The sequence below is a fragment of the Brassica rapa genome, chromosome A04 (genome assembly GCF_000309985.2).
Source record: "Brassica rapa cultivar Chiifu-401-42 chromosome A04, CAAS_Brap_v3.01, whole genome shotgun sequence".
NCBI classification, from domain to species: Eukaryota; Viridiplantae; Streptophyta; class Magnoliopsida; order Brassicales; family Brassicaceae; genus Brassica; species Brassica rapa.
Genome location: NC_024798.2, coordinates 18,846,557 through 19,113,482, shown reverse-complemented (window position 1 = coordinate 19,113,482; position 266,926 = coordinate 18,846,557). Strand labels below are relative to the sequence as shown.

The 266,926-nt window shown below is 33.8% G+C and overlaps 46 protein-coding genes, 6 long non-coding RNA genes, 4 other non-coding genes and 1 pseudogene across 85 annotated transcripts; 35 read left to right on the top strand and 22 right to left on the bottom strand.

Moving 5' to 3' along the window:
* Positions 1-1,769: 1,769 nt before the first annotated feature.
* On the bottom strand, positions 1,770-6,689 carry LOC108871703. Its single transcript, XR_001958331.2, has 2 exons — positions 5,076-6,689; positions 1,770-4,939 (listed from the first exon to the last, which is right to left on the bottom strand). It is a non-coding gene; the product is annotated as an uncharacterized LOC108871703 (long non-coding RNA).
* Positions 6,690-8,565: 1,876 nt separating this feature from the next.
* Positions 8,566-16,136, top strand: LOC103865652 (glycerol-3-phosphate 2-O-acyltransferase 6). The gene is made up of 2 exons (XM_009143473.3): positions 8,566-14,104; positions 15,013-16,136. The coding sequence occupies exons 1-2, from the start codon at positions 13,469-13,471 to the stop codon at positions 15,880-15,882; spliced, it is 1,506 nt and encodes a 501-aa protein (XP_009141721.1). The 5' UTR covers positions 8,566-13,468; the 3' UTR covers positions 15,883-16,136.
* A 12,014-nt stretch (positions 16,137-28,150) lies between these two features.
* Positions 28,151-31,436, bottom strand: LOC103865651 (transcription factor DIVARICATA). Its single transcript, XM_009143472.3, has 3 exons — positions 30,527-31,436; positions 29,740-30,238; positions 28,151-28,919 (listed from the first exon to the last, which is right to left on the bottom strand). The coding sequence occupies exons 2-3, from the start codon at positions 30,168-30,170 to the stop codon at positions 28,466-28,468; spliced, it is 885 nt and encodes a 294-aa protein (XP_009141720.1). The 5' UTR covers positions 30,171-30,238; positions 30,527-31,436; the 3' UTR covers positions 28,151-28,465.
* Positions 31,437-37,215: 5,779 nt separating this feature from the next.
* Positions 37,216-43,242, bottom strand: LOC103865649 (laccase-4). The gene is made up of 6 exons (XM_009143470.3): positions 40,379-43,242; positions 39,647-39,798; positions 39,319-39,563; positions 38,867-38,998; positions 37,854-38,777; positions 37,216-37,615 (listed from the first exon to the last, which is right to left on the bottom strand). The coding sequence occupies exons 1-6, from the start codon at positions 40,679-40,681 to the stop codon at positions 37,485-37,487; spliced, it is 1,887 nt and encodes a 628-aa protein (XP_009141718.2). The 5' UTR covers positions 40,682-43,242; the 3' UTR covers positions 37,216-37,484.
* A 272-nt stretch (positions 43,243-43,514) lies between these two features.
* On the bottom strand, positions 43,515-45,701 carry LOC103865648 (protein OCTOPUS). The gene has a single exon (XM_009143469.3). It carries the CDS (start codon positions 45,477-45,479, stop codon positions 43,680-43,682), a length of 1,800 nt encoding a protein of 599 aa, XP_009141717.2. The 5' UTR covers positions 45,480-45,701; the 3' UTR covers positions 43,515-43,679.
* Positions 45,702-49,476: 3,775 nt separating this feature from the next.
* Positions 49,477-53,056, top strand: LOC103865647 (probable anion transporter 3, chloroplastic). Its single transcript, XM_009143468.3, has 8 exons — positions 49,477-50,145; positions 51,182-51,408; positions 51,498-51,852; positions 51,946-51,990; positions 52,068-52,214; positions 52,285-52,422; positions 52,509-52,542; positions 52,635-53,056. The coding sequence occupies exons 1-8, from the start codon at positions 49,714-49,716 to the stop codon at positions 52,802-52,804; spliced, it is 1,548 nt and encodes a 515-aa protein (XP_009141716.1). The 5' UTR covers positions 49,477-49,713; the 3' UTR covers positions 52,805-53,056.
* A 455-nt stretch (positions 53,057-53,511) lies between these two features.
* LOC103865646 (steroid 5-alpha-reductase DET2) lies at positions 53,512-54,771 on the top strand. The gene is made up of 2 exons (XM_009143467.3): positions 53,512-54,149; positions 54,238-54,771. Exons 1-2 carry the CDS (start codon positions 53,754-53,756, stop codon positions 54,628-54,630), a joined length of 789 nt encoding a protein of 262 aa, XP_009141715.1. The 5' UTR covers positions 53,512-53,753; the 3' UTR covers positions 54,631-54,771.
* A 250-nt stretch (positions 54,772-55,021) lies between these two features.
* On the bottom strand, positions 55,022-58,199 carry LOC103865645 (neutral ceramidase 2). The gene is made up of 7 exons (XM_009143466.2): positions 57,898-58,199; positions 57,617-57,825; positions 57,112-57,432; positions 56,517-57,031; positions 56,311-56,436; positions 55,817-55,880; positions 55,022-55,737 (listed from the first exon to the last, which is right to left on the bottom strand). Exons 1-7 carry the CDS (start codon positions 58,197-58,199, stop codon positions 55,022-55,024), a joined length of 2,253 nt encoding a protein of 750 aa, XP_009141714.1.
* A 690-nt stretch (positions 58,200-58,889) lies between these two features.
* LOC103865644 (ribosome biogenesis regulatory protein homolog) lies at positions 58,890-60,951 on the bottom strand. The gene is made up of 8 exons (XM_009143465.3): positions 60,716-60,951; positions 60,358-60,508; positions 60,191-60,242; positions 59,959-60,087; positions 59,705-59,822; positions 59,439-59,622; positions 59,244-59,357; positions 58,890-59,157 (listed from the first exon to the last, which is right to left on the bottom strand). Exons 1-8 carry the CDS (start codon positions 60,808-60,810, stop codon positions 59,044-59,046), a joined length of 957 nt encoding a protein of 318 aa, XP_009141713.1. The 5' UTR covers positions 60,811-60,951; the 3' UTR covers positions 58,890-59,043.
* Positions 60,952-61,185: 234 nt separating this feature from the next.
* Positions 61,186-63,783, top strand: LOC103865643. Its single transcript, XR_004457251.1, has 2 exons — positions 61,186-62,585; positions 62,679-63,783. It is a non-coding gene; the product is annotated as an uncharacterized LOC103865643 (long non-coding RNA).
* Positions 63,784-64,256: 473 nt separating this feature from the next.
* On the top strand, positions 64,257-69,367 carry LOC117133698. Its single transcript, XR_004457639.1, has 2 exons — positions 64,257-66,647; positions 67,509-69,367. It is a non-coding gene; the product is annotated as an uncharacterized LOC117133698 (long non-coding RNA).
* A 3,529-nt stretch (positions 69,368-72,896) lies between these two features.
* On the top strand, positions 72,897-77,237 carry LOC103865642 (O-fucosyltransferase 19-like). Its single transcript, XM_009143464.3, has 5 exons — positions 72,897-74,691; positions 75,492-75,564; positions 75,648-75,718; positions 75,797-76,728; positions 76,806-77,237. Exons 1-5 carry the CDS (start codon positions 74,158-74,160, stop codon positions 77,065-77,067), a joined length of 1,872 nt encoding a protein of 623 aa, XP_009141712.1. The 5' UTR covers positions 72,897-74,157; the 3' UTR covers positions 77,068-77,237.
* Positions 77,238-77,498: 261 nt separating this feature from the next.
* LOC103865639 (protein transport protein yos1) lies at positions 77,499-78,545 on the top strand. 10 transcript variants are annotated; one of them, XM_033290122.1, is made up of 3 exons: positions 77,499-77,807; positions 77,992-78,032; positions 78,205-78,545. In XM_033290122.1, exon 3 carries the CDS (start codon positions 78,217-78,219, stop codon positions 78,451-78,453), a length of 237 nt encoding a protein of 78 aa, XP_033146013.1. In that variant the 5' UTR covers positions 77,499-77,807; positions 77,992-78,032; positions 78,205-78,216; the 3' UTR covers positions 78,454-78,545. The 10 variants fall into 10 exon arrangements, with proteins under 10 accessions (XP_033146013.1, XP_033146012.1, XP_018513673.2 ...); XM_033290121.1 differs by having other exon boundaries at positions 77,500-77,807; positions 77,988-78,032; XM_018658157.2 differs by having other exon boundaries at positions 77,500-77,811.
* Positions 77,552-77,623, bottom strand: TRNAM-CAU. Its single transcript has one exon. It is a non-coding gene; the product is annotated as a tRNA-Met (tRNA).
* Positions 78,488-79,702, bottom strand: LOC103865641. Its single transcript, XM_009143460.3, has one exon. The coding sequence runs from the start codon at positions 79,474-79,476 to the stop codon at positions 78,625-78,627; it is 852 nt and encodes a 283-aa protein (XP_009141708.2). The 5' UTR covers positions 79,477-79,702; the 3' UTR covers positions 78,488-78,624.
* Positions 79,703-79,731: 29 nt separating this feature from the next.
* LOC103865638 lies at positions 79,732-83,718 on the top strand. 2 transcript variants are annotated; one of them, XM_009143454.3, is made up of 7 exons: positions 79,732-81,374; positions 81,445-81,724; positions 82,073-82,240; positions 82,326-82,968; positions 83,043-83,149; positions 83,241-83,300; positions 83,417-83,718. In XM_009143454.3, the coding sequence occupies exons 1-7, from the start codon at positions 81,201-81,203 to the stop codon at positions 83,446-83,448; spliced, it is 1,464 nt and encodes a 487-aa protein (XP_009141702.1). In that variant the 5' UTR covers positions 79,732-81,200; the 3' UTR covers positions 83,449-83,718. The 2 variants fall into 2 exon arrangements, with proteins under 2 accessions (XP_009141702.1, XP_018513719.1); XM_018658203.2 differs by having other exon boundaries at positions 82,073-82,241; positions 82,330-82,968.
* Positions 80,014-80,109, top strand: LOC117133813. Its single transcript, XR_004457857.1, has one exon. It is a non-coding gene; the product is annotated as a small nucleolar RNA snoR26 (small nucleolar RNA).
* Positions 80,168-80,265, top strand: LOC117133814. The gene has a single exon (XR_004457858.1). It is a non-coding gene; the product is annotated as a small nucleolar RNA snoR27 (small nucleolar RNA).
* On the top strand, positions 80,296-80,390 carry LOC117133816. The gene has a single exon (XR_004457860.1). It is a non-coding gene; the product is annotated as a small nucleolar RNA snoR27 (small nucleolar RNA).
* A 184-nt stretch (positions 83,719-83,902) lies between the features above and the next one.
* On the top strand, positions 83,903-85,343 carry LOC103865637 (type III polyketide synthase A). Its single transcript, XM_009143453.3, has 2 exons — positions 83,903-84,168; positions 84,252-85,343. The coding sequence occupies exons 1-2, from the start codon at positions 83,973-83,975 to the stop codon at positions 85,235-85,237; spliced, it is 1,182 nt and encodes a 393-aa protein (XP_009141701.1). The 5' UTR covers positions 83,903-83,972; the 3' UTR covers positions 85,238-85,343.
* Positions 85,344-85,360: 17 nt separating this feature from the next.
* Positions 85,361-86,958, top strand: LOC103865996 (DBF4-type zinc finger-containing protein 2 homolog). Its single transcript, XM_018658504.2, is given in 4 exon segments — positions 85,361-85,370; positions 85,804-85,876; positions 85,878-85,935; positions 85,937-86,958. Coding segments are annotated over 4 exon segments (906 nt in total). The 3' UTR covers positions 86,702-86,958.
* Positions 86,959-87,228: 270 nt separating this feature from the next.
* LOC103865636 (pentatricopeptide repeat-containing protein At1g02060, chloroplastic) lies at positions 87,229-90,249 on the top strand. Of its 3 annotated transcripts, XR_004457464.1 has the most exons (4): positions 87,231-87,510; positions 87,588-89,687; positions 89,776-89,868; positions 89,932-90,249. XR_004457464.1 is itself a non-coding variant. In XM_033290119.1 (2 exons), exons 1-2 carry the CDS (start codon positions 87,461-87,463, stop codon positions 89,578-89,580), a joined length of 2,043 nt encoding a protein of 680 aa, XP_033146010.1. In that variant the 5' UTR covers positions 87,229-87,460; the 3' UTR covers positions 89,581-90,249. The 3 variants fall into 3 exon arrangements, 1 of the variants encoding a protein (XP_033146010.1); XR_004457465.1 differs by having other exon boundaries at positions 87,229-87,510; positions 87,588-89,868; XM_033290119.1 differs by having other exon boundaries at positions 87,229-87,510; positions 87,588-90,249.
* A 4,530-nt stretch (positions 90,250-94,779) lies between these two features.
* Positions 94,780-97,365, bottom strand: LOC103865635 (phosphatidylinositol:ceramide inositolphosphotransferase 2). Its single transcript, XM_009143451.3, has 11 exons — positions 96,990-97,365; positions 96,823-96,912; positions 96,453-96,539; positions 96,301-96,369; positions 96,147-96,227; positions 96,003-96,074; positions 95,855-95,915; positions 95,683-95,782; positions 95,466-95,608; positions 95,264-95,370; positions 94,780-95,179 (listed from the first exon to the last, which is right to left on the bottom strand). Exons 1-11 carry the CDS (start codon positions 97,020-97,022, stop codon positions 95,105-95,107), a joined length of 918 nt encoding a protein of 305 aa, XP_009141699.1. The 5' UTR covers positions 97,023-97,365; the 3' UTR covers positions 94,780-95,104.
* Positions 97,366-98,290: 925 nt separating this feature from the next.
* LOC103865634 lies at positions 98,291-101,578 on the bottom strand. 3 transcript variants are annotated; one of them, XM_009143447.3, is made up of 3 exons: positions 101,160-101,578; positions 99,568-100,784; positions 98,291-99,505 (listed from the first exon to the last, which is right to left on the bottom strand). In XM_009143447.3, the coding sequence occupies exons 2-3, from the start codon at positions 100,696-100,698 to the stop codon at positions 99,284-99,286; spliced, it is 1,353 nt and encodes a 450-aa protein (XP_009141695.1). In that variant the 5' UTR covers positions 100,699-100,784; positions 101,160-101,578; the 3' UTR covers positions 98,291-99,283. The 3 variants fall into 3 exon arrangements, with proteins under 3 accessions (XP_009141695.1, XP_009141698.1, XP_033146011.1); XM_009143450.3 differs by lacking the exon at positions 101,160-101,578 and adding an exon at positions 100,879-101,142; XM_033290120.1 differs by lacking the exon at positions 101,160-101,578 and adding an exon at positions 100,965-101,132.
* A 2,997-nt stretch (positions 101,579-104,575) lies between these two features.
* Positions 104,576-106,440, top strand: LOC103865633 (mitochondrial substrate carrier family protein B). Of its 2 annotated transcripts, none has more exons than XM_009143446.3 (6): positions 104,576-104,905; positions 105,046-105,222; positions 105,298-105,447; positions 105,518-105,619; positions 105,716-105,854; positions 105,928-106,440. In XM_009143446.3, the coding sequence occupies exons 1-6, from the start codon at positions 104,675-104,677 to the stop codon at positions 106,164-106,166; spliced, it is 1,038 nt and encodes a 345-aa protein (XP_009141694.2). In that variant the 5' UTR covers positions 104,576-104,674; the 3' UTR covers positions 106,167-106,440. The 2 variants fall into 2 exon arrangements, with proteins under 2 accessions (XP_009141694.2, XP_018513677.2); XM_018658161.2 differs by having other exon boundaries at positions 104,584-104,896; positions 105,037-105,222.
* A 62-nt stretch (positions 106,441-106,502) lies between these two features.
* On the bottom strand, positions 106,503-108,291 carry LOC103865632 (protein MIZU-KUSSEI 1). The gene has a single exon (XM_009143445.3). The coding sequence runs from the start codon at positions 107,446-107,448 to the stop codon at positions 106,696-106,698; it is 753 nt and encodes a 250-aa protein (XP_009141693.1). The 5' UTR covers positions 107,449-108,291; the 3' UTR covers positions 106,503-106,695.
* A 55-nt stretch (positions 108,292-108,346) lies between these two features.
* Positions 108,347-117,582, top strand: LOC117133586. Its single transcript, XM_033290116.1, has 2 exons — positions 108,347-108,358; positions 116,831-117,582. The coding sequence occupies exon 2, from the start codon at positions 116,843-116,845 to the stop codon at positions 117,440-117,442; it is 600 nt and encodes a 199-aa protein (XP_033146007.1). The 5' UTR covers positions 108,347-108,358; positions 116,831-116,842; the 3' UTR covers positions 117,443-117,582.
* Positions 113,010-113,476, top strand: LOC103865993 (glycine-rich cell wall structural protein-like). The gene is made up of 2 exons (XM_033289414.1): positions 113,010-113,346; positions 113,415-113,476. The coding sequence occupies exons 1-2, from the start codon at positions 113,010-113,012 to the stop codon at positions 113,474-113,476; spliced, it is 399 nt and encodes a 132-aa protein (XP_033145305.1).
* Positions 117,583-120,545: 2,963 nt separating the features above from the next.
* On the bottom strand, positions 120,546-121,143 carry LOC103865628. Its single transcript, XM_009143444.3, has one exon. It carries the CDS (start codon positions 121,096-121,098, stop codon positions 120,850-120,852), a length of 249 nt encoding a protein of 82 aa, XP_009141692.1. The 5' UTR covers positions 121,099-121,143; the 3' UTR covers positions 120,546-120,849.
* Positions 121,144-124,105: 2,962 nt separating this feature from the next.
* Positions 124,106-136,716, top strand: LOC103865627 (zinc finger protein 10). Its single transcript, XM_033290114.1, has one exon. It carries the CDS (start codon positions 124,162-124,164, stop codon positions 125,062-125,064), a length of 903 nt encoding a protein of 300 aa, XP_033146005.1. The 5' UTR covers positions 124,106-124,161; the 3' UTR covers positions 125,065-136,716.
* A 668-nt stretch (positions 136,717-137,384) lies between these two features.
* Positions 137,385-143,677, top strand: LOC103865625 (protein CER1-like 2). Of its 3 annotated transcripts, none has more exons than XM_009143440.3 (9): positions 137,501-138,832; positions 138,990-139,434; positions 139,944-140,163; positions 140,378-140,756; positions 140,846-140,953; positions 141,062-141,262; positions 142,206-142,310; positions 142,416-142,589; positions 142,668-143,677. In XM_009143440.3, exons 1-9 carry the CDS (start codon positions 138,773-138,775, stop codon positions 142,857-142,859), a joined length of 1,884 nt encoding a protein of 627 aa, XP_009141688.2. In that variant the 5' UTR covers positions 137,501-138,772; the 3' UTR covers positions 142,860-143,677. The 3 variants fall into 3 exon arrangements, with proteins under 3 accessions (XP_009141690.2, XP_009141688.2, XP_009141689.2); XM_009143441.3 differs by having other exon boundaries at positions 137,508-138,832; positions 142,206-142,304; XM_009143442.3 differs by lacking the exon at positions 142,206-142,310 and having other exon boundaries at positions 137,385-138,832.
* Positions 143,678-152,401: 8,724 nt separating this feature from the next.
* LOC103865622 (protein CER1-like 2) lies at positions 152,402-158,773 on the top strand. Of its 2 annotated transcripts, XM_009143435.3 has the most exons (9): positions 152,408-153,366; positions 153,450-153,894; positions 154,408-154,627; positions 156,756-157,134; positions 157,212-157,319; positions 157,425-157,625; positions 157,974-158,072; positions 158,177-158,350; positions 158,470-158,773. In XM_009143435.3, exons 1-9 carry the CDS (start codon positions 153,307-153,309, stop codon positions 158,641-158,643), a joined length of 1,860 nt encoding a protein of 619 aa, XP_009141683.2. In that variant the 5' UTR covers positions 152,408-153,306; the 3' UTR covers positions 158,644-158,773. The 2 variants fall into 2 exon arrangements, with proteins under 2 accessions (XP_033146003.1, XP_009141683.2); XM_033290112.1 differs by lacking the exon at positions 157,974-158,072 and having other exon boundaries at positions 152,402-153,366.
* On the bottom strand, positions 158,748-163,332 carry LOC103865624 (phosphoribosylaminoimidazole carboxylase, chloroplastic). 4 transcript variants are annotated; one of them, XM_009143437.3, is made up of 18 exons: positions 163,186-163,332; positions 163,063-163,122; positions 162,682-162,905; positions 161,630-161,851; positions 161,433-161,544; positions 161,287-161,349; positions 161,071-161,209; positions 160,930-160,985; positions 160,771-160,844; positions 160,553-160,700; positions 160,298-160,471; positions 160,130-160,217; positions 159,936-160,046; positions 159,722-159,819; positions 159,511-159,628; positions 159,340-159,434; positions 159,147-159,253; positions 158,748-159,060 (listed from the first exon to the last, which is right to left on the bottom strand). In XM_009143437.3, the coding sequence occupies exons 3-18, from the start codon at positions 162,903-162,905 to the stop codon at positions 158,967-158,969; spliced, it is 1,923 nt and encodes a 640-aa protein (XP_009141685.1). In that variant the 5' UTR covers positions 163,063-163,122; positions 163,186-163,332; the 3' UTR covers positions 158,748-158,966. The 4 variants fall into 4 exon arrangements, with proteins under 4 accessions (XP_009141685.1, XP_009141686.1, XP_033146001.1 ...); XM_009143438.3 differs by having other exon boundaries at positions 163,063-163,085; positions 163,186-163,321; XM_033290110.1 differs by having other exon boundaries at positions 163,063-163,328.
* Positions 162,203-162,629, bottom strand: LOC117133587. The gene is made up of 2 exons (XR_004457463.1): positions 162,599-162,629; positions 162,203-162,543 (listed from the first exon to the last, which is right to left on the bottom strand). It is a non-coding gene; the product is annotated as an uncharacterized LOC117133587 (long non-coding RNA).
* Positions 163,333-163,648: 316 nt separating the features above from the next.
* Positions 163,649-165,884, top strand: LOC103865621 (glucose-induced degradation protein 4 homolog). The gene is made up of 8 exons (XM_009143434.3): positions 163,649-163,808; positions 163,898-163,956; positions 164,704-164,847; positions 164,947-165,020; positions 165,103-165,157; positions 165,230-165,292; positions 165,362-165,489; positions 165,597-165,884. The coding sequence occupies exons 1-8, from the start codon at positions 163,763-163,765 to the stop codon at positions 165,673-165,675; spliced, it is 648 nt and encodes a 215-aa protein (XP_009141682.1). The 5' UTR covers positions 163,649-163,762; the 3' UTR covers positions 165,676-165,884.
* Positions 165,885-166,139: 255 nt separating this feature from the next.
* Positions 166,140-167,724, top strand: LOC103865620 (protein FAR-RED ELONGATED HYPOCOTYL 1). Its single transcript, XM_009143433.3, has 3 exons — positions 166,140-166,464; positions 166,922-167,376; positions 167,453-167,724. The coding sequence occupies exons 1-3, from the start codon at positions 166,415-166,417 to the stop codon at positions 167,527-167,529; spliced, it is 582 nt and encodes a 193-aa protein (XP_009141681.1). The 5' UTR covers positions 166,140-166,414; the 3' UTR covers positions 167,530-167,724.
* A 251-nt stretch (positions 167,725-167,975) lies between these two features.
* Positions 167,976-172,733, top strand: LOC103865619 (WD repeat-containing protein 44). The gene is made up of 6 exons (XM_009143432.3): positions 167,976-170,887; positions 171,080-171,237; positions 171,327-171,378; positions 171,463-171,545; positions 171,626-171,719; positions 171,893-172,733. The coding sequence occupies exons 1-6, from the start codon at positions 169,267-169,269 to the stop codon at positions 172,579-172,581; spliced, it is 2,697 nt and encodes an 898-aa protein (XP_009141680.3). The 5' UTR covers positions 167,976-169,266; the 3' UTR covers positions 172,582-172,733.
* Positions 172,734-173,491: 758 nt separating this feature from the next.
* On the top strand, positions 173,492-175,440 carry LOC103865618 (uncharacterized protein At2g37660, chloroplastic). The gene is made up of 7 exons (XM_009143431.3): positions 173,492-173,852; positions 173,943-174,214; positions 174,305-174,341; positions 174,565-174,662; positions 174,763-174,824; positions 174,897-175,020; positions 175,111-175,440. Exons 1-7 carry the CDS (start codon positions 173,579-173,581, stop codon positions 175,228-175,230), a joined length of 987 nt encoding a protein of 328 aa, XP_009141679.1. The 5' UTR covers positions 173,492-173,578; the 3' UTR covers positions 175,231-175,440.
* Positions 175,441-177,556: 2,116 nt separating this feature from the next.
* LOC103865617 (actin-1) lies at positions 177,557-179,829 on the bottom strand. The gene is made up of 4 exons (XM_009143430.3): positions 179,676-179,829; positions 179,237-179,312; positions 178,161-179,168; positions 177,557-178,072 (listed from the first exon to the last, which is right to left on the bottom strand). Exons 2-4 carry the CDS (start codon positions 179,294-179,296, stop codon positions 178,007-178,009), a joined length of 1,134 nt encoding a protein of 377 aa, XP_009141678.2. The 5' UTR covers positions 179,297-179,312; positions 179,676-179,829; the 3' UTR covers positions 177,557-178,006.
* A 1,141-nt stretch (positions 179,830-180,970) lies between these two features.
* On the top strand, positions 180,971-182,371 carry LOC103865615 (metal tolerance protein C4). The gene is made up of 3 exons (XM_018658372.2): positions 180,971-181,636; positions 181,744-181,804; positions 181,894-182,371. The coding sequence occupies exons 1-3, from the start codon at positions 181,493-181,495 to the stop codon at positions 182,016-182,018; spliced, it is 330 nt and encodes a 109-aa protein (XP_018513888.2). The 5' UTR covers positions 180,971-181,492; the 3' UTR covers positions 182,019-182,371.
* A 259-nt stretch (positions 182,372-182,630) lies between these two features.
* Positions 182,631-184,602, bottom strand: LOC103865616. 7 transcript variants are annotated; one of them, XR_001958195.2, is made up of 7 exons: positions 184,261-184,602; positions 184,074-184,121; positions 183,851-183,983; positions 183,531-183,649; positions 183,335-183,416; positions 183,070-183,234; positions 182,631-182,996 (listed from the first exon to the last, which is right to left on the bottom strand). It is a non-coding gene; the product is annotated as an uncharacterized LOC103865616 (long non-coding RNA). The 7 variants fall into 7 exon arrangements; XR_632447.3 differs by having other exon boundaries at positions 183,851-183,940; positions 184,261-184,584; XR_001958194.2 differs by having other exon boundaries at positions 183,851-183,940; positions 184,074-184,118; positions 184,261-184,584.
* A 690-nt stretch (positions 184,603-185,292) lies between these two features.
* Positions 185,293-186,454, top strand: LOC103865614 (annotated as a pseudogene).
* Positions 186,455-188,752: 2,298 nt separating this feature from the next.
* LOC103865613 (60S ribosomal protein L36-2) lies at positions 188,753-189,801 on the top strand. The gene is made up of 4 exons (XM_009143428.3): positions 188,753-188,898; positions 189,000-189,106; positions 189,289-189,488; positions 189,591-189,801. The coding sequence occupies exons 2-4, from the start codon at positions 189,005-189,007 to the stop codon at positions 189,625-189,627; spliced, it is 339 nt and encodes a 112-aa protein (XP_009141676.1). The 5' UTR covers positions 188,753-188,898; positions 189,000-189,004; the 3' UTR covers positions 189,628-189,801.
* A 4,766-nt stretch (positions 189,802-194,567) lies between these two features.
* LOC103865610 (dof zinc finger protein DOF2.4) lies at positions 194,568-196,366 on the bottom strand. The gene is made up of 2 exons (XM_009143427.3): positions 196,069-196,366; positions 194,568-195,734 (listed from the first exon to the last, which is right to left on the bottom strand). Exons 1-2 carry the CDS (start codon positions 196,117-196,119, stop codon positions 194,856-194,858), a joined length of 930 nt encoding a protein of 309 aa, XP_009141675.2. The 5' UTR covers positions 196,120-196,366; the 3' UTR covers positions 194,568-194,855.
* Positions 196,367-203,011: 6,645 nt separating this feature from the next.
* On the bottom strand, positions 203,012-205,193 carry LOC103865609 (RING-H2 finger protein ATL33). Its single transcript, XM_033290117.1, has one exon. The coding sequence runs from the start codon at positions 203,602-203,604 to the stop codon at positions 203,122-203,124; it is 483 nt and encodes a 160-aa protein (XP_033146008.1). The 5' UTR covers positions 203,605-205,193; the 3' UTR covers positions 203,012-203,121.
* Positions 205,194-205,358: 165 nt separating this feature from the next.
* Positions 205,359-206,063, top strand: LOC103865991 (putative glycerol-3-phosphate transporter 5). Its single transcript, XM_009143863.3, has one exon. The coding sequence runs from the start codon at positions 205,359-205,361 to the stop codon at positions 206,061-206,063; it is 705 nt and encodes a 234-aa protein (XP_009142111.2).
* A 5,486-nt stretch (positions 206,064-211,549) lies between these two features.
* On the bottom strand, positions 211,550-218,310 carry LOC117133585 (F-box/LRR-repeat/kelch-repeat protein At1g09650-like). Its single transcript, XM_033290113.1, has one exon. The coding sequence runs from the start codon at positions 216,640-216,642 to the stop codon at positions 215,452-215,454; it is 1,191 nt and encodes a 396-aa protein (XP_033146004.1). The 5' UTR covers positions 216,643-218,310; the 3' UTR covers positions 211,550-215,451.
* A 1,330-nt stretch (positions 218,311-219,640) lies between these two features.
* Positions 219,641-224,039, bottom strand: LOC103865988 (RING-H2 finger protein ATL33-like). The gene has a single exon (XM_033290115.1). It carries the CDS (start codon positions 222,272-222,274, stop codon positions 221,564-221,566), a length of 711 nt encoding a protein of 236 aa, XP_033146006.1. The 5' UTR covers positions 222,275-224,039; the 3' UTR covers positions 219,641-221,563.
* Positions 224,040-224,282: 243 nt separating this feature from the next.
* On the top strand, positions 224,283-224,804 carry LOC103865608 (histone H4). Its single transcript, XM_009143425.3, has one exon. It carries the CDS (start codon positions 224,344-224,346, stop codon positions 224,653-224,655), a length of 312 nt encoding a protein of 103 aa, XP_009141673.1. The 5' UTR covers positions 224,283-224,343; the 3' UTR covers positions 224,656-224,804.
* A 594-nt stretch (positions 224,805-225,398) lies between these two features.
* On the top strand, positions 225,399-227,535 carry LOC103865607 (ADP-ribosylation factor GTPase-activating protein AGD7). Its single transcript, XM_009143424.3, has 4 exons — positions 225,399-226,227; positions 226,299-226,376; positions 226,610-227,178; positions 227,260-227,535. The coding sequence occupies exons 1-3, from the start codon at positions 225,520-225,522 to the stop codon at positions 227,174-227,176; spliced, it is 1,353 nt and encodes a 450-aa protein (XP_009141672.1). The 5' UTR covers positions 225,399-225,519; the 3' UTR covers positions 227,177-227,178; positions 227,260-227,535.
* Positions 227,536-228,384: 849 nt separating this feature from the next.
* On the top strand, positions 228,385-231,343 carry LOC103865606 (short-chain dehydrogenase TIC 32 B, chloroplastic). The gene is made up of 7 exons (XM_009143423.3): positions 228,385-228,896; positions 229,415-229,646; positions 229,743-229,822; positions 230,313-230,466; positions 230,553-230,631; positions 230,712-230,796; positions 230,893-231,343. Exons 1-7 carry the CDS (start codon positions 228,779-228,781, stop codon positions 231,108-231,110), a joined length of 966 nt encoding a protein of 321 aa, XP_009141671.1. The 5' UTR covers positions 228,385-228,778; the 3' UTR covers positions 231,111-231,343.
* Positions 231,344-235,148: 3,805 nt separating this feature from the next.
* LOC103865605 lies at positions 235,149-240,211 on the top strand. Its single transcript, XM_009143422.3, has 19 exons — positions 235,149-236,044; positions 236,120-236,188; positions 236,262-236,466; positions 236,588-236,651; positions 236,822-236,962; positions 237,086-237,151; positions 237,230-237,311; positions 237,387-237,446; positions 237,547-237,599; positions 237,678-237,844; positions 238,067-238,250; positions 238,412-238,469; positions 238,553-238,609; positions 238,693-238,938; positions 239,097-239,158; positions 239,245-239,301; positions 239,389-239,482; positions 239,566-239,706; positions 239,884-240,211. The coding sequence occupies exons 1-19, from the start codon at positions 235,547-235,549 to the stop codon at positions 239,986-239,988; spliced, it is 2,409 nt and encodes an 802-aa protein (XP_009141670.1). The 5' UTR covers positions 235,149-235,546; the 3' UTR covers positions 239,989-240,211.
* LOC117133502 lies at positions 240,049-240,716 on the bottom strand. The gene is made up of 2 exons (XR_004457353.1): positions 240,612-240,716; positions 240,049-240,555 (listed from the first exon to the last, which is right to left on the bottom strand). It is a non-coding gene; the product is annotated as an uncharacterized LOC117133502 (long non-coding RNA).
* A 227-nt stretch (positions 240,717-240,943) lies between these two features.
* LOC103865603 (arginine biosynthesis bifunctional protein ArgJ, chloroplastic) lies at positions 240,944-243,903 on the top strand. Of its 2 annotated transcripts, XM_033289838.1 has the most exons (15): positions 240,944-240,962; positions 241,168-241,351; positions 241,438-241,557; positions 241,637-241,834; positions 241,918-241,962; positions 242,119-242,169; positions 242,235-242,303; positions 242,379-242,437; positions 242,534-242,684; positions 242,760-242,846; positions 242,913-243,035; positions 243,108-243,170; positions 243,245-243,322; positions 243,404-243,549; positions 243,617-243,841. In XM_033289838.1, the coding sequence occupies exons 2-15, from the start codon at positions 241,286-241,288 to the stop codon at positions 243,768-243,770; spliced, it is 1,410 nt and encodes a 469-aa protein (XP_033145729.1). In that variant the 5' UTR covers positions 240,944-240,962; positions 241,168-241,285; the 3' UTR covers positions 243,771-243,841. The 2 variants fall into 2 exon arrangements, with proteins under 2 accessions (XP_033145729.1, XP_009141667.1); XM_009143419.3 differs by lacking the exon at positions 240,944-240,962 and having other exon boundaries at positions 241,149-241,351; positions 243,617-243,903.
* Positions 243,818-245,387, bottom strand: LOC103865604. Its single transcript, XM_009143421.3, has 3 exons — positions 244,940-245,387; positions 244,589-244,846; positions 243,818-244,382 (listed from the first exon to the last, which is right to left on the bottom strand). The coding sequence occupies exons 2-3, from the start codon at positions 244,829-244,831 to the stop codon at positions 244,056-244,058; spliced, it is 570 nt and encodes a 189-aa protein (XP_009141669.1). The 5' UTR covers positions 244,832-244,846; positions 244,940-245,387; the 3' UTR covers positions 243,818-244,055.
* Positions 245,388-247,630: 2,243 nt separating this feature from the next.
* On the top strand, positions 247,631-249,630 carry LOC103865602 (uncharacterized isomerase BH0283). Its single transcript, XM_009143418.2, has 6 exons — positions 247,631-247,771; positions 247,857-248,051; positions 248,430-248,738; positions 248,857-249,018; positions 249,119-249,202; positions 249,303-249,630. Exons 1-6 carry the CDS (start codon positions 247,733-247,735, stop codon positions 249,408-249,410), a joined length of 897 nt encoding a protein of 298 aa, XP_009141666.1. The 5' UTR covers positions 247,631-247,732; the 3' UTR covers positions 249,411-249,630.
* A 3,207-nt stretch (positions 249,631-252,837) lies between these two features.
* On the top strand, positions 252,838-258,821 carry LOC103865601 (WAT1-related protein At2g37460). Of its 2 annotated transcripts, none has more exons than XM_009143416.3 (6): positions 252,838-256,014; positions 257,110-257,172; positions 257,287-257,638; positions 257,716-257,877; positions 257,958-258,109; positions 258,199-258,821. In XM_009143416.3, the coding sequence occupies exons 1-6, from the start codon at positions 255,815-255,817 to the stop codon at positions 258,392-258,394; spliced, it is 1,125 nt and encodes a 374-aa protein (XP_009141664.1). In that variant the 5' UTR covers positions 252,838-255,814; the 3' UTR covers positions 258,395-258,821. The 2 variants fall into 2 exon arrangements, with proteins under 2 accessions (XP_009141664.1, XP_009141665.1); XM_009143417.3 differs by having other exon boundaries at positions 252,858-256,690.
* Positions 258,822-266,926: the final 8,105 nt, after the last annotated feature.

Sequence of the window (266,926 nt, the reverse complement as noted above, 5' to 3'; positions counted from 1 at the left end):
TCTCTAACTTTTAACGTGAGAGGTCGATTCCAAAAATTTACTTCGCAAATAATTGTATAGATAGATTTAACCGTTTAATTATTTTAATATATTATTTTAATTTACTTTCAAGAGCTATTTCCCAACTCTGAAATATTACATATATCATATTCAAAATAAAAAGTAATAATTGTCATGCTAATTTCTATTTGTAGAATTTAATATTGAATAATGTTCGTAACACCATTATTGATTTGTTAAGACAATCTACAAATAAGCAAAAGACAAAACTTTGTAAACTGATGTAAAACAAGTGGAACGAGAAAGTGAGTGATTCGCTAAATTCCTAGAAGATTTTTCAACGTGTACTTATAGTCAAAATCTATCAGGTGCGAAAATGACACCAGCATGACATCATCAGGCCAACCATATTATGGCTTCGAAAGTTTACGACCGCCTCGTTCCGCACTGCAGTTAACAGTAACAAAATTTTTTATATATACTATATATATCTATACATTTTTATAACTGTTAAAACCGTACCGCAATTAAACCGCTTGTCCCGCACCGCTCAAACCGCAGTTACCATTCGGAGTCTATATTTGTTTATTCATTGTGCAAACTATTCAATAGTCAAGAGTCAAGACTAGTAAAAGACTAAATACTGTGACAAAAAAAAAAGAGAGTAAAGACTAAATACAAGAATTCCCCGTTATTCGGCCATATATATCAAGCAAACAGCCAATTATAGTTTTTATTTGTTTAAGGGTTAACAAATAGTAATATCAGGCGTTTTCGATTATTTATTTCGCTTATAGTATTATTCTTATTCCTCTACGGTCTACACTCCATCGAATTTGGACTATAATATATGTTCTACAGACATCTGTCCAATGAATTCGAAACGATTGAAAACCTATAGTATAATGTATGATTTTCCCTTGTACTGGCTTTACAGTTTTTGATTTTGATTAGTACCATTTTGGCGAGACAAAATTTATAGCTAACCATCCTATAAAATATAGTTATAACCAAACAATCATTACAGAAATATGTTATTTTTATTCATGTTATTTCATTTAAAAAATGTTTTGTAGTCAAGCTGAGTGGTTATTGGTTAATATATGGAATTGGTTCTTTTGTGCCTTAAGTTTAGTCTTTTTGTAAATAATAATATTTTCGAGAATATTCAATTTGAGTGGTTAGTGTAAAGAATTCTTTCTATCGTGGTTAACAATTAATATATAATCTTTATGCATTTTCGGTCAAACAATGTATTTCACTAGTTTGTCCCAAATAACATGTGCTTAACTGTTAGACGCATAGTAGAAAACTCCATATAATTGTCAACGGATTCTGAGATGTAAATAAGTGTTGTAATATGTTGGCAAACCTTTTTGGTTAAGGAACAAGAGACGCGGCTGCGATCGCGTTGCCGGCATAACGTTCTCGATATGCTCCCATCTTGTTTCTCACAAACGAGAGAGTTTCTACACCAGTAAATTGCGTTCAAATTAAGAATAATCTGTAGTTAATTAGACAAACGATTTGGATATGAACTTTTATCTATCCATATATGTTACTATGTTAGTCCCTTAAAAACATGTTTCAAAACGAGGTGAAGATTCAGATTATATTGTCTGATATGTTGGAAAATGGATGAGGATTCAGAAACATGTTTAGTTCAAAAGGGCTCCATGGTCCACTGCATTAACATAAAACTAAAGTGGCAAAATAAAATCATGAGTCTCCATGATAATATCTTTAGACCAAGCATGAAGCATTTGTGATTATTGTACATTACATCTTTACGAATCTCACCTTTACCTTAGCCCTCCCCCCCTCTATGTGGGTGAAGAAATTAGCATAAGTGCATGATTAATCCCGGTCTCTTAGCCGAAGTTCTTAACTCATGATTTAACATTTTTTTTAAATAATTTTTGGTTAAGAAACGGTTCTTAAATCAAGAGATATAAGACCATCTTTATCGCGGGGTCCTAGTGGGTTTTTAGAGTGTGGACCCCGCAAAAAGGTTAAGAATCGATCACAAAACATATGAAATAAGAATCGATTTTGGAGTTTCTTGCACTGTTTGCGGATCCTACTAACACATGACGGTCCGCGATTGGTTAATTTTTGATTTTTTTTTATTTATTTCAAACAAAAAAAAACAAAAAAAAGTTTTTTAAGAAACCGGCAGCGATAATCATGCTCTAAGAGCCGTTTCTTAGATTTTCTTAATTAAAATATAAGAAAAGCTAAGAACCGTCTATTAAGTGAAGCTAATAACCCTAGTTTCTTCATGGTCTAATATAATGTAACTTAGTACCCATTTTTACTATTTATAGCATCAGTCAACATTTATATATAACGATAATAATCATTTTGTCAAAAATAAATAATTATTCCTAGATGCAAATTATTGTTGACTAAAAGTACAGGGGAACATTAGTAAGCTTATGTGCTGGAGAAATAAGAACAAGTGATCATTGAAGTATATACAGTAGAAACTCTATAAATTAATACCCGATAAATTAATAAACACGATAAATTAATAATTTTCTTCAGTCTCAAAACGGACTGATTCAAAATAGGACACAAATCGATAAAATAATAAGATAATAAATTTTTAGAAAATCCTATGCAAATATTTGGTCCCATTAAAAATATGAATTAGCAATTTATATGTATACACATTTTATATAAATATGAATCAACTATTATAATGCTTGTTTTATATTCACAACGAAATTATTTTTATATTTTCTTAGCACTAAATATATTTTAATGATATCTAGTAATACTAGTAAAATTATATCTAAAACCGTATTTAAATTATGTGAAACATATTTTACATACACCAAATAGTATAATAAAACCAATATAAATGTCGAATTTCAAAAAAAAATGTATATACAATAATATCAACTATTTCTCTAATTTTAGATAAAAATATATCTTAAAAGAAAAAAAATATTTTTTTTTTAAATTAATAACTCTATAAATTGATAAAATACTACAGTTCCAACATTATTAAGTTATAGAGCTTTTACTGTGTTACGTAAATGAAAGGGTTCTTAATCTTTCTTTCTTGGTATAAATTTTTAGGTATTCGTAAGGCAGTATAAATCTTTTTTGACTTTTTCACTTCTGACCCTGCGATATCCCTACCAAAACTTATATAACATTTTCTGAATTAATAAAATTAGTTTTCTTTATCGCACCCAAGATAATACGCTCCTTGCAAATAAACAAAACCACTACCAATAAAATGAACAAGGATTAACCATAAGAAAAATAAATTAAAGAAGAAAATAACTGCATAAACTAATGCCCACAGATGAGACTAAAACTCTAAACACAATAGTGCTGGATATGAATACATAGTTTGTGTTATTGATGTCAGATGCCTAACTTTCCGGATACAACACCACGTGAGATATGTCTGGATTCACTTCACCGTTCGTCTACTCTTCATTACATGCAGGTGTAGCCAACCAAAATAAATGAATCGAAATCTTTTTTACTCCTCTAGTATGTAGATGTTTTCTTTGTCAAATCAATATTTTTTGGTAAAACGGACAGATAGTATAATAGCAGTAAATGCTATATTTGTAGAAAGGGTGGCGAGTAAAATCGTAAATAAGACCGAGTGAGTGGTATTTAGTGGTAGCGTTTGGTACCAGCAAATGTCAGTTGTGCCTTGCGGCTTGGTTTCGACTCGGGACACAAAACATCAGCCATTTACTTCTGTAGTGCCCTTCAGAGATATTATCCCCAAAACAAAGCTCTTTTTCTCAAAATCACCATTTTGTTAAGATATGGATCAAAACACTCCTCTTGACCCCAGACAAGGATTTTCAAACTTACATGGAGAAAACGAAAAACTCGCACTCTTGCTCTTTTCGCAAGGCAATTAGCACAGATATTACAATTTCGAGGAACATATCTAACAAAGAAAAAGGTAAAAATTCCTTAAGATATTTGAAGTCCTCTAGTTCTGGAGCAAACAACCGGCCATTCTGATGGGTCGTCAACCATATCAATAAAATTTGTGCAATATTAGATGCAAAACTAATCTCAGTCATAGCTAGCGCTTTTAAATATTTCATTGTTCATCGGAGATAAGATGTCATGATATATATATATCCTTGAACCCTCAAACAAAACCCTTTTAACGTTGTAAATGTAACTAGACCAGCCATCTTATAACAACAACCTCTACACCTGCTTTCTTGTGTAAAATTTTCAGTGGATTTTTTAAGAAAAATGAATTTCAATGGCTCGGAAAGACCCTTTGAACTATTAGTTGGATTCATGTGAGGATCAGGCCACCATCTTTCTTTTTCTGATAAATTCCTATCTAACTCACAAAAATCATGTATTTACGCTAAATTTTGAAACAAAAAGTTTTTCTTAATGTTTCTGCTACTGTTATATTATGTAAGTTCTATCTTTATTCAGGTGTATGCCCAGATTAAGAAAAAAACTAACCACAGGTCCACAGGCTGGGTTTTTTTTCCAAAGCTTTTTTATATAAAAATTCATTCTCCAAATATTCGTAAACAAATTGTTTACAAATTGTTTACCAAAAAAAAAAAATTGTTTACAAGCCTATTTTAGGTTTGTTAAAGATCCAGTAACAAAGGGGCCATAAAAGAAGGACCATTAACACAAAGTGATGTTGTGAGTAATGTGCGCTTTATCTTTTAGTAGTAGGTGGGGACTACGTACTTAGTACTTAGAGCACGTTTATTGCTAAAGCCCTTAAGTGGTGCTTAATGAATTTTTAACTAATAAAAGTAAAGTAAGATAATTTGTTAAGAGACACTTAATGAAAGTGGTTTATTGGTAGTTGCTTAATTTTAAGGTCCTTAACAAATAAAAAATATTAAATTTATTTGGGGTTTTGTCTGACAGAGAGAAAGGTTTAGCCTTGATCCTGCCTCTTGATCAAACCCTCGGAAGACACATAGATAGAAAAAATAAAAACAAATCAGTGGATTGAATTTCTCTTGATTCACGATGAAATAGAAGAATCTAAGACATGCATCAATGAAATATTCAAACATGTAAACATATTGACTCATCTTTACCTTCCGATTCGCCATCGAGAGACACGCCGATCTTTGTGTAGAGCCACCAAAAAGAATAGAAATCGCCTTTCTTGTGGCTGGAAGAGGAGAGAAGGAAAAAAGAAAGAAGAGAAAGAAGAAACGGGAAGAAACACGCACACCTCTTCTCTCTCCAATGAACTCCTGCCGCGTGGCCAATAAGCGTCGTGCCTTTGTTCCCTTAATTAAGGGACGCGCTTTGGTTTAATTGGGGTTTTTTATTTATTTTTAATCTTTCTTAAGCTAAGGTCTCTTCTTAAGGTCTTCGAATAAACGTGCTCTTATGTTCAAAGTTTTAGTACAAATAATTTGAGCCCTTTTTCATGATTGTTTGGGAAGCTTTGAGATAAAGCTTAAGTTGCTAAATCTATAGAAAATTCATATCACAAGTTTCAGATCTAAATTAACAATAACACAAATAAAAGCTTATTATACCAAGTAGCTTTTGGTAATTAAATGGTGTACCCTAATAATAAAAGATTCAAAACAAGTTATAAATTATCCTTTTCATAAGTTCGTGTTGCACCGGAATTCTTTCATTTCCCACTTGGTCAATGAAAATAGTGTCACATTTTTGTATCTAACTAGAAATTATGTACTAATCGACAACCACATCCACACCTAAAATTAGTTAAATAGTAAAAATCCAAAATACCTTTTAACTAGAAAAACTACCATGCTTCAAATTTCTACACAAATTTTGATTATGATGCAGTTTTCACAGTGTTATTCAGTTTTATAAATGTTAATATAGATATAATGAATTCAAACACACTCAGTTTTACTCCATAATTTATTAGCGTAACAGCATTTACTCCACTTCTGTTTTCTCTCTCTCTCTCTCTCTCACCATATTACTCCAATTATTTTCATCTCTTTTTCACTAAATATTTTTACTCCATTTTACTCTATTTTTACCAATCACACTCTTTGTATTATTCTCGAGTTGCTAGGTAAGCTCATCAATTAATACTCTACATTGTATCTTATAGGAAATTATTATTATTTTAAGAATTTATACCTTATCTTCTCTTTGGAATCTATATATTTGACGTTATTCCAAATTGGCCCACTAAAAACTACAAGTAACTTTTGAGGACCCATTTGACTATAACACAACAATGATTTGACATCAACAATTACATAATCTTTGTTTTTGAGACTTCGTGGATAGACTTTAACAACTTGAGAAGAACTAAAGCAACCATTCAAAGTCTATACAACAAATAGAGACCATGTGGCTGTCGCTTTGTATTTAATGAGGGTTCCTTAAATATTTTATCATCATGTACATTCACCCCGGTTGAATTTTGGTTAGAAAGTTAGTACAACTTACCAGTTTTAGTGAATGTATATTTTATGTTTAGATGTTTATAGTGACCAGTTTTAGTGAATGAGGGTTCCTTAAAAATTAATATTAAAAGTTAATAAAATATTATGATATAAATTTTAAATTTTCTAATTAAAATAATATAGAGGTGGTTATATTTTTTCCAATTTCAAAATCTAAGCTTCCTTAAAGACAAAGAAAACAAATTTATAAATACATAAAATATATAAACATATTTGGAACTATAATTTCTATTAAAATAAATTTGTTAAAGAAAAATAATCTTGCTGTTGTTATTTATTTCTAGAGCTTGATCCGTGACCGTATAAATATTTGCTTTCACTTTAATTTTTTTTCTTTGTACTAATGGTATAATATATATATATATATGTAAATTAAAATGTATTACATAATTGTTAATATAACATTTTTAAACATAACAATTTTATTTATTACTTTGAATATTATATTTTGTGATTTTAATCGTCTATTATATCACAATGTATCATATAAATAAATCTAATATTTATAACTAATTGGACTTATATTATGAAAGCATTATACTAATATATGAATAAACTATTTTATATTTTATTTATATGTTATATAAATTGATTATGATGTGTGCTTTTTTTTATTTATTACTTATAAATATTAAAAATATTGAATATGTTAATACGAAATATATTAGGAAATTTATTTTGGTTATGATTTGAAAAATGAAATCTATATTTTAAATTTTGGAAAGACATTAAATGCTTAACGAAAATGTATATATATATGTAGACTTCTAAAATATGATCATAACTTTCTTAGATTGCTACAGATTTTTATGAAGTTGTATTACTTTTTTTGGGTAACAAGAATTTTTGTTGAAATATGAGTATTCTTTTCGAGTTTTTGATCAATAGGTTATATTTTTAAAATAATGTTTTTAAAAATAACTTTTTGGAAAGTTATCATTTTAATAGAAAACTATTGTAGATTTAGGATTCTGATTTATAAATTAGGATAACAAGAATTTTTGTTGATATATGAGTATTCTTTTAGAATTTTTGATTAATATATTGTATTTTAAATAAACTTTTCAACAACTGCTATTTTGGAAACTTATCATTTTATAGAGAACTATTGCATATTTGGGTTGATGATGTAAAAATTAGGATAACAATAATTTTTGTTGATATATGAGTATTCTTTCAGAAGTTTTTATCAATATGTTTAATTTTAAATAAAAATTTGAAAACTGCAATTTTTTTAAGTTATCATCTTTATAGAGAACTAATGTAGATTTGAGATTCTAATTTAGAAGTTAGGATAACAAAATATTTTTGTTGATATATGCGCTTTCTTTTGGAAATTTTGATCAATATGTTGTATTTTTTAAATAAAAATTTTCAAAAGCTGCTATTCTAGAAAGTTATCATTTTTATAAAGAACTGTTGTAGATTTGAGATTCTGGTTTAGAAATTAGGATAACAGAATTTTTGTTGATAGGTGAATATTTTTTTTGAATATTTGATCAATATGTTGTATTTTTAAAATATTTTTATAAAACCTGCTACTTTTAGAAAGTTATTATTTTTATAGAGAACTGTTGTAGATTTGTGATTCTAATTTAGAAATTAGAATAACACAATTTGTTTTTGATAGATGAGTATTTTTTCTGAATCTTTGATCAATGTGTTGTATTTTTAAAACCTACTATTATAGGAAAGTTATCATTTTTATAGAGAACTATTGTAGATTTGAGATTATGATTTAGAAATTAGAATAACAAGAAGTTTTGTTGATAGATGAGTACTCTTTTTGAATCTTTGATGAATATGTTGTATTTTTAAATAAACTTTTTAAAACATGCTAAGTTTAGAAAGATATCATTTTTATAGAGAACTATTGTAAATTTTGTATTCTGAGTTAGAAATAAAGATAACAAGAATTTTTGTTGTTAGAAGAGTATTCCTTCAAGAGTTTTGATCAATAGGTTGTATTTTTTTAATAAAATTTTAAAAACTGTTATTTTTGAAAAGTTATCATTTTTATAGAGAGTTATTGTAGATTTGAGATTATGATTTAGAAATTAGGATAACAAATGTATGAGTATTATTTTAAAAATTTTGATCAATAGATTGTAGTTTTTAAAATAAAATTTTTAAAACTACTTTATTGGAAATTTATCATTTTTAAAGAGACCTATTGTAGATTTGAAATTCTGATTTAGAAATTAGGATAACAAAGATATTTTTGATATATGAGTATTATTTATGAATCTTTGATTAATTGGTTGTATTTTCTAAATAAACTTTTTAAAAGCCACTATTTTTGGAAAATTATCATTTTTATAGGGAAATATTGTTGATTTGGGATTCTGATTTAGAAGTTTGGTATTCTGATTTAGAAATTAGTATAACAAGAATTTTGTTGATAGATAAGTATTCTTTCAGAAGTTTTGATCATTATGTTGTATTTTAAAAATTGATATGTTTGGAAAATTATCATTTTTATAGAGAACTATTGTAGTTTTAGGATTATGATTTAGAAATTAGGAAAATAATCATTTTTGTTGATATATGAGTATCTTATAGAATTTTTGATCAATATGTTGTACTTTTTAAAATAAACTTTTAAAATATGCTATTTTTGGAAAATTTATCATTTTGATGGAAGATTGTTGTAGATTTTGGATTTTGATTTAAAAATTAGGATAATAAGAATTTTGGTTCACAGATGATTATTCTTTCTGAATTTTTGATAAATAGGTTATATTTTTTAAATAAAATTTTAAAAACTGCTATTTTTAAAAAGTTTTCATTTTATAAAGAAATATTGTAAATTTGGGGTTCTGAGTTAGAAATTAGGATAAAAATAATTTTGTTGATATATGAGTAGTCTTCTAGAACTTTTGATCAATATATTGTATTTTTAAAAACTGCTATTTTTGAAAGTTATCATTTTTATAGAGAAATATTGTAGATTTGAGATTCTAATTTAGAAATTAAGATAACTATAATTCTTGTTGATATATGAATATTTCTTTAAAATTTTTGATCAATAAGTTGTAGTTTTTTAAATAAACTTTTTAAAATTTGATATTTTTAGAAAGTTATCATTTTTAATAGAGAATTGTTGTAGATTTGGGATTCTGATTTAGAAAGTATGATAACAAGAATTTTCAAATTTATCAAGGCCTAGCTATGGCATCATGACTGTCCAAAAGTTTCATTGCGACATTACCTTCCTCCGAGTTAATTTATTGCGGTGAAAATTATCAACTTGCCGTCTATGTGAAGCAATCAGATAGCTGAAGTCGAGTATGGGGATCACGTTAACAATGGGTCTAACCTATTAGCTATATATCAGCGGGTCTCAATAACGGATAGATAGTAATCAGCGATATTGTCCTAATCTTTGAATGTTCAGAGGGAGATGGGTGCAAAGTCTTAGGTAGTAGTATTCGAGCTGTGTATTATTCCTAATGGACATACCATGTATTGTGCGTATCAAAGCTGGCCCTAAACTATCGGACGCTTAAATGCACTTGAGAAACTTTAAAACTTTTGAGAAAAGGAACTTATGATTTTATCTGCCATCAACATCACATTTTTGATGATTAAAAGCAAAGATAATTTATTGATAACTTAACCTTTTGCTAGAATTGACAATAGAATTTATGTTCTTCCTGAAGGGAAATTTTTTTTAGATAGGTTAAACTTACGCTATGTCATGATACTATTAACGGTGTAATCTAAAATCCACGAAGATCTATAGATTTCTCTTCCAAAATTTTAAATTATATGAAATAGTATCTCTTATATAACATAAGTGATTATGTGAATAACCTTAAAAGAACAATACCAATATATTTCACTATATATGTATATATGTTCGAAAATAATGTTTTATTTTTTGTGGTCAGAATGATACATTTATTTTTTGGCAACCAAATTCTTTATCTTGAAAAAGAGTCAGCTATTTATGTTTTAGTAATCGACTTTAACTATTTCTATTTTGAATTTTTTTTACTTCAACTATTTGATACGGTAGTATTTTATAAAAGACACCTTTGAATACCATTTAGATGGTTTGTTACAATTACAAATACTTTTTTTTTGTTGACAAAAGATAAATGTGATGTTAATTTTCACCTGTTATTAAGAAGAGACTGGAATGCTTAATCTTTTTACAGTTTAAAATATTTAACTAAATGTTTTACTATTAAATGTTAATAGATACAATTGCAGTAAGTGTAATTTTAATTTAGGCTGGATTTCACATTTATTGTAGTCATCAACCTATTGTTACACGGGTACTAATTACATTGCTCCATAATTATTTGGGTTTAATAATTAGATATCTTTCATTATTACGCAGATAAACCCGTTAAAAACAAAGTACGTTCGCATTGAAATTTTTTTTACCTAATTTATCATTATATAAACATGTTTTGGTGAGAATTAATAATTAATTAGATATGTATGATTTCATTTTAGTTCAAAACTATTAAGTTTTGTGTGTTTTATTTTATTTGGAAGTTGTTCCAAATTAATATATATTTTTCCGTATATTGCTTGTGGGGATAATATATTGTATAGTTTTTGTTTATAATATATATGCTTTCATATGACATTGTACACTTTTAAAAATCTAATTATATTATATGTTTGATAGACAACACATAATAGTATATTTAAATCGTTTTTAATTAACGTTTGATGTCAATTTGATGTTTTTAATATTTAATTTTTAGGTAAATTAATTAGATTGACTATCTAATAGTATTTTTGATATTCAGTTAACTAACCTAGATTTTCTTAATTTTATTAAAATTAATTTAAAATACTAACTATATATCATGTATTAGATTCTTATGTGCATATTGTAAGTACATATACTAACTATATATTGATATTTTTATAAAATCGTTTCTTCACTAATATAACAAATTAGATCCTATAAGTATTTTTTAGCAACAGTGTTTAAACTGAATATCCAATAAATATTAAATAATTTATGTACTGTAACAGAATAATCTGATTTGCATATATATTTTAATCTATTAATCAAAAATGAATATGTCCAAAATTCAAGTGACAACATTTATAAGTAGATAAGAAAAGAGGATTCTAAATTAATAAATTAGAATTATAAATACACACCAACATAAAAGAGTAAATGCAACCCACTATAATGCATTTGGGTTGGTATATTATATGGAGGCCACATCAATGTTCCATGTGGTATCACTTAGTTTAGGTATATACTAATGTAACGGGAAATAATAAATACATGAGTCTAGTCTATAAATCTATTTGTTTTTCCATACGTGTTAAGAAAACTTTTCTTAGTTTCACTTTAAAAATGTTAGTTTTCCATCATTTTCAGAAGCATCTTATACAGATCCGGTCCTGAAATTTGGAAACCCTATTTGAAACTAATATATATATATATATATATATATTAAAAATAGTTGAAATTATTTATTTTATTTTAAGAAATATCAAAATTGTTAGTTTTAATAACATAAAAATACATTTATATTTTAATTGTACTATTAAAGTTATGTGTTTAATTGTTTGACAACATTTATTTAAATTATAATAACAAAAATCATTGACATTAAGGTTGCCGAAACAGAGGGAGATTGGTGGGTTTGATTTGCAGGGTAAGCTTTGGGTGAGGGAATAGGGTTGAGGTTGGGAGGGGAAAGAGAAGAGGGTTGACGGGGAATTGGAGGTCAACATTGCACTTAAACACACTTTCTACATTTATTGAAGCACACTTTGTACAATAATCATTGACATTAAGCTCCGACGATCTCTCTATTGGTGTTGAAAATTTACATCACCGACTAAAACACATGTGAATCAAGCATCTGAGCGTGAATTTATGTTATTTTCGTCCAAAATACCATTAATATATAACAACATATCATAACACTTGTGCTGCTATGTCCATAGAATGAATTATAGATTTTTATGTGGTTATTCCAAGCAATTTTCCTAATATTAAGGAACTGACGTGTATAGATCACGTGACAGTGTTTGACAAGAAAAACTATTTAGTTTTAGTGGATTTTTAATGACTTCCATAAAATCAATATGACAGACTGAAATCTCCGTGAAAGACCTACTATATACAAATATATATTAATGCTAATCTATTTCTTTTATTTTGCAATTCAATTTCATCACCTACCATCTTTTCTCTTAGAAACAAATAATGCATGTTTCAAAAAAAACAAAACAAATAATGCATGTTGTATTTTTTGAACCAAATTTCAATTAAAATTCAGGTAGACGATCATAACATAACTAAAATACAAAGTTCAAAACAATTCAAAAGAACTGAAACTAAAATGAGAAAATCTGAGCAAAAATGATACGTTGTGTACTTGCAATATACATAGCTGAACCTGGAACTTCCAGAGGCCACAAGAAACCGCAGGTAACCACAGTCAGACTCATTGATAAAACATGGTAGAGACTGACACTCACAGCATACCAAAAACAAACTTAAACAATAAGAGGCAAAGATGGAGATCAAAGCCTCTAACTATAAACCGGCGGCGCGTGGGCCTTCAAGAACATAAAAAATTCTCCATAGTTGTTTGGATAATCAATAGATTGGTGTCGGTCTTCACCAACTTTAACTCTCATTCTATTTCACACGTCTCAAACCACTCATTCTTCGCAATTAACTATCTTCCCTAATTAATCAAAATTTGATATCCACATTTTGGCTATTATTTTATTCAAATCACTTCCTTGCGTATTCGGAAGATCGACTAATTAATTTATGTAACGGCTATAGTCATACTGATATTGTTATCTATTATACATAGTCTGTTCTTTTTCTTTCTCTAACCGTTGAAAAATCAAAAGCATATATTTCTTTGGTATACTAATATCAACCACCTCAACAACAAAATCATGCCCATTCTCTTTCGCTTCTCACTATATAAACAACACTCCTAAAAAGTATTCACCAATCCATACTCATTCTCACCTTCCAAATCTCCTAGCTCTCTCTCTTCTCTTCTTGTCTGATGGGGGCTCAGGAGAAGCGGCGTCGTTTCCAGCCAATAACAAGCTATGAGATTAAGGACCGGTCGAACCAAACCGTGGCTGCTGATCTCGATGGAACGTTACTAATCTCTCGTAGCGCATTTCCTTACTATTTCCTCGTGGCCCTCGAAGCAGGGAGCTTGCTCCGCGCTTTGATCCTACTTACGTCCGTACCATTCGTCTACCTCACGTACCTCTCCGTCTCCGAGACACTAGCCATCAACATTTTCATCTTTATCACCTTCGCTGGTCTCAAGATCCGAGACGTTGAGCTCGTGGTCCGTTCCGTCCTACCGAGGTTTTACGCGGAGGACGTGAGACCTGACGCGTGGAGTATCTTCAACACGTTCGGGAAGCGGTGCATAGTAACAGCTAGTCCACGGATCATGGTTGAGCCGTTCGTGAAGACATACCTAGGAGTCGATAAAGTTCTTGGAACGGAACTCGAAGTGTCCAAATCGGGTCGTGCAACTGGTTTTGTTAGAAGACCAGGTGTTCTCGTTGGTCAACACAAATGCGACGCCATTTTGAGAGAGTTCGGTGGCGTTGCGTCTGGTTTACCTGATTTGGGGCTTGGCGATAGTAAGACAGACCACGATTTCATGTCAATTTGCAAGGTTATTTCCGTCACTTATCTTCTTATTTTTTTGTATGATATGTTATTTTCGTATTTTTTTATTACTGCTATCTAACTCTATAAATACTTTATTCACGACATTATGAGTATATAACTATATGTCTATGAAACTTGGACGTACGTGCAGCTTTTTTGGTTGAGTAGTTATTGTGTTGTCCTATGGTGTTCACTGTTTAGTGTGTACAGCCCTTCTTATTCATTTTGGCCAATCATATAATATTTTTATAATGTCTAGTGGCACTAAATGAGGATAAAATTAGGTAAATAACTAAAGAAACTTTTGTTCTTTTTATAATGTCTAGTGTGCAAAAAAAAAAAAACTAAAGAAACTACTTGTAAGAAAATAAAATAGGTGGGGTTTTACGTATAAGGCCAAAGTCATTTTACGTGCTTAAACTTTCTTATCTACCCAATATACTATTTTAGAAATTTGTTTTAGACCTTACGAGTGAACTCTTAAACTCTGTGATAGAATCAGTAACTTTAGGTACTTTCATACACGAACCACTGTTTTTTTTTTGTCATGTAAAAGCCATGATCATATTTGTTTTGTTCTTCTTCACTCTCATAACGTAAACTGCTAAGTAATTAAGTCAAAAATATAATTTAGTCAAAAAAAATTTATCCTAGGTAATTATATAAATTACGTACACATGTAATATGTATTACATGTTTTTCTAATCACTAATAATTTTGATAGTACATATGTTTATCTAATCACTAATAATTTTGATAGTACACATGTCTCTCTCATGAGTACTATGGTGTCGCATCATATAATTCGACCCAAAAAAAATCAAAAGTGCATGCTACCAGACAATTACGTACAAATCACAACTAGTTTTCAGCTTCAGTTAATATAATAACAATTTTTTTAATTGACTGCAGGAGGGTTACATGGTGCCACGTACAAAATGCGAACCATTACCAAGAAATAAACTCTTAAACCCTATAATATTCCACGAGGGCAGATTAGTCCAACGACCAACTCCGTTAGTTGCATTGTTAACTCTCCTCTGGCTTCCCGTCGGTTTTCTAGTCTCTCTCATCCGCGTTTACACGAATATTCCGTTACCGGAACGCATCGCCCGTTACAACTACAAGCTCACAGGGATCAAACTAATCGTCAACGGCAACCCGCCTCCGCCACCTAAACCCGGCCAACCAGGCCACCTCTTGGTCTGCAACCACCGGACTGTCCTCGACCCCGTGGTGACAGCTGTCGCGCTCGGTCGGAAAATTAGCTGCGTCACGTACAGTATCAGCAAATTCTCTGAGCTAATCTCTCCGATAAAAGCCGTTGCGTTGACTCGTCAGCGCGAGAAAGACGCAGCGAACATCAAGCGTCTCTTAGAGGAAGGTGATCTCGTGATATGTCCCGAGGGAACCACTTGCCGTGAGCCTTTCCTTCTCCGGTTTAGTGCACTCTTTGCCGAGCTTACTGACAGGATCGTTCCCGTGGCGATTAATACGAAACAAAGCGTGTTTAATGGTACAACTACACGTGGCTACAAGTTTCTTGATCCTTACTTTGCGTTCATGAACCCCGTTCCGACGTTCGAGATCACGTTCCTTAAACAGCTTCCGGCTGAGCTGACGTGTAAAGGAGGCAAGTCGCCGATAGAGGTGGCGAATTACATACAGAGGGTTTTAGCAGGAACCTTAGGGTTTGAGTGCACCAACTTCACAAGAAAGGATAAGTACGCAATGCTAGCTGGTACCGACGGTAGGGTTCCGGTGAAGAAGGAGAAGATATGATTATTTGATTGGAGGAAAGAGAAGATGAAGAAATAATACAAATATTTAAATCTTTTTTTTTCATTTAGCAAGAATTGGTAAGTTTGTTAATTTCTTTGTCTTCTATGCTTCGATAATTGTTTCTTTGCAAGTTTTTTCGTGATATTTTCAAGTTTTACTTTTAGTATAATAACGATTTAAGAAAGAAAACCTTGGTGTGATCATTTGCTTGATTGTATATAATATTTGTCTTTTAAATCGAATGTAAATTAATTCTGACCCAAAAATCTGTTTTACATTAAGCTCATCTTAAGCATGTTATACAAATATTTGTCAATAGTGTAAACAGGTTATAAAACATATAATGGACACAGATTTTCTAATATGACGGTATGTGACATTTCATACATCTAACAATAATCTATATTATTAAAACTGAAGTACATTTGAGAGTTGTTTGGAAACTTGGATAATAGTATAAATGAGAATTGTTTGGAAACATGGATAGTAGTATAAATGAGAATTGTTTGGAAACATAGATAGCAGTAGAAAATAATACTTGCTTATCTTAATTGATTTTTTAAAAAATTTTAATTATATTGTTAATCAATTCTAACCCTTCATTTATTATATTTACTAAATAAGTTAATATCATTTATTACAGAAGTACAAAACAAAATTTATTTGTTTTCAATTTTTATTTTATCTTTTACATTCATTTTTCTCAATTTTAATTATTTCTATACAAAATTCAAATCAAAATAATAATTTAAAATTAATTTATATAAATAATTGATTCAAATATATATATATATTTTAAGAAAATTTACTAAAATATTTTCCAATAACCATTTAAAAAATATTTTCACTATATATAAGAAAAATACAATACATAACTTAATTAAAAACACCAACTTAAATTATGGTTTTTATATTTCATATTAAGTTTATAAATATAATATATGTGATTATTTATATGATGGTATGTATAAAATAATATTAATTATATGATTACTTATATTATGGTACATATAAAATATGATTAATTATATGATGACATATATATGATATATAATAGTGACATGAAAAACAAAACTTATTTGTTTTCAATTTTTTTATTTTATCTTTTACATTCATTTTCTCACTTTTTAACTATCTCATTAATTATATTTACTATAATATTTTACCAGGATTATTTACATATTAACTATAATAATTCGACATATTTAAATGAAACCACTCTATTTGTGATAAGAATTCAAAATGGTTAACAATTTTTTTTATTTACTTATGTATCGGTTAGACATGGACATTCGGATAACTATTTAGCTACGAGTTATTTTTGTGGGTTATCATGCTTTTTGAGTTTTGAAACTAGACTTCATTTCGGTATTATAAATTTTCATGTGTGTTTCGAATCGGGTCCAGATGAATTCAGTCTTGATATATACAAACCTACAAATATCCAAAAACTAATGTATTTGACGCCGGTACGGATATTTGTATGAAAAGTAAGAATATTAACCGATTCAATTCGGGTATGTTGAATTCAAATTAAACTAAAAATAACCAAATAACCAAAAGTAATCATATTACTCTATTTGGTTCAGGTTCGATCATGATGTATAGAAATCTAAAAGTACTTATGCAATTAATTATATTATGACACATATAAAATATATAATACTAATCATAAAAATAAAATATCGATTTATAAGAAAGTAAAAATTAACACCCGCACGGGCGTGCGGGTCAATCTCTAGTATATGATTATAACCACTACAAAGATCCAACGTACTGTCATAACCACTAAGATCAAATGTACGTCTGAATGTCATAAGTCATAACCATTAAAGTTAATATTAAATTTGCATTTATTTATATGTATAGTAGCTGATGTACCTGATCATCATCATGTCAGGAATATACAAGTATACAACCATGAGTGAAATCACAAATTGATCTACAGAGACTACAGTGTAAACCGATCAAACAATTGTGTAAGACATAAAATTCATCTGTCCCACACAAAAAGATTTGTTTTGACAGGTAAGAAAGTTATTGCACCACATGCAGAAATACGGTGAAAAGTCTCGTTTAAACGTCCGAAAAGTGTTTCTCCATTTTTATTTTATTTGGAAGTTAAACAACTTAAGACCACGATACATGTTGAAGAAATGTAAAATGAAAAGATGGAATTTGACAGTTGTGTTGTACGGTGTACCAGTCATGACTTATGACTATAACTTTTTGTGCATGGAGCTCTGTGTGCTGGTGACATAGAGTTGTGCCAACCAGTAGCGATCCTGGGTACAAGCCATGGAAGCATGTGCTTCCGGCCCTGTTTCAAATATATTATATTTTGGCCATTAATTTTGAAAGATATCTAATAGCATAATTGTTTAATTATTAATTTATTAATTTTGAAAGATATCTAGAAAAGTGGAAGGTTCGAACTACTTTAGAAGTAGATTTTTTTGATGTTTAATTATTAATTTATAGGCCCATAATTGTATTTTGCTTCTAGCTTGATTTTTTTTCGGGCCGGGCCTGGTGCCAACTATAGAAAGCCAGTCCAACTAGAAATATAAAAATTCAAGATTATGGTCATAACTAATGTTGTAGAAATCCCTTCTTTAAGTCAAAACTGTGATTCATATTTTAACGCTGACCCAAAACTTTATGCCAAATCACAAAATCAAAAGAAATCTATACTATTATTTGCGAAATAAATTTTTGGAATCGAGCTCTCTCACATTAAAAGTTAGATTGGTTAATAATGTTTATACCCTTAATAAATAAAATGTATAACTAAATTAAAAAATAAAAATGAAATTTTAATTTTCTTATTAGATAATTGATTAAAATTAATAATAGTAATAATTATCCAAAATCTGAAAATATAATTTAAAAAGAGAGATATTTTCTGTATATATTGTATTGTTATATGAAAAAGTCTTTTAGTATAAAGTTAAAAACATGAATTATATAACTAAATATTAAAAACATGAATTATATAACTAAATATTAATCAAATAAAATGTATAACTAAATTTAAAAAATAAAAACAAAATTTTAATTTATTTGATTAGATAATTGATTTAAATTAATAATAGTAAGAATTATCCAAAATCTGAAAATATAATTTAAAAAAAAAGATAATTTCTGTATATATTATATTGTTATCTGAAAAAGTCTTTTAGTAAAAAGTAAAAAACATGAATTATATAACTAAATATTAATCAAATAAAATTCTTAATTATACAACTAAAAATAGAATATTGAACTATCCAAAATTTAAAAATATAATTAAAAAAAAGAGATAATTTATATATATATATATATTGTATTGTTATCTGAAAAGTATTTTAATAAAAATTTAAAAACACAAATTAATAATTAAATATTAATCAAATAATTTTTTTAATTATATAAATAAAAAATATAATATTAAGTTATTTTAAGATTTGTTTTAGTATAATGAATATAGTGTACAAAAAACTTTTCAAAAATTATGAAAACGTTTAAGCCCGCATCGCGGACAAAACACCTAGTTGTTACAATAAAAAAGAATGTTATTATAGTACTCTATTGAAACACTCACTTGGATGATTATTTGATAATTGCCAACTCTTTTTTGACACAGAAGAGTAACAACATACCTCAATTATACAGTTTTGTCCGTTTTCTAACTTTAGCTTCTTTTTCATGTTAGATTTAAATCAAGCCTAAATTGACACACTCATGTCGTGTGTACAATGAATTTCCGTTGTTTTAGTATTTGGTTGACTGATAATCTATGTAGTCTACCAAGAAAACACATATCAATGTAAATGACCAATCTAGTTAGGTGGATCATTAGTACGATATTTAGGTCTTATCAGATGTCCGTCCAAGTACATCTATTTAATCACGGGTTTATATTAGATACTAGCAGCATATTATACGATTGAGTTGCTATATCTATAAGTAGAATAATGAAAAGATAATCAAAGACAATGTCCAGTGTTGGGTCTACTATTGTCGTATGATTATGACTCAGCCATTAATATTCGTCACAAGGGTATCTACTTAGGCAGCGTCTTAAATATTTGATCAAACCATTGGGCTCGGTGACAACCTCTCCCTTCTGCGAAAATTTATTTACCCAATTTATTTTTTTATTTGAAAGTTTCAACTCAATTGGTTCCAATTAGTTTGCGATCTGGACTTTCAATTATTACCTTCCGATCTTATGGAGCAATCGTAGATTGAATTGGGTGTTGGGGGGGGGGGGCGGGGCGATTTTAACAATCTCCTGGTTTACACTATTTTTTTCTGTAAAATAAAATTACTCTATAATAGGGTTTGAGTTTACTCCACTAAGAGCATCTCCAGAAGACACTCTATAATTTCAAATATGAAATTTTTTTGCTCTCCAAAAAAGAACTTCAAATTTGAAGTTTTGAGGAATGAAACTCTATATTTGAAGTTTCACTACTCAAAACTTCAAATTTAAAGTTTCATATTTTTATTTGCATTTTGGTCCCTACAATTATATATCATATTTATAATTCATAAGTATTTTCTCGTTTATTGTTTTAATCCTTAAAAAATTATATCTCATAAATATATTAAATTTAAGTTTTACACATAAATTAAATAAACTTTAAAATAATATTTAAACTATTTTAACAACAAAAAAAATATACAAAAGAAACTTAACAAAAAAGCTTTTAAAAAATTTCATGAAGATATAACTATTACAACAACACTAATAGTTAGGTAAGTTTGATATGAAACCTTCAAAATTTCTAAATATTGTCCAATTTGTTTTGTGTTACTTAGGATGGTTGTTGTTGTTGATGTCTTTTTCATACAATATTTTTTTGTTCATATCGAATATATTCATGAGTATTAATATCATCGATAAAAGTTAGTATTTTAGAAATATTTTAATATAATATAATATAAAAATTTATTAATTAATATTGTTGTAATATGTTTACTAGGATAAGACCCGCGCCTTGCGCGGGATTAAGTTATTATTTTTATTATATTTTGGAGAATGAAACAATAGTTTGGCTTCATTTGGATTACGGGTGTTCAACCCGGATATCGGGTTGGTTTCGGTTCGGTTCGATTTTTTTCGGTATTTGGTTAGTAAAATATAACTACTATTCTAAATCCATATTTACTTTGACTTTAGTCTTTCACATACTTTTGAAAGATTTCAACTGGACGACTAAATTGATCAGCCAATCTTGTTGCTTTAAATCATTAGTGTATATATATATATATTATTTAGTTTGAATATTTATTAAATAAAAATTCATATCCGTTATATTTTATGATCATTTGTAAATTATTATAACAAAAAAATAATCTATTGATCACAAAATTTTCAGAGTGGAAATATTCAAATTTCTAATAATATATAGACGTTTTGAAAAATTCAAATATAACATATAAGAAAAAATGTAAATGTTTTTATTATATATTTAATGTGATTTTTTATTATCTTTCAATAATATAAAATTAAAAAAAAAGAACTAAGATACCAAAATTGTTATCAAATATTTATTATTCATAATAATTAATTTTCATATATACGTTAATCATATAAGGTAATTTCGTAGCTTCTAATTAAGGAAAGTGCAAAAAAAATTTTGGTAGATTATTTATCAATTCGATAGTTAGTTTAATAAAAAATATAATGTAAGTCAAGATGGACCAACCTATTTTTCTAAGAATAGTATATTTTATATAGTCATTTATTAAATGAGAATTTATAATCATACAGTTCTATGATCATTCATATCATTTTATAACTGAATATTTAAATCATCGATAACAAAATTTTCAATGTGAAATCTTTAATAAGTTTATAATTTATAAATGTTTTTGAAAATTCATTGAAAGTTTTAATATTAAAATATTTATGTAATCTTATGGTATATAGTATAATCTATATATATATATATAAATATATGTTTTATTATTAAATGATATTTTTTACTCATATGGTTTTAAAATAATGTGTATCTTCTTATAATATTAAATAAAAGTTCATATTAATACAATTTTATGATCATTTGTAACTTATTATGACAAAAAAATAATCTATTGATCACAAAATTTTCAGAGTGGGGATCTTCAAATTTCTAATAATTTATAGACGTTTTGAAAAATTCAAAATATAACATATAAGAAAAATTATAAATGTTTTTATTATATATTTAATGTGATTTTTAAATATATTTTAATAATATAAAATTAAAAAAAGAACTAAGATACAAAAATTGTTATCAAATATTTATTATTCATTATAATTAATTTTCACATATACGTTAATCATATTAGGTAATTTCGTAGCTTTTATTTAAGGAAAGTGCAAAACATTTTTTGGTACGTTATTTATCAATTCGATAGTTAGTTTAATAAAAAGTGTAATATAAGTTAAGATGGACCAACCTATTTTTCTAGGAATAGTATATTTTGTATAGTTATTTATTAAATAAGAATTTATAATCATACGGTTCTATGATCGTTCATATCGTTTTATAACAAAATATTTAAATCATCGATAACAAAATTTTCAATCTGAAATCTTTAATAAGTTTATAATTTATAAATGTTCTTGAAAATTCATTGAAAGTTTTAATATTAAAATATTTATGTAATCTTATGGTATATAGTGTTTAATATATATATATATATATTTATTTATTTTATTATTAAATGATATTTTTTACTCATATGGTTTTAAAATCATGTGTATCTTCTTATAATAAAAATGTTAAACCATTGATCATTAATTTTTAACATAATAATTTTAATAGTTTTAGTCATTTATTGTCGTTTTTAAAAATTCAAAATATAACATATACGAAAAAATCTAAATTTTATTTTTATAGCTAATTTGATTGTTTAATTTATTTTAATAATATAAAATTAAACAAAAAATGATGGAGGAGATATACATTGTTATCAAATCTTTATTATTAAACTCATTAATTGTCATATATATATTAGTCATTTATGGTAATTCCGTAGGTTTTATTTAAGGAAAGAAAATATCATATCATATCATTATATCATATAGTTTGACCAACTTATGTATCTAACAACATATAAAAATCGAATGTGGACCTACTTATTTTTCAATTGAATGTAATTGACTACCTAATTGAGTGCCACCTATGCATTGGGGCCTCTTTTAATTAATACAAAATTGAGGTTACATCTTTTCAAATGTTCCTCAATTAATATATAAGGGATGAGTCGGAGTATGTGTGCTATATATAGTGGGGGTGTGATCAAGTGTGTTTGGCTTGGATTTTGGTTAAAACGGTCGAATCTTTTACGATTAGTTTTCCTTTTCTTTTCAAGTATTTAAAGTACTAGGATAAGACCCGCGCCTTGCGCGGGATTAAATTATTATTTTTATTATATTTTGGAGAATGAAACAATAGTTTGGCTTCATTTGGATTACGGGTGTTCAATCCGAATATCGAGTTGGTTTTGGTTCGGTTCGGTTTTTTACGGTATTTGGTTAGTAAAATATAACTACTATTCTAAATCCATATTTACTTTGACTTTAGTCTTTCACATACTTTTGAAAGATTTCAACTGGACGACTAAATTGATCAGCCAATCTTATTGCTTTAAATCATTAGTGTTTATATATATATATATATATATTATTTAGTTTGAATATTTATTAAATAAAAATTCATATGCGTTATATTTTATGATCATTTGTAACTTATTATAACAAAAAAATAATCTATTGATCACAAAATTTTCAGAGTGGGAATATTCAAATTTCTAATAATATATAGACGTTTTGAAAAATTCATATATAACATATAAGAAAAAATATAAATGTTTTTATTATATATTTAATGTGATTTTTTAATATCTTTCAATAATATAAAATTTAAAAAAAGAACTAAGATACCAAAATTGTTATCAAATATTTATTATTCATAATAATTAATTTTCATATATACGTTAATCATATTAGGTAATTTCGTAGCTTCTAATTAAGGAAAGTGCAAAAATATTTTGGTAGATTATTTATCAATTCGATAGTTAGTTTAATAAAAAATATAATGTAAGTCAAGATGGACCAACCTATTTTTCTAAGAATAGTATATTTTATATAGTCATTTATTAAATGAGAATTTATAATCATACAGTTCTATGATCATTCATATCATTTTATAACTGAATATTTAAATCATCGATAACAAAATTTTCAATGTGAAATCTTTAATAAGTTTATAATTTATAAATGTTTTTGAAAATTCATTGAAAGTTTTAATATTAAAATATTTATGTAATCTTATGGTATATAGTATAATCTATATATATATATATATATAAATATATGTTTTATTATTTAATGATATTTTTTACTCATATGGTTTTAAAATAATGTGTATCTTCTTATAATATTAAATAAAAGTTCATATTAATACAATTTTATGATCATTTGTAACTTATTATGACAAAAAAAATAATCTTTTGATCACAAAATTTTCAGAGTGGGGATCTTCAAATTTTTAATAATTTATAGACGTTTTGAAAAATTCAAAATATAACATTTAAGAAAAATTATAAATGTTTTTATTATATATTTAATGTGATTTTTAAATATATTTTAATAATATAAAATTAAAAAAAGAACTAAGATACAAAAATTGTTATCAAATATTTATTATTCATTATAATTAATTTTCACATATACGTTAATCATATTAGGTAATTTCGTAGCTTTTATTTAAGAAAAGTGCAAAACATTTTTTGGTACGTTATTTATCAATTCGATAGTTAGTTTAATAAAAAGTGTAATATAAGTTAAGATGGACCAACCTATTTTTCTAGGAATAATATATTTTGTATAGTTATTTATTAAATAATAATTTATAATCATACGGTTCTATGATCGTTCATATCGTTTTATAACAAAATATTTAAATCATCGATAACAAAATTTTCAATCTGAAATCTTTAATAAGTTTATAATTTATAGATGTTCTTGAAAATTCATTGAAAGTTTTAATATTAAAATATTTATGTAATCTTATGGTATATAGTGTTTAATATATATATATATATATTTATTTTATTATTAAATAATATTTTTTACTCATATGGTTTTAAAATCATATGTATCTTCTTATAATAAAAATGTTAAATCATTGATCATTAATTTTTAACATAATAATTTTAATAGTTTTAGTCATTTATTGTCGTTTTTAAAAATTCAAAATATAACATATACGAAAAAATCTAAATTTTATTTTTATAGCTAATTTGATTGTTTAATTTATTTTAATAATATAAAATTAAACAAAAAATGATGGAGGAGATATACATTGTTATCAAATCTTTATTATTAAACTCATTAATTGTCATATATATATTAGTCATTTATGGTAATTCCGTAGGTTTTATTTAAGGAAAGAAAATATCATATCATATCATTATATCATATAGTTTGACCAACTTATATATCTAACAACATATAAAAATCGAATGTGGACCTACTTATTTTTCAATTGAATGTAATTGACTACCTAATTGAGTGTCACCTATGCATTGGGGCCTCTTTTAATTAATACAAAATTGAGGTTACATCTTTTCAAATGTTCCTCAATTAATATATAAGGGATATATGTGCTAATTATTTATAAAAGTTTGATGAATTCAAATTAGTTATCAAAAATATAAGGACCATATTATAAAATACAAATAGTTTTAAAGTCGAGTTTGAAGTTTTGCTTTTGGAGAAGAACACTTTTAAACTTCAAATATGGAGTTTTGGAAACTTCAAAATAGAGTTTATTTTTGGAGATGCTCTAAGTGCATCATTATCCAAGGTTTCTTAAGGCCGAGTTCTTAGGGAAAAATAAGAAACAATTTTTTATATTCCTCTATAAACCCATCTCTAAAAAACCTTGGATAATAATGCTCTAATACTCTATTTTAAAGAAAAAAATAGAGTGATGAATAAAAAAACAAATTACTCTATATTTGGAGTAAACCTATCTTTCACTCTATTATAGAGTGGAAAATAGAATACTATTAGAGTATTTTTATTCTAAATTCTATATTAAAATGGTAAATAAAGTAGGGTTGGAGATGACCTTATTCCTCTTATATGAATTTATCCACTTGGACCACTCGAACCATATTTGCTTAATTGTTAATCATAGATTTTTGGAAATTTTGACAATATGGAGATAAAGAGCTAGGATTCTAAGATTGGGTCTACTCTGGGCTTGAAGGCCCACAGGACAAAAATCATACCCGAGTGAAAAATGACCGATAAATAATTCATTTTTATGTACATGTGTATCCAAGATTTAATTTGTCTATATGATTATCCCCATGAGCTATAGATGAGGTGATTGTGTTGTGTGGCTTTGAGAAAAGCAAACGGCATGGTATATGTTGCTCAATGTTGTCTAAACGACATGATATATGAATAGTTGACAAGTAATTTCTCTATTTTTTTATATCTTCTTGATACAAAGAAATACAATATAGGCAACTAAACTAATCTTCTTGGTTTACATATAAAATTTAAGATTTAACATTAAAGTTAATCCATAAACCTCTGGTGATTTTTAAGAACAAAACAAAGTACGTTATGACTTAACACGTGGAAAAGACAAATCTAATATTGTGGAAGTGAGATTTACGAGAATTACTAGGCCATCTCCGATAAAACACCAAAACACTAAATTTGGTGTAATTTTATCTCTAACAAGATACCAAAATTGATACCATCACACCAAATCTTTAAAATAATATTTTAATAAGTTTTGTTTAATAATATAATGTAATAACTATCAAATTTTAACTATAACTATATTGTATTATTTGTATTTTATATTTATTTTCACATAGTTATAAAATTAATTTTTATTTATTTTTTTCAAAATAAATTATTATATGACTATTATCATTTATCACTTACAAATAATAAAATATAAATGATAATTTTGATGTGATAAAATAGTTATTTATCAATTACAAATAATATAAATTAAAACTGAAATATCAAATAATATATAATATTAGTTTGGTGTAAAATTTGGTGTCATTGTTGGAGATGACAAAAAAAATTGACACCAAAATATCAAATTTAGTGTAATTTTAATATCAAATTTAGTGTAATTTCAACATTAAATTTGGTGTCATTGTCGGAGATGCTATTGGAATCAACCGTCAACCTTCAAAGTCAAATTTGCAATCATGTGGAGATACTTATACAGTTTTTTTTTTTTTGAAAAAGGAGATACTTATACAGTTACTCTCACAAATGCATCAAAATGGAAATACACCAAACATCAATTTACAGAACAAATTCGCCCACTTTTTTAAAAAATGATAATAATAAATAGGATTTATAGGCATCTATACTTTTATTTGTTATGCATTAGGTTTTTAATATCGATATATTCGTCTTGAAATATGCACAATATTGTTACTTTTGTTGCTATAATTTTCACATAGGGACATACAATAATCTATAAAATATAAATCAATTCACTTATTATTAGTTAATTTGAGTTAAAAGTCTAATAGTTTTGACATAGTATCAGATTTCAATTCGAAACATATATGATTGATCTCGTTCGGAAAAAAACATATATGATTGATCTAAATATAAATGATAGCAAAAGTATTATTCTTTATCAATAGAAAAAATATTTTTTTCTATCAAAATACATGTGTTATAAATCTAAAATCAGATTCTGAAGACATGAATTAATCCATTCTACTACCAATTTACTTATAAGTCAGGAAGTTTATGATTATTCACATGAAGCCTGAAGATAAAAGCTACTAAAAGTTTGGCAACTTGGTATAATGGCATGGAACAAAAACATATCAATCATTATGGCTTTTTGTTTATGGTCTTTCTTTAGGCTCGCCATAGATTCTCATTATACTGTCACATTCGAACTTCAGAAAGTCATATTGAATAAAATATTTGGGAAAGTAGAGTAATTATAAACTAATATAGAGCTATGTTTCGATTACAGATTTGTCACCACAACAAGTTGTGATATATCTTAGATTAAAAAATGGAAAACCTCAATTACATAATATTTTTTTAGCTTCGTATTCATAAATATATTAAGACTTTTTTTTGGCATCGGCTGATTTATTTAGTTTTTACATTTAAATTGTACAAATTAGATTATAAAGAGAAAAACGGGAATGTTGCAAAATATCTAACAAAGAGCAACAGTAATAATTAGTAGTATTTGGTAATTGAAAATTCATCAATAAGGAAAAAAATTGTAATAAAAGCCTACATGACACAACTTATACAACATAAACTATAACAAGTAATTTGAGCTCAAAAGGGTTTCAAATCACACAAACATAACAACAAACTTAAATACTCGACAATTAAAATAATTAATTTGCTGAAAACTCATTAAAATCAACCACAAAAACACAGGATAAAAACGAATAAATATCTCTTAAAAAGTAGCAGCTATTTCTCTTTTTGTATATGCACGCGGATAAATAAAAACAAAAGAGTAAAATTTTATTAAATAATTAACAACTCGTAACTCCAGATCTTCATCTTGTGCTACATTTGGAGATAGGCATTATACGATTCGAATTGCGATGCATTTAGGAAACTCTGCTCCTGCAGTTTTGCCATGTACGGCGTTGACGACATTCCAAGTAGCGTTTCTTGAAACGCGTTTGGATTGTAAAACGTACCCGCTGTTTCATCGTTTATAGTTTGACCGTCCCACTGACCCGACCCCTCCCGCTGGCTTCCTCCTAGTGACGGTGGTGAGCATGGAGCGTTTGTGATTGCGGTATCAGCCGCTGCGGCATCAAAAGAATCGGGGATGTTGACGGTGGTGATATCATGGATGCTTGATCGGCGTTTGTCTTTACCGCCGTTGACTTGCCTTATGAAATACTTTTGAGCGTGACTCGCGACTTGCGTAGGCGTCCGTGTGGTCACGAAGTTGCGAGCTATGTTTCTCCAGTCGCCTTTTCCATATTTTTTCAGACCCATCAGAAACTGTCTGCACATTCATCAACCCGTACGGAAATCAAACACATTAGTTACCAATCATCAATAACATACGAGAAATTTTTTTTGTTTTCTATCAAAAGTACATTCAACCATAAATAATTTGAAATAGCAATAAGAATAATACTAACTATTATATTATGTCCTGGTTAAAGAAATAAAAAATTCATTTGCCTTGTTTTATACCAAAGTTTCATGTGCCATTATCTCCATGCCTAATGAGCAGCGTGCATGTCAAATAATTAACCGCACCAAGACCCAATCAAATGCATACAAGAAAGAAGCGAACGACCGATGGGGTCTTATAAACTCACTACATCAGAAGAAAAAACAAAATATATTCTCTTAAAAAAAAGAATAATTTTGATTTTATAAAGAAATACATGCATCTACTACGTTATAGTGGATGTGTGTTTAAGAGCATCTTTGACCGCATTCCATTTCTTAGTTCTATTTGAAATACAATTTTCTCCAGTTTTACTTATTACTTCATTTTCACTTGAGAATAGAGTATTATTAGAATATTAATCTACTGTATTTTGAAAAAAAATATATAGATTAATACATTGGAGATGTTGTAACCCATACGTACCTAATATAGAGAAGCATTGAAAATGCAATTTGTTTTGGTGGGTGACTGTATTGTCTTGATTAACTAAGGAATATATGTATTTATACGACCAGATATACGTATACGTAAACATAAATAAGTTTTCAAGATTAAGACGTACGTATATTTTTTTTTCTAAAGAAAGTGTCCAAATCTAGAGAAGAAAGCATTGACGTATAGAAAAGGAAAGTAGGTTTGTTACCTGTGTTCTTCTTCTGTCCATGGAACACCTTTCTTCCTTTCATGCTCCGCTGCTCTCGCGGCGGATCCTCTCTTTCCTCCCACGGCGGCGAAGTAATATCCGTTCATGTTACCAGCATCGTATCCTCCCCAGTCGAGCGTGAATGAATCAGAGGCGTAGCCAGGGATCGGGATAAGACCAGCTTCGATGTCGCTGACGTCTTCCTCAAGCTCTCTGTACTGTTTGATCACATCTCCGACTGTTTTGCCGGGGAGCATAGCTGCGACTTTGAACCATCTGTCGGGAGTGTCCTTGTCGTAAAAGGCTAAAGCGTTTTCGAACTTCTTGTTTTCTTCAGCTGTCCATTTAGTTTCTCTGTTCTCTTGGAACAACCAGTTTGGTGATGTCTCTAAGTATGTTGCTGGTGACATGACTTCGATTCCTATGTTCATCTTCTAGTTTTTCGATCTTGTGCCTCTCTTTAATATCAATTGTAAAACTCAAAGAGAGAGACTTTGATCTATCAAAATGGCATCAAGAGAGATGATAAGCATCAAAGGTATGAGAATCTTTAGGACAATAAGAAGAAGAAAAAGATTCCATATGTTTGAGCTTTGTTGTCTGAACGATAAACCCTTTTACCAAACCAGTTTTCTTATTGCTAGATCCGAATCCACAGAAAGATTAAAAGGACATTCGGAGGAGCAAAAGTTATAAAACGGAGGAGGCCCATGAAGGAAGGAAAAACAAAGGATCTTGAATTTATAAACTGACAAAAGAAAAGTGATGAGGTTAGAACAAATCTCACATGAGAGCAATGGAGAGAAACTCAGGTGGGTTCAGAAACTTGAAGCTGATAAAGTGAACAAAACCCAACCTTCTTCTTTCTCCCAAACTCTCAAGCTGAAAAGGGAAGAGAGAGAGAGAAAGAGAAAGATGTATATGAAACAGGAATGATCTGAGAGTGAGAGGTGAGTTAAAAAGCTGTTGAGCTGTGATTGTCTGTCTATGAGTATATATTAATGTCAAGATCTACGAGTTTTTGTAACTTTTTATTTTTGTATTTGCTTGATCACGTAAAGCTAGCTACTAATTAGGCTTCCCTTCGAAAATACTACTACTAAACGTTCTTGAGAGGTTGACAAAAAAAAAAAACGTTCTTGAGATAAATAAATAAAATTTACACACATTGAAAAATATTATAATTAGCAATTTTCAGTGATATGACAACTTTGTTACTATATTTCAAAATTAGTTTAACTAAACTCCAATGTAATAGGATAAATTTAATGGTATTTATCTAAACATGCGTGTAACGAATGATAATTTTCATAATTGTATATTTCATATAAGAATTATAAGAGTGCAATAAAACATATATCAAATTCAGCACAAATAGGAAACGGAATCAACTTAGTGTACCCATATTTCTATAAGATAGTAACATTTTCTTTAATTTTATTAGGTAAGTATTCCACATCAACATAGTACAATACGCCATTAGTAGGATTCGATTGAAATTAAAAAGATTTTATTTCAAAGTAAGATTAGTTAACATATCAAACATTCTTTTAATATGTATTTTCAGAGGGCCTTTTTGATTCAATCAACCAATAAACACTCGTAATTGTATAGTTTGTGATAGGCTTTTCCATAAAAATAAGTAAAAGACATGTGTCGTCTTTGAATAGGTTTCACACGTGTTGTAGTCTCATTTGTATTCAATGAACTTTATTTATTTGTATGCTTTCAAGGACCGTTGATTTAATCTATTTCTGTTGTTGTTTTGCGGATGAAAATAATAATAATATGACTTAGGGCCTGACTGGTTCAAACGCAGCGGTTGCGGTTGCGGCTGCGGGCGTTTGCGGATGCGGGTGGTTGCGGTTTCTAGCGGTTTTAAGAGATTTGTACGACTGGTTCTGCGGTTAAAAATTGGTGCGTTTGCGGGATAATTATGACTGGTTAACTACCAAATACAGCAGCGGTTAAATAATAAATTAACAATATTTACATTTTATATAATTATAAAAATATCAAAAATCATAATATTATAATAAATATGTAAATTATATTTTCAAAGTTATAGTTTTAAAATTTTAAAATTATAGAAAATATTTTTATTTTAAAATTTTATAATATTAATTAAAATATAATAGATATATTTTAGTATTTTTATAATTCCATTTTAAAAAATTTATTGAATATTTTTATTTTTGTATTTATATGGTTTTTAAAGAAAAAGAAAAAAAAATTATCCTCCCGCAACCGCCCGCAACCGCAAACGCTAGCTGGAACCAGCTTTTGATTTTAAGAGGTTCGGAGCGGTTTGAAGCGATTTGTAACGGTTTGGATGATTGTTTCGAAACGCTGTCAACCGCTACCAACCGCAAAAGCTGCGTTTGCGGGTGGTAGCGGGGAAACCAATCAAGCTCTTAAGTACTTAACTAATGGGAGAGGGTATTTGCGGCTTCAATGTCGCCTAATTATTGGCCAAAGACGTTTTGGTCGAGCCAATCACAGAAGCAACCCTCATTGGCTAGCAAGGTCGGTTCTTAGGGTACTTCCGTAATTTCGACTATCATGTTAGACATTTAACCTTTTGAGCACATGAGTTGTTTTGTTTGTATTTATATCGAGATGCTTTTTTATTTTATTTTGTGGGTAAATAATTATTTGGTGACTTTAAAAGCTTAACATACTTTTGGACCACAATTTCGATAACAAAGAAAATTGGAGAATGTGTTTAATTAAATGTATATATTTTATTAAAAATTAGCATGCTAGGAGATGGGGAAACAGCATATTCTGCCACAAACTATGCTTATCTACGAAGATATGTACAAATCTGAATCAGTAATCTAATATTGCTTATAAACTAAATAACAACGTAGTGGTCATTACTTTGTTAGTCAAGATCGAAAAATCAATTTCTGGATGCTTTTTGTAGCCATTACAAAATTTATGTGGTGATTATGTATTTGGAAGATTACCATGAATTTCAGTATGAAATATTTTGGTTTAGAAAGTAATTGCATGAGAAATGGCAATAATTCTTTTAAGGCCTACTATTTGCTAAACTAATCCTGGAAAACTATCAGTGAAGATATTTTACAAACAATGATGATACCTTGCTTAGTTTCTTGGTCTAACCACAACCAATTTGGTAACACCAAGGAAGTAATCAAATAGAATAGTAAATGTGTTAATGTCATAACTGCGTGTCTTAAGATAACAAGCTCGTAAAATGAAGTTTAGCTAGAGATCGAACTTCAATTAGTCATGAGAGTATTCTAACATCTAAAAGTCCATATATAATGGTAAATCAATTAAGGTCTATGAAATAATTAAGGATATATCCTAATTTACTAAAGGTTATTCTAAAAAAATCAAATTAGACCTTTTAAGATTTTTTAATTTCCATTTTGAAGTAGAGTTCCCTTACAAAAACTTTGATGCAATGTAAAATGCTAGTTTCATTAGGTTTGATGTTACATATGATTTAATTTTACTTTGGTTTGGGTTCTAATTTGTTTAAGATAGCTTAAAATATGTATAATCGTTAACGAATCCTGTTCAAATCGTGAATCACATTGTCCAGACCATCATCTACGTGAGTAAGTCCCAACCTAAAGAACATAAGAAAATTCGCCAGCATAGAAGATTGTGGAAAGCTACTCTACATTGTTCGGTATACACTGATATTTTAAAAGTTTATAACTCTCTGTTCATGTAACTAACAAAAGGAACTTCTAGAAAAGAAATGTATTCTTATCCTTTGTTTCATCCATTTGGAAATGATCCATATTTACAGTTTTCACGCATGTTAATAAAATATATTAAAAAATGATTATAAATATATTATTTTACAATTATTTTTTTCAAAAATTTAACCAATAAATTTTTAATAAATATAATATTATATTTTGAAATTTACAATTTACTTTTGTTATGAAATAAAAATATATTAAATAAAAATGTATTTTAAAAAAAAAAAATCTAAAAGGAAGATCATTTTAAAGCCGATGAAGAATTTTATTTTATTTATGTCTCAGGAGTTTATATAAATTTAGAATATAATAATCATAATCTAAAGCTTTATATGATAAAAACCTCTTTGGACAATTTTTATTTTTTTGTATTTTACAGATAAATAATTTTATTTTATCTATGCCTTAAGACTTCAATTCTAGCTCATAATTAGACAATTAGCAATAACAAGAATATATATATATATATATATATATTTGTTATTATTAAGACCAAACTGTAATTATTCTGCAGTTGTTTAGCATGTTACCAGTCGAACCATGAGTATTAACCACTGCTTTTTGTGTTGTTGATTGACCGATTGTATGTATGATACTACAGTTTGTAGTAAACCATGTAAACAAAACAACTATCAAATTCATTGTAAATCGAATTTAATTATACTAAGTATAGTATAAAATGATTATAGTCTAATAATATCTCCTTAGTTTCTCTCAGTTAAATATTTTAAATCAAATTTATATCGGTTAACTAAACTACTATCTTATAGGATGAAAACATGAGTGTTATAAGTCAAACTCTATCATTACTAAAAGTTCAATAAATGTTTTTGCAACTCCTTTAGAACACTTAAATTGTCAATCAGATTTGTTTTATGTTAATTGATTATATTCATCTAGAAGTTATTTTATGAGATGATGATTTTTGTTTCAAAATCCACAAGTAAGAACAACAAAAATGATCCTAATAATATTTATTTACATTTTTGGAATTAATTGAACTGTAAATATCGAGATGACCTTACAAGATTTGAGAGTTTTTTGAAATGATAAAGTTTTTTTTTTAGAATTTCTTCTACATATTCTTCTATTTGGATTAGTTCATGTGTTAAACAGACGAGTATCGACTAAAATCCATGTGCATTTAAACTTTGGATGACCATATCTTAGACCTAGTTGTGTATTAAATAATGGACAAACTTAAAAAATCAACATTATTCGATGGTTGGAAGTACATATATTATTCAAGCTGGATCTAATTACTGGTCGCCAACTAGCTTACTTGCTCACGCATGGTTCAGACAATGTTTGATTAAAATATTATTCACGTCCTAGTAATTATTTTAAATAGAAATATTTCCTTTTTAGTTTATTTGTTGTATGTTTTATTTCGTATAAATCATTGATTAATCAATTTTCTTAATAAATAATTCATTTAAATTAACTTTGTAAATAACTATGATATAAATATATGAAGATATATTTTACAATACAACGACATGCTCAACCAAATTAAAATATTTAAGAAAACATGTATTCAACATAAATTTATCAAGAACTTAAAATAGAGAGCGATTTTAAATTTATAGTCATGTATATTTAAATTAAGATATAACTAATTTCACAACAATCTCACATTGGAAACATGAAAACTCATGATAAAAATATGTAAGTGATATCATGCATTATTGCAATTTTAATAAAGTCTAATTGTGATAGCATGCATTATTGCAATTTATTTTGATAACCATGGACTTGCCACCATTTCATACACCGCCAAATTGTCAGAAATCGGATTTTAAATGGATTTCAATACCAAATTATACATTTTTTTCAGAACGTGCGGTAAGTAATGAAGCGAACTCTTTTGAAGACAAGTGGATTCCCTCAAAAAAATCAATATCATCAATTAAAAGGGTGGACAAATGTCTGAACTATGACTATTTTATTAAAAATATATGTCTCACTTATTAAAATTGCTACAAAAATTAAATACATAACATAAGTATTTGATATGGAAAACACCGGAGTCTTGACTACGGTTTTGTATGCCATATACCTAATTAAATAAATATTTCTAGCTTGTAATAAATTGTTATGCAATGAAATAATACAAGCATATTTTCTGAATAAGTTTCATAAATAGTCTACTCCTCAGTAGTACTTATTATTTATGTTAACTTGTAAAAACCTATAACTCACCAAATTTTTAATATAAATAATATTAGTGATATATTTCAGTCACAGTATCATTTTATAATTTTAGGATACATAATATTACTTCCGTTCCATGAAGATTATAGTTTTGGTATTTTTATTTGTTTCACAAAGATTAAAAAAAATATCAAAAGATATTAATAGTGATTTTGATTAAAAAATTATTAATAGAGAATACAAAATAAATTTTTAATAAATAACCTGATATGTAATTTTGTAAAAAATGATGTCCTAAACTAATGTTTTAAAGTTATTTACCAAACATGGCTCCGGAAAATATTTTAAAGCTAAACAGAACCTAAACTCTAAACAAGATACTATTTTTTAAATTAAAATTTTCCAATAATGATTTCGAGTTATGAATTTAAAGTTTCGAACGTCTACGATAAAAAGGGTCCATGCAAATTCAATATCATTTTCCTATATAGAACCATATTTAGGTCAATAAAATATATTTACTGATAGTTTATATGTACATATAAACAGATTAATAGAAAGGGAAAAAAATCCCACAACTCCGTGCACAAACTTAGTCTTCAAACTTTTAAAAATATGGAGATTTTAGATTCAGATTCATGAAATGTTTTTGTCTGTTTTACCATTCGATTTTAGTAGAAAAAAAAGTTTTACCATTCCCTGCAAAACTAATTTATTGGACAACGTTTTGTAGCAAAGAGCCCTTCACTATACTTCGAATTAAATAAGAAGCGCCAGAGGTTTTAAATCAAAATTCATGAAATTGAATAATAATTTGATGCCCTCCACATCTTAAGTTTTTTAAACATCAGAATTGTTTAGGTAAAATGTCAGAGTTGTTTGTCCACCACTCACACCCAAAACACGATTATTATTTTCTAAATATCAATTTGTCAAAAAAAAACATTCAGTAAAATATTGTACGTATTACGTTGTTTATTTTAAAAAACTTGGAGTAGTGCCAGACAATGACTGGTTTTTGTTATGAGTATTAATATCGTAGAGTTTCCCCAAAGGGAAAGAATCTCTTATTTCCGAATGAGGACACTTTTCACCCAAATATTTTTTTTTTTTTGAACTTTGATTCAAATAATTTATTTTGTCTTAGATATACTGAGAATCGCAGGCAAGTAGATGTACATTAGAATTATATTCACTTTCTATCTCTACCACAGATCTCAGACTTTTTTGCTATATTTTGGTGTTTCAATACCTTTCCTTATGGTTTAGGTACAAAGCCTACAATCATCTTCTTGTCATTACCCGTATATATGCAATACTTTCATTGAAATGATATTTAACCCTATTGATTTTCTTTTTGTGACTACCGATTTGGTTTTTACTACTATAGATCATATAAATGAAGAACCCAAAACATCTTACGCAGTAAATTTCATAATTGTTGCTACATTTTTTGTTTTTGTTTTAGGGCCGGTTGATATATGGACGAAATAAAAACTGAAAGTTCAATAATATACGTTGTTAGTTGGTTCATATACCATCCATATAAATTTTGTTTAAAAAAGTTAAGCTGTTGGACCAAAATAATAAATAAAACGCATGGGCTATACAAGAGTACGTTGTGTTGAAGACAATAACAAAATGTAAATGTAATTTGATATAATGATAAAAATATTATTATAATACATTGCTCTTTTTTCCTCTTTTATTCAAACTTTGCTTGAGAAAAAAATCGAACCTTTGCTTTGCTAAAAAAATATTAACTTTTAACAAAATCCACAATGAATTTTTCACCAGTACTCACTGGTCTTCTTGGACGTGGTCTTGTTTAGTTGAATGACCCTAACACTTGGGAAAATCCTTAGGCGGTGGCAAAATCGACTGATTGGGTCCTTTGCCGTTCTCCACCAAGAAAGCCATCTTTAATCCCCACGTCGTGTGTACCTCCAAGTGACAATGCATAAACCAAACCCCTACGTACACGTTACAAAATATCATCAATTTTATAATAATGATAATAGTATTTGACTTATTTGCCTATGATCTAGTTACAAACTACGAACTATAACTTGTGCAACAGCTATGTGAATTTCACAAAGGACATAGAAGATGAGTCTAGAAGATATTGATATATTACCTAAATCTACATAATTTAACCACTAGACTACTATCATGTTATAACTTATTTTTAAAGTAATTTTGTGAGCGTACCGGGATTATCCGCTCTAAATCTGATGACGACCCATCCACCAGATGGTACTCCGATTGTGTTCCTTTCAACCGGATCGACCAAATAGAAGTTGTTTGGATCTTTCTTGGGGTTGAAGTTACCTAATCCCCGACCAACTTCAAAGAAGTTATAGCCGTGAAGATGAATCGGATGGTTCTCCGGCGCTATGACGCCGGTATCTTGGAGAACCAGCTGCACCGTTGCATTGTATGGTAGCTTGTAAAGCCTTGTGCCGGTTTCCGTGGCCATGTTCGTGAGTGATCCTCCGCTGTAGTTGAAAACGTGCGGTGGGATCTTTGGAAAATCCGGTGTAAAAACTCCACTAATGTTAAAGTAATGAGCCGGAAGCAACGCGATTTTAGGCATAACGAATGTTACATTGTTGATACTGGCCACGACACGGCTACCGTTTCCAGCCTTACAAGTAGGACACGGGTTTAGCCCGAGGCCAACAGTGAAGAAGAGGTGGTGGTCGATGGTGGTCGGGACTAGGGCAGGGTACTTCTTGGAGTTGAGACTACGAAGAGAGTTTGTAAAGTTAGTGGCGACGGACGTAGCGTTTTGCGGCGGAGGGAGAGTGAGGATTGTCGGTGAGGAGGATAGTGTTCCGGAGTAATGGACAGTCGCGGTGGCGGTTACATTGTCTACCGCGATTGGGGAGTCCATGAAGGGAGAAGCGGTTACAAGGTATTTGCCGGTTGATTTTGAGGCGGTTAGGAGGACGTTGGTGGTTTGACCGGGGGCTATAACGATGGTGTCGATCTTGAACGGTTTGACGTAGACGGCGTCGACTTCAACCACCGTGAAAAGGTGGCCAGCGACTTTGAAAAATAGTTCTTCATTAAGTGCAGCATTGACTACTCGTAGCAAATAGGTTTTGCCATTTTTGACTGACAATTTGTAGCCTTCCGGTGTACATTATAAAGAGACTTTAATAATCAGTAAATTTGTAGTTATAATGCCAGTGATCATATAAATAAAATAAAGATTTTACCCTGATCAGATGGACAATTTTTAGCAAGGCCAGGGCGTCCGTTGATCATGTGAGCGTCGGAGACATTAGGGGCTAATCCAGACTTAAGTGCCTCGTTAATGACGTTTTCCGTATCCGATTTCCACCATTCACCTGCAATTATGATGGACTTTTAGTCATGCCAAATTTACATATATCCAATGTAATGAACCAATAGCAACTAATGTTAATAATGTTAAGTTACATAGAATTTCAACTCAAAACCACTTGGTAATGAATAGATTAAATCCATATAAAATTTTTAAGTTATCTTATATATTTCGAATGTGTGATTCCTAATAAATAGTTTAATAGGTCGACGACTCAAATTTAGTTTCATCGCCAGGTTCAAAATGTATGGTGGGTTGAAAGTAACGAGAGTTAAAAATAAGATGGACCTGAACATTCTTGTTATACATGGCTCAAAACAATACCTAGAACTATGACTTTCTCGTGGTCGGGTTTGGGGAACGGATAGGGAACACCACGTTTGGGGAGGATAACAATTGCGCCGTAAACAGTGGCTCTGAGCCAGAGGATGTGAGCATGCCACCAGAGGGTTCCGCGTTGGCCGGTCAAGGTGTAGTTGTATGTGTAGACTTGACCTGGCTGGATCGGGCACTGGGTTATGTAAGCAGGCCCATCGGCCCATCCTGTTCTCACTTGTCTCACACCGTGCCTGTTCTCGGTCGTCCACAGTCACCATTCAATTAGATAATGAACTTTGGTGATGATTCAGTTGAAGATTAAGTAGGAGCTTACCAGTGGATCGAAACGTTGTATTTGACGTGATTAACGACTTTGATGAGCAACGTGTCGTCTTCTCGTGCGTAGATTGTAGGACCTGGATATCTACCGTTCACGGTCACGGTTGGCTTGCTTGAGCATAGTCTAGTAATGTTCTTCATCACAACCTGTGTGATTTTCAGACACATATATAATAAAAAATAATATTATTACAAAGTTATTAAGCAAAAGGAAAAAAAAGTAAGACAGAAGGCAGACCAATTAAATCACAATCATTATCTAATTGTAAGTTGTAACCAAAAACTCAAAACATGCTTCACTTCATTCATATTTACGTCAAAACATTATATATCGAATTACATACAATGATTGTCATGTTTAAAGGGGGAAATCACCGCATGTACATAAATCTGAGTAATATGTGTCAGTAAAAGCTCATAATATACATATGAAAAGTACTTAATTATAATAAATAAAACATATTTAGAAAATTTTAGGTAATAATATCCTACATGTAGTACAAACGCTCCAATGTAAAGCCACATATTTCACTACAAACCCTTTAGTTAAATTTTTTTAATCTACACAAGCCTGCGCGAAATTTCAAATGCGTCTAAGAATAAGTGTCGATCATGAATGTTCATATGTGGATCTGTTGCGACTATTTGATATGCAGCATAAGATAAGGCATGGAAGTTGCATGTATAGACGAATACAAAATATACATGTGGATATATATAGACTCACGTTAAACTTGTAATGGCGAACCATGCTCTCCGATGGAGCTGGAAACACAGACAAGAAGGATGCAAGAAACAAAAACCAAACCATATGAGACTTCATCTCTCCTCTCGCTCTTTCTCGTCCTTCTTCTTCTTCTTCTGTGTGTTTAATATTCGTGTCTTTGTATTTGAGATGAGCGACTGGCCAACGCAAGCTTATAAGAGAGAGAGAGAGGAGAAAGAGATTGGAAGCCAGATAAGGAGGCGACGTCGTTTTAGGTGGTAGGTCGACCCAAAATCCACAATTCTTTGTAGTTAAGATTCCCATTCTTAATACAACTAATCTCTCTGACCAAATCCAAGAAAATTAGTTTTCTTTTAATTATTTCCATAACAAATCAACTGGTCAAACTTATTTACCATGTGTTTTATGTGCAATTATTTTACCGGGTATGTTAATCTTGTACTTATTTAAGTACATATTAATTGTATTGTATGCATGATTTTGTAATATATATTACGTAGTTAACCTGACCTGCTCAATTCTTCAATTTAGTTGTTCCATTAGGACATATATTCACATTGATTTCAAAATTATGCATGACAGTTACAGTTTATATGCAGTCTAAGTGCTTCTTCTTCGGATTAAGTACACTTGCTAGTTAGTCTAAATGCTTCTTTTTCAGAGTAAGTACACTTGCTAGTTTATATATTTGCGACAAAATGGTGGACCAATGATCTTAATTAAAGTTGACTATTGTTCATCTGAAAACAATAATATATTGGATCAAAGATTCCACATAGATACATACATACCAAATTATGATATATACATCCTAGGCATTTTTTTGTCTTATATATGCATGAGAAAGCTCTTAATCTTTATTTTATATGATCTATCAATAATGTAGACTCAAATGGTTCTCAATAACGAAAGTTCAATCTGTGAAAAGAGACAGACTCAGATCGAGATTGTGTTACAATATGGTGAGACGTATACGTCTGAACTCAAGTAATATTTAAAACGACCACGATATATGGTCGAATTGTCCATTTTGAGTTCGTACATCTCTATTCCTTCGGGTATACATAAAACATTTTCTGCTTCTCTACTTCACACTTTAATTATGGAGTCTTTTTTATATGTGGCGGTGAGTGTTGTAAATGATAATTCGCATAACACCATATCAAACCAAAGAAACGATAACAAGAAGAAAAAAAACGAACCATATTTGGAGAAGTTCTCAAATAATCTAACTGCCGGTTCAGGCTATATATTTATCTTTGTATATATAAAGGGAAAAATTGTGTTAATATATATATATATATAAGGAAAAATAATAGAAGAAAGAAAAACTATTCCGTATAGTTAGATGGATTTTCAATTTTGTAATTCTTGAATTTGGTTAATAGATTGATTCAATAAAGTCGCATATATATTGTTAAAAAAGTGTCTTAGAAGCTGTGTGAAGTAGGGTGGAGATTAGAATGCTTAGAAACTAAGACAGTAGAATATATAGTTGAGAAATGGCTTTCACGTCGTTGTAAACAAATAACCCAACAAAGACAACCTCTCTTGCTTGGATTTGTTTCAAATCTAAGGCTACACATAAGAAATGGGTGCGCTTAGAGCGACGCCGTTTCGGTCATACATGATATGGATATGTGTCGGAGGAACCTAAGATGCTAACTATTTTTACTCATTTTTAGTCAAACTGGTTATCATTATGTTTTATTGTTTTCGTACCGGAGATGTTGCAGTGAAGCACTTTAACCGACAGATGATGTTGATAAGTTGTCATGGTTAAAATTGGTAAAGTGTCATATCCTCCAACTTATAGTTAATTTGTTATTGTCATTTTCTCAACAATCTTTGAATTTTGAAAGATTACATTTAGCATTAGCGTCCAAACGACAACCAAGCAATTGAACTTTTGGAAAAGATGTCATCTATTTTTTCCTTAAATACATGATCAAAGGAAATTAGCTGAGTATTCTACGCCAAAATCTAAACTAAATCTGAAGAAAATTGAATGCCACTTTAGACGTGTACAATGATCAAAGAAGATTCGCAACGTTTTCGTATATATGGTGAAACTCAATGGCATTCGACTCAAAACAATGGCCACATGACATAGGTTTTGGTCAATAAGTTCAGTCACACTAAACTATGGTTCAATTGAATGTGTTGGTATGTGATGAGCTAACATAAATATCTTACCATGGTATTAGTAAGTTACTATTAAGGGTGAGAAATCTCTTAGGTCGAGGAAAGCATCGCAGTGGATCAAGCAAGCTTATGAGGCCTTGAGCTTGACAAAGATCTCCAAACTTTGGAGCCGGTGCCTACTTTGTTTTCATTTCTTTGTTTTCATCATATTTAAGAGTTTAAGGTTTAAATTGCTTTCGTTAACACAAGCCCCAACTCCCAAGTAAATAAGTTTGTTTTGACTTATGACTTCTTTTTTTTTGAAACGACTAGTTTGACTTTTATGACCTCAAGTCCTCAACTAGTTTTGGACTCATCCTGATCCCATGGGCTCTTCTTGTCTCCTCAACATTTTCCACTTGTCTCTTCAACGTTTTCCAGCCATATGTAGTAACTCGTTTCCTGTATAAAGCTTATACGTCTTTTGCTTTGCTGAGTTTGCTCATCAGACATCCATTTGGTCACTTTCCAGAGACAAATCTTTTGTGTCATAACTTTATGTTATCCATCAAATAATATTGTAATTTATTTGTATACGGTTTAAATTTATTGTTAAGAGCCTTATTTTCTTTTTTCTTATATAGACAAATAATTGTCGCTTTTTGACTTCTAGATTGCAAATTAAAGTGAAATGTTACGCGAAATTTTCGGATAAATCATTTTCTCCAAGGATCACATATATTGTAAAAGCTTAACTGAAATTCAACCCTTCTTTTGTCCATGAGTTGCTCCTGATTTAGCTATCAAATCCCACATGTCGTAGCTTTTTCCTGTTTGTCTATATATAAAACTTTAATCATAAGTCATAACATATACCAGTAAGAAAAATGTAATCAACTAAAGGTTATGTATTGCTCCTGATTTAGCTATCAAACCTCAAATGTCATAGCTTTTTCTTGTTTGTCTATATATAAAAAACTTTAATCATAACATATACTAGTAAGAAAAAATGTAATCAACTAAAGCTTATGTATACCAAAGAAATTCTAAAACTGAACAACCAAATCCTAACACAAGAATCAGACTGAACATTCTCACTCAATACAACTTCATTCACCACCACACTTATTTCAACTACATCTAAAGAAAAAGATTTTTGAGTTTCATAACAATTTGGTCAGTAAAAATTCATGACATTTCTAGCCAGCGGATGAGCAGCCGGAACCGGCCGGCTCGTCGAATCCATGCTTCCTGTTCGCCTTCCTTTACTAGGCGTCAAGTTAAACTTCAACACACCATTCTCAACCTTTCTCCCAATACTACTACTACTGCTACTAACCTTCTTCTTACCACAAACGTATCCATCAACACTGTTCCGGTGAAACCCTCCACCTCCGGGAGTTGAACTTCTCCAACTCACACTACTATTGCTCCTCATCATCTTCGGATCAAACCCATTTCTAGCTTCTACATTCCACGACCCTGAGAACGATCTATCCACACTGCTTCTCCCTTCTTCGAATCTCTTCTCATTTTTCCTGTGAAGCATCCCAAATATGTTCCAACTCCATCTCTTAGACTTCTTAGTAGTCCCTTTCTTGCTGGACTCCACAGTCCCTATCTCCAAGTTCTCAACAGAGCAGTCTCCCCTCAGTGAACTCGAATGTGAACGCGAATGGGAACGTAAAGCCGAGTCCTTTACCTCTCTGTCTCGAGGAGGAGACACTTTAGTGTTGGAACCAGACAGTTTCAGTTCATCGATCTCGGAGATGATTGAAGCTGATATCTTCCTGGTGGAGCTAGAACGATCCAGACTCTTCCTCCGTCGTGAAGACGAGTCGTTGTAGTACTCTCGCGTCTGTTCAGATCCACCAGGGACAACACTCTCTGGTGGCGTTCGCGGTGGTGGTGGTGGCTCTTCCACCGGAACAAGATTACTAACCGGAGAATCCTCCACGACTGATAACATTGACGGCATTCGCGGCGGAGCCGCCGCCGCCGCCGCTCTCCCGATCATATACCCGTCGAAAGAAGCGCGCGGCTCGTCGAACGAGTAGCGAGGGTCGTCCACCGAGACCCTACCGGCGTCAAGAGAGAATCTTCCGGCGTCGATTGAGAATCTCGGATCCGTGTCGCACGATCTCCGCCCGTAGCCGTACTCCGCTACTTCGGACTGAGTGTCTCTGAGCTGCCTCACAGCTGACTTCTCCACCGGTAATGCGGCGGCGCTCTTCTTAAGCTTCTGCTTTTGCCTCCATTTCTGTAGCTTCTTGCTCAAAACCGACGCCGCCGACCAGAAACTCCTGGTGGGTTTCTTCGCCGTCGTCTGAGGATTCAACTCCATGTGCTCTTTCACCTTCTCCTTCTCCTTCTCCTCTGTTTCCTCTTCTTCTTCGATGATCTCGTCGATTACGCTTCTCTGTTCCTTTAACTTCTTCCCACAATCAATGCCCTCCTCGAAAACAGGGGACTTGGGCTTTCTAGTTTCGAGATTAATCTCACGATTGACCGTTAAAGTTCCCTCCTTTACCGTTAAAGCTCCCTCCTTTACCGTTAAAGCTCCCTCCTTTATACGCTCGGCGTCTTCGTTGAACAGAGACCAGAGAGTGTTCCTTACTCTAACATCGCACGACCTCCTCTGCGGCTCAAACGCGCCCAGAGAGAATAAAGCTTCGTTCTTTCTCGCCGAGAACGATTTCGTCCTCCGAAGTTCCGGGAAGGAGGAGGAGGAGGAAGACGACGGCTTGAAGATTGCTTTGAGAGCTGCGGCGGAGGAGGACGACGACGACGGTGGTTTTCTGGAGGAGGAGGACGCGACGGCGTTGATGTCTAGAACGGAGAGACGGTCGAAGAGGCAAGAAGGGCAGAAGCCGGTGAAACGCTCCTCCGGGTGACGATCGCAGGAGGTGGAAGGACGGTGAGGCTGCGGCGGAGCTAGTGCTGAAGCTGCGACTGGGTTGTTGTGGGTAGGATTCATAACCGGAGGAATCGAGTACACCTCATGTTATTGACACTCAGATTCTCGCGTGGGGAGAAAAGTTTTTCCGAGAAAATTGTCGACGGAGAGAGAGAGAGAAAGAGACAGAGAGAGCCGTTGTGAGAGAGAGAGAGAAACAAAATAAAAGGAAAGAGAGGGTTAAATAGTGAAATTAAAGAAGAAAGGGGTATGAATTTGGAATAAATAGAAAATACGAGGGCCCCGTTTCGAAATTATGTTTCGCTGGTTCCGTTGGTGACTTTTAGCAGACGTACTACACTACTACAGCAAAGTCTAGGGGCTCTCGCTTTTTGAGAATGACGGTTTCGCCCCTATGGTCTCTCCCACACCACCATTGCCTAAGAGGCTAGAGTCCACCATGTTTGTGTATTTTCTCTTTCTTTCCGATGTGCCGGAATCTTGAACTGTTTTGTCTACTTAAAAATCTTAATTTACAAAGTTAAAATATCTTAGTCTTTAAAAATATCTTAGTTTTATATATTTTAAAAATTGTTTTATTTCTAATCATTTTTGTTCTTATAAGCTGTAGAAAATTCAAATTTATTTTAGATTCATGATAGCTGTAACCAAATCACATCATAATTATTTGACAGTTCTTTTCCGTACTTTTAACATTTTATTCGAATATTTATGTAAGATAAAACAATCTATTCATGTGAAAGTAAATTTATTTCTTTTAATGTCATCATTGCATTTATTATATAGCATTATTATCTTACTATAAGCAGTGCTATTTCCACAATATATTTCAGTGTTATTTTTCATTTTACGAGGAACCGATTAATGTTTTTGGAAACAACAGATTAATAGCTTTTATACTCTAACCAGGAAAAAAAATGCAAAGTGAGGTAATATTGCTCTAGGATGTTTCTTCCAATGGCCTTTCACTTCTTCACTTTACATTCATACTTCGCTTTCTTTTTTCCTTTTCTGTCTCTTTCTCTTTATTCACTTTTATTTTTCTTATTCTATTTCTCTTTTTGTTTTCTCTACCTTTTTGCCTTTTGAGAATATAGCAAATAACTCATGCTAAATAACATGTATTCGTTATTTATTTATACTTATGGAAGAATCTATTATATTAAAATGTGAACGTTGTCTAAAGTTTCAAGTAGAATCACACATGAGACTTATTTAACCCACAAAGTAATGTTTTTATATTGTGATCACAGCTCAAGCGAATATAGTTTATTTAGTGTGGATGTAAATTCAACACACGTGAATAGTATTATCATTAAAAACACATTCAAATAACTTAAGAATTTAAAACCGAAGAAAATAATTAATTGGGGGATATGAAGAACGGGGCGTGGGATAGCACCGACGGCGAACGGGGCGGAGTGATGAGAATTGAAGAGAAGCCTCGTCGGTGAGTCACGAGTATATAGCCTTAACTAGACTCATGTGAAACCGGCTACTTTTTTTCCTGTCTTACCACACGTGTCCCTCTTTTGGGCCCATCTTTGCCCCACTCTTCATCTCTCTTTCTTTTCCCCAAATTCTTGAAACATTTTCAAGAATGAAAACATATTTGGTAACTGTCTTTTGTATGCTAGAAACTTGAAACAAAAGAACCAACAATGTGAACCCTGAACCATAAATCATAAAATGTGCCAACCCGCATGTTGGCCAGGGTGTAAATTCTCAAATGTCCCCGAGTTGAATTCACTCAAACAAAATTGTTGTGCATTTAGTCACTGAAAGTTTTGGATTTTAATGCCCAAGGTAAGCTTGTTGGAAGTTCATGCCAAAACAACACATTATGTCAATCCACTATAACTATAGCTCACTTTTCCAACTTTATTCCATGGAAATTAATAAAATTGGAGCTACATAGATACATACATACCAATTGTTCCCTCGTAAGTACTTTGTATTTGTGAAAGATAGTTCTCTCTTCTTTTTAGATGTCTTAGAAGTTGTTTTATAACTGTGACATATCATTGTCTTTCTTCTTTTTAGCTGTCGTAGGAGTTTTAATGGAGTTTAGCATCTCTACTTACTAGAGGAATGAATTCAAAATATTCGAGGCATGTTATGCACCACTCATAAGTGCATACCCACTTTGAATGTTTCAGTCTCGCTTATGATAAATTATTACGAATTTTTAATAGAATTGGATAAACACGAGCTTATAGCTTAGCCGTTTAGCCATTTCCTACAAACTATTAGGAAATCATTCATATACCTATATAGTAAAAACATTCGTTTCGTTTTATCTCATATAATTCATTGAAAATCTGACTAGAGGTGTATCCATTCATTCAGTGACATCATGTGTGATTGTATAAATACGATCATGCTTTACAATATTTGGGCTTTTTCTTTCTCATTTCTTGTATCCTGGAGTCTCTCATGCATTAGCAATCCAAGCCCGTTTCCCTGGACCCTTACGACCCATTATTCCCCTCATGCTTTAGTTTCATAAGTACGAAAGCTTTCACTATTTATTCAACGAAATAGTTCTTTCACATTGTCCTTTAATATTTTCTACTTTTTCGATTTAGACACTTGGTGGTGTAGAGCTTGTTTGACTTACGTTGTGACCTTTTTCATTTAGAAAGTGGTTGTATTGAAGTATGCGGTGATATATTTACTTAATATAATATTAACGTTTGACATAATTGTCTTAACTAATACAACAATTAACAAATGTATATAAGATTTTTTTTTTTGACTAAAGGCTTTCAATTAAAAACATAAACGATTACAAGATAAAGTTACAAAACCTTAGAGTTTGGTAAAGTTTGCATGAAACACATTTCATGATAAGTTAAGTCTCAAACCATAATTAAACACATTTCATGTATATAAGATTTGAGTAATAGTTTATGATATATTTTGGATCTTTCTAACATAGACACGAATTGCTTTCGCTTAATTTAAAGTTTACAGTCTCCATGTGAATAAATTCTTGAAAGGTAAACGAAAAAATAGTAAAAGGTGACTTGTTGGTCCATCATTCATAAATTACTAACCTGTCGATATTCATGCATGAGAAAGGTGACTTATTGGTCATGGTATTGACTATTGAGGAGGGTGATCAAGTCCGTTCGCCGGTTTACTTTCGCCCATCGTTTCAATCATCATGCACAAAATGATTTTGGCAACGCAATCTTTTCCAAGTATAAGTATATTTTCTGTTATTGTCTATCCAAATACAAGTCGTCCTCATGTCTAAAATACAAATAAAAGAAAGTCAAAAGACAAAACAGATATATGCCTTGAAGAAAACGTTTAGTTTAGGTACTTAACTTGATGGTTAGGCACAATGTTTACAAAGTGCTAATCACAAATATAAGAAAAAATTGTGCCATCTCACCTTTATTAATTTCTTTAAATGGATTAGTTATATTTTTCACTTGAGCCATGCGATTCCTATCTCCGATAAATTGTGAATATGGATATCGGTGGTATCATAGGAGATTGAGAATTAAGTGGACGATCTTCGTCCTCGGTCATTCTCTTGATTTCTTGGACTTTCTTGGATCTTCATGGTTGCAAATTGAAATTGTAGTCCTTCGATCTTCTCGTTGAGCTCGGCATAAAGTTCATGTAACTTGCTCTCAATCAACTTTTGCATCGCTTTGGCCTTCTCTTTTTCTTCAAGGAGCTCTTAGAATAGTATTCTGATTTACTACGTGGTTGGTAGCTTGTCTAAATATGATGGGCCGTGCTCATTTAAATTGGTGTGTCGTTATGTTTCCACAGCCTCGACCTCAAATGTATAGTCGGATGCTTTCTACTTCAGTCACGTCCATTTATAACTAGCGGTTGTCTTCTGTGATAACCTTCCTTTTCAACAAAATGTTTCGTTAAGTTAATACTTAAAACCTAAAACGCTTGATTGATAGATTTATAAAATGTAACTGCAAATATTAAATTTGATAATACCAAATGTAACGCAAAAAATGATCATATACCGAAAGCCCCGGTAATCAGTTGTCCGGTGTAGGTGGGCCTTTGACGTGGTGGAGTCACTTTGAACACGTCACGTGTCTCCACGTAGGACGCAGCAGAAAATATTTTGTACATTGACTAAAATACCCTTCACACCAAACACCACCCAAGCACAAAGACTTTGAAAAGCTTCTTTCATGTCGAGTTTCTCTTCCTGAAACTCTGCCTCTCTCTCTCTATCGTTATTCTAACGTCTCCTAAACATCAACATCACTATTGGCGTAACAAGTTAGTCGTACTTAATCATTCGTTAATGGCGACAGCATCATCTGTAACATCTCCACAACATTCGTCTTGTTTCTCAAGATTCCGTCGCGATCCGGCAGCAAACCGGGAAACCCTTCTGAGTTTTGGGTTACGTTCCAGACATAACCAGATTCGATGTGAGAGTTTACGTTCCTCGTCGGAAAGCCGTGTGACAAGAAGAGGTGAAGCGGTGGTGACGGCGGCAAAGAAGAGACATCAGTCGCCGGAAAGATGCGCTGCGGAGGGAATACTTATCGGTGGAGGAGAGGTGGAGGTGGCAAGGGAGGTGGGGACGTTGATACCGGAGAGGATGAAAGTAGTGATGTTGACGGCGTGCATGATGTGTCTTTGTAACGCCGACAGAGTTGTGATGTCTGTAGCGGTGGTTCCACTCGCCGAGAAGCTTGGCTGGTCGAGTTCTTTTTTAGGGGTAGTTCAGGTATTTTCTTAATCTCCTATAATTAACTCCCCCTAATTACATTCTTGATCCGCGAATCTGTAAGCAATCAACTTGACAAAAATAAATGAAGATGTCAAGATTTGATTTCCCCATATGTGTAAACATATTTAATATGGGACCAGTTTATAATCGTCCGCAAAATCAATTTTATAAAGATACATGACATTTTCACACATATTAAAAAAATAACTTGCAATAAAATAAAATAAATCTAAAATATATAAACTGTAATGCACCAAGATTAGGTGGTTTAAAGAAATAATTGGTTGCATTTAAGGATTTTTAAAATATTAATATATATATATATATACATATAATAGTAGGAAAAATGGAGTAGTTGTTGAGAACAATGGTAGGTGCGTTACTTTGAGCGGCAAGCGTAAAGAAGGCTTGACGTTATGTGAAAGTGAGACTTTTATCACCAAAACGTTTGTGGTAAGGGTCACGTCGACTTCCCTTTTCTTCTGAGTTTCTGTTTGGCTTCAAACCTAAAAATCCAATTCTTTTCCATTTGATTTCATTCAAATGCAAACTAAAATTTTAATTTCTATTACCTACATTTCCTCATTTATTAGAGCATGAGCATCGCTGAGTTTTTATGAAAGTATCTCACCAATAAAAAACAATGATAGACTTAGACATTTGTGAGAAACTCCCTCAACACATAACAACTTTGTAATGGTTTATTATTTTTTAATACTGAAATATATTGGTGAGAAACCATATAAGTTTCGCACTACTAATGATTCTCTTAGGGTTATTTTCTTTTTGTAAACTTGTCTTTCTTGTTAACCTCAAACCAACGGAGTCCTTGATCAGTTCGCTATGTTGTTTTTTTCTCCATCAAACAATCATAACCCATAGCTTATTATATAGAAGAAACCAATCTAGTGATCAAGGTTTGGCTAACACTAACTTGTTAGGTTTCTGCTAACACGTGACGTATTAAGTTTTGGCTAACATTAACATATAAGTTTTTTTTTCCTAATATGGATTGAAACTTATTATTTTGCAGTCCTCCTTTTTATGGGGTTACATTTTTTCATCGGTTATTGGAGGAGCATTGGTGGATCGTTATGGAGGAAAAAGAGTATTGGCCTGGGGAGTCGCATTGTGGTCTTTTGCCACTCTACTCACTCCTTGGGCAGCCGCACACTCGACCGTAGCCTTATTGTGCGTCCGAGCCTTCTTTGGTCTCGCTGAAGGTGTTGCAATGCCCTCCATGACTACTCTTCTCTCTAGGTAACTGAAAATGTTTTTTTTTTAACTATGTGATTACTTTTGAACATATTCTTGTAAACCGCAAACGCATAAATTGGAATTTGACTCAGGTGGTTCCCCATGGATGAACGAGCGAGTGCGGTTGGTATATCGATGGCAGGGTTTCACATGGGAAACGTCGTGGGACTTTTGTTGACACCGCTCATGTTATCTTCTATAGGAATCTCTGGTCCATTCATTCTTTTTGCGTCCTTAGGTCTATTGTGGGTGTCCACTTGGGCAAGCGGCGTTACAAACAACCCTCAGGACAGTCCTTTCATCACTAGGTCAGAGCTGAGGCAAATCCAGGCTGGGAAACCGGTTCACCATCCGACCAGTTCAAGCAAGCCTAACCCATCTTTGCGCCTTCTTTTGTCGAAGTTGCCTACTTGGGCAATCATTTTCGCTAATGTGACTAACAATTGGGTGAGTTTGAGTTTGATAGTTTCTTTTGTTACATCAATGCCTTGTCTTTTTTTTTTGTAATAAACTCATAAGGTTTTGGTTAGTTGTTCACAGGGATACTTTGTTCTTCTCTCATGGATGCCTGTTTACTTCCAGACGGTAAGTAGTTATTAATGATTCTATGTTTTGATTCGAATATGAACTGAAAATATGATGTTTTATATTGATGTTCACAGGTGTTTAACGTGAACTTGAAGCAAGCGGCATGGTTCAGCGCTCTTCCATGGGCCACAATGGCGGTCTCGGGATACTTTGCTGGCTCAGCATCAGACTTCTTGATCAGAACTGGTCACTCTGTGACCTCTGTCCGAAAGATCATGCAGGTGATTATCAAAAGTGCAATATGTTATAACTTCCAACATTCTAACAGAATGTCTCGGCCTTTATTGTCAGTCTATCGGATTTATGGGTCCGGGGTTGTCTCTGCTATGCCTCAACTACGCAAAATCACCTTCTTGCGCAGCGATTCTCATGACCGTTGCATTGAGCTTGAGTTCCTTTAGCCAAGCCGGGTTCCTCCTCAATATGCAAGTACGTTAATAACAACTCTTAGCATTTCACCATTTTGGGATAATCTTTAATCTCACAACATCGTTGGTTTCTCTTTGTGTCAACAGGACATCGCACCGGAATATGCTGGTTTCTTGCACGGTAAATGTTAATATATGGTGAATCTTGCTTCATGTTTTATTATAGTTTCTTGCTTAAAAAGTTAGGGGTTTTGTTATTGGTGTGTGAGGCAGGTATTTCAAATTGTGCGGGTACGTTGGCTGCGATCGTTAGTACAATAGGGACGGGCTACTTCGTGCAGTGGCTCGGTTCCTTCCAGGCGTTTTTGACGGTAACGGCGTTTCTTTACTTTGCAACGACCGTGTTTTGGATCCTTTTTGCCACCGGAGAACGAGTCTTTTAGATCCAATTGCAACAGGCTATCCTTATAAATTTACAGAGCAATATGATACCAGAAAAAAAATACCGACCAAAGATACAAATGATTGTTTTTTTTTTCTGGAAGATAATATATTTTTGTACGTTGTTTTTCCTGTTATCTGATAAAAACTTCAAAATATAATTGTATTTAGCTTAATTCATACTCTATTTAGAGTAAATAAATAAAATGATGAATATGATTATTTTAGTTTTGAAATAATCATATTTTGTTCTATTTGTGAATTAAAAATGATATATGATGGGAGAAATATTTTATTCTAAAGACTAAAATGAAGTTTGAAGTGGGATTATAAATTATTAAATCATTGCAACTTATGTTAAAAATCTACATGATATTACTAAAACAAACTTGATTTAAGAGTGTTGGATTCTCATTACAGACTCTTTTAGGAAAAAAAACCACAAGAAGAAACTATGCAATGGTAAAAAAAAAACTATGCGATTTACTAGTAATTGAGAGCTGTGGTAATTTTAGAAAGTTAAAAGAAATTACAAAATATTGTATTTACATGTGGATGATTGGTTGAGATGAAGCTTCAAAAAATTTCATGTAGTTTGATCAGTAAAATTTTGAACTATAAATATATTTTTGTATCAATAAAAATTAAATGAAAAACGTAAAATAAAGGTTAAATTGTAATTGTAAATTTTTTCTGTAAAAATTAATCTTCAGTGAATAAAAATATAGCTTAATATTAATTATAATATAAATTTTATTAGATATAGTTTTAAGGAAAGTTAAACCTTGATTGGTTTAAAACCGTAAATAAATTTTTGGACACCATTATCTTTAGACAAAGTAAAAAATTTACAAAAGTCAAATTATTATTTTTTATTATTACATCGAATTAAATTGCCAAGCTGAGCTGTACTTGACTGTGCACGGACAGATCTGTTTCTTCATCACCAAAATGAAAGAGATCGCCGCCGATGAGACCTTCTTCCGCTACTGCGTCCTAACACTAATCTTCTCGGGCCCACCAACCGCCGTCGCTCTCAAATTCCTCCAAGCTCCTTACGGCAAACACAACCGTTCCGGATGGGGCCCCACTTTATCTCCCCCGCTCGCTTGGTTCCTCATGGAGAGCCCCACCTTATGGCTCACGCTCCTCCTCTTCCCCTTTGGCCGCCACTCTCACAATCCCAAATCTCTCCTCCTCTTCTCACCTTACCTCCTCCATTACTTCCACCGCACAGTCATCTACCCTCTCCGCCTCCTCCGCAGCTCCTCCTCTGCTAAAACGGGCTTTCCGATGAGCATCGCCGCCATGGCTTTCACCTTTAATCTCCTCAACGCCTATATCCAGGTAACGATGTATCTGATTCCGGTTTAGTAAAACTATCACTTTGTACCGGTTTAAAATTTTACAATTCTTTTGGTTTATTCATGACCAGGCGAGGTACGTTTCTCATTACAAGAACGACTACGAAGACGGAGTTTGGTTCTGGTTGCGGTTTGTTATCGGTACGGTGGTTTTCGTAACCGGTATGTGGATTAACATCACGTCGGACCGGACTCTGGTACGATTGAAGAAGGAGAACCGGGGAGGTTATGTGATACCGAGAGGAGGCTTGTTCGAGTTTGTAAGCTGTCCGAATTACTTTGGAGAGGTGGTTGAGTGGTTGGGCTGGGCTGTAATGACTTGGTCTTGGGCCGGGATTGGGTTTTTCCTATACACGTGTTCCAACTTGATCCCGCGCGCACGTGCGAGCCACGTATGGTACGGTGACAAGTTTAAGGACGAGTACCCCAAGACTCGGAAAGCTGTTATTCCTTTTGTGTTCTGAAAATATTCAGTTACCGGTTTAGTTCTCTTAATGTTGGTTTATTGTTCCGGTTTAGTTTTATTTATGTTTGGTGTACTACAAGAATGCTAAAATGTGTATCATTTAGACCAATCTATTAATATATCAAAGGTTTTAACATAAGAGTGAAGAGTGTTATATATCAATATATGTCATGTAAAGACTCTAAGAGACATAGCTAGTGTTCTATTGAAATAAGACATATCAAATAACTAAATGAATACAAAGACCAGAGTAAATCAAATGGTGTGTTTTTTTTTTAAATGGTTGTGTGGTGATGACTTATAAGATGTAAACTAGGGCATCTCTTAGTAGCTTTGTTTACCAAATGGAGAATGCGTGTGTGATACGCTATATTACTTTAGGTAAAATTTCATACAACTACAAAGGCGCTAGAAGCACCAGAGAAGCTTGTAATGGCACCAAACAGCGACTTCGAAGCTCCGTAATGTCTTAATCTGTAAACTCCAGCCACCGCAGACTCCGGTATCCTCCACTCCACCGTGGCTTGGCTCTCAGGGCTAAGCTTCACCTGTCTCGACCACTTAAACTTCACACTAAAGTCATCATCGTCATACACTGGGACCCACTTCCCTCCACGCAGCGTCTCCACCACAGCGAAAGATCCCTCCGTCATCAGGTCGTTACGTGGACACCCCGACCAAAACGTCGCGTTGACTTGTTGACCTCTCCTGAACGTTGACTTGGGAGGCACGTCTGCTTTAACGTCACCGAAGTCGACTCCTAAAGGAGTAGAGTCCACGACCACAGGGGCTAATAAGCTGATCTGTTTGTCTAGAAGGTCAGGTGGTTGGGGCCCACTCGGGAGTGTTTGACCGCTGACCAAAGCTGTGGCTAGTTTCTTGAACTCTTGGATGTAAGCAGTGAGTGTGTGAGGACCGTATAGCGTTGAAGCTCCCTCGTATCTTTGAACCTCGTACTCTTCGAAAGTGGTGATGTATTGAGAATACGTGTTGGTGAGACCAGCGATTACGACATGGAGGTTGTTGCCAAACTCCTTGCTGTCCAGAGAGATTAGAAATGACTTCACAGCGTCACGGAGACGCCTTCCAGCCATTGTTGTGAACTCTGTGTCCATAGATTCAAAACTCAGCGTTTTGATCAGCTAACAGTATACACTGGAGAGTGGAGGGTTTCAAAGACATACCTCCGGGGACACTGAGGATGACTAGTTGACCAATGCGAAGCATCTGAACCGGAAGAATTGAAGGCTGCACGGTTCAAACAATTAACAAAACGTCAATCATCTTTAGCTTTCAATGTTCTAAAAATTGGTTTAGCAAATCGGTCATAGCTAAAATGATTTTTTTAAATCCGATTTATACAAATCAAATCGGTTTAAATATTCTAAATCGGTTAAAACGGTGTAAAGCAGTTTAAATCAATCTACATTGGTCTAAATATCTCAAATAAGGCAAAATATTAATGTAAATCCACTCATTTGTCTAATGTCTTTTTTATCTATTTTTTGTAAATGTAAAATATATAAATAAATCAATATTGAAGACTAGGTTTCATCTAGACTTTGATTCTTTGAATAATCAACTCGACAAAGCGCCTAACTACCTCTAGCGATTTTTCAAACATAAATAACTTCAAATAAAAATCAGTTTTCAGGAAACAGATGATAGAGCCACTCACCGCCCAGTCATATGGTGTCTTCATCTCACCAGTGTCAAGTAAAATAGGTTTTGGTTTCTGACACTGAACCTGTTCCGGACCAGGAGTTCTTAACACGTTCCTCACTAATCTCCAAAAGGCATTACCCTTTAAGAAAGCAGATTCTTTTTATTAGAGAAATAAAGATTCAGACAAGAGCGATAGTCTTAAAGAAGCTTAAGTTATACCTTATCATCTCCTTGTTTGAAATCAAAAGCACCAGGACCATCAGTCGTTCCAGCAGCAAAACCAAACCCCATTGCTGCTGGACATGTCTTCACCGTCTCAGATCCACCACCACCTGCTTTAGGAACCGTGACTTGAAGATTCGAGAAATCTACATAAGCATGTTGGTAACCAACTTTCCCTTGCAGCTTCTCAGTAGCTTTGTTGAATAGTCCCACTGCCATTTTGAATTGCTTTTCTCCAATGATACGTGTACTCTCAAACTCATCAGGGTACCCGGGTCCACGGCCATAGCACAGCTCGTTCTTCCCATTGCAAGTACTGTGATTGAAATCACAAGGCAGTCCCGTGTCGATGCAAAACGCGCCAAGAGTGTTTGGACTCACATCACCACAGTTTGACTGACAGAAGGCAGAAACGAATGTACGCTTTGAAGCCTTTCTTACTCGGACTTTAGCATCAAGAAACTGTCCTTTAGATGACTTATAAGAAGCTGCAATGTCCAAAAGCCTGCTGTCTGAAAAGAGAAATCACTTGTCATAAACTTGCCACATTAGGAAAGTAACTAAAAAGGGAAAGTAGTTTGACTTGACTCACGGTTAGTGTTCAGATCAGAAACAATGGTAGATACTCGCCGAGGGATTTTACTTGAAACCTTCTGACCATTCTCAAACCAGTCCTCCATGAAACGCGCTGCCGCGCCTTTGTTATCACCACTTATCAAAGAGTTAGTCCTGCTCATGGAAGTCCCATGAGTTGCAAACCAGTTAAAGCTACCAATAGGTCCCAACTGTGTATCAACAAACTTGAGTAGCGTCATCTCTTTATCAACATTGTACTTATATCTACTCCTCTCAGCTTCAGGGTTGTTCAGATAAGAGCTAGGACTTCTGTTCACACCAGCATCCAAAAGATCACCTAATCATCAACCCACACACAAAGGGGTTTATATTTTTATTTTTTCGATTATATTTTTATTTTTTCGTAATTCCTCCGTGCCCGAAACCACAACATCTAATATTAGTTTCGTCTTATTTGGGGACCTTGAGTGGTTGAACTAAGGGAAGAGACTCTGATCCTAAGAGAGGGTTTCTACTTTTACCTTTGTTGACATAGACAGAACCAGGACGTAGACTTTGATGAGCTTGGATGATGGTTTGCTCAATGCCGTCAACGAGGACGTCAAAAGACTGACGAACGAATCCAAGAGAGGTGACAATGTAAGTAACATACTGAAGATAACCTCCAGGTCCAGCATGAGTGTGAATCCCACTTATAGCCACGTTCTTCTCTGTGTAAAGATCACCATATCTAACAAAAAAAATGAAGACAAGACTTTTTAACAAGATTGTACAAAATCATTATACTTTTGTCGTACGGTACCTTGCTTTGAGTCGCTCGAGAACTTTGATGGTAACGATCTGAGACGCCATACACGCGTCAAGATTCACAAACGCGACGCGTTTCCCTTGAGGCTCAGCGACGATGAAGGCACGAGCTCGGAGACGGAAGTGAATCCCCGAGGCGGTTTGATCTGAGTTCGCGTATCCCATCATGTTGACGTCAGCTGCGGGACCGGTGATGTCATAGCTTCCGACACCGATTAAATACTCTGAAGACGAGTAAACAGCTCTGTCTAGAAGAAGAAGAAAGAATAGAAAATGAAATGGCAATGAGACGGCCATGGTTTGGTGAGCTTGAAGGAAGGAGAAGTGGAGAATAAATAGATTTGAGGAACTTAGAGGAGATTCACTGTGGACGCCATGGAAGATTGAAACTTTGCAAGAAGGTGAGTGGGAGAGAGAGAGAGAGAGAGTTAGAAAATTCAAACTGCGGACAAGAGTGGATATGTCGGTTAGTGCTCTCTCATTGGACCTTACACTCTGTCACAATAGAATTATGGTTTTCATATTATTATTTAAAAAGATAAGTTGATGATATGTCCCCATGTGATTGGCTTTGAACTTACTATGTGAAGGTGTGTGTTTGTTTTCATAGACTTTACTTCCTTTGTGGTTTGCTTGTCTTGGCAAACAAACTTAATAATTCTCAATAACTTGACCTTTAATGTGCAATAATCATTCTGGGTCAATCTTTGTCTTCACACGTGCTCTTTCAAAGAGGTGGGTGAAACCCTCAACCGTTTCACACGTAGCACATTATGACCCCATCCTATATGGATCCGACAAGAACATTGAAGTGGGCTTTGAGTGGCTATTGAAAGAATATGATTTTTTTTAATGCTTTTTCAGGTTTTGACAGGAAAGATTATTACAAAGCAAGGTAAAGAGTCACTGATAGATACTTTGCTTGTAAACAGTCTCTTTGATATAAGTTTGCTTACTGATCTTCTCTTCTTTAAATGATTAAGAAGATTGCTCTTCTAACTCTTGTGTTCGAAAAGATTAAAATAGAACATAAAATATAAGAGTATTCCCTTAACAGATAAGAACACACAAAATTTGTAAAAACTATTTGTTGTTATGAGATAAGCGACCAAGTAAATAAAACAAGGTGGAGAGAGACTCTTCAATTGGCTTTGTTGGCATAAGGCTTCTTCTTGGTGATGTCTTTCTTAGCTTTCAACTTGTCTGATCTTCCTGACTTCTTTTTCTCCTTCTTGTCATTGTACATGTTTATCGCCTATATCACATTCAATGATTAGTATCAGATGAAAGAGACCAAAACTAGAGAGGAGAGAGAGCTGAGAAGTTTTTTTTTAGTTTTACCTTTCCAACATTGAGGATCTCATGTGAATGCTTTGACAATAACTTGCCAAGTACTTTATTAGTCTGCTCTTTCTCCTCGTCAACCCACCCATACCTTGGTACAACTGGTAAATACTGTGAAAAAAATAAACAAATTAGAACAAAAAATTGTCCATAGATTAACTAAAAGAACGGTAAAAATTATCTGTGAATTACCTTGTGGTGCTTGCCTTGCTTCTTAGGAGGTTTTTCACCAGGCAACTTCTTATCGAACTTTCCACCACTAGCTGTTGAAGTAGCAGCCAAACCTGCAACGTCTCCAAGTGCCTCCTTTCCAATCTTCTTTGGCTGAGCTTTGGTGCCTGATATGGGTAATCCGGTCACAGCTAGTTGGACATGGCTGCAAAAACAATGTATTTAAACCCATTTATATCCAAAACTATGAACTTGTAGTAATACTAATCGAATAAGTTGTTATATACCTTGGTAAAGCACCGGCTTTAGCAGCTGACTTAAGATTCTCTAGTCGGTTCTTTTCTTGCTTTCCGACTCTCTTCTTTTTATCATCCAGTCTCTTGGCAAAAGGATCTTCACCTGGCTCTGCAGTTAAGCCAAAAGAAATTGTAAATGCAACTCTACAATGTATTTACCACAATAGTTGCATATATGGTTTCATTCAGAAACTAACAACATAGTCTAGGCACTATGAAAGCAAAGATAAGATAATAAGACGTACCATCTGATGCCTTTGCCTCAATAATGGGGATATCATTATCATCGTTAACACGGTCGTAACCATGGCGACGCTTAAACTTATCAGTTGTTTCGTCGTACACAATCTTGTCCTTCTTCCGCTTTTGTATACCTAAGAAACATAACCAAAAAAAAACAATTTAGAAACATAATAAACACTGAACAAAATCAAGCTTTCAATCCTCGAAATAAATAACTCAATCTCAGCTTTATACCTTTCTTGAGAGCAAACTCTTCCCACTTAGTAGGAGGCTTAGGCCTTGGAAGCTTGTAGAGAAAAAAAAGAAACAAGTTTATAAGATATGTTGTTTATATGAGAAAGCACTCGTTCGCATTTCATATTGTAACAACATCCATGACAGATAGTGTCTCATGAGCTTACATGTTTCTCTCTAGGAAGCTTGGTGGAAGGAGGAGGCAACTGGACAAGAGGGCCATCATTAGTTTCAGTAGAAGGAAGGTTGAAAAGAGTATCAGCTATTGCCTGAACAAGCTTTGTTCCCTCCGTAACACATTCCTTCACAAGCTCCTCCCTAATGTAAATTAAAGAAAAAAAAACAGAACAAACTCAAACTTAACAAGCTAAAGGAAACAACTTTACACGAAAAAATGCGAACTTTACTTCTCTTTTGTTCATCAATCGATAAGACTACAACAATTAAGCATACAAACACACATCTAATCAGTTCAATCAAGCCGCCGCCGAAGAGCTCAACACGAGAGGAGAGAAAAGGACGAACCTTGAAGAAGGGGCGGAAGAGAAACGGTGGTTTGGATTGAAAGCAAGAAGATTTCCGACATCGATCTGGTAGATTTGGTCAGTCTCCATGTCCATGTCTTTCTCGTCGCAGTGTTTGGAATTTGAGAGTGGAGGAAGAAAGACAAAAGGGACTTTCTTTTGTTTTTAGGGTTTTGCGATATTTTTGAGTTAAACCTATCTCTCTCTCTCCTAATTTTAAATAAGACAAGGTAAATTGTCTGAAATATCCTTTTTATCTCTACGAATGTTCGTTTAACCGAACCGGTCTGATCTGATCTGATCTAAACTGAACCAAACCAAAATAATCTAAACTATACTAAAAGGAGAATATCCTCATCAGAGAGGCCCTCTACGTCATACTAAAAAATCGACCAATAGGATCGCTGGTTTTTTCCATGACACCGATGGGATTGGGTATTTTGGGCTTCAATTTTTTTAATTTTTTTGTTCAGTTTTCAGGCCCAGTTAGCCCACCCTCTAGAAACCGTAACAAGCTTTCTCTTCCACGATGCCTTCTCTGTCTCTTCTCTTCGTTTTTGGACGTTCATCTTCTCAACGGAAAGTCGATCAATCGACTCCACTCCATCTATGTGCAATGAATCCATCATTTATGGGTTCTTTTCGCATCTCTCCCTCTGATTTTATTTATATCTCTATCTTGCTCAAGATAGTCTACACTATCACAATCGAAATTTGCAATGAATTCCAACCGCAATTCCACTGTTTCCGGCGGTTTTATCTCGAAGCAATCAAACGGAACAGACGGAGCCTCCTCCGCTGAGCCGATCAAACGTACCGGCCAATCCGGTGTCTCTTCCACCGTACCGATCAAACATTATCATCCTCTTCGATGCCAAGCCTGTTTTTTTTGGTTATCTTCATCTCTCAATCGGTTCAGTCTCCTCTGAGAAACATAAATAGCCCTTTTGGTTTCCATGGAGCAGTAAATCGTGAATCTACTGCTAACTCTACATCTCCCCCCATCTTAATCGATTGTCTAGCTCTGCCTCATATGTCTCTTATGTCTAAATTTGTAGAAGAAACTGTGTAGATGAAGTAAAGAAGAAATTTCCAGGTTATCCAAGAGGCTTATACTCTCTTTTTCTTCATCTTTGTCTTCTAAATTATTTTATCACGGAAACAAATTTGATTTATTATTGGATACAGAGGATCTTCTGTTATTTCCTTGATCTGTGTACTTTTTTTATTATAAAAGTATTGTTTATGTGTCTGATTAAGGTTTTCTTTTTCTATTTGTTGTGGGAACATAGTTTCGTCTGACTCCAACAAGAGGTTCGTGTATGATGTTGGAGCTTATAATAGTGATGATGATAAAGCTGACGAAAACGTAAATTCTTTTTTTTTTTTTTTTTGCTAAAAGATAGTGCAATGTTTATTGACATGTCTTCTTTATGAACTATGTGGTGATGAATCATTTTGGGTTTACATGGAATGGGAGATTTCTTGAACGAGATGGCGGCCATGATGAATCTCTGCATAGTGTAAGACTCTGCATTAGTTTTTCCCTTTGATTTATTATTAGACATGACTGATTGTTTGATATTTGAGATGTTGATTTTGGCATGAGAATAATTCAGGGGACAGTTTTGAACAGGTACAAGATCTGTTTAATGAGATGTTTCAAGGAGATGCCGCAGCATTCCCATCCTCATCATCAACGTCTTGGATCGTGTCTCCATCTGTTTGTTATGTAATCTAAGGAAGCCGACGGCGGTGGTTCTCTTGAAGAGGGTGGCGACAGAAGTAAAGACGTTAATGGGGGCAGTTCTCATAAGGAGGTTGGTGATACCCATTCCACAACTCGCAAGATAGAAGTCCCGAGTTTAAAGGTTGTTCAGTTTAGTTTTCTCTTTTGACTCTTGTGTGAATGAATCTTACAGGGTTATATATCCACTTATTTATTTTCTCCACATACTTCACAGGTTGGCATGCTTATTGGTAAAGGTGGAGAGATAGTAAGGAATCTTCAGCTCAGTTCTGGTGTCAAAATCTAAATTTGGAGGGATGCACAGGCTGATCTAAATTCAGCACTAAGACCGGTGGAGATAGTTGGGAATCTTGCTTTTATTGAAAAAGCAGAGAAGCTTATCAATGAAATTATAGCTCAGGTTATAAATTATCTTGGTTTCTATTTAATCGACAACTTTTGTTTTTACTGTCGGACGTAACATTTTTTTTCTCCTGCTGCAATCTTAGACTGAAGGAGAAGGTATACCTGCTCTTTTTGTAAGAGGGGCCCCAGAACAAATATAGATCAAAGTTCCAAATGATGGTATTCCCTGGTAATTGTTCTGCCTGGCCATTTTTAAGTGATATCTAATCCATCTTCGGCAGGTTGGTGTGATCATTGGCCGGGGAGACTATCAAGAACATGCAGACAAAGTCGAGAGCACGGATTCAGGTTGTCCTTGCTATTTATGATCTCAAGTAGTCTAGCATCTTGGTTTAGATTTATATTGTGTTGTTTAGGTTAGTTTTTGCCTGGAACATGACTCCAACCTACTACTTGATAGTTGATCAGTTCATTGTTGGGATTTGTTTTTATGTTTTGTTGAAACTGTCTACTTATTGTTTCCACGACATGGACGTCACTGTGTACTTATTTTGTGGTATGAGACTGCATCAACCTTTAGGGGCCTCTTGAAATCAGGGGATAAAATTCACTCTGTGATGTTGGTGACCACAGTTAATCCTAAACTGTTTGGAGATTGATCTAACTAACTGTCGTTCTGCGGAAGAATTTGAGAATGATTCTTCTATGCTTTGTTCTCTTTCATTCCTATGCCAAGTTGGTTCGTTTTTTTTTTTGGTAACTGACGTTGTTGCTTGTGTTTGTGGTGGTTACAGACAGGCTATGCCAATTGTTGCTGGGGCTGCAGTAGTGATTTTAAAACTGTTTTTGTCTTATTAGTTAATTTCAAATTGTAATAATGTATCTTTTTGAAGTTACACAAAAAAAATGTTTTTTCTTTATTACACTAGCATTATATATATTATATTATATATACACAAATAAATATAATATAACAATATAAGCTTGTTTTTCCCGATTCATATGAAATCTTTTTAAGTTATCCACCAAAGCAAATTAACTAAATCAATCAAATTGTTAGAATACAACAAATTAATATATAATTTTATTTTAAATTAAATTATTTAAAAAAGTATTTTCATTAAAAACAAAATAATAAATAAGTAAAACTTATTTGATGGTAATTTTTATGACATATATAAGCTTGCTTTTCCTCATTCATATGAAAACTTTTTAAATTATCCACCAAAGCAAATTAACTAAATCAATCAAATTGTTAGAATACAACAAATTAATATATAATTTTATTTTAAATTAAATTATTTAAAAAATATATTTTCATTAAAAACAAAATAATAAATAAGTAAAACTGATTTGATGGTAATTTTTATGACATATATATATATTCTGTAAAAGAAATAGAAGCTTAATATGGAAAAAAATCTTAAATACAAAACACTCTAAAAATTAACAAAAAAAAGCTAATAAAAATTAAACTATGATATCACTTGAAAGCTTCTTAGACAATATTAATAAAATATTTAAACGAAAATTAGACAAATTTAATTTTTTTTTTCCAGCCAAAAATTTATTATTAATTAGAATCAGTTATTTCAAGATATTTAAAGAAATGATGGACAAAAAAATAAGATGAACATAAATGATATATGAACTATGAGTAGTACTTTATAAAGTTGAATTAGATAATACATATGCACATTCATTTAGTAAGTAATTTCATTTTTCTTATATTATATAATAAATATATATTATTTACTGATAATAAAAATATAGTTATTCATCTATCACAAATATCTATGCAAATATGTGAACCAAGTACAACAATCAAACAACATAATGATTTCCACAAAGAAAATTTTAAAAATATATTTATGTTATGTAGTCTTATTTTATATTATTTAAACAATGTAATACAATATTATACATAATTTTTTAGAATTGAGAAATACATATAATATCTTATCCGCGCGTAGCGCGGTTAAAAAATCTAGTCACTATAAAATTTGTATGTTATTCAATTATGTATTTCATAAATTCTTTTAAATTCTTGTCTTATTGGATTTTGTTTTTGAAATCATTCTACTAAAGTATTTTGAATTCTAATTATGTATTTCATAAATTCTTTTAAATTCTTGTCTTATTGGATTTTGTTTTTGAAATCATTCTACTAAAGTATTCAATTATGTATTTCATAAATTCTTTTAAATTCTTGTCTTATTGGATTTTGCTTTTGAAATCATTCTACTAAAGTATTTTGAATTCTAATGTTATTTATTTCACTAATTTTATAATAATTCTATTAAATTTTTGTGTTATTCATTTTTTGTGGATTTCATGGTAATTTTATTGAAAAAGAATTTAATGAAAATTTATCAAAAAATGTAAAGAACCAATTCTTCAGACTTAAAGTAGGATTTGAAGATTATTTTTTATATAATTTATTTATTAGATATGGACGTCAAAGTTATTGATACTATAGATTTGTAAATGTAATGTTTGTTATCAAAATGACAAAAGTATATGTTTGTAATCCATATTACATGGAAGAGAAAAAAACATTATATTATCTTATAGTATTTTCTCTACATCTTTATATAGTGATATGTGACTAATTGGCTTTTTATTAATTTTCGTTAGTAAAGTTTTTATTCCACTTTTAAAAATGAATTTCTCTATCTACATGGTATAGAAATGATTATGAGTTTATTATGTTCATCATTAAAAAAATTGGTCCTTGTTTGTGCATTTTTTTATACAAAATTTCAAAAAAAATCATGAAATTTAAAGAAATTGGTTTCTATCAAATTAAATTGTATTCCTTTAAAATCTAAAATGGAAAAATTTAGAAAATATCATTAAATCCTCACCAAATCATTTAAAATAATTCAAAATCTATTATTTATATTTTCAATTGACTTTTTCGAAATAAATTAAATTTTTGAATCCAATACCACCTCCTAAAAATAAAATGAAACTGAACTAAAGGAAAAAAAGAGAATAAAAAACTAATCTAAACTAACTTTTTTGAAAATTACAGATATTTTAATAAAAGTTGAATTTGAATCAAAACCTATATTCTGAACAATCAAGTCAGTTTCAAGAGCAAGAGAGTTGCCGCTAAACTGAACCGAGACGTATGAAGAGAATGTGTTGATGTTTCTGTTTTTTTTTTCCATTGAATCAATCAGTGTCAAGAGCAAGAGAAGAAAAACTAAGAAGAGCCAGATTTATTTTCGGTTTACCTGTGAAATCGAAGTTGACGGCGTTACCGCTAAGCTGAACCGAGACGTCTGGAGACAATCTGTTGATGCACTGCGATCACTGGATCCAACGTGAGGCGAGCTTTTTGTTCCAAACCAAACTATTTATGATCCAAATTTCAAAATGAAATTGAACTATAGTTAAAAATCAGCTACCATTTCACTATCTAAAGTAAAAAAATCAGATATTTATTAGATAATTACTCAATTTCGTAGTTTTGGTAACATCTACTACAATGTTGTTTTTAACAAATTAAAAAGTATCATTACCACCGTTTTTATATGATAACAATTAATTAGTCAAAAAAATCTTCAAGTAACTCTTAATTTTTGCTTAAACAAAAAAAAAAATCAAACCTCTAACTTTTGACTGTACGTGTATATAGTAATTTGACAAATAAAATTTTAAATTATTTTGGTTTACTTGTTTTAGTTTGATCTGGATTGAATAAAATTAGTTTCAGACAAGATTTCGATTTTTGGTGCTCCAATTAATGGATAATTAGGATTGTTCGTTTTGTTTTTATTTTTTCATAATGGTTTCTTTCCACCACTAATTAATAATGTTTCAAAAGCAGGTGGTTTATGGAAAAAACATGGAAAAAACATGAGAGCATTCTCATCCTCCTACGTGTATCACTGCCTTCTCCCAACCAACCCGACCGTCCCATGGCACCCTCTCATCTGGATCAAAAGAGGTATTCCAAAGCACCAGACTCAAGCTTGGTTGATGCAACTAAACCGGAGCCGTACAAGAGACCGGTTATTATCTTGGGGAATACAAGTGGACCCTCTCTGCTTGCTCTGCAACCAGGGAAATGAATCGCGTGACCATCTCTTCTTCTCCTGCTCATTCTCTGCTGTCGTCTGGTGCCACTTCTCAACAAGCTTCGGTATCATCACTCCCTCGACCTCATGGAGCGATGTAGCTCAATCTCTTATGGCCCTTCCGGGGAATCAAAACATCAAATACCTCTCCACCGTCACTTGGCAAGCCACGATCTATACTCTCTGGTGGGAACGTAATGATCGACTTCATAGAGGAACTCATCGGTCTCCTAATATTCTGATCAAGAAAATTTCCTCCATAATCAAGAATAGGATCTCTGCCTTGAGACCTCAACAAAACACGTTGGCCAGTGATCTCCTCCAATTATGGTTCACTCTGTTCCCTTAGCGATCGTGTTTCTCATTTTCCTGGGTCTATTTTGTCTGATTCTAACTAGGGTTCGCTAGTTTCGTTTCGTTCATCTCGCTCGTCACTTCCGTTTCATTATTAGGATAGTTGCTTGTTTTGGGCTTGGGCTTTCACAAATAGAAGGGTATTAGGTTCCAATGGGTTTCTAATTTATGATTGTATTAGAGTGGGCTTTGCCACTTTTGCTACCTCTCAACTTTTATATTAATGCAAGAAAATGTTCAAAAAAAAAAAAAAGCAGGTGGTTTATACCTAATATACACACAACTCCCATAGTTTAGAACACGAGTACAGGACTCATACCTCATGCGGACTTTGGGGAAGTTTTCAATTAGTTTGCGAGTCTATACGATATCAAAGTGCAAAAGACCTATAACTTTAACACAATATAAAGTGTTCGAACATGAACCAACATACAGAAATGTTTGAAATTGAAAAGTTCAATGAGAATGTGACTTTAATCTCTGGAGTATAAAGATATGGCTTAACTCGATATTTTTGGTTATATAATCATGGTTACGCTCGATACAGATAATGAATCCGAGTGTCAGAAAGGTAAAACACTTGGAAATATTTTTGATCCAATAGACTAGAGAATCTCTTGATCACGAGTTTAATGGATCTATCGATTTACATAATGAATGAACCTACGGCCTTTCATAGGTTGGGCTCTAAAATATTTACCAGTCCAAGTCATTATCAAATAAAATCTAACCAATAATAGTTAGAGCATGCGCATTGGGGTATTATGTGCGGGAGATATGTGACCGAATTTCATTATCTTAGTGGTTTCGGTCTTTTCATAAATGCATACATCAAAATATAGCTTTGAAACTTATATACTGTATATGCTTATGTTAGATATATTAGATTAAATGTTAAACGATACTATAAGATAATAAATTCAATGCATAAATTATTAAAACATAAGAAGTGATGCACAATCAGGTGGGCATTAGTGGTTTTTAAAGCTGTCCACTAATATAAACTGCAAATAGAGTTAGATTAGAACATGATCGATGGTACAAGGAACTATAGCAAAGATCATCTTAGTCACACCGGCTTTCTCTTGCACATGCTTTGTTCTGTGCCTTGTACACCTAGCAACGATATCTTTCCAATTGATTCATTTACAACGTAGCAGCTAATACATATTTTTATAGATTTCTACGTTTTTTTATAAACGCTCGGTTTCAAGTTTCAACATAGTTCTTGTTAAATTATCTTTATATCTTTGGAATAAATCAACGTGTCTCTATCTTTTTATCCTTTGACAAGAAAATCTTTTATGTACTCAACTTCCAACAGGCTCTAGGGTTTCTTGAATAAATAACCTAAATAAATCACTTTAAGCTAGCGTTTCAATTTTGATAATTCTTAATATAAATTAAATCCCATAACATTTGAGTCTATATGAAACTAAAGCTTATACGGTTTCTTCTTGTAATTGCAATTTATTGCGTTAAGAAATACAACTATACCGTTTCTGTATGCATAGCTGCTTTTAAAAGCACACTAGGTAATAACCCGCGCCTTGCGCGGGATGTGATTATTAGTTTCGTTATTTTTAATAAAAAAGACAATAAATCTGTTTAATCTAGATATTGGTTAGGTTTTACGTTTTTTTTGTTTTTAATCTTCTAAAATATAACTATTATTTTAAATTAATATTCATTTTAGTTTATTCGGTTAAAACATTTGATTTTTTGGTTTTTTCGGATAAAAACCTAAAATTAATGTTATATGTTTATTTTCATATTATGAAGTTTAGATAGTTGTCATGTCGAACCAATAGTTTCATATTATAGTTTTTAAACAGATAATAGTTTAAGAAAAAGAAAAGAAAATTATTAAGACAAATCATTTCACTACAATTTGGTCGGTAGTGAAAGAAACATTAAGAAAAAATATTTCAACTTTCAAAAAAATTAGATACTTCAGCTGTGGTGAATACTTAGTTATAAGATGCGCACATCAAGGTACACATGTATGTTTATGTAAAAAGTATATAAAAATAGTTGAAAAATATATAAAGATATTGTTAATTAATATTAAATGACATTTTTGTTCAGAATAATACATGAAAGATAAAATTAAAATTTATTTAAAATAAAAAAGACCTTGACATTAGTCATTTTTTCATCAAAAGAAAATAAAATTATATTCGTAAATAGGGGTGGACACATATCAAGTATCTGGATATTTGGAAGCATTCTTGTCAATTCGATCTTTAGCTACCTAGATATTCGGTGACTCCGATATCCGAAATGTTTTAGAATTTTAAAGAATATCCGATTTGATTCGTAAATAAAATAAAATTTTAAAAATAATATAATAACATTTTATTACAAAAATAAAACATTATATAACCTTTTAATTTTAGTACCTAATATAATAAATTTATATTGTAAAACTGATATAAAGTATAATATATATAATTCTTTTCATATATGTATATATATGCATATAACATATTGAATTAGATATATGTTCCTAAAAATATTGGTATTAGTGATTTGCTTCTTTTTTGGATATTGTATTTTAGTATTTGATTTGTTTCGTAAAGTTTCAAATATCAAGATTTTTTGGTTCAAATCAAAACGGATAACAAATCGAATCAAAATTTATGAATATTTTGCTCAATTTTATCTGTAAACAATAAAAATAATATATATATAGTTTGGCTTTTGATTCGTTATCTATTTTTATTCGAACCGAAAAATCCAGAGTTTTATTGGAACTATGTATGTGAGTTTTATATTAAAAAAATCACAAAGTACATAGTGTGTACACATTTATGACTATAGTGTGAACGCGTTTAACATATTTATTATCAAATCATTGTGAGGCTGCCACGTGTCTATTATAGTGTGAATGCATTTATTACAATGCTTCTCTTTTAATATATAAGGGATTTAGGTTTGGATTTAACGTCAAATGTTTAATTAAACACTTATTGTGGTAGAAAACTTAACAACTAATATCATTCAGTAAACATGTTCACATCCTCAAATAGAAGAGGACTATGATAATATTGATAAGTTCAAAACATCATTAAACAATAAAATGAATCGTATTGATCAGTACTTCTGCCGTCTTTGCATTTTTCTATAACTCGATCTGTGAACAAACGTACAAATGAAATGGTACTTTACTTGCGCAAATGACAAGTTCACATGTTGGAACGAGAGAGATCGTGTATCCGCCGTCTGGTTCGGATCTAACGGCCATTAATGCATAACGAATATGCAGAAAACGAATTTTCCGCTGGTGATTTTTTGCCGAACGGCTTGAGATCCGCAAAGTGTTTGGAATGTAACCACGTGGTAGCATCAGAGAGGAGGGTTATGTATGTGGTTATGGGTTACGTGTCAGTTATATTGGCGGAAAATCTGAGGTTTGGGCCCACATGATACAGATTAATTCAGTGTTTAACATTTTATATTCTTAATCAAATCAAATTAGCTGAAATTTAAATACCAAAAGAAAATACTTTTTAAAGAGGTAATGATAACAAGAGTTATTCTTGGGTCCACCCCCTAGGGTGAACCTCTAGATTCACCAACCAATAAGATTTCATTATTTCAAATTTGATATCTTTTAAAAAAGGAAACAAAATATTGTCAAGATATATTATATTTTTAAAATAAAAAGGTTAAAAAAATTAAAAAAAAATAGTAGTTAGAGAAAAACGAATTTAAAAAATAATAATATTTTTATCGTCGTCAGCAAAACACTAAACCCTAAATCCTAATTCCTAAACCCTAAATCATAAACCCTATAAACCCTTGGGCAAACTCTAAACCCTTGGATATACTCTAAATCAAAAACACTAAATCTTAAAACCCTAAATCCTAAACCCTTGAGTGTTTAGTGTTTTTGATTTGAAGTTTAGAATTTATCCAAGGGTTTAAGGTTTACCCAAGGGTTTAGGATTTAGGGTTTAGGGATTAGGGATTAGGATTTAGGGTTTAGTATTTTGTTGAGAATGTTAAAAATATATTTTTTTAATTACTACTTTTTTAATTTATTTATTTTAACCTTTTTATTTTAAATATATAATATAACTTATAGTTTGAGAAAATATTTTGTTTCCTTTTTTAAAAGATTTCGAATATAAAATAAAACAATTCTATTGGTTGGTGAAGCTAGAGGTTCACCCTAGGGAGTGAACCCAAGAATAAGTCTGATAACAACTAAGATGGAATATGTTTTTCCAAACTAAAAAGAAACAAAGGGGAAGCGAGCGGTATGCGTGGCGTGGCACATGTGTCATGTTAGTGAGGTAATGACAGGGTGTTTGTTTTCACTTTTCCATACATAAATTATTGTTTTAGAACATAAGTAGTATATATTTTTAATGTTAATCATATACTTAAATATTTATATAACTATTTCAAATATAATAATTTTATAATTTACATGTTATAATTAATTAATTGTTTAAATCTTATGTATTTGCCACTTCTTATTATATATTTATCTTATTGTATTTGCATTTAGTTATTAAGCAAATTAATATATTCATGAGAAATATATTTAAAAAATATTTTGTATTTAATTTATGCTAAATTCTGACCCGTATTTCAAAACTGGATTTCTTTTTACCAATATTTTTATGCTTATTCATTTTAGATAATTTATTATTGTATATATAAAAGTGTAAGATATGTTAATTTTTAGACATGTATTATATAATTTGTTAATTTTAAACCGTTCTATCATCATATTATATTTTAAATAAATAGTTTATATTTATGAAAATAAAATTTATAAATTTATCAATTGAATATAATTTTTATCATATTTATTTTAGTATAATAATTATATTTCACCATGATCATGACTATAAAAATAGACAAAATAGGATATAATTTATTTATTTTCATTTCTAAACGATAACTTAAAATACATTAAGTTATTGTTTAAATATTACACAGATTTATTAGAATTTTTAAAATATAATATATAAATATATATTATATTTAAAATGAAAATATATTATGATTAAAGTAGTTACAAAGATTTTATATTATTAACTTTAAAGAAATACATGTTAATTTTTATACATGTATTATATAGTTTGATAATGTTAACCCATCTTACCAACATATTAGATTTTATTTTTGAACAGAAATATTTTATAATTACGAAAATAAAATATATAAATATATAAATTTAATACAATTTTATTATATTTAGCTCAATATAATAATTTAAATTTAATATGATTGATTATGATTATATAATAACTAAAATATTATAGATTTTTTATTTTTTATTTTATATAACTGAATATATTAATGTATAATAATATTTTAAACTAATTTCAAAATTAGTGAAAATATTTAAATATAATTTCGAAAATGAAGATCTTGTAAAAATCTTTTTAAACAGATTTGTTAGAATTTTAAAATAAATATATTTATATTTAAAATGAAAAGATATCAAAAGATACTATGATTAAAATATTTTAAAAGTTATATTTATTATTAATCTGAAATTAAATATAGTATGAATTTCTATGAATAGGTCCATTAGGTCCATTTTTAAAAAAATCACACATGATTCAAGGTTGTGACTTCTGTTTTAATATATAAGATTAGTACAGTCGGAGATAATGTAAAAACAATAAACACTAAAATATGATTTATTTTTAATAACACTACTAACTACTAAGAGTTTTTTTTCTTTATCATAAAATAATAATGTTTTGGTAACTAAGTCGAATCAAAATTGTGAATGTAAGAACACTATGAATTGGTAATGTTCTTAGTTCGTTCACAAAATGTTCTTAGTTTGATTACAATATATTCTAACAAATTCTTTTAAACAATTTCACGGAAATCACCATTTAAAATAAAAAGCCAATTATTTAATTTTGTTTAACCTATAGGATTGAGAATTTGTTAATAATGTTATGCAAGCTATGAAAAAAACTCTGATGGTAATGTACTAATGCTACGAGCTTTTCAAAATCAAATCATTCACTCACGATAGTGTTTTAGCACTAATAATTATTAAATAAAGTGATTTTAATCCAACGTTTTTTCAAAAAAAAAAATACATGGAGATATTTAACCAAAACTGATCTCACTATCTACATCAACAAATGTATTTGAAGTTACGTAAAAACTAAAAAAAATTACACGAACAAGAATAACCAAAAAAGAAGAAGCAAAATACAATATAAGAGTGGGTGTAAAACCGCAATCAAACCAAAAATAGTAAAAACTGATCCATGTTAAACAAACAAATTTGAAAACGTTTGTGTAACCAAACCAAATTGTATAAAAACAAGTTTTCTTTAATTTAAATGTATCAAATTTTCATATTACAAAAAAAAAAATTTCCATATAAACATAAGGGAGAATTTGTGAAATAACCAAGAAAAAAACCAAAATTAGATTTTTAGAAAGAGGGATGAGAGAGATAGGAAGGGAAAGTAACTATAACAATTAAATAAATCAGTATTTATTTTGAAGTAACTTGTTAACAAAAACAAACCGAAACCAAACCGTAAACCAAATTATCCCCCTAGTTCTTTTTATAGAAACAAATATAAAAATCAAAAGTTACGTTTTTCCATAAATAAATGATTAGGGATAGAAAGTCCCACATCCAAAATACACACACTAACCATATATAAATAGAGATAAATACACACGTATATATAAACAACATAACACACGAAACACAGAGAGATTTAGAAAAAAACTTGGACGCCTCTCAGCTTCACCGAACATCACGGTGGCTATAATACACAAAGAACGAAAGAAGAAGAAGAAAAAAAACGATAACATGGTCAACCACTAACCAAAACAAAAAAAAAAACTAACTTTCTCCCTCTCCCTCTCTAAATATACGTTTCTTTCATCTTTGGCGGCGAAATGTCAACGGCCGGCGCTAACCCATTGGCCGTTGCACCAATCACACGCCGCCGCATCGGAGACTCCCTCGAAACCCCCACCACAACCACCTCAGAACGACCCTCTGTCTCCTCAGATTACTGCAACATAGTCAACATCTCCTTGCCGGACCTAGACGACGTCGACGCCGCCGCAACCGTCGGAACAAACGGTAACGGCGCGTGTTCCTCACCTTCCTCCTCCTCCAGCGGATCCCATTACCACCACTACCACCACCACCACCACCACCCCACGATCCGGTACCTTCTCCGCGGCGGGAAACTGAAACTGCCGTTTGTGTGCGACGGTGGGTTCTTTGGGAGGAACGTGGGGCGGAGGATCTTGGGGCTCCTCATGGTTCTCGTCGTTGCTTCTCTCTTTGTCAGAGTCTCGCTGATGAGTGGCCACGTGCACCGGAGGGATTTGAACGAGCTCGTGGTTGTTAGGGCGTTGCATGAAGATTGGTCGATGGCTCAGAGGGCGATGACGGAGAACGTTGCTTCTGAGAAGCTTCCCGTGAGTTTTTTTCTTTCTTTTTTCTATTCATAGAAAGTTTCACTTTCCCGAGAAAAAACAAAAAAAAAAACTGATTTTTGAGATTGATGACGAAAACCGAAGAAAACCCACAAATCTGCAGTTTGTTTTTCGTTGTTTCACCAATCAAAGTTTCGAGCTTTCTCATCAAAACCCAGAACGATCGAAATGTTCCTCTGTTTCCTCTGTTTTTCTTTGCGTGGAAAATTTCACTTTCCCGAGAAAGAAAAATAAACAAAAGGCCTGAAATATGTTTTTGTTTCGTATTTTGACAATTCCAATGTTTGTGTTAAAATTCGTTTTGAGGCTTCTGATCATAACCCAGAAAAATCCAAAATTTTCCTCTGTTTCCTCTGTTTTTGTTGAGTAAAGATCGAATTTTTAACAGAAACTGTGTTTTCTTTCGCTTTCTCGGGAAATTTTCTAATAGGTAGAGGTCGTAGTACCATGACGTGTAATTCTCGGAATGTCTCAATTCGATTGCATCACTGATGATATCATTAAATTAACAATTCGTTATTCATTCTCTGAGATATATCATTATATGAAGTTTGACGAGGAATAAGTCAAATGAAAGTTTTAGGCAGCCTTTGTTTAGGTGTTAATCACCATTTCTTCCTCTTAACAGTTCCCATTGACCTCTTGCCACTATCATTATTGAATGAATAAAAGGCTTAGTAATGGTGAAACCTTAAAGGAACGATCTTTATTGTGTAATTTATAAACTTTGACTAGATTCACCATTGTTTAGAGTTACATTTAACGTTTTTTGTGTGTTACAGATTCCTGAGATATGGCAAAAACCTGAAAGTGGAAACTATCGCCAGTGTGCTTCACGTCCCAAGAACCGTTCAAGTAAGCAAGCTCTTGTCATCTTTGCATTTGTTCAGATTCTCATAACAATATGTTTTTCTGAAATGTGTCTGTGTCTGGCTCAGGGCTACGTAGGAAAACCAATGGTTATCTTCTAGTACACGCAAACGGAGGATTAAACCAGATGAGAACCGGAGTGAGTCTCAAACCTCCCAAGTTCTTTCCTCTTGTTTTCTAAACCTTTCTTTACTGATTCTCAAAATGAAAAATGTAGATATGTGACATGGTTGCTGCAGCAAAGATCATGAACGCGACCCTCGTCCTCCCTCTCCTCGACCACGAGTCTTTCTGGACCGACCCCAGCACGTTCAAGGACATTTTCGACTGGAGACACTTCATGAACGTACTAAAAGACGACGTTGACATCACCGAGTACTTGCCTCCACGCTACGCAGCCATGAAGCCTCTCCTAAAAGCTCCCGTCTCCTGGTCCAAGGCCAGCTACTACAGAACCGAGATGCTACCTTTGCTAAAAAAACACAAAGTGATAAAGTTCACACACACTGACTCACGCCTCGCCAACAACGGCCTCCCACCATCTATCCAACGCCTTCGATGCCGCGCTAACTACCAGGCACTTGCTTACTCCAAGGAGATTGAAGAGCTCGGAGAAGTTCTTGTGAACCGGTTGAGAAACAACAGCCAACCCTTCATCGCTCTCCATTTAAGATACGAGAAAGACATGCTCGCCTTCACGGGATGCAGCCACAACCTCACAAGCCAAGAAGCCGAGGAGCTGAGGATCATGAGGTACAATGTCAAACACTGGAAGGAGAAAGAGATCGACAGCAGAGAGAGGCGTGTCCAGGGAGGCTGCCCCATGTCTCCACGAGAAGCGGCTGTGTTTTTAAAAGCCATGGGGTATCCTTCTTCCACGACGGTTTACATAGTCGCTGGAGAGATCTACGGAGGGAACAGCATGGACGCGTTCAGAGAAGAGTACCCTAATGTCTTCTCTCATTCGACGTTGGCGACTGAAGAGGAGCTGGAGCCGTTTAAGGCCTACCAGAACCGTTTGGCTGCGTTGGATTATATTGTGGCGTTGGAGAGCGATGTGTTTGTGTATACGTACGATGGGAACATGGCTAAGGCTGTGCAAGGGCATAGGAGGTTTGAAGGGTTTAAGAAGACTATTAATCCAGACAGGTTTGAATCAGCTTCTTGTCTCTTTACTTTCTTTCTTTAGCTTTGTTGGCTGAGGTTTTGTTTTGTGAATGGCACAGGTTGAATTTTGTGAAACTGATAGATCGTTTAGACGAAGGTGTGATGTCATGGGATGAGTTTTCTTCAGAGGTGAAGAGGTTACATGAAGGGAGGATTGGAGCTCCTTATGGTAGACTTCCCGGTGAGTTCCCACGGCTAGAGGAGAATTTTTATGCGAACCCACAGCCGGATTGTATCTGTAACAAGTCTCAGAGTCAGAGTGAGCAAGTGTGGAAATCAAGTTTAAGAACAGGCTCAGGTAGATGGAAGGAGAGTGTTTGATGAAGATATAGACAACAACAAGACACGTTGATGCAAAAACTTTTGTAGCCTTCTTTTTGTACAATATAGGAGAAAAAAAAGAAGATGATTTCTTGGAAGATGGACACAAAGCTGTAGAATGTATTCCACTATATACATGATCATCAAAGATATAGCATTATATTTCTTTTTGGTTGTGTGTATCTTCAGAGAAGCTGATTAGAGATCCCAGAGTTAAAACCAAACCAATAACGAGAGAGAGAGAGAGATATGTGACTGAAGCATGATTTTATGTAACTCTCTCGTTTTTTTTTGGTCCCCATCATCACATTGTTGTTGTTATGAGTGAACTTAAAACACTCAATGTACATTTAAGTACAGATTTTTACATGATACACACGATCCCCTCTATAAATGGTTATGATGTTTTGTAGGTTTTTTTTTCTTTCTTCTGTTACTTCGTGTTTAAACATGGAAAAAAACAGAAAACAAAAAAAAAAATCTCTATCAGAGCCAGGTTTCGATCCTGGGACCTGTGGGTTATGGGCCCACCACGCTTCCGCTGCGCCACTCTGATTTTGTTGTTTATTAAGTATTTCTCTTTTAAAAATAATATGAGAACGATTGTTGGTAAAATGAGGTCATGACCCGAACATTTTGTAGTCGGGTAACAAAACCGGTTCATATTAGTGATCGATCATCTTCGTCTCTTGAACAAGATCTCTCTTAACTCTTTAACCCCGATTCGATTCGACTCAGCTGTAAGTAAGTATCTCTCCTCCATCTCCATATGATTCTCTCTTCCGTCGGAGTTGTGATGGAAAAGCAATCAATCAGTCAATCTGTTTGATTGAAACTTTTCTAGAAACCTTTTGATCTTCTTAGGATGAAATTAGTTTCTTGCATGAGATTTAATTGATTAATTGAATCTGTATCATCAGTTAGTTAGGCCAAAGGATTCTAACCAGGCTTGGAGCTTACCACAAGTCAAGTTTCCTCCTTTACTTGGTTGGTGTTCCTTATTCATGTTTTTTTTTTCTTAACTTAGAATCAAGATTTTGCTGCCTTAAAAACACTCATATAGTACAAGTGGATTCATTTCCATTATTACATCAACTGTATCTTATATGTTTCCCCACCCTTTGGTGTGTTTCACAGAGTAAAATCATCATGGGATTCTGGACACTGATGGAAGGGTTGCTGCTATTCGCAAACGCACTTGCCATCCTCAACGAAGACCGTTTCTTAGCTCCCAAAGGATGGACACTCGCGGAGCTTCACCAAACCGGCAAAAGAAACTCCCTCAAAGGCCAAATCGTCGGTCTCATCCACGCCTGCCAGTACATGAGGCTTCCCCTCATGCTCTTCAACTTAATTGTCATCGTCTTTAAACTCTTCTCCGGTTAAAAAAAAAATCATATTCAAATACACTAGTTGATCCTTGTCTGAACAAGCACTTTGTTGTTTATTCATCCATAAAGCTAGCATTGTATACATTATTGTTCTGTTGCATTTTTTACTACAAACACACACTGTGGAAAAAAAAAAAACAAGTTCTTCAGACGAAAGCTAGTTCTTTCATTCAACAGGGATCATGACTTCGTTGGTCCTAAACGGAGGCAACGTCCACGGTGGATTATACCTAGCGAGCACGAACTCTCCAACGATCTTAAACCCATCTCTCTCGAGATCACTCGTCAGCTTCTTCACCTTCTCGCTCACCACACTCTCTCCCGCAGTCCCACTGAACGTCACCACGCCGTACTTCCTCCCTCCTTCCTCCCTTATCACCACCCTCTCGTCCGTCGGACGCGGCGCATCCTCCGCCCTCTTGTACTTCTCCGGCAACAGAAACTGCATCGTCACCGTCTTCTTCTTCCTCTCCCCTCCTCCTCCTTCCTTCGTCACAACCGGTGACGTCATAGCAATCTTCTCCCCTTCCTTAGTTATCACCGGTGACGTCATGGCTATCTTCTCCCCTTCCTTGGTGATCACCGGTGGCGTCATGGCGATCTTCTCACCCTCCTTAGTGATCACCGGTGACGTCATGGAGATTTTCTCTCCTTCCTTAGTGATCACCGGTGACGTCATGGCGATCTTCTCCCCCTCCGTCGTGACCACCGGCGCCGTCATGGCGATCTTCTGGTTCTCCGGTTTGCCGAAGACGCCTATGTACTTAGCCAAGACCTGAAAGCCGCCGTCTCTATCGCCTTTGAACTCGGAAGGATCGTAAGTGACCTCCGCGGAAACCGCCGGCGGATATTGACGGACCTCGTAGCCGTTGCCAGATTTGGAGACGGTGTATTTGGGAGTCTCCACGACGATCTTACCGAACACCATTCCCATTATGTAAGTCTTGCCGAAGACGTTTCCCATTGTGCTTCTGTTTATTACTATCAGTTTGGTTCTCGTTTTTGCTATGGTTAGCATTTGAATAAGAGGTAATGTTATATTTCTCGTGTATTATATAGTCGATAATGATTATCGACGTAACTCAAATCGTATTTTTGGTCTTGTATTGACGAATCGTTGCAACTTGTAAACGACTTGCTTTATGACCAAAGTATAGAGAAGCGGTTTGACCCGTTTGTGGCTTTGTGTGGTTCAGAGGATTTGCTTCTGATTCCACGACGATGATGATTTGACGAGGTGGTGTTTACTCTGTTTACACTCACATGCTCTGTGGTTTGAAAAACGGCACGTATGTTTTGGAGATTTGGAAGTGAAAACGGCACGTAGTTGGTGGTTAAGTGGTTAGTCTGTCCTTTCTTTGGTTTGGATTAAGATAAACGCGTTACCAAACAGATGGTTAGGGTTTTGTTATGGTTTTTTTTCCGGTGCCTTTGTATATAAATACTTCTCCAGCCCATTATTTCAGAAAAATATGTTCGGCGATTTGTTTGATTTTTTTTTTTAGCTCGTTTTGTTTGTTCATTAGAATTCAATCTTAGGTGGCTTTATTAGAGAGGAGCATCAGTGATGAATTCCATGAAAAAATTGTTATCCTTGCACTTTGATTGCTAGTGAAGATAAAATTGGGGTTTTCGATTTCTGAGATTGCTCCTCTCTTCTTCTTGTTTTTCTAGTTTGAGAGATTCTTGAATTTGGTATTGGTGTAACGATTGGATCAATGATTTAAGTTAATTAAACTGCGTTATCTATCTGCAATTCTCCTCTTTCTAGGAGTTTGAAGAAAACCATAAAAACCTGAGATCCAGTCTTTTTACCTTTGAATTGTTTGATGTTAGAAACAGATCGATGATGTTATTATAAAACTGCGTTATCTATCTTAAGAACTCCGAAATAGGAGTTGCAGATACTAAACAGAATCGCTGAGATCTGATTTAATTTCAATGTAATTTTTCTAGTGTAAGTCCAAAAATCCACTGTTAGAAATTGCCTATACCTCTTAAAGATGAATTAGTCTTATTTGATTGTGAAAAAGTATTAAACTGAAACGAGCTGTGCCGCTTTTAGACTTCAACTTGATGAACTAGAAAAATCAAATTCTAATAACTTGACAGAGTTGAGCTTGATATGTTAAAGAGTCCACACAAACTATTCCCAGTTCACATAAATAAACCGATCAAAGCTGAACACAATCTGATATATGAGAATTGCATATTATTCCGGCTTTATAAACGTAGAAGCTATAATGATCAGTTGATCAAAAAGAAAAAAAAAAGGCTATAATGAATTAATGATCATAACCTATATTTGAATTTTCAAACACAAAAAGTTAGCTAAATGCCTATATCCAATTTAGGAGATGCATCAAAACGAAATATAACACTTAATGGGTCGGTTGACAAAAAAAAAACACTTAATGGGTCAACGCCCAAGTAGTAAAATAAAAACCTTAATTTTTTTGGACAAAGCAGCCCAGACACAAAGGCCCAAATAGTAAACCCAAAATGTCTGAACCGAACGGTTCAGTTTTCCAATTTTAACCCTTACACAATTGGTTTTGCCGCCACAATCAGGCGCAAAAATCACTCCCGGCAAAAAAAAAAGAAAATCGAAATTAAACCGGGTTCCAAATTGCTCGAAAAATCTCCCGCTTCCTTTGTTTAACTTCTTCTTCTAATCATATCTTCAATCTATTCTAGATTCTCCACTTCATTTTTCCCCTTCAGTCTTCCTGTTTTCTAAAAATGGTGAGGACGACCAAACCCAAGAGCGCGGAGCGTGTAGGCAAGGGTAAAGTCACTCCAATGCAAGTCGCCTTCCTCGTGGACCGCTACCTCTGCGACAACCGCTTCTTAGAGACCCGATCCGTTTTCAGATCCGAAGCTTCTTCACTCATCTCCAAATCTCCTCTTCGCGAAGTAAAATTATTTTAATTAATCTAATTTATATCTATTTTGTTCTTATAATTTTTTTTTTCCGTTTGGTTAGGTTCCGTGCAGTTTGATACCACTGGACGATATTTTAAACGAATACATAAGCCTCAAGGAGCAAAAGGTCATTGTCGATCAAGAGAAAGCTAGACTCGATCAAGAGAAGACTCGAGTTCAGAATCTTTTACAAGGGATGCAAGATGTCATGAACGTTTACAACTCCACCGCCGCATCAGCTCCTCCTCCTCCGGCGATTACGTCATCAGCAGCTCCGACGGCTATTCAAGTGGCTGCCTCTACTTCTCAACCGAGCAATAGCATCGTCGTCTCTCCCTTAGGTACTGTCTCTAATTTGGAACTGTCACTCACTATGTTAGTTTTTGTTGGACATTGATTGCCACATTAATAGAGATTTAAGTTGCTTAATCAGGACCGGTCCTGAGATTTTGGGGTTATAGACGGTTTAAGAAGGATTTCAATAATCTGGGGGTCGGAATTTTTTTTAAATACAAATTTAGGAGTTTATTTATATATTAATTTTTTAAAAAAATATTGGAGACTATAGTCAAATGTTTCATCCAGCTTGGTTCAAGACCGGCCTTGTATGTAATATAACATGATTTTAATTGGTGCAGCTTAATTTTTTTTTTTTCTGATGGAACTAATGTTAAGTTCTTTAATTCCAGGCGGGGCAGTGCATCATAGCGCACCTAATCTTATGTCAGCATCATTGCCAGGAAACAAAAGAGTTGGAAACTTCACAGCACCTTCCAGTACTCAGTCTGTAACCAGAAAGCGAAAGAGTCCTGAGGTTTCTCTAGGAGCTCCTCCTCCTACTTCTGTTTCTAGTAAAGGTTAGTTTCATTCTTTTGATTTTGATATCGATAACCCTTTTTTCAAAGCCTTTTTTTAAAACGTGATTTGTTTTCTTTATTACAGGGGTGATGAAAAAGATTCCACGAGCTGCTGCTGCCAAGGGCACTAACTACTTGACGTTTCAGCCGTCACCTAACACTCAAACGCCAGTGAATAATAACAGTGTAGCTAATGACTCGTCTGATCTTACATCAACTGTGGCAAAGCGTTTGTGTTACGGACCATCAGACATGTCACCTCCGACAACCAATTCAGCTTGTCCGAAGACACCACAAAAGCAGTTATCTCCTCAGCAAGAAGTTACTCCTCCTACAAACTGCACAATCCTCACCAAGGAGAGAATCACAGTCAGTCCTAACAAGCAGATTGGTTCTTACACAGTGGAAAGGAGCCGTATTGTTTCTTCTTTTTCGCCGGTTAAGTCGAGTAAGAGAGATCATGTGAAAGGAAGGCTCAACTTCGATGATGACGATGAAGAAGCCACAATGCACTCAGACGCACCTGCTTCTGGAGATTTGGTTTCGTCTTCTTATTCATCAGGCTCTGGCTCTGGCTCCGAAGCAGAAGTTGATTTGTTTGATATTGATTTCCTGAACGAAAACTTTCCATTCTCGGAGGTACTAGGCGATTTTGATCTTGGTTGTGAAGGAATAACAGACTCTTGCCTGCCACAGCCCTCAGACTTTCACATGGAGACTGCTTCAGGGTAATGTGATCTTCTCTTTGGCTTTAATAACTATTCCAATTATCTGCTGTTACTGATCCAATTATGAAACACAGGTCATCTCCTGGATCAGTGAATGAGAATCTAGTGCCTGACCAGGTTGTGTCTGAGTTTACTTCAACGGTAACAGAAATGATTCAAGAAAAAGACATGAACACACAAGGTGGGTTTAGTTTCATCCTTCACTTTATATTTTAGATTATAAAATTCTATAGCTGGTTTCACTGATATACTCTTAATGTTTCAATTTGCAGGATCTGACTCCATGACTACTGTAAAGTCCATAACAAAATGCCTACGAATCTTAAGTCCTGGTACTTGCTCTTTCTCACTCATATGGTATATGATATATAACCATATGGTATATGATATATAACCGTACCTCATTTATCTTCATGTCTTAACTTTACAATGTTTCTTCTATCTTCAGCCAAGAGTAGCAGACAAAGAAGTCCAAATTGAAGGATTCCGAGAGAGCTTTAAACATTAGCGTAGATCACAATCTGTGAGATGATGCAATCTTTCATTCCTTTGATTGGCTCCTAACTAGGTCTAAATTTAAATATAATATAATTTCTAGATGCTATCTGTATTAGTCCAACTATATCTTCAGATTCTCACCGTTTTCAATGGCTTTCAATGTAAAGCAGAACCCTTTGATTATGTATTATGTCATATATTAACTGAGTGTACGCTTCTGTTATTAAAAGATTCACACGGTCTAGCTTATAATACAAGTAATCAGTGTATGGGTCTTATGACTTCTTTATCAACATTTCTAACCAACACTAGACCAAAGAATCACCAAACTCTAATAAAAATAGCCAGCACTCTCTTTTCATGATCATAACGTATCAACACCAAACTCTCTCCAACAAAGCTTTCATCCCTGCCTTTATAACCATTTCCTTTTAGTTGAATATTCTGCATCCACCACCTTTAATCTCAACAATCAACTGATTTTATTACCTGAAAGAGAGAGAGAGATGTCTAGCTCTGGTATGAATGGTGTTAAGAAGCAAATCAGCACAAGGCGTGTGGCAAATCCAGGAAAGGCAACAGTGCTTGCTCTTGGCAAGGCCTTCCCAAGCCAAGTGGTTCCTCAGGAGCATCTAGTGGAGGGCTTTCTACGTGACACCAAATGTGATGACCCCTTTATCAAAGAGAAGCTAGAACACTTGTGTAAAGCCTCTCACTCTCTTGTATTAGTTTCGTCTCTGCCTTCATTTAAATATTCTCTCTTACACTAATATTTTGTGTCGTAGGCAAAACCACAACTGTGAAGACCCGCTACACGGTGTTATCCCGAGAGATACTAGATAAGTACCCTGAGCTAACAACAGAAGGCTCACCAACAATCAAGCAAAGGCTAGAGATAGCGAACGAGGCGGTTGTGGAAATGGCACTTGAAGCAAGCTTGGGCTGCATCAAGGAATGGGGAAGGACAGTGGAAGACATCACTCACATCGTCTACGTTTCCTCAAGCGAGATCCGCTTACCTGGCGGCGACCTTTACCTCTCAGCCAAGCTAGGCCTAAAGAGCGACGTGAACAGAGTAATGCTTTATTTTCTAGGCTGCTACGGAGGCGTAACAGGCCTCCGTGTGGCCAAAGACATCGCTGAGAACAACCCCGGAAGCCGTGTTCTCCTCACAACCTCTGAAACCACCATCCTCGGGTTCCGACCACCGAACAAAGCTCGCCCTTACGACCTGGTCGGGGCAGCTTTGTTCGGGGACGGTGCAGCTGCTGTGATCATAGGAGCGGACCCTTTACCCTCTGAAGCTCCTTTCATGGAGCTTCACTACGCTGTTCAGCAGTTTGTGCCTGGGACACAGACCGTGATCGACGGGAGATTGACGGAGGAAGGGATTAACTTCAAGCTGGGACGAGATCTCCCTCAGAAGATAGAAGAGAACATTGAGGAGTTTTGCAAGAAGCTGATGGGGAAAGCTGGTGATGATTCTATGGAGTTTAATGACATGTTTTGGACCGTTCATCCGGGAGGACCTGCGATTCTGAACCGTCTTGAGACGAAACTGAAGCTGGGGAGAGAGAAGCTGGAGTGCAGCAGAAGGGCGTTGGTGGATTATGGGAACGTGAGTAGTAACACTATATTGTATGTGATGGAGTATATGAGAGATGAGTTGAAGAAGAAAGGTGATGGTGCGCAAGAGTGGGGTCTTGGCTTAGCTTTTGGACCTGGAATCACCTTTGAAGGTCTTCTCCTCCGTAGCCTCGCATCTACCTGATTTCGAATCTACCTCCTTGCAGAAAATAAAAGAATATATATTATAAAATATTGTAATCAAACTTATTATAAGACCATATAATCAATCCATAGTTTGTTGAATTTGATTTAACAGCAGCATGAAATGAGCATTGGTAAGAGAAAAAAAAAACATCTCTGGCATATGACTTATCTACTTGGAATCACAAAAAAAAAAAAAAAAAGAAGACACAACACTTACACACATCAAAAAGACATGAACTCATCATGCATTGACTTGGTCATGTTCAGCAGTCACCAATGAGGCAACATGTCTCGGTCAACATACTACTACGTTGTATCATTATTATGAGACTTAATATGTTTACAACCAGGGTAGTTCTTTAGCCGTTTTGATAATTGATATATAGTATATTCATTAGCCCTTAAACGTGTTTTGTCACATTGTTGTAAAAATTATAAGCCCATATAATCAATTCATATTTTGATGAATCTGAATTAACAGTAGCGTGAAATGAGCATTGTTTAAAAACACATGTCTCTAATTTGTAATAATAGTATTAATTATACTGTGTAGCATATGACTAGGAAGGAATGTTTGGAACAAGTCAAAGCAGCACCAAGTGTCATTAGCGCAATGACTCAACTACTTAGAACCACACAAACACCAAACCCATTATGTCCACTGAAAACAAGGGCTTGATCCACCTTTTTAACTCACTCACCAAACACTTACTTTAGACACACACATCAAAAAGCTATGGACTCATCATACACTGATCTTGTCATGTTCAACAGTCAAGGACAACACGATGAGGGCAACATGTCACGTCTACCATGGAAGAGGGAGAGATCGAACCATCTTAACTTGTCTCCAGACGAGGATGAAGAGCTTGCCAACTGTCTTGTGTTGCTGTCCAATTCAGGGAATGCTTACAAGAACGAGCGCAAAACCGTGAAAAAACAAAAAACCGCACATGTTTTCCAATGCAAAGGTTGCAAGAAAGTGTTTGCGTCGCATCAGGCATTGGGTGGACACAGGGCAAGCCACAAGAAAGTGAAAGGTTGTTTTGCCTCTCAAGATAAAAAAGCGGAGGAGGAAGAAGAGGAGGAATACAAAGAAGAAGAGGATGAGGAGGAGGAGGATGAGGAGGAGGACAAGCCTCACATCACCACCAGAAAGAGATCCAACGCTCACGAATGCACAATCTGCCATCGCGTATTCTCATCGGGACAAGCATTAGGAGGTCACAAGAGATGTCACTGGTTAACACCTTCCACTAATTATCTTCGTATGAAGCCACTAAATGATTCTTCTACTCATCATCATCATTCTCAGCCGCTAGATCAACCATCTCTAGATCTCAACTTAGCTTGCGTTGATCCAACGGTCATGACTATCGGGAGAGATGGTGGTGGCAGCAATCACAATGCTACTACTTCATCTAATTCATGGCTAAAACTCGCTAGTGGTGACTGGTCTTAATGACCGATTGATTAATTAAGTTACCGATTACATATTCATATACTCGTACACAATTAAAGTGCATTAATTAATTTTATAATGTTGTATGGATTTATATTACTAATATACACTTTACGCCATTTACAGTACTAGCTTTCAAGAGCTTTTCCATGGATGGATAGAAATTTACAGGACATCTCAATAATATTAGAGCATCTCTAGTCATGGAATATTTTAAATGAAGATTTTAATAATAAAAAAATAACACTTCCGATGTATTTTAGTTTTTTACTTAAATTTTAAATTTTATTTAAATCTGATCAGTTAAAGAATGACACAATACATATATATATATATATATATATATATATATATATATTGGCTCCGAATGGTAACTGCGGATTGAACGGTGCAGGATAAGCGGTTCAACAGCGGTGCAGTTTTAACTGTTACAAAAACGTATAGATATATGATATATGTAGAGATTTTTGTTATTGTTAACTGCGGTGCGGGGCGGTTCGTAACATTCGAAGCGATTGTGTATTTTTTCACATCAGTGATGCACATTGCTGTTTTGTGGATGTATAATAACCTTTCTTAGCAAAATGGAACTTGATTAGCGTATTAGCGTATTGATTAGCAAAAAAAGATAAAAATAAAAGCTAATTAGTTAATTTCACAAATCCAACAGAACGGCGTCGTTTCACATCGTCTTCAACCTCACCACACTTTGGTCTAAATCAATCGACGATTTTTCGCCTCTATTCTTCTCCGTCAGCAATGGCTCGTGGTTCAGGACTCCACGCTTTGTTCGCCCCCAAGCCTCAACGGTAAATCTCTTCCTCTCACCTTTCTACACTCTCCCACTCACTTTCACAAATCTAAAAGTCCCTTCTCCTCCTCACAGGACCAAATCAAAACTCGCCACGTCCCTCGCACGTGCCATCAACTCCTCAGACCAAGTCGAGTCATCACTCTCATCACTCCAACCCCTCTCCCTCTCAACAACCACCGTCCTCCAAACCCTCCGCCTCATCACCCACCCTCCCCGCGCCCTCCGCTTCTTCGACTACCTCTCCACCACCACCTCCTTCTCCCACAACCCCCACTCCTTCTTCCTCATGCTCCACCTCCTCTCCCAATCCCGCAACCTCAACGCCGCCCGCAACTTCCTCTTCTCCATCGAGAAACGCTCCAACGGCTCCGTCAAGCTCCACCCTCGCTTCTTCAACACCCTCATCAAATCCTACGCCGACGCCGGCCTCCTCCACGAGTCTCTCTCCCTCTTCCACACCATGAAAGAAATGAGCATCACCCCTTCCCCCATCACCTTCAACACTCTCCTCTCTATCCTCCTCAAGCGCGGCAAAACCGGCATGGCCCTCGATCTCTTCCGCGAGATGCGCCGCACCTACGGTGTCTCCCCGGACGCCTACACTTTCAACATCTTGATCAACGGGTTTTGTAAGAACTCTATGGTGGCCGAAGCCTTTAGAGTTTTCAAAGACATGAGATTTGATCCTGATCTTGTTACTTACAACACCATCATCGACGGGCTATGCAGAGCTGGGAAGGTTAATACAGCGCGTAACGTGTTGAACGGGATGGTTAAGAGAGGTGTGGTGCCTCCCAACGTTGTTAGTTACACGACTCTTGTGAGAGGGTACTGTATGAAGCACGAGGTTGATAAAGCTTTGGCTTTGTTTCGTGAGATTGATGAACCGAACGCTGTGAGTTTCAATACTCTGATCAAGGGTCTCTCCGAGGCTCGGAGGTTTGATGAGATCAAGGAGGTTCTGAGAGCTAGCAGCGCGTTTGCTCCGGATAGATGCACTTTTAATGTTCTGATCAAAGCTCATTGCGACGGTGGAGATTTGGATGAAGCCGTGAAGGTGTTTGGAGAGATGGAGCGGCCTGATTCGGCTTCTTACAGTGTGTTGATTCGCGCTCTTTGCTTGAGACAGGAGTTTGGTAGAGCGGAGAGGCTGTTTGACGAGTTGTATGAGAAGGGAGTGTTGTTGGAGAAGGATGGTTCGAAGCCTATTGCTGCGGCGTATAACCCGATGTTTGAGTACTTATGCGCCAACGGGAAGACGAAGCGAGCGGAGAGAGTTTTCAGGCAGCTGATGAAGATAGGAGCGCAGGATCCGGCGTCTTACGGGACTTTGATTATGGGACACTGCAGAGAAGGTGGTTTCAAAGGTGGTTACGAGCTGTTGGTTCTGATGCTGAGGAGGGAGTTTGTGCCTGATTTTGAAATCTATGAGTTGCTGATTGATGGGCTGTTGAAGACTGGTGAGGCTCTTCTCGCTCACGATGTCTTGGAAAGGATGATGAGGAGCTCTTATCTTCCCGTTGCAGCCACTTTCCACTGTGTACTTGAGGAGCTTGTTAGAAGAGGGTTTGCTAACGAGTGTTTTGACTTGGTGAGGATAATGTTGGAGAAAGGAATAAGACAGAACGTTGATCTTTCGACGGATGTTGTTAGGTTGCTGTTTAGCAGTGGTCAGAAGGATAAGGCGTTTTTGGTTGTTAGGTTGGTTTATGAGAACGGTTATTTGGTTAAGATGGAGGAGTTGATTGATTTCTTATGCGAGAGTAGAAAACTAGTTGATTCAGCTCACAAGCTTGTCCTGTTTTGTCTGGAGAATAATCAGATGGTAGATATCAGTAGATGCAACAGAGTCATAGAAGGACTGTGTAAGCGTAAGAGACACTCTGAAGCGTTTGGTTTGTTTAATGAATTGGTGGAAGTAGGAAAACACCAGGAGCTTAGCTGCCATGTGGTTTTGAGAAACGCCTTGGAGGCTGCTGGTAAGTTTGAAGAAGTTCGGTTTGTGTCAAAGAGGATGGCTGCGTCAGATGATTCCTATGGACTAAAACAAGGGATATCATCTTGAAATTGGAGCAATATGTATTAAAGAGTTTTGGCAGAGGCTCCCTTTGTGCTCATTCAAGTCCCACATGAGCCTCTTTATCTCATGGTAAACTTGGAGACTGCTTCAGGGTATAAGTCTTTTCGGTGTGCTTAATATTTACAACATCCAGTTATCTGCTCTGCCATTTTACTTATTAGATCCAGTTATGAAACACAGGTCATCTCCTGAATCTAATGCCTGACATGGTCCTGTCTGAGTATACTTCAACAGTAACATAAATGATTCAAGGGAAAGACATGAGCACACAAGGTTGGATTCAGTTTATAATTTAGATTTTAAGAAGCTATACACTCTCACTGTTTCAATTTGCAGGATCTGACTCGATCAAAGAAGTAACAACTAATGGATCCTGAGAGCTTTAACATTTCTCGTAGATCACAATCTGTGAGATGATGCAATCTTTTATTCCTTTGGTTGGCTCCTAACTAGGTCTACATGTAACTGGATATAATCTGTTTTCTTTAAGCTAGATGCTTTACCACATCTACATCTATAGCTTATTCTCGTTTTCCATGGCTTTCAGTGTAAAGCAGAAACCATATCATATGGGTAGGCTTTGTAATGGATGTATTGGGCCTGGCCTATTTATAGAATATGTAATTTATTTAATTTATTTTCTACAATTAGTTATATCATCAATACTTATTATATTGTCAATCTGAAAATTTTGGTTAAAAATATTCTAGAGAAAGAACAATATAAATCATTATGTAATTTAATTACATTTTCCACAATTGTACTGTTTAAAAATACTATAACATATTGTACATATTATAATAATTCAACTATCCTAAGGGCAAAACTACAGATAAAACTCATATACATAAAATTTTATTTATTTTATGGTAAAAACTTCAATTATAATCAAAGCTTCAATTTTTATGAAAAAGTTGTATTTATTTTTGTTAACTAAATGGTTTCTAAGAGAACAAGTATAATGTCATTTGGTTTATAATATGATTTCAATATAACTAAATGTTAAATTTATCTTTTCAATTTTCAACCTAAAGATGTTTTTATTTCCATCAATGTTTAGATTTTTCTGTATAAAAGCTTCATCATAACCAAATTTTTTTAAAAAATTAATGATAAAAGTTTATATGGTTTCAACACATAATTAATAAATTAAACTTATGATTCAGCTCCGGTTATAGATGTTTCACATGCATCATAGTTTTGATTTTTCAGTGATAAAAATATTATAATCAAAGCTTCAGTTTTAATAAAATTATTTGTTTTATTAACATGGTTTTAAAACAAAATTAGTAGGCTAAACTTAAGGTTACAGTTTAACCTAAAGATGTTTGCATATTCATCAAAGTTTTGATCTCAATCAAAGATGTGATGCAATCAACATTTTGAAGATTATTGCTTTTGTTTGTTTGAACACATGATTAGTAAGTTAAATTTATGATTTCAACTTCAATCTAAATATGTTTTCATATGTATCAATTGAGATTTTTTATTACAAAAAGTTTTATATTGTTATTTTATATGGTTTCAACCCGTGAGAAGTAATGTTAACTTATGATTTCAATTTCCACTTAAAGATGTTTGTATATGCATCAAATTTTGATTTGATGTTATAAAAATTCATTTAAGACAATTTATTTTATTTTGGTGTTAGTTTATATGGTTTGGGCACATAATTAATTAGTAAACTTATGATATCAACATCAAACTTAAGACATTTTCACATGTATCAATTTGATTTTTCTAATATAAATGTTTTTATTTTGTTGATGGTTTATGTGGTTTCAAGTCATGAGAAATAAGTTTAAAATTACAATTTCAACAACTTCCACCTAGAGATTTTTTCATAAGCATCAAATTTTTCATTTTTCTGTTGTAAAGCTTCCTTTATAATCAATGTTTCAACATTTTTGAAGATAAACATTTTTATTTTAGTTCTGGTTTATAGAATTTCAACACATGATTAGTAAATCATTTTATATGCATCAATTTGATTTTTCTATTATAATTTGTTTTTGTTAATAATCAAAGCTTCAAAAAATTTGAAGATAAAGTTTTTATTTTGTTGTTGGTTTATTAATATGGTTTTAAGAGAACATTACGACACATTTGCGTTTTGAAAAAGAAATGATTTTTGTTTTAATGAGATGTTGTAAAAGAACAAGTATGTTATCTCATCTATGAATTGCATTTGATAATTTGGTTGATATATTTGTTGGACAATATCGCTTCATAGCATCAAAAACCGAAACAATAGTGTTCCAAATTGAAGACTGCGAAATTATGTTTTTTTTTAATTTGAAACAGATCTACTGAGATGCCTTATATAATCGCCGGTTGCAGACGCTGTTAAAAATTTCCTCTCTTTACAACACATAATTAAGAATGTAAATTTATTTTTATGATAGATTGTTGTATTTTTTTAAAAAAATTATTGCATGAACTTATTTAATTGCAGAAAATAACGAGTGTAAGAAAGTACATTGAGATTTGTTGAGAATTACAAGATTCATATGGTCCATGAAGATGAGATTTTAGTTATATCAAAGTTATGAAGCGAATGGGTGAATTAATTCAGTTGGTTAAAATAACCAACAGTTAATGAAAAAAAAATGATTTCTTAAATCATTTTGAGAAGAAATTTAGAAGAACGACTCCCAAAAATGTATAAAAGAAAATTTCTCCACATTCTCAATAGCGAGTGTCCCAAATTTTATGCACAAACTCTGTCTTAAAATAAAACTACAGTTTTTTTGTTGAGAAAGATTTGATATAGTTTCAAAAATTTAGTTTTTGCTACAGTTAAAGTTCACATACATCAAAGTTTCATTTTTCAACTATCTTTATAAATTTTCAATTTTTTGATGGTTAAAACTTGGTTACAATCAAAGCTTCATTTTTATGAAAATAGTTCCTAGAGAAAATGTATGATGCTTTTTTGGATCTTAACTTGGTTTGAACAAAATGGTTAGTAAGTTAAATTTATGATTTCAACTTTAACATAAAATTTTTAATATGCATCAATGTTCTGATTTTTATATAGTAAAAACTTTATTTCTCTGATTAAATTTTCATTGTCAACTTGAAAGATGTAAATTTATCACGTTATTACATAAGTAGATTTATGCGTCATATGCTAAATGCTATTAAAAAATGACAATTGTAACTTTGATCTAAAGTTGTTTTCTTTATTAAACAGTTCATACGCAATTTAAAGAATATAAGACAATGTTAGAACGGGAAAAAGTTGAGTTTTATCATGTTAAACTAAGTAAATCAATTACAATGGTTTGTGGGTGAAGAAAATGGAGAGAAATATGTTTTTGATAGAACAAAGCTATTGGGAAAAATTCGGAGATGATAGCTACGCTTCATAAAGATATCAATGGAAGTTGTCATTGTCTACATACCCACACCTGGAGAAGACGTTGACGTGAAAGCTAAGAAATATTTTAGCAAGTCAAGATCACTTCTTGGAAGGTTTAGCTATCCAAGTTATTGACATATGCTGAGGGGGAGATACAAAAGAAGATCCATCAATACAAGCAAGTTTCCTGCGATGAGAGTATTGTTTGGTTGGATAACTGTGATATTTGGAACAAGTTTTACAAGAGAAACATTCACTTTTGTCCTAATTGTTTGGTTATTACAAACGATTCCGAATTTTGATTTAATGACGCTTTGTTAAGATTTTAGAATGGGGAAAACAAAAATAACTATCAAACATTCAAATCAAATATGTATAATTAAGAGGTAGCTTCAGATAACAAACATCTTATCTATCTATCTCTCTAATTGTCGATCCAACAGTTAACTTGAAAGCTCATGTGTTGTGGTCTTCCATCTGTTGTCCGCCTTATTATGCCCCTGCACTCGAGACCCCCACAGGCCGTGAAACTCATGTAGAAAGTTGCATTCTTTGACCTGAGCTTCATACTCGTCTCTACATCTTCCCTTGTTCGTGCTACTACTTTATTCATCTTCACCGACAAATAAGCGCTCTGCAACAACACCAAACAAAAACATTGTCAGAATGAAAAATGTCCTACATTCGCATTCTCTATTATGCTTTTTTATCCTCACTTACAAGGTCAATTTCCCACTTGGAGAACAATACAATTTCAGCATATAGATAAAGCCATTTGTTGTCTTGCAGATCCGATTCCTTCACCTGCACTTATGACCCTAGTAGTTAAAATAAAACCATGTTTAGGTTGCTGCTAAACAGACCAGATACGTCAAAAGTAACAAACAAACACCTAACCTCATAGTATTGTAGCTTATCGCTTCCTGTAAGAGCATCATCCTCTAGCCAAGAGATATCATCTTTATAGAACTCGTCTACAGCACCGTGATCCCACCGAAAAGTTTCTTGTTCGGTTCCTACGATTCAGTCATATTTTCAAAAGAATCAACATAACCATTAAAACACCCTACAAACACTCACAAGAGCAATCTCACATTCTAATTATTTTACCTTTGATTCTGCACACTTTAGTGATAAATCGCAAATATTTTGATTTAAACTCATGGAAAATAATAGATAATTATAAAAACAATGCATTAATAATCAAAATTTAATACACTTTAAAATGTGCCCAATATGTATATATTTTTTAAAAACATATACTCCCTCTGTTTTAAATAATGCAATGTTTTATATTTTTCACAAATATTTAAAAAATTAATATTTGACTATCAATAAATTAATTTTTAAAAATATAACAATTTTGCATAAATTTAAACCAATATCAATTCAATAAATTTAAATTGTTAATTAATATTTTTTGAAGTTTACAATTCATTATTAAACATACATAGAAAATCTAAAACATTGATCTTTTAGAAACAAGTAAAAAAAATGTTAGAAAATGCATTATTTAAAAATGGAGGGAGTAGGGGGTATATATGAAAATTCTAATACAGAAAATATTTATGGTGTAGTTTCTTAAGATTATCTATATGTTTATCATCTTATTAATTCTCAAGAAAAAAAGATAAGATGATATCACTTGGTAAAAGTTATGTTACATGAACATTATGTCTGTCACTAAAGTACAAAATAGCATCATTGTTTCTGCTGAACAAATTTAGAGAGAAATGAAAGGAAAACTCGTTTGATTAGTATTCTTATTAAACGTAAAGAGTTTTTTTTTTTTTTTTGTATATATATTCCAAATTGAAAAAGAATGTGCAAATGTTTAAGCTTTAGAGGGAAACAACCACATGCATAACAAAGTTTCAAAGATCAATACAGTTTCTAATAACAAAATTGACAATAAATGAAAACAAAAACATGATCCAACAAAAGATGATTACTTGGGGAATAAGTAACTCGAAACATGTACAAAATAGCATCATAACCCCCACCACTTGTCTCTCTATGAGTGTTCTTCTTTTCTGGAACAATGACCAAAAACAAAACTTTACCACCCTTACAGAAACCAACATGTTGTCTTCATGACACCATTGATTAGCTTTTTTCATATATATAGAGATCTTGTCCCAAGTCTCATGCGCCATTGATTGAGTTATCAGAGTGAACTCCGTTGGTATCTATCTTCCCGTTCACTTGAGCCCTTGGTCTCTAAAACAAACATAACAAAACAAAGAGCATTAAAGATCAGATTGTGTGATTGGTTCAGGTTACACAAGAGGCGCAGATGCTTACCCAGTCAGCAGGATCAACACCGTTCCCATTCAACAGCTTGTGGTTCTCTTCTTTCGTTCTGTCCTTCGAGATCACCGGTAGCAACACCGTAGTCCGGTCTGGTAACTCTGTAGTACAGACATTTCAACAAAAAGATATGAGAAACCGTAGTTCTCTGCCAAGTGTTTCACTTCTGTTAAGAAGGGTTTGTCTGAGATCAAACCTGGCAATTTCTTGTCTAGACAGAACACCACAAGATTCACAGTATACCATGCAACAACGACATCGACAGTGTAATGTTTACGGGAGGCAATGATCAAGAGGCTCTGCACGAAAGCAGTGAGCCACCCAAACAGCTTTATGAACCTGAGACATAGTATAAACATAAGAGTAATGCAGTGATGACTTTTTCAATTGTAGTTTGCCAAAGGAGTTTGTACCTTTTGGTACCGTACTTCTGGTAAGTAAGGACAAAGACAAGCGTGAAGATCATATGCGATGAGAAAATCAGGTCTCCACATCCGTACATCACCCCATGAGCTGATGAGATAACATGAGAACCATAAGCAAAAAGAAAGAATATGTGAGTAAGGAAAGAGAATGTAGACTCACGGTTAATCTCGAGAACTTCAAGAGGGTTTTTAGGCCATGGCATCCTGGCAACTTTAGAGCCCTGTAGCAAAAAAGTGGGAAACACATATAAGCTTTATTTGATTAGAACACATGAGACATTGTGTATAGGATCTCAGTTGCTTTATACCTCACGACAATGATAGTTTGGGCCAGGAAGCTGAGTTGAATAGAATGTTATCACACGGAGAAACTGACAAGCCTGAAAAACAGAAACATCGAGAAAGTTAGAAAATGAGAAGAAGACAGAGTAAGAAGACAGGGGCACACTTACAACTAAGAATGCAAGAACTCTGCACCAAATCAAGACGGTGTATATCTTTTTGCTTTTCAGTATGAATGGATGGAAAGTCCACTGCAATAAAAGGTACAAAAGAGTATCAATATCGAAAGTCCAGTGAAGAAACTATGAATGTTGCAAGACTCACCAGGAAGAAAGAAAGAAATACACTAGTGAACACAGTCTCACTTATGTAGCTTCTCTCTTGACCAAGCTCCTATACAATTGAAAACCAAAGCTAATAAGACATCTACTCCCATCTGATGAATTAGCATATATAATGAGATGTCTGAGACAAACCGGAAGAAGAAAGAAGCCAAGATCCTGGAGAGTCGGACCAGGGCGATGAATATAATGAACTCCTTTAGCAGCTAAACCATGAATATACTGCACATAACATACCACCATATTCACAAAGTGTCAAACCAAACACAAACTCAAGACACTAAACACACAAAAACATAGGCTTACACTGTTTTTGTTGAAAAAGCAAAGGTGTGCGTTTAAATTAAATAGACAAAAAAAAATAAAAGCAAAAGCTTTGTCTCTCAAAAGTTACCATGTATAACAACAAAACCAATTGGTCATCATTAAAGCTTTCAATCTGAATCTGAATTAAATTAAAAACTGAAAAAAAAAACACAACAAAAAAGGTATCAAATTTTCAAACCTGACAGATAATACCAGCGACAAGGTACTTCCAGTTCTCAGCGAGGAGTCCGATCTCCGTCGTTATCTCCGAGCAAAATCTCTTCCACAGCTATTCACAAACAACGAATCAGACAATGAAATTGAATAACCCAGAAGCTGAATTAGAAGATTTACAAACGAACGAACCTTTGAAGATTCGCGACGAATGTAAAGCGTCATCTCTTATTCTTGTGTTCGTGTGACGATCAGTCACATACTAGTTCATCACCCAAATCCAAAGACTCAGCCTTTTCGATATAAATTGTCAGTCTCGAGCTCCTCGAAGGAGAAAGGTTTGATTTTTAGGCGAACCCAGATTCCGATTCAGGAAAGGTCAACGATCTGTACGGTCAATCCAAGATCTGAGATGCAATGAAGGAACAGAGAGAGAGAGAGAGATGGAAGATGAAGAAAATAGATTTCCTGAAGCAGAATCTGAGAAGCCAACCCAAGCCCTAGATTGATATTTTATAAAGCGCAGGAGAGAGTTCAACACGGAGAAACGGTTGAATTGTAAATTGAATTTAAAAAAAAAAACAAAATAATATTCAACTTTTCAATTTTTTTTTTATTAGTCTTCATACGAATGATAAAAACATAGTCGAAAAAGACTAATAAAATATTTCTTTCATTCATATTTATGTATTTTTATTCTGTGTTTTAAATCTTTTTGTTGAAACTAAACTTTTAACATTTTCCGACATCTTTTATTTATGAATCTATCAGATTGATTAGTAGAACTAGAACAAATGGTAGCTATAGGATTTCCTATTAAATTTTTGGTTGTATTTATCTGTGATTTTACTATTCATGTGTTGGCTATAAATTTAACTATTGATGGAAGTTTAACTGATCTACAACACTTTTCAAATTTTAGCTACCACGTTGTATGATATCAATTTTTTAACTGAACTTTGAAGACAGATAATATTAATGATACGTTTTATCCTTACTCTCTTTATTATTTTGTATCTAATTTATTCAAGTCAAAAACATAGTAGTGTATGTTTGTACGTTCCCCCCTAGTTGTCTTAGTTTTAATTATTTTAAAACCGAAGTAACTAAAATATATTTTAAGGAAAATGTGAAAATGTATATAAAAGTACTTCCAAATATTATTTTGGAGGGTTTATGAACAAAACAAAAGAATATGCAAGGAACCCAAAAAAGATTGGTGTTCTTTAAAAAAAACAAAGAGAGATTTATGTTTGAAAAGTCTTCTTTTTTTTTTGCCAATAATGTAAGAAAAGTCATAAAAGTCTCCTTATGAAATAATTCAATACTGAAAGTCAGTCTATCAATCGTCCCATTAAGTTTTGGTGTTCAAAATATCATAACTTGTTTCTACAACTGTTCGTTACTCCTAACATTTTGCCATTATTGTTTTGTAGTCTTTACCCTCGTTTTGCTATTCTAAAAAGTTATTTTACCTGGTAATCATTGTTGAGTCATACTGTATGTATGATTCGTGTGTCTTTACCCTATTTTCTTATCATAATAATGAATGATTCATGTGTTTTTTTTTTCACGCATGCATGAGGCTATTTTTCTTTCTTTTTTTGATCAACTCATGAGGCTATTTTTCAAAAAAATAAAATTATTACTCAAAAACACTTTTTAAAGAACGGGAAATAACATCTAGCTATAGATGATGGATGATTCCATCACTAATATTACTATATCAATTATGAATTTATGATAATTCTTGATAGGAAACTTCTATCGCTCAAATATTAATATTTTCAGAAGTCGGATAAGTCTCGAAAAGAGATTTTATCAATAAAACTAAAAAGTAGTCAATGGTCATGAGATGAAGAACCACACCAACACCAACCGTTATTGACGCTTTATTTTAAAATTCAAAGGTGATGTCTTGTGATTAGAGCTAGTAGTGGCCAATTTGAATCTTAATTAACATATGAAAATACTTAATACAAGGTTACAATATTAATTAAGGATTAATACCACAGGTTGTGGGATATGATTCGGAAGAGCATGTGGGTAAGTAGGGTAAAGCAGCGACCAGCGAAGCATGTTTGTCAAATAAGATTTCTATCCTCACCCACATGCTTAGTTGAGTTGTCTCTCTATCCTCAATACTTTTTCTAATAGCGTATCTTGCTCTCCTAGGCTGTCTAAAACTATGGTGTCTTATGATTACTATTTTGTTCTAATTAAATTCTTTTTTCCCATTATTTTCCATGTAATATAAACATCTTTTTGTAATTCCATGTTGAAAAGATAATTTTGTTAGACTATGATGACTTTTTTTTTTGTTAAAAGATCTGAAGATGTTGAAAATATAAAAATGTATTTTCACTATATTTTATACATTGCGCAAATTCTAAACAATTCTGCCAAATATATTTCTTAATTACAGTTGTATTAAAGCACAACCCAACATAGTCTCTAGCTCAGCCAGCTAAGCCAAATGATTGTCACTAGACCCGACCTATTGGAGAAACAGGTGGGTTTGATGCGTACTTGGTTGATGTTACTCTCTTCAACACTGCTTCCTCTTCTTCCTCTTCACACCAGTTCTGGTGACTGCTTACTGCCAATGCAATAAAGAAAGCTTCCAAGAGAGAAACCGATGATCCGAACTCAACTGAGTGGAGTTCATCGTCGTGTCTCACCATTTTGAATACTGGCTCGCCTCTTTCCTGTGAGAGTTCCAAGTGTTAACAATGAATCGCACTTAAGAGACTTGAACAGAACAACTTACCTGATCACCAAACAGTTGAAAGCTTGAGAAAGGTTTACACTTTGTATGATGATCATTAGAGAGGACACGGAGTTTGCAACCAATGTCCCAACCACCACAGTCGCATGATCCACCAGATTCCCACCGGTCAATCAACTTCAGAGGGGCGTTACTGTCTTTAGGAAGCGTGTGAGTTCCACTAGGGAGTATAACAGTAGTTGTTGTGTTCTGCTTCTGACTCCTGTTTCTTGTCTGAACAATAGCTGCTGCAAGCTCTTCGTTTGTCTCAACACTTAACAAAACAGATTCTGTTCTGTGGGTTGCTGAATCCGCATTAGTCTTCATTTGACCGATGATTGTATGTACAAACGGATGATCATTCCTGTTGCGGCCTAACCAGTTCCCACTCTTGTTCTTTACCTCTTTGACTGAGTACAATGTGTATGACTTTCTAGAAGAATCTAAACTCTTCATGGTGGCAGCAAGAACGTTGTTGTCAACCACAAACTGATATAAACTGATACCTTTTCTCAAAGTGAACTGCAAAAGAGCGTGTGATCTTGTGTTGGAAGGTTTCGAAGGATCTTGTAACGTGACATTCTTGTGTTTCATTACAGGACCTGATCTTGTTCTGCTGTGACCATTTGGTTTTGTTATGGCCGAGTTGTTGAATGTCAACGGACCTGATTTGGCTGAAGCATGAGATGCGCTTGAGAACACAGGACCAGATGATGAGCTTTCTTTACTACTGAAACTTCTTCTCATTTGACTGAAACTAAACCGGCGGTTGGGAGGAGAAGCATGTCTTTCTCTTTTAGATGTCACAGACAAGCTTGCTTTCTCTGAAGACTTTTGGTTCATTTCCATTACATTAACCGGACTTGAACATTGGCCTAGGACATCATCTTGTCTTCCATTTAGATCCAGTCTTTTAACAACCCCGGTTGCTAAATCTAGTTCCAACGAACCTGTGTATGATGAAGCATCTTTGGTTCCCTCTGATGCACTATCCTTCCGTTTCTCTAACTGTTGCCAATCCAAAACTCCAAAACTCAGCGCCTTTACGCGGCGATCTTCAGCTCTTTGGAGATACCTTGGAGGATCCAACATATCGCGCTTCACCAACTCTTTAGAGGCTCTTTGTTGCCTCATTATAGTGATGTAATCACTTGAAACCTCAAAGTAATGGTTCTATATTGCATTCAAGAGTACTAATGCAAATCTTGGGACTAAGCACACTGCAACAATAAGACAGAGAACATGAGGAAAGTGCACTGTGACCACTAGAGAGTAGAGAGACACACAATAATTGAGTTGAAACAGTTTTGATACTTTGGACTCAAATCTTAGCAAGCTCAACAGTATGGTGTAGAATTGGGGAAGGATTCTGAATACTTCTTGGAAGAAATAACTCACACGGAAAGAATTGTTGTCAGATCTAAGCAAAACCTTGGAGAATCAACAACTTTTTGTTACCAATGGATCATTCAAAGTGTGAAAGCAAACGAAATTCACACTTTCCCTTTTCATTTTTTTTTCTCGCTCCGACCAAACAATAGCAAGAGAGAGAGGGATGTAGGAGAAATTAAAGTGGAAGCTAGGGACCCACTTACCAAGAAAGATTCAGGCGGATCGGTGCGAAAGTTGCGCGGAGACAAAGATAGCAGAGAGACTGACAGAGAGAGGTGGCGCCAAACCAAGAGGCGGATGACGAAGGAAGATGGAAGTATAGATTCGGACGGAAGCAAAGTACTTAAAACACCGCCACTGAAGTCCAAACAGATTCTGTGTCTGACTCTAATAGTTTCAGTTACTTTCATTTAATGTGTTTCTTTAATGATTTTTATTATTCAACACGTCACTTACATTGGCTATACGGCTAATCCTTCGGTTAAATATTTCAATTTGAGCTAATTACCAAAATATCGGTAATAATGTCTTATTCTTTCTTTTTTATATTTTATGTTCTTTATTTTTCCAACTAATCTAAATTATTTTATCAATTACCCATTTTATTTGAGTAAGTTTTTTTTTTTTAACGCTGATTTATTATGATCTTACAATTATGATATAGGAAATATTACATAGACGATTCGACAACCGACAATACTACCTGCCTTATGAAGACCTACGCCTAACTGCATCACCTGAGCCGTCCTATGAAGATCCACGTCTGGCCAGATTTACTTGCACCATGTTGAAGATCCATTGCAAGTCTTTCCTCTGTAGTCTGCATAATTGTTTAATAAACCGCTTTCTCCGGGACTTGAGATTTCCTGTAATCTGCAATAAATTGCATAGTCTGGGATTTGAACCCCAGACCTGGATATAGAAGCCTTTAAACCTTAACCAATAAGATACGGTGCTTCCACAAATTTGAGTAAGTTTTAGTGGATAAAAAAAGTTATTTTCGATCTTCTCTTATTTACATAAAAGTAGTACATCTCATACTCTACTCTCTTTTGCTAAAAAAAAAAAAAAAAAAAAAAAGTCAACACATACATTAAAAATTCTTAGAAATATAAACCATGTTAATCTTCTAAAACTAGATCTTTAGAGCAACTAACCTGGACTAAATGAGCCGAATAATGAATATTATCTTAGTTAGATATTTGGAGATCTTCTTGTCGTGGTGAAATCTATCTATTGGATGATCTATTGGATGCTTTCTCACATTTGGGTGGTCCAAAGGTGGTGTCGCATGAGGTGATGATTTCTCATCTTATGCCTACATGAGGATGTGGTCCGGCTCAAGTTTCCTGTTGTTTTTATGAGGGTTAGTTTACTATCTATTTTCTGGTGTTTTTTTTTATAACTGAAGCACTGTTTCGGCTGAAAAATAGAAAGATAGATTGTGGTTTCATTCTAACTGATCATTGATCTTTTTCTTTTGTACATGTCTTGACAATAGATCTAGATTCAAAACCAGTTGTTCAAATATATACGCTTTACATCGATCGGATGGAATTTTAAAATGTATAAAGGAAAAGGAGTGGTTTTAAAAGAGATAGTTCACTCATCACTAAAGTGTAAAGTTGGTTTTGGTAGAGTTGGAATGTTGATCTTGTTGGCTATCCATATCAACAATAAAGTTTGAAGATGGAAAGAGTAGTGAACTGCCATAGATATCATTATTCTCGCCTCCATATTGGTATGCTCCGGCATCTTCAAATTCAGAATTGTAAGCGGCTGAATCGTTTTGGTAAATGATTTAAGTATGCATGATATTTTTAGAAAATCAATTCATCATAGTGTTGTACTACAGTTAGAAGATTTATTTTGTGGGGTTTTGAGTTTTTTTCCTCTTCTTCTTTTGTTCTATTCGAATGTAGACCTCTCAGAATGTATAGAAAGAAAAGAGATAAAAGACAACAAACATCGCTCTCGTTCCCTTCTTTTCACTCCCTTCCTATTTTTATTTTAGATAAAGTAAAAGTCAGAGACATATCATTTAACATTTTATGTCTCCATTTTTTAAAGTAAAGAAAAATACAAGAACATAATTGAGAAAACAAAATAGAAAAAAAACTCAAGACTATATAAATATAATGTTTAGCTTGCAAGAAACTAATGTCAAAGGATTTGCTCACCTAGGTTTTGAGAAGTCAGCAATCATATACACATAGTACTAATTAATATTATCAAAAACCTATAATTCTAAGGAGAAAAATAAATTAAGTTTTATAACAACTTGGCTATGAGCCGTAAGCAGCACAAAAAAACATTTAAACAAAGGAAAAAAGAGACATAGAAGAAGTCTAAGTAATTCAACTAAGAGCTAGTGAAGATTGCATCGCGGCCTCAACCGTCACCACCATGATCTCCACCTCCTCCACCTCGCCTTCAGTATCCCCACCATTGCTATCATCTCCACCTCCGACTTCAATATCCACACCATTGCTATCATCTCCACCATCACCTCCGCCTTCAATACCCCCACCATTGCTATCATCTCCATGATCATTTCCTCCTGCAACGACACCATCATCAGGAGGCACACCTCCTTTGCGCCAAAAGCCCTTAAGAACCCACAAAACAAAAATAACAAATAGTATGGTTACCACGATGATTTCCCCAACATCCATTTTACACAACACACATGGAGACTTAAGTTTGAGATTAATGAATTGTACTTTAACAACTAAGTCTAGGTAAGTTTTTTTTCTCTGATGTTTCCTGTAAATAAATAACGTGTATTTTGTATGTTAAATCATAGAAAGTTTTAGTTAGGGATAAAATGTTAATAAAATGCAACATGTGAAAGCTTTGACGCCAAAAGATAGAGTTTGTTCTCAATTGTTAGTCAACTTCACCATTGATAAGTAGTTTAAGTACCAATGAAACCCAAAATTATTGGGGCTATTGGTAGTTAAGTTTATAGAGTTTGTTAGATTTTAAAAGTTGAAAGATTTGTTAAGTGCTATGAGATTTAAATATAATAAAATTTTATGAAAATATTACACTGTAATGATTTTAAAAATTTGATGGATATATGCATTGTTTTTATATAAGTTAATTTTTTAGAATCCAAATTTTATGAACAGTAAATTTCGAGAATTATAATTAAAAGTATTTTTTTGGTAAAGAAAAATTAAAAGTATAAATGATAGTGTAGTGATTTTAATAATTTAATGGATGTATCCAAAGTTTTGTTAAACATTAAACTTTAGTAGAATCATAGAACCAATAAACCAAAACTTTTTAAATAACAATGAATTATGCATGTAATTAAACAATCACACGAATAGCTCTAGATTTTGGTAATAATTAACATGTAAGAAAGGCAAAATCTATAAACGAATAATAGAATCTTAAAATTTTAACAATAATTTCAAATCCAATTATTCAGTAACGTCCTAAAGTTAGTGAAAAAAAAAGAAGCGAACCGACCAAACCAAATTGATTTCGAACCGAACGGTGACATTGCAAATTGATTTCGGTGCTTGGTGTTGGTCGGACCTGAACCGAACTGTGACGCATATTCCCGGTATCTCCGTATCTTAGGTGTTTTGACCAAAATACCCTCATCCTTCTCCAAGCAAGTTTAGGGTTTCTCCAAAGACTTTTCCTTTTGCCCCTTTCTCTCCCATGTCGATCTCAATTCGCAATCCATTCCCCTCCAAGAGAGATGAACATTGATGCTAGAGTCGGTATGGCGGTGGACGGAGCACAGAGCGCTCTCAATTCCGCCGCCGCCGTGCGTACCACCGTCGCAGACGCCGGAGCCTTGAGTTTATCACAGAAACAGCCGCCTCAGCCGCGTTTCGGCACCGTCGAGAATCTCCTCGCCGGAGGTATCGCCGGCGCTTTCAGCAAGACGTGCACCGCTCCTCTAGCTCGCCTCACCATCTTGTTTCAGGTCTCAAGTTTCACTCTTTTGAGCTTTGTTGCTTTGCACATATTAATGGGTTGTTTGAGCTTTTGCTGTTTGGTTATTACCGTTAACATTGTGTTTTGTCTTTACAACTTATTGTCTCTAAGCTTTGTTGTCTCTTTCAGCTGCAAGGAATGCAATCAGAAGCTGCTGTGTTGAGCAAGCCGAGTTTGTGGCGTGAAGCTTCTCGTATCCTCAACGAGGAAGGAGTTAGAGCCTTTTGGAAAGGGAATATGGTTACAGTAGCTCACAGGCTTCCTTATTCAGCACTGAACTTCTATGCATATGAGAAATATAATAAAGTGAGTTGCTTTGTTGCATTTTATCATGATTTGTCACTCAGTCTTACTGACACAATACTGTTTTTGTTTTTGCAGTTTTTCTATTCGAATCCAATCTTACAGAGTTATTTAGGGAATGGGAGTAGCAGCCCGTTTGTGCACTTTGTTAGTGGTGGCTTGGCTGGAATTACAGCTGCTTCTGCTACTTATCCTCTTGATCTTGTTAGGACACGTCTTGCTGCACAGGTTTTGATTCTGACAAGTGTCTCTTTTGCCTGTCTGTGACCTGAATGACTTACGTTTGTTCCCTTTCCAGAGAAATACAATGTATTATCAGGGTATTGGGCATGCCTTCCGTACCATATGCAGAGAGGAGGGCTTGTTGGGTTTGTATAAAGGACTTGGTGCTACTATGTTGGTAAGCTTTCCTTTCTTCTCTTGTGTCATATGCTAAGTGTGTTGTTGATTGTTAAGTTGTCAACTGCTTCGTGGTACGTCTTTTTATCTGATTCAGGGTGTTGGGCCAACGCTTGCAATCAACTTTGCTACGTACGAGTCTTTGAAATCGTTTTGGCTATCTCATAGGCCAGATGATTCAACATTGATTATTAGTCTTGGTTGTGGAAGTCTAGCTGGTGTTGCTTCTTCAACAGGTTTGTTATTCGATGTTGACCTTCTCTCTAAACCATTTCAGTTGACTAATTTTTTGATGCTCATAACGTGTAGCTACGTTCCCATTGGATCTTGTGAGAAGGAGAAAGCAAGTGGAAGGAGCTGGTGGAAGAGCGAGAGTGTACAACACTGGACTTTTCGGAACATTCAAACACATATTCAAGTCAGAAGGCATGAGAGGGCTGTACAGAGGATTATTGCCTGAATATTACAAAGTGGTTCCAGGCGTTGGCATCACCTTCATGGTATACGAGAGCTTGAAAACTCTCTTATGTCCTCCTCCTGCCCCTTAGAGGAGTTTTAGTACTTTATTAGGAGAAGAAAGATAACATCATTTTTGTTTCCCCCCTTTGGTAGTAAATTTTACTTTTCTTACTACTACTACTACAACCACCGTGGAGTGTATAGGTTTGAGTTGCATTTGAGCGTTAAGTAACATTCAAATGCATTATCCTTTACACTTGTCTTTCCCACGCGAGCAATCTCCTGACATCACAGTTTTGTATTGTTATTGTCTGTTTCTTGATCTTAAACATTTTACACTTTATATACAGCAAGTTTTGTTTTGTTTGCTTTTTGCTACGTTTTTTATTTGTAATAGTGACACAGATGGCTTCAAGAAGAGAATCTTACTAAACAAAATCTTGAAAGTTTCTCTATCATTACACTCGAGAACACTTGTTAACTCACTAACAAAATAATATGTTTAACGCTCAAGAACTCAAATCCGCTTAGAAATTTCTCACTAAGAACTCAAAACACTAAGATCTCTAAACCTATCTTTGATGAAAAGCATTCATAATTAGACCAACAAGAAGGTAACTAGGCAGAGGTTCTGAGCAAGAAGATGCTGAGTTCTTGAGCCGAGTTAGCATCCGGGTTGATGAGATGAAAAGACTCAGAGTCAGAGCTACCAACAACGTGCTCGTAGTTGGCCCTCATATACATAACCTCGTCAGAATCCGCTTCCCCCGACCCGGAACCAGACGGCAACACCCCCGCACCAACAGTCATCGACTCAAGCTTCTTCAACATCACTCTCGTCTCGTCCTTGGCGCTCCTCCTCACAGCAAACCCAAGCTTCCTCCCGTTGCAGAACATGGTCCAAACGGGCACGGATCTCAAGAGGCAAGACTTCAACTCGGGCCGGGTCGGACACTCAAGAGCCACGCGAACGAGACCCGAACCCATCTCGTGAACAAGCTGGCTCGTCGCGATGGAGAGCTCGAGGAGAAGGAGAGGTTTGACTGAGAGACGGTCGTGCTGCACGCAGAACCACACGTGTCCCTTTCTCCTCCCGAAAAGCGTACCGATGACCATCGTCTTCGAGGGTCTCGGCGGCTGCGTCGCGACGGAGAGGTAGTCGGAGTCGGAATCAACGGCGGCGGCGAAGGATGTGGCCTCGGAGGAAGAGGCGGAGGAAGAAGCGGAGTCTTGGACGTCGATGTCGTCTCTGAGGGAAGTGCTGAGACGTTTCTTGGAGACTGGTCCGGTGGATGGCGACGCGGCGGTTGGATTCGTCGGAGGTGAGACGCACGGGAGGAGGTAGCGACGGAGAACGTCGAGCTTCGTCATCCTTCTTTCTCTCTCTTGAAAGGTAAAAGGGTCAAACGGAGGTTTCAGAGTTGCAGAGACAAGTCTCTGTGTTCTTGTCTGTGTGCTTTTTATAAAGAAAGGCGGGAGACAAGATAATATCCGTTGTGGCTTTGACTGGTTTGACTGTTACTACACGTGGCTTTTTGTTTACTTGCCACGTGGAAAGTGTTGAAAAGATTCTATTACGATGTACCGAAAGGTTATTGGTTGAATGGGGCTTTTTCTTTGGCACGTTTATTAACCAAACATTTAATGACTTGAATTCAATTTTTGTGTTTCGTTGCTGTGAGTTAAACCGTACGGTTTTCTGAACCATATTCATTTATTCACTGCCCCCGAACGTTCGAAATTGATAGTAAAGGAGTTATGTTGTGTGTGGATTTCAAGAAAAAATTGGTCACTAATAGAGCATTATTTGTGTTTCACTTCGAAAAAGAGAAATCATTACTACTCCCTCTGTTTTCAAATGTAGGTAGTTTTAGCAAAAAAAAATTATTTCACAATATAAGTAGTTTACATATTTCAATGCACCTTTTTTATTTATTAGATATTGTGTGACCAATAAAATAATGTTAAACTTTTTATAATTGGTTGAATTAATTGATTAAATGATATATTTTTTTAGATAACAACTTTCTAAATATTTGTACTTTTAAGTAAAACTACTTATAATTAAAAACAGAGGGAGTATATTATTTAATGCTTTCGTTTCACAAGAAAATTGCTTTAGAACATCATTTAATATGCCAATTAAAAACTACTCCCTTTATTTTTTTTATTGTAAGTAGTTTTAGACGAATGCACAAATATTAAAAAAATTATTATTTTTTTTAAAAGTAACATTTGATATATTATTTGATTGGTAACACTACATCCAATAAACATAAAAGTTACTTAAAATTATGAAAACTACTTATATTTTGAAACAAACAAATTTTACTTAAACTATTTCCGATAAAAATACAGAGGGAGTATACAGTGATAAAACGAGAATGTACATATAATTAGTATGGGAGAGATTCTTTGGTGCTAATAATGAGTGATGACAGCCCTAGAAATTAACAATGTGTTGACTTTTAAATTTACTTTTGATAGTATTGCCGATTATGGCCTTGAGGGTTTCGAATTTCTTTGAAAAAACTATGTTAACTATAGTTGTACTAAAAATAATTTAAGATTCGTTTAATATTTGAGAAAATAAAATATAATGAAGCAAAAATAATAAATCCTAAAACTGTATATAAAATATAAAGTTATTTTTTTGGTTACTGTTGCTAATTCATAGTCTAATTATCGTCTGGTTTTGTTGTAGTCATGATTATTCAGTCTTGTCTTTCATAATTTTGAAAATAATTTTGAAGACAATTTTCAGTTACAGTACTTCTTAGTATTTTATTTGACCGTATTTATTGTGTGTATCACACAGACCAAATGTCACAACATTAGACAAAGTGAAACAGAAAACACTTTATTCATATATTGCAGCAAATAATGCATATTCATATATAGTCCAACAACATAGATTATTCAGGTTACATAGTTCACATTTCTCCTCTACAAAGGTAAGTGAAAACATTTATTTTAAAATCTCAAGAACTTCTCATCATTTTGATCTTAAAAGATCCAAGCCGGAGTTAAAATCTTCAAGGAACAATGTAACCTGCAAACACATATCAAGACATGTAAAAGGTAAGTCAAGAAGTTCATATATTATACACTTTACTTATGAGACTTAGAAGAATCGAATCCATACGTCCACATCGCTTGCCAGCTGGGCGGTTGCGGATGTTACAACGTTTGGGAATAGCGATTGCAACTCCAGGATTGATTCAATGGAAACCAATGTGATTAGAAGATTCATCAAAGCCAATGCAGTAAACTTACAACACTTCATGCTTCTTCTTGTTTTGTTTGTGTCTTAAGACTCTTACTGCTTTGATGATTCTTATATAGTAAACCATGTTTAGTGGGGTGGTTGTGTTTTAGTGACGTGTTCCGTTGATAATGGATCTTAAAATCTTTCTCATTATGTAATCATCTTTCTTTTTTTTTTTTTTGGGTTACTTCGATTTAGATTTCACCATCTGTTTTGTGTCTAAGTCGTTTGATCTCTTGAGTCTTTGGATTTGCCTCTCTTTTCTCGCCCTTGATGAATGATGTTTCCACCATCTTGCTCTCTCTAGAAACATTTCACTTTAATCTATGATAGAACAAAGAACATGTTACAACATTCATCACACTGATCATATCCCTCAAAGTCCCTCGAGATCCAAAAGAATAAGAATACATGTGATTTTGATGTATAAATACTTACATTTTTCTCTGTTTTAGGTAGGAAAAAAAAAACAGGAGAAGAAACAAGAGAAGCCAAACAGAGTAAATGGTTATGGTTGTTTGTTCATCGTGGCTGATGATGACACCTGAGAACCTGAGCTTCTTCTTTGTGATTGCAGATGGTTTTAGTCTTCTGCTGAGACGATACCTATCTGAGTTTGTGAGAGACGATGGCGGATTTAGAATCAGCATTGGTGCTTCTACTAGAAGGAATACCAGCAAACGCACCGCTTTTGAGTATTGGTTTCCCGCGTTCTCTATGTCCTCCATAACCTCATTAACCTGCAGTAAAAGCCACAACCACTATAGGAGTTGAACCTTTTGTGTGTTTATATATGAGAATGAAGTTAGATTCTTTAGATTTGAATTGTTTCATCAAAACTCACTCCACCAAGTTTTCCAAGATCAAGGGCTGCTTCAAATATTGTCTCCATTGCATCATTGTATTCCCTACAACCAAGTAGATGAAAACATTTGAAGAGAGCATAAGTGTTTCCTCTTTTACAAAGAGAAAAAACATACATACTAGGTTTGATACTCTTGGCAAGTTCTTCAGCAAGCTCAATCTCTTGGATAAAACTGCCTCTGAATCTGACAGGAGATCTCCTCTGATCCAGCATGGCTAGGATTTTATCTATGCAAAGAATATTGAAAAGAAAATGATTAGAAACTGATGTTGTCTGGCAAATAGCACGGTGATAACCACATAAACAGTGTAAAGTTTGGTTACCCTTTCATGGACTAGTTCTGCAATTGTTGCTGCACACGAGCTGAGTCTTGCTATCCACTCGCTGGTTGGTTCTACTAATATCTGGAAGTAAGTTCTGTTGATGTCAAAAGACTAGATTCAGTGTCTATTCTCTCAACTTTGGCATCAAATGTTAAAAACCAGTGGACGATTGCAATGAGGAGGTCCTTTTCAAATGTGAAGAAGGGAGTTTACTCCAACACCAAATGTACTTTCCCAGGAGATTTACATCAAAAGAGCCCAAAACAAAAGACATTCAAATTGAAACAGTTTTTGGTTTTTGTTTCTCTAAAAACTATTTTTTTACCAATCAAGTTTTTTAGAAAATAGATTCCCTAAATTGTAGGGAAACCAAATTTTGAAAATAACTACTCCTCCTTAACAAAAACCAGAATCTATGTTTCCTTGGTTTTTCACCAATGCACGTGAATTTACTTTTTTCTTCTTCTTTTCTTTTGTTAAAATTAATGCATTAATATAGCAAAACAATCTCTATATAAATTGAACGGCTCAAACATTAGTTATTCTAACTTTGTAGTTGAATAAAAATAATTTATCTGACATCTAAAATCTAATTAAGAAAAATATATTTATTTTATCAAATTTTGAAGCATTGTTTAGGTAAATTATTTAATAATGTTTTAACTAATATTTTACCATACACAATTGTATAAAATATAACTGAAGTTGTTATAAAGCTATACGTACTATATATTTATTGCACTATAAATTAAATTTTTATTTGAGAACTTTAGCTATTAATATATTCAAATTACATAAATTTATATACTTATCATAGTGTTAAAATATATTTAAATTTTGTTAGTTTTTTTTTTGAAAATAAAAATCAACTATTTTATGTTTAAACATAGAAATAAATTTTATGTTTATGTTTAAACATAAATTATATTTTCTTTTACCGTTTTTGAAATAAATATTTTACTACTGATAATATTTTCATTTCATTATTTTATAAATAAAAATTAAAAACTAAAATCTAAAATCTAAAATCACCATTCATGTTTTTCAAGAAACTAAAATCTACTGCAAAACCAAAATCTAAAATCTAAAAACCAAAAACCAAAAACTAAAAACCAAAAACCAAAATCCAAAATCTAGAAACCAAACAAACAAGACTACTCAACAAACAATCATCACCATATAAGCTGAAAGGATTGAACTTTGGATGTGTAAACCTCGATCATGTCGCCAACAACACGTTCTGAGCCATTTTACTCGTCCGACAGACTTAACCCGGCTCCAATAATCTAGAGAGGAACGAAAAAATTGAGTCTTTATTCAACGACCCGTCGGGTAACAAAGGATCCGATTGCGCGGATTTGGATAATCAGGATGTAGTAGCAGAAGAAGGTTAATTAAATGTAATGTAATGTTTATTTTAGAATCTTCATTTATTTGGTTTATATGATAAGATCGGGCGATTATTTAATTATCGATTGATGTGATTGTTTTGTTAAGATTATGATTTAATGGGACATTCTACCATAATGTTATCATAAAGTTCAAAGAATAAGACTATATTAACTCATAAATAGACGATATCCAAACACCATATATAAAATATATACAGTAAAGATACAAATTAATAATGTTAAATTTATAAATTATTAATTTATAAACTTTTTTAAAAAAATATACATTTCGAAGTAAATTTTATGTTAAAAAGAATTGTTCTTTAAAGTATATGTTGATTAAATTTTACATATAATTTTTTAGTTATTCTTATTCCATTAGTAGATATATACAAATATGTACCTTAAATATAAATATATTTTAAAGTGTAAAGTGAAAAATAACATCAAAATATATTAAAATTGTGAATAGAAAATAAAAAGACAATATTTTGTTTATTTATATACTTCATATATATTAATAATTAATTCTATTTATATTTACATAAAGTATTTTAAAAAAATATTAATTTATTATTTTGTTATCTTATCATATTTATTGTCCATTCAAAATAAAGATACATGTACTGGATTGTTAAAACTATTTTTTATTAATAAAACAATACATTTAATAGTTTATTGAATATTAAATTATAGAGTTTCTCTATAAGAATCAAAGTGTTATTCTATATATATACGCATTTTATCTGAGGTTTGACTATATATTTATATTTCTTAGTAAAAATGTTGGTGATTACGTGCCTGCGCATTTCTTCTCATGGTCAAGACTGTGTGCCAACGATTGAATGTATGAACCAATTGGGATTCAAGTCCAGTTGACCGTGTCAAACCGTCATACATTTCTTCAAAGCTAGTACGCAAGCAACTTCTACTTCTCAAGTTTTACCCGTAATGAAAAACCATTGAACATGGAATAATCAAAGTCTAAGTCAGTATAAACTTAACACGTTATCTGTCTGCAGCAACAAAGTACATATATATACAAATATCTAGGATAATTATACGTGCCGATTTTGTTTATAAGGATGGAGACTTTTGTAATCATCATCATAGCTTTCGCTTCTACTTTTGCTGTTTTTATATTTCTTGCGGTTTTGACTGGAAGCGGGCTAAAAGGTGGAGGTGGTGGCGACGGAGGAGGTGGAGATGGGGGAGGAGAGGATGGAGGCGGTGGGGATGTGGAGTTGGGTGGTGGAGGAAACGGAGGTGGCTTTGGCGGTGATGGAGGTTTAACAGGTGGTTCTGATTTTGGTGGCCATGGAGGGGTTTGGAGTCATGGTGGTGGAGGTGACGGAGGTTTTGGCGGTGGCGGCGGTGGAGGTGGTGGATTTGGTGGTGATGGAGGTGGTGGTGGTGGTGGTGGTGGTGGAGGAGGAGGAGGAGGAGGTTTTTGAGCTAGCTTGTGTTTGTTCTATTTTTGAAATATCTAGCTTGTGTCAGTTTCTTTCCTATCATATTTTCAAAAGTTGATGATAATATGGAAAATTGCTAGTGATAAGCACTAAAAATTAAGTAGTGCGATTTGTTGATTATTTATGTATATTACTAGGTGTTTTAAGCATAAAAACCATTCCTTAGAATTCAAGTCCAGTTCAATCCATCTAAATCTTTAATTAGACAAATAAAAAATATAACCACATGTAATCATTATACATATTTTTAGTAACAGATTGATCATAGTTGGCATCAACGACTTCGAACATTTACTACATATATAAAAGAGAGGAATTTTATACATGTCAAACATATTAATAATAGAGCTTAACATTCGCACGCAATATGAACCTTTCTAGTCTAAAAAAGAACCTTTCAATACGTAAACATAGTTTCAAAAAAAATAAACGTAAACATATAAACTTCATAAAGACGTTATTTGTCTATAGGGAAACCTCAGCAAGACAAGAAAAAAGAATAATATATACATTTTAGTGGGGATAACTAAATGTGGAGATTTTGATCAAAAAAAAAAACTAAATGTGGAGATTTTGCTTAAGATTGAGATTTGGGTAATATTTATCATAGCTGCTGCTTCTTTTGTTGGTGTTTTCATATATTTTTGTGGCCTTAGCTGGGGGTGGTGATGGAAGAGGTGGGGGAGGAGGAGAGAATGGTTCTCATAAAATTAATTTGTTTATGAGAACAAGTTGAGAAAAGTTTTTATTAATCGAAACAACACGTAAACATGAGTATTTGTTTAAATAAAATAATACCGAAAATGCAAAAATGTAGGGCTATACAAAAGGAAGTATAAGTAATTGGATTTAATTTTTTCGTGTGATTTTGGTTTAATAAGATAGATTAGCCAAAGACTTGTCAGATATTCAATCATCTCCTCAACTCTTCCACGCATGAATCAATAAGGAAACTTTGTTTTTTGAAACTTAGATCAATAAGGAAACTTTAACCAACGTTCTGGAATTTTAACAACACAATTAGCTTAATTTACTCTCGCAGGGTTAAACCCTATGTATTAAAATTCTATAAACTAAGCTCCATTGAATTTCAGATTCTAAACAACCATATTTAATATGTTTACAAGTTTCTTAACATCAACTTCCGCTAGCTACAAATATTTATTCATCTAAGTTTGTTTCAGACTTTTAAACTATCACTTTCGATGTATTAAACAATTTATATATGATTTTTCATTTTAAAAAATAATTAGACAACGAATTGTCAGATATTTAGCGAACTCCTCAACTCTACCACATATTACGAGTTATTATACATAGCTTTTAAAAAAATAGTGGACACATTTTTTTTTTCGTTTATAACACGACTAAACGAAAGTTCTATTACAGTGTTTGAATTGGTCTAAGAAGTGTTCCTTTGATTATTTTAAAGTTCCATTTGTAATTTTTTTTTTGAGAAAGCCATTTGTTAATTTTTAAATCTACTCTTCGCTTAGTGATCAATTAACAATGGCAATGACCGAGTAAAAATACTATTTAAAACCTGTAATATCCGTAGGTGCACTAGCTACCTTTCCATACGAATGTTAGTGTTAGTATTCATGTCTAAATTAATTAGTCAACGACTTGTGAAGATGATAAGTCAACTCATCTACTTTTCAACATTTTCGGAGATGTTCTCTACGAGTGTAAAGTTGTCTATGATTAATATTTTTTTTATTATATATGTTCTCTACGAGTGTAAAGATGTCTATGATTAATATATTTTATTACTAAAATCTATTGGTGAAAATTAGGATTGGCTAAAATATCCGTAAATTTTGATTCAATTCGTTGTTTGTTTTGATTCGAACTAAAAATTCTAGATATCCGTAACTCTACGAAACAAAACAAATACTAATATGTAACATCCGTAAAAAAATAAAACAAATCACAAATTCTAATATTTTTAAGAACGGATACCCGATCCAATCATATATATGCATATATATACACATATTTTTAAAAAATTATATGTAACGTATATAAATATTATATTTTGTATAAGTTTTACATTTTTTGTTATATTAGTTATTAGAATTTTTTAAAAGTAAATATCTGTTTTGGTAATAAAAATAGTATTTTATATTATTTTTGGATATTTATTTATTTATTTGTCGAATCGAATCGGATATCCGGTTAAAATCTACAAAAATCTGAATATCCAAAACACCGAATATTTAGGTGAACGGATACCCGATCCAATCATATATATACATATATATACACATATATGCACAAATACTAATATTTTTAGGAAAGGAATTTCTCAGTTTGGTGAACCTTCACATAATTAATTTCCTTTGCAAAGGAGTCTTCTGGGTGGCAGCTAGCACGCGTCCGAGCTCGTTGTGTTATGTATCTTGGAATTGATGGCTTGGACCCCACTCTACAAGTCGGCGACTTGCCTCTTGGTTTCTTGACCAACTTCTCGTGCCATAGGAGGACAAAGAACTCTCCTTGGCGTTTATTCACCATTGGTAGCTGCAGATTAGTAGCTGCATGAGGTGTGAGAGCGGCATATATCACGTTGAGGCGTTCGCTAGTTGCCTTGTTGGCTTCATCCTGCTTCGTGAAGTGCTCCATCATATCGTTCATCATCTACATCATGACAGCCATATCGGCTCTCAGTTGGGTTGCTCATGTGTTTGTGGGAACCATGGTGATCGATTGTCGACTTTATTTTCAAAAACTTTCTTCAGACGGTGTCAATTGTTTAATCTGAATTTGAAGCAATATATAAATTTGAGGTAGGTTTGATTAAAAATTGTTTATTAATGATCAGATGTGAATACAAAGAGATTTGAATAAATTTGATGTGTAAAAGAAAAATTAGCAAGAACAATGAAAATTATGTAAACCCTAGTTATTGTGCTGTGTCTCCCAAGTGTTTCGACTTTCGAATGTCCTTACTTGATTCAACTCTTCTACTTATATATTCGATAGCCTTCTAATTATACCTTTAAATCGGCATAAACCCAATCGACTTGGGTGGAGAGGTCTGTTTATTCGATAGGTCTATTGAAAGATGTAATCCATCTTTAATACCTGGCTCCAAAACACATAAGTAAATAAAAATTTCCTTACTTTCCTCGTCATTTTGTTTCGATTTTTTATTATCAACTCTTTACTATTCGTTAAACGTTTTGGATACGTATCTGGTTTAGAATATTTCTACTCATTTTCATTTTTTTTCTCTTATGTATTCATTGCAATGAGTTACCACTTGATCACAAAAAATAGTTATATCACCTGATTACCATTTCAGACAATTTCCTAGAAACTACGTACCCTGTGATATAATATATATATATAACAAGGTTTATCCTCTCTAGTCCTATCATTCTCAAGAAGTAAAAGAGAGAGAGAAAGAAGAACGAAAGAACTAAAACAAGAAACTTTGAGATATGTCTCCGTCGAAAGCGGAAGAAGTAGTCCAACATATCCACCCATTAACGAAAGTTGACGGGGTTGGAAGGTACATATGCGATGGCTGTAAAACCGAAGGCTTTGGGAGGACCTACCGTTGCTCCTCTTGCAACTACGATCTTCACGAGTACTGTGCCACGTGTCCGCCTACCCTCCTCAGCATGTATCATGCACAGCACGAGCTCCGGTTAATCCACGACAGACGTGGGTGCGACATCTGCGACGAAACGACCGACGGGTTGTTTTACCAATGCGAGCCTTGCGGCTTCGACGTCCATCCTCTCTGCACCCAGCAGCCTCCGAAAGTGAGCCACAGTACAGATCAAGGTGAGGTTCAAGAACTCATTGAGGTTCAAGAACTCGGTGAGTTTCAAGAACTCGGTGAGGTTCAAGAACCCCGTGAGGTTCAAGAGCCCTGTGAGGTTCAAGAACCCGATGAGGTTGAAGAACCCGGTGAGGTTGAAGAACCCGATCCGGACAGACTAAGAAAAAGGGATGTAATGTATATAGGCGCTCGAGTTGCCTGGGCTTGTATGACGGGGGATGTCGCTGGGGTCATATCTGCCTTCCAGCTTTGAAATGGCATGTTTATAACATCCTGCCATTATTACACCTATGTCCCTTATTTCTCTATCTTTTCTGATCGCTTTCTTTTTCGTTTTATGCAATGTAATTTTTGTTGTCAACTGTGTTTTATAAACTATATTAATTTTTTTTACCTTGGCGGGACATGTTAAACTAACGGCCAATGTTCAAAAGTGATCGAATGATTACATGTTCAATATTATTTAAAGGACAAACGGAGGAGTTCTTTGGCAGCTTTATTACACTTTCAACAGTACCATAGAAGAGAGGAAACGCTCTGGGATGATATTCACAATAAGCCATGGGTGATCAGTGGAGATGCGATCTTAATTGGTGCAACAAAGGAGAAAATGCCCTAATCTGTAAGAAGCGATCGGGTTTTGACTTTGATAAATGACTTTAAAAATTGTAGATATACAAATACAAAATGCTTATATTTTCTAAAATTAACTACTTTTTATAAAATTGATTTCTACTATTTTCTGTCAAATATGCTTTATGTTAATTTTGTTACTATTGTGCTAGAGCATGAAAAATTATAATGGGTTTAATTTAAATATTTAACATCGAGCCCTACTCCTTTTTCTTTTAGAACTTACAAGTAAAGATGGTTCATGAAAATTGAGAATGTTGCTTCTAATATGAGACGTAAAAATCATCATGCATGGGTGATGGCTATGATGTATCTGATTGTGATCACAAAAGATAGGGAAGTCAAGTTTAGGTGAGAGTCTGGGTTTGCGCCATGCATCGATGCTACAGGACTGTCTTAGACTGAAATGGCAACTGTGAACAAAAAAGCAAGAATGTGTTAGTTTTATGCACCGGAAGACAAACACCTTACCTAATACATAAAACCTATGATACAAAGAATGCATAACCTGAATTTGACTGTCCTGTAAAAGGGGTTCCGTCAGTCACAAGTTGAAATAAGATAGCACCAATACTCCAGAGATCTGCCTGTGTTTTAAAGTTAGATTGTAAAGAGATTATACTAAGAGAAATGTCTAGTTAGCTTAGTAAAAAAGAGGTCTAACCTTTGCATCATACTTCCGAAGTCTCACAATCTCTGGGGCCATATACAATGGTGAAACGCATAATGTTTCTGCAAGCCTCATAGGTTGCAAAGATCTGCATTACAATAGGTGTGATGGTAGCAGAATCCACAATAAAAAAAAAAAAAAAAAGGAACGAAAGTACCATATTATAAACTCAAAAGCAGTTCCACCCAGTCCAAACCTGGTCCTGGTCCTGGTCCCATAAAGTGGTCCAGACTAGTCAAAAGACATTCAACAAGCCTAGTCAAAGCTCAATTCAGAAACAGAGAGAAACAGAGTAACGGCAAAAAAACATTGCGTTGAAGCTGAAAGGATTGAATTTTTAACTTTAGATGTGTAACCACGACCACGTCGAGCAAACGGATGAAGTTGGGATGATTGATCCTCTGAGGATAAAAATCTCAGACATGAGACTGTCCTGAAACTTCTTGTCAAGCCTGGCCATAGATATCTTCTTGATAGCCACATGAGTCCCGTGAACAACGAATGCTTCGCCTCCCAAAGCACCGAAAATGAACCCGATCCGATATGCATATGTCGACCCACCAAGTAGTCGCCGACAGCACGCCCGCTCTGAGACATTTTACTCCGACAAACTTAAACCGGCTCCGAGAATCTAGAGAGGAACGAAAAAAATTGAATCTTTATGGAATTTTAACGATTGAAAAGGATCCTATTGGACGTATTTGGATAATAAGGAGAAGAAGATTAATGAAATTAAATGAAATGTTTATTCAAGAAATCTTCATTTATTTGGTTTATACGATAAGATCGGGCGATTATTTAATTATTGATTGATGTGATTGTTTTATTAAGATTATGGTTTAGTGAGACATTCTACCATAACGTTATCATAAAATTCAAAGAATAAGACTATATTAACCCATAAATAGACGATATTCAAACACCATATATAAAATATATACAGTAAAAATACAAATTAATAATGTTAAAATTACAAATTATTAATTTATAGATTTTTTATTAATTTTTTTATACATTTCGAAGTATATTTTTATGTTAAAAAGAATTGATCTTTAAAGTATGTATTGATTAAATTTTACATATAAAACTTTTACTTGCTTTTATTCGATTATTAAATATATAAAACTATCTACCATAAATGAAAAATAGTATAAAAATATTATAAAATTATGAATAGAAATTAAAATACAATATTTGTTTTTATTTATATACTTTATATGTACTAATTAATTTATATTTATATTGAAATTATATATTAACATGAAGTGTTTTTTTTAATTAATTTATTATTTTGTTATCTTGTCATATTGTACTATACTATGTATTGTCCAATTCAAAATTATTTTTTATTAATATAATATATTTATTAATTTATTGAATATTAACATTAATTTTGCATATTTTCTATATACAAACATCATTACTCATATACCTAACCATATTTCAACCAATAGAAAAATAAACTGAAAAATAAAATTAATAAATTATGCATTAAAAATGCTAAAACAACACTTATTTGCAACAAAAAAATTTCACTACAATGACACTTAATGTGAAACAATGGACTATTGTTTAATGAATTATTTATTAATTATTTAAAATAAAAACTAAAAGATTTTTATAAAATTTTAATATATTAAAATATAATATATTTTATTTTATTTTTTTAATAATCATGTTTTCAATTTTAATTTTAGATTATCGTTTTGTATTTTTAAAAATATAACAAGCTTAGTTAACAACTTATTGTAAAACCTAGTCAGTAAAATTAAGTAAAAATATTTTTGAAAAATATAATCCGTCTATTTAAATTGTTTCTCATTAATTTTAGCATTTGTATATATATATATATATATATTTCTAATTGAAATGAGTTAATCCAACCATTTAATCCTTTTCAGATTGTTAACATTTTGTTTTAAATATTTTTGTAATAAAAATGAGATAATTCATTCTTTTAAATATTTTGCATGTTTGATCGAAAACCCCCATATTCGTAAAACATCAGCTGTAACCGACTCACCATATAATTAACTGTAAGACAAGCACATAATTTTTTTTTTGGTAATCAAGACAAGCACATAATTTCTTACGAGTATACGAAAACATCCATATATATAGTTTTATACAACTAAACCCCCTTGAAATAAACACATGAAAGTCACGAGACCACCCTTTGGTTAAAATCCCACGCTTAGAGAATCAATCTCCCCACCCCGATTATTACATCAGGTTTATTCGATCATTCCAAGCACTCATAAAAATATCAGACACTAAGCCTAATCATGTAGTAATTACAAAGTCACGAACCCTTTCCGTCACGCGCATCTTCAGGTTCCCTTGGAAGCGCGTTCGCATCATGTCACGACCCGACGATGACCGGGTGACTGGACTCCAGTGGAAACAGCAAACGTAGTGGTCGTGGTTGTGGTCTTTGACGATGCCATATTGGAAGACGATCCAAGACCCGACACTTCGAAATCGGATCTCTCGAACCGGCTTGAATCACCCGGTAAACGAACGTAGTAAGAAGAAGAAAGCGACGAGTCGTCGCCATAACGGATTTGCATGAAGGCTCTGTAAACAAACGGTATAAGACCCTCCATTTGTGCTATAGTTATAACAGCTCAAGAAACAGAACCGTTTGGTCTTATAGGAAGATCGGAATGTTTTTTTTTTAGGAAGATCGGAATTGCCACGTGGTATTTCTTGATTATGTTGCTGTAACAACACGTTTTCGTACGTCATTGAGTTGTTATATGATATTGAAGGTTAATAAGAGAAGCAACCTTTGAATGTGAAATTAGCTACAGGAAGAATCTGAAAGCTACATTCGACCTGATATGAAACCACGGCCGATCCAATGGGTTTATCTTCAACGGATAAATTAATTAAAATATACATTTATCCACACCCAATTTTAATATAATATTTTGCAGTTAGACCGCTGGAGAGTTGTAGATTTACAATGAATAAATTTATTCTACTGAATTTTTTTTTTTGGGTCAAATTCTACTGAATTATTTTGGAAAGATGGTACTATAAAATAAAAGATTCATTTTTGAATACTTATTCAAATGATGTTGTTGAAGTATACTATACCCCCTCCTCCCAATTTTAGTTTGACAAAACAAAATCCGTAATGTTTATATATTTATGTTAGGTTTTTAGAGACACCGAAACAAAATGATTTGTGGTTTTAAGACGATGTTGTAATCAGTGCCGGCCTTGAATATTTACAGACCGGAAGCAAAGTTATAAAAATAAGACTCTTTCATAAGTAGAAATATTAATTAATCTATTTTCAGTAAATGATATATATATATATATATATATATATATATATATATTAAAATGTATGTGTATGAAGAAAATGGTATTGTAGTCTATCAAACTCGTCACCTTGGATTCAAAAATAACCACGCTAACCACTGACTAGCTAAAGACTTTTGTAAGTAATTGGCTGGAAAATAACTTTACAAATTGAAGGCTGGAAGCTCAAGCTTCCACCGCTTCCGGTCAGGGCCGCTACTGGTTGTAATATACTTCTAATTAATGAATTTCAACCATTTTTTTGGTTAAATAATCCGAGACCGGATACACATGAGTTAGTTTCTTTTTGGAAGTGTCTCGCATTTTATAAAATCTTCAGATGTTGGAAAATATCAAAATATATTTATAAAGATGATGGATGTGTTTGGATTGTTATAGTAAAGAATGTGCGATGTCAATAGAATGGTTATACATGATATGTGGGATAAATATATATATATATATATATATATAAATATAATAACAGAGCCTTACGAAGTTTTGGCCACCCTCCGATTTCGTATTGTTTAATTAATATTAGCGAGTTTATATTTGGTAACATAATATTAGCGAGTTGCTATTAGGCATTGAGAAATTAATTAATCCCTAGGTTTTGAAGAAGTTTCAGTATGATTGACTATTATTTTGATTCAGTGTTTATCTTTCATGTGGATGATGACTGTTATTATATCCTATAATTCTTAATTTGACTGAACCTAAAGATTTTTAGATTAACAATAAAACTATACTTATATACGCGGAAGGCATTTATATATATATATATAAGTATTAATACAAAATATTATCACTCTTGAAACGTGTGTGAATATCTTAATTGATACTAATGAAGATTACCTGTCTATATCACAAGTAGTGTCATGTCAACTATCTCATTTGGTAGTAACCCAATAAAGAAATCTCATTTGATAGTAAACTTTAACGAGTTACGAATTTAACACTTAGTTTCGTATTTAATATAAGAAATCATGGACCTTTTCTTACAAGACTATGACAAATAGTTTAACAAGAAAGATTGGTATCCATGTTAATATAGAATATACCGAATATCAACAAACATTTAGTTCTCATGATTTTGGTCGAAAACCTGTAGAAAGCCCTGAACAAACTGAACAAAATAATTGGAAACTACAAGCAATCTTATTCCCAGCGTGCTGCATTTTGAGTTTCAAATTAACAAGCAATCTCATATTATAACAGTCACGAAGGATCCAAAATCTAAGCTACTTGACAACCCTTTGTTCGTTTACCCGTGCTTAATTAACATCAAGGCATCGAGGCCTTCACTAGTTAAAGCCCAAAATCTGGTTTGGTCCTTTTGGGTTTTAGTCTCATTTCACTCCCTAAACCAAAAAACTAAAAAGTATGATTATCAAACTGTTATTAATCTAACACTTACTTGAAGTGACGATTTAACACATCATCATTTTTTTTGAAATTCTATGAATTTAACACTTGGGTGAAAATATAACACCTTTTACTAGACTTACCTTCAAAATTTTATTCATCCTGGTATATATTATGTTTTATAGAGATACTAATATGATAATATCTAACATTGATATATAAACCTAAGAAAATAATCACATCCATATATGAAGAGTTAAAGTAACTATTTGATAAAATAACTAAATACGTATAAGAAAACATTACACATTTTGAAACACTTAATGATAAGAGTGAAACCATATTAAAATACCATCTGTTAATTTGATATCTACATAGAAAATGACAGTTAATGAAAGAAAAAGAAGGTTAAATTTTCCTAAACTGTCAAGTATTTCTCTGTTAGTTACGTCCACTGTCCGGTCCCGCCTACTTCAAGATTGTTATGAAGCGAAAATCATATGTACCTCAGAGAAAAGCATAGACGTAGGTGTGTATATCATGTATATATTACACGGATTACTATATAACTACTGTTGATTCACAAGAATACATAATACAATAAAATTTATTTTCTATGAATGATACACAAAAATTAAAATAATGTAAAAATTAAAACACTAATATACGTTATTTGCGGATAGCCACTTGGAACAAGCAAACATAAAAGATTTTAGATCAGTCAGCTAAAATCCAAAGTACGCATCATCTGCCTCCCCAAAATCCCTACGATCCGACTAATCAAATATATTAAATTACAAGTCCTTGATCGTTTAATTTTTGTTAATATTAATTTGTGATAATTGGCCTCCATTATTGTCATTACACCCTTGCTTCATCTTTTTCTTAATCCACCACCTAATATTAATCATCTAGGGTTCCTCTAACCACCAAAAAAAGGAAGAAAACTTTCTTCTAGGGTTTACCGTAAACTTCTGAGCTGTCCCTCTAGAATGGAGAAACCTGGTGGCTTCTTCATCCCCAAGAAAAGCAACAAAGAATCATCATGGGAAGAGCTAGCCTTCGCGGAAGACGATGCCGCCGGATCTTTGTGGCCGCCAAGATCTTACGCGTGTAGCTTTTGCCGGAGAGAGTTTAGATCGGCTCAAGCCCTCGGTGGCCACATGAACGTTCACCGAAGAGACAGAGCACGGCTTAAGCAATCTGACGATCAATACTTATTTTCCAAGTCTTCTTCGTCTCCGGAGCATCCATCTCATAAAAACAGTGAAACCTCTTGCTATACTTTGGTTTTTAACTCCAAACCTAATCATTTTAAGTCTCAACACTCCCGTGCTATTGATCTTCCATCTTCTCCTTCTTCTTTATTATATCTGCCTCCTTCTAGGGTTTCTTCCGGTTTGCCTCAAAAACAAGATACGTCCTCTTCTTCTCCAAACGCTATAGAACCTTCTAACAATTCTGAAAATATTCTCTCTTCTTCCCCATGGTCGTGCCCGGATACTTTCGTGAAGAAAAAGCGTTGTGATCTTTACGAAACTCCGGTTATAGAAGGAAGCAAGAAGAGAAAGATCGAGAGAGATGTGCCAAAGAACGGGGATACAGCAAATGTTAATCTTGGAAACACCACTGATCTCTCACTGAGAATGAATGTCGAGATCCACGAGGGTTATCCGATTACTGCTCAAGTGAGCGATAAAGAGACGGGGAGGGGTGGTAGCCTTAAGAGAAGACGAATGCGTGAGAGTTCATCGCAGCCGTCGATTTTCGTTTCAAGTTTATCTTGTAAGAGTGCCATAATTACAAGAAACGAGGAGATCAAACATAAGGGTGGTCACTTTGAGGATTTAGATCTTGAGCTTAGGCTAGGGGCTGATCCACCAAAGGGAAATTGATTGATGGATATCATCCAAAAAAGTACGAGGCAGGGAAAAAAGTTATATACAAAATGCAAAATTTGTATGGGAATATGTGTATGTGTGTTACTTGGGTTTATCTTTCCTTAGGTTTGCATTGTCTAAAATGTATGGATATATACAGATTTTGGAGAGTTTCTTTCTATTATTTTGAGAAATTTTATGAAAATAACAGTTCAATGGAATAATAAAAAGTTATAGGGAGTATCAAGTAATATCAGAATGTAAAGCACTGGAAGCTTGCATATATATATCGTTATAGGGAGTATCAAGTAATACACTACTTTCTCGTACTTAAATATTTTCGTAGCATTTCTCATAGTTATATTGGCAGAATACATCACATTATAGTTACAATTCAAGATAATTCTCTCGCCAATGAATCATATACAAAGCTAATTATAACATACCAAAAGATCATTCATTTATCAAATAGTATGACGTTGAGATATCAATTCACAGAAGATTAGTTGACGGGGTCACTGACGGGCCAATTAATTTATGGTTCAGTATTTTTTTTGTTGGTAAAGCTTCAGTTATGATAAGTTATTTATATGAAATTAACATAGGAACTCGGCAGCAATTTATATATGCGTTCATATAAATACTTTACAATTGACGGTCTATGACCACGATTACGTGATTAGAATTGTAACCACGATCTAAGATAAAGTCACATGATGAAGGAATATTTCTGTCACGATTTCAGAGAGAGACAGAGAATGATGAATAATTGTCCCATAGATCTTAGTTTCCTAATCTATTAATTTATATAGGGTTTCCGATGGCTCTAATGTGAATATGATTTATATCTATAGTTTGCGTGTATTTTGGATTTTCTGAAAAAATAATTATTCGGCTTATATATTTCAATACTAGTTCATAGAGAAAATAAAGAAAATCACATATATGCGCAGTCAAAATGTTGGTGTTATCTGTTATCCACTTATCCTATTCTTGCATCAACTAACCGTGAGAGTTGCGATCAAAGTAACTCTGGATCAATTATATCGCTGACCTATTTTTAGTTGCAGCGGCAACAAACATCAAGGAGAAAGGACGCTGAAATTATGTCCGACACAAGCGTCTCGTTTTTTGTCTTTCCGGCAATTCAGTAGCCTACCGTAACTTTTGATTCTGCTATTTTGGTTTCCGTCGTAGTCTAATTTTTGGCCGCTGCCGCTAAACTCTGTGTTTATGAAAAGAACAGCCTTTATGTAACCACGGTAATCATGAATTATATGTTTAAACGTCCTAATTAGCTCGTTTCCACGTACAAGCGCACGCATCTCAGTCCGGAACATGTCATTCTGTCAAAATCATAAAAATAAGCATAAGAAAGAGCACCAAAATCCAAATATGTCCCAACACTTATTCCCTTTCGCCTGTTCTGTCTCAGCAGATTATTAATAAGAATCAAATTAAATTAATAAACTATTTGTATCTGCCCTAACTTTTTAGCCCGTGGGTCATCATCGTCTACTTAATTAGGCATATAGTATTTCATAAACTTTAAAATCTTTTTGTAATTTTTAAGCAAGCATATCTCTTCAACCCCCTCCCCAACAATCCATTGAAAATGGTAAATATAATTCTTTTTATAATTAAAAGATGATCCGGATTTTTAAGTTTAACATCCGACGATTTTCAGTTAGATACACACTTTAGAGTTTATGTTTCTATAATAAATGGTCGTTTCTCTATACTATACATTGCATAGGTGGAAGTGAAGTCTTCGATTAGGGGCAGAGCATTCACATGGGGAATGAATCTCTGTAACTCACATCGAATAGTTAAATTATTATTTAAAATATGACAAATTGGCAATTCTCAATATCTAATTATCTATATAATATGTGAAGAGAATTTTTGTTTGGATTCTAAGAATTAGTGTCACGGAATTTTGGATGATTCTTATAGAATAATATAGTCCAGAATACTCTACGAATGGTCTCAAAATACAATTGTCATTAATTATTTAATATACAACATTTCCACACAGTCGAACCAAAAGTCGTGACACATGAAGTAATAATCAAGTTAATTAGTCCACCATTTGAAGATATATTGTTGATTAAGAGTAATTTTTTCAAATTCAATTTTCGTGTTTGATTATTTTAAAATATGCAGTACATAAAATTAAATGGTACGAAATCAAGTTTTGATTCCAAAATTGTAAGCATTTTAAAATGAGTAACTAATATATAGAAAAAAATTCAATATCTAAATTACTAAAACCCTTCTCCAATGGATAAATTTTAATTTCTTAATTGGAATGAGGAAATCCTAACATCATGTTTTAGTTTTATTTTATTTAAAGGTAAACAACTATCTTACATAAAAATTTGTGTTACTTTGGAAATAAATTGTTTTATTAACTTTAGAATAATAACATTATTAAATTCTTTAAAATTCTTATTGCCTATAGAATCACAGGAAGCATTAATTATTATTATTTTTGGTTTGACAACTAGATATCGTTAAGATGTGCCTAAACAAGTTGACCTTCGCATCTTTGAGCTTCCACTAAAGAAAATGGTAGCCTATGCAACCTATTAATTATGCATCTAGGTTCTAACTGGTAACCACAAAAGGAATAGAAAGAATAGGAAAAAAGGAATGAAAGAGAATAAAATAAAAGGAAAATCTATTCCTCTCCTATTTTGTCAAGGAATAATTGTAGTCTTTTATTCCTTAAATCTTAAGGAATGTTAAGGAATCATAAGTAACAAATATTCCTTGTAAATGGTGAAAATTGTAAGGAATGCTAAGGAATTAGCTATTCCCACTCATTCCCTTTGTCACCATTTGGAGCCATGTCACCGCCAGTTCCCGTCTTCGACACTTCCCTCTGACATCAAAGAAGAAGAACTTACAAAGACCAATACAATTCGTATATAAAAACATCACCAATTAAATTATGCATATACATGAAATTAAACCTCGTTCGCCACCTAACCAACTAACCATGTATTAATTATTGGTTCATATCACGAGTTTCTCATATTACTATGAGATTTTTTTTTTCGAATGTGAGATTACTTACACAACACTTCAAAAATCATTTATCTCGATTAAATTCACTATATAATCAATTTTGTTTTGGCAACTCACTATATAATCAATTTTATTTATGTTTTTGAATACCAATTGACGCATGGATAAACACTAATGCGGTGGATGGTAGTAGTACGTAGTGATCTAAATCACATAGTATTTAAAACAAAGCAACAAGATTAAAGATCTATAAAAAACAGAAAATTCGAAATCGGATAAATTAACATTTAAAATGACATTACATAAAGACAGGGTTCATAAGCATTTGTATTTTCTTCTTGCCCCATTACAGGTATTTGTAATTGACATGATTTGGTAATATGAGATGATTTTTGAGTTTCACATGGTTTACTTTGATAAAATTAGATAATTTGAGATTCACATGGTTCAAGACAACCCCTGCATTATTAATATCTATTATTTCCTAGTTCTTTTTTTCAAAGTTCTTTTTGTACAACTTTTTTTTGTATGATCATGTATAGAATTGCAGCACGATCAGTAGTTGTCCGCTAGTCCAGTCGACATATATGATATATGTGTTCCAAATATTTAACAAGTAGACTTAGAATCATAACTAAAATATAATTTGTATTACAGAGAAAAACTAAAATATATTACACACAAGTACATATGTAAGCAAAAGTTCCACAGGGGATCCTGACAACAAGAAAAGGCCAAACAAATTTGGTTGGTCCGCTTTACCAATCTGGTGTATTACATTTTATTCTCAATTATAAATCACAGTTGTCCACGAGTGAGATAATGTAAAGATTATATATGACATACAAGTTTCTTGAGATATTAAAATGAGCTAGTTCTCTCAACTTGGTTCATCTTATCATGAATTAGAGTATTTTATAGCCTACCTTAACTCAGCTTATTTAGTATATAAATTTGTATCCATTAATTCGAACTCTAATCATCTAATCTCATTCTCATCGTAAGTTAAATGAGTTATCTCGCAAATTCATAATAAGAATATTATTAAAAATAAAATAAAATGTGAATTTCTTATAAAGAAAATCCTAAAGTTATATCTAAAAAATTAATAAATTCACCTTATTGCTAAAAATATTCATATACCCAATAATATATGTATTTATAATTTATATAAATTAACATTTATATTTTGCATATACATAATTAATAGATGTTTGTCTGCACATGCGAGTATAATCTTCTTAAAAATATTAATTAGTTTAAGTCAAACCAGTACGATAAGTTATTGTTTATGTCTTAAAAAAAATCAAACATCAAATTATTTATATTTGATAAAGTTTTTCATTAAAAACAAATAATTAAAACATTTAAAAAAATATCTTTATATAAATTTTTTTGCTTGATTAGTATTTCATTATAAATTGTTGTATATCTTAATTTAAAATTTTTATAACAGAAGACATTATTTCAAGATAACAACAAAATATATAAGAATTGTCTTATTTTAAAATATGATTTATTAATATAAAATTCGTTTTAATTATATAATATATGAATTATGTTCTTTTAAAAAATATATGATATTATTAATATAAATTCGTTTTTAATTATAGTATATATATATATATATTCATTAAGGGTAATAATAACATTAATCAGTTTAACTTTTAACGTAAGAGCTCGAATGCGAAAAATTAATTCACAAATAATAGTATAGATATAACATTCGCAAATAATAGTATAGATGTGGAAAATCCCTTAATCCAACGGTTCCACTAAGGATTCAGTAATGTTTTTATACCAAAATGTGTGGGGTTTAAATCCCAAAAAATCAACATTATTCAGATTATGAGGAAATGATGTTACAAAAAATCACCAGTATAGTGCATGGCATACCATTGTAATAACATAATTAACTAAACATTAAAAATAATATAATAATAATAATAATATAGACATAGCGTATGGTAACCGAATAACTCTTCTGAGACGTGAGACCTAACTACAAATTTATTCACACATTATACGTGGGATGTAAGAATACTGTAAAGAATACTGTAATATAAATTTATAAAACTCCTAATAACATATGAAGTCAGTCGCACCATCACCCTCAGCACAATTACAACCGTGGCTCGTAATTTTGGGTCTCTCAACTTAAAGTATGTAAAGGTCTACGTATATATCCATTTGTTATTATTATTATTATTATTATTTTTTTATCTCATATCAACTTTAAATTTACCAACACAAGATACACAAGGTTATGACCTCTACAGACTTGAAACCAAAATAGGACCGTCTCAATTATTTTTTAGACCCTGTTCAAAAATATTAACGATATATTTAAAGCATAATAAAATAGCTTTAGAAATTAATAGTTCTATTTATATATGTTTAACGTTTTTTTTTTATAAATTATAAACTCTAAATTAGTCAGTATTGTATTTAAACTTTGAAGTTTTAGACTATAATTTATGTATATATTGTTAAAAAAAATTTAAAATTTTTATTTTTATATTTGGACCCTGTTTAACCGCTCTACATTCACATGCTATTAAACGGCCCTGAACCAAATAGATTACAGCTATCTAGTATTGCCCTAAGTCACTTGATTGGACTTAACACTACTTGGCCAAAGCTAACAATGTATTTTTTTAGAGCACCCACAACAACAAATCCTTAACAACAAATCCTTAACAACAACTTTTGGAATATTTTTTTTCTTCTTTTTCGTCGGAATTAAAAAAAAAAAAGATTGGCCAATCGCGGACTCCCACACGGCAGTGGAACCCGCACACAGTAAATAGACTGTCAGAAAAGAGATTCGTAAATTGGGCCCCATATATTATTATAATAATTTATTGTTAAGGATTTGTTGTTGTGGGTGCTCTTACCACACCGAGAATGAATCCATCCGACAATCTCCAGTCGCATCTCTTCTCTTCCCGTTAGCACCGCCTCAGCAGGAGGAAACAGCCGAGGTAATGGAGTTGTCTGACCTGGTTCACGTGCCACCGCCGTGAAAGTATAACCCTAGATCTGAAAAGGGGAAAACTTGATCTTGTTATACCTTCGGTCCTAAACGCAGACTCTCCTCTTCTTGACTTCTCCATAGTCTCGTTGTCTCTCCAAACGAAATCAATGGACGACTCCGACAGATCTACATCGTTCTGAGGAACGGACCACCACTGCAGCAAAGAAGAAGACATATTGACTAGGGATTAGAGCAGGAAGAGGAAATCAAATGAAAAAGAGGGAATAGTAAGAGGAATATCTAATTGTTACGGCCGCCTTTGTTGTCGCTCTCTCTCTCTCTCTCTTTCGCGGGTTTTTTTAAATCTAATTCTTTTAAATGGGAAATTAGGCCTACTAACCATACAAAAAACATAAGATCACTAACTAACCAAAATCTCTCCCTCCTTCCTACTTTCTCTTCTTATCTCTTTCTCTTTTTTCTCAACAAATTTAATTTCTATTCTTTTTTTTATTTGGTAAATAAGCCTCTTTTATATATCCATTTGTTATTGATTCTGAACAACTGAATATTATTACTCACAGTGGCGGAGGCAGCTTGTGGGGAGGGGGGTCACTTGACCCCTATGAATTTCAGGTTTTTAGAAAAATTACTTGTATTTTGAAGAAACAAAATTGTTTAATGCCGTAAAATTGATTTATTGACCCCCGTAACTTTTTTTTTCCCGAGTAACTTGACCCTATGATTTATTTTCTTAATACTACCATTTTGATAATGTGGGTAAATGTCCACTACTTTAATAGTTTTTTTTTTTTGAGAAATGACATTCTAATTATAACTTTAATAATCATTTCCATATTTTCCTTACGTTTTAATTTGTTTGATTGTCTTTCCATTTTTTCCAGCTGTCTAACATTTATATTTCAGTAAAAAAAGTAAACGTTTTGCATTTTCCATAACATATTCTTATTTTATTCTTCATTATATTTTTGTCTTTAACCATTTTAGATATTATAGAGTTCCAATGAATAGAAAATACTATTTTGTAAGTTAATATTTGAATAAATATAAACTCAAATAATTTTAATTTATTTAATAAATTTATTTTTTTATTAATTAATTAAATAAATTTTATATCATTTATATTCTGTTATAAAAAAAAATTGACCCCGGTCAAATTAATGTCTTGCTCCGCCACTGGTAAATTACTCACCATGCGTGGTCCAATGGAATAAGATGGGTGTGCAACAGCTTAGGGTGCATCATTTTTGTGTAGTTAAACATTGGTCCATCACTCGGTACGTAATCATATTACAAGAGTATTTGGGTTAGAAAAAAAGGCCATGATCTCTAGAAAGTTACCAGGAATAATATATTTCATCAACTATAATAAATGAGTATAGTTGAATATGGACTTTCTCGACTTTTTATCGCAACAGATAAATATAGATTCTGAGTTATTTCCACTAAACTCTACTCGTAAAGCATAATATATTTCTAAAGATCCAAAGTAAAATTTACCCCGCACTATAATTTCAAACACATGTAAAACCTAATACACAAAGTTATACGCCCCTTATATCTCATTAAGAGGTGCAGAGTCAAGTCTACGTAACAGCATTATTATTTAGTTTATAAAAAAAAAAAGTTAAACGCCCACAAATCCAAAACTATGGCCATCTTCGATCTGTTTAAGCTCCGCCACAAGCCACCTTCTATTTTCCCAACAACAACTCTTAAGCCATATGCATCTTTTTTTTTTTTAACTGAGCCATATGCATCTTCATCTCCGTTGTTATGATGTTCTTTTACATCATCTTATCCGGTTGTTCCGATTGCAACCGCTTTGCCGAACACCGCAGTTTTGGCCGTGACAATGTGATCTCTACTACCAATTCCTCCTCTTCATCATCAGCCAGCGTTCCAAATAATCAGTCGTCGGAAGCCATCTCCCACATATTTTTCGGGATTGGTGGCTCTAGCTACTCAGAGCGTGCCAAGAGTTTTTGATGCCCTAAGCCAAACATAATACTATGTTAACGATTGTTCTTTAAAGACAAGGAACTTGGGGGCCTTGGGTTCAAAGATATTGAAAAGTTCAATCAAGCTTTGTTAGCGAAACAGGCGTGGAGAATATGGTCTAAACCGAATTCCTTGGTAGCTCGGATCTTACAACGTCTTTACTTCCCGTGATCTTCATTCCCTGATTGCAGCCTTGGGTCCCGGCCTTCCTATGCTTGGCGCAACATCATGCATGGAAGAGATTTACTCTCTCAAGGTTTGGTTAAGAAGATAGGTAATGAAGAATCTGTCAAAGTTTGGACTGATAACTGGATTATTGATGGGTTTACGCGCCCTCCGCATTATCATCAGGGTGCAGTTGTAGATTTGACTCTTGACGGTTAGCGACCTCAACGACACTCAAACTGGTGGTTGGAACGTTCCTATTGTTCGTGCACTGGTCTATTAGGAGAATGTTGGTAGGGTTCTTAATGTGAAGTGTAACATGGCTTCGACAGATCGTCTGGAATGGGGCTTCTCAAAGAATGGGGTTTACAATTCCAAGAGTGGGAATAACTTTGTTGCTATGGAGAACACACCTTAGCAACCATCTCCCTCGCCAGCCATGGCTCCATTGGAAAGAAAGCTATGGAGGGATCTCTGGAAAACTAAAACAACCCCCAAGATTAGACATTTCATGTGGAGAGCCTTATCAGGTGCTCTAGCAGTGAAGAAGGGGCTACGTTCTCGTGGAATCCAGCTCGACACTACTTGCTCACGTTGCGGAAGTGCCACATAAACAATCTGCTATGTGGATGACAAAAAAAAAAAAAAAACAATCTGCTATGTGTTATTCAATTGTGAAGTTGCTAAAGAATCTTGGGAGTTATCACAAATCCCATTACCTCCTGGTGGTTTTTCAAGAAGTTCTGTCTGACTCAACTTCTTTCACTTCCTATCAATCAGTAAGAACTCCTCATCTGACAATTCGGCACGACTCTCATTTCCATGGCTCTTATGGCACATATGGAAAGCTCGCAATGCCTTCTGTTATGAAAGATTTCAATCTAATGGTTCTTCTGTCTTCGTTAGAGCAACCGAGGAGGCTAGTACGTGGATTAATCTGCAACTCCAACCGTCAGACTCCCTCATCATTCCTCCCCACATCATTGGCAGAAACCCCCCGCAGGCTATTTGAAGTGCAATATAGCCTCCTCTTGGATTGATCCAAACCAAAATCATGGATCTTATTGGATTGTTAGAGACTCTTATGGTATACATGAGTTCCATAGTAGAAGAGCGTTTGTTCCTATTTACTCAGAGGTGGAGGCAGGTTTATCTACATTCAAGTGGTCTTTGGAAGCACTTCATGATCTCAAGGTTAAGAGAGTGATTATTGAAACTTCTTCTCGGGTGATATGGGATGCTATCTCATCTCCTAGGCGGTATCCTAACCTATCTCTTGAGATTTCAAAACTTTTTCGATTGATGCATAGCTTTGACCAATGCCAAGTGGTACTGGTACCTTTTAATGTCAATGGTATTGCGGAAGACATTGCTGTAAGTGTTACCAGAGATCGTCTTTATCAATCTTATATAGCTAGAGGTGGCCCTAGTTGGCTATCTACTACGATAAGATCCCAAGCTGGACAATAAAAGCTAAGTTACTGGACTCTAGTGTTTCAAAAAAAAAAAAAAAGTTACTGGACTCTCTCCCTGAAGACTTTCTGTTCATCGGAGCGTCAAGGGTTTTATTCTTTGCCTTCTCGTGAGGGTTTTGCTATTTTTAATACATCTACTGATGGTGTTGTTTTATTTTGAGTTTAAACTCTACTTTGGTTGTGGCCCTAGCCGTTTGGCTTAAACTTTGAATGAATTATTCACCGACAAAAAAAAAACTTATAATTCTGATTTGTATGTTGAAATGAATCTTCATCTTACATTAGTAGGCAAAAAATGCTATCAAAAGAAGGCTTGCTAAATTGTATTCACAAAATTAATTATTTTCCTGTCATATGAGTAAAAATATACATCTAGTATTATTCAAAACTGTACATAGGGTCTTAAGACTTACCTAATTATACAATATATGACCTATGGAACTTGGTTGGGAATGGGTCTTTTGTCGAAATAGAGTGGAGTGACCTTCTTTTTTATTTGAATTTAGATATATATATCTATTTCTTTTTTTTACATATAGTATTTTTACCGGTCGAATCAGCATATTTTTCGAAGCCCCGTAACGACCTACAACATGGTTTCCTCTATAGTGTTGCTGTTATATCATCATCAGGCAATAACTTTATACAATACAGATTGTTGAGAAACGACTTTAATAAGTTAAGTTACATGCAGAAGGTGAGAGATGTAATAAGAAAAGAAGAATATATGATGGCAACTACCAATTTCCAAACGGAATGTCTATGATTAACTGATCATCCCAACTCTGCCCAAAACATCCATTATTGTGAGGTATATTTCAAATTCTAAACAGTTGTTTATATACTACTAGCTAGGGGCGTTTCTGTGCTACGCGCAGGATTGTTGATAATTATTTTTCATGAAAAATGTTTGTATTTTATTTTTATGTGTGCTATTTTACCATTATAAAGCCATTTTTATTAAAGGTGATAATATACTATCAGTAACTGTTACAATTAGAAAGTCACTAAATTAGTTTTAAAAAGTCAAAAAATTTATATTTAAATAATATTATTTTTTAAAATATGTCAAATGTTAAATCATATGCAAACCGAAGAATGAATGGTTAATAATATAATATGATATATCAATATGGTTTTTTTGTATTTTTTTGTCCAAAACCTAGCAATTATTGGTTACAATATCACAATAGCTATGTTTTCTATTTTATGTCAATAAGCTTACTAAGTAAATTCACTCTAGTATTATTTAAAACTAAATTTATTATTTGGACAACGAAAATCTGGGGCAAACATATGTTTTTGTTTTTTATTTTTATTTTTTATTTTAGAATTGTTTTACTTTTTATATGCCCTATTTTGCTACGATCACTTATAATATAATATTATATGTTTTTTTTTTAAATTTAGTCGAATGTTAAATATAATGCAGACAAAAGAATGTTTAGTTAATAAAATAATATGGTGTATTTTTTATTAGTTTTCGTTAAAATCTAGTCAATTATTGGTTATAATATCACAGTAGATAAGTTTGTGAATATCTTATATATTTGTACAGCGTATTAACTAATATCTCAGAATTGGTGTACACAAAACACCGGACTCCTATAAAACGAAGATATAAAACGAAGGCCCCAATTTCTATGGAAAATTAGCTCCTTCAATTTTTAACAAGAAACCATTTCCAGACATGGGTACTAGACTCTTTACATATAACTAGAGACTTCAACTGGGTCTGACGACCATAGGTTAACCCCGTCCAAATTAAAATGGTCTTGATATAGTCAGATCCAAACGATTTGGACAATCGTAGTCCAAATAGGCTAAAACCAAATTTAACCAAAAATTTATGGACCAAAACCTTTTAGACATGTGCGTCCAATAAACCTAAAAATTTAGGATTTTATAAATTAAGAAAAAAATAGAAAAACAAAATCACAAAAAAAAAAACAAGTTTTCCGGCCAAAGTTGCAAAATCATATTTTCCGGCTAAAATCGTGAAATCATATTTTCTCGCAAAAACCGCGAAATCACGTTTGCATGGAAAAACCATAAAATTATGTTTTTGTGTCAAAACCGTAAGATGATGTTTTCCCCAAAACCACAAAATTACGTTTTTTCCGCTAAAACCGTAAAATCATATTTTCCCGCCAAAACCGCAAAATCATGTTTTTCCACCAAAATCATAAAATTATGTTGTCCCACCAAAACAACAAAATCATGTTTTTCCGACAAAACCGTAAAATCACGTTTTTGAGTTAAAACCATAAAATCACGTTTTCCGCCAAAACCACAAAATCACATTTTCTGGACAAAGCCGAAATTATGTTTTCCCTCCAATATCATAAAATCATGTTTTTCACCATAACCGCAACATCAAGTTTTCCCGTCAAAACTGTAAAATTAAATTTTCTCACATAATATATATATATATATATATATATATATAATAATAATATATGTAAAGAATGGTTTTTATTTAGACTCCGCAGACAGTCTAATTGACATAATCCAAAATGAGTTTGGTAGAATTTAGATTTAGTACAATTTGAGTTTTAACCAATAATATTCAAAAATCGATTATCCATTTAGACAAGCTCGTTTAGACATAAACAACCCAATTGCCATCCGTACATATAACATCGGCAGTTCATGCTGTTTGAAATTCTTATTTTAACGAAAGACAACGAAACAAACAACGGCGAGGAAATTCTCAAATAAAATACAATGTCAATTTTGTGTAGTCAAATCAATAGCTTAGTATTGGGGAAGAGTGCAGATCCAAGGACATTTAATGAAGCCTCGTAACCTCTCACCAATCAACAAGCTCCCTTACCTGTTAAGCGTATTTAGGTTTAGAAAAAAAGTAAGACTTTCAGAAAAAGGAACTGTCGCATGTGCCTCGCATGTGAATGTGATAACGTCTATGAATTATGACCTCTAGGCGAGGTTAGTCCATAATTCACTACATAGCCATTTACTGTTCTACGTACTACTACTACTACTTTATCATTAGTACCCCTGCAATCAAGTTAACCAACATGTGCAAATGCTTACTATACATTACTGGAAGATAGTTGAAAGAATTCTGAAGTATCTGAAAAGAGCCCCAGAGAAAGGTATATGCATTGGTTGAAATGCAAAACAGAGATTGTAGGTTATTGTGATACTGACAGGTGGTGATATTGTTGATAGAAAGTCTACAATCGTTATTATATCCTTTTGGAGGAAATCTGATGACTTAGAAAGTAGTCTCAAGATCTAGCGTTGAGACTGAATATAGAACAATGACCAATACTACTGGTGAGTTGGTATGGATGAAGAGTTTACTCAAATAACTCGGAATTGTCTCTTATAAGCCAATTATGTTACATTGTGATAATCTAGTAGCTATACATATTACCTCGAACTCTCGAACTCAGTTTTCCATAAAAAAAAAAACAAGCATGTAGAAATGGATTAACATTACATTAAAGTTCAACAAAGAATCGTTATTTTTCAGCAAAAAAACAAAAACAAAGAATCGTTATTCCCTCTTATGTAAAAACTGTTAATTAGTAGATGCCTTCACAAAGGATATCACAAAAGTGTATTAAAATTTCTATGTGTTGATGAGTTTATTGGATCTTCATCAACCAACCATATTGAAATAAAATGTTTAACCAAGCATTAGTGGTCGAGAGGAGTAGAGCTGTCGATCCACGGAACGCAAAGCAGTGGTGAAGATCATGACTGAAGGAATCAAAACGATCGATGTGAAGAATATGAAGTGGTTGATGGGAAGCTGTTGGTGACAAAAAGAAAAGACAATAATTTACATCAATTCTCATTTAACACATTTTTAACCACTTTGTTAACTACCTTATAACCAGTAACAAGTGGAGTTATTAATATATTTATACACATAAAAATAAAATAAAATAAAATAATCCAGCCACTTAATCTCTATAATTTTTTTTGTTCAAAAATCTCTATAAATAATATCTCTTGTTCTTTATACTCAACTCAATTTTCCTACCGTCATCATCATTGATCATTATACGGAGAAAGAATGGCATCGAGACCAGGTCTTCTCACAGACTGGCCATGGACACCTCTTGGAAGCTTTAAGGTATATTTCATTGCTCCAAATTTCTGTATAACATCTTTTTTTGCTAAAAAAAATATTTATAACATCTTTATATGAATATATATATATATATATATATATATGGATTTATAGGTCGTTTTAAGGTTTATTTTGTATAACATATGGATAAATATCGCAGTACTTGGTATTGGCACCGCTGGTTATCGACAGCATCTACTCATACGCGACAATGCGAGATCACGAGAAACTTCTGGTAGTGGCGCTAATGGTGTGGAGGATTGTTCATAGCCAGGTATGGATAAGCTTTTCGCGTTACCGAACTGCGAAAGGAACGAAACGGATCGTGGACAAGTCCATAGAGTTTGACCAAGTCGACCGAGAACGAACCTGGGACGATCAGATCATCTTCAACACTCTCATTGCTTACTTAGCGAAAGTGTACATGATAAGAACTGATTCCCTTCCCTTTTGGCGACTCGATGGTCTGGTTCTAGTCGCTCTCCTCCATGCGGGTCCGGTTGAGTTCATCTACTACTGGTTTCACCGAGCCCTTCACCACCACTTCCTGTACTCTCGCTACCATTCACATCACCACTCCTCCATCGTCACCGAGCCGATCACGTGTACGTACACATAACTTATACATACTTCCTCAATCCTCACAAAATGTTTAAAAGACTGTCGAAAGCATTACCCGTTTAAATGTAAGAGTTTTACAGTTTTTTTTAAACACATGTTTAAATTTCTATTATACTCATAAGGAAACTAGTCAACTTTTGGATTATACATGTTATAATATTTTATATTTAATTGTATTGGAGGCTAAAATGTTTTTTAAAAATTATTTTCAACCGATAATTCAAAACAACACATCTGAAAGGTATATGCAGTATGCACTATAGCCAAAAGCTGGATGCTTATTACAAAATAAAGTGATAGCAAAATCGTTTATAATTTTTGTTGATTTTCAACAAAATGCATGAATTTCATCTTTTTTAAATAAAAAAAACTGTTTAATGTGGTAGTTTGGAAAAAATGATGCTTCTTAAGAAAATAACATCTCTCATCTTAAAAAAAAATTTGATACACTGACATGTGTATATGATATCATAATGTATGATTTTGATTGCAGCGGTGGTACATCCGTTTGCGGAGCACATTGCCTATTCCCTAATCTTGGTGATACCTCTTGTGACGACTTTTCTATGCGGCACGGTCTCTATCGTCTCCATTGCACTCTACATAACTTATATAGATTTCATGAACAATTTGGGCCACTGCAACTTCGAGCTCATTCCAAGATTTTTCTTTTCTCTTTTCCCACCTCTTAAGTTCCTCTGTTACACTCCTTCGTAAGTCCTTCAAAATCCACTAGAATAGTATTTCACCATTACCTCAGACACATTTACATTTGTGTGTTACAGTATTATTTCACTTTTACAATTTACAAATAAATTATGATTAAAAATTTGGAAATTTTGGTCACTAAACACAAAACATATGTCATCCACTATTAGGAATACAGATTGAAATAATTTTGAAATTAAGCATATATGATGATTGCAGATTTCACTCGCTCCACCACACACAATTCCGGACGAACTATTCTCTATTCATGCCAATGTACGACTACATTTATGGGACCAACGACAAGTGCAGTGACTCATTGTATGAAACATCGTTGGAGCAAGAAGAAGAGAAGCCGGACGCAATTTATCTCACACATCTAACATCACTCGACTCTATTTACCATCTCCGACTTGGCTCTGCTTCCCTCTCCTCGCACCCCTTATCTTCTCGGTGTTACCTATTACTCATGAGACCGTGCACTCTGATGCTCTCATTCATACTAACTTTCCTCTCATTTAGAAGCTTTGCCTTCGAGAGAAATCGCTTCCGTGATCTCACTCTTCACTCCCATCTCGTTCCCAAGTTCTCTTCTCATGTTTGAATCTACGCTCCCTTCTCTAGCTAGTCTCTACATTATATTAAATCATTTACGTTTTGTAATTAATTTTGTTTGTTAATCAACAGTACAAGTCGCTGAAGCAGAAAAAATCTATCAATAAAACGATAGAGACGGCTATCCTTGAAGCGGAGAAGAAGGGTGTGAGAGTAATGAGTTTGGGGCTATTGAACCAGGCATGTAATTAATACATTAATTGGTTATTTTTAGCTTTAGCATTTATAACGATGGATAGTCTCTAACTCTCTATACATAAACCGTAAATAATACTATAATATGGTTAGGAAGAAGAGTTAAATGGGTACGGAGAAATGTACGCAAGGAAGCATCCAAAGCTAAAGATAAGGATAGTAGACGGAAGCAGCCTTGCAGCTCAGGTGGTGGTTCATAGTATTCCTGTTGGCACAAGAGAAGTTCTATTTCGAGGCCAAATCACAAAAGTTGCTCGTGCTATTGTCACTTCTCTTTGCCTAAATGGCATCAAGGTACCTATTTACACATTTAAATTACACTACAAACTCTATAAACTAATGGTCCATAAATTAATAATTACGGTAAACTAATAAATTTTTCCAGTTCCAAATTAGGCCGATGTAAAATATAACATAATTCGATAAAATAATAAGATAATAATATTTAGAAAATTCCTAACTAAATATATGGTCCCGTTAAAATCATAAATTAATAATTATGATATATATTAATTTCATATATACATAAATAAAAAATATCTATTGTTTTTTAATCTTCAAAATGAATTATATCTCTAATTTCTATTTTTCATTTTAATATTTTGGTGTTACTTATAAAACTCATTTGTATACTTCCATATGTATTTAACATACGGAAAATGTATCAAATAATCTCATAAAAAGATGAAATTTAAATCTATAAAGTTTTAACTAATATATACTATTATGAAATAAAATATTCTATCCTTCTTTTTAATAAAAAATATTTCAAAAAATATAAATCTTAAAATGGAAATTTTCTTTAAATTAATAATTCTATAAATTAATAAATTATCATAGTCCCAACATTATTAGTTTGTAGAGTTTTTTGTGTATATGTTTTTCACTAGCTTTCAATAGTTATAAATATTCATGTAAATGTTACTTTGCGTGTAAGAATATGATCGAACGTATTACAATATTGCAACTTGAACATGCAAAACATGTATTTATATAGTCAAAATAAGTATTTTAATAAAAGTTATGCCATTACGGTATTATCTATCTAATCAAGTCCCTCGATAGCTTATTTTTTTACGTGTATGCAATGTCACATGGCCTACTTTAAGTCAAACTAATTTAGCATTTTGCTTTCGGATTACAAAAAAAAAATATTCATAATGTATTCTACCTTTTGACAATAATAGTTAGTTCATATTTTAGATTTTTGTCACCTTAATATTATTTCTATATATAGGTGATGGTGCTACGTGAGGAAGAGCATTGCATGCTAGCCAGATTCCTTAGCGGGCATTGTAAAGAGAATCTGGTCCTAACAACCAATTACTCCCCAATGGTTTTTGTAAAATTCAAATGGCATTAAAACATAATAACAACCATTTTATTTTTTTAAATCTAACAAGTAATATTTCATTAAAAAACTATGTAACATATATATGATGTATAGATATGGTTGGTGGGAGATGGGATAAGCAAAGAAGAGCAGAAGATGGCAGCAAAAGGAACTCGCTTTCTTCCTTTCTCTCAGTTTCCTCCTACCCAACTTCGTAAAGACTGCTTTTACCATACCACTCCGGCTATGATCATCCCGGACTCTGCCCAAAACATAGATTCTTGTGAGGTATATACATTCTTTTAACTTCAGTAAAACTATATTATAACTAATTATGATATATAACACATATTTGTATAAATATAGAATTGGCTGGGGAGGAGAATGATGAGTGCTTGGAGAGTTGGTGGAATAGTGCATGCCCTTGAAGGATGGGAGGAACACGAGTGTGGTCTTGACGTTCCAATGGTTAGTCCTCACGGAGTTTGGGAAGCTGCTCTTCGACATGGTTTCCAACCTCTGGTTTTGCCATCTTTAGAGACGAACAACAGTTTGTAAGAAGTAAACCGTAGGCTTTGGCGACCGAATGCATTTGTCATTTTACTTGACTATTACGTCAAGCTTTTAGAACTCGACCTCTTTTATTTAAAATGAAAAACTAAAATAAAAGCTTTAGAACTGAACTGTCTTTCGATTACAACAATATCGGTTTTTCATGATCATCTTTGGGAAAACAGACGCAATTAGATTTGACTCCCAATTAACTTGTGTTTAATTTAACCAAGCTAAACCGGAATTACCCGTGACAACAACTCAAGAACCGATGCTAACTCTCTGATCCCTCAACAAGATCTTGGCAGTAACCCATACGAGCTCTGACCATTATGCACCCACTAGTAATACTATTCTTTTTAATTTGATGGTGGTTTACAGGCACCACGTAGACAATGTTGTGAAATTTTCAACGGTAAAGATGACTCGGAATACGTAATCAATATCAAGATACGGCATTTTAATCCTTTCGAAAGTGTAACTCCTATACCATCCGAACGAAAATGACCACTATGTTTTGTAGTTTCATATCAAGAGGAAATGCGCAACAATTTTCCCAAAGTTTTTTTGTAAATATCAACTAACCGAAATTTGGAACTTGGATAAAGTCAAACGTATACAGATTGTTAGTTTTTGGAAAAATGTGTTACACGACTAGATAAATCTCTTTAAGATGGAAATGCTCGAAAAAGAAAAGGATTTGTATACTTCAAAAGTATACAGATTGTTAGTTTGTATACTTCTATTCTTTCTTTTTTTATGTTTAAAAGAAAAGGATTTGACAAAAATATGATCAGAAATTTGATTCTAAATGCAAAATATACCACAAATTCAACCAAATGAAAAAGTAATCCAAAAGATTATTGAAATTAGAACTATCTCTTTATAACCAAACAAAAAATCTTTAATCACTTTTATGATTATTACCTTGTAAAGTCTTCTTGGGTTATTGAAGTCTTCTATGTATTTAATTTAAAAAATAATTCTAAAATTTATAAAAGTATTCTTATGGAAAATAAATTTAAATCTTGTAACTATAAACAATTTTAAATGATGTAAATTTATATTTATTAATATTCAATTGTTTTCAACGTAGATGAGTGAATATAGATTGTAAGTTATGAATGTATTTCGTTTAAGGTTTGATAACATATGTTGTAGTATCCCCTATATATTATTTGCCAAGTGATTTTGACAAATGTCATCACCACATTAATTTTGAAAGCAAAATGATGACATGACATACTAATATAGATGATAGGCTTGGACTAATTATGACATGGACATTTATATTTGATGTTGTTTTATAATTTTGGTAAATTTTTAGAATAAGATAATAACTTATAAATCATCATTATTATAACAATAAACAATAGCCCTGTTCGGGAAGGTGTTGCAGACGCAGCGATAAGTTACTAAAAATTTAACGCTCAGGACGGCAAATAAAAAAGCGGAAATTTGAAAAGATGACGCTGCGATTAAATCCTCGTGTATTTTCGATGATGTTGCTACCGCTGAAAAATACAGCGATCACCGGAATAGCTTCCGTAATCAGACGCGGGTGTCCTGCGTCTCTCCAGATATTTAACTATTTAAGCCTCAAATTACTTAAAATTAAAGCTTATTTTGTACTCTTGATCGCTGTGTCAGCGATCTGTTTCCGAACAGGGCTAATAAAGTTAAAAATATAGTAATATATAATAATTTTCGAAAATATTATTTATTTTTATTTAAATGATTTAATATTTTTCATTACTAAAACAAATCTTAAACATTTATGCATTTTCAAAAAAAAATATTTTTCTAATCATATTATGATTATTTCTTTTTAATATTTACAAATTTTAGAAATATTATTTAATTTTATGTTTTGTTATTTATGCATAACAAAACTTTTTCTTAATTTTATAGAATTTTATCTAATATATATTAACCAAAATAAATAAATAAAAATATTTCCAAGATATATATATATATATATTATTAAATATAAATGTAAATAAAAATATTTATTTTATCTTAATTTTTACATAGAATTAAAATATTCTACGCAAATAGAAAAACCAAAAAATTAACATATATTTATTTATAAAATAATTTTAAAACTTTATTTCTGCACATGGTGCAGGAAAATGCCTAGTTGTTTGTATTTTCAAGGTTAGATTTTAGAATCTTTAAAAAAAAATTAAAGAAATATATTTGACATAATTTTTGTTTAGTGTTGTATATATTAAACACTTTATAAGTTAACTTTATGTATAATGAATCGTTTGTTGCTATTTAATTAGTTATTTGGTTTTAGGGTTTCTAAGATTTCTTAAGAAGTCTTCTAACATATAATGCATTAGAGGACTTGAACGGCTAGTAAATTTAGGAATTATATTACATTTTATGTTAGAAGATTTCTGAACCGAAAATAGCTAACCTAATTGGAATATTTGTCTCATTATATAAAGAAAATTTACATATATTTTTTTTCCTCTCAATTGGCTGTAACAAAAATTTAATGTTTTTTACTCTAAAATTCTTCAACCACTATCCAATCTCTTTGAACTCGAAAAAACCAAGCTTATATCAACCTCTCATTTTTGTCTCATGTTTTTGTCACTGCTTTATCTTGTTTTTGTATGTGTTTATTTCATGGTTGTCATCTTCCTTTGTGTTTATATATGTTCGATTCTAAAAGGCTATAAATTTGACCTCGTATGGTTTTTATTTATTATTGAAACTTTAAATTGGTTATTCATAGTAGTAGGTGTATTGATGACAATGACAATATTATAAATACTTGATAAAGAATAATTGAGTAAAACAATAATTTTCAGAAAAAACAAATTAAATTTATTTTCGTGAATAATTTGAATTTCTTGAGTAGATATGACAAATGAAAATTTCAAATTAGAAAGTATGTAATATTTGCATTTGATTTCAAATTTTAGGTTATTTCTGCAAAAAACCTTGAAGAAAAATATACAGATTGTTAGTTTTTTGAGAAATTGGTGTGGATACACCCAAAAGCCCATATAATTTGCCATATATCCTTGTTTCTTTTTAATATTTTTTATGACTATAATACTCTTATATCTATCTCTCTCTTCTCTTTTTTTATATGTTCTAATCTATTTATCGTACAAATCTTTATTTTTTTATTATGATTCTTTTGACACTCATAATGCTAATCCTATTATCTCACTCCAATTCTAATGTTTTCAATTTCAACTCACAATCAACTTTTATATAATATATATGTTAGTAGGTATTTTATTACTTACTTGCTATTATTTAGATTTTAATGGATTCTTAATCAAATGTTAGTTGTTACAAATAGATTTGAGACTATTTGATAAATAACTAATTAATTGTTAATAGTTTCATTAACTGATATATGATTTGTTAGTCGATACATTTGTTTGATACATAGATTATTAGATGATACTGAAATTATTAGCTGATATGTTAGTTGGTATATAGATTGTTACCTGCTATGTTAATATTTAGCTGATAGATCTAAAGTTATTTGTTTTCGATAAAACATAAGGACATTTTCATCCGCACAGTATCAAAAAATTATTTTTTTCTGAATTATCTATAATTATGAATATTTAGCTAATTTGGATTTTAATTGGGTATATTCAACGTATTGTCCCTAGTTTTTTCGAGAGCATTGAGGTTTATCATCTAGTCGTGTAACACGGTTTGCCAAAATGAATTATTTATTTAGCCAGGCTGGATCTTTGTCTTAGCCCTTAGATATTCTTTTGAATATAATATTTAATTTTTTGACCAAAAAAAAAATAATAATAATAATATTTAATTTATTCAAAGAAAATGATTTTGTGTCGTAAAAAAAAAAAAAAAAAAAAAAAATGATTTTGTACATCATGTGTAACATGTTTATGATAAAAATTGGAAACTTTATCTAAAGCGTACTAACAAAACACACATTAAGAATTATGCTTGTGTTGCAAAAAATTGCATTGCTACATAAGAGCTCCATTCCTTAGATAATATTTTAGGTATGTTTGGGATTTGGGAATAATTCTGCAATTACTTTTCTCCTAAATATTTCTATCAATATGGTCTAGTAACTCCGTGGTGTACTTTGAATCGCTCAATTAGCTTTTTGATACTTTATAATTTGTCTTTGACAAAAAAAAATTGCATTTCCTTTAGAGATTATATGTTACATAAAAATAGGGAAACTATATAGGCACATAAAAAATTTCTCTTACAAACTTATAATTTTGATTCGGTATGTTGAAATGATCAAAATCTTCATCTAAAATTTGTAAGGAATCATTAATTACAATTTCACAAGCTTACAGAACCACCTCAAATATGATTTACGTTTTACAGATTTTCAATAACCTATAAATATTATCAATTTTGTTCAAATACGATTTACGTTTTAGTAGTGCCCAGGGGCGGATCTAGCAAAATAGTTAGACGCAGGACATCAAAATTCTTCATTATGGCTAGTTGTAAGTATAGATTACATTACATAAACAAGTACTAACTAGTGAAGGAAAAATAAAATCGGACGGAGCACATGCCAGGTCTCCACTTCCGTCCGCCACAGCTAGTGCCCTGTGGTCACATTTTTTTTGTCAACATTCCCCTGTGGCCACATTTAATCAAATATAATCAGAAAACGTAAAGATGCTATCAAAAGAAGGCTTCCTAAATTGTGCTCACAAACAATTAATTATTCTCCTGCCACATGTACGGGCCAGAAGCAAACCAGCGAAGCGACCCATAGAGCATATCGTCTCCAAGGAGAATATTTTATTTAATTAGTTCATATAATTTTTTTATTAGTGGTAATATGTCAATAAAATTCATATATCTTTAATAAATATTAAAAATTTAGCATTATGTAGGGAAATTTATTAACAAATATACTGGCTAAATGTATTGTTGAATAATCATTTATTTTGAACATCAAATTTTATATTAAAAATAATTTTAATAAATTATGACAATAGAGTCAAAAATTTAATTTTGAGTAACAGTGCTATACAATTACCTTCACAATATTATTGTTACTAATCATTAACAGAATTGAATTATTATGAAATTTTGATATGTTTTCTTATATTATATATATATATATACATATATAGATAATCTCTAAGCTTCTCACCCGAAGACTACAACCGATCCTCTCGACCTTAATCTCAGAAAATCAGTCAGCTTTTGTACCGGATCGAGCCATCTCCGACAATGTGCTCATAACACATGAAGTTCTCCATTTCCTCAAAACGTCTACAGCTAGTAAGCATTGCTCCATGGCTGTTAAGACGGATATGAGCAAGGCATACGATAGACTCGAGTGGAGCTTCATTGAGCTAGTTCTTAAAAGATTGGGTTTCGATCAGAAGTGGGTCGGCTTGATTATGCAGTGTGTGACTACAGTCTCTTTCTCTTTTCTGATCAATGACACGGCCAAAGGGAGAGTCATTCCAACACGAGGTTTGCGGCAAGGAGACCCGCTGTCTCCTTACTTGTTCATCCTTTGCAGTGAAGTCCTTTCCGGGTTATGCTTGCAAGCTCAAAGCGAGGGATCGTTACAAGGAATCCGAGTTGCAACAGATTGCCCTCGAGTCAATCATCTCCTTTTTGCAGATGACACGATGTTTTTCTGCCGGACAAACCAACAGAGCATCAACAAGCTGAATGAGATACTGAAGCTATACGAGCAAGCATCAGGACAGATGATAAACAAGCAGAAATCAGCAATTACATTCTCCCGGAAAGCGCCACAGAGCCTGAAAGACAGAGTAAAAAAGGAGCTGGATATACAAAAGGAGGGGGGAGTGGGGAAGTATCTTGGACTACCCGAGCATTTTGGGAGACGGAAAAAAGATCTTTTCACCTCAACAGTGGACAGAATCCGGCAAAAAGCTAAGGGGTGGTCAACGCGATTCCTATCTTCAGCGGGCAAAATGGTTATGCTTAAGTCGGTTCTCTCGGCAATGCCGAACCACTCGATGTCTTGCTTCAAGTTACCGACTTCTTTGTGCAAACGAATTCAGTCCGCCTTAACTAGATTTTGGTGGGATCCAAACCAAGACCAACAGAAGATGGCATGGATCTCATGGAGTAAGATGACAAACTCGAAAAGAGATGGAGGCCTTGGGTTTAGAGACATTCAAAGTTTCAATGACGCGTTACTGGGCAAATTAAGTTGGCGGATTTTGGAGAACCCGGACTGTTTACTAGCACGTATACTGCAGGGAAAATACTGTAAGTACAGTCCGCTGCTAGAGGTCCAAGCGTCACAGAACTGTTCACACGGGTGGAGAAGTATACTGATTGGGCGAGACTTGGTCAATAAGCACCTTGGATGGGCAATAGGCAATGGAGAGACAGTCCAAATATGGTCGGATGCATGGCTATCAACGACCAAAGCAGAGACACCGATGGGACCAGCAACTGAACAGACTAATGAAGCCTTTGTCAAGTCCCTATTTCAAGCAAATTCGTGCGAGTGGGACATAGGTAAAGTGGAAACTTTGTTCCCAGAGATCGCCCATAAGATACTAAGTATCAAACCAAGCAAGGAGAAAGGCCCCGACAAGAGAATCTGGTTAAAACATGATTCTGGGAAGTATAATACGAAGTCTGGATACCTAGCGGCTTTAGAAGATAAGCCGGATGAGGCAGGGGCTGCAGCATTAAGACAGGTCCCATGGATTAAGAAAGTGTGGGAGTTGCATACACCAACGAAGATCAAACTACTAATATGGAAAGCGATCCATGGAGGCCTCCCAGTCAATGAGAGACTAGCAGCTCGGAACATTATCCCAACAGCTGAGTGTGGCGTTTGCGGAGCCGTGGAATCTATAGATCACGTCTTTTTCTCATGCCCTCTTGCTCAGGAAGTGTGGAGAATGGTCCCAGTCAAGAATGATATATTGCCCTTGGAGTCGGATCGTTTTGTTGATAATTGGATCGCAGTTGTTGGTGCGGTGAGCCTACCACCTACGGGAGTAAATGCTGGTTCAATCACAGCCTGGGTAATATGGAGGTTATGGACCACAAGAAACTACAGAATCTTCCAAGAGAAAATCTTTACACCTCAGGAAGTGGTTACGAAGGCGATTGTGGATGCTAAGGAATGGGCAGTAGCGCAGGAAAAGAAGACGGACCCTGAACCTTCCAAGAAACGGGCGGGAGAAACAATAAGAATTGGAATCACCTGCAAAACTGACGCTGCCTGGAATCAGGAAAGAATGGCTGCGGGAGCAGCTTGGAACTTCTCACAACTGAATTCTGGTCTCAATAGGTCGGATTCAGAAATTTTCACCTATGTGAAATCACCCCTCGTGGCGGAGGGGCTTGCCTTGCGCGCAGCAATGGAGCAGGCACTGGTATTAGATTACAATCAAATCTCTTTTGAATCAGACTCGAAGATGTTGGTGACAGCAATACTAGAGGACTCATCCTACGCAGATTTGCATGGAATCTTATCGGACATCAAAACGTTGAAAGAGGCGTTCACCTCTGTTTCTTTTCGCTGGGTTAACAGAGACTCTGTTTCCTCTGTTGACTTACTAGCCAAGCAAACTTTAAATGCTTTTGTATTGAACCTTTAAGTTTTATTTAATCAGTTGGTGCACAAAAAAAAAAATACATATATATGTGATATTGGACAGAATATAGAAGGTAAGTTGTTAACATTTAGGACATCTAAAAGTGTCTGACCGGCATAACATATGTGTGAAAAAAATCTGCATCTGCTATTATTCAAAACTATACATAGGATCTTAATTAATACTTATCTAATTGTGTAATGACCATGACCTACAACTTGGTTTGTTCTATAGTGTTGTTATATGAACATCAGGCATTAGTAATTCGCTTTCGGCTATAGGTCATGGTCATTACATAATTAGATAAGTATTCAATATGTAAAGGAACTCTCGCATGTGCTTTGCATGTGAATGTGGTGCACTCTATTGTATCTATGCATATGTTTGGACACATGTACACACACACACAGAAACATTGGAAGAAAGTGGCCAAGTAGTCAGGGGAGGACACAATAAGCAATATTTGGTGTCATTAATTTGACACCACAAAAATCTTTATATTTTGATCAAAAAAAATCTTTATATATATATATTTTATATTGCATCTAAATAATGAGGAAATCTCCCAGCATTTCTGGTAAATAGGTGTATTGAACCCAGTAAACCCGAGTTGGAGACTTATATCAACCCTTTCAATAACTTTTGAACTCACTTAAAATTTCAGATGGATCCGCCACTGCAAGTAGTCATTGTTGAACAAGCATTAGTGGTCGAGAGGAGCAGAGCGTGGGGTCGATCCACGAATGCAGACCAGTCGATCTGGTTAAAGATGATAACCAAAGGAATCAAAATGATCGATGTGAAGAAAGTGAAGTGGTCGATGCGAGGCTGTAGGTAGCAAAAAGAAAAGCAACAAGTTACATATCCGTTCTGATTTAACACATTTTAACCATTTTGTTAACTATTTTATAACTATTACCAAGTGGATTCCTTTATATATTTGTACACACATAAAATCAATATACATAATTTAAAAAGATATTTTTTTTGAACAACAATTTTAAAATATCTATAAGGATGTGCATGGGATTTAACCACTAGTGGATTTGTAACAGTATCAAAAAACAGCATACATTTGCTTTGGGATTAATCAAGTCAGCATACCTACTATACATCATTGGAGCATAGTTGAAAGAATTTTAAAGTACTTGAAAGACATACCAGGGAAATATATATGGAAGTGTTGAAATATCAACACAGAGTTATGAGATATTGTGATGATGACTAGACACTAAGATTGATAAAAGTATACAACCGACTATTGTACAATCATTGGAAAAAATCTTGTCACTTCTAAAAGTAAAACAAGCACATAAAATTATTTTGGTATTACTGTAAAAACTCTATAATTAATACTCGATAAATTAAAAAATACTATAAATTAATAAATTGTTATGATCTCAAGTTGGGTCGGTTCAAAATATAACACAAATCGATAAAACAAATTAAATGCAACAATTTAAAAAACTCATATGTAAATATATGGTCTCATTAAAATTATAAACTAATAATTTATATGTATATAAATTAATACTCGATAAATTAATAAACATTATAAATTAATAAATTTTTCTGGTCCCAAGTTGGGTCGGTTCAAAATATGAAACAAATCGATAAAAAAATTAGATAAAAAAATTTCAAAAATCCTATGGATATATATGGTCTCATTAAAATTATAAATTAATAATTTATATGTATATATATTTAATTTATATATACAAGCAAACCATTAAATTATTTGCTTTATATTCACAATAAATTATTTTTATATTTTCTTAACACTTAATATTTTTTGATGAGATATAGAAAATTATATCTAAAACCACATTTAGACTCTATTAAAAATATTTTATATAATAAAACATCATAAATGTCGACTTTCAAAAAAATAATTAATGTATATACATAAAATTTAAATATATTTTTTTATTTTAGAAAAATATGTATTTAAAATATCTAAAAAGAATTTTTTTGTAAATTAATAACTCTATAAACTAATTAAATATCATAGTCCTAATATTATTAATTTATAGAGTTTTTATTGTACATTGGAGTGAATGTTCAACAAGTAATCAACTTTCCCTCTTCCCTCTCATGTGAAGAGTGTTAATCATCAAGTAATAGATGTCTTCACCAGAGCGACATCTCAAAAAGTATATAAGGATTTTCATCTTAAGATAGGTTTATGGATCTTCACCAACCATATTGAAAAGGAATGTTGAAGCAATCAGTAGTGGTCAAAAGCTGCATAGCGGTCGATTTGGGTGAAAATGATGTCCGAAAGAATCAAAGTTATCGAAGTGTAACCAAGCCGTGATAGTCTGGTTGTAATCTTTTGAGATTCAATGTGTATACACGTTGGTCTTGAGTTCGGTTTTCAAATGGGAATTAAACAATCACTTTTGGTCAATTTGGATTTGGACTTTGGTTCAAATGGTTAACATGGAATGGCATAACAGACAATCGGTACATCTCTTGGCATTAGTCAGAAAATATTCCAAACTTGGATTAAGCAGTGTGATAGTCAGCTCACTCTATAGTATTAGGTGATTTTCTACTGAGGCCGACAGGATTAGTAGACATGACATATCAAAGAAAAAAGAGATCGATGTGAAGAAAGTGAAGTGTTGATGAGAGGCTGTATGTGACAAGAAAAACAAAACCCAACAATTACATCCATTCTTATTTAACACATGTTTCTTGTAATCACTTACAAGTGGACTTCTTTATATATTTGTAGACACAGAAATACATAATTATTCAGTCACTTAGTATCTCTCAAATTATCTCTCTCTTGTTCTTCATACTCAAATATATTTTCATACAGTCATCATCATTGATCCTTGTACTGAAAAAGAATGGCATCGAGACCTGGTCTTCTCACAGACTGGCCATGGACACCACTTGGAAGTTTTAAGGTATATTTCATTGCTCCAATTTGCTTCATAACATCTTTAAATACAAAATGTATTTTGTATAAAAATATTGATAAACATTGCAGTATTTGGTGTTGGTGCCGCTGGTTATTGACAGCATCTACTCATACGCGGCTATGCGAGATCACGAGAAACTTTTGGTAATGGCGCTAATGGTGTGGCGGATTGTTCATAGCCAGGTTTGGATAAGTTTTTCCCGTTACCGAACAGCCAAAGGAACCAAACGGATCGTGAACAAGTCCATAGAGTTTGACCAAGTCGACCGAGAACGAACCTGGGACGATCAGATCATCTTCAACACTCTCGTTGCTTACTTAGCCAAAGTGTACCTGATAGGAACCGATACCCTTCCCTTTTGGCGACTCGATGGTCTGGTTCTAGTCGCTCTCCTCCACGCGGGTCCGGCTGAGTTTATCTACTATTGGTTTCACCGAGCCCTTCACCACCACTTCCTCTACTCTCGCTACCATTCACATCACCACTCCTCCATCGTCACCGAGCCGATCACGTGTACGTACACATAACTTATATATACTTCCTCAGTCCTCACAAAACATAAAGAACCTGTAGAAAGCATTACCTATTACTACTATCAGTCTTCACAATTTTTTAAAACACATGTTTAAATTTCTATTAAACTCCTACGGGAGCAAGTAAACTCTTGTCTCATAATTATTTTCAACAGAAAATTCGAAACAACGCATTTGGAAGGTATATGCACTATTGCCAAAGCTGGAAGCTTATTTACAAAATATTGTGATAGCAAAATCGCTTAGAGGTTTTGTTGATTTTCAACAAAATGCTTGAATTTCATGTATGTTTTTAAAACTGTTTAATATGGTGTATATCTTTAGTATGGACAAAATGACGCTCCTTATTTTATTAAAAAAGATTGCAGCGGTGGTACATTCTGACATCTCTTATATTAATAAAAAAAGATTTGAGACAGTGACATGTATTTTTTTTTATTAAAAAAAAAGACAGTGACATGTATAATAGTACAATGCATGGTTTTGATTGCAGCGGTGGTACATCCTTTTGCGGAGCACATTGCCTATTCACTAATCTTGGTGATGCCTCTAGTAACGACTTTTCTATGCGGCACGGTCTCCATCATCTCCATTGCACTCTACATAACTTACATAGATTTCATGAACAACTTGGGCCACTGCAACTTCGAGCTCATTCCGAGATTTTTCTTCTCTATCTTCCCTCCTCTTAAGTTCCTCTGCTACACTCCTTCGTAAGTCCAACTCCATCGGCAAGTATCTTTAAAACAGGTTCCTTGATCAAAAGTAATAATAATTTAGTCATGCATAATTTTGGAATTAAAATTTATTTCTTTTTTAAAAAGTTAACGATTCAGAAGTTGACAAATAACACTTGGACGATCAGAAACGGTATTAAAAGTTTCACTCTCTTTTGCTTTTTTTATTATTTTAATATTTTTTTTTTTGTTTTAAAACCCCAAGTTAGAACTAATACTGTAAAAAAAGATAATTCAGATCGAGAGAGGAGAGAGATAGTAGATCTAGGTTTCCGGCGAACGGCCGGCGCGTATGCGCGCGTGCCGTCGCCGGAGACTCTCGTATTGCCGTCCGCTCTTTTGTGTCCGTGTCTCTCCGTCGTCCTATCCCGGCTTGCCTTGCCTGAGCTCTGGTTATTTCCACGTCCGGTTGGCGCTATCTCGTTAAGTGAAATGACATCTACGGTGGTTGGAAGACTGGTGGGAAGGCGCGGTCGTCTGGAGGCGGAAGTCCTTTTCCGGGGGATGAAGGCTACCAAAGCTCCATCGTCGCCGGCTCATGTCTCCGGGGGGTGGCTTGGCTTCTTCAGCAACGCCTCGTCGGTCTTGTCTCCGGGAGGCACAGGCTTCCATAGCCTTGTGTCGTCGGATCTAGTGGAATTAAGTGGTGGTCCGCCCAAGGTTCGGGTCGGGTTGATGGGTTTGTTTGTGGGTACGCGCGTCTCTCTGAAGTCGGAGGAGACCTCGAAGAAGATTGAGGATGCTCCCCGCGGAGAGGTAAGAAGGGTTGAAGGAAAGTGGTCTCGGTGGTGGCTCTATGTTTCGAGCGTCGGCGAAACGATGGTGACGACGCTCAAGAGAAGAAGAGCGGTGGTTCTCGGCTTGCCTGTCTAGGGTTTGATGTGATTCAAAGTCGGAGGAGATCTCTTTGGTTAGATGGATCTCTCCGCCGTGAAGATAGAGCGGTGAAGAACGGTGGGTTTTCGTCGGAGGCTTGTCGGTATTTGAGCTCCGGCGAAGAGAGGGTTGTCGGTGAAAAGTCCCGGCGGTCTTGGGTCTCGGTCGCGATCAAGTCGAGGCGGGCGACGCGTGTCTCTCTGATGTTCCAGATCTCTACACGTGGCTCGATCCCCTGCCTCCTTGTCTCGCGTATCGGGCAAGCTGCCCGGTTTCCTTTATGTGGGCCGTAGGCCTTTTTCATGTCTTTTGGGCTTCGGCAGTAAATCTTGTAACCCATGTTTCCTTTGGGCTTTTTGTGTTAGGTTTTTTTGTTCTGTGGGCTTGGCCCTGTTTTTAATAATATAACAATTTGGGAAAAAAAAAAAAAACCCCCAAGTTAGAAGCTGTCGATGGACGTGCTCTTAAAACCCCACTAGAATAGTATTTCACCATTACCTCAGACACATTTACATTTGTGTTACAGTATTATTTCACCTTTTAACATATTGTTTTTCACTTTTACAATTTACAAATAAATTGGGATTAAGACATTGGAAATTTTGGTTACTAAACACAAAACATATGTTATCCACTATTAGGAATACATATTGAAATAATATTGAAACGATTAGCAGACACACAGTCTGCTCCAACTGAAACTATTATTATGGAAGCAATTCCATCACCTGTTATTGTCTTCGAAACCAAATTGGTTCCAAAGGACAATTCATTGGCCTCTTCACATTCTCCTGAACATGGCAGTCCCTTTTCCAATCAAATTGACTATAATGAGCAAGATGATGGAGATGGGTTTATGAGTGATGCTACGGCAAACCTCACCATGTCACGAGGTGGAAGGTTAATAAAACCACTTCAAAAATTTCAAGATATGGAATGAAAAACGGTTAGAGGAAGAGGTAAACAAGGTCGTCGAGGCCGCGGATACTACTGTCCATCTTCTTAGTACTTCCATCTTTTTCTTGTTTCACTAAGCTTATGTATCATAAGTTCTCTCTTTTGTTAGCTATTGCTTGGTTGATTATGAGGCATGCCTCATCATATTTTCTTAAACTTTATGGTTGAAAAACCATACAATGTATGTTCCTTTGTTTTTAAATTTGAAAGCCTTTTTACAAAAAAAAATAATAATAATAATATTGAAACGAAGCATATATTATGATTGCAGATTTCACTCGCTCCACCACACACAATTCAGGACGAACTATTCTCTATTCATGCCAATGTACGACTACATCTATGGGACCAACGACAAGTGCAGTGACTCATTGTATGAAACATCGTTGGAGCAAGATGAAGAGAAACCTGACGCAATTTATCTCACACATCTAACATCACTCGACTCGATTTACCATCTCCGACTTGGCTTTGCTTCCCTCTCCTCGCACCCCTTATCTTCTCGGTGTTACCTATTACTCATGAGACCGTTCACTCTGATGCTCTCATTCATACTAACTTTCCTCTCTTTTAGAAGCTTTGCCTTCGAGAGAAACCGCTTCCGTGATCTCACTCTTCACTCCCACCTCCTTCCCAAGTTCTCGTCTCATGTAATTGCCTCTACTCTTCTTTCTACAAAATATTAAATAATTTCACGTTTGTAATTAGTTATGTTTGTTAACAACAGTACAAGTCGCAGAAGCAGAAAGAATCTATCAACAAAATGATTGAGACGGCTATCCTTGAAGCGGAGAAGAATGGTGTGAGAGTAATGAGTTTGGGGCTACTGAACCAGGCATGCAATATGCATCAATTGGTTATTTTTATGTTTTGCATTTCTAACGATAGAAAAACTCTAGACATAATTCGCAAACACTAATTAATACTATAATATGATTAGGGAGAAGAATTAAATGGATATGGAGAAGTGTATGTACGGAAGCATCCTAAGCTAAAGATAAGGATTGTAGACGGAAGCAGTCTTGCAGCTCAGGTTGTGATTCATAGTATTCCTGTTGGCATTAAAGAAGTTCTATTTCGAGGCCAAATCACAAAAGTTGCTCGTGCCATTGTCAGGTCTCTTTGCCAAAATGGCATCAAGGTAACTATTTACATATATAAATTTATATGATTTTTTTCTAGTCTTCAATAGTTATAAATGGTTACGTAATGTTACATTGCGTGTAAGAATATGACCGAACGCACAATATGATATTGTAACTTGAACATGCAACATGTATCTATAAAGTCAAAGAAGTGTTATCTAAACGTTATGCCATTATCTTTATAATCAAGTCCTTTTATAGCTTATTTTTTTACATGTAAGCAATGTCACATGGCCTACTGTAAGTCCAACTCAATTTAGCAGTTTGCTTTCGTGTCACACAATATATTCATAAATTTTTTACATTTGACTTTAATCATTCCTTAAAAATATTTCCATAATTAGGTGATGGTTTTACGTGAGGAAGAGCATTGCATGCTAGCCGAATTCCTTGGCGGGCATTGTATGGAAAATCTGATCCTCACAACCAATCACTCCCCAATGGTTTGTGTGAATTTCAAATGGCATTAATACATAACAACAAGCATTTTAAACGCTAATAAGAACTATTTCATATAAACTATATGTGTAAAATTTATATGATGTAGATATGGTTGGTAGGAGATAGTCTAAGCAATGAAGAGCAGAAGATGGCAGAAGAAGGAACTCACTTTCTTCCTTTCTCTCAGTTTCCTCCTACTGAACTTCGAAAAGACTGCTTTTACCATACCACTCCGGCTATGATCATCCCGGACTCTGCCCAAAACATCGATTCTTGTGAGGTATATACATTCTTTTAACTCTAGTAAAACTATATTACAACTAAATATTCAGCTCCGAGACCCGGCTCGGTAGCCAGGTAACTAATTATGATATATAACACATATTTGTATAAATGTAGAATTGGCTGGGGAGGAGAGTGATGAGCGCGTGGAGAGTTAGTGGCATAGTGCATGCACTTGAAGGATGGGAGGAACACGAATGTGGTCTTGACGTTCCAATGGTTAACCCTCACAGAGCTTGGGAAGCTGCTCTTCGACATGGTTTCCAACCTCTGGTGTTGCCATTTCTTTGAGATCAAAAAGAGTTTCTTCTGTCAACTTATTGCATTTGTCATTTTACTTGACTGATACGTCAAGCTTTTAGAACTCAAACCTCTTTTATTTTAAAAACCAATGATGTTATGGATGTTTTTTATTGCTAAAGTCACTTGTGTTAGTAATAAAAATATCGAATCTACAGTTGAATGTGGCCTATGACGGCTCAAGAACCACCAAATACCAATGACAACAACAAGAACCGGTTCAATAGGGAACCACCAAATACCAATGACAACAACTCAAGAACCGATGCTAACTCTCTGATCCCTCAACAAGATCTTCTGACCAGTAATATTATTTACTGGTTCAAATAAGATTCCCAGCCTTGTCGCTCAAGTTTCTCTCCTTTAACCATGTTCTCTTCTCTCATGTCTTCCTGGTACTGACGCATCCTGAACAATCAAAAGAAACCCACAAGCTTATTTAATTCTTGTTCAATCTGACTCTTATGTAACAAAGGATAGAAAATAAAAAGAACCTTGAGACGAGATCAGTATCAGAGATCCCCAGCATCCGGATAGCAAGCAAGGCTGCGTTGGTGGAGTTGTTTATTGCAACTGTCGCCACAGGAACACCCCTAGGCATCTTTGGTAACCAAAAAGATAAAAAGATTTGAAAACTGCAAGCAACTAATAATAGCTTAAGTGAAACGTGAAGCAATGTGTGCGTACCTGAACGATGGAGAGAAGTGAATCAACTCCATCCAAACGGGTAGCACGCACAGGGACACCAATCACAGGCAAAGGAGTGAGTGAAGCCACCATACCTAGAAAAGGAACACTTCTTTCAGACAATTTAGTATTTTTGTAGGGACAAGACTGAGTTCATGTTTTAAGACATACCTGGTAAGTGAGCAGCACCACCAGCACCTGCAATTATCACTTGGACGCCTCTACTATGCGCTGAGGTTGCATATGAAAACATTATCTCTGGTGTGCGATGAGCTGAAACTATCTTCACCTGTTAACCAAACCAATGATGACTCATTTCTCATAAATGGAACCATTCGAGAGGCTAAAGCAATGATTAATGCCAAGTTTAAATTCTTTTTACCTCATATGTAACACCAAACATGTCAAGAATTTTTGCAGCATCCTTCATAACAGGAAGATCCGAGTCTGAACCCATGATGATACCCACACGAGGTGTCTCTGCAATGTGTGAAACAAAATGCAACAAAACTTCAGTCAGATACATCATGACGTTATAAGTGATCAAGAAAAAGCCAATGGACTAAGATACCAAACTATGCTAAACGTAAACTGACCATGTACTTGATCGCTTTGTCCACTTAATATACACTGCAACCTTCTTTCCAGAACACCCATAGACTGCCCAACGAGAGTGATGTGTCCCATCTTCCTTTGTTTTCTCATTTCTGACAACAATAATTTATCATATAGAACTAAAAAAAAACTGACAACACATCACGAGAGAACCATAAGAGAACATGAATCTAACCTGGCTTGTCATACCAATGCACAGATGCACCTGGAACACTCAGAGCTCTCGCAATAAGCCGATGAGCCAATCTGAAACCAGCTTCTCCCTGAAACATATATTGAAAACAAATTAAACTGATAGAACAAGACAGTTCAAACAATAAAGTAAAAAAGAAACATCCGTTACATCATCTTCGCCCAGAATATTGTACATAAGGGAGGCAGGAGTTCTCATCGACGGATCACCTAGTGGAAGACCAACCACAGCCCGCAAGTGTTGTTCAAACTGTGAAGTATAACATGCCTCGATCGTTTGATGGCCACTGTTGTGTGGTCTAGGTGCAACTTCGTTTAGCAAGATCTGAAAAGGACTAAAAACACTGATAAGTTAAACAAATTATAAGAACAGAGGTAGAAGAGAGGCTAAAATGTATGAGAGTACCTGACCATCCTCTGTCAAGAACAGCTCGACTGCGAAAACCCCAGCGCCTTCTAATGAACCAACAGCTTTTTGGGCAACATCAGTGGCAAGTTTGTTGATCTTCCAAGGCACATCTGCTGGTGCTTTGACTATATGGCATATGTTGTCCCTAGTGTGCATTTCAAAGTGTATTAGTAAAGAAGTAAAGAACCGTTTCATATAGTCGAGTGTAGAGTTACCTGTGAACAGTTTCAACAACTGGATAACAAACCATGGAACCATCTTTTCCTCTAGCCACAATAACAGCCAACTCCTAAAAGTTTTATATGTAAATGATTATAAACTTCAGAGACAAATAAGTTACAATAGCAAAATAAAATTTGTAATCATCATTGTACCTTGACAAACGGTGCCCATTTCTCGACGTACAAACCACGACCAAAACCTCCAAGAGCTGGATAAAAAGAAAAAAATCAATTATTACATTGTACCAGACTAAACTAGTTGAGTTTCTACTAGAATCTGTAGTAAGGATGTACCCGTTACAGCAGAAGAAAGCCCATCTTGGCTATTGGCAACTGCGTTTCCGCGTCCATCATAAGCTAACCGCTTGCTCTTGATCATAAGAGGGTATCCGAAAAGTTCACCTGCTCTTTCCGCTCCTTCAATATCGCTTATCTGTCATGTCAATGTTTAGGGGTTAAACTGTTTGATAAACTCTTCATGATACAAAGGATGAACAAAGGGGGGCTAACCTCCATAAACTCTGGAAGTGGGATGCCATGCTGAGAGAAATGAACTTTCTGCATGTACTTATCCTGCCAACATCAAACCCCCTCATATAAATCACATTGCTTGACAAACTTCAATTAATTGAAAAAGATTTGAGAAGTTAAGAAACCTGTATTATTCTGATGGTAGAGGCTTTTGGTTGGCAATCTACTCCTTGTTTCTCAAGCTTCTCTAACGTTTCCACGTCAACATGTTCAATTTCAACGGTCAAGACTCCACATCTAACTAAGACAATAAACAAAAAAAAAACTTCAGTTTTGTAACTACCAATGGGAATGGAGAACCTAACGAATTCAAGAAACGGACCTTTTAGCAAATGCTTCAACTGTAGCACTGTCGTCAAAGCTATCAACCATGTGGCCGTAGGACAATGAACTTGCTGAACAGTTCTTTGACGGATCTAGAATCATAACCTTGATAGCCATTTGAGAAGCAGCTTGGCATAGCATACGACCCAGTTGTCCACCTCCCAATACTCCCACAATTATCTCAGAAACTCCATGGACATGGTCAGCTTCTTTATTCTCACTTTCAAAGAGAAAATAAAAATAAAATTAGAAAAAAATAGTTCCTTCCCCACTCTTCTTGAGAACAACTGTTATGATGTGTTCTGTGTTTTAAATGGCGCATGGCGCTCTAAGGCGAGGAGGTTGGAGCCATGCGCCTTGCGCCATGGCGCTACAAGGCGCTCGCCTTATGGTTAGAATGCTTTCAAACGTGGTTTAGTTATATACAGCTTTAGAGAACTTATATATGCATTGATAGATGTTCTTAGGTTAGAACTTAGAAGTGTATGTGTTAGCTACAGACGTGTAACTATTTCTATGGTTACATACAGAGGATAGTTATAGAGTAGACTCGTATATAACACTAGTACAGTCAGCTATACCAAACTGTCTTATTTATACACACTAATATAGTCAGCAACAAGTTAGTCATGCACACTAATATAGTCAGCTATGTACACATATATAAACACCAAAACAAAGAACTTGAAACAAAAAAAAACTAAATTCAATTGATCAAATCCAACAAAACCTAAAACTCTGACGATCTAAGCATTATGTTTTAAGGATATTTAAATGGTCGAGAAAGTAGTGATAGAGTTCCAAGATGTTTTAAGGGTTCCGTCAAAGTAGTGTTTTAACGGAAACGCGCGCCTTTGAACCAAGGCGCTTATATTTAAGCCAATGGCGCACCATGGCGAGCGCCTTGAGGAACTAGGGCTCGCCTTGAGGAACTAGGGCTCGCCTTAGAGGACTGAGGCGCTGGGACCATCGCCACGGTGCGCCTTGCGCCTTGGCGCAAAAGGCGATCGCCTTTTAAAACACAGGATGTGTTACAAGAGACATAGGTACCTTATAGGAGAAGCCTCGTGAGAGCTACAGGACAACACAGGATTCAGCTTCTCAGGTGAAGAAGTAAGACGCTTGTGAAGATTTGCCATGGTGAAACTCTGGGAGGAGAACGTTTTGCTCACTGGAATACACCCAACTCTGGAAGTAAAGCGAGAAGTGTAGAGGACAGGAGTTGGATTCCCAGAGACAAGAACAGCAGCTGAGCTCTGTCTCAAAAGCAACATCTAGAACACAACGCAATATCAGCATCCAATCCAAACAATTAAAATTCACACTTTCACAGCATATTGAACATTGTATCCAGCTTCGTTCAACAGTACGAAGTAAAGTAAGAAGAAGAATGCTCATGCGAGTGGGCAAATGGAGAAGAAGAAGACTAACCTGGTTTGGAGCTGTGGAAGAAGCTGCTTGACAAGGAGAGACGACAATTCGAGAAGTCAGCTGCAAAGATTCGATTTTTAACACTTGGAACCAAAAAGAAATCAAATTTCAAACAAAACCCACGCAATCAGAGGATGCGAGGATTGAAACTCAGGTTCTAAAGCAGAAGATAACAACAAAGTTCAGAGAAACTAGAGACGGAGCAGAGTAGGCGAGGAGAGAGAGAAGAAGAAGGGTTTTGGGAAAGAGTGGGTTTACCATTCGGTTTAGAGAGTACCACCCTTAATTAATCGGTTCGCAATATGTACCGGTCTAATTACTTTATTCGAAAACCTAACCGGATGTGATGTGTTTTTATTGGACTCGAGCTCTATCTATTGGGCTCAAGCCCATTTAAGGGATCTCTTTACAATTCGGTTTAGAGAGCATCACCCCTAATTAATCGGTTCGCAAGATTAACCGGTTTAACCGGATATGATGCGTGTTTATTGGACTCGAGCTCTGCCTACTGGGCTCTAGCCCATTTAAGGAATCACTTAACAATTCGGTTTAGAGGGCATCACCCCTAGTTAATCGAAATTAACCGGTTTAACCGGATATGATTTGTGTTTAATGGGCTCCGAGCCCATTTCATTGTATTGATCTCGATTACGTACGGACGCGATCAGACGACGACGACGACGACGACAGGGGGAAGAAAATGCCGGTGAGAGTTGTCGAGAGCAACGCGGCTCCCCAGGTTTCAGGTTTCTCCCTTCTTCTTCCTAGTTTTGAATTTAGGGTTTTCCGATTGAGATTCTGTCTCTCAGAGTTAATTGGATTGTTGCCATTTTAGGAAATGATCCTGGGAATCGATCACCACTTCCGCCTAGCTCACTTCTCGCCGCCGGCCAGGTAAAAAACGATTCAACTTATGTTTAAAAAATTATAACTTTCTTTGTAGGATTGTTATGGGTTGGTAGCAATCTTGTGCATCTGTGTGTATGTATGCACAATCATTAAGCAGAGAGTCTGAGGATAAGTATATATACAAGTAAAGAAACTATGTTCTTGAAAAGTCATGTGGTGTTTTTCAATTAGTAGAATTGAAATGGCTCCCGGGTTGAGAATCAGTTTGTAATGTGGTACTAATTGCAATTAAAGTTAGCTAAGATGTTTATTTTTTGGGAGCAGCGTTATTGCAAGACAAGAAGGAGAGTGCTGATTTTCACTGTTGTTTGGCTACTTAGGAATGCCAAAAAGGATAAAAGATGTCGTGTCATTTTGTTCAGACACAAATATTGTCAGATCAAATGTGGTACTAATAGGAATTGCAACACGTTTTCATTAAAGTTAGCTAAGATGCTTAGTGTAATTGCAAGACAAGAAGGCTATTTGGGAAAGACACAAGGCATAAAAGATCGCATGTGTTATTGTTTAGACACAAGCGTTGTTCATAGGCACCAAACATCTTGGGAACATGACTTGTTAGCTTTGTCTGCATTAATTGGCTTGTGTTGGACTGTATGCTGAATCCAAGTGAAATTATATTAAACATAAGTTGTAGAACAATCACTAGCTCCAACAGAGTGTTTTATTCATAGTGAGCGTTAAGATGAGGGCTTTTGAGTTGTGGCATTCTTGCGTGTTTTTATACTGCAGGCGTTTTCTGGTACGCAAAATGTCTCTAATCAACAGAAGGAGGAAGCTTGGAGAGTTAACGTCCAGATACAGGGAGTTGACCTTGAGCATGGCTATCTTTGTGGCACTATGGAAGCTCTAAACGTTCCCATGGCAGACACACCTGTAATCCCCTTACACCTCTTACTCGTTTATTGCTCTCATGTTGCTTCCCTTTGGAATTGAATTAGGGAAAACAATGCTTGACTGTGTTATGCGTGTCAGGTCATAACATTCTGGGAAGGGGAGATTGTTGATGGAAAGAATTATACTTTTTACACCGGAAAATGGGAAGCCACGTATGTTCCATACCCTTTTTCTTAAAGAGATGAAGCTCATGATTTCTCATTGTGCACACATTCTTACAATCATTTGTCACAGGAGGGAAGATGATATGAGACATTGGTCAAAGTTCCCATCTTTTGCACCTCTTCAGGTATAATGCTCTACTCACTTGATTGTAGTGTCATTAACATCTCATGAGTCACGCTCTGAACTAATCCTGCAGGGACAAGTTGAATCTGACGGTGGGAGGCAATTGGATCTTAGCAATTACCCTTACATATTTATGGTAAAACACTTTCAGTTTCATATTGATTCTGGTCATCCATTTCTCTGAGGTTTATATATGGTGATGCAGAGATGGAAAGAGCAATACTTTGTAAACGTTGGCACAGATTGTGGACTAACGATAGCTGGATTTTACTACGTATGCTTCTCCTGCAGTGACGGATCCATCAGCGGCTTCTACTATGATCCTAACAGCAGGTTAGTCCAATATCTTCCTCATGACACAAACCATAATTATCTGTTGTTGTTGGCTTGGTATACAAATGTTGATTAATCTTGCTGCTATGTTTGGTTTTTTTGACCAGTCCGTTTCAGAAGCTGGAGCTGAAAACAGTTAACGAAGGAAGAACTGGTTTCAGCTTCTCTTCTTACGAGTTGCAATGATGAAAGCAAAAGAAAAAAAGCAGCAGACAGCGCCATATGATAGCCCTCGTGGACACATGGCAGGCACGTGATCCATTGATCAAGTAACACTGTGATAGATAGAAAACTAAAATACTATTTTGTCATCATGGTACGAGACTAAACATTTCAAGACAATACCACATTTTCCAAAAATAATGAAATTATCCAAAAATAATACTTCTACAAAATAAGGTTTTCTATATTCTTAGAATGTTACAGAAGAAAACAAGTTGTGATGGTTGGACAAAGAAAGCAAAAAAAAGAAGCAAGTTGTATTTTTAGAAATAAAATAATAATAATTACATTTTGAAATATGTTGAAAATAATATAAACAATTATCTTGGTATTTTTGGGAGCTGGTAAAATGATAAATATTTATACAAATGTACAAAAGAAGTTTAAATATTTAGACCTCATCCAAAGCCCATAAAATCGTTATGGAGTAAAAAAGGGTCCAGTGAAAGGAGATGGGTCGCCTCTCCAGCGCATGGATTCTTCTCCCAGTGTAGAACACGCGCGAAATCGAACATCGTATTAACAAGATCGACGGTTTATCTAACTTCGTAGAGTACACACTCTCCTGCGTCGACATGTGGAACTATTTATGATCGATTTTAGTATTTTAAAGTTTCCGGTTCCAGATATTAACGACCCTCCGAAAGAGGAAAGAGCATTATTCATCATTTAAAATTATCTTTGAACTCTCTCTCAGCGATCTATGCCTGAAGAGGAAGTTGATAACAAGAAGCCATTGTCTGAGCTTAGCAGGTTTTAGTTTCTGAACCTCTTCCTCTTACTATTTTGCTACTCGGGTTTTGTAATAAGTCTTGTGTATTTAGGATTCTCAAATACTAGATCTCCGTGTATTATAGTCTCACAATGGTTAGTGTTTAGTTCAGAAATTAAATTTCGTCCTCTTCTGATCCCTCTTCCCAGTTCTTGAAGAGTCATAGATGGAGAAGATGATTAATTTGTAACTTATATGTGTTCATGTCAATGGTTGACCAAATTACACCTCTAGAGGATGATTGAGAGTACTGTCTTTATATTAGCTTATTATAATAAATGTGACTTATAATTGTCGATTTCTTATGAACCTTTATAATCAAGTTCAAGATCAATAAAATTGATTAACTATTTGAGGATTAAGATCCACTATACGTTTATGTTTATAGTGAAAATCTAAGAGGTTCTCATTTATTTGCTGTTATTTGGTTTCTTGCAGTTTCCATCACATGATCAGTAATAAAAATTTGTTGAAAATGGAAGCAGTTGAAGTGAGCAAGAAGAGGAAGTTTCAGACGGATCAATCAGAGTTATCATTATTACCTTTGTCCAAGCATGCTTGTTTTGACAATGCTGCTTGTTCCGACAATACCAATGCCAGATCAGAGCTTGATTCAGAGTGTTCAGTGTCATGTCTGAACTCAACTTCTATGGAATGTGAAAATGAGATTGAAATGAAAGAGGAATCATCCGGATCTTGTAGTGAAGACAAGATGGTTTCATTTGAAAGCCATCTTGATTTCATCTATGGCAGCCAAAACCTAGAGGATTTTTCAGACAAAGACATTGAAAACATTCTCTACCTTGATGACGAAGAAGAACAAGACGAAGCTAATGGGTGTAGTATTGATGCTAAGTATGTTCTGTCTTCTGGGAGATGGACTGTTGACCAAGGTACAAACCGATTCTTGGATTTGTCCATACCGATTCCCTGAACCGGAAATTCACTAACTTGGTTTCGCGTGTGCAGATTCTCCTCAACATGCCATAAATAAGCCCACGATTGATCAAGAGTTCGAGCAATACTTCTCAACGCTGATGCTGTGACGAATTGATGTTAGACTCAAAACATATATGATGTATATAGAGAGCGGCATTGATTGTGTACTCTCGTAACGTTTTTATTCTTGTGAACAATAAAACCTTAATCTCAAAGTGTGATTAGAGAAGTTTGTTTAAAATGTTTATGAACAGTAAACAGAAAATAGTAGTGGTAGATTCATGTCTCCAATCAAAACAAAACATTATACTCCCACTAGTATCTCAAAAATCTTGCTTGCTCAAACATTCATTGCACCTTCATCAGTCATACTGGGGAAATAAACAATCCTCGCATCAATGCTTCTGGTCCCCCGGTGATGCACATATAGCTGCTCATATCCAAGCTCCTTCAAACGTTCTCTCTCAACCATATGGTTTTTCCTTAACTGATTATACTAATAAAACCACATTTTGATTATGTTGATTATGAAGAATAGTTTAAAATCCCTTCTTAACACGGTCAACATATTTCTGAAAAAAGAATACAAATCTCAAACACGTCTCATTATGGTCAAAAGTCCTCATAATACTGTAATCGTTTCTATTAAGCATATACATATTTTATTAACCCCAAAACTAATTAAACGATGTTCTTCCACATACTATACATATGTGATTCATGTGAAGATCAAGCAGTTCCACTAATCAAACGTGTTGCCATGATGGTCAAGACTAGGATTCAGTGCAGTTGCATATCTATCTTCTTGTCCAGTGCAGCCTAAATCCCAAGCAGTGCCGTGCGAAAGGTTTTAGGTGCCTAAGGCAAGTTTTAAAAATAAATTTATATATAACTATAAAAAAAAAAAATTTTCTAATACAATATATCACTTTCGCGAAATACATCAGTTTAACACTTACAAGAATAAGTTTTTTTTTTTAACGCTGATTTATTATGATCTTACAATTATGATATAGGAAATATTACATAGACGATTCGACAACCGACAATACTACCTGCCTTATGAAAACCTACAAGAATAAGTTAATTACGTAAATATGCTATGTTATGTCCTATAAGAAAAAAGTATATGGATTTAGAAATTGAGTTATTCGAATCTCGTGGAAAGTTTTTTTTAGAAATAAATTTAAGTAACTAAACTAAAAATTATTTTAAATTTTGGAGCCCTAGAAAACGTAATATTATTCGGGGGCCTAAGGCGAATGCCTTTTTCAATAGACTGTAAGCACGCCTCTGATCCCAAGCCCCAAGATGCAAGCAAAAGTACATTATAGTAAGAAAACTTTAGAAAAGTTGTTTTATATTTAAGGATTCAATAAAAACATTTGTAGTAATAAAATTTTAGAAAATTTTGATAAAAAATAAAAAGCTAACATTAGTTATAGAATATACTATTTTTCTTTATTCTTTTTGTTTAACACGTAAAGTGGAACATATGATGTGTTCATATTAAACCCGAACCAAAACGTAAATACTTTCCAAAGATGAGCACAAAACATGCTTCCACGATCATTGGTTGAATCATGTCTGAAAAAAAAATCATGAAAAAAAATTAAGATTGAAAAATGAACGTGAGGAGATGTCTTACAAAGAGAAACACGTCTTGACACTTTCCCCATAATACCCGATTTGCCCATCCTTCCATAATCAACCATCATCATCATCTCCGACAAAGGCCAAATCTTTTGAAACTCTGTTCTGTTTTTTTCTTTAAAATAACTCTGTTCAATTTCGCATGCAATTTAAATTAGTTTCCTCAACATTACGAATCATTGGAGGAGAAGATGGAGAACGGTGGAAACAAGATGCATCGGAAGAGAACAATGACGATGGACTGGGCAGGATTAGGAGATTTCGAAGACGACGACGACAGGTTCTTCGAAACGCACGACCGTCTCTCCTCCGCCCTCACATTCGACATGGCAAACTCCTCCTCCGACGAGGAGGAAGAAGAGGATTTCGACGACTGCCGCCACTCCTTCTCCTCCGCCGTCTCCTCCATGACCTCCGCCTCACGAAAGTTCCGTACATCAACCACCATGATGTCTCCCGATTACGATATCTGGATGGCGGCTCCGGGATCGATCTCAGAGCGCCGCCGTCGTCTCCTCCACGGGATGGGCCTCGCCAGCAACAAGGACATGGTCAACGCCGTGTCCATCCGCCGCGTCATCTCCAACGCTGCTATTCTCGATAATAATAATAATAATAATCATAACAACAACAAGAATGGTGAGGTTGAAACAGAGGATCACGACAATGCTCTGTTCGCACGGTCGAGATCCGAGTCGGACATCGAGAGGTTCTTTATCGAGAAGCGGAGAAAAGAGGAGGTTCTCGGGAAAGTCTCTAAGCATCGTTTGACGAGAACGTACTCCACGATGGGAGTTAGTTCTCGGACGAGAATCTTCCAGCAGCAGCACCAGACACCGATCAGACAATCATCCCCTGCTTTGACGTCGGTGACGTCGTCGTCGAAATCAAGACTCGGTGCGTTTTTCTTGATCAAGAACCTCGACACGGGGAAGGAGTTTATAGTCAACGAGTACAACGAAGACGGGATGTGGAATAGGCTGAGTGATTTACAAACGGGGAAGCAGCTAACGTTGGAGGAGTTTGAGAAATGCGTTGGGTACTCCCCCGTGGTGAAGGAGCTTATGCGTAGAGAGAATGTCAACAGGATCAACTACGAGCCCTTTGTTGATCTTCGGAAGTTCAACTCTTATTTATCGAAAAGCGTGAGGCTGAGTAAGAGGAGAGGAGCCGCGTTGCTGAAGAACATAAAAGGTGTGGCTCACTCCATGAGTTTACGAGGTGTAGATAAAGATGTAACCGATAGTGATAGTCCTAGAAAAGGGAAAGATAATAAACATGGGAAGGCTAATGAGTGGGTGAAGGTGAGACCAACGGGGAAGTCTTACAAGGAGCTAAGCGCGTTGCATATGTGTCAAGAGATACAGGCTCACGAGGGTTCGATTTGGACTATTAAGTTTAGTCCTGACGCTCATTATCTAGCGAGTGGGGGACATGATCAAGTCATTCATGTGTGGGAGGTGCAAGAATGTGAGTTGATGTCTATGAATGAAGGGAGTCTCACGCCGATACATCCATCGCTTTGCGACTCTGCTGGGAATGAGATGGCTGTAGTTGAGAAGAAGAAGAAAGGGAAAGGCTCGACCGGGAGGAAGAACAGCAATCAGATTCCGGATTATGTTCATGTTCCTGAAACGGTGTTTTCGTTTTCGGAGAAGCCTGTTTGCTCTTTGAAAGGTCATTTAGCTGATATTTTGGATCTGTCATGGTCTAAATCTCAGCTTCTTTTGTCGTCTTCTATGGATAAAACAGTCAGGTTATGGGATCTTGAAACCAGGACATGTCTCAAATTGTTTGCTCACAATGACTATGGTGAGACACATTCTGTTTATTTGTCTTTTTTCTTTAAATTCATTAGATATTAGACTTTCCTAAACATATGACTCCTTAGACACTTACTAGTTAATATAAGAATTGTAGCCAACTAGGCCAACTCTTGTTAGTTTATTTGTCTTTTTCACATTTTAACTTCCTATTTTGACCATAGTCCATTTGATTCAACAGTGACATGCATTCAGTTTAACCCAGTGGATGAAAACTATTTCATAAGTGGGTCGCTTGATGCTAAGATAAGGATATGGAGTATACAGAATCGGCAGGTTGTTGATTGGAGTGATCTTCATGAAATGGTCACTGCTGCTTGCTACACTCCAGACGGTCAGGTATCAGCTCTGTTTCTTGCACTAGTCTTCTATATATAATCCATTACGATTCTTTCAATGATAGAATCTTGATTTTCTTGATTTTGAAGGGTGCATTCATCGGATCAAATAAAGGAATCTGCCGTGCTTACGATACAGAAGGTTCTCCCTGAGCTCTGTCTGAATTCAAACATCACTTCCCAGTTGAATACTCTATTTAAGTGTTGTGTTTCTTGTGTAGAACAGACTGTAAGCTGAATCAAACTAATCAGATTGATCTCCAGGCTCATAAGAAAAAACAATCAAAAAATAAGATCACCAGTTTTCAGGTACATCTCTTTATAAAGAACCGTTAAGACTTGCCTAAACAAACACCGTGTAATGCAAGTAAACTTTTCATATATTGTAGTTTTCTCCGGTGAATCCATCAGAAGTTCTTGTCACATCAGCTGACTCGCGGATTAGAATCCTAGACGGTTCCGAAGTTATTCACAAATTCAAAGGTAAAATTCTCATTACACAAGTTAATATTAAATAATATAAGATATATAAACCAATCCACTTATCACACCGATCCGTTTTAAAACGAAAGTGGTAACTTAATAATACTTTGGACATATGTTCTACCCGTTCTCTCCAAAAGAATATAAACAAAAGTTGACCGTTTTGTTTACAGGCTTTAGAAATACAAGCAGCCAAATCTCAGCTTCGTATAGCCAAGATGGAAAGTATATAATCTGTGCGAGCGAAGACTCTCAGGTTTATATGTGGAAACGAGACAGTCACCGAACATCCTCCGAAACAGGCAGAAGATCTTCAAACACGACACAATCACACGAACATTTCGAATGCAAAAACGTCTCAGCAGCTGTCCCATGGCACGGTCACGTTAGAGGCGAACCACCACCGGTCCAAATGCACTCAAAACGCCACTCAAAGCGCATATCCACTTCGAGCCAGCCTTCATCCGCCGTAAGCTCACCAACAAGAGAAGAAACCTCGGCCACCACGGCTGCGCCAATCCGGCACAAGAAACCGGGATTACCACCCATCCCTAAGAGAATCACTCCGCAGCAACAACCGGAGGAAGAGGTTGGAGGTGAGGTAGGGAGCAGCGAGTCTTTTGGGTCGAGCATGAACGGTTCGGAGCAGCAGTCGTCGAGGTTTGGGGAGTCTCCGTCTATAAACACGTCGTCGAGGTTGTCTTCGTGGTCGTGGTTCGATAGCGGAGGACACGGTCCGCAAACTATACGGCCTACGGCTTGGGGGATGGTGATTGTGACAGCTACAGTTAACGGTGAGATACGGTCTTATCAGAATTTTGGGTTACCGAGAAGAGTCGGTCGTCAAACCACTTTGTTTTGATGTAAGAGAAACGACTTGTGTTTATTTTCTGTATTTTTGTTGTTATTGTTGTTGTTGCTTGTAGAGTACGTAAAGAAACCTAATTACAGAAACAACCGTCCTTTTGGTCTTGAGGGTCTCTCTCGACGTTTAAAATATTGAGTTGCCTCGTATCTCTCTCAAGTCTCGATATTATATGTAAGACTTCTCAATTCTACGTCAACTCCTCTTAAGGATAAGCATACCACATAGCAAGAGTTTCTTGCAAGTCTACAATAAATTAGTACTTAAATCGAATTTAAATGACCCAAACAAAATATTTGAGTTCACAGTCTGTAGGTAGAGAGAGAAAGGTTGTAATCCAGTTAATGCCTTAGATCATGGTCATTGGCACATTGCAGTTTCGCTAACAATATGCTGCATTTCTCTAAAATGTATTTCATGGTTCAAAAATGTTTCAAGTTAATTAATAAATAAGGAAAATTTCATGGTTCATGGGTCAAAAATCTAAAGCAGATTATGGTACTACAAATAATTATATCAAACCAATTAGTATGTTTTTAGTGAAACAAAATTAGTATAGTGATTTGATTAAATATTTATTGATGATTATATTAATTAATAAGAAAAAACATTATTAAAAAATTCAACATGATGAAATATAACTGTTAAATGTGGATTTTGTGATGATTTTATGGTCAAACATGGATTTTTTTAATGAATAAAATTGTTCAGTATACAGTAAATAAATCACTACATATGATTTTTTTTATAATAATAATTTTAGTTGTAAAATTGGATATAATAATTTTTATAATTTTATTACAATACATTAATGTAAAAAAATCGTGTTTTAAAAGATCGCTCCCGGCCCAAGTGAAAATCAGGCCCGTCGGCCGTCTCGAAGTGAAAATCAAACCATTCGAACGATAAGGTGACGTGGCGAGAATCTGAGAAACGATAAGGTGTGTCTCCTCCGACTCTCTCGTCATCGTCTGAGCTTACCAAACTCCAGTCAATGGCGATGACAACGACTACACTCTTCCATGCACTTGTTCCTTCCAACACTTACAAACCAGGAGCTGTCTCCTCTTCCTTCGTCTCAGTTCCTCGCTCCTCAACTCCACCTTCTTCGCCCTCTCTCCAGTTCCGCTCGCTTGTTTCAGACACGACGTCGATCTACGGTCGGAGGAAGTTTACCGGAAATCTCAGAAGAGTATCCTTAACCGTCTCCGCCGCCGCAGCAGCTGAGCCTCTCACTGTCCTCGTCACCGGTGCCGGTGGAAGAACAGGTTATCTCTCTCTCTCTCTTTCTTGTCCATCACGTTATAGCTGATCATGTTTTCAAGAACGCTAAGAAGAATTTTTCCTATGCGTTTCAGGGCAAATCGTGTACAAGAAGCTGAAGGAGAGGGCGGATCAGTTCGTGGCGAGAGGTTTGGTGAGGACGAAAGAGAGCAAGGAGAAGATCGGTGGAGAGGATGAAGTGTTCGTCGGAGATATTCGTGACCCTGAGGCCATTGCTCCTGCTGTGCAAGGGATTGATGCTTTGGTCATTCTTACGAGCGCTGTGCCGAAGATGAAACCTGGTTTTGATCCTAGCAAAGGAGAGAGACCTGAGTTCTACTTTGAAGAAGGAGCTTATCCTGAACAGGTGACAACAACTAGTGACTAGTGACTAGTTTGTTTTTGTTGGGTGAAACCATTCTTGTTTGGTTTTTGATTCTTTGTCTTTCATTTGTAGGTTGATTGGATTGGTCAGAAGAATCAGATAGATGCTGGTTTGTAATCATTTCTTTAAGCTTTTTATTTATATTATGTAGAGATTAATAGGCCACTAACCTTATACTCTTCTAAAGTTTCAATGGGACATAATTAATATATAAAAGACTTGGACCGTTCCACGGATTGCTAACTGGTTTTGAGTTGGAAGTTTCGAATACTTAACACTTTTGCATGTGTCTTTATAGAGAGACCCTTGATGATCTTGTCTTTTTTGAACAGCTAAGGCAGCTGGAGTTAAGCAGATTGTTTTGGTTGGGTCAATGGGAGGAACAAACATAAACAACCCCTTGAATAGTATTGGCAATGCCAACATTCTGGTGATTCCTCTTTCTTTGTTTTTTCTTGAACAGGGAAGATGAGTTTGACAGCAAAAAAAAATGTTCACAATCTTTAAGCATGGTTCTGTAAAATTTGTAGGTTTGGAAGAGGAAAGCTGAGCAGTACTTGGCTGACTCCGGTATTCCATACACCATCATCAGGTTAGACCTTGCATATGATTTATAATTGTGATGGAGGAATCTAATCTTACAAATATTCGTTGTGGAAACCAGAGCTGGCGGTCTGCAGGACAAGGAAGGTGGCATTCGAGAACTAATTGTGGGAAAAGATGACGAGATTCTTGAGACAGAAATGAGAACAATCGCAAGGGCTGATGTTGCTGAAGTCTGCGTTCAGGTGTGTGTACATTAGAACTGTTGCACCATATTTAAAAAAAAAAAATCAGTTTGTGTCTCCTCTAATCCATGGTGTGTCTTATTCGAGCAGGCGTTGCAGCTCGAGGAGGCAAAGTTTAAAGCACTTGATCTGGCCTCAAAGCCAGAGGGAACAGGCACCCCAACAAAGGATTTCAAGGCACTTTTCGCTCAAGTTACCGCTCGGTTTTGATCTTCTGTTACTTTGTCTTTGTAGCAGAGTCATAGGATTAGAGACTGAGAGGGATAATAAGTTCATTATGTGAGATAAACATGTCTGAATCAGCTCTTTCTATATTTTTCAAGGGGTCTTCCCCTAAGTATATTTTGTATGCACCATTCACAAAATCCCAAAGTCGAAAAGATCGGGATTGATCTTCGCTATCAAGTTTAGGACACCGTCTCTTCAGCTTTCTACTTTGACTGACTCATCATGCAAGTTCTCAGCCCTGTACAGACAAATAACAACAGTATACTCATCCTTGTCGATATCAAGAACTTGAAACTCAATAGAATCCCACTTCTTACCAATTTCTTTGTACTCAAATGTCCCACCAATGTGTGAATGGACTATCATGTAAAAATATATTGGGAGCCTCTACGGTTATGCAGTCAATGCACTTGATTCCATTGACTACATAACCAATCAATCAGTTGGAATCTCAAATTAACCAAGAAAAGGGAAAAGTGTTGTTTTGAAATAGTTTCACGCATCACAAAAGTATAGAAGTTGATTTTAGTTGAGTTGAAATGTTGATCTCATTAGAAGAACCCGCTGTACATATTGGGTAAAATTTGATGTTGGTAGAGCAAGAGTCAAACATTTTGGTCATAAACCATAATGAAAAAAAAAAAAAAAAAAAAGAGAAGAGCTCTAGAATTTTGTCAACAACAAGATACAATATAATATCATATTTGAAACATCTTTTCTTGAAATATATGCCGGCTAACAGTATGATGATGAAATTTTGTTTGAATTGTAGGTCTCTCACAATGTGTAGGTGAAAAGATAAACACAAACATAGTTCTCGTTATTTTCATCTCCTTTTTTTAGTTTTTCAGTTCCTGAAATAAAGGTCATAATACATATCATTTAACATGTTTTTGTCCACTTCGTAAGTTTGAAGAACATACAGAAAATGAGTTTCATTATTGAGAAAAAAACATAAGACTATGTAATAAATTTCTTCTGTACTATTTCCATGATTTAGTTTTCATAGTATGAAACAAAAGAACAAGACATACTTACATTTAGAGAATCATATATTTTCTCTTTGAAGACAAATTTGATAATGTGCAATATTTTCACAAACGATTATGATATACATAATTTGTATCATATTATAATTGTTAATTGATATATGCTTTCTGTCTCAGTTTTTTTTGTTTCATCTTCAATTTTGAGTTTGACTTCTTCAAAATCTTCTTACCACCTTGTGAAGAGGAGCTTCCTAATATAAATAACAAAGTCTTCTCATTAAGAAAAAATAGCAAAAAATAAGCAAAAAAATATAAGAAAATATTAAACAAAAATATAAGTAAAAATAATAACACATGTTTTTATTTTCATTAAAAAGAAAAAATGTTTATATTTTTCAAATAAACTAAAATGTTATCAAAAAGAATTCTGCATTCTTAAAATGTGGGTAAAATTCTAAAATTAATATTAAAGATTATGAAGATAAACAGGCTTGAGAGTTTGCAAAAGAGTTCTTCATCTTTTTCATAGTTTTTGCCGAGCCTTATGTCTACAGATTTTTCAATTTTCTTGTACGCCATCAAACGACATATCTCTCAGACTTTAAGCAGGCTTACTTAATATCTTCCATTGAAGCTTCAAGTCGTTTTATCATGTTGCTCTGTTCAATGAAAGATGAGAAACACCTTGGAGTTTACACTCTTAATTTCTTCACCTCCATCCACATGAGCTAGCAGTAGGTTAGACATTTATATCATAAAGTCATTTTCTTTTCGTTTAGACATTAGTACTTACTAACATTGACATTTGTAGACTGGGTTTCTATCTAATTAGTTGTTGTATTAGACTCATTTTTATGTCCTTTCTTGCTGGGAAGTGAAGTATGATTGTCTGAGACTTACTGATCAGTTGATTTCTCCTTTGACTTTACACTTTCTCCAAAACAGAAGTTCTATCTCATCATTGCTATTTTTCTCAACTTTTTCATAAGGCTTTTTTTACTTTGATTTTTGTCGAACTTAGACCGCGTCGATTGCTGCATTTCCTGGAGACTGCAGCGACTAAACAAGTTCCTGAATTGAAGAGAAGCTTCATTCTGTTCAGCGTCCTTCATCAGTCCAACATTTGCATCAATCATGTATAGCAGCTGCTCAATGAACGCTTCAGCCTTCACTTGAGTAGTCATCATTCAAATCTGAAATCATATATTGATCACAGATTCAAAACAACACGGATCCAACACAAGGCACATGTATTATATAACTCATACATCAAATTTAACCGTCGCCTACTAAAATCTCTTCTCCTCTTTCTTGTGTCATGTAGGCTTTTTTTGTTTCTTTGATAGTCTGGTGTCTACAATGCTAACTAGACTTTTAGGGATTTCTCAACTCAGATTTTATTGTATTTGTTTGTTTCTCTTCTTTAATCATTTGACGTCTCAAGCTTGGCGTTGAATCATAGGCACTGGCTCACAGCTGCAAAACTTTCCATAGCTTACAACTTTAATTGATAAAAGTTTGCAAAACGTAGAAAATATAAGAAAGAAGTTGTTGTTCAAAAGAAAAAGATAAGAAAAAAGTTGTTCAAAAAAAAAAAAAGATAAGAAAGAATTTGAAACACATTGCAATATAAAATAATTAAAGAAAGATGTCATTATTCATTAACAGATTACCATAAATTCTTGAACATGTCTAGCCAATCACAAAACATAACAGAACAGAAACAAAGAGCAGCATCAGTAAGAAAGAATGATCGAAACCCCCTGAACTTAGAAGCACTTCCTGTGAACAATGGACGGGCCTGACTCGTCGTACTCCGCCTTTGCTATCCACATCTGCACAAGTTAAAACAAAATTTGAATGGTTAAGTTGTGAACTCGGTTTAGTTGGTTTAGAGGAAGGAACTGATGGGACTGTGTGTACCTGCTGGAAGGTACTGAGAGAGGCCAAGATAGACCCTCCAATCCAGACAGAGTATTTCCTCTCCGGAGGAGCAACAACTTTGATCTTCATGCTGCTTGGAGCCAAAGCAGTGATCTCCTTACTCATTCTATCAGCAATCCCAGGGAACATTGTGGTTCCACCACTGAGCACAATGTTACCATACAAGTCCTTTCTAATATCCACATCACACTTCATTATAGAGTTATACGTCGTCTCATGGATACCTGGATTCTCCATACCAATCATAGACGGCTGGTAAAGAACCTCGGGACAACGGAACCGTTCAGCACCGATGGTGATCACTTGTCCATCAGGCATCTCGTAGTTCTTCTCAACAGACGAGCTTGTATTAGCCGTCTCGAGCTCCTGCTCGTAGTCAAGAGCAATGTAGCATAGCTTCTCCTTAATGTCTCTCACAATCTCACGCTCTGCTGTCGTGGTGAACGAGTAGCCACGCTCGGTTAATATCTTCATAAACGCGTCGGTGAGGTCACGGCCTGCGAGATCAAGACGCAGGATAGCGTGTGGAAGCGCGTAACCCTCGTAGATAGGTACCGTGTGGCTCACGCCATCTCCCGAGTCGAGCACGATACCAGTCGTACGGCCACTAGCGTAGAGTGAAAGCACGGCTTGAATGGCCACGTACATGGCGGGTGCATTGAAAGTCTCAAACATGATCTGAGTCATCTTCTCACGGTTAGCTTTAGGGTTGAGAGGAGCTTCGGTGAGGAGAATGGGATGCTCCTCAGGTGCAACGCGGAGCTCGTTGTAGAAAGTGTGGTGCCAAATCTTCTCCATGTCGTCCCAGTTGTTGACGATGCCGTGTTCGATAGGGTACTTGAGGGTTAAGATACCACGTTTTGATTGAGCCTCGTCGCCTACGTAAGCGTCTTTTTGTCCCATACCAACCATCACTCCTGTGTGACGTGGACGACCCACGATGCTGGGGAAGACAGCTCGTGGTGCATCATCTCCAGCAAAACCAGCCTAATTCAAACCAAAAGACACATTGATCATAGGACCAAGAAACAAACATAACTTATGAGTGATAATACCTTAACCATTCCAGTTCCATTGTCGCAAACAAGAGGTTGAATGTCTTCACCATCAGCCATTTTTAAAAAAACTTTTCTGCAAACCAAAAGGATTTGATTTTTATGTTTCCTCACGTTACTTTATTCAAACCCAACGACAATAATATTATCTTAGACCAATCTTGTAATAAAATAATAGAAAGACAAAACCAAAGCAGAGGATAAAAAAGGAGTCAATGTAATAAAAATAAAAATAGTTGAAGATTCTGGTCTATTAAACAAATAAGAAAAAATAAGATGATTACTAAACACAGATCGGAGAACATCTCAAAGGATATTGAGGTGGAATCGACATGACACCAATAGAGGAAGCAATGATAACAAGACAGACACCAGATGCAATAACAACAAAAACTCGCATTACAATGTAACAAATCAAATGAAGAGTGTAGAAAATTACCTGGGATCGAAAACTGAAGGAAGCCCGAGCGAAGAATGAAACGGAAGAAGAAGAGAGAAACAAATTGAAGGAGAAGCGTAGCTAAAACGGGTCCAAAGGCTCCTTCAAATTCGGCTCACCTCGTTTTCCACTACTTTTTTTAACTGACTTTTTAACCCTCTACTTCCACCACCATTCGGTAAATGTATAGGTTTTAACCAGAGCTTTCGGTTCGACCGGTACGGTTGATTGGTTTCAGCTGGAATTCAGTTTTGTTCAAATATATTTGTTAATTTTGGTAATAATGTTGGTTTAATTAGTATGTATGGTTGATTGTACCAATGTTTTTTACTTTTCTAATTTTTTATTATTTTAAATTACAAATATACCTATTTTATTTGAGAGGAAATTAGAGAGAAATTAGGTGATTAGTAATGGGGGAAAAGTGGGTAAATGATGATGATAAAGCGAAATAGAGATTTTTATTGTTCTGTTTTCATTTAATTATGAATCTATGATGAAAAGTGTGTTTTGTAAATTGTTTTCTATTTGGACCTTCATTTGATAAACTAGGGGCATAGCCCCCGCGCAAGCGCGGGACCGGATACGTTATTGATGTGTTGTGTTTGTGTTATTTTTGTGTACGGAATTTTGTCATTTGCTTTTTTTTTTTTACTTTTGTTTACATGTGGTCTATAATGGTGATGAATGGAAGAGTCGAAGGCACACAGATTGTTTAGGTTGATATTAGTATTAGGACTGGGCAAAAAACCTGAATCAGAAGAACCGAACCGGTCCCGATCCGAAAAAGTAGTACCGAATCCGAAAAAAAATTGATTAAATATCCAAACGGGCTTAAAATTCTGGTATCTAGAGAACCGAAACCGAACTCGACCTAAACCAAAATATTTAGAGTACCCGAATGTATCCGAAAGAGATTTATAAACATAATTATGTTAATTATTTTTAGATTTTATTTATATTAAAAATATTCAAAACATATAAGATATGTTTAAACTATCCAAAATACTTATAAAATATTTACAAATATTCAAAAGTAAATGTCTAAATTAGTTAAAATATACTCAAAACACTAAAAAACTTAAAATATCTATTGATTTTGTATCCAAATATTCAAAGCAAACCAAATTATATGTTAAGTTTAGGTTTTTTTGACATATGTTATTCAAATTATATGTAATATACTATTTTGTTTATTTTTTTTTTTTTGAAATTTCTAGTATATAATTAATTTTAAAATTTTCAAAAAGAAATTTAATGGGTAAGCTGAAGCCAAACCGAACTCGCAAAGATCTGAACTGAAATTTTGAAATACCCGAATAGGGCTGAAATATTTGACCCCGAAAACCCAAAACCCGAATAAACCCGAAACCGAACCCAAACCCAAATGGGTGTCCGAAAGTCCACCCCTAATTAGTATACCTGGTGGTTTCTTATTTGTTGATATTTGAAATTGTTTATTTGTAATGAATTGATCTAACATTAGTGTTTTTAGCTTTTTCATGTAAAAAACTTAGTTTTATAGGGTTGGTTTAGTGTCTCCTGAATGAGTTATTAGTATATTTTTGAAAATAGCCTTGGTGGGAAAAAATAAAATATGGTTTTAAAAAATAGCTACTTATACTAAAAATAATTAATTCTTTGTTGTTTGCCAAAAAAAAATAACGCTTGGAATTTAAAAATAAAATTGTTTCCAAATTAGTTATTTTTAGGGTTTAAACTTGAATTTGATAAAAATGAGTTGTGGTGGAGAAACAAAGTCTGGAATAGGTTAAAAAAAAAAGGATTGTTATGGTGTATTATCGCCCAATATATTGATGAAGTTAAAACTTGATTTTAAAATGTTGTTCCCAAAAGAACCGGCCTTCAATCTCGCTAGACCTAAGTGGAGACAAAATGTGCAGCTAGTTGTTGTTCAAAACTATCTTAAGAGAACTGGGCGTGAACAGTGGGCAAAACAGGTAACTAAATGTGCAACTTTTTTTATTTAATAGCTGTGCTTTTTTCGCTGAAGATGAACAATACCATTAGGTTATGATAAAAATTTCTGATAGTTGTGTTTGTTCAGTTTCGCGAGGCTGCAAAAGGAGGAGATGATTCTGGAATGCTCAATGTTATGTCAAACGACGGTATGTAGTGCACCAAGTTATACTTACGTATTTGTCATTGTTTTATTCTCCTAGCTAGAAAGGAAACCTGATTAAAATCATTGTTGCAGGTGAGGAGGTTGTAACAGCTTTAGGAAGTGAAGTTGAACGGTTAGAGAAAGAGATCCAAGAACTTGTTCCTGGAATCCGGCACGTTAACATCGAAGAACACATTCCCATAGACCAATCTCTATGATCTGTTACTTTCTTCCAGAGGTCTGCGTTGTCGATACATTCTCTTGGCCTTAAGAAATGGAAACCACAAGTCTGGCAGTCTTGGTGAAATAGAAAAAAAAGTTGTGTCAAGTTTGAGTCTTTGTGATTGGGAAATATGTGATGATGAATTCTCTTGTATCTTGTTTTGATGTTAGAAACTTTCATGTGTGACTTTTAAATACTATGGACAACAAAAAGCTTGTTGTAGTCACGCTGAGTTGTAGTTTAATATCTAAAAGCATCTCTCATATACTTATTTTTCTTAGCCATCTTGTCGTGCCTTTGCTTTGCTTGGCTATACATGCTTGGAATAATACAAATTTCAAGGTGAAATGCAAACAGGAGCCAGATCTCAGGATCTGGACATTTTTTTTAATATTATCCCTTTTGCAGAAGACGTATTGAAAGCGTAAAACAGCGCTGAACATCAACGGCAACGCCTTCAAAACAACTATTATTTAGGTAAATAGGTAACCATGTATAAATAAGTCGTTTAAAAAAGCAGAAACCCTGAGGTTTTAATTATTTGTTTTATGAAGATTATAAGATCATGACCTAGGAAGTATATATATATAAATAATAAAGTAAACAATACACCAGTGCCAAATCTTGTATCAATTAGAACCGTCAACATTTCATAAGTAATCCAAACCAAAATTAAATATCCGAACAGAAGCAAACATGCAAGGGAAAAATATCCAAAGTTTAACATGAGAAACAAAGGTAGTAGTAGTTTTTTTTAAAACGCATAGACAAAACGGTTGACGGGCTGATAGGAATTAGATCATTTCATTCACGCACGGCGGCCCTTGCGGTTGTTCTGAGCGGCTGAAATCTCTGGAGGATCTGCTGTAGCAAATTCCTCCCTGACATTCTCACCCAAAACAGACGGGCCCGAAGGTGATGATTCCAATCTTACGTCAACTTCACTGCTTGGAAGAATATTCTCACAGTGCCCCTGAGATACATGTACGTCAGCTTTAAACAAAAGGTCCAAACAATAAACATATCGACAAGTAAAATAGGACAACCTTGCCATGGGTTCCTAAGATGGTATCTTCAGTGATGGTGGGGACAGTGAAAATACGGTGGTTGGGTGTGAAGTTGAAAGTTGTGACATGGATCTGGAACACAAACTCCTTCTCAGTTAGCTCTTCAAGGCAGCTTGGGAGATTCTCCTCTCCACCGTTTGCAGCCTGCAGTACGTCAGCAGTATTAAAAAGTTATAATACTTACCAGTGAAATGTTATCGAAATTAATAATGTATCTGTAACTACTTCAGTATGCTGTTTTTACCTGCTGACAAACTCTGTTATTTCAGAGAGGCTGGAGTCAAAAACGAAGATAGCCCCTGGTGTGGAGTTTAAGTATAGGTTCTCTGGTTTAAAGAAAAAAAAAACAAATTGTGAGATAAATCAACATGTAAGGGGATTCTTGGTGTAAACGCGTATGAGATCAGTTTGGCATGAAGCAGAAAGTAGAAGGTCCTTACCTCCAAATAGTTTTGGATTAACCGTAGTCACCACCGACTGGGATTTATCCCCTCCTTTCAAGAGACCTCTGAAGGTTGATGTAGCCTCGTCCCACAAAGACAAGTAGACAGTTACATCCCTGTTGGGGAAACAATAAGTAGACAGTTGCAACTCATAAGAAAAACAAAACACAACAATGAACTAATCAGCCATCAAGCAGTAGAGTAGACTCATTTCAGAGGGAAAAGCTAACCAAAACAACAAAGTCTAAAGCTTTACTAAGTTGCTTCACAACTTGAGAGCATAAAGAGAGTTGAAAAGAAAGTAAAATATTACTTACGGTTCGATTAAGAGGCGGACCACAACTCTGGTGGTTGCTGCATTGCTCCTGAGATCGGCCCCTGGACGGAGTGTATTTCACCTGCAACATCTGCGAGTTGAAAAATATGTTAGCGGGAATGAATGACCGAGTCCTGCAGGAAAATAAAAGAAGATCATATTTTTGAACTTTTTCATAAATAAAGAAACGAAAAGCTAACAAATAGATTCTAAACAGTCAGCACCAATTCATCGAGGAGAAGAATCGTGATCCCCATGAACTCTCCATTCTTCTTGATGTTTCAGGAATCCCAACGAATGAAAGTAGAGTGGGCGACGACGGCGATGAAGCCATTTTGGGAACGGAGGTTTCAGAGTCAAACAAAGGGAAAAGAGTAGAGGAGACAAAGTAAGAGGCAAATGAGTGCTAACCTTAGAAGACCTTTATATAATGGAGCCTGGAGAAGGGTTGTAGGAAGTGAAATCGTTTCAGCGGCATTGAACGTGTTTGGAGGAGTCGAAGAGATGAGTTTCAAAATTGAATTCATTGGATGAGGAAGCGCCCCTTTGTCGCAGAACAATCTCTGAGAGGAATGAAACCCTAGCTGGTGTTAACGTAGGAAGGTAACAGGCCAAACAAATTATCTGTCAAAAAAAGCCCAAACAAAATCAAATCTATATAAATGTGATTAACCCCAGACAAAGCCCACTCGTGAGCGTAAAAAAAATAAAAAACGTGGGACCCACTGTCGACGTGTCACTTTAAAGGGAGATAAACTCTCCTATTATATAATAGATTAGACGACTACGGAAAAAAAAATTCATCCAGTTACATAACGACTTTTTTATTTGACGTAAAAAAAGATTTTTTATTTATCTCCATTATTTGTCTCTTAAATACTGCTCAGTTTTTTACCATGCGACTACTCTAATACATTTATCATTAAATATGGAAGAAATAACTTACAATTCATGGTCTTGAAATTTCATTCTTAAACGTACATAATATCTATACCATATAGCAGATATTTTATACTTTCTTGATTTTTTTTACAATAACTAATTCCATATCGTTGTGTCTAATTATTTGAGTTTTACTTTATTGTTTTCATATATCATTTTTATCTAGATATCTTACTAAAGTATGGTAAATATCAAATATATCTATATATATATATAAGAAATTGTTTATGTCCGCTCAAAGAAGTATTATTTAGACTGGATATATACATATCATAAATAATAGAAATCAAAAAGTCTAAAAACATAAGATATGATTCCAATCAAGAACTATTGGGTGTATAGTGTAGCGATGCAGCATCAGCACTACATTAGCATAAATCACTAAAGTATATCAGTTACACAAAGATTACTAACATTAAGATACGAAATTAAAGTCTTAAGACTCTTTAACGGCAACAATGTTTTTTCAGAAGAAAAAAGCTAAGAATGCATAAAGCGCACATGTAGTTTGGAAACGTAAAGGCAGACGTCAAGTTTGGTGCTTAACTTGCTAGAAGCAGAAAGGCATCGGCAATGCAATACTTTGATTAATTTATTTCCTAGCTAATAATTAAAAGAAAAAAATTTATCGTAACGGTTTTAATGCGCATGATGTCACATCAGGTCTCCTTCTAAATCAGCTAGAGGGTTCCAATACGTTATGTATGCCTTTAGACTCTCTCCCTTGTCACAACAAACACAATAAACTCGCTCCTATCTCCATCTCTAAACAAACCTGAAAAATTGCTAAAGAAACCAAAACAATAATAAAAGGAAAAGCTGACAATTTTCCTGATTAATATTCTTTACCACGTTGGATCTATCTACATCGATAAATCATTATTTCTCCTTCATATTCTTCTTCTCTCTCTGAAGAACAAGAGGGTGTCTCTTTCTTTTCTTCTTTGTGGTGCCCTTCTTAGGTTCTTGAGTTTTGTAGATTTATAGGCATGTCGAAGATCACGAGTCTGAAGCAGGAAGATGTAACGTTAGGTGAGGTTTCAGAGACGAGGGAAGAGGCGTTTTCAGACAATAAACTCGTGTTGGAAACTTGTCGGAAAAGGAAGAGAACAGATGAAGAAGGTGTGGAAGAAGACAATGACGGATTCAAAACACCAACTCGTCCGGAGAATAGAATCCCTGAGGTCAGAGAATGTCCACCGGCGCCAAGAAAAGGCGAAAATAAGTATTCGACGATGCACAGAGGTGTAACAATGTCGTGTCGTAGACGGTTGGGCTTTTCGCCGGGAAATGCTTCGTTTATAACGGATTTGCAGTGGAGGACGACGACCATGACGATCAAGAAATAAGAAATAGAGGAAGAGATAATCTTTTAGTATTTTTTGTGGTTTTATTATTGCCATTTCTAGGTCACGTTTGGAAAATATCTGAACGTTTTTTTCCTGAAGATAGACAAAGAAAAAACCTTGATTGAATTGGTATTTTGTTTTTAAGAGTTCTTGATTCTCAAATATATATTTCTGTATCAAGATGATGATTATTTGTCCATTGTTAGTTTTGTTCTTACTTATGAGTTATGAGTTACTTACAAGAGAATATATCATGTATTCTATCATACATTATATTTGTCTTTTATATGTATGTTGTTTTCGGTTTAATAGTTTTCAGCCATCTAATTGCTCAAATATGTTTTTCATGATGTATTACAACTCTTATTGCTTGTATGATCACGAGAGTTCAACGTTACTACGTTAGTGAAGTGTTTCTGAAGAAACACTGATTGCTTGTATGATCTCGTGAAGTGTACTTTGCATTAGTCAGAGATGGAACGAAAGCAGTAGCCTTGTGATACCGTAAGCAGTAAGCTACATTATATATTTGTTGACAATATTCACTCACAATGAACGAAGCTGATGATATTGTAAAGTTAAAGTTACGCAAAAGAAAGAGAGAGACGTAATCAAAGTGAAAAAGGGTTAGAAACATGAAGAAGAAGACATGACAAGAGATAGAATTTTATAAACACTTTAGGGGTCGAGGCCTTATTTAAGTTCCTTCGACTTATAAAGTTGGAACATCCAATGCTAATTTTATTAAAAAGCCTACGGTGAGAACACTCATCAGTCCTCTCATGCCATAAGCTTCTTCCTTTTTCTTATGGATCTTCAAAAATCTTTTTGTTTAATATTTTTGTTTTGTTGTTCATTTCTTTCTTTTTGTTGCCGTTATGTTCGTTACGTATATGTTACTCTCTTTCTTTTTATGTGGCTTTCGGTTTTGTTGACCTGTCTCCTAATTTGTTAACTAATTGACCATTTATTAATTTGATCGTAGCTTGAATGATACGTTGTAGTTATTTCATTGATTAAGAAAAACAAATAAACAAAAAGAGATGAGAAAGAGATCTACATACATCCGCACTTTGCATAATAAACAAAGATTATATTAAAAGCTTATACCTAAATTTCTCAGACGATAATCTTCACACCAATAGATACATAAAGCAGTGTTGACTGTTCTTCTTTAGTAACCGTTTTTATCAGATTCTAGATTAATCATATGAGATATCCATACATATTGTGTGTATATGTATCATTTGATCGAAAACTTCAGTACTATACATTCTTTGACGAAAGAACGTGTTTACTTGTAGTACATGTTTGTCAAAGTGGATATAAAAGTTCTTGGAAAATTGAATTTTCTAAAAATAGCAAAATTTAGAGCAGAAAGATAGAAAGATCAGTTTGTTGGAGTGTAGAAATGTGTGTAAAAAGAACGTTTTCGACAGTCAATTCTTTTCAATAAAAAGGGAAAATTTCGGGTAGAAATCTATGTAGAAAGAGTAAAAAAATGTAGAAAGAGCATGTGATATAAGTAGGGTTCAACATCGATATTGGCCTATATGATCAGCTGATATGGATCATTGACATTGGTGGTGATACGAGGGAGAATTATAGTTTTTTTTTTATAAACCCTATCAGCTATTTGATCGGCAGGAAATCATTAATATTACTAAATGGATTAGTCCAAAAACATATCATCTTAGTCTAATCCACATTTAATTAGATATCTTCCGACAAATATTAAGGGATTAACCAATCATTTATTATGAAATCCAAACCTAAGGGCAGGATTATCGGAGGAGGTGTTTAGTGGGTTTCTTAAAAAAGGGAAACCCATAAAAAAGCAAAAACCGGTTGCAGAATAGCCAGAATAAAGATGGCTATTTGATAGTTTCTTACACTGTTCGCAGGTTTTACTGACACGTGATGGCATGCGATTGGTTGATTTTTAATTTTTTTTTTAAATTCAGACAAAAATAATAATAATAAAAAACCCATTTGGGTTTCACCGTTAATCATGGTCTAAACTGACTAAACGACAATAATTTAGTTTCCAACGAAAACCAAACTCAAAACAGACGTGGATATGTGCCAAGACTCAATAAATTACCAACATACTCTCACTATGATTGGAAGAATTAAAGCTGTGGTTGGCAACAAGTCCTAGTAAAGTTTGAGCCAACACCACCTTGCATTAAAAGACTTGAAGCAAAAAAAAAAATCAATCTCAAGCTAAACACTTGATATACTTTGAAATTTTCATTAACAAAAACATATATTTTTGTTTAAATACAAGTAACCATTTAATTAAAAATATTGTTGTTATACTTGCCATTTTCTTATTAGTTGTTGTTAGAAATATCATTTTTTGTTTAAATACAAGTAAACAAACGTTGATAAAAAAAAAAAAAAACAAGTAAACAAACATCTTGTGTAACTAGAGATATACATGAAAAATCGCTTGAATTGAACTTTCTTACGAGCATATAAAAATCTATTTCGATTCCACATTATGTAACTTTTTTGAAGCCCAGAGAAGAAAAACAATTAAACTTGCTTAATCCCGATTTAAACACTAATTATTAAACAAGATTGCTTAAGGCCCAACTAGATCAATCTAAAAGCCCAATAAATTTCAGTTTAATAGCCCAATGTGTAGAGAAAATACTAGGGCTCCCATTTCATCGCTGTACATATAAAACACCATTCGTTGTTTTATCGCAGCGGCTGCTTCTTCATTGCAGGAGGTCGATCTAAGACAAAGGTAATGAGTCCCTCTCTTTTGTATAATTGTCTAAGGATTCAGTTAGTGAATGTAATGATTCGTAACTGATGTTTGATTCGTTTGGTGTTGGTTTATTACAGAGAAAATGGCAGCACCACAAGTAAAGACTGGTTTGTTCGTGGGGTTGAACAAAGGACACGTGACGACAAGACGCGAGCTAGCTCCTCGTCCCAACTCTCGCAAAGGGGTATGGTTTTCTCGCTTCACTCTCGATCTTTAGACAAGAGTCTGTGCTGGTTTCATGTTTGGTCTTATTACAGAGATGATAGGAATATTAGTTGAACACGTGGATTAAATAGTTCTGAGCTGAGAAGTGGTTTTGTCTTGCGATGTTTGGTTTTTTTTTTCTGACATTATTGTATATTGTAGAAAACGAGCAAGAGGACATTGTTTATCAGATCACTGATCAGGGAAGTTGCTGGATTTGCTCCTTACGAGAAGAGAATCACCGAGCTTCTCAAGGTTGGTAAAGACAAGAGGGCTCTTAAGGTCGCTAAGAGGAAGTTGGGAACCCACAAGAGAGCCAAGCGAAAGAGAGAGGAGATGTCTAGTGTTCTCCGTAAGATGAGGTAATTGATTACTAACTCAATTTTGATTCCCTCTGCTTCGCAAGAGTTTAGTGTCATGATTCAGACCAACTTGTGTTTACTGAAAATTTGGTTTTTTTGCAGGTCTGGTGGTGGTGGTGTTACTGAGAAGAAGAAGTAAACATCTCTTCTGTTTTATTGGAGCTTTGTTATTTTTAGAACTCTTCAAATTTTGTTTCGATCTTATTGCATATTGCTCAAAACATATGTGTGTTTTGTTAGTAATATGGACTAATGTTATTTCACACTTCCGTTTTCTCGTTGAGCATTTTAAACCATTCCATGTTTTATTCCCCCCTTTGTTCTTTTATTAAGTCCTCATTATCAAAGCAGGCCTGAAAATCGTAGCCCATTAAATACCAACACCCTTTAACAAATCAGGCCTGATAATGGTAACCCAATACGACTTTATTTAGTGTATTGGGGGCACTAGAGCAATTTCAGTTCGGAATTGAGCTCGTACCTTTGTAAATATTAGATGCTTTGTAATTTATGGTTGCTGCCAATTTTTCAGAAAATCTAAAGATTTAGTATGGAGCTTACAAGATCTACTGGTGAGACATTCCAAGAAGTAAAAGGGAACTTCTGATAACAACAGAAATAACTTTGACCAAACTAATTTCTTAAGATCCATTCACTTGAATGCTCACGTATGTGCTCCACTAAAATGTTGTTTCTATCTATTTTATTTTCCTCAACACATGCCATGGGTAATCCGACGTTTTTATTGCCTTCTTTCTGGTATGTAAACTTGGCTGATTTGGATCTTCTTGGATCAAAGTCTTTAATACTATCTCCTAATTTTTTGTTTTCAAATATTCATGCATATTAAAATTAAAATAAATGTTTACAATTAAATTTATTAATTATTTTTACTATACATAATCTAATAATTATTAATCAATTCAAATATTCTGAATTGATGTTTTTAAAGTATACAACTTATTAAAATTAATTACTAAAAATATCTTAAATTTTTTAAAAAGATATCTTTGTAGACAAAAAAAAAATTAGAAAATCTTTCTTTCGATGGAACAGGAGTACAAGCTTCTGGTTCAGATTTCTGATGGCCTAAAGTATATAGGTAGGTATATAGGATCATTAGAAAAGAAAAAGGGATTGTGCATGTATGCATGCACGTTATGTAAATACAGATGTAGGCTTATGTACTTTTTAAAGTGTTATGGCTCATAAGGAATCTTTGGTCTAATAATGAACATGTGTGGTTGATGACAAGATGAGGAAGAAACGTGACAAGGTAATACTACTAAGAGATTATAATCTCTTCACCACTTTATCCACATGTATGATCCTTATATATACATCGATCAATTTCAAACATCTAAAAGATCATCTCTAAAAGATGATAAGAGACACTAGATCATCTTTGTATATATATATTCCGATTGTATATGATGAGACATGTATCTTATATAGAACCAATTATTGCGAATTACCAAATACTGATGTTCAACTCCGGTGGTAGAGAAAGAAATTCAATTCATTTTAAATGGTTTGTTCCCGACAGGAAGAGATTATGGATTAAAAGGTCTATAATTTTTCTTTTGTTATAAAATAGAAAAGTTGTTCAAATAAAATCTTTAGAATATCCATTGGAAACTTGTGGCATCTACATATAATAGGTGTTATTGTCTAACCCGCCACACTATCCTTATCTACAAGACGCAGAACAACTCCACTACCAAAAGAGATGCAGTTTTGATGTTTGCTTACTTGCAAATGCTTTCATCTCGATTGGGTAACATTTACATCCTTTAATAAAGCAAACATAGTTTAACCCTGCCTAAACAGTCAAATATTAAGGTTAATTGAGTAACCATAAAATCATACAAGATGCTTGTTCTCTGGTGTTTCAACATGGTTTGGTCCATCCGTGTGGAATAAGTAACCAAGCCATATTTTGTAAGGTCTAAAAAATGGCTTGATGCGGTCAAAATCAAGCCATTCTATACGGATTAAGCGCAGCAGCTTAAACAAAGCCGCACAATCAAAGGTTCAGTGATTCATACATACTCTTTGTACCATATTTAGTATATTTTTTAATGTTGTTCTTATGAATAATCGAAAATATTGTGATTGTTTGTTAGAAATGCAACTACGTTCGTTCTATTTACATCATGAAACCTACATTACTAAATCATGTTTTCAAATGGACTGTCTTAGTCAGACGTTTATGAAGGTTTAGACGCCAATTTACCATCGCTATTCGTTTTATGTTTTATTTTCAGTTTCCATATACTAGCTAACTTATAAGTTATAAGTATATCCGTGAGATGTCTTGATCAAAGACCAATCCATTAATTTACTTATGTGGCCAAAATCGATGTGATTATGTACCATTAAGCGATGCAGTTAATTAATTGCTTAAATCTTGAGTTTTTAAATATTACATGGCATTACCCTAGCTAGTATCGAACTTGGGAAGACCTTTGGGGACCTAGTGCAAGTATTAAAATATCAAACAACAGTAAAGCGGGAGTATGGTTTATAGTGATAGGAAAGTAAGTTACTATTACTTACGTGCTGTAAAAGTGAAAGCTGGTATATCACAATCAGTCGACCAGGATCAAGACAAGATTAAAAGTGGACGAACCTGTGATTCTCAATGGAGAAAAAGAGACGCCGTGAAGAGATCAGAGAAGCCGGAGGAGACCAGAGAAGCCGGAGGAGATGCCGTGAGGACGAGAGAGGACGGTTTCAATCGCCAAAGGAGAAGTCGAGAAAGAAAGAACAGAGAGAAAAAAAAATAGAAAATTTCCTATGCTTACACGTGTTCGAAAAACCCCTTTAAAAGCGGTTACCAAAATCCCTTACTAAGGATCGGTAATTGCCTATTGTTTTAATTTTTATTTAATTAAATCAGTTTTTATCTTTAAAAACCTCTTAAGGTTCTGCGTTAAAAATGGTCTAAGTACACAAATATGCTGGTCGTCGTTTATATATGCCTAGACCTTCGCGGAAATCAATACATTGATGTGGCTACATATTGAGCCACATGCTACCATTTATTTTGGGAATATACTGTATGTTTTATACAATCATATGTTGGGAATTAATTCTTTATATATAGTAAGCTGCCTTACAAGTTTTATACTGGATGTTTTAATTTTACGTTCCCATTAAATTGCTTTGTATTATGGACAACTTGTAACGAGGGGGCAGCTGAACTCCAAGTTCGAGTGATCTGATATGCAGTTGAAGTAACCGATGTTTCAACAATACTGGTAAGTGGTCACTTCAGTTAATTCAAATTATGATGTCAATATGATAAGGAATAGAAACATAAACTTTTAGTACTATGATGATGATGATTATGTTTAGTAACTATATAATGAAAATAGCTAAATTATGGGAGATTGGCAGGTTTTTTATTCTGTGGCCTAGCTTTATAGGTTTGAATGTGCTTTATTCCATATTGGTGAGCAGCCTTGGTACTTGCAAAAGCAGAACAATCATCTAATTTAGATTCCTTTCTTTCACTATGAACCAATCCTCCCCCTTTTTTAGGAACCGAAAAAAAAACGCTATAAAGAATGTTTTCTTTCGATAATGAATGTTTTGTGTAAATATAAGTCTCGACTATACTAAAAGGTAACTAGTAAGTATAAGTGGAGCAGTGGAATGGAACTACGGAAGAAACAATACTAATGACCAAATCAGTAGAGACTTGAGAATGAGTTCTAACACTTATCAGTGAAAATGGACGACGTGTCCCACACAAACTGACATAAAAGCAAATATGTCGCCTAGTGAGCCGTGTACACGCTTTCCAAAGCGCGTCAAACTGACGTCTTAAGATTAAAATTCTCGTCCCGACATTGATTCTCTGCTTCTGTCCTTGTTTCACAGTTAAGAAAATTCAGCCGTCATCTCAGTTATCTAGATTAAATTATTATCTAATTATTGTTTTGATTTTTGAACATAAAATAATTTAAAATCAAAATCTCTTGCTCACTCCATTTTTTATTGTAAGTAGTTTAAAAAAAAATATTTTATTTCAAAATGTAAATAGTTTTCAAATATCTAGATAACTTTTACATTTATTGAATATAGTATAATCAATCAAATAATACATTTTTTTATAATTGGTTGAACTAATTAATTAAATATTATTTTTCAAAAAGTACCAATTTTTTTAATATTAGTGTTTTTAGTCTAAATTATTTACATTGTGAAACAGAAGGAGTACAATAAATTAAAATCGACTAATGTTTTTTTGACAAAAAAGACTGACTAATGTTTTTACGGTTTGAACATTTTCAAATCCATTAAAGTGATAGATTTATATAATACACAGAGATTTTAGAGCAAATCAAAACACAAAAAATTTTAAACAAAGGCGCACACACGTATCAATCATAGTATTACAATATTAGAGCATCTCTAATGCTTAGAATTTCAAAGGTTCTAGAAAATATCAATATAGGCGCACACACATCAATCATAGTATTATTAGGGCATCTCTAATGCTTAGAATTTCAAAGTTTCTAAAAAAAATATTAATATTCTAATATAATTCAGTTATATAATTAGATATTGTTTTAAATTTTAAAATTAAACAAACCATGTCTATGAAAAATGTCAATAGTTTTCTAATAAGAATCTTAAAAATCATTAAGAAAAAAATATCAAGACACGGTTAACTAGCGAGATCAAGCTCTATAGCAATAATGTGAGGACACGGTTACTGGCGAGTTCAAGCTTTATCATAATTATAGGAGGTTAGTATATTAGCTCGTTCAAGATTCAAATTCCATTCACATTCTTTTGGTCTACTTTCTTTCAACTCTATAGTTTATTCCACGTTGAGAGTGTAGAGGAGAACAAACTTAGAAGAAACCTTGACCAATAGTGCTTTGTTATTGGCAGTTTCAGTTAAAACAATGTAGTTTGCAAATTTGTTTAGATATAATCAAATTAGCTTCTAATTACGCTTGGTAAAGTGAAATTACTGATCACAGTATAGTTTAATAATCAACAACACACAAAATAAAAACCAAATTGGTGAGAAATAAAGTTAACTCATTCAACATATCATGATTTTAATAATTTGACAGATATAGATCCATTTAAGAAACTAAGACCAGATGTATCAAACTCAAAGATAACAAATAAACAGTGTTGACAAAAAGAACAAAGGTACAGTCTCAGACACACCCAACAACTTAAGATACGTACGTAGAACCATAGGTCGACAAAGAGGGAAGTCATAAACAACATAAACTAAACAAAAACGTAAAACAAGACAAAGTTCATCTAATAAGTTGTAACTAGGGTATTTCATCAATAAGTACCCATTTTTTCTTTTTCTTTTTCGTTTTGTTGAACTCAACGAGAAGAGCCGAAAGTAGAAAGATCAGTCCAGGAAGAGCAATTACCATTGACATTAACCCATTTGTAAGGATTATCTTCAACTTTAACCGAAGAAGACTGCGACGCTAAAGCAGAAGTTATCCTCGGTGATTCAAAAGGGTAAAAGCCATTTGAAGATGGATTAGTATTAGAATAAGCCTCACAGTTTCCACCTCCCAAAATCTGCGGCTGCTGATGATGAGACGTCGATCTCCACTCATCAACACAGCTCATAAGCGAGCCACCAGAGTTTCCCATTTGGATTGACCTCAAGTCTTGGTTCAATCCTCCAGAGTTCAACAAGCTCATGCTGTTATCTGTAGTATAAGTAGTATTCATTAGCCTCACCGGAGACAAAATCTGGCTCAAGAAACTCTCTTGGTTTCCTCCATAGTTCGAGGAGAGAATCGCGCTGATGGTTGATGCATTCCCTGAAGCCGCGGAGGAGAAGCTTGAGTTGTTGCTAGTGACGGTGCTGTTGTTATTGTTGTTGCTGCTTTTAGTTCGCCTGTTTCTCCTACAGCCACCACCGACGGGGACGTTGCGGAGGGCACCGCCACGTGTCCAGTATCTCCGGCAGGTTTTGCAGAAGTGACGTGGCTGAGTGAGGCTGTAGTTGTTGAAGTAGCAGAACTTAGTGTTGGTGGATTCGCATCTTGGACATTTCAGTGCGGCTTCTGGTATAGCTACGTTTGCTTGTCTTGCTCTATCCACCATCGATCCTGGGCGGATCGAGCCACTGCTTCCGCTACCGTTAGACTGCGGCTGAGATTGCGGCTGCAGCTGAGGACCAGGATCATGACCGCCGGTTGCTGAGGCTCCTGCTCCGCTCTGGTTATAATTGCTCGGAGGAGCCTAAAATAATTTAACAAATTAGAAAGAAAAGATTGATAAAGGTGAACAAGAATATTCAAGAACATGCTAAGCAAAAATAATATTTGTATCTTTTAGTTTTCTTGCTTTGAACTAAGATTAGTACTCCTTTTTGGAGTTGATTCTAAAATTAGATTATGCTTATTCCATAGCAGGAAGATTGTTTGTTTGAGTTTTTCTTTTTCTTGCTTTGAATTAAGATTTATCATTATTGGTTTGATTCCCAAATTAGAACTTGCAATTGCTAAGAAATAATAATTGTCTTGTATACTCTGAAAGAAGTTTGTATATATATATAGAATACCAAAGCACTTACTTGTTGCCAGTTGGATGAATCAAGATAAGCTTGGATGGAGGAAAAAACCATGGTTATACTCTCTTTTGATTTTATTCTTCAAAATCTTAAAAGTAAAGCTAGATTCCTTTTTTTCTTTTCTCTTTTTCTTGGTGGGTGATATTAGAACTAGATCTAGTAAGGGATCACAACAAAGAGAAGAAGAAAAAAAAACAAAGAGAATGAAGGGATAGAGGAGAAGATTGAGTGTGAGGATGAAGATGGCTAAAACTTAAAGTGGACGAACCTTTATATATATATCTGCATGTGTGTATAATATTTTGTATTGAGGTATAATAAAATAGTTGTCATATATGTAATTATTAGGGTTTGTGTACCATATGGGGTAGGACTGACATGATTCTTTTTGTTTTCTTGCTTTAGTTAGGGTTTAAATTTCTTATCAATAGTTTCATACATATAAAAGTATATTTTCTTAGTGCATAAGGTTTATCTTCTACCTCGTGATGGTCATCGCTTGATAGATCCACACAAATAGACTGAGCGAGATTTATAGATCATTATCAATTTATCAGCATGGTCTATATAAGTCGTGATTATTTGACTAATACTTCATTTCCATGTAATAAATAAAAGTATATTCTTGACAGGTGATTTCCATAGAACAGAAAATCAACTGTAACAATTTAATAAACTTAAGTCTCGTTGAATTTGGATGCTCATAAAATTGTTGTTATGAATCCATGACAACGATGTTATAAACTGAATGAAGTTTATATAATTATATGTAAAGTTAACCCTTTGTCCCTTAAAATAATGACCACATTGTGTTTTTTTATAGATTGATTCAATTTAAAGAATCGAATAATCTCTCGTTAAGAGTGATTATAACGTTGATTTCTGTGTAGATTGATCCGAGTAGAATATATGGAGTGAATTTAGGAGACAAAAGTATTATGTAGACCAAATTTCGAGGCGTTACATAATGATTATAATAGGATCGTTGATCATACAAATGATTTAGTAGGATTATTTAAGAACGGAAAAAGAAGATCAAAGAGATTGATAATAGGAAAAGTGGGTAAAATTGGTGCTTTGGTCGTTGGACGACAGCCGAAGCATCGTGACCGGTCCATCATGTTCCCTCTCTGCTTTACCTTTTTTTTGTTCTGCATGGCAATATATATCTCCCTCGAACCGCGTGACTCTTACTCTCCATCTCCTCCTGAACGTTGAGGTTTGAGGCTTGAGCCTTGGGTTCACTTCCCAATAAATTTGTTCTAGAGTTATACCCACGCTAAAACATTCTCTCACAGACTTCGATAGATTTTATTCAGCTAGTGTCAGAAACAAAACTAATTTGGTAAATTAAGTCATTTTAATAATTCGGTTATACGTAGATGAAATATTAGCATAGATAGCATGAACTACATTCACATTAGAATAACACAAACTCATAAGATGATTGGTAATAAACTTATAACAAGTATCAATTAACTCTAATTTGTATTCTTTTCTTACATCATTTGTAGGACCCTAAATCTAAGAAAAAGACCCAAGATCTAACTAATTTTTTTTTAAGATTCTGTGCAAAAGTACCTTGTTCAAACGGCAAGAGCCGGCACGTCACTGGCACTGTGTAGGACAGAAGACATTCACATTAGGATAAACACATTTCGAAGATGTCATTACAGAACAGAAACTAATGAAAAAAAATAAGGATTGGAAAAATAAAACCAATAATCAAGAGTTAATAGACACCAAAGAACTATTTACATTGCTTAACCCTGAAACTCTCAAGATCAGGAAGACTAACCATGAGCTTCTCAAGCCTCTTCTAACTCACCGTTGGCTTAAGAAACTCCTTAGTCTTCAACTCCAATCCACCATCGGTTTGACCCAGCTGCTAGACGTCGATCTTATCAAGTATAAGATCATCCTCTCAAAACTCCCTTGCAAAGGGCGCCCCGCTTTGGACAATGTAACTAAAGTTCTCTGCCGTTAGATTCATGGCGCGCTGCTGGAGAAGCTGATCACAGTGTGTGTAATGCAAGTCATGGTTAACCGTTGTGTTCTGATAATCCTTGTTTCATAAAACTGTCTGAAAATAGCCTTCGGATGACAAATGGAAGTTAGTGTAGTACGTACATCAATAGCGTTCTTGGGAGATATAACTTGAGAAGCGGTCTTGTTAGAGCTACGCTTGTTGACCCTGTTGGAAGACATTCATCCACACACAAAATGAAGGGAGAGGCTATCACACTCTTAAGATAAGAAGGTTTTATACCCATGGAAATTTTGGTTGTGCATTAAAAAATAGAGCATGGCTTTTGCAAGGCAAATAAGTTGAATATTATCAAACAACTAGGACACAAAACTATAATATATCTCAAAACTAATGATTTTTAAAATATAATTGACATCAAACTTGGGAAATAAGAAAATGCATTCCATTGAAATGTAATTCTACGAAACATACATCATAAGATCTTAATTCAAGATCGTATATTACAAGATTCGGATTAGGCAGCTTGATACCAAGAAAAAAAAACAGAGCACTAGAGACGGTACAATATAGAAGCAAGTGATCGAGATTTGATAGTTCCAATTAGCTATGGAAATGTGTAAACCAAAGCGATAGGTATGTGTTACGAGGTTGAGGATGACCAGTAGGTGAATTGCGAACGATAGGAGAGATTCACAACCTTTTTCTCTTTGGGAATGTGCATTAATTTTTCTCTTGTATATTTTTTTTTATGTTAGAAAGATGAGCTTTCAAGCTAGAAACAATTGGTAATAAATTGATTGACTCATCTATCTTATATATTACTAATGATTTTTTCTAACTACCGGTGTTGGAGACTTAATCTTTAAAACGCTTCTTCGGGATGATAGTTTTTTAAGCGTCAATCTCGGATTATCTAGACATGGATCGATGAACCACTTTGGACCTGATCGATGTTAGATCAAATTAAACTGTATGAATTATTTGATACCATTTTAAAGTAGATAAGTTTTCAACATAAAACCAACTGATAATAAATAGATTGGCTTATCTATATTATATATTACTTAAGAATTTTTTCAACTACCGATGTAGGAGATTTAGTCTCTAATACTAAACTATAATATATGCAAAAGTAAACATTTTCTTATACAATTGACATCAAACTTGGGAAACAAGAAAATGAACTCTCGCAAGAATGTACTATGTAATCACGTACGAAACATAAATCATATGATCTTGATTCAGGATCGTACATTAAAAGATTCGGATTCTTCGCACGAGGATAATAAAGCACTAGTGTTTTCTTCTTGTTCTTCAAAACCGCGACAGGAATGGCACATGGAACAACGTCTGGCGAATAAGTGCATGGTGGTGGCAGATAATCCGTAAACCAATCATAATCAGTTTGTAGATCTAACGAATATATTTTCTCCCAAGTCATATCTGAATTATTTAGTGACCAAATCTCTTGTTTTGGCCACTCTTTCTGCGAGACGCATAGACGGTTATTCAGAGTGCACATGATGATTTCCTTCTCACCTACTTCGAAAAATGGAGCTTCTGCGATCATGTGAAATTTTTCTGTATGGATATCGAAAGATAATACTTTTGTGTCTGTGATATACTCATCAGTGAACCAGTAAAGTGATCCATCTAAGTGTACTGGAGCTTGTTCATCAAAAATACGGACAGGAGAAGCAGTCACATACCTCCAAGTGTTGGTGTTATTAAAATCATAAACTTCACAAACTGTAGTGTTACTTAGAGTAAACTCAAATGAATTATATAACCAAACCAATTTGTATCTGCCTGTGAACTTGTCTTTGCCAAATCCTAGATTACATAAAATGCCATCGTTATCTTCCGTCCAGGTTCCATGTATTTTATTCATCACCTTGAGAGCAGCTTCTTGATGCCCCGCTTGAGGAACACTTCGTAACCATCTAGTATTAGGATTGACTAGATATATACAAGTGAAGTAATTGTAATAGCATATCATACCGTCACAACCACAAACGGAATAGGTATAACAAATCGATGATTTTTTGTTCTCCAAGGGAATTGGCATAGGCACAGGGCAAACATTAGGCAGTTTGATCAAATCCGACGAACCTATCGTGAACATCCTTGTTACATGTTCTTTATCTACACCTTCACAGCGATTGGTGATAAGGATATCTGGATCTTGTAGTTGACTATATAACAACTGTTTTTTCTTAAAATATGCAGATTCAATCGTAGATTTCCATTGCGTTGACACGGATTTGAATCTTAACAGAGATTTCACCGGTAGTTTCTCGAGGATATCTCTAATTAAGCCATGGGGTAGTTCCATACCGTGAATGGTGTTGAGATTTCGTTTTGGGTTTTGGTGTTATTGTCCTGAAAAGAGTCTAGGGTCGGTTGTTGTTAACTGATGATCATTATTAAACTCATGTGAGTATTTATATTAGAAAACATACATTGATATGTCTTATGTTTTAAGCCTAGATGGAAACTAAATCTCTAGAAGAGATTACATTAGTTTTGATAGCAATTATGTTTTAAAAACAAAATATAAGAGCAATTATGTTACTGTGATTTTTGGGTTTTAAAATTTATTTTTCATTAACTTTTAGATTTGTCAATATATATTACATTAAGAGACCATATATATATAATTTAGTTATTAGAATCAAATTATGACACGTGTGTTTTTAAATAATTTTAAAAGGTTAGAAAATAAACAATTAAGATTGTAGATAAAAGATAAAAGCTTTCTAATTAAAGAACACATATAATAAACTTTAAATGTGTCAGTTTTGCTAGATTGGCAAAATGGATATACAATTTAACAAAACACTAATTAATTTATGAGAATGAGATTTCTTTAATATCTGATGATTAATTTAAATATAAGATTGAAAAGAAATTTAATGCAATTTCTCTTATATAATAGAAGGATCTGCTAGATATCAATTAAGAAGGATACAAATTAAGTTGGAAATCATTACAGTAAAACTTCTATCAATTAATACTCGAGAGATTAATAATTTCTATAAATTAATAAATTTCGTCGGTGCCAACATAAGACACAAATCGATAAAATAATAAGATAATAATATTTTTAAAACTCTTATGTAAATATATAGTCCCACTAAAATCATAAATTAATAATATATCTCTATATATATTTTATATAAATACAAACTAAACATTATATTGTTGGTTTTATATTGACAATGAAAATACTTTTATTTTTTTTAATATTTTAACATATTTTAATAATATTTAGTAAAATTATATAGAAAACCACATAACAATTTTGTGAAACATAACAATATACACCAAATAAGATAATAAAATAATATGAAAGTCAATTTTCTATAATATAAATAATTTATATACGGTAAAATCAAATATTTTATTAATAAAAATATTTAAAAATAGAAACAAATCTAAAAAAAAAACTTTTTAAAATTAATATTTCTATAAATTAATAAAATTTTAAAGTCCCAACATTAATAATTTATAAAAGTTCTCGATATGATTTCTGCAAAGGTTTCTATAATTTCATAGATCCTCCAAAGTATAAGCACAATGGATCCGGAAGAAAGTTCATATGATTCTTTTTTTTTTAATAATTCGAAGATATTATGTGGGCCGGGTCCTATAAAATAATTGTTTCGCGGCGTGAGATAAACTAGATCGTTCGCAATGGAAATTACAGACCAATGTCACATGGCCACACATGTGTAGAAACATAAAACTCTAAGCGCCACCCGCCACTTGACGTTAAACATAGTCAGTATTAAACCGGAGGAAGCACCGGATGGTTTCCGGCAGGTGTTAAAGTTAAACCCACAAGGACTAAAGGGATAACGCCTAGCGCTTAAATCGCCGGGAATGAGATGAAAGTTCGATTGTTTTTCGTGGAAGAATATGAACCGCACAATTGTCATGGGATCTTCATACGCCGTAGGATGAGCATGCTGTAGTGCGTTTCTGTGAGCTGTCGAGAGTCAACGTCACATCTTAGAGCAAGTGCAACGGAAGTCCAACCCTGATCCTTAGCGTGCCACCATATGCTGAGTTGAATAGATTTATATTATAAAAAGCAAATAATGTAAGGATTTTATCGGATCAGTCCGTCCGTAAGAGGTTCAAGGACTTGATCCTTAAGACAGGTGGCAACAGGTTATTGGGCAGATGATGTTTTGAGTTTGGTTTTGAATGTTACTGATCTTTTCTGGATGTCCAACACAAATACACAACTGCTGGTTTAGTAAAACTTAACCAATATATATAATGTAAATCTTGACAACAAAGAAAGAACAAGTTTGCAAAATAATATTATACGATTTTATTCAATTTTTGGTTAACATTCAGTTTCCTGGACAAAACACATCTTCAGATTAAGAACTTAAAACACAAAGATCTTAGAATCATAGACCGTTTCAGTTAGGATAATTAATTTTTAACTATAGAAAAAAGAACTTATACTAGAGTTGAAAGGCTATAGATGTTATTTGCTTCATCTAATGATTTGGTTTGAAACCCGTTGCATGTGTTCGGCTGATTGACTGATAAAAGCTATTTACATTAAGTATAAAAATGTCAATAATAATACTAAAGTCTTTTCCTCTGCTTTGACCGTGTGTTTAACTACCGTTACATCTTATAAACTTTTATGTGTAATCTTTATATTTAATCATGTTTTTATTTAATCATGTTTTATTTAAATTTTACTTTCTAAAATTATATTTAAAAAAATAATAATATTTATATACCTAAGGACTCCGCAATGGGACTCACCATTGGACTCACTATTTCGATTCGGATCCTTAACTATTCAAACAAAAATAAAACAAAAAAAAATTAATATTTATCTATCTAAGGACTCCGCAATGGGACTCACCATTGCGGATGCTCTTAGACACACTGTTGCTTACGGAGTTACGAAGCAACCAAAAACAATTGAAGTAAGGAACTCTTTTTTTTAAAAAGATTTAACGTAATTTGTTTACAGTCCCAATAAATATAAAATCATGAAATCGAAAAAAACAAATTACAATATAAAAAATGAATCAAACTAGACTAGAAGCATCAGGTAGACCTTGACGCCAATCGTCATCTCTATTGGTCGCTGAAACTCGGCGGTTTCCGCCAGCGCTGCGATTCACGTTAACGTTACCGTTAACGTTAGCGTCGGCTTCAGTCGGTTTAACGGGGACGTCTGCTCTGCAATTAGGACAATTGGAACGAGTTTGGAGCCACTCCTCGATACAAGACACGTGGAACTCGTGCTTACACGCGCTTAGTTGTCGGATCTCTTCGCCGTCGGCGAGCACCGACTTACACAAGGTGCATTCGTTACCGATCTCCTCTGAATGATTAGTTTGATAGGAGTAAACTAAGGCGGGAACGGCGAAGATTAGTTTGATAGGAGTGAAGTCGATGCTCCGAGGAGGTGCTGGGAACGGTGGAGGGGGATCGATGATGATGAATGTGGAGTTGGAAGTGATGGTTGTGCCGGGGAAAGTGGTGGAGGGAGTTGTAGCAGATGACATCGGGACGACGGCTCCGGCGTCTATGGTATTATTATTGTGAGTTGGGGAAGAGAGATAATAATGGAAAGTGCTTCTCGCTAACTTAAGTTGTTTTTGTTTTCCAGTTTCTTTTTCAGACGACTAAAGTCAGAAATACATATTTCTTTAATGTGAAATTAACAAAAAGCAGAAATAAGATCAACACTCACACCATTCCCAATTAGGGTTTTCAACTAAATCATGCAAGGCTACGCGCGGATTACATCTTTACGATTAAAATTTTATTTTAATTACTTTGTAACATGATATGTTTAAATTTGTTTTAGAAATATATATTTTAGTATTTTTATTTTGTGATTAATTTAACTATATATATTACAGAAATAAATTAATTTGGAATAGTTTTTTGCATAAATTTTAGTAAACTTTTATGTAGGCCATCTTTTTAATTTTTGAATTCTTCTTATGAAAATGGTAATGAATAATGTATTCAAAATATTTTCTTCAATATTTATGTAGTACTTTAAATAAAAGCAAATATATAATATGATGATAAAACAAAAAATTAAAAGGATAATTGAGATAAAAAAATATGAATGAAAAAAACACAGAGAATGGTAAGTAACAAACAAAGAGACATAATCACAAAGAATCATTTATCACACACCTATGATAAAATCAATTATGTGAGGCTGTGAGATATATCGTTTGGCTAGACTACATATAATAAAAATATAGACTTGATCTGTACGCAATAATCTCGATTATTTTGGTATCGAAAAAAGGTCAAAAGATTTTCGAAGAGGCTTAGATGGATTCAACCTCATCTTTTGTTGTTTCTTCCCAATGCCTCAAATAATATTTTAACTGTTTTATTCTTTCATGGATCAAACAAAACCAAACCAAGAGATATATATGTTTTTTTTAATTCAGTACTTTTGTATGCTTTAATGATGTCACTGATGATGAACATGATGATGAACATAAAATGATATTTCACATATAGATATGAAATATATGGGAATCTAGACATTATTATCTTTTATATGAGTTAGCCTTAACCGAAATCGACATTGCATTATTTATCAAAAGGTTTTGTTGGTGTAGATAGGTTAAATAATCTTGCAAATTCGAAGTACATGTACGAAAAAAGTAAATATAATGTAGTCTTTTATTTTTTATATAAAAGTAGCTTTTTATTTTTGTTACAAATTCAAAATTATACACCTCTTAAATAACGATTATGGTATTCACCAAAATGTGTGTAAATATATCTTTAGAAAAATTCTGACTGCTTTTATAGGCCAAGCAGTGTAACAAATAAAATTATTTTAATTTTATATTTTTATCAAAAAAAGAGAAAATTTATTGTTGCAAAATCTTTTTGCTAATAAGCGATGTTTGTCGGTGCTCCGTAACAAAGTTATCAATATTATTATTCTTAACTTGCAATAAAATAAGATTTTCAACGTAGTACATCACTTCTTTTCTACTTTTTTAATATTTTTGGCATACAATAGCTTTGGAGTTTGGTGGACCATATCACAAATTATTTTATCGTGTTTTTTCTAGCCAAAATGATTTCAACTTTACGCAACCCTTTGACCAAAATGATTTATTTATAATAAGTTGAAAAAATCTCCCTGAGTCCTTCGCCTTGAAGAAATCTGGTAGCAACCCATTACCTACCGTGAGAAAATAAAGCAAAAACAATCTCAAAGATCAACTCTTTTTTTTTTATTCCGAATCAAGAAATGCTCCACCATTGATTCAAGATGCAATCCAAGATCGGCGGCGGCGGCTTACCTCCAGCGTTTTCTCTCTTCCCAAGCTTAAACAAAACCTTCACATTCCACCAAATCCTCGTCCTCATCATCACCTTCCTAGCCTACGCTTCGTTCCACGCTTCTCGCAAACCTCCGAGCATCGTCAAGAGCGTCCTCGGACATTCCGTCAACGAACAATCAAACTCTCCGATCGACAACAGATGGGCTCCGTTCAAAGGAACCGAAGGAATGCAGAGACTCGGCGAGCTCGATCTAGCGTTCCTATCTTCCTACGCTCTCAGTATGTATTTCGCAGGGCATTTAGGAGATATGATCGATCTGAGGCTGTTTCTCGTGTTTGGGATGATGGGAAGTGGGATCCTCACCGTTGTCTTCGGGTTAGGGTATTGGATGAACGTGCATCTTCTCGGGTTTTACATGACTATTCAGATCGTTTGTGGGTTGTTTCAATCTATCGGGTGGCCTTGTGTTGTCTCTGTGGTTGCGAACTGGTGTGGGAAGGAGAAGCGTGGGTTGATTATGGGTGTTTGGAACTCTCATACATATGTTGGGAAGATTGTTGGTTCCATTGTTGCTTCTTCCGTGCTTGATTCCAGATGGGGTTGGTCTTTTGCTTTGCCTGGTGGGTTGGTGATTGTGTCTGGATTGGTTGTGAGGATTATATCTGACTTGAATCTAGCCACTAGTATATAGCGAGGATGGGGAGGGTAAGGAAAGGTAAAGAGGTGTCGATCTGATGGCGTTAGTAAATTGAAGAAGCAGTAAATAATTTGTAACCGGTGAAGATTTATTCATCGAAAGGAAGAGGAAGCAAAAGAAGACAATAAAAAAGAGATTCTATCAGTGACATGGCAGTTTAATTGGCTCTGAATATTTATGCTGATGTGGTTTGTCTAAAATTGCTTCAATTTAGTTGTTTTTATATAGTGGGATATTCAAAATTAGAGAATTTAAAAATTGATGACAAAAAAGAAAATTTTATATAGCATTTATATATTAAGAGAAATGATATTTCATATAAATGCTATATATAGAAAATCTAAACTATTAAAATTAAAGTACAATTAGTATTTACCCCTAATTTTTGCCAAATAATTACATTTGATTGCCACTGGCTTTAAAAATCTATCCTTTTAATTTTTTCCTAAATCACCGTAAACAAATTGACGTTATTTATCATAAAATAACTTGTAACTAAACCGACCGTATTATGTGATATATTTCCATTTTGTATTTCATATGTGTATCACGTTTAAAACCGGTACACTCCATTATTGATAATTCTAATTTAATTTAATTCATACTCTAAGGACATAGTTTTGAAACCGATTCAATCCATGATAAACATATTATTAAATTGTAGTAAGATTCTAAAAACATTCTGTTGCACCTTGCACCGAACCTGAATTTGTATTGGTTTGTTTCTTCTTCCCTACAGAATGACCCACTTCTACTTTATCTCTCGACCTACGAATGGTATACGTACACTATACAATTTAAAATTTCCAATTATTAAACTAAACCGGGATTGGATAAAAAACTAAACTGGGATTGGATAAAATAAACTGAATCGGCCATACCAAATAATTTTGGTATAAAATTTATAAATGTCTTTCGAATATGGTATATTTAGAGTATCTGCTAAAATATACATAGATTTTGAAAATAAACCGTTTTCGCCAACCTAAGATCACAGCCATTACTCAATATCACACCAGAAACCACACATATACTAACTTTAAGATCGATCTTCCAAAATCACATAATATCTAACTTATTATCTTTCCTAAATCTCAACTTTTTTCCAAAATTTATCCTTTAGTTCAAAAAATCTAGGTATACTTGATAGACATCTTAATAATCAATGTTTTTGGCCTATCTATAAATAAGAGCAATTCATTACAAGCTACAGAAATAAACAACGACAACTCAAGATTATATTTCCTTAACAAATTTATTTTAATAGAAATTAATTCTAAATATGTTTATATATTATATGTATTTGTAATTTTATTTTATTTGTTTTTTAAGGGATGCTAATATTTTGGAATTAGAAAAAATAGGAGATTTAAAATTTATATCAGAATATTTATTAATTTTTAATTTTAATTATAACCTGCAAATATTAATTTTCAATCTAAATTTATGTTTAAATACTACTAATACACAATTTAGTATAAACAAAAATCTAAAACATAAAACAAATACCCGTCCGGTCGGGCGGGTCAAGTTCTAATACCTTTTAAAATAGATGAATGCTATAGAAAAATGTTAGTTTTTCTCTAATAAAATTCATCTAAATATGGAATTAACATGTTTTATAATCTCGATTGCAACAATCACTTTCGTCATTATTTTAGGCCCAAATAGTATAGTAATTTATATCAGAAACATTAAAAACAAATTAATAAACAAGCTCCTCTTCTTCGACAAACCTGTTTTGGAATAATTTTAAGTTGGGTTCTTCTTTATTTTATATTTTTTTTCATAAACTTATCGGCTGATCCGGTCGGTTCCGGATTCTTCTTTATTTTATACTTTTGTGTTTTGATTATTTATTTATCAAACTAAAGATGATTATGATTCACTGATTCAAATTCAATAAAAGTATTTAAGATTTATGTTTATATTCTGAATATTTTTAACAGCTAGTTTCATATTGAGAAATGAGCTATTTTTTTATTAATTAGATAAATAATTATCAATTTATCTAGATGGTCTTGGTGAAAAGAAAATGTGATATCACTACAATGAAAGAGACAAGGTAAAACAAAAATATTTAACTTGAGAACTTTGTCAACCTCATGGTCATAATTTTAAAGCAAGACTCATAAAAAAATACATCAAATCTGTTTTATCATTCTCAGTTTGATTAATATGGTAATTGGTTGGAATAAAAAAATTATTTTTTTTTATCGAAACAAAATTTAAAAATGTAGTTAATGAAACTGTAATAAAAAAAGTTTGGAAGGTCGTTTAATATAGTTTTCACATAATTTAGTAATTATGTTAAAAAATTTGACTCCGGTCCAAAAAGTTCCACTGCCAGTAGGTGAAATCGATTCATGCACAACCACTATAAGAACTACTGCCTATAAAAAGGACGAGACACGAGCACTTAATTAACACTTACATACACACAAACTAAACCTATACAAAATGGAGCGCCGCCGCCCGTTAGTGTTGATCGTGGAGTCAGTGCGGGTGCTGAAACTCGTCAATTTGTTTGCGGTAGATAATGCCGGAGGATCGCCCACCTTCGTTCAGCTCGACATAGCGGAGGAGACGGTGAGAGAGAACGAAGAACTGCTTAGAGAAGTCGTGGTGGTGGATGACGTGCACTTGACGCAGGTTTTCCGCGATATAAACCCGACGGTTTATATCGTCGGAATCACGACGGGAGAGGAGGTGAATGAGCTCGAGATGATCGCAGCGGGAGCTAATACAACGATGGTGAACGTCGTGGATGAGGTGAGGATGACGGAGATTTTGCAGAATCTCCCGGCTCCTGCTCCGGCTCCGGGTCCGGTTTAATTAATGGGCGTCGTCTTACTTGTGAAGTTGCAATAATGCTATAGATATATATGTGACCAATGTATGGTACTATCCTTCGTGATACATGATATATAATAACATTGTCTTTCGATGATGAATGTTTATGTGCATATTTCTATTTTTAAAGTTCTTGTGAAAAGTTGGTTTGAAATTGACCGGACGGGTGTAGCTACTCTCGGTGGAGTCGAACACGCACGGGAGATCGGAATCTGGATCTGCATGACATGCCATGCATAGGCATAGCCATGTAACGTGTGAAAACATGCAACAAAATGTTAAAGTGAATGATTAATTGGGTAAAATTTAGGCTGGTTTAACAATCTCATTAATTAGTTATGAAATTTTGTATATGTATTCTTGACATGTAGGTAGAACAAGATTTTGCTAAAAAGGATATCAGGTTTCCAAAAACAAAAAAGAAAAGAAAGGATCGAGTGTGAAGCCTCCACAAATAGAAAGCATGCAGTTAGTGGTTGGAACGTTTAAGTCATATGATACAGACTTCTTAATTTTTTTTTTGTCACGCTGGATAAGTAGACTAGTTCTATGAATTTGGTCTGTTAAAGGAAAGGCTATGTAATCATGTAACATTTGGTCGAATCCAGGATAATTAAATTAATTAATAACAATCTATATTATAATGACATAGTTTCTATTAGGGTTGTTCAATATGGTAAAATCGAATGGTACTATATTGTTGCATGTAATGTAAACATATTTAAATCATTTACTATGTAGTATACTATTTGAATAAAATAATATAAGATATACAAAGTTTAATTTGGAACGATCTGTTGCATGTAATGTAAATAATTATTTTTTTGAAAAAAAATAATGTAAACATATTTAAACCATATACTATGTAATATACCATTTGAGTAGAGTAGTATAGGATATACACCCGCTTTATAAGTTTTAATATTAACTATTAATGCTATTATTATTAGAATCGTGTAAAACCTGTCAAGCAATTCTTTATTAAAAAAAAACTCTTTGATAAGAAAATAAATTGATAGCAAACGGTTATAAATGAGTTCATAAAGGAGGATACATTAAACATATACGCATCAAACGGTTATTAAAGTAGGTTTCAATTTTTTGTGGTTAGATTAATATGTTAGTCCATTAAGCAAATTATGATTATGCCATTAATGAAAATTTTAACTCTTTGAAAAACCAATGGCAGAATAAGTAATATGCCACGCAGTTATAAGGGCAAAAGTTAGCAATAATCCTGTTTTAATAATATTGATTAATCGTCACTGTTACGTAACGGCAGAAACTTTCCACGGTTGCATCCAAGGCAAACGTTTACTCCGGACCGTATCTCTCCCTCTCTCTAGAGGAAGAAAGAACTCAGATCTGTTGTCGGTGTGTTGGCAAAGAGCAGTGATCACCTCTGCTTAGTTAAACAAAGGCGTTTACTTTTTCTTCTCTCCCTGTGTGCCTTAAAAGGCTTAATCAGATTCCATATCCTTCTTCAAGTTCCGGTCTTGTGGGGTTGCTTGTAGAGAAGTTATGTGGTAAAGTAGAGAACTGTATATTATACGATTCCATTGTTAGGAGTTGCTTCATCTCACCGGAGACAAAGGAGACTCCTTTAATTTATGGTTACAGTAGAGAACTTTATGTTATACGACGAGTCTGATCTGAAGCTTGATGTGTTTCTTGTTCAGCACGATATGGAGAACATGTACATGTGGGTGTTCAAAGAGAGGCCTGAGAATGCTCTTGGGAAGATGCAGCCGATGAGGAGTTACATGAACGGGCATTCAAAGGCGAGGTGATAGATTGTTTCCGTTTGGGTTTGTGGGGGGCCTCACAGGATGCAGAGGAAGCACTAGAGAGGCTTTGTGTGTGCTCATGGGATTGAGCTTGTTCCTTTGCCGAACCTCCCTTGTCCTGATGAAGAGGTGACTTTGGTTCTTGGAGAACAGTACTTGGATCAGTGTCTCAGCAACAGCAACAGCAGCAATTAAGAACTATGGAAGAACATACTCACTAGTTTCCTGCTCATAAATATGATGTAAGAAAATACTATATAATACCATATCACTTCCCTTTTTGTTGTTGTACTAAGTGGTTGAAACTCACATAGGCAACACGTGATCTGCTCTCCAAAAGAGAATAATTTAACATGTTCCGGACCCTACTTTAAGAAGAAATAAAACTTCAGTGCAAATTTAAGATTATTAGATTCACCGTTTGATTCTAAAGTACTGCAATAGCGGATATTGATTGAACTTTCTAATGTTTATTTACTGAGTTTTAAGTCTTCTCTGTCACCAAATGAGGAAGAACTCCAGCTGCTTCTGGAGCCGTTTGGGCGATGCTTTATCTCCCACTGATAAGCTGTACTTCAGTCATTCTACTACACTAGTATACGAAAACTTGCATTTCAGCTCTCTTTGTCTGGAGAGAAGGAAGTCCACGAAGCAGTGATTCAAAACGTGCAGGACTTAGCAGCGGTGTTTTCGAAATACAAGGATGAAGTTCTTGTAATGATGTGCTGGATTTAGAAATATAGGTGTTTTGTTGCGTAGACTCTGTTGCTAGCTCGCAAGATGAATAAGGCCACTAGAGATCTTTCACTTCGTAATGCCTCTTTTTATTGAAACACAAGATTAATAAGAAGTCCTTCTCTTATTCAATTAATCAAGTAAACTTAATCAAGTTCTCTCAATCACACAACAACTCACACGCTTTTTGTCTAATGACTAAAGCTTATTTTATTATTTATAAGGCAATCAAAAACCATAAAACATATTATGATCATTATCCGAAAACCAATTCATAATCCAACTAGGAATCAAATAACTTGTTGCTTAAGGTTTCTTCAAGCTAACTTCAACATCTTTATCTTCTTCTTCTTTTTTTTTTTTTTTTTTTTTTCTAGGCAAAGCGCAAGGAACTTCTGCAATATGTCCAAGGTGCAACTGGAGGGCTTAAAACCAGTGCTGATCTTACAAGGTATTATTGGATCAGAATCTTTTATACACTCTCTGAATTTTCCTGGCTGAAGCTTTGCGTGGAGTTTTAACAGCCTCCAAGTCTTCAAAATTTTTCTTTCCCTCGTTTCAATTCTCATTTGTGCATGTCTCAGAATAGATACTGAAGACCAAGCTCATTAGTTATGGTCTGGGTTTCCATATCTTTTTTTTGTTATATTAAAAGTTCAAAAAACATGAAAGTTTAACGGGAGACATGCTCGAAGTAGAAAAAAAAAATTACGAAACATAGAAAGGTAAAGCCTATAAGAGGCGAGTCAAGCTCAGCAAGATGAATGAAACCTATGGAGAAGTTTCACCTAAAGAACGTCGAAATCGACGTTGATACAGCAATAAGAAGAGACCAAAGTCCTAACTGACTTGTATTTGACGCTGAATAGCACGCAGAAGAGCACACTGTGAACAAAGCTATTCGAAGAAGATGAGTACATATGACAGTGGCTTGAACAAATGGACTAGGTTGAATCCAATAGTGGGAATATGGCCACATCCACGACAATGAAATTAGAGTAGAGCTTGAGGAGGACTTCTAAGGCAGCAGCTAACATTGAGTTAAGACAAAAGCTTCTAGTTCCAGCATTACCCTGATGGAGCCATGAAAGTTTGTCGAGCTGCCGGTCTTCGAACTCAGAACTCAGAACTCAGAACTCAGTTCAGCCACATGAGCATCATTGAGTAAATAAGGTACAGCTGTTGATATTGTTGCCATCTTCCATTCGATAATTGTATATGATACTGATAGGCACAAGAACTTTGTCGAATGGAGTGGTGGATGGGGTCGTGGTAGGAGACCACATAAAAAACCTTCTGGGCCAGGAAATGTGTTAGGATGTCGGGATCTTGCTCGGAGAGAGATGAAACAAGTTCGCCTGTGAGCTCGACATAGGAGACTCGAGACGGCGTAGCAGTGGGACGACCTCTCGTCTAGGAGCTTGTTCCAGAGGAGGTAAGGGTGGCGGTGTGTGCGACAATAGATCTGGCCAGCGGAGCTCAGCTATACGAAGGGGTGGAGAGACCAACGCAAGACATGATGGAGGCTTGAGGATAGATACAGTGAAGAAGAGACCCGAAACCTCATGTAGTACTTCACGAACTGATACAGAATATACATCTTCACAATGCAGGACGACGACACGGAGCGGACGCGGAATGGCGGTGATGCCGCCGGAGCTTCTTGCTTGAAACGGCTCCTCGAAAAGCGGACCCGAGAGAAACTTGAAACCACTTTGTTTGTTATTTTTTTATGTCTGTTGCTTAGTGGGTTTCCAGCTATTGTTGCTGTTATTTATTTGTATATATAGAACCGTGCTTATTAAGTCTTAATATTGTAGTTTTTTTTTTTTTTTCACACACTAAGAAATCTTTATTGCAAGTATCTTCATGATTTTTGTATACATTTCTGATTTATCAATCAATCCCTGTGAGATGTGCCAAAAACTTGGGTTGTTCGAAGCTAGAAGCACTCTTACTGAAGAAGAAATCATTAAGAAATGGTGATTCCCTTCAACGCCACAGTGAGAAGGTAAAAAACTCGAAACTTTTTCCGCTTTTGTTGGTTTGTTTGTTTGTAACTGTCCCATACATAGTTTTCTTACCGTAAAGACTGATTATTAGCTTGTTTTTCAAAAATATTGGAATACAAAGATTTATTTGGCAACATTTGAACTCTGTTACATATTGCCTTGATGTCACTAATGTTCGACCTCACATACCTAATTCCTAGCTATTTAAATGTTGGTTTCGACGTGGGTCAGAATTTTCATTCTTTATTTTGCAGATTGATAAACTGAAATGTTCTGTCCGAATCTTTACTCAATTCAACCTCTAAAGAAGAAAAACGAATCGTGGATCATAGGTGAGAGCAAATGTAACAGGCTTATGATCTCGTTGATCCTGCTGACTGTTGGTTTGTGAAAATTGTAAAATGTTTATTACGTTGATCCTGACTTTCCGAGATGTGTTTCTTCACAGTGAGCTTTACTTAATGATGACTCCTGTTTCTTTTTGTTGAAGTCTGATCAATGGTTGTGTTGTTTTGACACTTTGTGAATGTCTGATCATGGTAACTTTTGAGAGAACCTTTACTCTTTTTTTTTTCTTTTTCTTTTCAGCAGAAACACTGTTAGTAGGATTGTTTTTTCTTAACCAAAGAGAGGTGGCTTTTGTGTGTTAGTTTGTGGTTAATGTAGCTTTTTCGTCTCTGGGATTTTACTTATGAGTTTGTGCTTTGTGAATTGCATTTTGTTATGTTGTGCAGTACATTCATGGTTTAATTAGCTGCTAGAGGAGTTCATTCTATTCATCGCGCAGGACCCACTCTCCAAGATCTTGGCTTCTTTCTTCTTCCGGTTTGTCTCAGACCTTTCAGCTATATATATATGCTCAGACTGCCTTTGTTCCCCGATTGTATAGGAGCTTGGTCAAGAGAGAAGCTACATAAGTGAGACTGTGTTCACTAGTGTATTTGTTTCCTTTTTCCTGGTGAGTCACATAGTTTCTTCAGAACTTTGTCAGAGTTAGCAGCCATTACATGGTTATATTCCGATATGGATACTCTTTGGGCATTTATTGCAGTGGACTTTCCATCCATTCATCCTGAAAAGCAAAATAATATACACCGTCTTGATTTGGTGCAGAGTTGTAGCATTCTTAATTGTAATTCCCCTGCCTTACTAGTTACTATGGTTCAAGCTTGCTGAGTCTTATCAATTTTTCACTTTATCGATGTTTCTGTTTACAGTTCTCTCCGTGTTATAACATTCTATTCAACTCAGCTTCCTGGCCCAAACTACCACTGTCGTGAGGTATAAAGCAACTGAGATTCTAAACACAAAGGTCTCCAGTGTCATAATCAACTAAAGCTTATATGTGTTGCTACAGGCCAGGCTGCCATGTGCCATGGCCCAAAAACCATCTTCTTTTTTTTCTTTCCCTCACACGCATTTTCTTATGTGGAGACCTGATTTTTCTCATCTCACATTAGTAATGATGTGCTTGTAATTTAGTTTGAGTTTTCCTTTTCATTTCTCTATCTTAAATTTGTTCAGCATAAACATTGATGATATTTTGAGGAAGAGAAAGGTTAGAGGTGTTATCATAAAGGCCATGTCTTGAGGAAGATGCATGGTCTGCTGACACGGTTGTAGGACAGTGATGAAGGAAGATAGAGGGACATGGTACTCTATAGTTACCGAGAGATTATACAACCAAGGTCAAAGAAAAGCCATTACTTTGGCACGATGAGTTTGAAGGTTCCAGACAAGCAGAGTTGTAGTCATCACAAAAAGGAACCAAAACCGTGATACTTTCACTTCAAGATAGAGTGGAGAAACTTTAGACAAGATAAATAACATGCTTGGTGAACATGATTTGTCAAATCAAACCATGCATGTAACATAAACTACAATTGCGAGTAACCCTTTTATTTGGCTTTCGCAAGGCAAATAAGTTAAAGATATATTATTAAACAACAACTAGGATACTAAACTATAATATATCTCAAAATTAATTATTATTTTTTATACAATTGACATCAAACTTGGGAAACAAGAAAATGAACTCTCGCAAGAATGTACTATGTAATCACGTACGAAACATAAATCATATGATCTTGATTCAGGATCGTACATTAAAAGATTCGGATTCTTCGCACGAGGATAATAAAGCACTAGTGTTTTCTTCTTGTTCTTCAAAACCGCGACAGGAATGGCACATGGAACAACATCTGGCGAATAAGTGCATGGTGGTGGCAGATAATCCGTAAACCAATCATAATCAGTTTGTAGATCTAACGAATATATTTTCTCCCAAGTCATATCTGAATTATTTAGTGACCAAATCTCTTGTTTTGGCCACTCCTTCTGCGAGACGCATAGACGGTTATTCAGAGTGCACATGATGATTTCCTTCTCATCTACTTCGAAAAATGGAGCTTCTGCGATCATGTGAAATTTTTCTGTATGGATATCGAAAGATAATACTTTTGTGTCTGTGATATACTCATCAGTGAACCAGTAAAGTGATCCATCTAAGTGTACTGGAGCTTGTTCATCAAAAATACGGACAGGAGAAGCAGTCACATACCTCCAAGTGTTGGTGTTATTAAAATCATAAACTTCACAAACTGTAGTGTTACTTAGAGTAAACTCAAATGAATTATATAACCAAACCAATTTGTATCTGCCTGTGAACTTGTCTTTGCCAAATCCTAGATTACATAAAATGCCATCGTTATCTTCCGTCCAGGTTCCATGTATTTTATTCATCACCTTGAGAGCAGCTTCTTGATGCCCCGCTTGAGGAACACTTCGTAACCATCTAGTATTAGGATTGACTAGATATATACAAGTGAAGTAATTGTAATAGCATATCATACCGTCACAACCACAAACGGAATAGGTATAACAAAACGATGATTTTTTGTTCTCCAAGGGAATTGGCATAGGCACAGGGCAAACATTAGGCAGTTTGATCAAATCCGACGAACCTATCGTGAACATCCTTGTTACATGTTCTTTATCTTCACCTTCAAAGCGATTGGTGATAAGGATATCTGGATCTTGTAGTTGACTATATAACAACTGTTTTTTCTTAAAATATGCAGATTCAATCGTAGATTTCCATTGCGTTGACACGGATTTGAATCTTAACAGAGATTTCACCGGTAGTTTCTCGAGGATATCTCTAATTAAGCCATGGGGTAGTTCCATACCGTGAATGGTGTTGAGATTTCGTTTTGGGTTTTGGTGTTATTGTCCTGAAAAGAGTCTAGGGTCGGTTGTTGTTAACTGATGATCATTATTAAACTCATGTGAGTATTTATATTAGAAAACATACATTGATATGTCTTATGATTTAAGCCTAGAAGGAAACTAAATCTCTAGAAGAGATTACATTAGTTTTGATAGCAATTATGTTTTAAAAACAAAATATAAGAGCAATTATGTTACTGTGATTTTTGGGTTTTAAATTTTACTTTTCATTAACTTTTAGATTTGTCAATATATATTACATTAAGAGACCATATATATAATTTAGTTATTAGAATCAAATTATGACACGTCTGTTTTAAAATAATTTTAAAAGGTTAGAAAATAAACAACTAAGATTGTAGATAAAAGATAAAAGCTTTCTAATTAAAGAACACAGATAATAAACTTTAAATGTGTCGGTTTTGTTAGATTGGCAAAATGGATATACAATTTAACAAAACACTAATTAATTTATGAGGATGAGATTTTCTTTAATATCTGATGATTAATTAATTAAAATATAAGATTGAAAAGAAATTTAATGCAATTTCTCTTATATAATAGAAGGATCTGCTAGATATCAATTAAGAAGGATACAAATGAATACTCGATAAATTAATAAATTTCGTCGGTCCCAACTTGGACCGGTATAAAATATGATATAAATCGATAAAATAATAAGATAACTAGGTGATAATCTGCGCCATGCGCGGAATGAATAAATTTAAATAGTTTATCACTTTAAATATATAGGTATTTGAAAGGTAAAAATCATAGAAAGAAATATTACATTTTATATGATAAAGGGTTTAGCCGAACTTGTGTATGTCTATATAAATTAAGCTTCAAAAAGCAAGCAAAAACGTATAAAAATAAATTATGAAGTAAAAGATAAAATGAAACATTGGCAATATAAAACTTTTTTTGGGATTGCATCCGATCGTAAATGAGAGCTTCGAATATAACTTGCAATCATGCCACCAGTGGAATCCTGGAATGATATAAATATAAAATTGAATTAAAAAATAACTCAAGGTTTTTATATAAATGGTTATAATAGCATTATGATAAGACAAACTGCTAAGGTGAAAAAAAAGGAAACAAATTGAGCACCTCAATATGAAATCCTGAATTTCTGGCAGGTCATCATCGAAAAGCCTTTGAGATCCTTCGGTGTTTGTAATAAATGTGAAGTCCCCTAAGAAAGTAACACATATATTTTCTTAGTCACGCAACACTAACATATAACAAAGTTGTTATTTTTATATTAAATGAAACAAACCTTCACCCCATTCAATTCTCCATAAGCTTAATACACAAACCGGCGGATTAGCATTCGTACAAATTCAGAAATCATAAAATTTGTGAACTTCAGGTCCATATGCCAAACACTTAAGCTCTTTCAAGATTGAAAAAAAAAATTAATCAAATCGGCAACGGAGTTAAAGCCGGCCATGAGTGTTGTGCTTGCAAGAATGTTTGTGATAAGAATGTATTGAGAAGAAGATGGTGGTGAGGTAATGTAGCTAGAAGCCCTTGTATTTATATATAATTGGCGTCTGTATAGGGTAAATAATGATTACTAAACGCCATTTTTATTTGCGTGATTCAAATTAGACTAATTCTCAAAACTTGCCATAATTATTTTGGTAATTTAAATTCACAGTGGATTCATTGGAATATTATAGAAAACAAACATATATATTGGTCAACAAAAATAAATTAAAGTCAATCAGTGTCGATGAAAAAAAAAAGAATATATGATTCGGTTTCGACTTAAAATTTCCATTACCAAAATCGTATAATATTAATGAGAACACACACACATATATATATATATATATATATATATATATATATATATTCTGAATTAGTGTCATATTTAGCTCAAAACATTCATAATTTAGAATTTTATGAATATCATGCATTATTACGCAAGTAATGCTAATTGACAATGTCCTTACAATTTTTGGAAAGTTTATAGTAAGGGGATAAATGCCATAATTGAATGTTAAGAAATATATATTAATCATGCAGAACCTTATTTTTCTCAATCATGTAACTTATTTTTTAATCGCGTATTAAATTAGTTCCAGAATTAAGGAAATATTTGTTTCAATCATGCAATAATTAGAAAATATTTTGAAACGAATATTTGCATGCACCGTTGTTGAAATTCATTTTAAATATTAAAAAAAAAAGGAAATTATGAAACTAATAAATTTTCTTATAAGTTTTAAGACAATTCATAACAGATTCTCCAATCATAATGCCATGATTGACAATCACCATGTGTTTTAGAAAACAATTACAATTTTCTAAGTGTAATATTAAAACCCAATCGCCATGTATTTGTTTTATATCTAAAATATATATTTGTGTTTAGAACACGATTCATATGAAATGATTGACAAAAAAATATTACTCTACTAAAATTTAATGAGATTTCTTAATCTCAAGGAATTCATGCTTAAGTTTAGGGATTGCATCAATAACATTATAATCATGTCCTTCATAATATCAAGTCATTATGATTTATAGAGATATTGCATACTATCAAATCGTTTGAATATATGTACTTTGTAATATCAATCCGTTGGAATTACTATTGCGCGGAACTTACAAACAGATTATGATATATCATGATGATAGTCATTATCATAATGACACAATTATTATTTTTAATGTATTATAGGAAACAATAACCGTCTTTATTTCGGTCAAACATATTGAATTGGATACCAAATATAGTCTAAAAGAGATTGAGATAAAATGGAAATCACGTAGATCACGTATTAAATATACTAACTTTTTATTATAACATATAGATTGATATACAAATTTAAAAATATTAAAAAAAAATTAAAATTGTAATTAATGACTTTTGTAAAGAATAAAATTTTACATATTTAACAAAAATATAAAAGTCAAATGTAATAATATAACTATATTTTTAAAAAAACTTACAATTAAATACTATATAATATTGTAGTATGATTACATATTTAACAAACAATATAAAAATAAAATATTACACCAAAAAATTATTTGATGTCATTGGAGTTGTTCTAAATATTTTTTTCAAACCTATAGCTAAAATTACACACACTTACGTATGGTTGAAAGTATTAAATTTTTATTAAAAAATTATTATCATATCAGTTTTAGTTCTTCGAAAGTAGGTTTGTCTTGGTAAAAATTAATGAGATACAACTGTATAGTACTTCTCACAATATCAAAAATGCTGTGATAAAATGAATGAAATAAGGTAAGAAGGCTAATCAAATCTCCGAAATTATACTATCCATAACGTCTTTACCATATATTTGAAATGTTACATATAATATAATGACTTTGTAGGTTTATTTGGCAATGGCATGACATGTAATTAATCTAGTCAATAAAGGTTTATTCAATAAAGGATGTGAGGTGCATTGTGGTGTTGACACCTAAGAAATGACAAAGTTGTTAATCATACATGAGGGTGAAGTTTATTTATAAAAATGCACCTCAAATAATAAAAAAGAGATAATATTTTTAAAACCTCCATCTAAATATATAGTCCCATTAAAATCATAAATTAATAATATATCTCTATATATAATTTATATAAGTATAAACTAAACATTATATTGTTGGTTTTATATTTACAATGAAAATACTTTTATTTTTCTTAATATTTTTATAATATTTAGTAAAATTATATTGAAAACCACATAACAATTCTATGGAACATAACAATATACACCAAATAAGATAATAAAATAATATGAAAGTCAATTTTATAAAATTTAAATAATTTATATACGGTAAAATCAAATATTTTATTAATAAAAAATAATTAAAATAGAAAAAAATCTTAAAAATCCTAAAAAAGGAAACTTTTATAAATTAATATCTCTATAAATTAATAAAATTTTAGTGTCCCAACATTATTAATTTATAGAGGTTTTATTGTATATGATTTCGGTGAAGGTTTCTATAATTTCATAGATACTCCTAAGTATAAGCACAATGGATCTGGAAGAAAGTTCATATGATTTTTTTTTTAATAATTCGAAGATATTCTGTGGACCAAATCCTATAAAATAATTGTTTTTCGGCGTGAAATAAACTCAATCGTTCGCAATAGAAATTACAGACCAATGTCACATGGCCACGCATGTTTAAAAACATAAAACTCTAAGCGCCACCCGCCACTTGACATTAAACATAGTTAGTATTAAACCAGAGGAAGCACCGGATGGTTTCCGGCAGGGTCGTGCCTGATACCAAACAAATCAAGCATTGACTTTGGGGTCGATAAGAAAATATTTACTTTAGGGGACTAGTATAAGCGAAGTTTCTCTCTAATTTTGGTGGTAAAAGCTAAGTATATTAAAGCAGGAGGTTACGAGTTCAAATTACATGAAAACACCTTTTAATATTTTTATGTTTATTTAGATCATGGATCAAAAAAAAATTTTGGTTCTGAACCCGAAATTGTCAGGCCCGGCCGAGGTTTCCGGTAGGTTAGTGTTAAAGTTAATCCCACGAGGACTAAAGGATAACGCCTAGCGCTTAAATCGCCGGGAATAAGACGAAAGTTCGATTGTTTTTCGTGGAAGAATATGAACCGCACGATTGTCATGGGATCTTCACACGCCGTAGGATGAGCATGCTGTAGTGCGTTTCTGTGAGTTGTCGAGAGTCAACGTCACATCTTAGACACACTGTTGCTTACGGAGTTACGAAGCAACCAAAAATAATTAAATTAACGAACTCATATTTTTTAGATTTAACGTAAATTTGTTTACAGCCACAATAAATATAAAATCATTATACCAAAAAAAAAAAAATCATGAAATCGAAAAAAACAAATTACAATATAAAAAATGAATCAAACTAGACTAGAAGCATCAGGTAGACCTTGACGCCAATCGTCATCTCTATTGGTCGCTGAAACTCGGCGGTTTCCGCCACCGCTGCGATTCACGTTAACGTTACCGTTAACGTTAGCGTCGGCTTCAGTCGGTTTAACGGGGACGTCTGCTCTGCAATTAGGACAATTGGAACGAGTTTGGAGCCACTCCTCGATACAAGACACGTGGAACTCGTGCTTACACGCGCTTAGTTGTCGGATCTCTTCGCCGTCGGCGAGCACCGACTTACACACGGTGCATTCGTTACCGATCTCCTCAGAATGAGTCTCTTTCTTGAACTTCTTTCCGACATCAGGCGCGACGACGGTGGCGGCGTCTTTCTCGGCCGGTGCGATATCCACGGTTGCATGAGGTGGGTCGTCGGAGGAAGAGCTGCTGCTACGGCGGGAGGAGGAAGAGGAGTTGCGGCGGCGGGAAGAACATGGGGCGGTGAAGAAAAGAGAGTAAACTAAGGCGGGAACGGCGACGATTGCTATGACGGCGAATATTAGTTTGATAGGAGTGAAGTCGATGCTCCGAGGAGGTGCTGGGAACGGTGGAGGAGGTCCGATGATGATGAAGGTGGAGTTGGAAGTGATGGTTGTGCCGGGGAAGATGGTGGATGGAACTGTAGCAGATGGAGTCGGGACGACGGCTCCGGCGCCGATAGTGGTATCATTATTGAACATTATTATTATTGCGATATGAAATTGGTGGGGAAAGAGAGATAATAATGGAAAGTGCTTCTCGCTAACTTGAGTTTTGTCTTCCAATTTTTTTTCCGACGAGTAAAGTCAAAAATATATACTGTATTTGTTTAAGGTGAAATTAACAAAAACCAGAAATAAAAACAACAGTCACATCATTTCCAATTTACATCTATTTTTTCGGAATTAGAGAAATTTAGAAACGGATGAAAGTTTTCTTAACATATGTAAGCTATATAAAATGTTATTTTATATAAATGCTAAGGAAAATATCTTTAAAATAGATGAATGCTATAGAAAAATGTTATTTTTCTCTAATAAAATTCATCTAAATATGGAATTAACATGTTTTATAATCTCGATTGCAACAATCACTTTCGTCATTAATTTACTACAAACGCACCTATCGTCATTACAGAACTCTTTTTCCCTGTGGAAAATATCTATGTTTCTTTCATTACCACATGGTTTTATATAATTTTGATAGCATGACCATTTGATTCTTTTGACTCGTGATAGCATCTCTATTATCTTCTAATTGTTTTTTTGTTCCCATACAATGAAAGAAGGAAGATCTTCTTTGGTGTTTTGTTATGATGGTTACATGGGAGTAGTGGTTGGACATTTGGTGGCTGTCGGTGCCACCAAGATTATTTATTCTTTTCTGTAAATTATTCTATTTATATAAATGACTCTTGGGTCGTCCACTAACGGGCTAGTAATATGGCATTGATTCAGATATGAATGCGACATTGTAATTTCGCAGCTCAGGTTGCTCTGGCCATGACAAACTTGTAAAGTGAAAACATTGGACACATAAAACAGAGCAAGAGAGAATTGAGAAACGTTGGAATCATCTGTGGCTGTTGAGGAATGCTGTGCGCGTTTTGTGACTTTTATTTTAAGTAATGAAAGATTGAACAAAAAAAGAAGAGAGAGTTGTGTACAACCTATTTTCAAGTAACATGTACAAGGGATTCTCCCCAAAAAAATATATTCAGAATTGGCATGTTATAAACTATTTCCAAGTAACATGTACAAGGGCTAACATTGGGTAAAACAATAAGTAGAAAATACAAAAAACAAGAAAATATAATACGGATTATTATAAAAAACTATTTTCAAGTTACATGTACATGGGATGCTCCAAATATATGGTAGCCTTTTACCACATACACATGAAGAACATGTGATGAAGAGGTAGCACTATTTTTACTCCGGACCGTATCTATCTACCTCACTCTCGGAAAAAAAAACAGGAAGAAGAAAAGTCAGATTTGTTCTTCAAAAAAAAAAAAAAAAAGAAAAGTCAGATTCGCTGTCGTGTGTTGGCGAAGACACAAAGAGCAGTGATCAGTCTTGGTAGCTAATGAATGAGTAATGATGGGACGACACCATGTTAGCTTCATCCGTTCCCGAGTTCATCTCTGCTTGGTTTCACAAAGGCGTTTTATTTTTCCTCATCTACACAAAAAGGCTTAATCAGATTCCATATCCTTCTTCAAGTTTCGGTCTTTGGGTGCTTTTAATGATCTAAGGACAAAACTACGATTCCATTGTTATGCGTTTCTTCATCTCAGTGGAGATAAAAGGAGTGTTCTTTATGGTTATAGGAGATGATGATACTCGTCTCTGTTTGGAGCTAAAATGGTAGATGCAGTCTTGATTTTTCCCGCGCCTTTTTATTCATCTTCCCGGTTTAAAACTTCTAACGACGTCGTTTCCACTCATCAAATATCGTAAACTCCACGGTTCACAGATTATATTAGCAATAGATCCAACGACCCACATACGTTAGCCAATGAATGAAAAGCACGCGGATCGATGATAATAGCTGTCCCAGACGGTAGCCAATAAACTAAAATCACGCGGATCGATACTTACAACCGTCAGATTAAAAACACAATCCAACGGATCGTATCCTCCCTTAGAAATTAAAAAAACAGAAAACACAAAGATGCTAGCTCCTATATAAAACCTCACACCATCCCCTCAGATCTACACACAACAGTCTTCAAAACTCTCTCTTACATTCAAAAGCAAAGAAAAAAATGTCTGGACGAGGAAAGGGAGGAAAGGGACTGGGAAAGGGAGGAGCCAAGAGGCACAGGAAGGTCCTCCGCGACAACATCCAAGGGATCACGAAGCCTGCGATTCGTCGTTTAGCGAGGAGAGGCGGTGTGAAGCGTATCAGCGGTTTGATATACGAGGAGACTCGCGGCGTTCTCAAGATCTTCCTCGAGAATGTGATTCGTGACGCTGTGACTTACACTGAGCACGCTAGGAGGAAGACTGTGACGGCGATGGATGTTGTGTACGCGTTGAAGAGGCAGGGAAGGACTCTGTACGGGTTCGGCGGCTGAGGGGATTTAATTAGGGATTTGTAAATCGCGTTTGTTGTTTTTAGGGTTTGGTTAATTTGGGGAGATTAAGATCTCTTTAAGCTGTCTGAAGGGTTTTATCTGAATGTTTTAAGTGGTTTTTAATTGAATGAGAAAAGTTTTTATCTGAACTTGTCCGTTTCTTGGAAATTGACTGTCTGTAACTGGCGATTTCATCTCCAGTTCGCATTCTCGGACAAAATTTGTTTGTAATAATGGGAAACTCTAATGCTAACTGTTAAGGAGAACTCATGGTCTCACACTCGCTGGCAGTACCAAAGTAACTAACTAAAGCTTGTGATGTAGTAGCAGCAGAAGAATTTAAAAAACAATGTGAAAGGTATAGTTGTAAAGAGTAAAGAGATAGTAGCAGAGAGGGATCTCAGAGATTATTGAGGAAGGAGTATGAGCTTCTGATAATCGAATATCGACAAGTAATAGTTGTTGTGAGCTGAGACTGAGATGAACCTTATGTACATACTATGGCATCTCTAATAGTTAATTAATCACTGAAAACAAAGTTGTTGTTTGTTATAGCACTCTTCTTATATTTTCTTTAGTGAAGCTGCTCAAAACTCGTTGAAAGCAAACGTGGGCTTGCCGGTTTTTATAAAAAGTAAACCAATTTCGGTTGGCACCGGTTCCATTCCGGTTGGATCCAACCTGGTTTTTTTCCTGATTTATAAATATTAATTTAAGTTTGCCGGAAAAATATAAAAATACAGTCTTTGACTCTTTGGAGGGAGACTAAGTATTTATTTTCTTTTAATCTCATCGCAGTTAATTTTTTTTTTAATGAAACCAAAGATCTAACTTTTTAGTCGGTGATCGGAGGACAATCTCCATATGGCGGCAACGCAACGACTACGCGCGCTCCAATCTCAGCCAGAGAACAAAGTCTGCGTGGACTGCTCCCAGAAGAACCCTCAATGGGCGTCAGTCTCCTACGGAATCTTCATGTGCCTAGAATGCTCAGGCAAACACCGAGGCCTAGGCGTCCACATCTCCTTCGTCAGATCCGTCACCATGGACTCCTGGTCCGAGATCCAGCTCAAGAAAATGGACTCCGGCGGTAACCATAAGCTCAACACCTTCCTCTCTCTCCACGGCATCTCCAAGGAAACAGAGATAGTCGCCAAGTACAGCTCCGACGCGGCCTCGGTGTATCGCGATCGGATCCAGACCTTAGCCGAAGGGAGACCGTGGAGGGACCCACCTGTTGCTGTCTCAAAGAAGCCTCCTTTATCGAAGGGTGGGGGGAGTGATGATTCTGTTATGAGGAGGAACCAGTCGGAGAGTGATTTTAGAGGGGTGGGGACACGTGGCGGCGCGTTGGCGAAGGCGAGGTCTTCTGGGGATATTTATTCGAGGTCGGAGGTTGAGGCTTCTGCTGCGAGTAAAGAGAGTTTCTTTGCGAGGAGGATGGCGGAGAATGAGTGTAAGCCTGAGGGGCTTCCTCCTTCGCGAGGTGGGAAGTATGTTGGGTTTGGATCGAGTCCTGGTCCAGTGACGAGAAGGGGAGATGGTGGTGATGTTTTTTCTGTTGTGTCTGAGGTAAAAGTTTGATGCTTTTTTTTTAGATTATGAGTAAGTGAGAGTTGTCCTCTGTTTTTATTTGGAAATAGGGGTTTGGAAGATTGTCTCTTGTTGCTGCATCTGCTGCGAATGTTGTTCAGACAGGAACCATGGAGTTAACTTCAAAGGTACTACTTCTTTTATCACTCTGTTATGTCACGTGTTTCATTGGCTTAGGTTGTATTCATTAATCCTTGGAACCCACGTTTGATTTGATGTCAAAGTTGGTAGCTTTTGTGTTTGGTGTGTAATTACCTCTATGCTTTAGTTTCCGACAATGTAATGTCACACAAAACTAGTGTCTTGTTTAGAGATGCTAGCGAGAATCTTGTAGATTGAAAAAGCTTTTGTTTCATTGTAGGTGAAAGAAGGTGGGTTAGATAACACGGTGAGTGAGACTGTTAACGTTGTTGCGAGTAAGACAACGGAGATAGGACAGAGGACGTGGGGGATTATGAAAGGAGTGATGGCGATTGCTTCACAGAAGGTTGAAGAGTTTACTAAAGAAGAAGCATCAACCTGGAATCAACAGAATAATAACGGTTTCTCCGACAGCAAAGCAGGAACCAATTCATCATCAAGCTACCAAAATAATTACCGTAACTCGAGTTCTTGGGATGACTGGGGAGAAGAGAGCAATACTAAAAAGGAAGCAGCACCAAAAGTGTCACAAAGTGTTCACCACAACGGTTATGGTAACGCAAACTCTTGGGATGACTGGGGAGAAGAGAAGAGTAGTACCAAGAAGGAAGCAGCGCCGAAGGTGTCAACTTCTAAGGATGATGATGGTGGTTGGGCTGGTTGGGATGATGATAATGATGATAAAGATGATGATGATGGTTATTATCAGAATACTGCAGAGGATAAGAAATCTGTAGGCCATAATGGCAAACCAGACACAGCTTGGACAGGTGGAGGTTTTCTCTAGCGGTAAGTACCGATCAAGTATCGATTATCGAACATTTTAATGTCTATACAATCATGTAATAACACTCTTGTCTAAATCCACAGGTGAAATGGTGAAAGAAGTTGTAAAGTTAAGGGAAAAGCAAAGCATGTGTGTTATTCGTGCTCTGTCACAAAGAGATAGAGCAGAGAGTGGCTATTACAGATCTGTTTGAGTGGCTATTATCGAACTAATGATTGTCATTATTTGTTCTTATACCATATATAGCTTTCTTTATTATCTTTATCATTAAATTTGTACAAGCTTTATAGAGGACTGCTTGCTCTCCTTTTTGAGATTCGAATATATATTTTTGGGTATAAAATGTTGGTATTCTTTTACCTGTTTCTTATAATTTACATGTCAATCTTTCATTAGTCATAGCCTCTACTCTTTTTCAGGCCATGATTTATGATGCGTTTACATAACAGTGTGTGTTTTTAGCCTTGCTAACATCATCAGTTCACCATACGATAAGTTGATAGCATATACGTATAATATGTCACGGTCATTTTGTTTCTAAGGACATTACTATCTTAACCAAGGCATGGGCGTTCGGAGGGGTTCGGAGGCCCATCGGTTTCGGTTTGGTTGATTCAGATTTTTGATGTTATTGTGCTCATAAATTCCGTCTGGGTTTTAATAGTTATAGTGTCAGGTTCGGTTCGGTTCTTTATAGGTTTGGTTCAGATCGGATTGTATCTAATTTTGAAATCGTCCAAAAATATATTGTTCAAACCTCAAAAATTGACAATAATAAATTTATTCACAAATCTAATTAAAAGTTAGTTAAACAATATAAATTAACAAAAAGATATTCCAAATAACAAATAAAACAAACAATAAAAATATTTTTAAAACTCTAAAATATCTAAATCCCCTTAACATATATAAAAACATCAACATATTTAACTAATTTCAGATATTTTTGGGTCCTATTTTGAATTTCAGTTCATGTTATAACCAAACTTCAAAGTAATAAGCTCATAAATCCCGTTTAGATATTTCTGTATAACAGTTCGGATCCGATTTCGTTTTTTCCTGTTCAGGATTTAGGTAGGTATTTTGGGTTGAGATAAAAACGCTGATGTCTAATCTTAACAGAATAGTGGTATGTGTTAAAATTAATTTTTAAAATGTAAAAATGAGAAAGTTAATGGAAATTATAAATTTAAAAAAAAATCAAATTCATGTTTTTAAACGTAAAAACATGAATAAGCAGAGATATACCATTATTCACGCATAACCTTAATTTTAGAATTCGGAAAGTAACATGCCGAAAACTATATAAGGCATTTTGAGATTTATGTCGATTTCTTACTATATTGGTTAATGTATGTACTTTGCTAATTATTCAACGAGATCTTAGCATTAATTTGATTAGCTGTCGGCTATAAACTTAGTGGACCTGTCAACAGCAACTCTTCTATCTACTCACGCGTGACACTATTTATAGCCAAACAGGCTCTCCTTTGCTCCTTACCATCCACCTGTAAAACTCTCAATCTTCTCTGCTTCTCCATTTTTATTGTTCATCTTCTTCTTCACCAGCAAGATTTTGAGGGTTTAATAGAGAGAAAGATCATGGGAATATATGGAATGGTGACTGGAAAAGCGGGAAAGAGTGGATTTGGATCAGCTTCAACAGCTGAAGATGTCACTCAGTCCATTGATGCCAATCATCTCACTGCCATCATTACAGGTTCTTTTTTTATTTTCTAATCTCATCTTACATTTTTTTTGCAAATCGTGAAAGCGATAATGCTAAATAGAATGAATTATCAATTATCTTAAGTTTTTCTGGTATCGTGGAAGACTGTGTGCCAAAAAGATAATGCCAATAATAAAAATTAGGTAAAATCTACCATAAATTCAATGAACGTAGTTAATACGATTATAGTGGAAGAGAAAGTCAACTTGACGTTTTGATTAAATTTGAATTTCGAGAAAGTCCGGAATTGTGTTTTTGTTTGTTTCCATTTTCAACCATACAAATGTAACGGTTCTACAAATTAAACACCACAGATATTATTTCCTTTTATGTATCCGTAATTTTAGAAGTAAGTCAAAATAAGATTTGTAGTGAATTATATTAAAATTATAAAAAAATACTTTAAATATGATTTTTGTAAAAAAATTGAAATATATTTTTATTGAAACTTAAATATATAGTTATTAATATTTTTTAAATATCTTTAATTGTTACAAAATATGAAAAAGGTGGAACAAGTGGGATTGGATTGGAAGCAGCAAGAGTGTTAGGATTGAGAGGTGCTCATGTGATTATCGCTGCAAGAAACACAAAAGCAGCTAATGAATCTAAAGAGATGATTCTCAAGATGAACCCTAATGCACGTATTGATTATCTTCAACTCGATCTCTCTTCCATCAAATCCGTCAGATCCTTCGTCCATCAGTTTCTTGCCCTTAATCTCCCTCTCAACATACTCATGTATGTATATGAATTTTAGTTTTGAGTTTGTTCTTTTGCATTGAATAAGATTTCGAGGTTTTTAATGTTTATTTGTGTTTGTCTATGAAATTTTAGAAACAATGCAGGTGTTATGTTTTGTCCTTTCCAGCTCACTGAAGATGGGATTGAGTCACAGTTCGCAACAAACCACATTGGTAAGATTTCATTTTCTATATTTCTAATAAAATAACTAAATTGAAATACAGAGCTTTTTAAAGATGTCCCATAAAAGCATACTATAATATACTTCAAGGTAAATCAGATGTATAAAAACGTGAATTAGTTGAATAATTTTTTTTTACCAATCAAACATATATACAGTTACATGAATTTCTAAAAGTGTAATTATTAGGAAACATCATCATATGCTTACATGTACTTCAATTGTGTGTCACTATCTTAGGAAAATCTTCTATATGTACTACCTTGTGTGTTGTGTCACCAATTGGTCCCCATGTGATCTATAGAAACAAGTTTCGAGAAAATGTAAAACAAACAACTATATAGCTGCTAGAACATCATGTTAGAACATGATGATTTTCTTAAGAAATATGCTATAGTATAATATATAGGCGCGCGATTAGTAAAGCATTTAATTAATAATCTTTATATTAAACAATCTATACATTAAAAATGGAATTCCAGGTCATTTTCTGTTGACTAATCTGCTGCTGGACAAGATGAAGAGTAGTGCTAGAGAAAGTGGAATTGAAGGAAGGATTGTGAATCTGTCATCTGTTGCTCATACTTATACTTACACCGAAGGTATCAAGTTCGACAGCATCAACGACCCTGATACGTATGTTTTACTTAAATTTTATTTTGGTTAAGTAACTAAAATTTCAATTAACGTTAAATCTCACTTTATGCTTACCATTATTTTAGATATTCGGAGAAGAAGGCTTATGGACAATCAAAACTGGCAAACTTATTGCACTCTAATGCACTCTCTCGCAAACTACAGGTATTAATTTTTGATGCGATGTTAATACATTATGATGAATATAAGTAATTAGTTGAAGTTAATATGTTTTGGGGGTGTAGGAAGAAGGTGTGAACATCACAGTAAACTCGGTACACCCTGGACTTGTCACTACTAATCTCTTTCGCCACTCCGGTTTAGGAATGTGTACGTACCGGTTTTCTATTCTTCCATTCCAACATTTTTCTCGTTAATACATTTATATTTTTGATTTTGAATCATCGATCTTTTACGTTAATGCAGCGGTCTTCAAGGCTATGAGTTTCTTCTTGTGGAAGAACATACCTCAGGGAGCAGCAACAACATGTTACGTAGCACTTCATCCTAGTCTGAAAGGCGTCACCGGAAAGTACTTCGCTGACTGTAACATCACCACTCCGAGCAAATTCGCCACCGACAAATCTCTTGCCGATGAACTTTGGGATTTCAGTATCAAACTCATCGATTCTCTTCCTAACTAATCCTCTAAGCTTGTTTCGTTTAGCCGAAAAAATTACATTCAAAATTACAAGATTTAAATGCAATAATGTCCCTAGAAATATATTTACCAATTATTTCCATAATAAAGAGACTACATTTCAAGGTTATTATAAAGGACTAGATTTTTTAACCGCGCTACGCGCGGATAAGATATTATATGTATTTCTCAATTCTAAAAAATAATGTATAATATTGTATTATATTATTTAAAGAATATAAAATAAGACCACATAACATAAATATATTTTTTATATTTTCTTTGTGAAAATCATTATGTTGTTTGATTGTTGTACTTAATTCACATATTTGCATAGATATTTGTGATAGATGAATAACTATATTTTTATTATCAGTAAATAATATATATTTATTATATAATATAAGAAAAATAGAATTATTTACTTTTTAACAAACTTGTTTCATGTTGGGGACTCGGTTATAGACATATCATATTCGAATGAAACATTTTTACACTTATCAATCTTCTTAACAATCAAGAAACAAATCTGAATATCAAAATAATATCTCATACGATCTCTTTGTGGAATAACTGTTCTGAAGAAATTGAATTTATGCATCAAAAAGAACTGGAAATGGATGTACATATGTGTTATCTAAGTCAGCTTTACAAAAAAACTATTTATAGTTCATATATCATTTATGTCCATCCTATTTTTTTGTCCATCATTTCTTAAACATCATGAAATAAGTAATGCTAATTAATAATAAACTTTTTACTCACAAAATAAAAATCAAATTTGTCTAATTATCGCTTAATTTGTCTAACTGATATATGTATTTCTCAATTCTAAAAAAATAATGTATAATACTATTGTATTACATTATTTAAAGAATATAAAATATGACTACATAACATAAATATATTTTTTAAATTTTCTTTGTGGAAATCATTATGTTGTTTGATTGTTGTACTTGATTCACATATTTGCATAGATATTTGTGATAGATGAATAACTATATTTTTATTATCAGTAAATAATATATATTGATTATATAATATAAGAAAAATAAAATTATTTACTTTTTAAACAAACTTGTCTCATGTTGGGGACTCAGTTATAGACATATCATATTCGAAAGAGACATTTTTACAGTTATCAATCTTCTTAACATTGAAAAAACAAATCTACATATCAAAACAATATCTCATACGATCTATTTGTGGAATAACTACTCTGAAGAAATTGAATTTAAGCATCAAAAAGGACTGGAAATGGATGTGCAGATATGTTATCTAAGTCTGCTTCACAAATTACTATTCATAGTTCATATATCATTAATGTCCATCCTATTTTTTTGTCCACCATTTCTTAAACATCTTGAAATAACTGATGCTAATTAATAATAAACTTTTTGCTGGAAAAAATCAAATTTGTCTAATTTCGCTTAAATATTTTATTAATATGGTCTAAGAAGCTTTTAAGTGATATCATAGTTTAATTTATTAATTTTTTTTGTTAATTTTTAGAGGTTTTTATATTTAAGATTTATTTCCATATTAAGCTTCTATTGCTTTCACAGAATTGATATATATATATCATAAAAATTACCATCAAATCAGTTTTACTTATTTATTATTTTGTTTTAACGAAAATACACTTTTTAAATAATTTAATTTAAAATAAAATTATATATTAATTTGCTGTATTTTAACAATTTCATTGATTTAATTAATTTGCTTTGGTGGATAACTTAAAAAGTTTTCATATGAATCGGGGAAAGCAAGCTTATGTTGTTATATTATATTTATTTTGTGTATATATAATCTATATACAATGCTAGTGTAATAAAGAAAGAACATTATTTTTTTGTAACTTCAAAAAGATACATTATTACAATTTGAAATGAATCAAAATTGAATAAAATGGTAATTAAATATTTGTAAATCTAATTGTTTAGTTGGATTCTCATGAAAAAAAATCGATTGGTTAAAAAAATGTTTCAAAATTTGTTGTGGTATTGTTTTGTCTATAAATTATAAAATTTATTAAATTAATATATTTAATTATTGCATCCTTAAATAATATTTTATTAAGACATTAGAAAAATATGTTTTGAGTTGTTTTGTCAAATTGTGTAAAAATCTATGCTTTTTCATATTTGTAACTTCAAAAAGATACATTATGACAATTTGAAATTAATCAAAATTGAATAAAATGGTAATTAAATATTTGTAAATCTAATTTTTTTTTATCTTGTTTTGTTGGATTCTCATGAAAAAAAAATCGATAGGTTAAACAAATATTTCAAAATTTGTTGTGTTATTGTTTTATCTATAAATTACAAAATTTATTGAATTAATATATTTAATTATTACACCCTTAAATAATATTTTATTAAGACATTAGAGAAGTATGTTTTGAGTTGTTTTGTCAAAATTTTACAAAAATCTATGCTTTTTCATATTTGTCACGAAAATTTATATGTTAAACTTATTTTACAAAATTCTTAACTTTGTCACGAAAACAAAAATCTATGCTTTTTCATATTTGTCAACGTTCTCACACTTTCTAAGAATATATTAACTTAGTCATTTACTTATTTTTTTTTTACAAAACAAAGTATCGGAGTCTTGAAAGTTGAATTCATATTATTGTAAATGTACATAAAAGTTTGTGATTATATACTTAGTGGTTCTTGTATATGTGTCCAAGAAAGTGTCAATGGCTTAGTGGTAACTGTCCTATATATATATCATACCAACCCGGGTTCGATTCTCACCTTCGCATTTTTTTTTTATTTTTTACGAAAAATAAATGAGATGACATGGCAATTTCGGGTTCTCTGATTGGTTGATTTTTCTATCCTATGTGGACACCCTCTTCATGGCTTATATCCCCCTTTTAGTATAGTATAGATTCACGTAACCAATACATGAGAATGGCTTTGCAGTTTGCTGCATTCAGATGTTGGGCAAAAACTAATGGGCTTCTTTTTTTCTCTCTAAAGGCCCATGAAAACGACCGCGAACAAATCAAAAAATAAAAAAAGTGCACTGAAAGTTGTTGTTCTCGTACCTTCTTCCAAGATGTCATCAGCAACTGCCACGATTTTCTTTTCTATTGCTTTCTTTTTCTTTTCATTTTGCATAGTCACCCCCGTAAGTTTCATCTTTTTTCTAAAATTAATACTAATATTTCTAATTGTTCAGTAAGTTCCATCTAGACCACCACAATACAAGTTAAGAAATACAATCCAATTTGTTCTGCTTAATTTTGTATACCCTACTTAAAATTAGTATTAAATCTAAATTACGTAGAAAAATAGGATTTTATTTTTTTTGATATATATACATAACTATCAATTAAAAAATTAAATCAAATATAAATGATTACTGTTGGATATTAATTGGTTCTAAAGTAGAACAAATTGGATTTTATTTTTTAATATATACACATAATTATCAATTGAAAAATTAAATTAAATATAAATGATTACTATTGGATATTAATTGGTTGTAAAGTAGATCAAATTGGATTTTAATTTTTTAATATTTAGACATAATCATCAATTCAAAAAAAAATTAAATTGAATATAAATGATTACTACTCGCTCCGTTACCGAAAGTAAATTTTTTTAGAGTTTATTCTTATTTCATAAAAATAGATTTTCTATATTTTTAAGGTACTTTTGTATATTTTTGAAAAACATTAATTATGAATATTTGAATTGATTAAATTTTATTGATGGATAGTTATTAAAAAATTATTAAAAATAAATTTTAAATTAAATTATAAATATTTATTGTATTCTTAAATTCTTAATAAACGTAAAAAATATCTTACTTTAAGAAACGGAGGGAGGAAATATTGAATATTAATTGGTCATAAAGTAAAGTCAGGTACAAGGTGTGATAATGAAAACTCCAAAGGACTGCTCTGCATTAACTATTTTTCTTTTTTAAATTTTGATTATTTTCTTCTTATTTTGTCGTCTAATTAAAAAAGAAAAAGAAGATTTTACCTATTAAAAAAAATATCCAGTAGTTTCTCTCTCTCTCTCTCTCTCTCATCGCTTTGAAAAGTAAAATTTGTGGACCGCGAAGGAAGAAAGCTTTTTAGTTTTTTTTTTCTTTCTCTGGTTCGTTGCCGCCTTGCACGTTCCTTCTCCCTCCCTCCCTCCCTCCCATCTTATCTCCTAGCCGTAACCCTAACCCTAATTTCCTCTCCCTCTCCCCCTTTCCTCAATCAAATTTCATCTTCAGATCTTATAGATCCGCAAAGCTACTGTCCTCTCCCTCGTTCGATTCTCACCGATTCATCGTCTCCGTATTGAATCAGATCACCAAATCCATTTCCTCATGGTCGTATTCACCTGATAGCTCCTTCCCAGGTTTACGGAGGTTCAGATCTAATCATTATTCTCAGTGTTTGTTTCTATTGGATGTTATTGAGTCATGGGAGAAGAAGAAGAAGAAGGAGCAGTTTCTCTGGAAGGAGCCGTGCTGAAAAGGGAGCGCCTTTGCGTCGAAGGAGAAGAAGAAGAGTCTCCCAACAAGAAACAAGCCAAGGAGCCTTCCAACGACGACATCGTCTCGGAGATTTCGAACCCCGTCTCTTCTCCCGTCGAAAACACCTCCCGTTTCCACCCGGTTAAGTCCGGTTCTGGTGACTTTGGGTCCGAGGAGACCGTGAGCGACGAAGAACGCAGCGGGAACGAACAGTTTGTGCTGGAGATTCCGAAGCATCTTAGCTCCACGGGAGTCACGAGGATCACGTTTAAGTTGAGTAAACAAAAGAAGGAGCATGCATGGGATGAGAAGTCTCCGAAGTTACCGAAGTTGCCGAAGAAGAAGGTTGTTGCTTCTACAAGCTACCCGTCTAATGTGAAGAAGCTTTTGGCGACGGGTATGCTCGACGGTGCTCCAGTGAAGTATATTTCACTCCCGCGAGTGGTAAAGTCTCAACCTTTATCTTACTTTTAGACTTTTTTTAATCTTCGCTGATTTGTAACTTTGATTTGTAATCAGAGAGAGCTTCAGGGAGTGATCCATTCGGGTGGGTATTTGTGTGGCTGTACCAATTGCAATTTCTCGAAAGTGAGTTTTGATTGTTATTAGGTTTCTTGTTTCTGTGATTAGTTTTAACAAAGTGTTGTACTTTGTTACGCAGCAAAGGGTTCTCAGTGCGTATGAGTTTGAGCTGCACGCTGGTGCAAAGACCAAGCATCCTAATAATCATATATTTCTGGAGAATGGAAGGGCGGTGTATAGCATAGTTCAAGAGCTGAAGACTGCTCCTCACGGTGTTTTCGAGGATGTGATAAGGAATGTGGCTGGTTCTGCTCTGTGTGAGGAGGGCTTACAAGCTTGGAAAGGTGATGGCCAGGTGTCTAGATTGTTGGTGCATCTGCCGTAGATTTTTCTTTTGAAATCATTTAAGTTTCTAATAGTAGAGAAGTGCTGAGCCTGATCTGTTTTCTTTTTTTTTTCTTGCAGCAAGTTTCGAACAGAGTAATAGTATTTCTGACAGGAACCGTATCATGGAACATTCCTCTGTCAGGTATCATCACCTTTACTACTGGTTTGTATTGGGGAATTTTAATAAGAATTGATAGTCAGTGATACATGGACCCTGTAGTGACTTACGTGTTCTGTTTTAATATATTTTGGTTAACGTAAAGCTACCATTTTGTGTTGCTATCTAAAAGTGATTCGTGTTGAAAACTGCAGTTATAATGGTCAATCTCATGATGAAAGTCAGAACCTTACTCCATGCTCTCTTACTCCATACTCGCTGGAAAATCATTATTATCGAGAGAAAACATATGAAACAGACGCATTATATGAGCCGAAGCGGATAGCAAAGAAGAAGTATGTTTCTCAGCAAAATTTTCATTTACAATTAATTACTGTTAGAAATCTAGGTGCCAGTTATGGTCCTTAAGACAATTATCTAAGGAGATGTAGAAATTGATTTGGTCGCTAATACTGTAGGGTTACTTCTCATGTATCTGGTACGGGTTGCCATAAGAAAGTTACTGAAGGAAGCAATAGAAAAAGGTTTGTGTTGTTTTCTTTATCATCCTCATTTCTTGTGTGTTTCTGTTAGCATTTAAATCTTTAAATCTATGTTTCCAGGGACAATGATTTACATCGGTTGGTGTTTATGCCCAATGGGTTGCCGGACGGGACTGAATTGGCCTACTATGTGAAAACGCAGGTTTGTTATTTCTGACAAATGGCCTATTTTCACTGACATTTAGTTCAGCTTAGTAAACAATTGCTTTCCCTACAGAAACTTCTAGCGGGTTACAAGCAAGGAAATGGTATAGTATGTAGCTGCTGCAATAAAGAGGTAAGTGATGGATCCAGTGGCTCAGTGGACTGTCCACCAGACTAAGTTTGAACTTTAGAGATAGTTTTACTAATTTTTTGTATGAACCTATGTACAACAGATTAGTCCTTCGCAATTCGAAGCACATGCTGGAATGGCTGGTAGACGACAACCGTAAGTTTTATCCAATAATTATGTCATTTTTACCTAATCGTTGGAATGCGTATCTGAAGTGCTTGTATCCTTTTGCAGCTATCGTCATATCTTTATCTCTTCCGGATTGTCTTTGCACGATATAGCCTTATCGTTGGCAAATGGACAAGTCATCACAACCGGTGACAGTGATGACATGTGTTCTATATGTGGGGATGGTGGAGATTTACTGCTTTGTGCTGGATGCCCTCAAGCATTCCATACAGGTAAGATATTGACGGAGTATATTACTCTTACTCGTTTACTCTTTTACATTACTGAAAGTTGCTAAAGCACCAAAATGAAATCCTTAATCATGAAGCATATGGAAGTTTAGACTAGCTCTCTTAAACCATTTTCTTTTGAGATTAGATACGTTGATTTTAATTCAGTTTAGTTCTCGTGTTATTCTCTGCTTCTGATCCTTCATTTTTTCTTTTCATGTGCAGCTTGTTTAAAATTCCAGTCTATGCCTGAAGGTACATGGTACTGTTCGAGCTGCAGTGATGGATCTGTATCTAGTAAAAAGGCTACTGCTAATGGTCCTTCTGGCAACTCTAAGCCTATACTCATAAGACTGTCTAGAGTCGTTAAAGCTCCAGAAAGCGAAATTGGAGGCTGCGTGTTCTGCAGGTTTGTTGCATACCTATAGTCAACCCTCTCGTATGGATTTTATCAGTTGTGAAATATCTACATACATGTACAGACTGCAACAGACAGTTTTGATTACTGTTCATGATTTGTATTTGTGGTGCTTGCTGCTTACGGTGTTCACTTTCTTTTATTGTTGATAGGTCCCATGATTTTAGCATCGGAAGATTTGATGAAAGGACTGTTATTCTATGTGACCAGGTGACTCTCTTGATCTCTTTTATTCAAACTCTTACCATTACCAGTTTAGCCTTTTCTGACAGTGCTCTTCATTTCTTTTGAAGTGTGAGAAAGAGTACCATGTTGGTTGTCTTCGAGAGAATGGGCTCTGTGATTTAAAAGTAAGTTGCGTAAGGCTGTCTTCTTATGGATTGTGCTTACGAGGTTATGCAACTTTTCTCAACCTCGTTCCTTTATGCTGTAGGAAATACCGCAAGAGAAATGGTTCTGCTGTAACGGCTGCAGCAGGATTCACACGGCAGTTCAGAGTTCTGTGTCATGTGGGCCACAAACTATTCCTGGACCTCTGTCAGAAATGATACGCAGAAAAGACAGAGAAAAAGGAATAATTACAGAGGATGGGGATACAGTCGAATGGAGGATACTTAGTGGAAAAAGTCGATACCCAGAGCATCTGCCTTTACTTTCACGAGCGGCTGTTATCTTCAGGGTATGTCTTGACTTCAGATGTGTTCCAATTATCTTGTGTTAATACTTGTTAGAGATGTGCTCTCAGGCTATATACCTGGTCAATTTCTCTCTTCATATTTGAATTTGATAAACGTAGAACAAACATGTTACCTAATTCTTATCTTTCTAATCTTCTAGGAATGTTTTGATCCCATTGTTGCGAAGTCTGGTCGTGATCTCATTCCTGTCATGGTGTATGGGTAAGTTATGACGTGATAAACTCTGATACAGCATCTATGTTTGTCAGTAGCTGATTTGTCTTGTCATTTTTATGACCTACTTACAGGAGAAATATATCAGGTCAGGAGTTTGGAGGAATGTACTGTTTGGTCCTGATTGTAAAGTATGTTTCCTTCTGTTTATTTCTTTTTTTTTCCTCTTACTTCTATGTTTCCTATGCTAATTGCTTTGTTTCATGATGTGCATGTAGTTCTCTTGTTGTGTCTGCTGCGCTGCTGAGAATTTTTGGTCAGCAAGTTGCTGAACTTCCTATGGTAGCCACAAGCAGAGAGTACCAAGGAAGGGTAAAGCTTCTGTTCAACCCATTTGTCTCCTTTGTTTTGATCTATGGATTTAAAAAACTTGTTATTGTGAAAATGGTATGTAGGGCTACTTCCAAGGGCTGTTTGCTTGTGTGGAGAATCTTCTTTCTTCTCTAAATGTTGAGAACCTGGTCCTTCCAGCAGCTGAAGAAGCCGAGTCTATATGGACAAATAAGTTTGGCTTTACAAAGATGACTGAGCAGCAAGTAAGTGAAACTTTTCGATTTCGGATCATTACTATTAGGTTAAGATTTGTTCTGGAGTGATGTGTTACTAGTTTATGATAGTCATGCATATATAATAGTTTATGATAGTCATGCATATATATGTACAGTTGGTTTAGCAAGTCTAACAAACAATCAAAATGGTGTTTTTTTTTGCAGTTGCAGAATTACCAAAAGGAAGTGCAGCTTACAGTCTTCAAAGGAACCTCAATGCTGGAGAAGAAAGTACCAAAGAGTCTATCAGAATCAACAGCTCTCATCTGATCTTCAAAGAGATTCGTCTGGATTTTGTTGTTCGGATCTTTCCTCTTCTTTTATTTTTTGGGGTGCTCTGCTCTTTCGTGGGGGCTTTTGATTTCTTTTTGTAATGTTTTGAAAATAGATTGTAGGTTGACAAAAGGAGTTCCCAGAACAGTTCCAGGTTTGTAAAAAGACACAAGAAAAGAAAAAAAAATAAATAAATAGAACCGTCATAAGGATTTGTAGACTTGTAGAAAATAAGTTCTTTTCTGTTTCTTTAAATAAGTTGGGGAAATGTAATGTGAGATTTTGAAGGCAGTATCTTGTGCCTTTTAGACCCATTTGCCAGTTTCCCGTTTCTGTGATAATGAATTTTGGAGATTATTGAGTTTTAGTGCCTTTGGATGTTAGTCATCATCGTCTTTGTGTTTGGGTATTCCTTCTTGGTTACTACTATGGCAAGCCTCGAAATATATGGAACCCTTAAGAGAACAATATGGCTGTGTTCTCTGAGCTGTGGATTGCTTTCAGGACCGTCGTATTTAATTTCTCTGGATGGAGCTATAACTTGTTTACTTTATAAAGACTTATCTCAAGGCCTTTCAATATAAAGAGTTGTTATTCCATATGAAACTCGCTGGCTGTACCTCTGTGCAACAATGCCAACAAATGAAAAGCTTCAGGATGCATTTGGTCCTTTTGGGGGGGGGAGCTCCTCGTGGATGGCACAAGTCACAGATTTTGTAACTTTTTTGGTGATGCTGAAGCTAGGGTGATCACAGACCAGAGTTGAGGATTCTTCGGGTTTGCTGACATAAGCAACAGTAGAAGATCAAGAGAGAGTTGAGGAATTGAATGAATGCAAAGTTCTTGGACGGTTGTGGACCTGTGGTGATCTTTGTGGATACCTGCAAGACCTAGAGAACCACAACGGCTTCTGCAGCAGGAGCCTCAGGCTTCCTCTGGACCTGGCTTCACAACCAACAAAACCATCGAGTGTGATGTGTAAAAAGGACAAAAAGCCAAACACTATTATTTTTCTACTGTATGAAGTGAAAGCCTCTCGTATTTTGAGCAAAAGAAAAGGACCAGACCATAGCTTATGTTTCCGAGACGGTGATAACATAAGCCAACAACAAACCATTTCCTTTTTACTACTAGCAGTTACAACCGCAGTTATAAAAAACGGGATGAGGCAAAACGGCGTTTAGTCTGGTCTCTAGGGCTTAAGGTTTAATTTTCAGACAAAAGAAAAGATACAATTCAAATAAAAATCATCGAGCTTCTTCCTCATTGGCGATTGTTCTCAAGAAAGAAGAAGATGATGAATTCGTGTTACCATACCCACTTCTCCTCCCTCAAGCTTCCCCATTTCTTCACCCCAAAGGTCATCCCTTTACTCTCTGCGTGTGATTGGTCGCCTATTCAACAAGGAAAGTTTAACACTTTCGAGTTTCTTTTCCCATTTCTCAGAGCTTTGTAGCGTCTCCACGGAGAGAACTAAGAGTATTCTCTGTAACAACCACCACGGAAGACGCGTCTGGTAACATATCAGCGGCTCCAATCTCTCTACCTGAAGGCTCGTGGAAACAGGTAGAGAGAGAGACCTTCTTCTTGAGTCTCTACTCTCTTAAAAGTTTGAAAGGTTGAATCTTTTGCTCTTGTTATTTAGGTAGCTGGTGGAGTCACAGCTGCTAAAGGGTTTAAAGCTGCTGGCATGTACGCTGGGTTACGAGCTTCAGGGAAGAAGCCTGATCTCGCTCTCGTCACCTGTGATGTCGACGCTGTAGCTGCAGGGGTGTTTACAATGAATGTGGTTGCTGCTGCTCCTGTAGTTTACTGCAAGAAGGTTCTTGAGACTTCCAAAACGGTAAATCATCTAGACTTGGACCAAATCATTTTGTGCGTAATGCTTATGAGCTTTTGATTCAGTAAGTTTTTGGAATCTTTCAGGCGCGTGCAGTGTTGGTTAATGCTGGTCAAGCCAATGCTGCTACGGTAAGATAGCTTTCCATTAGTAGAAACTCTAGCTATGTTGTTAAGGAGTTAATTAAATTCACATGATTGTAAAGTAGTCTGAACTTATATATGTAGCTATGCATAACTCATTGTTGTTACATATATTAAGGATTGAGATCATTCTTTTGTTTGCAGGGTGATGCTGGTTATCAAGATATGTTAGATTGTGTTGGTTCTCTTGCCACGGTATGTCTTTGTGTCTCTTCATCCCGTGTCTCCTTCAAACCTCATATCTTTCAACATTGTTGCAGCTACTTAAAGTGAATCCAGAGGAAGTGCTTATTGAGTCAACTGGTGTTATTGGCCACAGGATTAAAAAGGTACAAACACAAGTGTTCTAGTAACTTCGCATCACTTTTGTTTCTCACCGTTACTATCTCAATACCGTTTTGCAGAAAGAGCTTCTCGAAGCACTTCCATCGCTAGTCAACTCGATGTCAGACTCTGTTGAACAGTAATCTTCTTGTCTCTTTCAGCTCTTACTTAGGTCACACACAGTCTTCACATTCTATATCATTCGCTAGAAAACCAAATCGAATTTGATATACAGGGCAGATTCTGCTGCTATAGCAATCACAACAACTGATCTTGTAAGCAAGAGTGTGGCAGTTGAATCACAGGTTGGAGGAACCACAATTCGAGTTGGGGGTATGGCAAAAGGCTCAGGGATGATCCATCCAAACATGGCAACTATGCTAGGTGTATGTTCTCTAGCCATTGACCACAATCCCACAATGTCGTTAAGACATTCATACATTGATGTTTGTCTTTCACAGGTCATCACAACGGATGCTCTTGTTGAAAGTGATATCTGGAGAAAGATGGTAAAGGTTGCAGTAAACCGAAGTTTCAACCAGATCACTGTAAGTTTAACACATTTCAATCATTCATTTCCAGGCTCTGGTTAATGACAAAGTATGGTCTTATAGGTAGATGGGGACACAAGTACTAACGACACGGTCATTGCTTTGGCGAGCGGGCTATCTGGATCACCTTTTATATCTTCTTTGAACTGTAAGGAAGCTACACAGCTTCAGGCATGCCTTGATGCGGTATGTATGTTCTTGCTGTTTTTCTAACATTGGATCTTAAGCTGGACTTAACATTGAGTTATAAAATTTAAGGTGATGCAAGGACTTGCCAAATCAATAGCTTGGGATGGTGAAGGCGCAACATGTCTCATTGAGGTTAGTGAACAAAACGTTTTCTTCCAACTCTCTGATTGAATACAGGTCTTAAAGTATAAACACAAACTCACCAGGTAACAGTGAAAGGAGCAGAGACTGAAGCTGAAGCAGCGAAGATTGCACGCTCGGTGGCTTCCTCTTCACTTGTCAAAGTATGAGATTAGAATTAGACATTACATGAATGATAAGGTTTCTAACTAATAGTAAACGTCGGCTATTGATGGTTGTGATAGGCAGCTGTGTATGGGAGAGATCCGAACTGGGGACGCATAGCTGCAGCTGCTGGCTACGCCGGGGTTCCTTTCCAGATGGATAAGCTTAGGATCTCACTCGGCGAGTTCTCACTCATGGAGAGTGGTCAACCTCTTCCTTTTGACAGGTTTATTATCTTACCTCTCAATGACAAAGTTAAATCATGTTCTTACACAATTGTTATGTATGCACAGGGATGGAGCTAGTGACTACCTCAAGAAAGCTGGCGAGGTTCATGGAACTGTTACAATTGATTTATCAGTGGGTGAAGGTGCAGCCACCGGAAAGGCGTGGGGGTGTGATCTTAGCTATGACTATGTCAAGATCAATGCTGAGTATACCTCCTGAAACCTAGAGTCACAGTTTCATGTAGTATTGTTGAGTTATGATCTCAATTTATAAACTCATTTTGCTTCAAATAAGACAATGAATGTCAGTTCAATAACACGGTTCAACAAATTTCAATAAAACCTTCACAATAGTGTTTTGGTTTAAACCATTACTCATAAGAAAATATGTTTTCAAAAACAATACGAAACACACACAGTGATTTGATTATATATTTGACAAAGAGAGAGAGCCAGGCTCATAGATGTGATGAAGATCTGCTTGGTTATTAGAAGGCAATGCGATTCAAGAAGATGCTGCAACTATAGGCATCTGAGTAACCCAATCAAACTTCTCGCAACTGTGTTGTTTGCGAGAGGCTTGCTTCTTGTTCTTGCCACCACGAGAGGAAGAGCTGCTGTCTTTGTTCTTCTGTCCTTTCTTTCCGGTCTTCCTGTGGCTGCTATCTTTGCTCTTGGATTTCTGCTGCTGCGGCTTCTTGTGTCTTGTGTGCGAGGCTATGGAAGGAGGAGGATCATACACGTCATCCGCCCATGTAACACTCGTCTTCCTCAGTAACAAGCCATGCTTCTCCCGGCTGCCTTTTATGGCAGGGATCAGAATAACCGGTGTCTGTTGACAATTAAACAAACAGGTGAGAAAGAGAGGCAATCAGGGAATACACAGACTCTTGTAGACAATCTTCAATTAAGAGATGATAAACAACTTGTAACTTAGGCACCAGAACAGTATAAAACAAGCTTATAGAGATACTAATAATCTTGCACACAAACATGAAAAGATGTTTAGTTAATGAGCTAACATAGGCTGTGACTTACAGTAGTAGTAAGGTTCTCATCATTCTCTTCATCATCTGAAGACTTGAGAGGTAAAGACTCCAAAGCTGATTCATCATCCCCAGTTTGGTTTATATAACCAGTTTCATCTCCATCAGACTCCTGAGATTCATCAGATCCAGCATGCGAAGAAAGCTTCGAGCCATCAGAGCACCGCGTGGGACTCGAAGCCGAGATCTCAAAGCCAGCACCTTTAAAATCCAACTTACCACAAACAGAGCTCATATCCAACTATAGTAACTGCACACGAACCAAGTCCAAAAAGTTATTACCATGAGTAAATCATCTTCACATCGCAAAACAATAGATTCACAGAGACAACAAAGTTCATACCTTTATGGACCAACGCCAAAGAAAGTGAGAAACTTTTTTCTTGGTGAAGGCTAAAACGGAGCTTAGAATCGAAAAACGTTAACTAAGATTACCACGCCAACGATTGGAAGACAAACCAGAATGATAAGGAGCCAACGAAGGAGTCAAAAGGAGGAGAAGCTTAGAGGGCACCGAAGGCATTATTATCTTATGCTCTTCGAAACCCTATAACCCAGCGAAAAAAGCCCTAATTCTCTAATTTCGATTCAATTAAACGCAGAGATCTCAGAAACTTTGATTCAGAAAGAAAGAGAGAGAGAGAGAGAGAGAGGGACAATTCTCCGAACAGAAACGAGCTGCGAAACCCTAAGATCGGATCATGGAAACCAGAAAGAAAAAAAGAATCAAAGGACGTGAGGAGGAAGATGAAGCTAATTTGAGAAGACGACGACGAAGAAGAAGAAGAAATGATGATGATTGATGTGGCGGCGTACGTTAGATGAAATCAGGACCGTACACGTGTCCCCTGGTTAAGACTTTTCTTTATGGGCCTTGATATTTTTAATCTTGGGTTTTGGAAGCCCGTTATGCTCTAATGGGCCAATAATAAATAATTTGCTATCAGGCCGATCCCATTTCCAGCTATATGTAAACTGGTGTCAGATTCAAATCCCAACCATCAGGCATAGGTGTCTTCTCCTGATTAATATTTTTTTTTAGCTCGATCTTTTTTTTTTTTCCGACGAAATAATTTTTTTTTAAAATTAATAAATATTTATTCAACCCGAACAATCGAGAATTCAGATCCGGTTACAAACTTGCTTTGAACAAAATTTCCAAAGTCAAACTATTACAAAACTAGCTTCGCCCACCCACTAAACCCGGTACATTCCGCTAGTCTGTTTTTCGAACTTCTTTGGAATCGGTTGTCGTTCTCAACCTTTGATGAGGACCACGGGAAGGTGATGTTCTCTTTGTTACCTCGGATGCCGAGACTTCCCTTATCATCTTCAGAATAGCTAATTTCCGATGATTTTCACAAGCTTATAACCGTCACTATCAATGAAACGCTAGACGACCAATTAGGGAGGATTCCAGATACTTACCACACAGTCTTGCAATCACCTCCAAAACCGGGTTCTTACTCGATGCCACACAGCGCTTGAAATCGACTCCCAAACTGAGCAAAGCACCCGTTATCGCCGCCACCGAACCTTACAAGAAAACGGGTTGAGTTGTCCCCGCCACTCCCTGCCTAGCATGTCTCCACACCTGCACAATACATCAAGCTACACCACCACACCACCGTACACCCGCTTGATCTTTGCTGCAAGTAATATTCCAGAGTATATTCTTCTTTGAATATCACAAAATATTTATAACACGTTTATAAACTGACGACATTATTGTATATACAACCAACAACAATTCAGTGGGGTTTAGTATCCATAAATGATGTGATCTTCTTTGACAACTAATAGATTGATATCATTTCATTATTATTACTTATCACCAGAATTATTTAAGATCTTGTCTGATTTGCTAACGTGTTTGCATGTGTTTGTTTTCCACGTGTATCTCGCGACATGAGAATTCTAACTATTCCTAATTCCAAACAGTGCCGTGCTTAGGTGCCGAGGGGCCTAAGACGAACGAAGAAAATGGGACCTTTTTCTATATATATATTTTCAAATATTGTAATATAATTTTGAAATGAGAAAAAAAAAATCAAAATCAAAATAAAAATGTCTGTATTCTTTTTATTAAACTCTTTCACTTTAGCCTCAGTTCAAAAAAAAATATCTTTCACTAGACTTTTTTTTTTTTTTTTTGACAGCAAAATATTGTTGCTCTAGACTTTCTTTCTTTCACTAGACTTTCATAATTTAGTTTTTAAATAATTTTTTTAGGTTCCTAACAAAATTATAATTGATTTTTTTTTTTATCTTTTTATGTTTTCAAACATAATTTTGATGCCGGTGAGAGAAAAGAAAAATGACACAATTGTAGAAAGTATATTTAAATCCTTAATTTTCAAATTGAGTAGAGAATATATTTAAAATTAACTGACATTTGTATTTTTTTTTATTCATTTATATATTTAAATTTCTTATTTGGAGATACATATTTTTGATTTGGAAACTTGACGAGATAAAAAAGATTTTGTTTTCCTAAAATCTTAGTTCGAAAACAAATAAAACTAAAATTAACTTAGGGTGTCAAATTTGGGATGAGGACAAATATAATTTAATGTTGTATATCTATAATCAGTATGATACACAATATTAAATATTTCATGAAAATGGAGTTCCATAATTCGTATTATCTCTTGGAGGCCTCAGACAATGACTTTTTTAAATGTACATTAAGCACGCCTCTAATTCCAAACTAGTTTTTTTAACTGAATTTGCATTCGTATTCTCACTCTTTGTTCAAAATGAATTATCACTGGAAAGAGTTTTCTTCATTTTTTATGTTTTTCCTGAAAATGATGTATCATTGGAGAGCTACATATGGAAAATGTCTAATTTTAAAAAAAGATTTTAATGATTTTTGTAACTTGTTAAAGATGTCGATTGGTATTTTGGCAAAAATAAAATAAAAATATTTTCAAGTGGGTAGAGGTTGAGTTCAAGTTGTAAATGAATACTCTAGTATGGGTCTTAAACGAGTAAGATTTTACGGCTGGTTCTCTCAAGATTTCCTTTTATATTTTAATCAACAGATAATGGTTCCACGGCTGCGCTTTTTTACGTAGTATAAATAAGTCAACACTCAGAGATGTAGAATACCAAAAGAGCAAAAATAAAAGATATGGCCATCATCATGAATAAGCCTGTGAACTACTTTATGGTAATTATATCTTGCTGTTTTTAATAATGTAGTTTATTACCGTCTCTTTTAGCCGATCAATATTGATGAAATGTTACAAGAACAGGTTGATGCATTCACCGAGTCGGCTTTCAAAGGGAACGCAGCAGCAGTGTGCATTCTTGAAGAGGATCATGAGAGAGACGACTCATGGCTTCAGTCTCTAGCCGCAGAGTTTAATGTTTCTGAAACTTGTTTTGTGACTCCTATTTCTGGTCACGATGGTCGTTTCCGTCTCCGGTGGTTTACCCCTTCACTCGAGGTATGGCAACTTTGACTTCATTTCTTTTGTGATTGATATAATTTTACTTCATTTCAAACCATTTCTAGACTTTATTCAATAATTTTTTTAACAATATATCTAAAAAGAAATGGTATAATTTTTAAAATTAATAGTTTCAAGCTGTATATGCTTTACTTTAAAAAAAATGGCAGGCGATAAATTTAGAAATTATAATTAAAATACAAGTTTAGGTCCTAATTTATACATTTATTCAAAATAATAATGTTAAAAAATAATGTTTTGATTCGACTGCTCCAATTGCACGTGCTAAAAGACGGTTTGTCCTAATCGTTGGATTAATTTGTAATTATGATAATTATACTAGGGGTTAATTAAAACTCGTTCACTAATTTGTAGATGGATCTTTGTGGTCATGGAACTTTGGCATCTGCTTATAGCCTCTTCTCAAACGGTTTGGTTGATTCAGACAAAGTCGAGTTTGTAACACAATCGGGTATACTTACAACCAAGCGGGTTCCAGATACATCAGTGAAAGGAGGATCTTTCTTGGTCGAAATGAACTTCCCTGTGATTCCAACTTGTGAGTTATACAACTCAAGTGACATCAAGTCCATGTTTTCCAAAGCCTTGAACGGAGCTACCATTGTTGATGTCCGAGGAACCACGAAGTCCACAACTGATAAATTTGTCTCCGAAAAAATCGTTGTATGCTTTATTAAGAAAAAACATTTTCCATATAATTTTGAGAAATACCTTCAAAATAGCACTAAAATAGTGTATTCATGTCCAAAACTAATGATTATCTTTATCCATCTGGTTACAGATTGAGCTTTCATCTTGGGAAGCTGTCACTGAACTAAAGCCAAACATGGATGAAATTTCAAAATGTCCAGGAAAATTGATCATTGTTACAGCTGCTGCTCCTGAAGGATCTGTATATGATTTCTGCAGTCGGTTCTTTTCCCCCAGATTAGGAGTGGATGAGGTTAAAAATCCTCATCATCTTACTTCTAAGGCTCAAACAAAACACCAAAAGTTAGTTTATAACTTTAACATTTTTTTGTTTGGCTCTATGTTTTTTTCAGGACCCTGTATGTGGAAGTGCACATTGTCCATTAGCACATTACTGGAGCCTCAAGATGAACAAGTGTGATTTCTTCGCTTATTCGGTGATTCATTTCTCTCTCACTCTCTCAAACTTATTATTAATGTTTTGAAAGGTAAGAAGGAACAAAGAGTTTAACGCAATCAAATAAATTTTGTTCTCAGGCTTCACGTAGGAGTGGATCACTGAAGGTTCGTTACGATAAGGAGAATCAGAGAGTTTTTCTCACTGGAAAAGCTGTGACTGTCATGAAAGGCTCTATTCTAGCGTAATCTTGATTTCAGAAGTCAAGATTCGGACATATACGGAAGCACAAGTTTATCAAGTTGTCTCAATAAATGATGAAATCATATCTATGATCATCTTCTTTATCCATAACAAACAAATAGGTTCACATGAAATGTATTCATATGTTTTCTGTGTTCATGTTGGACTAGTGAACTTGCATGTAATGCTCATTAATCAATAATCAAAATAAGTTTGTGTTTCATTCATAGTTTCTACATACTCGTGAAGCACGTGGATATTAAATATGGGCGTAGCTGAAAGTCAGATATGGTAGGACTAACAACAATTGTTTGCATTAATAGAGAACTAACCTGCGCCGTGTATATAATATCACAACGGTCCAGATCGATCTAGCTTCCCTCCCCCCGTTCTCTCATTTCAGTGATTTCTTTTTCTTTTTCCAAATGACTTGCAGATAATGTATCAGTGATCTCCTTTGCTTTAGTCTTTACTTCCATAGTCTTGTCATGTTGTCAGTGACGTGCCTAGAGTATGAGGGGCCTGAGGCAAAAATATTTCATTTAGAATTTTCATTTTTGAAAAAATGTTCTAAAAACATTTTACAATGATTTTTTTAATATTTTAACATTTTTATTAACTCATACTATAAATGTCAAAATAACTGAATTTATTAATTCCTATTTATTTAGATTATTAAAAATAACTAATTATAAATAAAAAATTCAAAATTTAATTTTTAATATATTCCAAATGATAAAATCTATTATTTAAAAACATGAGTAATAAAAAATAGCAATATTAATTTAATAACTAAATTTTAAATAAGTCGACAGATAGGAAAATTGACATTTTATTTGGGATTTTAAAGTTTTTATTGAAAGTTATATAAATTTAGTAAGAATAAATTATACTTTTGGTGGGAAAGTTATATATAACTTAAATATTACATAGAGAATAAGTTTCAACATTAAAAAATGTTGATGTTCATAACAATAAATGAAAATAGAGATGGATGGATAGATTATTAAAAGAAATCGTAGTTTTTGTTAACACTTAAGATATATGCATGCAAAATATTCTATATTCACCAAAGGGAATCGTAATTTTGGATACTGTTTAAGATGAGGTAACCAAACCACTAAGCTATACCATACATTGACATAATTGAGCCCTAAAAATTATCTATTTACTCAGGGCCTAAGGCCGGTGCATTTTCCAATAGGCACAAGGCACGGCTTTGCATGTTGAACATTTAGGCTCAGTGGGGGTATACAGCAACCAACTTGAAGTGGACGTTAAGTTTTACACTCAATCCCAACTCATTTACCTAAATGCATTATGCATGGCTTTCTACAACAATTTAGTGTGGCCTATGATAAATTATCAGTCAGAATTTTCTGTCCTGCTCTTACAGCCACAAACAATCAAGATCAATATAATTAAGCTGGCCAATATGCTGGAACGCTACGCAAAAATCAGCGTCTTGCTGTTCTTAAAAGTACTGAAAGTAAACTGCGCAAAGCAAAATAGAAAAAAAAGTTTAGGGTTCAGTTTCTTATCTATGACAATATTGCTTCTGCATTTCTTTTAGTTTAGTCCTTATCTTACTCTTATTGAATGTGTTGACGCATATTTCCAATTCCTTTTTTTTTATTCTGTTTTGTCAAAATGTAATTCAAATATAACAAAACATCATGGTCACCATCACCATCATGGCATCATCCAAATCTGCATATCTGGCGGTGTACACTCGATACGAATTACTTTTGAACTATCAAACAAAAACGTGCCGTTGGAGTATTCGGTCATTATTTGAAGTAGTTAAATGAGAGCCGGGTCCATTTTGTACTTTCCTTTTCTTTTGAATTTATTGATTTCTAATCAATTGAAAAAGGGAAAAGGAGCCAAATGGGAGGGCCGGGTCAAGTTTTGTAGCCAAATGGGAGAGCCCGGGTCAGCTATTGTAGTCATATGGGAGGGACCAGGTCAATTATTGTAGCTCAAGTGCCATTTGCTTACACACTGTACATTGTCTACTAAATTTTAATTTATAAATTAGTAAATAAAAATAAAAATGGAGAAGCTGTTATTATCAATATATAATAATATTAAAAACCAGAGCTGGTCCGAAGGACAAGCCACACAAACCATCATTTAGAACATATAGTACAAGAAGGGATAATACATTTATTAAAACAAGTTATATAAACAATACTAATGTTTAATGATTATTATTATAATTATTATCAAATAAATACAAATTATGTTTACATATAAACTTGGGAAGATTGGGAAAATAGGCCATATTGATAATAGATTTGTCTATATATACTTTTATATCAATTTCTCAATATTAGACACAATCACCCTTATATTAATGAAAATAATTATCAGATATTATATATAACTCAGAAAAATATAAAAAAATCTGTAAACTCATGTTAATTTTTAACATGTTTAACTATTAAAAAACAACTTCTTAAATTTTTTTGTATTTGCTAATCTAGGTTTTCTAGAATATATATTATAACCACTTTTACAAGGATATAATGTATTTTCTATCTTTCCTCTACATTTTAGATATGTTATTATACATATTGTGATGTTTGCTCTATGATATATCTAAATATAGAATACACTAAGGCTCTCTTTCTTTGTTATTCATAACTTACAACACATATTGTAAGCTTTTTACTGTATTTTAGAAAAACATAGGAAACATTAATTTATGTTCTATCTTTTACTCTACCATCAAAATGTTGGTGATAATATTAACAAATACTACTGTACAATTAACGTTATAAAATTATTTTTAATAATTATTAATGGAGTTAAATTAGTTTAAAATTTTTGTGTGATATTTTATATTGTATATTCTTACATATATGATATTAGGAAAAAATGTAAAAATACATTGTTAAAAGTTTAGTTAAGGCATTTAAAAGTGTTGGACTGTCACTGGTAAAAATTTACACGAAGTATTTTAAAAACTGAAAAGCAAATTCTTAATAATAGGAAACAATATTATCGATAAAAATATATTTGGGAAATTTTTTTTTTAGAGCAAAAAAATAATAACTATGTCTTTTTAGACTAATATCTATTTTGTATCATTTTTGTCTATAACACCTTTTGATATTTTTGAAAATAAATTTAATAAAATAGTTTTACAAACCAAAAAAAACTGGAAAAATAGTAATTTTTGATAAAATACCAATATGAACTTAGTGGTATTTTTTCAGTTCTAAAAATGTTTAAATCATAAATTTCAGATTATGTTCTAAAAAAAGTAGAAATGACATTCTACGAAATAGAAAAAAATCCATTTTTTTCATTGAATCTACAATGTTTAGAATACGTGATCTACGTAAATAAGAGTATTCTAAAAATATTTAGAATACACATTCCGCGCTTAACCTACCGATCTAAAATCTTTAGAAATTAAAATCTACACATTAATATAAATTTACAACATGTAGAAACCGACTTCTACAGATTTACTGTAAATCTAAAACATGTAAAAATCAAAATCTACATATTACTATAATTCTAAAAATCTGTAGAAATCGATTTCTACAGATTAGATGTATTCTACGGATAAGAAATCAGTTCTTAAAAATATGGAATCAAAATATTTGTGAATATTCACTTTCATATTTTGAAAAAAATGACTTTTTTTATAAAAAAAAACAAAAAAAAAACAAAAAAAAACAAAAAATTACAACTTTAAGGGCTTTATTGCCATTTTAAAATAATTAGCGTAATGAGACATAAAATATATGAGATTAGTCTAAAGAGATATAATTATCATTTTTTTGCTCTAAAAAAACAATTTTCCCAATATATTTTGAAGATCCAAGGTCAAGCACTGCACCATCAGAGAAAGTAGTAAATTACAGTGTGCTGATGACGATTTTCAAAAACACTTTTATGACACAAAGTCGTCATCAGCACACTGTAATTTACTACTTTCAAACAATATACATCTTTATCCTGTTTAATCAAAATGTAATATAATACTAAACACGAAGTTTCATAAAATCTGATTGAGCTCTTCTCATAATCTTTGACGAATCTCGTGCTATGACTGAATACTATTATTTATTAAAAGGATTATGAGTGATTACTGGTGTTAATAGATAAGGCATATAAGTAAGAAGGTTATCACTGATGAAGAACGCACCTAAGAAATAAAGCAATATGGGGGCGGCGATAAGACTGATGATGTCTAAGTCGTGTTAGACCAATATTATAACAAGTCACCAACTACTTCTACGTCATTTGGATCGGTTCTCCACATCGCACACCCCACGCCGTACATAAAATTAATTACTTTCAAGTGAGCAATATTTTGGTCTCTCATGTATTTTCCAGCACATAGATATCTAAGACAAACTTTGTTTACTGTCTGTGTATTTATGAAGATCATGACTCATGAGTTTGATTACCTATTCAAAATGTTCTGATTTCTTTGGAAGAAAGTAGGTGTGTAAGTCTCATAACTTTCTGGATGGGTTATTAACAAACACAAATTATAAAACTGTACGTGAGTTGGTTAGTATAAATAGTAATTTTGATTTGGTTTTGGAAACATATTTGAATTCAATTTTTAATCAAGCATTCAGATTTCAGCATTGATTTTAAATGCACATACATATGTACTGAGTGTTACCTTTATCCCTATTGATCCAAAAAATAAGTAACTATCAACACAAACTCTAACCAGTCAGGCAGTCATTACTTTCGATGATAACAATTTTAATCATAAATGAATTTTAAAATCAAATAACATTTGGAACAAGAATATATAACATGGTTTAGAGTTTACGGAAACGTATGGATTTCGATCCAAAATATTTTAGTTAAAAAACACAAATAATAAATTTGTATAATATACACAATAAAATTGAACCTTTTGCAAGTGCATGAATTTCACACAAATTGTATCTGTCCTGACGCGAGTGTGAAAGACACTATTGTTGACAATTGTCTTTTTGTCACTCGAAATGTGAAAGACATTATTCTTGACTAGTTCAGAAATTAGGAAGTCTTCTGCTGGACTTGATTGTTGACAATTATCTTTTCTTTTTATTTTTGGATGTTCTTAACATCAAATGTTGCCATATATCTGAGTGCCTAACAGAAAAAAAAAACATCATTACTAGAAATATTATGCTTAAGACCATTTTTACGACAACAATGCAATTTAGGCGAAATTACATGAATTGGTAATTGAAAAGACTACTAGCATAGAAACAACTCTTTTACTTTCATAACTTACTCTAGGTTTGTTATATGTGAAGAAAATGAATCAAATGAGAGATAATGATAAAACATAGCGTGCGTTCGACCTTGGAATAAATATGTGTGTCCACGGCACTAGAACTATTGTGTTTAATTTGTTCGGTATGTAAAGATCATGTACAAATTTACAGATTTCTGTTTTTTTGGTACTTCTAGACTTCTACTTGATACGGTAATGACATTGCATTTTAGGATCTGGCAACTTGCATGTTACACTAACATATATAGTCTCTCTCTCTGTTCTGTTAAAATAAATATTTTAGAAAAAATGTTTTATAAACTAGATTTTTTAATATATTTTCTATAGATCAAATTGTATTATTTAAAAAATTAATTGAGTTTATTGAGTTATTATTGATTCAAAGTTATTAAAAATTGTAAAAATAAATGTACGTTTATGATAGTGATTTAATGTATTTTTTCTTAATGTAAGAAAACACTATAAAAATTATCTTTAGAAACCAATGTAGTATGTTATAACCATTCTGAAGAAAAAAGAGATAATTTGTTTGAGTAAGCGAAAGTTATTTTGAAGATTTTGATTTTATTAAAAAAAATATGATGTACATGTTTGTGAGGCAAAAATAACAATAAATAACATACATGAAAAAATATTAATTTATTGGAGATTATGTATAGACAAGAAGTCATATACAAATTGTTTCAGTATATAAGTTGGCAATAAATACTATTTTCATCAGTTACGTGTTTGAAAAGAAAATTTCCATCGCAAATATTGTAATGCATTATACATTTTAAAAATACTAAAACAACATAATTTTAGTTTTATTTTATTTAGGGTTTCGTACCAGAACCCGATATCCTGTTTAAATGTATAATGCCCTTTCGGGAGAATTAATGAAACTTTTCAAATTAATAAAAAAAGAACCCGATATCTTCTTCACCTTCGGTATCTTTATACCCTTATATAAGAGAGATGATAACCACCACAATCATAACCACTCATTCAAAAATATAACTATTGCTCCTACTTGAAAAAGAGCTTAAAAAAAAACTATTGCTCCTACTTTTATCTCCCCATATCTTCCTCTTGCTATAAATATATAATCAGGCCAAAATAGACTTTTTGTTAAAAAAGATTGTTGATTTTTAAATTATCAGGATGGAGGAAGTGAAGAAGATTAGTTGTATGAAGAAGGCAATGCCATTTATTTTAGTGATATTGTTACAAGTAGGGCTAGCAGGAATGGACATTCTCACAAAGGCTGTCCTAAACGAAGGCATGAGCAATTACGTTCTCGTGGTTTACCGTCATGGCGTTGCTGCCATCGTTATGGCCCCGTTCGCTTTCTATTTCGACAAGTACTTTTCTATATCCCTTTCTTTCTCAAAACACAATTCAATGTTTGGTTTAGTTTGAAGATGCAATTGTTCATTCATATTTGCGTTTTTAATATGTAAACGCAAAGTAATCGTCGTGTACACCAACCTTGGCTTTAGTTCGGTTCAAATTGGTAACCGAGTCTGCATTACTATATCTTTTCTTCCACAAAACGATTTATTAAGTACATAAAAAGATCATAATATATATGATATTGAGTTTCTTTAATTGGGTGGTGTTTAGATGTTTACTGTGTTGAAAAAAAAGAAAGTATCAAAAAGATAGAATGAGGGGTTGACCGTAAAAATATGACAAAAGGGGTCTCTCGTTAAAGTCCAAAACATTTGTCAGGGAATGATAAAATGAATTTCTGTGGTTCTGTCAATGTCATGCATTGTACTTTAGTCAAAAGCTGTTCTATACGGTATATGTTTTTACCCAATTTGGTTTTTCTAAATATTTAATATTTAATTAGGTGATTCGTAAATAACATTTTCTTTACTTTGTTGACATGGTTCTCATACGAGCGCACAAGTCCGTAATAAGGACAACAAATAGTTAAAGTCCAGTATGGTGATGCACTTAGACCATCTCCCATGGTCCATCATTTTGAGAGAAATATTAAGAAAATGAAAGAAACAACATTTTTTTTCAATGGTACAACATTTTGATGTTAGACCTAGTTATTTTTAATTTCCTCTTTAAACTTTCCTATAGCTTTGTTTTGTATTTTTAAAAAATCAATATTTTTATTTTTACACTTGAACAAAATTATTAATATTTTCATAATACCATTATAAGATTACATTTTATACTCTTTTAGAAACAAAATTTATGTATATCACAAATATTATTTAAAATAAAATTATTTTTGGGTAAAATTTGTAAGTTTTTAAAATGATAAGCATTATTAAAATTAAAATAAATATTAATAATAGAGTATAATTTTTTGAGAGAAAAAAATGAAAGAAATCATTGAAATAAATCACACTCATTTTGAGTTTAAATCATTTTGAGAAAGAAAATGATGTTAATCATTGAAGATATCCTAATGGTTAATTTGGTAAATATAACAGGGCGGCCAGACCTAAGATGACACCGATGATATTTTTCAAGATAACACTCCTTGGCTTATTCGAGTAAAATACATTTTTAACTCATTTTTCCTTTCTTATATTCCTTTCTCTCTATCATTTTCCTTTTCAATTCTGATTTTTTTTTGTATTTTTTTTTGTATTTTGTGAATGTAATAGACCCGTAATAGACCAGAACCTATTTTGTCTTGGGATGAAATACACGACAGCTACATTTGCAACCGCCTTGTACAACACCTTACCCGCAGTTACTTTCGTCCTGGCCTTAATAGTAAGGCTTGAAAAAGTGAAGCTTCGGAGTATCAGGAGTGCTAGCAAAGTAATTGGAACCATGACTTCAGTGGGAGGAACCATGATTATGACACTTGTCAAAGGTCCAGCTCTCGACCTCTTTTGGACCAAAGGACCCTCAGCACAGAACACAACCGGGACCGATATTCACAGTTCCATCAAAGGCGCAATTTTGGTCACAATTGGTTGTTTCAGCTATGCATGTTTCTTTATTCTCTATGTAAGGCGATTTATTTATATGCATAATTTAGAAAATGCACTTGTAGATCGATTTTGATTATGAAAAATGATTTTCAGGCGATCACGTTGAAGACTTATCCGACCGAGCTCTCACTCACAGCATGGATATGCCTAATGGGGACATTAGAGGGAGCAGCTGTGGCATTAGTCATGGAGAGAGGAAATCCAGGTGCATGGGCCATTGGTTGGGATAACAAACTTCTTACCGTCACATATAGTGTAAGATTCACACATATACACTAGTAGGCTATATCTCATAGTAATTTAAACTAACTGGCTGGAACGTAAAATGCATGCAGGGGATAGTGTGCTCAGCGCTTGGTTACTACATTGGAGGACTGGTGATGAAAACTAGAGGTCCTGTCTTTGTAACAGCTTTTAGTCCTCTTTGTATGATTGTAGTAGCGTTTATGTCGAGCATCATCTTTGCTGAGCAGATGTATCTTGGAAGGTAAGTAAAAATACGCCAAATTTAGCCATGAGTTAAATAAATAATCAAGATTGAAATGAGTGTAATGAAACAATCTTGTTTTTCGATAGGGCTCTTGGTGCGGCAGTTATATGTGCAGGACTATACCTTGTGATATGGGGTAAAGGAAATGATTACAAAGATGCTTCCACAAACCCAACACAAACAAAACTAGAAATAATCGGTAACGAGAAAGACAATGTTGGTCATGAAATCATCAATATGAGGAAGGAAGGAGAACAAAGAATAGTTGTAGAAACAGTCTAGCTCAACATTATTAACCCAAATGTATTATATGGAACAACAGATTTTCATAAGTTGAGATTCTTTTGAAAATTAATAGTTTTAATTTCCTTGTTTTTTGCTCAAAAAGATAAAAGATTTCCTTGTTTATTTTGTTACAAAAAAAATCCTTGTTTATTTACTTTTTTCAAAGATATCTCCTAGACATTATTTACCAAGTGATTTGTATATGTGTCATCATTATAATCACTCTAAAACAAATAATGACATGGCTAACAAACAAATGTGACATGGATCTTTCTTATTTATAACATGGCATAAAATTAATTGTGACATAATTCAATTATATAAATAAAAATCTAAGATAGTAAGTATATAGCCTTTACCGTATTTATAAAACATAAATAAATAATTGAAATATTAGATATGATTTATTATAAACTTGCAAAATGAACAAATTAATAACAAAGAATTAAAAAATATTCATTTGTTTATTGGAATTTTATATATTTTCAATATTTCAAATGAGAATTGTAAATGGTACAAATGTATTTTTATTATATTTAAATTCTATGATAAATTATTTTGTATAACGCTCATGTTTGTGATTTTATTAAATATAATATATACGTGTTATAATTCATGTTTAAGATATAAAATAATAAAATACAGATAAACATATGTAAATAGTATTTATAGTATTTTTTATTCTGAAAATAAAACTTCTATGCAAACTACTTATGTTTTATATCTACAAAGTTTATCTACTTTTACAATTTGTTTTTAAATATATACTGTTGCTTTTAAATAATTATATCATTCATTTTAAATAATATCAGATAAGTTATTTACCAATTAATTGCTTAAGTGTAAAATCACTTTAAGAAGAAAATGATGACATAAGTTATTTTAAAAATGTAATATAACTGTTAATCATTATAGTACAACAATAAAAAATGTATAAACAATTTATTTCAGAAAAACAAAATAAATTTTATTTATCTGAACTAAATGCCAGTGGAGACTAAAATTTTATAGACTAAATAAAATATCGATTACAAATGATTACTTCATATTTTTAACATTTAATAAAATTAAGTAAGTAAAAATTAATGTAAAACTATTTTTAAATTATTATGTCTGCGCATAGCATAGAAAAACACATGGTAAAATCCTCTGTTACAACGAGGCCTATGAATTTAACACTAAATACGGCCTATGCATTTTCCAAGTCAGGTCAAGGCCCATAGATATTAACAGCCCGTTTATACTACAACTTTTGTTTCGACGTGTTTCCAGCGGTTTGTACTTTGTAGGATCTATTAAACTTTTTAATGACTTTTTGATTGTTGTAGTATTATAATAATTTGAAATGAAGGTCCAACATGATAATTTTTTCATGGTCTGGTAGTTGGTAGTAGGGGTGGGCGTTCGGGTACCCGTTCGGGTTCGGATCGGGTATTTCGGATTTTCGGGTATTTCGGTATAGAGGTGTAGAACCCGTTCGAGTATTTCTATACTTCGGGTCGGGTTCGGGTATTTTTAGTTCGGTTTCTGTTATTTCGGATCGGGTTCGGATATTTAGATTTTGAAGAAAAAAAAATAAAAATTTTCATTTTTCAAATTTCTTGTATTTAAATATATAATTTTCACTTAACTATTTTTTTTATTTTTAATAGATTGAATGGTTAATGGATTTGAACATAACATTTTCAAACTAAAAAGATATTAATTTGGTTATTGTTTTTAAATTTTGGATGTAACTTTTTGTTAATTGCTGAAATAAAATGTTTGACATGCATTTTAAGTGAATATCAAATCATCTTTGTTAATTGGCAAAGGAATGGAATGATGCTCAAGAAAAGCAAATAAAACCTAAACAACGTGTAATAGCTCGACAGCCTCCTCCACCAGACTGTGATCTTGTGAGATCAGATGCTGCATGGCGTGCTACAACCCAGATGGCGGGGCTAGGATGGACTATTTCAAAGCAAACGGCAGTTACGTCGAGGTATCGGGCAGCGTTCACGGTGAATTCAGCCCTTGTAGCAGAAGGATTGGCGATGAGACAGGCGATGAAGGAGTGCAAAGAACAGGGGAGCAAGAGATTGATCTGTGAATCAGATTCCGCTCAGCTTATCAAAGCCCTCATTGGAGGAGAAGTGCCTTTGGAGCTTTACGGCATTGTGGCCGACATTCACAACTACTCTGTTCATTTTGATGTTATCTTTTTCCAATGGATTTCTAGAGATAAGAACACTGTTGCTGACTTGTTGGCAAAACAGGGACTTGTAGAGGGTGAAGTCTTAATGGCTAGCACCTAACTCTTTCTATGGCATTAATATAAGTTGTGTTTCAAAAAAAAAAATCAAATCATCTTTTATGTAATTATATGTGTATCATATAAATTTAAAGTATATGTAGTATCAATATAAATATTTTATATAAAACAAAAGATGTAAACTAGAAATATAAGGTTAATTATACATATGTTCGGTTATCTTCGGATATCCATTCGGGTTCGGATATTACCCGTTCGGGTTCGGATATCCAATCTCTCCTAATTCAATACCCGTTCGGATATTTTGCTACTTCGGTTCGGATTTCGGTTCGGGTTTTCCGGATCGGGTTCGGGTGCCACTTCGGATTTCGGGTAAAGTGCCCACCCCTAGTTGGTAGTAGGCGCGGTTGATTATTGCGATGTAAAACATACATCTAATTCCTAAAAGAGTATGAACCTAGAGCACAATAGAATCAATAGTTTGCACTAACCAATAGGCCACCACACTTTTGGCATGCTTGTAGACTTGTAGTTCTTGCAGTTTGTCTATGTTGATATATATTGATTTCCATTGAAGATTTGGTCTTAATGGATGTTTTCTTGAACACTTGCGTCTCTGGTGGTTGTTTTAGAGGAATTTGAGTTTTTGAGCCATTATGCAACAATAAGAAACATTCGCAACCAATTATATTTTTTTCTTAGTTCCATTATGATTCCTTCTTTTTCTCTATGTTAGTTTTACCATGTTTTTCTTACTTCTGTTATGATTAGTTAGCAATTCTTATCAACTAACTATGATTCCTTTTTTTTTAATATATATTTTCGTTTTACTATGAATAGACATCAGGAATTAGATCCGTAACATTGGCCAGGACGCGATCAGATAATGTCAATAAGATTCTAATGGGGGACAAGGTTGATATGGAAGAAACGAAAGAATATTTATACCTCCCCCTACATGTTTGATATTTTCCCCTGTTCTAAAAATAGGCCGCCTAGCCGTTACGCATCACTCTTTCTCTCCGATTTATACCAAATCGGTTTAAAAAATTGGATATCTGATTTTTTCCATCTACACCGTCTAAATGACTGTCTAGCCACTTTATCTATTTTTTTATTTTTTATTTTTATTTTAACTTTAATAATATTTTTATTTATTTATTTGATCTAAAATTTTATAAATATCATTTCTATTCATAATTTTAATGAAAATTACACTAATATTAAGTTTATATATTCTATTTGTGTGTTTTATACAATCTTAAACATGAAAATGTATTGATGTTAATACACTATTAAAGAATAACATGATTTATAACATAGTAAACAATATAAAAATTCCGTTCCGCATAATTTCCGATTTTCTCTTTAGGTGCTAGGTCTAACCTGACCGTTCGACTAGCGCCCAACGCGTTTCTGAACGGGAGTATTTTCCAACTTATTTTTGCAGGTGAGTTTTTCTAAGGATGTCACTGTATTTCTTATTCCTAGGCTGTGCCAAATTCTAAGGGCCCAGCTCTTGCAGATGAATATGGAATCATTATCTTGTCTTATGATGCGGTACTTGCAACCAACTTCTACAAGACTTAAATTTTACTAAAAGTAAAATAACCAAGTTGTAGTAACTTAGTGATAATCTTTTGAAGTTTAGTGTGTATCCACATCAGTTTTAGATTCGATTCCTTTTGGGAACTAAATTATCGTTACTATCCAGTATGGGCTTGGGCTTTGGCCTAAGTAGTTTACATGGTAGATCATAACATATGATCGGTTCACCCCTATATTAGTTAGAAAGTATTATAAAGTCAGATCATGCAGTGTGGTAGCCAGTCAATTCTGTAGCACTAAATGCGTTCTTTCCAGGGCTGACCAAATCAGACGATAAGATTTATCAAAAAAAATTTATACTCAAAATAATTCTTGGAGTATCAATTATATCTTCTTACTCCTTCTTAATTAAAAGTATAAACTAGGTATTTTGGCCGCACTTGCGGCCTTAATAATTTTACAAAAATTTGTAAATGGATATATTATCAATTCAAAAACTATTAGAATAAATTATTTTCATGCTTTTAAAATATGTAATAACTAATTAAATATTAATAAAATTATATACAATTTAATTGAAATATTTTTATTATGTAAAATAAACTTGAAAACATTCATATATACATAAACTATATACGTGGATTTATATTTATTTTTAAAATATTCAAAAGATTATGATGTAAATATTTTTTGGATAATATAATATAAAATCTTTTTAAATAATGATGATTATCAAATTCGTGAATTTTTTTTAATTTATGGGTAATTATATAAAAATATAATTTAATTATTTATTAAGTGTAATATAGATTTAAAACGCTCTAACTTTTAACGTGAGAGCCAAAAATCTCTTCGCAAATAATATTATAGGTATTTTTGAATTCTTTGCTAATATTTTTTCAGAAATTATCACAATGAGTGATTTTGATTGTTGTGAGAAATTTATCTTAAAAGATATATGATCATTCTATCTTATGTGATATATATATTAAAACAGAGTTGGTTTAATATTACTAACCAAATATTATATAAACATATATATTATTTTATTATTAATAAAGTAAATATAATAGGACAATTCTCATAAATAGATAATTTTTATGTTTTGGTCACAAAATAGACCACAATGAGGAAAATGACCAAAATGTTTCATTTAATAGGTAAAAGGACACTAATACCCTAGATATATAAAAAATAAAAAAAAATAAAAAAATAAAAAATAATTTTTTTTTATATAGTTTTAGATTATATGTTTTCAAATTCGAAATTTTTTATAAATATCTTTTTTTTTAAAAAAAATTTTGAAATTTTTTTTTTTGAAATTTTCTTTTTGTAATTCGAAAATACTTTTTGAAACTATTTTAAAAATTTTTAATATTTATTTTCTATTTTATAAAATTTTGAACCTCAAACTCAAATCCCTATCCGTTAACTCTAAATCCTAAGGTTTGAATTAGTTAACCGTAGGGGTATAAGTGTATATTTACCTCTTTCATGAAACATTTTGGTAATTTTGATTCTTAGAGTCTATATTTGTGATAGAAACTTTTTTAGTGCTATCCTAGGATATTTTTCAATATAATATAAATTTAACTATTATATTTTCATTATATTTTTAATTATTCTGAAGATAATGATAAGTTATCATCTAAATCACTTAAATTATTTATTAAAAATAATAATTAAACATAAAATATGAGTAAGCCTAAAATTATGAAGAGCATGACAAATTTGAAAGTTAGATTTCAAATAGTAATAATATAGATTATTAAACTAACTTCTAGAGTTAAGTTTGACTCATGATTCTTGAAATATCAACTATATATTCTTTTTTGTTAAATGGTTTAAAGTTTAGACAATTTTTTGATTTGTGGGGTGTCATCCTTGCGCATGGACCATGCTATTCTTAATGTCTTGAAAATTAATTTATTACGGTAATTAAAAAGATATGTCTCTTGATATTATTTACATGTAATATATTTGTTCTAAAACTATATTGGTCCTTCTAATCCTCGCTGATGCCTAAAAGTATAAGCATACAGTAGCGGACCCAGGATTAAATTTTACCTGGGTCAAACCATGTAAAAAAATTAATGGTGTCAACTATAGGATTTGAAACTGGGTTTAGGGGTGTCATAAAGGGACTTCAACCAACAGAGCTGTTGATATTTACATGGTAATTCATACAAAACATATATTTATCTAAATTTAAGGGGTGTCATATGCAACCCCATCCTCTCAAGTGGGTCCGCCACTGTAAGCATATATAGTTTACAGGAACCATACACATATATTTCTAAGAAACTTTTTTTGTCAAATTTATTTACCTAGATTCCTTGTGGATAGCGATAACAATCAAGATCAACCAACCTGATCTCTCTGCTGGAACGTCCCAAGCTACGCAAAAAAATAAATAAATCAGTGTGTTTTTTTTTGTAACTGAAATAAATCAGTGTGTTGCTGTTCTTAAAAATGTAACCTGCGAAGGAGAAGAAAAAAAAGGAACATTTTCTAGTCTCTAGTTTAATCCATAACTCTTACTATCAAATATGACTGATGCATATCTCCATATCTAAGTTTTTTGGAAGCATACTACAGTTTAGGATTGTCGATATATACTTCTTTCGGTATGTGATTGGAAATGAATTGCACATCTTCGGATATATGTAATGGGTTCACCCTGTACTTTTTGTCACATTGCATATATAAGTGATGCCTACTCTCTGCTTTATGGTTCCCAGATCAAGACGTACGTACTTGCAACTCCTAATCCTCTTTTTTTTTTTCCTGATTCTATATATTTTAAATCATTAGCATAATTTACTTTCAAACAGTATGCATTTCCTTTTTATTCTGTTTTATGAAAAAAGTAAATAAATTCGATGATCAATGCGAATAAACCAATAAGAATCTATATATCTTTCAAAAAGTTCGAGGAAAATACGAATGCGCCTTCTTATGATTAGTGCTACAAAATAATATATGAAGAATATCTCGTGTCATGATTAGAACTCTTCATTATTGATAAAATTACGATAATGCGTGGTGATTATAGATAGGGCAAAGAAGCACGGATATTACTTAAATCCGATGAAGAACGCACCGAAGAAATAAAGCTGCAAGTGGTGATAAGACTGATGTCTGAGTCGACTTACACCGTTTTTATATCGACAGACACACTCCAGTGTAATGTTCCCACCAGTTACCACCAACTATTTCATTTAGATCTGTTCTCCATATCTCACACATCTTCGTCTTCTCCATCTTTTTAATTAGTAAAAAAATATCATTTTTTACCGAAATATTTAAAATTACTAACTTCATCTATACTACTCCCTCATCTTTTGGATTATAATATTAAGTAACTTCAAATTTCGGAAACTAGTTTCTTTAGTGTTTTATCACTTTTATGATATATAAATAACTATCCCAAACAATTCGATTCGGAGTCGGTACACAAAGATTTAAGGTCATTTCTTCAATTTACTCTCCATTGAGAATATAGCAGAGACTTCTCCCGATATTATAAAGAGAAGTTTTGAGTAAACTCACAGTGAATCTCATGCTCTTTCTGTTTTATAAACGATGTTAAGGTTTTTGTATTCCGATTGAAAAATTACTAACTTCTATCCAATTTATCTAGTTTGCATAAGAAATTAATAACTATAGATATTCAACTAATAAAAATTATAATGAAGAATAAAAATGGTCACATGCAGAAATTTTTTTAAATATTTTGTATAAACATCACTTAATCTAAAACAAACAAAAAATTTTAAAATTAAAAAGTAACATAATGAGGAAGTTATTATCTCCATATCTGAAACAGCTACCATCAACATTTCTCTTCTTTTTTTTAAGGCTTTAATAAATATTTTTCCGTGTTTTACTGCAATAAAAAATAGAAAAAACATAAAGAAAAATAAAAGGGCCATCGACACACATAGTAGAAACGAACCACCGAGCCACCACGAAAACCGGAAGAACCAACACCAAAAGGACCTGATACGAGAGCAAACCGAGACGAAAACCACCACCATCCAAATCTACTTCTTCACTACTTAGAAAAAGGGAATTATTCATCCTTTTTCGTATGAAAATTATCCGTCCTTTCATATGAGTTCTGATTCTTATAACACCATATTTAATCACCACTGAAGCATGCCCTCCATATACAATCATGCTCAATAAATAGTCTTGATGCACTTGTGTATAAAATAATGTGGATAATGTAGATAATAAGTATATATTGAGATGAGAACTATTTTAATGTAATGTATCCATAATGTTTGGGAGTAAGAGAACGGAGGCCTGTTTTTAACGTAGTCATGCATATAGGGACTATAATGGGATCTTAACAAAAATTTGGAGATCTACGAGCAAATCCATCTCATTTCTAATGATATTCAAGAAAATAAATAATAGAACTCCCCTAAATAGATGTTCTAAATTTATTTCTTGAAAGAACACAAAAACTTATAATCGATTCGTCGTATAGTTTCTGATAAAGAGAAAGTATTTAATGAAAAGACAATACCCATATGTATTAAAATGAAGATCGCCCAAAAGCAGTAGACAATAATGCTGTGTTAAAAAAAAAGAGACAATAATGCGAAAGAAGCAAGTTAAAAGAAAAGGAGCAATCGGGAAACTTGATCAGAAGAAGACGATCATCACGTCTTTTCGTTTGTTGTATCTTTGACCATATAATCAATGGATCCCATTCT

What these genes read in the sequence shown, in the direction of transcription:
- LOC103865652 (XM_009143473.3), top strand. Translation starts at nt 13,469, where the DNA reads ATGGGGGCTCAGGAGAAGCGGCGTCGTTTCCAGCCAATAACAAGCTAT. An exon ending in ATTTCATGTCAATTTGCAAG is followed by an intron (nt 14,105 to 15,012) that starts GTTATTTCCGTC and finishes AATTGACTGCAG; the next exon opens with GAGGGTTACATGGTGCCACG.
- LOC103865651 (XM_009143472.3), bottom strand. Translation starts at nt 30,170, where the DNA reads ATGAACATAGGAATCGAAGTCATGTCACCAGCAACATACTTAGAGACA. An exon ending in TGGACAGAAGAAGAACACAG is followed by an intron (nt 28,920 to 29,739) that starts GTAACAAACCTA and finishes ATGAATGTGCAG; the next exon opens with ACAGTTTCTGATGGGTCTGA.
- LOC103865649 (XM_009143470.3), bottom strand. Translation starts at nt 40,681, where the DNA reads ATGGGAATCTTAACTACAAAGAATTGTGGATTTTGGGTCGACCTACCA. An exon ending in CGAGAAAGTCATAGTTCTAG is followed by an intron (nt 38,999 to 39,318) that starts GTATTGTTTTGA and finishes TCATAATTGCAG; the next exon opens with GTGAATGGTGGAAATCGGAT. An exon ending in AAATTGTCCATCTGATCAGG is followed by an intron (nt 38,778 to 38,866) that starts GTAAAATCTTTA and finishes GTACACCGGAAG; the next exon opens with GCTACAAATTGTCAGTCAAA.
- LOC103865648 (XM_009143469.3), bottom strand. Translation starts at nt 45,479, where the DNA reads ATGAATCCTACCCACAACAACCCAGTCGCAGCTTCAGCACTAGCTCCG.
- LOC103865647 (XM_009143468.3), top strand. Translation starts at nt 49,714, where the DNA reads ATGGCGACAGCATCATCTGTAACATCTCCACAACATTCGTCTTGTTTC. An exon ending in CTAATGTGACTAACAATTGG is followed by an intron (nt 51,853 to 51,945) that starts GTGAGTTTGAGT and finishes AGTTGTTCACAG; the next exon opens with GGATACTTTGTTCTTCTCTC. An exon ending in TGCCTGTTTACTTCCAGACG is followed by an intron (nt 51,991 to 52,067) that starts GTAAGTAGTTAT and finishes TGATGTTCACAG; the next exon opens with GTGTTTAACGTGAACTTGAA.
- LOC103865646 (XM_009143467.3), top strand. Translation starts at nt 53,754, where the DNA reads ATGAAAGAGATCGCCGCCGATGAGACCTTCTTCCGCTACTGCGTCCTA. An exon ending in TCCTCAACGCCTATATCCAG is followed by an intron (nt 54,150 to 54,237) that starts GTAACGATGTAT and finishes ATTCATGACCAG; the next exon opens with GCGAGGTACGTTTCTCATTA.
- LOC103865645 (XM_009143466.2), bottom strand. Translation starts at nt 58,199, where the DNA reads ATGGCCGTCTCATTGCCATTTCATTTTCTATTCTTTCTTCTTCTTCTA. An exon ending in CTCGAGCGACTCAAAGCAAG is followed by an intron (nt 57,826 to 57,897) that starts GTACCGTACGAC and finishes TTTTTTTGTTAG; the next exon opens with ATATGGTGATCTTTACACAG. An exon ending in AGACACCATATGACTGGGCG is followed by an intron (nt 55,881 to 56,310) that starts GTGAGTGGCTCT and finishes TGAACCGTGCAG; the next exon opens with CCTTCAATTCTTCCGGTTCA.
- LOC103865644 (XM_009143465.3), bottom strand. Translation starts at nt 60,810, where the DNA reads ATGGACATGGAGACTGACCAAATCTACCAGATCGATGTCGGAAATCTT. An exon ending in AGAGTTTGCTCTCAAGAAAG is followed by an intron (nt 60,088 to 60,190) that starts GTATAAAGCTGA and finishes TATGTTTCTTAG; the next exon opens with GTATACAAAAGCGGAAGAAG. An exon ending in AGATCCTCAATGTTGGAAAG is followed by an intron (nt 59,158 to 59,243) that starts GTAAAACTAAAA and finishes AATGTGATATAG; the next exon opens with GCGATAAACATGTACAATGA.
- LOC103865642 (XM_009143464.3), top strand. Translation starts at nt 74,158, where the DNA reads ATGTCAACGGCCGGCGCTAACCCATTGGCCGTTGCACCAATCACACGC. An exon ending in ACGTCCCAAGAACCGTTCAA is followed by an intron (nt 75,565 to 75,647) that starts GTAAGCAAGCTC and finishes TGTCTGGCTCAG; the next exon opens with GGCTACGTAGGAAAACCAAT. An exon ending in TAAACCAGATGAGAACCGGA is followed by an intron (nt 75,719 to 75,796) that starts GTGAGTCTCAAA and finishes TGAAAAATGTAG; the next exon opens with ATATGTGACATGGTTGCTGC.
- LOC103865639 (XM_033290122.1), top strand. Translation starts at nt 78,217, where the DNA reads ATGGGATTCTGGACACTGATGGAAGGGTTGCTGCTATTCGCAAACGCA.
- LOC103865641 (XM_009143460.3), bottom strand. Translation starts at nt 79,476, where the DNA reads ATGCTAACCATAGCAAAAACGAGAACCAAACTGATAGTAATAAACAGA.
- LOC103865638 (XM_009143454.3), top strand. Translation starts at nt 81,201, where the DNA reads ATGGTGAGGACGACCAAACCCAAGAGCGCGGAGCGTGTAGGCAAGGGT. An exon ending in CATCGTCGTCTCTCCCTTAG is followed by an intron (nt 81,725 to 82,072) that starts GTACTGTCTCTA and finishes CTTTAATTCCAG; the next exon opens with GCGGGGCAGTGCATCATAGC. An exon ending in TACTTCTGTTTCTAGTAAAG is followed by an intron (nt 82,241 to 82,325) that starts GTTAGTTTCATT and finishes TCTTTATTACAG; the next exon opens with GGGTGATGAAAAAGATTCCA.
- LOC103865637 (XM_009143453.3), top strand. Translation starts at nt 83,973, where the DNA reads ATGTCTAGCTCTGGTATGAATGGTGTTAAGAAGCAAATCAGCACAAGG. An exon ending in AGAGAAGCTAGAACACTTGT is followed by an intron (nt 84,169 to 84,251) that starts GTAAAGCCTCTC and finishes TTTGTGTCGTAG; the next exon opens with GCAAAACCACAACTGTGAAG.
- LOC103865636 (XM_033290119.1), top strand. Translation starts at nt 87,461, where the DNA reads ATGGCTCGTGGTTCAGGACTCCACGCTTTGTTCGCCCCCAAGCCTCAA. An exon ending in TTCGCCCCCAAGCCTCAACG is followed by an intron (nt 87,511 to 87,587) that starts GTAAATCTCTTC and finishes TCCTCCTCACAG; the next exon opens with GACCAAATCAAAACTCGCCA.
- LOC103865635 (XM_009143451.3), bottom strand. Translation starts at nt 97,022, where the DNA reads ATGACGCTTTACATTCGTCGCGAATCTTCAAAG. An exon ending in TCGCTGGTATTATCTGTCAG is followed by an intron (nt 96,540 to 96,822) that starts GTTTGAAAATTT and finishes TGTTATGTGCAG; the next exon opens with TATATTCATGGTTTAGCTGC. An exon ending in CAGAAGTACGGTACCAAAAG is followed by an intron (nt 95,609 to 95,682) that starts GTACAAACTCCT and finishes ACTATGTCTCAG; the next exon opens with GTTCATAAAGCTGTTTGGGT.
- LOC103865634 (XM_009143447.3), bottom strand. Translation starts at nt 100,698, where the DNA reads ATGAGGCAACAAAGAGCCTCTAAAGAGTTGGTGAAGCGCGATATGTTG. An exon ending in TTCAACTGTTTGGTGATCAG is followed by an intron (nt 99,506 to 99,567) that starts GTAAGTTGTTCT and finishes GAACTCTCACAG; the next exon opens with GAAAGAGGCGAGCCAGTATT.
- LOC103865633 (XM_009143446.3), top strand. Translation starts at nt 104,675, where the DNA reads ATGAACATTGATGCTAGAGTCGGTATGGCGGTGGACGGAGCACAGAGC. An exon ending in GGACACGTCTTGCTGCACAG is followed by an intron (nt 105,448 to 105,517) that starts GTTTTGATTCTG and finishes TTCCCTTTCCAG; the next exon opens with AGAAATACAATGTATTATCA. An exon ending in TGGTGTTGCTTCTTCAACAG is followed by an intron (nt 105,855 to 105,927) that starts GTTTGTTATTCG and finishes CATAACGTGTAG; the next exon opens with CTACGTTCCCATTGGATCTT.
- LOC103865632 (XM_009143445.3), bottom strand. Translation starts at nt 107,448, where the DNA reads ATGACGAAGCTCGACGTTCTCCGTCGCTACCTCCTCCCGTGCGTCTCA.
- LOC103865993 (XM_033289414.1), top strand. Translation starts at nt 113,010, where the DNA reads ATGGAGACTTTTGTAATCATCATCATAGCTTTCGCTTCTACTTTTGCT. An exon ending in AGGTGGTGGTGGTGGTGGTG is followed by an intron (nt 113,347 to 113,414) that starts GTGGTGGAGGAG and finishes TGAAATATCTAG; the next exon opens with CTTGTGTCAGTTTCTTTCCT.
- LOC117133586 (XM_033290116.1), top strand. Translation starts at nt 116,843, where the DNA reads ATGTCTCCGTCGAAAGCGGAAGAAGTAGTCCAACATATCCACCCATTA.
- LOC103865628 (XM_009143444.3), bottom strand. Translation starts at nt 121,098, where the DNA reads ATGGAGGGTCTTATACCGTTTGTTTACAGAGCCTTCATGCAAATCCGT.
- LOC103865627 (XM_033290114.1), top strand. Translation starts at nt 124,162, where the DNA reads ATGGAGAAACCTGGTGGCTTCTTCATCCCCAAGAAAAGCAACAAAGAA.
- LOC103865625 (XM_009143440.3), top strand. Translation starts at nt 138,773, where the DNA reads ATGGCATCGAGACCAGGTCTTCTCACAGACTGGCCATGGACACCTCTT. An exon ending in TTCCCAAGTTCTCTTCTCAT is followed by an intron (nt 140,757 to 140,845) that starts GTTTGAATCTAC and finishes GTTAATCAACAG; the next exon opens with TACAAGTCGCTGAAGCAGAA. An exon ending in GTTTGGGGCTATTGAACCAG is followed by an intron (nt 140,954 to 141,061) that starts GCATGTAATTAA and finishes TAATATGGTTAG; the next exon opens with GAAGAAGAGTTAAATGGGTA.
- LOC103865622 (XM_009143435.3), top strand. Translation starts at nt 153,307, where the DNA reads ATGGCATCGAGACCTGGTCTTCTCACAGACTGGCCATGGACACCACTT. An exon ending in GTTTGGGGCTACTGAACCAG is followed by an intron (nt 157,320 to 157,424) that starts GCATGCAATATG and finishes TAATATGATTAG; the next exon opens with GGAGAAGAATTAAATGGATA. An exon ending in AAAACATCGATTCTTGTGAG is followed by an intron (nt 158,351 to 158,469) that starts GTATATACATTC and finishes GTATAAATGTAG; the next exon opens with AATTGGCTGGGGAGGAGAGT.
- LOC103865624 (XM_009143437.3), bottom strand. Translation starts at nt 162,905, where the DNA reads ATGTTGCTTTTGAGACAGAGCTCAGCTGCTGTTCTTGTCTCTGGGAAT. An exon ending in CACGAGGCTTCTCCTATAAG is followed by an intron (nt 161,852 to 162,681) that starts GTACCTATGTCT and finishes TCTCTTTGAAAG; the next exon opens with TGAGAATAAAGAAGCTGACC. An exon ending in GCATTGGTATGACAAGCCAG is followed by an intron (nt 160,047 to 160,129) that starts GTTAGATTCATG and finishes TATTGTTGTCAG; the next exon opens with AAATGAGAAAACAAAGGAAG.
- LOC103865621 (XM_009143434.3), top strand. Translation starts at nt 163,763, where the DNA reads ATGCCGGTGAGAGTTGTCGAGAGCAACGCGGCTCCCCAGGTTTCAG. An exon ending in CGCGGCTCCCCAGGTTTCAG is followed by an intron (nt 163,809 to 163,897) that starts GTTTCTCCCTTC and finishes TTGCCATTTTAG; the next exon opens with GAAATGATCCTGGGAATCGA. An exon ending in ATTACCCTTACATATTTATG is followed by an intron (nt 165,293 to 165,361) that starts GTAAAACACTTT and finishes ATGGTGATGCAG; the next exon opens with AGATGGAAAGAGCAATACTT.
- LOC103865620 (XM_009143433.3), top strand. Translation starts at nt 166,415, where the DNA reads ATGCCTGAAGAGGAAGTTGATAACAAGAAGCCATTGTCTGAGCTTAGC. An exon ending in CCATTGTCTGAGCTTAGCAG is followed by an intron (nt 166,465 to 166,921) that starts GTTTTAGTTTCT and finishes GGTTTCTTGCAG; the next exon opens with TTTCCATCACATGATCAGTA. An exon ending in GAGATGGACTGTTGACCAAG is followed by an intron (nt 167,377 to 167,452) that starts GTACAAACCGAT and finishes TCGCGTGTGCAG; the next exon opens with ATTCTCCTCAACATGCCATA.
- LOC103865619 (XM_009143432.3), top strand. Translation starts at nt 169,267, where the DNA reads ATGGAGAACGGTGGAAACAAGATGCATCGGAAGAGAACAATGACGATG. An exon ending in GCTACACTCCAGACGGTCAG is followed by an intron (nt 171,238 to 171,326) that starts GTATCAGCTCTG and finishes TTGATTTTGAAG; the next exon opens with GGTGCATTCATCGGATCAAA. An exon ending in ATAAGATCACCAGTTTTCAG is followed by an intron (nt 171,546 to 171,625) that starts GTACATCTCTTT and finishes CATATATTGTAG; the next exon opens with TTTTCTCCGGTGAATCCATC.
- LOC103865618 (XM_009143431.3), top strand. Translation starts at nt 173,579, where the DNA reads ATGGCGATGACAACGACTACACTCTTCCATGCACTTGTTCCTTCCAAC. An exon ending in AAGGAGCTTATCCTGAACAG is followed by an intron (nt 174,215 to 174,304) that starts GTGACAACAACT and finishes TTTCATTTGTAG; the next exon opens with GTTGATTGGATTGGTCAGAA. An exon ending in TTGCTGAAGTCTGCGTTCAG is followed by an intron (nt 175,021 to 175,110) that starts GTGTGTGTACAT and finishes TTATTCGAGCAG; the next exon opens with GCGTTGCAGCTCGAGGAGGC.
- LOC103865617 (XM_009143430.3), bottom strand. Translation starts at nt 179,296, where the DNA reads ATGGCTGATGGTGAAGACATTCAACCTCTTGTTTGCGACAATGGAACT. An exon ending in ATGGAACTGGAATGGTTAAG is followed by an intron (nt 179,169 to 179,236) that starts GTATTATCACTC and finishes GGTTTGAATTAG; the next exon opens with GCTGGTTTTGCTGGAGATGA. An exon ending in CTCTCAGTACCTTCCAGCAG is followed by an intron (nt 178,073 to 178,160) that starts GTACACACAGTC and finishes TAACTTGTGCAG; the next exon opens with ATGTGGATAGCAAAGGCGGA.
- LOC103865615 (XM_018658372.2), top strand. Translation starts at nt 181,493, where the DNA reads ATGAAGTTAAAACTTGATTTTAAAATGTTGTTCCCAAAAGAACCGGCC. An exon ending in GTGAACAGTGGGCAAAACAG is followed by an intron (nt 181,637 to 181,743) that starts GTAACTAAATGT and finishes GTGTTTGTTCAG; the next exon opens with TTTCGCGAGGCTGCAAAAGG. An exon ending in CAATGTTATGTCAAACGACG is followed by an intron (nt 181,805 to 181,893) that starts GTATGTAGTGCA and finishes TCATTGTTGCAG; the next exon opens with GTGAGGAGGTTGTAACAGCT.
- LOC103865613 (XM_009143428.3), top strand. Translation starts at nt 189,005, where the DNA reads ATGGCAGCACCACAAGTAAAGACTGGTTTGTTCGTGGGGTTGAACAAA. An exon ending in GTCCCAACTCTCGCAAAGGG is followed by an intron (nt 189,107 to 189,288) that starts GTATGGTTTTCT and finishes TGTATATTGTAG; the next exon opens with AAAACGAGCAAGAGGACATT. An exon ending in AGTGTTCTCCGTAAGATGAG is followed by an intron (nt 189,489 to 189,590) that starts GTAATTGATTAC and finishes GTTTTTTTGCAG; the next exon opens with GTCTGGTGGTGGTGGTGTTA.
- LOC103865610 (XM_009143427.3), bottom strand. Translation starts at nt 196,119, where the DNA reads ATGGTTTTTTCCTCCATCCAAGCTTATCTTGATTCATCCAACTGGCAA. An exon ending in ATTCATCCAACTGGCAACAA is followed by an intron (nt 195,735 to 196,068) that starts GTAAGTGCTTTG and finishes AAATTATTTTAG; the next exon opens with GCTCCTCCGAGCAATTATAA.
- LOC103865609 (XM_033290117.1), bottom strand. Translation starts at nt 203,604, where the DNA reads ATGTCATCTGCTACAACTCCCTCCACCACTTTCCCCGGCACAACCATC.
- LOC103865991 (XM_009143863.3), top strand. Translation starts at nt 205,359, where the DNA reads ATGCAATCCAAGATCGGCGGCGGCGGCTTACCTCCAGCGTTTTCTCTC.
- LOC117133585 (XM_033290113.1), bottom strand. Translation starts at nt 216,642, where the DNA reads ATGGAACTACCCCATGGCTTAATTAGAGATATCCTCGAGAAACTACCG.
- LOC103865988 (XM_033290115.1), bottom strand. Translation starts at nt 222,274, where the DNA reads ATGTTCAATAATGATACCACTATCGGCGCCGGAGCCGTCGTCCCGACT.
- LOC103865608 (XM_009143425.3), top strand. Translation starts at nt 224,344, where the DNA reads ATGTCTGGACGAGGAAAGGGAGGAAAGGGACTGGGAAAGGGAGGAGCC.
- LOC103865607 (XM_009143424.3), top strand. Translation starts at nt 225,520, where the DNA reads ATGGCGGCAACGCAACGACTACGCGCGCTCCAATCTCAGCCAGAGAAC. An exon ending in TTTTTTCTGTTGTGTCTGAG is followed by an intron (nt 226,228 to 226,298) that starts GTAAAAGTTTGA and finishes ATTTGGAAATAG; the next exon opens with GGGTTTGGAAGATTGTCTCT. An exon ending in CCATGGAGTTAACTTCAAAG is followed by an intron (nt 226,377 to 226,609) that starts GTACTACTTCTT and finishes GTTTCATTGTAG; the next exon opens with GTGAAAGAAGGTGGGTTAGA.
- LOC103865606 (XM_009143423.3), top strand. Translation starts at nt 228,779, where the DNA reads ATGGGAATATATGGAATGGTGACTGGAAAAGCGGGAAAGAGTGGATTT. An exon ending in CTCCCTCTCAACATACTCAT is followed by an intron (nt 229,647 to 229,742) that starts GTATGTATATGA and finishes ATGAAATTTTAG; the next exon opens with AAACAATGCAGGTGTTATGT. An exon ending in CCACTCCGGTTTAGGAATGT is followed by an intron (nt 230,797 to 230,892) that starts GTACGTACCGGT and finishes ACGTTAATGCAG; the next exon opens with CGGTCTTCAAGGCTATGAGT.
- LOC103865605 (XM_009143422.3), top strand. Translation starts at nt 235,547, where the DNA reads ATGGGAGAAGAAGAAGAAGAAGGAGCAGTTTCTCTGGAAGGAGCCGTG. An exon ending in ATGGAACATTCCTCTGTCAG is followed by an intron (nt 236,652 to 236,821) that starts GTATCATCACCT and finishes TGAAAACTGCAG; the next exon opens with TTATAATGGTCAATCTCATG. An exon ending in CCTACTATGTGAAAACGCAG is followed by an intron (nt 237,312 to 237,386) that starts GTTTGTTATTTC and finishes CTTTCCCTACAG; the next exon opens with AAACTTCTAGCGGGTTACAA.
- LOC103865603 (XM_009143419.3), top strand. Translation starts at nt 241,286, where the DNA reads ATGATGAATTCGTGTTACCATACCCACTTCTCCTCCCTCAAGCTTCCC. An exon ending in CCCATTTCTTCACCCCAAAG is followed by an intron (nt 241,352 to 241,437) that starts GTCATCCCTTTA and finishes CCCATTTCTCAG; the next exon opens with AGCTTTGTAGCGTCTCCACG. An exon ending in GAAGTTTCAACCAGATCACT is followed by an intron (nt 242,847 to 242,912) that starts GTAAGTTTAACA and finishes ATGGTCTTATAG; the next exon opens with GTAGATGGGGACACAAGTAC.
- LOC103865604 (XM_009143421.3), bottom strand. Translation starts at nt 244,831, where the DNA reads ATGAGCTCTGTTTGTGGTAAGTTGGATTTTAAAGGTGCTGGCTTTGAG. An exon ending in ATGAGAACCTTACTACTACT is followed by an intron (nt 244,383 to 244,588) that starts GTAAGTCACAGC and finishes AATTGTCAACAG; the next exon opens with ACACCGGTTATTCTGATCCC.
- LOC103865602 (XM_009143418.2), top strand. Translation starts at nt 247,733, where the DNA reads ATGGCCATCATCATGAATAAGCCTGTGAACTACTTTATG. An exon ending in TTGTCTCCGAAAAAATCGTT is followed by an intron (nt 248,739 to 248,856) that starts GTATGCTTTATT and finishes ATCTGGTTACAG; the next exon opens with ATTGAGCTTTCATCTTGGGA. An exon ending in GTGATTTCTTCGCTTATTCG is followed by an intron (nt 249,203 to 249,302) that starts GTGATTCATTTC and finishes TTTTGTTCTCAG; the next exon opens with GCTTCACGTAGGAGTGGATC.
- LOC103865601 (XM_009143416.3), top strand. Translation starts at nt 255,815, where the DNA reads ATGGAGGAAGTGAAGAAGATTAGTTGTATGAAGAAGGCAATGCCATTT. An exon ending in TTCGCTTTCTATTTCGACAA is followed by an intron (nt 256,015 to 257,109) that starts GTACTTTTCTAT and finishes TAAATATAACAG; the next exon opens with GGCGGCCAGACCTAAGATGA. An exon ending in CATGTTTCTTTATTCTCTAT is followed by an intron (nt 257,639 to 257,715) that starts GTAAGGCGATTT and finishes AATGATTTTCAG; the next exon opens with GCGATCACGTTGAAGACTTA.